The sequence below is a fragment of the Lynx rufus genome, unplaced genomic scaffold (assembly GCF_022079265.1).
Source record: "Lynx rufus isolate CCGP_SWC_20201006 ecotype Redwood Valley unplaced genomic scaffold, mLynRuf1.p SCAF_21, whole genome shotgun sequence".
Taxonomy (NCBI): Eukaryota; Metazoa; Chordata; class Mammalia; order Carnivora; family Felidae; genus Lynx; species Lynx rufus.
The window spans coordinates 16,682,921-16,971,278 of record NW_025814836.1 but is presented as its reverse complement, the minus strand read 5'-3'; the positions used below and the strand labels follow the sequence as shown (position 1 = coordinate 16,971,278).

The window sequence follows — 288,358 nt, the reverse complement described above, 5'->3', positions numbered from 1 at the left end:
GGAGACTGCTTAAGGTTCTCTCTCTCTCCCTCTGCCCATCCGCCCCACTCATGCATGCTCTCTCTCTCAAAAAAAAAAAAACTGTAATAATCTTGTGAGAGATATAATTATACAGAGAGAAAATTATACAGAACGTGAGATAGTACAACCAAGTAACCATATAACTACTCAGCATCCAACTCTGTCTGGATTACCCTTCCCACCTTTATTGATAAGCCTGAATTCTGCAAATACCCGAATGCCATTATCTACACAGAATCCTCCCCTGGTGACTTACCTTGGCACTCACTTTTCTGGCACCAGCCCTCTGCAGTAGCAGCCTGGGAACCCCAGACTCACTGGGCCTCCTGCCCTCTGGAGCTCCAGGGCAGGAGCCAGCCCTACCCTCACTCAGCCAACTCCTCATATATTAGAAAGGAAAATGAGAGAGGAGTTAAGGTGTCTTCTGCAGGTGTCTCCACTTTGGGGTGGGAAATGGATGAATTACATTCAACAGCTCCCTGCTTCTTGAATCCAGTGCTATGTTGAGCAGGTGCCCCCGTGCACATTATCCAGGCACATAACTGACAGAATCATCCAGGAACATGGGCAATAAGCTTTGCCTTCTACCACTGCACACAGACTACATCCCAAGTCATTAATCCCCCCATAGACAGGTTAGGATTAGACTGTCTTGTATCTGGACCACTGAGCCACATTTGTATTGCTGGGAACAATGTTGGAATCGTGCAGCTCAGAGGTCTAATACCTGTCACAAACTGTTCCTGGACTCATTCTTCTCTCCCCTCGTTCCAAGCCTTCTGAGCAAGCAAATGAGGGCTTTCAGCCATAAGTGATTGAGTTACCTAACCAAACTGACGAGAAAAGGGTGGAAGCAAACAAAATAAAAGCTAAGATTTGAATTTAGCCAAAGGAATTGTACAGCAGGGAATGGCTTTTCAATCTGAGAAAGCTGAAGGTAGATGTTAAGAAAATTAACTTGGACATTTTTTATGCATCAAGGGCTCACCGTTCACTAAAAGAGGCTTGGAATCTTGGTCAGGACACTGTCTTTAGAAGACAGTGAATGCTGAGAGAATTTGGGACAGTTGGCATGGATACATGACACAGACCATGAATCTGGCCATCTCCATACTCAGCTATCTTGTCTTTGAACGCCATGATGAAGCACAGCCCCAGGACAAATATTTCATACTTAAATTTTGTTAATGTTTATTTATTTTTGAGACAGAGACAGAGCATGAGCAGCGGAGGGGCAGAGAGAGAGGGAGACACAGAATCCGAAACAGGCTCCAGGCCCCCAGCTGTCAGCACAGAGCTTGATGCGGGGCTTGAACCCACAAACTGTGAGATCATGACCTGAGCCGAAGTCAGACGCTTAACCGACTGAGCCACCCAGGCGCTCCAGTAAAAGTCCATTACTTAGGATAATCACTGTACCAGTTAGGATAACTCAACACTCCCATCCCCGCCTTCCCCCAACCCTCTCCCCAGTCCAAACATGACCATGGCCTTCTCCTGGTTAACTCCAGCAGCATCATCTTGAGGGCTCAGCATAGCCGAAGGAAATGAAGCCAGCCAGAGGGTCAACAGGGGAAAGAAAATACAACTGAGAGCAGAAGAGGTTGATACCATGGGCCACGTGTGAATATGTGGCCAGCAACACCACTACTGTCATTTCGGTAAGAGGCCTGGGTTGGTTTGGGATCTGTAGAGCATCTGTGTATTTTATATACTTATATGTACATATTTATGTATGTGTTTTAATATATTTCATGTCTATAGAAATACTTAGTGTTATTTATGTGAATCTGGGTTTATTACGTCAGGTTGGACAAAGAGGAATCAAGGTTTTAGGGGGAGCCCTGGAGTTTCAAGTAGGGGAGTTCGATGCTGGAGGGAGGAAAAGTTACCAGAAGGACTGAAGAAGGTTGAGAGTGCTGGGAAGTCATGCCCTTTCTCTGGCCTGCAGGTGTCTGTCTCTGTCTCTCCCCTGCCTGCTCCTGTCTCCACACCCCAGCCCCAATTCACTAGAGCTCCCAAGTCACTCTGTCTCTTCCTCTACTGTTTTTTCCTTCACACGCAGAAGCAATCTATCATCATTCCTCCATTGTTATTGACTTCATTGTCACTGGTTTTTTAGGTTGCCAGTTGAGTGTTTTTTTTATGTAAAACAAATGTTTGTAAATCATCACATTTTCCCATTGACTTCCATTGCTATTTCAGAAGTATGATCCCACAGAGGAAAAAACCTTGGCATACATAGTAAAAACCACAGATGGAAGCTACTATAGCCTTCAAAGAACATTCTGCCTTTGACTGAGTATGATTTATGAGTATGTGATTCTCCCCCTGGACATCTGCAAGAAAAGTTAGGCAAACAGGCAATCAATTAGAGTACTCCATGTTAAAAGTCTATTTATTATTTATTAACCACCTTTCTTGATTGATTGGCTTCCGTTTTATTGGTTTTTCTCAATGACCCAGTGTAAATTGACTACTTAATCATTCACACTTGTAATCATTGGTCCAGACATTCGATGGAAACTGCCTGTAAGCTCGCTGGGCAACACCTGTTAGGAATAGTTCCTCAATAACCTCCCTTCTTCTTCGTGGTCACTGTGTCCTGATCTGTCCTACACTCCTCTGCTCCTTCCCGACTCCCCTGGTCATGAGACACCATCTCAGGACTGACCTTGGCCTCCTTCTCAGCTGTAAGTCACATTTACTTCCTTAATTAGATCTACTTCTGTCCACTTCCTGCCCCCGAGTTTCTGCTGGGCATAGCCTCTTCTTCCACCTGTTTGCTCTGAGGTCCATGCATTTATTTGTCAAATGCTCAGAGCAGAATATTAAAAAGTTACTCTTTTTTTGAAACTGTATGTTAGCATAGTGCCAGTAGCTAGTGGTATATGACTTTCAGTTCTAGTCTCTTTTTTTTATTTTTTATTTTTTTACGTTTATTTATTTTTGAGAGAGACAGAACATGAACAAGGGAGGGGCAGAGAGAGAGAGAATGACACAGAATACAAAGCAGGCCCCAGGCTCTGAACTGTCAGCATAGAGCCCGACATGGGGCTCCAACTCACAAACCATATGATCATGACCTAAGCCAAAGTTGGATTCTTAACTGACTGAGCTACCCAGGTGCCTTTGGTTGTAGCCTTTCTAAGCAGGAATATACAGTCTTCCAGTTGGGGGTTTGGGGTTGTTTTGGGGTTTTTTTTAGTCCAATATCACATGTACATTGGAAGTTCTGTCATCTGTGTGGGGCATTCCTACCTTGAATTATCAGATGTGCAAGGGAAGCACGTCCGAACAATATCACTAAACTCTAACCTCCTTAAAACCCAAGGAGCACTTGGGTGGCTCAGTTGGTTAAGCATCCAACTTTGACTCAGATCATGATCTCACGGTTCACAGGTCCAAGCCCCATGTCGGCTCTGTGCTGACAGCTCAGAACCTGGAGCCTGCTTAGGATTCTGTGTCCCCCTCTCTCTCTGCCCCTCCCCCACTTGCGCACGCTCTCTCTCGCTCTCTCTCGCTCTCTTAAAAATAAACATTTAAAAAAATTTAAAAAAGAAAAAAACAAAAAACAAAAAAACAATAAACATTTAAAAAAATTAAAAAAAAAAAAAACAAAAAAACAATAAACATTTAAAAAAATTTAAAAAAGCAAAAAACAAAAAACCTCAGGCATCACAGCCTCCAAAAATCCACATGGAAAGGAATGTGAATCTGTTCTTGACCAAACAGCAGCCAGAGCCCAGGTAATCCAAATAGCAGCAGACTTACACCTAAAGCTTTACTAAACGACCCTCATCCTTATATGTGATGTTCTTTGATATCTGTTCTATCCCATTTCATTCGTAAAAACTAGTTTTACCCATTAAACTGATTTTACAACTGGGTTGAATCCCACAGTTTGTAAAAACACTGCTTCCATCAGTCTGGCTGAAGCATTAAAGCCAGATAATGTTGCCAGTTGACGGGCTGCGAGTTAAGTGGGGAACCACTGGAGACCTGGGCCAAATCCCTGCTCTTCTCCTGCCTTGCTGACAGTAGAGGACAAACCACTTAGCCTCACTATGACTCACTTTCCATCTTAAATCCTCACATGCCTATCAGAGGGATCTAACGAGATGAAAGATGTGAAAACACTTTGAAAATATTAAAGAACCATTCAACTCCAAGGGGGTGGCGGCAGCCACTGAGAAGGATGATGCGTCAGAATAACCGGCTAGCTGTTTCTCTACAGCTCAGCTCGGTTCCTCGGAGCTCTGGCAGAGGTGGAAGAGGGCCAGAACCTAGTGATGAAACCAAGAAGAGGGAGGAAACGAAGGAGACTGACAAATCCCAAAACAAGCATCACTGCGTTGGCCAGCGATTTACAACCAGCACCCGCCACCGAGAACCAGGGGCTCCCTGCCTTCCTCCAAGAGGCATACAAAATTCATGCAATTTATATACACACAGAGACATATGTGACTCTAGATGTAAGATACAGTGTATATATACTATATAATATGTAGTACAATATTATATACATGTTAGTATATAGTACGCGCACGCGCACGCGCACACACACACACACACACACTCTAATTCTCAGAGGCTCTGTTGCCAAATTTCCTCACAGTGTTCCTGATGCTAAGCTGACAGTTCCCTCTCGTTCATGATTCAGGAGCTCTCAAGAACACTGTCATTTGGCTAGAGAGAACTCTCCCAGCATATGCAAGAGCCATCTTGGCACGTGTTCCGTTATTATTTGATCTGCCTCCCACCGTCGATCAAAGAGCACTTCTAACTGAGCCAGATGATTCAGCAATCTAGAAGTCATTAGCCACAGTTTATAGAAGTCTTCTGAGAAGGAATTCCTATCCCAACAAGACTTCTAGCTGAATTTCCCTTTACCCTAGAGATTTTAAATTCAAATGTCTATGAGGAGGCAGGCACGTCCCATAGATGGGGGGGGGGGAGCATGGGCAGGAGTATATTTGTCACTGTGGAGTTCTGGGACCATATTCAAATGGCCGGTGTGCCATCTAAAGTGTGCCTATGCCCAGGGGCGCCTGGGTGGCTCAGTCAGTTAAGCGTCCGACTTCGGCTCAGGTCATGATCTCACGGTCTGTGGGTTCGAGCCCCATGTCGGGCTCTGTGCTAACAGCTCAGAGCCTGGAGCCTGCTTTGGATTCTGTGTCTCCCTCTCTCTCTGCCCCTCCCCTGCTCACACTCTGTCTCACTCTATCAAAAATAAATAAATGTAAAAAAAAAAAAATTAAAGTGTGCCTATGCCCAAACCAGCTGATTACTGGCCTATATTGCAGATTTTCCCCTACTCCAAAAGAAGTAAAAAAAAAAAAAAAAAAAAATCTGTATTCCTATGTAAAAATTTCCTGATTCTTAAATGGTTGCTCAACTTTTTGAGACATATATATCAAAGAAACAAATTCAGCCTATGAATATCAATGAATGGCCTGTTCTTTTTTCTCAAAAAAAAAAAAAACCAGAATTAAGTGATTTTTTTCCTATTACAATAACTCATTAAAGGGTGACAATTCAAAATAAAAGTCAAATTCATCTAGTGTCCTGTCTTTAGACTCTCATACCATCTTAGCCCATATCCTCTAAGAAACAGAGCCTGAGACAAGGATTAGGACATTTACACTCTACTGGGGGGATACTATCTACAGACTTTAAGAACAAGGGAAAGGGGAAAGGGTCAGAGGAAAGAGGAGCATTACAGAGTGCTGCCTCTGTTCACTACAAGCCACAAAGAGACACAACAGGACACCAGGCAGGTGGATTCACTCCACATATGAAGACACAGGTGGGCTACAAGGGGAAACTGACCCTCAAGAACAGTCCGTGGGAGAAAAGAAGGACGGAAGCGTATCTGCCAATTCCTTACTTTGCATCTTCAATGTCTTACTCAACTCCGCCTAGTTGTGGTCCTGGCAAGCTCACTCCTATCTCCTGTTTCCCACTAGTCAATGTTTACCCCATAGGGTGACCCTCCCCTGAACCTGCAGATGCCAGACTCCATAACTGCATGGAGCTTCTGCTTATCCAAGTCCAAAAGTGGCAGGAAGAACCAGAAAACTTCAGGCACATGGCTGGTTGGCCTAGCTGCAGAGCACAGGGAAGAGGATGGCCCAGCTCTCTCAGGGCAGGTGACTGGTTGGCCCCAGTGGTGGCTGCAGTATGGTCCAGGAGGTGGTTGGTGCCTTCAGAAAAAAAGGAGGCAACTTGGGGAATCTAAGAGTATAGACAGGCATAGAATAATACATGGACATAGTCAAAGCATAGCTATATTAAGAATCATTAAGGGGTACCTGGGTGGCTCAGTAGGTTAAGAGTCCAACTTTGGCTCAGGTCATGATCTCACCACTCATGGGTTCGAGCCCTGTGTGGAGCCTGCTTTGGATTCTGTGCCTCCCTCTCTCTCTGCCCCTCCCCTGCTTGTTCTCTCTCTCTCTCTCTCTCTCTCTCTCTCTCTCTCTCTCAAAAATAAAACATTAAAAATATTTTTTAAAAAGAATCATTAAGTTAGTTTGAACACTGAAAACAAGGAAATAAACCCACAAATTCTAATATCAGAAATGAGAGAGGGGACATCACTACAGATCCTGCAGACAGTAAAAGGATAACAAGGAAATGTTAGGGCAACAGTTATGTCAATAAATACAATTTGGATGAAATAGACACATTCCTGGAAAAAAATTACTAAGTCAACATGGCTCAACATGAAACTCACAGTTTCCCACTAACTCAAAATCATTCAAATCAGAACATTCATAAATTTATAAAGCCTCCTAAGTTAAAATCAAATAGCAAAGTTCTTAAAGCCAGGGAGACTCAAATGGAAGCTTACCTGCCAGGCTTCACACGAATACAGAAAAATTGGGTTAATAAAGCCAATCAAGAAAGTTGAGTGGGTGAGACAAATCTGGAGAAGAAACTAAGAATACTAGCAACATGCTCCCACTGCTCCAGAAAGCTTAATCCAGAAAAATACTCTGACAACAGCTGGTTGCCAGGTGTTTTACACCAGAAATGGTACAATTAGATGCCTACAGGGGTCAGAGACCAGCCAAGACAACAGAGGCCTGATGAGCCCCCTGCAACTTCATGGTTCCATCTGGTTTTGCAACTGAGTGTGGTCAGGGACTCTGGATTTTCTGCATAGTTATTTGAAATCCCCCAATGTTTAAATGCTGGTCCAAATTAAAAATAATAATAACATATATATTGTGTGGGCCAAACAAAGCACATCAGCAGGCCAGAGACAGCCTACAGTCTGGCGGTGTGTGGCCTTTACGTCTGGTTTGCTTTTTCGGAGGTAAGGTGCAGAGAAGGGAGACTGGGAGGGGTTTTTGTTTGTTTGGTTGGTTTCCTATTTTAGAGTGCTGGAAAATAAAGTACTGGAAATTTTTTCTTTCTTTTTTATGACCCCTGCAGGACGCAGAACTTCAAAACAAAGGAAAACAGCATGGTTAGACATTATGGCTCCTCCTCCATCCTGCCCCCCAAGACCCAGCAGATAAGGAGAGGTTGGGCTTCTTCGCTCCTCTTCAGGCTATTGTCAACCTACTGTCCCTGTCCTCAGTTTTTGAAACACAGTGGTGATTTTGTTTACTGCTGTTTCCATATGGCCGAGCAATGAGGGGGGTGTGAACACTGAGGGTTCATTTTACTGTGATAAGATGCTATCCTGTGTCAGGAAACAAGATGAAAAACAAATGTGCCTGGAGATTCCTGAGAAGAAAGGAAATTAATTTCAGAGCCCAGGCACTGGAGCGCACCGCTCCTGCCGTCTTTCAAGTTTGGCTGTCAAAAGTTTGGCTTTCAAGTTTGGCCACCTGTTCAAGTTCCAACGAGCCAACCCAAGGTAGCCAGCACCATCTCAGGGAGACACTTCAAACGGGCAGACAACTCCGTGGAGAATGCCTGGCACTAATGAGCCATCTCCCACCAGCACCCAGCCTCCCAGCGGCAAGAGAACTTTCCAGCATCACCCTGATGCACAGTGGCTGTACTGCAAGCCATGGAACGAAAGGTGCTCAGGAGGGCGAGCACAACAGGCCACCCCTACATTTCCCCCACCTTTCAGAGAGGAGGGTGATCACTCAGGAATGAGAGGGGTAAGAGCACTGGAGGAGCCCATCAGGATGCAGACAGATGCTGAAAAAGTGTCCTGAAAGCCACTCTCCCAATGCACTTGGATCGGCCTGGCCAAGCTCCCCATGGATCCAGACCCACTCCCCAGGGAGATGCCCCGAGCAGGTCAGGCCCCAGTGGTCCACATCCTTTGTGCATCTCCGTCAAGGCCTCAAGGCACAGTTTTTCCCAATGACAATCAGTAAGCTGGCAGCAGAAGAGTCACTTTTCACACCGGCTCAAACAGAAAGCAGAGGGTTTCCAAGGCCTCCTGCCGATCTCCAGGCCTCCTGCCGATCTCCAGGCCTCCTGGGCCAACTTCAACTCCCCCAGGCCCACAGAGCGAGAGGCTGAACCACTTGAACCAGAGCTGGGACTTTCACAAACCCCACCCAGCTGCACCTGGGGGACAGGCGGAGGGCGTGGCCTCACCCGGAAGGCTAGTGCAGGGCCCAGGGGGTTCATGAGGACTGGGTACAGACTCAGGTGCTGGGAAAGAAAAGAACAAAAGAGCCCCCCACACACACACATATATAATCCCTGTACAACCTGGAGGCCGACTCTCCCCTAAATTGGGGAGCCTTTGTTCCCCGATGGTCCTTTCTGAAAAAATAAGAGAGACCACTCAGAGAATGAGCCACTTTACTGGAAAGGAAGAACTGAGAGGGGGAACAAGCAAGTACTCCTACTCATCTCAAGGTCTTCCCAAATTGTACAAGAAGTTTTGCCTCGGGGCCTCCAGGTGGCTCAGTCGGTTGAGCATCTGACTCTTGATTTCAGCTCAGGTCATGATCTCACGGTCCGTGAGTTCGAGCTCGGCGTCGGGCTCTGTGCTGTCTGGTCCGTGAGTTCAAGCTCCACATCAGGTTTTATGCTGACAGCTCAGAGCCTGGAGCCTACTTCGGATTCTGTGTCTCCCTCTCTCTCTGCCCCTCCTCTGCTTTCTCGCTCTCCCAAAAATAAATGAACATTAAAAAAAATTTTTTTTTAAATACCTCACATGTACAGAGTGCCAGGTGCTGTTTGAAGTGCTTGCATACATGTATCCTCACAGCCAATCTGTGTGGTAGGTCCTTCCACAGCTCCCAATTTGCTCATGAAGAAATTGGAGCAAAGAGAGATTAAGGGACTTGCCCATGGTCAACAGCTAAAAAGCGGTAGAGCTGGAATTTGAACCTCGACCACCTGAGCCTGTATGCCCAGCTGCCTCTTGATGCAACAAATAATAGTAACAAAGACAAAGAGCATGTTCTGATGAACAGAGTGCCTTCACTCATTTATTATTCCAAAAAATATTTTTGTTTAGCTCCCACCAAATGCAGGTCCCAGAGACAGAGCAGGGTAAACAAGTGATACCCAATTTCTGCCTTTATGATTCTTCTCGAGCAGCAAGAGAGATCAAGTCAACGCTCCTAAAACTAAACGTATAAGAGCGGTGGTAAGCACTATAAGGGAACAGACACGTAGAGAGCAGTCAGCACTCTCTAAAACAAATATGACTTCTCTCATTTTACAGATGGGGAGATGGGGATTTCAGAGTTCAATGTGATATAACAAAAAGAACACACTGATTTTAAATATTTTTTAAATGCTATTTACTTTTGAGTAGGCAGCCAATATCCACATGATTTGACATTCGAAAGATACTGAAGGGTAGACGGAAAAAGTCTCCTTCCCACCCGACTCCAGCCTCCCAGGACCCCTCCCAGAAGCAATCAATGCTGGGTCTCCTGCCAGAGACACACAAAAGCAATCAAATACACACACTTTCTTCACACAAGTTACAGCACAGCGCACACACAGTTCCACCCCTGGGGTTTTTTTTTCTCTAACAAACAAATACACAGCCCGCGTCTTCATTTTTCCATGGCTGCCTGGGAGTTCATTGCATGGATGTCCCACACCTGCTTTAGCCAGGCCCCTACTGATGGTCATTTAGGCGATTTCCAACCTTTTACAAGCACCGACCATGCTGCTGGGACCCACCAAATGTATACACCATTTCACACACTTGCAGGTGTAGCTGCATGATAACCTCCCAGAAGTAGAATTACTGGGGATGTGGCCATGTGGATCTGTAATTTTGATAGATATTAACCATACTGTAGACCACTGAGATGTCCCTGATTCACACTCGCCTGGCAGTGGATGGAGTGGTTATCTCACCACACCCCAACACAGTGACGACAGCACTGGAGAATCAAGTGAGTTTGGAGCTCGCTCCACTGAGGGCTTGGGCAGACTTCTCGACCTCGCATCTTGGAGGACCTCACGAGAAGAGTGGGCTTAGCAGGGACCCTGCCCTGTGCCGCTGGAGCGTCTAACACACAGCCCTTCGGAGCCAAGGTGAGAAGCACTGCGACACCCCCGGGGAAGCAGCTCATGAGAGATGTCCCCAAGGCCACCTGCACTGAGCCGGAGGCCAGACAGGACACCTCAAAGGAGACACCGGCAAGGCAGCTCAGGCCCTGCAGCCAGACAGGCCGCTGTATGAGATGCATGACCTTGAGCAAGCTGCTGACTCTCTTCTTTCCTCCTCCAGGAGAAGAGTCAGACAGGTGTGCACCCGTGGAGCACCTGTCACACAGCAGAGGCTCAAACCCCAGTCACGGTCACGGGGCAGCCACAGGGGCCCAGCACCCACCATTCCGGAACTCACAAGTGCCTCTCCCCTGTGACTATCTGGGCTCTCTGCCAAGGGTGAGGGGCCCACTCCATCCTTGAATGTGGGACAGCCCTCAAGCAATGCAGGACAGGAGCTGGTGACAGAGAAGGCAGCTTCTCTGCCCCTGGGGAGGGGGTTGGTGGCTCCCAGAGGTCATCAGGGGCACGGTGCCCCAAGTGCCCACAGCAACAGCGGCTCGTCAGCCTGCCCTCTGGAGTCACTCCCCTTCTCTCTCGTACCCCCCAAGTCTGCCCCCCCATCAAGTAAACTAGTTAGACTCAAATTCCTTCTGAGGGAGCCCAATCTAAGACAGTTATCATTGAGGGGAGGCTAAGCGGACAAATGAGGGGAGAGCAGCGATCAGCACAGAGACGTGCAGGTGAGACAGCCACCGCCCAGGCCAGATTTTGTGGCTCTCAGGTTCTAGAACAGCATCCATTTACACGTTGGTCATAGATGTTCTGTCAGGCCTAAGATGGAACATGCTCAGAGAGAGCCTCTGTGAGACCCCACTCTCCCCCGAGCCGCTGTTGCTGTGGGCACTTGGGGCACCATGCCCCTGATGACCTCTGGGAGCCACCAACCCCCTCCCCAGGACCAGTGTTTCTCGACTCTCCAAGTAGAAGCCCACCAAGCTCCTGAAGGCATGCTTGAGGTGGGCAGCAAGTCCCAGGGCATTTCAAAACAAATGTCCATGGTGACAAGGAGAAGAGTACTCTTAGGCTGAGGCCAAGCCGGGTGAACAGAAATGTGACTGAGCAGATCGTGTTCAGGTGATGCATTCTCCAACAGAAAAACACACGGCCAGGCCAACGGCGGGAGAACCAGGTTTCCAATGTATCAAATGCACGCCCGTTGTCTAGGGTCCTGTGCCCCTTGCTTGGAGAAGTCATTTTGCCACAGTGGTCAGGCATTTGGGGGCCCCACTTTTGCAAATCTGCTCCTTGCACCAGGGTTTTGCCTGAATTTACCACCACAGGTTGGAGAAAGGGGGAAGAAAATCTCGTCACCTCTTTCTGAAAAGGCAGGAGTGAACTCTAGTTAAGTTTGGGAGCTGGATCATTAATGTCTCATTAGTGACTCTAATCTCTTACAAGCACAGAGAAGGCACCAGAAAATCATTGTCTAAGCTATGAGCTATAATTGCTGCTGTCCTAGGCAGGGGGAAAACAGGCCATGCTCTGTGCCTTCTTGCAAACAAAAGCCCAATTCGTTAATGAGGATTCTTAATTTAGGGCAGGAGAAAACTTTTGGGTTATTATTAGACCACAAATGGAGGCTTGTGTTTCATTTAACTGCCCCACTTAACCAAAAAAAAAAAAAAAAAAACCTTCCGCTTTGTAAATTAAAGAATTATTTTTAAGTGTTAGAGGCCTCCAGATAACCTTGAGTAAAACCTCAGGCTTTGGTGCCCAATCCACAAATTTAACAAACTGGGGCAAACAATCCCAAAGGCTTTGTCCAGCTCCAACAATCTATGGTTCTGTTCATGTCACCACCTACTGCTCCTGGAGGTCCCTTCAAAATCCACACCTTATGGGGCACCTGGGTGGCTTAGTCAGTTGAGTGTCTGACTTTAGCTCAGGTCATGATCTCCCGGTTTGTGGGTTCAAGCTCCGCATCGGGCTCTGTGCTGACAACACAGAGCCTGGAGCCTGCTTCGGATTCTGTGTCTCCCTCTCTCTCTGCCCCGCCCCAGCTCACACTCTGTCTCTCTCTCTCAAAAATAATCATTAACAAATCCATGCCTTAATCTGTTCTTCCTAACCCTCAGGGTCTTTGGATACTGTTGGAGACCACATTATCTTCTGCCTGCCTGGGATCCCCACCCAAGCTCCTCACAAAGGATCCCATCTGTGAGCTAAGAAGTTCAAGGAAGACAGCAAAATCTTCCCTTTGCTATCCATAGGGAAAAAAAAGAAAAAAGATAATCATCTCTATCAGTTCCATACGCTACATGATCCAGTATTGTCCAAGGTCTTCTCCTGGCCAAATTAACAACACAAATCATCACCTTAAGAGGATGTTCATGGGTACTAGAGAGGGGCAGCCCTGCATTATGGAGGCTTTAAAACCCATACTCATAAAATGTGATAGGTAAATTCATCTTTGAGGTTCATGGCCAACAAAATCTGCCATGTCTCTTTCATGGATGCGTTTAATGTTCTCTGCAGAGCAGTGAGTAGGTGACCCTGGAGAAAGCGTGGGGTTGAGTAAATTCCCTGAATAAAAACAAGAGGTTGGGGGGGGGGGCACCTGAGTAGCTCAGTTGGTTAAGCATCCAATTCCTGATTTTGGCTCAGGCCATGATCTCAGGGTTTATGAGATCAAACCACACATCAGATTCTACGCTGACAGCTTGGAGCCTGCTTGGGATTCTCTCTCTCCCTCTCTCTCTCCCTCTTTCAAAATAAATAAAATAAAAACAAATAAACAAGAGGTGGGAACTGTGTCTCTCATGAGGGGACCCTGCCCAGGCACAAACCAAACCCCAGGCTCACAAGGGCGGCTCATCCTGGAGTCTTCTCACGATGCCTAGCTACACACAAAATGAGATTGACTGCATTCGGTTAAAAATAAATAAATAAAAGAAAGTGGTTCAGTTCAGTTCCACCACCAGGTTTTTTGGGGTTTTCCTTTTAGGCATCTGTCTTGGAAGTGGTGTGAGTGACCTCATAATGACCCAGCACCCTCTTGGGTTCTCTGTTTGTTTGCGGTCACCATGGAGACAACGGAGGATGTCCCTGGAGGGCTCTTGAACAGCATTTATTCTCTTTGCTACTAGTTCTTGACCCCAAAGCCATCCACCATAACACTAATGCTAACTGCCATAAGGAGCCTGGATGAGCCCCCAGGGGAGTCAGGAGAGGTCCCCACGTGCCCAGCTAGGAGCCAGGAACCGCAAGGTGGAAAAAGTCCCTGCTTTCCAGGGTTTTGTGTCCATACCCATAAAGTCTCTTGCTTCCAACGGCTTTCCCAGTTTCTCCCAGTCATGTCTCCCAAATCTGCTCCCTTTCTGTGTCCTCTGACTCAATGAATGACACCAATATCCCCTAATCCCATAGCAAAGTCAGAAGCCTGGGGGTCATCTCTGAACCCTCTCTACTCCTTCCCTCACATTCAATGAACCACCATCGTTTATCTTCTTGATCCTCTTTAGTCTTCAATCTGTTTATTCAGGGATGCCACATAGGGTTGCATAGAATGTACACTGTCCAATTTAAGGCCTATTTTTCGCACCATGGTCTGTGAGACTGGTGCCCCCTAAAGTTGTACAGCGGGAAAAAAGCACTTTCCTTTTCTCTCCTTTCTGCTTCCGTTACCTAGGCTCTGACCAACACTTCTACCCTGGAATAGAGTCAGCCTGGTCTGGAGGAGGGCACTATGGGCACTCGATTCAGGTCTTGCCCCCACCCATCCAGTCTCCACAGAGTCCTTTATCAAAAAGGTGTGTCTTACAACGTCACCCCTCTGCTTCACACCCTCCACTGGCTGCCACAGTCTTCAAGATAAAACTCAAACTCCCTCACCAGGTTAGAAGACATAAAAGGCCTAGCACAATCTGGCCCCTGCTTCCTTCTTCAACTGCAACTTATACCTACACAACCACCACAGGCAACCTAATATTCCCACCACGTGAGGTTGTCAGAACCTTCCATACCACTGCTCACCATCAGAGCTTGGCCTGGAGGCCTATTTCCCCTGCCCAGACCTAGACCCCCAGCCGCCCTCTGCCCCACCTCTGCCCCTTGCCCCATGGTTCATCTAAACTCCTATGCATCTCTCAAGGCCCAGCTCACACATCACCTCCTCCAGGCTGTACTCCCTGACCAGGCTTGCCTGAGTCCCCATGACCCCAACTGGAGTCTAGGCCGAGTGCTTCACTACTGGGCCTTTTAGGACCAAAACAGTGCTCAATAAACCGTGCTCTGTTGCATGCCAGAAAGAGCTTTCCAGGCCCCACTCCTCAGCAGGTAACTGAGGAAATTACTGTCTGCAACTCTTCCCCCAGGAAGAATTTCTCTGCAGTATCACCACCCCTGGCAGCTCTGGAACCATCTGAAATAGCAGCTCAGGCCTGGTCTCTGCCCTTCCTTCCCTTCACCTCTCTACTCCTGCCCCATAGTCCGCGCCCGCCTCCACCAGCGGCAGCTGAAGCCTCCTCGGTGAGCCGGCCTGTTCCTGCAGCTCTGCAATTGCCCCGTGCAGATACCATCGCCATTTGCAAGGCTCACTCCTGCATACCAAACAGAAACTCCTGGTGGGGAGCCAAAACCCAGTCATCCTGCAGAGTCACCACCAGCCCCTTGGAAGGAAAGGGGACCCGTGTCCTGCCCCAGCCTCTCTCTCTCCTCCCGAGCTTCCTGACTTCTTGGTGCATCTGGTGTACTCTCTTGCAAAATCCTTCTTGCTCTGTTCAAATTGGAAAGGGCGAGCACATTGAATGAAGTTCAAGACATCGCATTTCCTCCAAACATACTTCCCTGTCCTCAGGAATGACACACTTTGCCTCTTGATGAAGCCCCCTGGCTCATACTGCAATTCTCTCTCTCCCTCCCTCTCTGTGCCTCCCCTGCTTACTCTCTCTGCCTCTCTCTCCAAACGAATAAGCTTTAAAAATTTTTTTTTAAAAAGCTAAGATGGTAAATTTTATGTTACATATTTTACCATAATGAAAAAGTTTTTCAAAAAAGTTAAAATGCTAAGTTTTACATTACGTAAATTTTGCCACAATTTCTTAATCACCAAGTTTTCCATTCTTTCCTTGAAAAACTCGGGGCCCAGAGAGCAGAAGCCACCTGCCGGTAGTTGGTCTTCTGGTCTCCGCCTTCCCTCATGGCTGATCCAGCTCTCCCTCTCCTTGGCTGTGACCGTGCACCCTCGAGAGGCACTGCTGGGGCACATGCTCACTGCACGGTTCCGCTCCTTCTGCCTTTTTCTTTTATTCTCCCTCCACTGCTCAAGACCAACCTGCCTCTTGCATACATTTCAGCCAGAAGATGGTACCTGGGATGAAAAGGTTGTGCACAGGCTTGGTGAAGACAGATCGCGCTGCGAGGATGTGCAGAAGTGACTGCTAGAGCCCCTGCTTTGCAGCATTTCTCTCAGAAATAACCTCTGTCACCCACAGGCCGCCCCTTTCATTCAGGTCTATCTTGTTCCTGGAAGCAAATCCATGTCCTCTCTGGCTCTCTGGCGCCATCTAGTGTTATTTTTAAATAGCCACAAAGATTTTTGTTGTTTTATTTTTTTTCTTAGCATTTTTATTTTTTTTATATATATATATATATATATATGAAATTTATTGACAAATTGGTTTCCATACAACACCCAGTGCTCATCCCAAAAGGTGCCCTCCTCAATACCCATCACCCACCCTCCCCTCCCTCCCACCCCCCATCAACCCTCAGTTTGTTCTCAGTTTTTAACAGTCTCTTATGCTTTGGCTCTCTCCCACTCTAACGTCCTTTTTTTTTTTTTCCTTCCCCTCCCCCATGGGTTCCTGTTAAGTTTCTCAGGATCCACATAAGAGTGAAACCATATGGTATCTGTCTTTCTCTGTATGGCTTATTTCACTTAGCATCACACTCTCCAGTTCCATCCACGTTGCTACAAAAGGCCATATTTCATTTTTTCTCATTGCCACGTAGTATTCCATTGTGTATATAAACCACAATTTCTTTATCCATTCATCAGTTGATGGACATTTAGGCTCTTTCCATAATTTGGCTATTGTTGAGAGTGCTGCTATGAACATTGGGGTACAAGTGCCCCTATGCATCAGTACTCCTGTATCCCTTGGGTAGATTCCTAGCAGTGCTATTGCTGGGTCATAGGGTAGGTCTATTTTTAATTTTCTGAGGAACCTCCACACTGCTTTCCAGAGCGGCTGCACCAATTTGCATTCCCACCAACAGTGCAAGAGGGTTCCCGTTTCTCCACATCCTCTCCAGCATCTATAGTCTCCTGATTTGTTCATTTTGGCCACTCTGACTGGCGTGAGGTGATACCTGAGTGTGGTTTTGATTTGTATTTCCCTGATAAGGAGCGACGCTGAACATCTTTTCATGTGCCTGTTGGCCATCTGGATGTCTTCTTTAGAGAAGTGTCTATTCATGTTTTCCGCCCATTTCTTCACTGGGTTATTTGTTTTTCGGGTGTGGAGTTTGGTGAGCTCTTTATAGATTTTAGATACTAGCCCTTTGTCCGATATGTCATTTGCAAATATCTTTTCCCATTCCCTTGGTTGCCTTTTAGTTTTGTTGGTTGTTTCCTTTGCTGTGCAGAAGCTTTTTATCTTCATAAGGTCCCAGTAATTCACTTTTGCTTTTAATTCCCTTGCCTTTGGGGATGTGTCGAGTAAGAGATTGCTACAGCTGAGGTCAGAGAGGTCTTTTCCTGCTTTCTCCTCTAAGGTTTTGATGGTTTCCTGTCTCACATTTAGGTCCTTTATCCATTTTGAGTTTATTTTTGTAAATGGTGTGAGAAAGTGGTCTAGTTTCAACCTTCTGCATGTTGCTGTCCAGTTCTCCCAGCACCATTTGTTAAAGAGGCTGTCTTTTTTCCATTGGATGTTCTTTCCTGCTTTGTCAAAGATGAGTTGGCCATACATTTGTGGGTCTAGTTCTGGGGTTTCTATTCTATTCCATTGGTCTGTGTGTCTGTTTTTGTGCCAAGATTTTTGTTGTTTTAATCTCTAAAAGCATTTTTAAAGAACAAAACCATTTTCTAAGTTTTATTGCAGAAGAATTTCTATAATATTCTATAATACTATACTAATAATATGATATTAATAATATTCTATAAGGAAATCAACTTTACCCATTGTTCTAGCACTGAGTGGTCAAGAATTTTTCCGCCAACACATTTATAAATATTTCAAAGATACTCTGAAGGGTAGATGTTGGTTTTATCCATCTGGCCCTTAGTATTGCCTTTGATAGAAAAACTACCTGTGAGATAAAAATGAAGAAAGATAATATAAAAACAGGAAGGGGGACAAAACATAAGAGACCCTTAAATACAGAGAACAAACTGAGGGTTGCTGGAGGGGTTGTGGGTAAGGGGATGGGCTAAATGGGGAAGGGGCATTGAGGAAGACACTTGTTGGGATGAGCACTGGGTGTTACACATAGGGGATGAATCACTGGAATCTACTCCTGAAATCATTATTGCAACTATATGCTAACTTGGATGTACATTAAAAATAAATACATACATACGTACATACGTAAAAATGAAGAAAGGTATGGCTTGTGTTTAAAGTTTTATCCGAGCCAGAACAGAAACAGTGTAAGTAAAATATGTCATAAACCCTCGTCTTTGCCTGTCTCAGTTCAGCAACTGAAAGTGGGCACAACCTAACAGTGGCAAATGGAACTGCCTTCTTTTTTTTTTTTAAGTTTATTTATTTATTTTGAGAGAGAGAGAGAGAGAGCAAGAGAGGGGCAGAGTGAAAAGGGACACAGAGAATCCCAAGCAGGCTCCATGCTTACAGCGCAGAGCCCAATGTGGGGCTCTATCTCACCAACCACGAGATCATGACCTGAGCTGAAATCAAGAGTCAGACGCTTAACCCACTGAGCCACCTAGAACTGCCTTCTTAATGAAAACACAAATGTCATCCAGGGAGATCCCACAATGCCAATGACTGAATCAAAACCTATAGATCTACTGGTCTTTGGGGCAGGTTATGTTGCTAAAACTAAAACTGATATAAAGAGGAGAGAGAGGGGCGCCTGGGTGGCGCAGTCGGTTAAGCGTCCGACTTCAGCCAGGTCACGATCTCGCGGTCCGGGAGTTCGAGCCCCGCGTCAGGCTCTGGGCTGATGGCTCAGAGCCTGGAGCCTGTTTCCGATTCTGTGTCTCCCTCTCTCTCTGCCCCTCCCCCGTTCATGCTCTGTCTCTCTCTGTCCCAAAAATAAATAAACGTTGAAAAAAAAAAAATAAAAAAAAAAATAAAAAAAAAAAAGAGGAGAGAGAGGCAACAATTTACACACGATTATTTAGAGGCATTAATCACCGGGTAATGTAGTAAATCTAGCTCCTGCACAAGTTGCAAGTTGCTTTTGGCAAGGGAAGGGAAGGGAAGAGAAGGGAAGGGAAGGGAAGGGAAGGGAAGGGAAGGGAAGGGAAGGGAAGGGAAGGGAAGGGAAGAGAAAAAAAGAAATAAAGAGAAAGAGAAAGAAAGAGGAAAAGAAAGAAAGAAAGAAAGAAAGAAAGAAAGAAAGAAAGAAAGAACGAACCAGCAGCCAGCCACATTGGTGTTATAATCCCACCTCGGGTTATCAATGTCACTGAGAGGACTTTAAAACATCCACTCTTCTCACAGGAGGCCTCAAGCTGAAGAGAGACTTTCAGGACTCAGACATGGGCTTTGTTCTGGAGATCTAGTCTCAGTCTCCACTGACCCACTACACATAGAGCCTACAGAGTTCAAACAAAACAGCAAAGCAAGAGGACCTGGGGGAAGTGAAGGAAGCAGGGGCCTTCCACATTTTTGGTCCAGCTATCTGCTGAAAGATTAATTACCAAAAGCAAATCCCTACAACTTGAAGCAGAGGCAAAATCTCAAAAGGAAAACACAGCACTTCTCCAGTGAGAAGCCAGGCAGGGCCTCATTTTTTTTTCTTTAAATACGTGTCACATTTCCCCAAAATGCATGAGGTGTCATCCCTGCAGTAAAACAAGTCAGGCTTTGAGGTCAGAGAGCTCTGAGTTTCAAGCCTGCCTGTGACTTCAGACAGCTTTAGCAGAAGCTCTGGGCCCCCAGGTCCTCATCCCGACATCAAGACTAAAAATAGCTTGCCTCAGTGAATTGAAATAAAGACAGGTGAAGCATCCCTAGGCCAGAGCCTGGCCCAAGCAGGTGTTCAGTAATGATGGGCGCCATCTTGATGATGATGATGATGATAATGATGATGATGATGATGATGAAGATGACGATGATGGCAACCCTACCATTTCACTCCCCCTGGACCACAATCCTTCCACACACAAACCTGCCCCTCTTCTAACTGGCAGTCACATTCACTTAATAACTGTAGCTAACATCCATTGAGCACTTACTATGTGCCAGACGCTGTACAATAATTTCACTTAATTTTCAGGGCACCCAAAGATAGCCGTGGTTAATACCCCACTTTATACGCAAGGAAACAGGTTCACAGAGGTTGGGTAACGCATCGGTCAGGGTACGCCAACCACTATCACAAAAAACCCAAAACCTCAGTGACTTAACACACTCCAAGCCTACCTCTTCCCCACGTCCCTGCTGGCAGACGGCATGAAACGAAGGACTCACTGTAGCAGTCATGCAGGGACCCAGGCTCCTTATGTATTGTGACTCCCCCCTACGATGAATTGCCACTTGATTCCCTGCATCTAGATAGCAAGTAAGAAGGAGAGAGCAAGGGGCTCTTTATCCCCTTAACCCAGTGTGACACACGGCACTGGGCTAAAGTATGGCTAAAACGAGCCTCTCAGCCCCAGCTCAATGCAAGAGGCTGGGGCACAGCCTACTGGTGCTCCCAGGAAGACGAAAACAGAAATAGATTCTAGCGAGCACTAGTTTCTATCTCGATGAACTTGCCTAAGATCACACAGCCAGTAAGAATGGAAGTGAACTATGAACCCAGGTTCTCATCTCCTAATCACTGAGCTACATACACTGTCATCTGGGGAACTGTGGAGGTTTTAAAACAGAGCTCCCAAATTCTTTCCCATTCATCAAATCAAGATGTAGGGTCAATGCCGAATCTGCGTTTGGTTAGTTCTTGACCAACAGAATACAGCAAAAATGACACTGACACTATGACCATGTCCAGGCTCTTAAGACACTGGCACGTTTCTACTTCGTATCTCTTGGAACACCGACTCTTGGAATCCAGCTGCCCTGTTGTGAGGAAGCCCAAGCTAGTCTATAAGAAGAGATATGTGTATTTTTCCAGCTAATCCCAGGGAGAGGTCCCATCCAACATCTAGAATCATCATCTAGAATCAGATGTGTGAGTGAAGTCCCTTCCAGATGATTCCAACCAACAGTCAAGTTATTGCCAGCTTTTGAGTCTTCCTAGCTGAAGCCCCAGACATCATGGAGCAGAGACAGTCCGTATGGCCTTGCCCAGTCTGGGAACTCCTGGCCCACAGAATCTGTGAACATAAGAAGATGGCTGATTGATGCCAGTATGTTTCTGGGGTGGTTTGTTATACAGCAGTATCTGGAAGAGGAATTTAGCTAAGACCCTATTGGAGTGCCTGGGTGGCTCAGTCAGTTAAGCATCTGACTCTTGACCTCAGCTAGGTCTTGATCTCAGGGTCATGGGTCCAAGCCACACATAAGACCCTATTACTTCTGGGGAGAAAAGCCTCCAGAATCCCTTTATACCACCTTTTTATTTTTATCCTTGTGCTATTTGATCTTTTTTCCCACAATAAAAATTTCTCACAATTAAACTTTGTAACTTCTACCATCAAGACAAAAAATGTTTAATGATGCACCCTCTGCTGATCACTAAGCCCCACTGACCTCTGTGACCTTGTCCCTTGACTTTGCCAGGAAATGAGACTCCTTGGGTACGTGGTAAAGCTGGGTGGCCATGCAGATCCTAGAGGTCCCTGATGCTTGTTCCAGGAAGGAACAAGCCAGTGGCCCCAGTGACCGCCTCTAACTGTCCTCTTCGAAGCACTATGCCAGCTTCTTCGAGGATGAGTAGGGACCGGGGTCAGCCCCACCTGCACATATGAAAATAACACTACGGAGGGGGCTGGGATTACGGGTAAAACAGACCCTAAAGATGGTTTGTGAAAATGTTGCCAAAGAGGCCAGGATGCTGCCTGCCTTTGGACAGTGGCTCATGCTGTTTCCCCTACATCGTGTGCCTTTCCTGGGTACAGAAGATTAATTCTGAAAGAAAAAGTTCAGTGCCCAGCGGCCAAGAGAAGAGAGGAGACGGGGACGCCAGGGAGCAGCCAGACTCACGCGCTACAGTCACATCCCCACGCGCTCTCTCCTCACGCCTCCGGACAGGTTGGGTCGGAGGATGTGTCTGGTCTCTAGAAAAAAGGGCAGTGCAGGAATCCCCTCCATGTCTGCATCTTTTCAGGAGCCTCAGTAAGCAGTGGGTGACCTTCCTCACGCCCATGTATGTCACAGAACTGGACAGAAGCCTCAGCCAGCAAGTAAAATGGAAGCCAGAATCAGTGGAATCTCCATTCCTTGAAAAAAACATCTTTGGGTCAGGCCAAAGCAGAAATCTATGAAAGGAGACCTTTTCCGCATCCCAGCCTTTCTTTGCCCAGAAAGCCAAATGGAAGAAAGAACTGCTAGAAACTAGGGCCGGCCCCCAGAACTACAGGCTCAGGAGATGTGGGGAGAGACCAAAGATGAAAAGCAGTGGGGAGAAACGAAGCTGTATCTGGAAGATCTCCCAGGAACTGTGGCTCGACTGCCCAATGCCAAGCTCACAGCTCTCAGCCGGACTTGAGCCGGCTCCAGGACCTTTTCACTGTTTCCTACTTACTTTTACCGGAACAGCCCTCACCTTCAGTGCCACCAACTCCATCGATCAGTTTTTTGGAGCGCCATTGGATTCAAACATGAATACGACAAAAAAAGAGACCTCTGGTTCGTGGACGGACGAGCCCGTGGCGAGCTGTGCGGTTCCAGAAGTTGCCCTTCTTACCTGAGGGGGTGGACCCACTCACGGGAGTGCTGGGGGTCCTCCACATCTTCCTGTGTACCTGTTGCTGTATTCCATTAAAGAGGATCAGCATTGCCGACACGTGGGTCGGGGCCATTGTTGGGGCCACACCACCTGTCGTGGGCTGGCCAGCTGCCACCTGAAGCCTTGACGTTGGAATGTTTCTCCTGGGAGGAATCCTCTACTCCTGCCTGCTTCCCCATTTCAACACACTGAGTTGGGGCCTCTGCACAGACGACTCCCAAGGCTCCCGTATGATGTCAGTCACCCACCCAGCCCTGCGAAGGTGCACTGCCCTGTGCCACCGCCTGGCCTCGATCACACTGTCCTCGGCAGCCCCCGTCCTGGATGTCACCACATGGACCTTCCCCATCATCTCCCTGCCCACCCCCATCCCCCCCATCAACCTGTATATTTCCTACCTTGGCTTTTGGTTCTACATGGATGTGGACCAGAAGAGCTCCTGGTTTTTTTAATTTTTTTTTTTAATGTTTATATATCTTTGAGAGAGACAGAGACAGAATGTGAGTGGGTTAGGGGCACAGAAAGAGGGAGACACAGAATCCGAGCCAGGCTCCAGGCTCCGAGCTGTCAGCAGAGCCCGACACGGGGCTCGAACTCACGAGTTGTGAGATCATGACCTGAGCCGATGTCGGTCACTCAATTGAGCCACCCAGGTGCCCCCCAGAAGCTGTTCTTTTGCAGCCTCTGGCACCTGCCCCTTGCTCCTGCTGCTCATGCTCACCTGTGAGCAGCCACCAGGTGGGAACTGTGCTAGGGGACAGCCTCAGAGTTGAAATCACATGGGCGTGTGGGAACAAAAAAAACAAAAAACATACAGGGAGATGTGCAATTTTTTTTTTATCCCTCTGCTGGTAGACAAGAATATTTTGGTAATTCTGGAGCTCTAGAAGAGAGACTGCTGGGTGACTGCAAAATGATTTTGTGCTCAGTGATCACCCGATGATTGTTTTTTATGGTAACGTCTAAAATGCTCCCCAAATAACAGGTTGGCTCAGGTTGATTAGTACAGAATATTTTTCTCTCCAAGGGTTTTTTATATATTTCTTTCCCCAACTCCCCTTCCCCCAAACTGTTTTCCTTCTTCCTTGCATGGATGTACAAGTGCACCTCCTCCTTTATGGTCTCCCTCCCTCTCTCTCTCTCTCTCTCTCTCTCACACACACACACACACACACACACACTCCCCAGCCACCAGCCCGAATGCTCATTGGTGGCCAGACACTCTAGGTCTTGTCCTCTGGTCCCCCGAGGGCAGCGGAAATGCACGCTGCGGGTCCTCCCTGCGAATGAGCCAGGGCCTCCTATCCAGCTTTCTCAGTATATTCTCAACTGCATATTCCCCCAGACAATAAAAAAATACCAAGGATGTGCGGCTGCTTGACATTCGAAGGGAGAATTCCACACAGTTGCCTAGGGGATCTCAGACAGGACTGCCAGCCCCTGGCCGCCCCCCATCAGCATTTCAAAAACTCCAAGGAATCAAAAGGATCTCTATGGCTCACTTTAAAATACTGGAGGTATCTGAAGTGTCTCTTTCTGGAAGGGTGACACAAGGCTTCATACCAGCAGTCCATCCGGCTCTGACCCATTACTGTCCCCCTTCGGCCACCACTGCCGATCAGCGGCCCCTTTGCTGCGTGGCTTCTCAAGACTGAACGAGAAAGGAAGTCAGGGGAGAAAAGGTGAGCTGTAGCTCATCTTCTCATCCCTTCAGTGAAAAAATGCCATTTCTCTCCTGGTATCCTCTCAATTTAGAAATTATTCTCCCTATGTCCAATGGCTTTAAGAGCCAGAAGCTTAGGTTGGATTCCTGGTGGGGATGTGTCGGGTCCCAGGACTTGTGCGAGTTCCCCTGTAGCCACATGTGGCCTCAGTGACCTCTGGGTCCTTCCATCCACCCTTCACGTGTGCCTCTTGTCCACTGTCGAACCCCACTTGCCTGAAGGTCTTGAAGAGTAACAGGATGTCTTAATTGTTCAGTCTCCAGGGGCACTGCTGCCCTGCAGGAATTCATTTCAGGGTGTTTCAGCAACATTTAAATGGTCACGGCGATACACCTGTTCTCAAAATTTTCCAAAGCGATTGCAGATAACATGTGACCTCTGTTTCTAGCTACCTGTAATATAACCTCTCAGCTGCATCCAGGTTCTTCACTGTGGAGAGCATAGTATGGGAATGTCTGCAAAGAACATCTCCAACTTGTTGCAGCCCTCGAATTTGTAAAATGCCTCCATTCTCTTTTCCTGCTTCAATAAACCAGTATGCATGAATGTGTGTGTGTATGTGTATATATCAAAGAAAGCGAAAAGTACAGATGACATTTTACTATGGAAGAAAAATGAAATCGCCAGTATTAGTCATGTCTGACCTACAAAAAATTGGCAATTTCGTATAGTTCGACCTAATAACAGGAGACTTGTTGAGGGCTTACTAAGTGCTGGGGTCTATGACAAACATACATGATCTCATTTAATCCCCCAGACCTCTTAAGAAGGACATTTATATTCCCATTTCACAGAGGAAGAAACACACTGGAGGGGTTTAAGGTGCACCAGATGAGAACTTGAAGATCGTCAACTGGTCAACAATTTGCAAACATGGAATGACCAAAGAAATCACGGGACCAACACCCTCACCTTACATACAAGATAACCATGGCCTGCACATGGTCTGACTCTCACTGGTGGTGGACATGAAAGCACACAGGGGAAGGATCATCAAGAGTTCTCGAGACCCCTGGACATTCTATGTCTCTCCTGGTCTCATTACACTAAGTCTATGCCCTTTCTCAACTTAACCTCACTTGGTTACATCAAGGAAGAATAGTCATCTCTGCATATCAAAAACTAGAACCTTTCTAAATGCCCACCAAGAGGACACTAGATACCTTCAATATGTTGTATCTTTTAAATGGAATACTATGGAACCCTCAAAAATAATGTCATCGTCATATACTTGGAAACATGAAAAGATGCTCAAGTTATTATTACGGTAAATTTCAAAAGATGCTGTGTACAACACAACATGAACACCTTAGAAAAGAGGCTGGGAAAATATACACCAAAACGTTCGCAGATGATTCTGCTAAGCATTGGGATCATGGTTTTTATTTTCTTCTTTCTAATCTCCTACAGTGAATATATATTTTTTTGAGAGTACTGAGAATAATTCAAAAACATTTTTCAAAGGAAACAGTAAAAAATTTGGCAAAGGATGCTTTCCCTCTTTCACTTAATGGGCCCCTGAGGCATCCAGTGAAGATCCAAGGATCTCCAAGGATCCCAGGTCCTGTGGATCCTACTCTTACATCTCTTGGACCCTCTGATGGAGAAAGCAGTTCCTCCATAATAAAATAGTGTTTCCTGTGATTAGAGAAGGAAAGTTAAACTTTCAAGAAAATGATAGAACCGTAATGCTTTACTAGACAAAAATAGAGACTGCTTTCAAATGCTTGTTATTGGTACCTTCTATACAAAACCCCTTTAAAGTATGCTGACCTATGACGCTTGGGGCCACCTTTTTTTCACCTACTGAATGTCACAAGGTCTCCCCTGCCTCTGCTGACCACCAGGTCACTCTTGGGAGGGTGATGGGCTACGCCCTTGTACACAGAAAACCTATCATTTTGATGTACTCAAGAGTCCTACCCCTTCATACTCTCACCCATCCCCTCTTCTAGGCTCTGGCTACTTAGTGTTGAGACCTTGGAAAAGGGATAAAGAACAAGTGTCTCCTTACTTGACTAGATTTGGTCACAGTTCCTATACTGGTTGACATGGCTTCCCTGACCAGCCCTGAGTAGGCTCTCCCGATCTCTGCATGACAGGTTTTCAAATGCTAATTATGACTATCTTATGGAATGATGTGGGAGCTCTTTGTTGGGGGAAGGGTCCTGCACAGTTCAACAACATGACCCTAACGCTGGCTAACCTCTTCCACATGCCCTCAACTCCCACCCTTGGCTCAGGAATCACCAGAAAGGGTGGAGTGAAAGAAGCCACTCATTACAATCATCTACATAAAACAAGAGCCTCCGACACTCCTACTCCAACGGTGCTATATTGTTATCCATTGGTGCAAAGCAAGTTATCCCAAAATCTATTAGCTTAAAGCAACAAATATTTATTCCCTCAGTTCCTGTGGATAAGGAACCTGGGCATGGCTTAACTGTGTTCCTCTAGCTTAGAGTCTCTCACAAGGCTGTAATCAAGGTATCAGCCAAGGCTGGGATCTTATCTGAAGACCTGACTGGAGAAGGATCTGCTTTCAAACCCACTCCCTGGCTATTGGCCAGAGGCACCCTCAGTTCCTTGCCATATAGGCTTCTCCACAGAGCAGCTCACAGAATGGTAGCTGGCTTCATCAGCAAGCAAGAAGAGCCAGAGTGAGTGAGTGCAAGCAAAATGGAAGCCACAGTCTCAGAAGTGGCACCTCTTCACTTCTGCCATAATCTATGTATTAGAATCACTAGGTCCAGCCCACACAGACAGGGATTACACAAGAGCATGAATACTAAGAAGCAGAGAATCGTTGGAAGCCATCTTGGATGCTGCCTACCACAGGCACATTTTCTTGTCTCTCCAGCTCACTGAAGAATACCATAAGATTTTTCATGAATTTCTCCCCTTTACACTGTTGGGCTGGGAAGATGTTTTAGCCTGTTGGGTGCCCCCAACACCTCTAAAAACTCAGCTTACCCACTCCCAAGTAGCTTGGAAGTACCCCCAGCATATTCCTGGCCAGTATGACAAGACTGAACAAATCAACACCAATTTCCTACATGTACCTTCCTGCAGAAGGCCCAGGACACACACAGCCCTCCTCCAAAGGGGGCCCCCGGAAATTACCCATCCTTCTAGTCTGCTCCACTGCGCCATGCCTTCTTTTCCTTGATCTCTCCAAGTCTCTATTTTCCTGTTAAAGTAGGTTCAGGGACAGGAAACAAGATCTCAGAGTCACTGGAGGTTATCAAAACTCCACACAGCCAAATGGAGAAGCAACCAAGAACCCCAATTCTGAACTATGAGAATTGGGCTAGAGTCCCAGAAACCAGGAGGACCAGCAGGGCCTTAGGAGAAAACTACCAAAGATACCTGAATCCTTAGCTGGGAAGGTTGGAAAAGGCTTGATCCCCTAAGTCCCATCTCCCCTTCCCTTCCAAAGGGACTTCAGGCCCCTTCCAATGCCCAAGAAAATCCACTTCCCATCCCCATATGCTTTGACTCCCACCCAGAAAACAAAAAGAAACAGCATAAATATTGTTTCAGTGGATTAAGGAGAACATTTCACCACAAGCCACAGCATAGAAAGATCAGAATTGCTTTCAGGATGCCTCCACCAGGGCCTCCCTGCAAAAAGATCAAAGACACCTTGATTATCAGTGATAATCAAGTTTGCTTATTTAAGTAGGCTCCCTGCTAAGCATGGAGCCCAATGTGGGGCCCGAACTCACAACCCCAAAGACCTGGGCTGAGATCAACAATCAGATGTTTAACCAACTGAGCCAACCAGGCACCCCTCTGTTGTGTATTTTTTTTAATTAAAATATATAGATGTTAAAAAATACAGATAGATAGGTAGATAGATAGATAGATAGATAGATAGATAGATAGATAGATGTTAAATTGCACCATACGTTAAATAGTTATTTGGGGCTAGCTCAAGCATTTATGTTTTGTATGAGGAAATATAGCCCAAATTCCAAAATCTAATGACATAAGTGAACATGTGCACTACAATCACTTCTTAGGTTTCATATGCTTACACTCTAGAGCTATGGTTTTTAAATTTTTATTGTTGAAGCACAAGAACAACTGTTTTGTCAAGTAAGAGCAGAGCAGTGGCCCCAAGTGATGCTTGTGCATCTGAAAGGAATGAGGCCACAGTCCAGCCTGTACAGCCTCCTCCTCCCTCCCTTCAGATTTCTTGGGACCCTCTGGAGACCCTAGGACTCCATGGGACACAAAGTCATGTTCAATATTAATCTGCGTTTTCAAGATCCAACACTAGAGGGCAAAATGCTGAGCCTAAGCTCTAGATTCATTATTCTATGTGTGTGCAGGATGATAAAGATTCCTATTGCAAACCACACTTTTAAAGAATCCATTTTCAGATCACAAAGTTTAACTCTTTGGAAACACGGGTCTCTGATAAAGCTAAGGTTGTTGTAGAGCACCCTGGAAAATTAAACAACTAAGCGATGCCATAATTCAGTGAGATCAGATTTCTGCAAACCTCAAACCAGAAAACAGCTTAAAAATATTAGATAAGAAGGCAACGCATTTGGGCCCTGATGAGGGGGGAGGAGCATAAATAAGCTTAGGAAATAATAAAAAACATAATAAAATAATTATATTACATCTTTAAACATGATGAAACAATCTCATTAAGCCTAAATTCATTTAAAGGTCAATGATGCATAATTTATGTAGGCTCATAAAATGTATTATATAAATGACAATTAAACCAACATCCCCTTCTTTTTCTTATCTCTATCCTATTAACTCTATAAACACAAGAACACTGGTATATTTTACGCAGTGGTAACAAATTTAAAGGATACTGTGTTTTCTTGAGGTTATTTCTAAAACTCCACAGACACCTAATCCAGTGACATTTTGTCAAACACCACAGTGTTGTATTCCAGAAGATGAGCACTGCAAGGGAGGAGCTATGTGGGAAAGATTCTACGCAGGAGTGAAGATAAATGGGCCCAAGATAAAATATGCTAGCTTCATAATATGGCTGGGAACTGCCTTGGACATACATTTTTTGGTATTAAGGAACTGGCTCAGTATGAGTCTCTATAGAGTAAGAGACTCTGATTCATTCAGGGTTTATCCATTCTGGGATCTGAGACTATACAAGGGAACAAAACAAACAAAAATCCCTGCTTTCACTGAACTTACATCCTTGTAAGGAGAAGCTGTCAGTGAACAAGGTGGTTGTGAACCTTACGGAGACAAAGTAAACCAGGGAAGCTGGAAAGAGGCTATAAGAGTAGGTAGGGATGTAGGAATTTATAATTTTCAACAGGGTGGGAGCTGCCAATTCCAGGAAAAGAGAATAGAAAGGGGAAAGGCCCTGAGACAAGAGCAAGGAGTAAGAAGAAAGTAATTTGGGCAAGGGGGCGCCTGGGTGGCTCAGGAGGTTAAGCGTCTGACTTCAGCTCAGGTCATGATCTCATGGTTCATGACTTCAAGCCCGGCATCGGGCTCACTGCTGTCAGCGCAGAGCCCCCTTCAGATCTTTTCTGTCCCCTTCTCTCTCTCTCTCTGCCCTCTTCCACTCATGCTCTGTCTCTCTCTCTCTCTCAAAAATAAATAAACATTAAAAAAAAAATTTTTTTTTAATTTTTTTTTTCAACGTTTATTTATTTTTGGGACAGAGAGAGACAGAGCATGAACGGGCGAGGGGCAGAGAGAGAGGGAGACACAGAATCGGAAGCAGACTCCAAGCTCTGAGCCATCAGCCCAGAGCCTGACGCGGGGCTCGAACTCACGGACCGCGAGATCGTGACCTGAGCTGAAGTCAGACGCTTAACCGACTGAGCCACCCAGGCGCCCCTAAAAAATTTTTTTAAGAAAAGAAAGTAATTTGGACAAGAACAGAGTGATTAAAATGGAAAATAATCAGACAGCAAGGCAGACAGAAAAGACACAGTGAGGGGTGGGGGGTACACTGGAGGAAAACACTGCTGATTGCCAGGATTTGGACTTTCATTCTGAGGCACCTGCCAGTGGTGCCTCAGGTCTGAGATGGACCCGCCAGTGGTGGCCTGTAAGGAAAAGAAAGCATCATCAGACTCAACGTCCTGATAGGATTACTGTGGCTGCTGAGATGAGAAGAGACTGTACAGAGCAAGGGTACATGAGGCATACCACAAAAATACAGGCAAGAAATAACAATGGCCTGGTTACAGCAGAATAACTTGTATCAGAGTATTCCTCCTGACGATCACGATTGCCAATTCTGGAGCTTTACAAAAGACAGCTGTTTGAAGACCCTGCAGAGTGACCCCAGGCAGACAGAAACAGAAGAGGATTTGATATGTGAAAAAGAGGAATATGGCAGATAGAGCTGGGCACAGTCTGGAATCACATTGGTGTGTGGAGCCAGAAAAAAGAATTCAAGCATGCCAGAGGAGCATTGGCAGAATTCCACAAAACAGGAAGCCACAGAGGAAGTAAGCTCAAAATGTCCACCGAGAATTCCCGCGTGTCATTGGCTGACCCCCATGGTCCAAATCTGCAGGGCAAGACTACAGAAAGCCCGAGGGGAAAAGAGCTGGAAAGACTAGAGCTGAAGTGAGATTTGAGCACCTGCCCACCACAGGGAAGACGGAGGGAGGAGATCAAATCCTTCCAAGTTAAAGGGGCTTTCCATTACAGCCTTTCCGTTACAACTCCGTGAAAGCTACACTTAGGAGAAAAGACCTCCCCAGGGCTAATGTACTCACCTCCGAAGTAACAGTAAAACCAAAACAGATCTGCCTTAGCAATGATTCAAGTGATATAAAGTAATTTAACTACATTCTAGAACAAAACTCTGTATTCTCCAAAGACAGAAAACAGATTTGAGATCCTTTTAAAACCCATCTCCTACAATGTCCAGTATATAATTTAAAAAGCTACTAGATATGAAAAAAACAAAGGAAAAGGAGACCCATAGGAGAAAAAAAGATGACTCAGAAGTTGGAATCAGCAGACAAGAACTTCAAAATCTCTATTTTAAGTATGTTCAGAGACTTAAAGGCAACAGTCATAATGAATAAATGGATTAAAATAAAATTTTTAAAAATACAAAAAAATGACCAAAAAGAAATTCTAGAACTGAAAAATACAATATCTGAAATTGAAAAAACAAAAACAAAAACCATAGTCTAGAGTGGAATAACAGAAGGAATAATCAGTGACCTTGAGGACAGGTCATTAGAAACCATACCAACTAAAGTTTGACCATGTTCACCAAGTACCTGGACTAATCAATTATAGGAGGTCTGCACAGAATCAGTCAAGAATTTAGTCGACATTATTACCAGCACTAGGCCTGAAAAAGCAAGAAGAAGGTAAAGTATCAGAAATGAGTGAGACAGTTGTAAAAAAAAAAAAGGCCTGATTTTACCTCCTCCAGCTCCTAATCTTCTAGTGACTGCCATTGGCCCAATCAGTCAGAAGCTACCGGGCATCAGAGCTAATTGGTTCAATCTGTAAGAATCCCACAGCCCACAGCGGGGTGGAGATTATGAAGAATGGAGGGACAAAAAGGGAATATCTAGATCACACCCCTAAATATATCCTAGGAAGTGATTAAAAAGACAAAAACAAGCAAAAAGCCCCATCTTAAATCCTAGGTCATTTACAAATTAATAAAATCCATACTGGCCCAAAGTTCTTGCAGCACCAAGTTCTAAAAGATAATGAAGTGGGGCACCTGGGTGGCTCAGTGGGTTGAGCGTCCGACTTCAGCTCTGGTCATGATCTTGCAATTCATGGGTTCAAGCCCCACGTCGGGTTCTGTGCTGACTGCTCAGAGCCTGGAGCCTGCTGCAGATTCTGTCTCCGTGTCTCTCTGACCCTCCCCACTTGCACTCTCTCTCTCTCTCAAAAATAAATAAACATTAATAAAATAAAATAAAAATAAAAGATAATAAAGTAATAGCTATTAAATTTTGAGAACTGTTGTAATCACATATTTTAAAATCTAGTCAACATGTTTTTCATGTGCAAAACTTACATAAAGTTATTCTCAGATGTCCAAAGATTAGAAAACATCCTGCACATTACTTTTAGAAACAATTATTTGAAGACATACTAAGACCAACTGAAAGAAAAGTCAAAATTAAGAACTCAAAAACAGGGAATTTGTAGTAAAAGATTTGTGTAATTCTTCAATTTGGGCAAGGGAGGGCATGCAAATTAGAGTGACATATTCTTTTTTTCTTTTTCATTTGCAATTGGCAAGCACTAGGACAAATTATAGTATGCATTCCACTAACAGTCCATTCCTAGCATGAAAGGACAGAATGGGAGGCTCAGAATCCCCACTGAGACAGACGATTAAAGGAATTGTCCTAGTTATTTAGGTACTGGCCTAAAAGATCTTTCCTTCCACCACTGGGCACCAAACTCACTGATCCCATTAGATCATGTCCTATCTGATAGTATTCGAAGCTTAGAGTAAGGTGTGGCCCTACTCAACTGGTCCCATTCTGTATCTGCCCCTTCCCCAGGGCTACATTCTTCACCCTGCAACACACACAAAATACCCCATGTTTGATTAACTTAAAACAATAACTGTGCTGTCCTGACCCAATACTTTCTAACAACGGCTAGATTTTTTACGGGATTGGGACACCGTGCAAAGAACCATTGAATCATCGCCACAAAAACCCCGTAGTAATAGAGAATCACACGATGGCCAACTTCATCGTAAAATGACTTAAGAAATTACTTTCTTATTGAATGGTGAAGAAAAATTTCTGATGTAATATGTGCCAGACAATCAACAGTGATTACCTCTAGGGGTAGGATTATGACAAATTTGTACTTTCCACATTACCAACTGGAGTTCTATCATTTTTCTAAGTTTTTACAACTATCATGTCATATACTTTAATTAGAAAAGCCTTTAAAATAAATAATTTTAAAATAAAATGCAATACAGGGGATACAGGAGCTACTTAATAATGCCACATGGAAGCAAATGAACAAATCTAAAATATGGGATATTTTCTAGGACAATTGACCTACTTTTTGCAACATGACAATTGGAGGAAAGGGGTGCAGGTTAGTCAAGATTTTAAAAGAATTAAGGCACAACAAGCAAATATTATGTATTGGCCTTGTTTCTTTCCTGATTTAAACAATTCCTCTAAAATATGAGAATTTTTAGATAATCAGGAAAACTTTATTGTGAGCTGGATGATACCAAATTTTTTCATGTATGATTATGTAGGTATGGCTATATAAATAAGGCCCATATTATTAGAGATGCATACTAAAGTATGTGAGTGCAAAATGATATGATTACTGGAATTTGCTTTAAAAGAAAAAAGAGGGGCACCTGGGTGGCTCAGTCATTTAAGCGTCCAACTCTCTCCGTTTCAGCTCAGGTCATGATCTCATGGTTTCGTGAGTTTGAGCTCCACATTGGGTTCTGTGCTGACAGTGCAGAGCCTGCTTGGGATTCTCTCCCTCCCTGCCCCTCTGACGCTCACACCGTCTCTGTCTCTCTCAAAAATAAACACACTTAAAAAATTTTTTTAAGAAAAAAGAGGGGATGGCCCAACTGGAAGAGCATGAGACCCTTGATCTCGGGGTCATGAGTTCAAGCCCCATGTTGGGTGTAGAGATTACTAAAAAAATAAACTTTAAGAAAAATACTTTTGAGAAAAAAGAAATAGATGTTTATGTGGGAAAATGTGATGGGGTTCATTGAATTATTCTCCTTATCTTTGTATATGTTTGTACATTTTCATAGTTTAAAATGTGAGATAAAATTGAAAACACTATTTTTAAGGGACTTAATCGCAAGTATTTGTAGCTGCTGAGGGGCAATTATCCACCGGTGGTAGAAATTATCCGTCATCAAGCGTCACTGTTTACAAGCGTACCCCAAAGATTCTGCAGGTTCGGTTCCAGACCACTACAGTAAAACAATACTGCAACAAAGCAAGTCAAATGAATTTCTTTGTTGCCCAGTGCATAGAACAGCTGTTTATACTACAGTCTATCCAGTGCACAATACCATTATTTTTTTTAACATATATACCTTAATTTTTTTTAATATTTATTTATTTATTTATTGGGAGAGCACAAGCAGGGGAGAGGCAGAGACAGGGGGACAGAGGATCTGAAGTGGGCTCAGTGCTGACAGGCTGACAGCAGGAGCCCGATGCAGGGGCTCTAACTCACGAACTGCGAGATCATGACCTGAGCCAAAGTCAGACGCTCAACCAACTGAGCCACCTAGGTATGTATATACCTTAATTTAAAAATACTTTATTGGGACGCCTGGCTGGCTCAGTCAGTTAAGTGTCTGACTCTTGATTTCGGCACAGGTCATGATCTCAGGGTCTTGAGATGTAGCCCCAGGTCAGGCTCTGCGCTAACAGTGCGGAGCCTGCTTGGGATTCTCTGTCTCCTTCTCTCTCTGCCACCCCTCCCCCCAACTCACACACTCTCTGTCTCCCTCTCTCACTCAAAAATAAATAAACATTTTTCTAAAAGTAATAAAACTTGAAAGTCTAAATTACTCCTTGATCCACGGGCTGTAGAAAGGATGCTGTGTTAGCAAACATGAAACACTAATCTCATTGTACATCTGTGTCAGAGCTCTTGGGTGACCAAGTGCATTGTCAATGAACAGTACGATTTTGAAAGGAATCTTTGTTTCTGAGCAGTAGGTCTCAACAATGGGCTTACAATATTTAGGAAACCAAGTTGTGAACAGATGTGCCGTCATCCAGACTTTGTTCCATTGACAGAGCACAGGCAGGGTAGTTTTTTTTTTTAATATAATTTATTGTCAAGTTGGTTAACATTCAGCATATACAGTGTGCTCTTGGTTTTGGGGGTAGATTTCCATGGCTCATCACTTACATATAACACCCAGTGCTCATCCCAACAAGTGCCCTCCTCAATACCCATCACCCATTTTTCCCTCTTCCCCACCCCCCTCTTCAACCCTCAGTTTGTTCTCTGTATTTAAGAGTCTCTTATGGTTTGCCTCCCTCCCTCTCTGTAACTATTTTTCCCCCTTCCTTCCCCATGGTCTTCTGGTAAGTTTCTCAAGTTCCACACATGAGTGAAAACACATGGTATAGGTCTTTCTCCAGGCAGAGTAGAGTTAGCACAATTCTCAAGGACCCTAGGATTTTCAGGATGGTAACTGAGCATTGGCTTCAACTTGAAGTCAGCAGCTGCATTAGCCCCTAACAAGAGTGTCAGCCTGTCCTTTGATGCCTTGAAGCCAGGCACTGACTTCTCCTCTCCAGCTATGAAAGTCCTGGATGGCATCTTCTTCTGATATAAGGCTGTTTCATCCACACTGAAAATATGTCATCCGGGGAGCCACCTTCATTAAGGATCGCAGCCAGATCTCCCGGAGAACTTGCCGCAGCTTCTACATCAGCCCTTGCCGCAGCTTCTACATCAGCCCTTGCCGCTTCACCTTGCACTTGGATGTGTGGGGCTGGCTTCCTTCCTTAAACCTCCTGAACCAACCTCGGCTAGCTTCCCACTTGTCTTTGCAGCTTCTTCGCCTCTCTCAGCCTTCACAGAATTGAAGAGATCCTAGCTCTGGACTAAGCTTAGGCTTAAGGGAATGTTACCGCTGGTTTGATCTTCTATCCAGACCAGTTAAACTTCCTCCGTATCTGCAATAAGCCTGTTTCACTTTCTTACCATTCATGTGTTCACCAGAGTAGCGCTTTTCATTTCCTTCAAGAACTTTTTCTTTGCATCACAGCTTGGCTAACTGTTTGGGGCAAGAGGCCTAGCTTTTGGCTTATCTCAGCTTTTGACGAGCCTTCCTCACTAAGCTCAATCATTTCTAGCTTTTGACTTAAAGTGAGAGAAGTCCTAAGTGTCCTTTCACTTGGACACTTAGAGGCCATCGTAGGGTTGTTAATTGGCCTTCTTTCGATATTGTCAATATTGCTGTATCTCAGGGAATAACAAGGAGGCCCAGAGAGAGAGAGAGAGGAGGCAAGGGAACTGCTTGGCAGAAGAGTCAGAACACACGCAATATTTACCGATTAAGTTTGCCGTTCTAAACGGGCGAAGTTCATGGCACCCTGAATGCCTGTACTGTCTTTCAGCTAAGACCTTATCACCCCATGTTAACTTTGTTTAAAAATAAGCGCATGGGGGCACCTGGGTGGCTCAGTCAGATAAGCACCTGACTCTTAATTTTGGCTCAGGTCACGATCTTGCGGTTCGCGAGTTCAACCAACTGCACTGACAGTGCGGAGTCTGCTTGGGATTCTATCTCCTGTCTCCCTTTCCCTCTGCCCCTCCCCTGCTTGCTCTCTCTCTCTCTCTCTCAAAAATAAATAAACATTAAATAAAAATAAAAATAAGTGCAATCAATATGTTTTCATCGTGTACAAACTGCAAAAAATAGTCTAAGGATATAAATATTAATAATAATAATAATAGTTAACATTTATTGCATGCTTATCTGCTAGGCAGCACACAGCATTTTCTAAGAATTCGTTCATTTAATCTTCAAAACAGCCTCCTGAGAAAGATGTCAGGATAAGTTCAGTGGGAACCAGATGGGAGTTCTGAGCAACGTACTCAGACCTATGAATCTGAAGTCTTAGCTGCTTCAGTGTAATGCAGTGTTCAGCCCTGCACCAGTCTGCCTTGAGAATATTATAGATATCTGTCCCTCATCATCTATTAAAGAAAGCCATGCAATGAAAAAGTCTTGAAAGGGTTTTCACTTTGTCATTAAATGGTATCTAGATTCCTTACAACTGAATAGTTGATCTTTGCTACAAGACATAAAACATGAACCCAAGTACCAAGACGTCCAGACAAACCCAGCTCCAATGTGTCACAAGATACCCAGGGTGCACAACAAAGGGAGCTCAATGAAGAAGCATATGTGTTTGCATCAAGTGGCTGTCTTTGGCCTCAATCTGGCAATTACACAAGGTCATCCCAGCTCCACATCTTCTAATTAAATCTGTTGACCCTCATTAAGACTGCACTGCAGTTCAATTTCTTCCCCCTGCCCAGTCCCACACGTTAATTCCAAGAGCACTCACCATAAACTTTTTTAAGTATACTGTTGTCTGAGAGTCTGCTTCTCGGGGACCTGCCCTGAGACAGTGACCACCAGCCAGAGCATGCCCTGGTTTTTCCTAAGTAGCTCTCAAGATCCTAAAAGGTCATAATGACCAAAAGAGGGCTCACGGCCCTCAAATGTTGTGAACAATTATCTTCGTTCAACACGAGGATACAGTTAACATCATATTTAATAATGAAAACTAAGTGGGGCACCTGGGTGGCTCAGGCGGTTGGGCTTTAGACTCTTCATTTCAGCTCAGGTCATGATCTCGTGGTTCACGGGTTCGAGCCCCGGGTTGGGCTTTGCACTGATGGCAAGGAGCCTGCTTGGTTTTCTCTCTCCCTCTCTCTCTGCCCCTTCCCAGTTTGAGCACGTGTGTGCTCTCGCTCTCTCTCTCAAAGTAAATAAACTTAAAACAAATTTTTTAATAGTGAAAATTAAGTGCCTTCTCCCTAAGATCAGAACCAAAACAAGAATGTTTGCTCTTACCACAGTTATTCAACATCGTGCTAGGGTTGATGGCCAATGCAAGGCAAGAAAGGGAAATAAAAGAGCATGCAGATTGGAAAGGAAGAAATAAAAGTATTCGTTGCCCAAATTGGTGCAGCTTTGGCCACTGGGAAATCTTTCAGTTGGTTCCTTTGACGTGCCTCCATCATTGTTGGCTTTTTTTTATTTTATTGTTTTATTTTAGAGAGAGAGAGTGTGTGAGTGAGGGAGAGGGCCTGAGGAAGGGGGAAAGAGAGAGAGAGAGAGAGAATGAATCTCAAGCAGCCTCCACACTAAGTGCATAAGTGCAGAGTCCGACTCAGGGCTTGATCCCATGACCCTGGGATCACAACCTGAGCTGAAATCAGGTGTGGATGCTCAACCAACTGAGCCGCCCAGGCTCTCTGTGTTCTGTTTTGTTTTGTTTGCATTTTTTTTTTCACATTTATTTATTTTTGAGAGACAGAGTGAGACAAAGTGAGAGCGGGGGAGGGGCAGAGAGAGAGGGAGACACAGGATCGGAAGCAGGCTCCAGGCTCTGAGCCGTCAGCACAGAGCCCGACGTGGGGCTCGAACCCACAGACTGTGAGATCATGACCTGAGCCGAAGTCGGACGCTCAACCGACTGAGCCACCCAGGCGCCCCTGCATTTTTTTTTTTTTTTGAAGCACTTCTTACTTTCAGGCACTGCAAGATGCTCATCTTGTGTATTTCTTTCCCCTGTCGTAGAATCAACCTTGTTCCTTTTTTTGGAGGATGGTGTTAGAAACCAAGATCTGGTACTAGGGGAATGTAAGGGAAGGGAAGCAAAAATAATATAAAAACAGGGAGGGGGACAAAACATAAGAGACTCTTAAATACAGAGAACAAACTGAGGGTTGCTGGAGGGCTTGTGGGTGGGGGGATGGGCTAAATGGGGAAGGGGCATTAAGGAGGACACTTGTTGGGATGAGCACTGGGTGTTATACATAGGGAACAAATCACTGGAATCTACTCCTGAAATCATTATTGCACTATATGCTAACTAACTTGGGATGTAAATTAAAAAATTAAAAAGAGAAAGAAAAAGAAAAGGAAAAAAGAAAAAATACTAGATTAGAAAAGAAAAAAAGAAAAGTTGGTAGAAGACGAAGCATGACAAAATGTAAGTGGATGTAGATGATAAGCATGTGAGGTTCGTGAAAACATTCTCAATTTTGCAAATATTATAAAATGTCATAATGTGAAGTTTAAAAATTGGGTGGGGGGCGCCTGGGTGGCTCAGTCAGTTAAGCGTCTGACTTCGGCTCAGGTCATGATCTCGCGGTTCGTGAGTTCGAGCCCCGCGTCGGGCTCTGTGCTGACAGCTCAGAGCCTGGAGCCTGTTTCAGTTTCTGTGTCTCCCTCTCTCTCTCTGACCCTCCCCCGTTCATGCTCTGTCTCTCTCTGTCTCAAAAGTAAATAAACGTTAAAAAAAAATTGTTTTTTAATAAAAAAAATAAAAAAATAAATAAAAATTGGGTGGAAGGATTGGAGCAAACATTTTTTGTAAGGAGAGTGCTTGCCTTCCAAGCACAGTGATCACAGAGAGCACATTATAAACTTCAAAGTTGCTAAGGGAGTGGATCTGAATTGTTCCCACTACAAAAAAGAAATGGTAACTATGTGACCTGTCAGAGGTGTTAACTAACCTTAATTAAGGTGATAATCCTACTGCAATATATAAACGTACCAAATAGATATGTTGTACATCTTAAAGTTACATAATGTTATATGTCAACTATATCTCAATAAAATAATTTACAAAAAAAAAAAAAGCATGCTTGCCTTCCAAAAATCCTGCTTTCCCCATTCTTCAACATGCCTCGAATCTAAAAAAATTTTTCACATTTATTTCTTTTTGAGAGACACAGCAAGACAGAGCATGAGTGGGGGAGGGGCAGAGAGAGCAGGGGACATAGAATCTGAATTAAACTCCAGGTTCTGAGCTGTCAGCACACAGCCGGGTATGGTGCTCGAACTCATGGACCATGAGATCATGACCTGAGCCGAAGTCAGACACTCAACCGACTAAACCACCCAGGCACCCCCAACGTGACTGAAATCTGCTCGGGGCTAGATGTCCCGTTGTAAACACGGCTAAAAACAATGGCCAAATTTTGATTTTCTCATGCTGCTACTTCGTCGGTTGTTCCGACCGATCAAGACGTTCCCTCCCATTAAAATCTTCATTAATTACCTGGCACTCGATAACCTTTATCAGGCAGTTCCTTAGTGCCAGGCATGGAGTGCTCTTAATGAACTCGGTTAACCCTCGTATCAACCCTGAGAGTTACAGAGGGGTAAACTGAGACACGTGAGAGGTAAAAAGCCACTTGGCCCTATTCTTATGGTTGGGAAGGGGTGGATCTCAGCTCAAACCCAGGCCCCCCGCCGCAGAATGTGCACGCTTAGCTTCCATTCTTATCTGCCAGTCAGTAGGTATTATTTTGTATCCTAAAAAAAAAAAACACCATGTTAACAATATCACATACTCTAAACTTCCTACTACTGAAATTAAGAAACTGGTGTTGATATTTTAGCATTTGAGCTTGGCTCTTATGGTGAAACACCTCAGCCAAAAGGTAGAGGCAGAACATTAGTTAAGATGACGGCTTTGTATAGTCCTTGGCTTTGTAGGCAAACCTGGGTTCCAGCTCCAAGGTGCCGTCTGGAGCTTGCCCAGTTCTGTGATGGAGGGTTATAAATAGACACATCAAGTGCCAGACACTTAATCCTCCACAGCTCTTGTTAATATGAAAATCCCATTTGCAAAGGGCTTTTTCTACCCAATTGAATTGGCCCGGTGAAGTAATCCTGTTGCAAACAAAAGCCTGTCTGAGAGGCCTAGGAAGAGTTGCACATTATTTGCATAGATTTGCATATTAATTTATAGCTGGTGAAATTCCTCATTTAGGGGTGGATTTCTCCAGGCCACTGAAATCCAAGAAGGCAAATATTTTGAACCAATCAAGTTAATGGATTAGGACTAGGCGCGCGCTCTCTCTCTCTCTCTCTCTCTCCCCACTTCTCCCCTTCGAAAGAAAATAACAGTAAGTAAGGCTTCACCCCAAACCAAGGTTTTACCTGGAAATGCTAGTGGGGGGTAAGGAGGGTGGGTTAACTTGGATGTACGTTGGTTGGGGAATCTGAGGGAAGGATGCGAGACGACACACACTTCAAGCCAAGAGCCAGCCGACATCCAAGTTAGCATCGCTCTTTGAGAACCAGATCCTACGCAGGAAGCCCAGACCAAGGGCGGGGGCCGCGTGGCTCCTTTTCTCTCCAGTGCTCCCTCTCGATTTCCTTGTCTGACCCCTCTCCACCCACAACTGCATTCCCTTTAGCTCCATCCTTCTTTCCCTCACATCATTGCCCCCTCTCTGCACAACAGAGGTAACCGTAGCATCCACCTCAAGAATTAACGAGACGAAGCCTGGCGCTGTACTTTTTTTCCCCAAAGTTTTATTGAAAGGTAGCTTATGTGACATAATTTAGGATACAAATTTGGACTCTCTTGGTTCACATCTTATTTGACTTTAACATATACTGAAAAAGTAGTCCTTTTGCTGTTTTTAATGTTTATTTTTGAGACAGAGAAACAGACAGCGAGTGAGAGGGGCAGGTGAGAGACAGAGGGGGGACAGAGGAACCAAAGCAGGCTCTCCAATGACAGCAGACAGCCCAATACCAGACTCGAATCCATGAACCGTGAGATCATGACCTGAGCTGAAGTTGGACGCTTAACCAACTGAGCCACCCAGGCACTCCTGAAAAAGTATTTCTGACTCAGCAATTACTTACGAGTAAGAAGAAAAGTTAAATGTATCATGGGCAATACTTTCAGGCAAACAGCTAATGAGAATCATGAATATGAAAATCTAAGTGCCTAGGATTACACCGAATCCGTGAAACAAATCATGGGTAACTAACATCCTTAACAATACTGCCTACCCCTATCCTTGACCTGCACCGAGTAACCAAGAAATGTTAGCTGTTTATCTGGGTTGTCTATTGCTATATAACAAACTACCCCATGACTCGGAGGCTTAAAATAGCCATTTGGCTTGCTCAAGAGTCTGTGAGACAGGAATTCAGAGAGGGCTCAGCTGGGTGGCTTTTCTGCTGCACATGGCATCAGCTGGCATCATTCACTCAGCTGCATTCAGCTACCGGCTGAACTGGAGTGGAATTTTCAAGAAAGCTTCACTGCTTCTTGTGGGGGCCTCTGTCCTATTTCCCTGTAGCCCCTCTCTATTCACAAGGCAAGCCTGGGCTTCCTTCCAGCATGGTGTTCTCAAGGGTATCAGACTTCTTACAGTCTGATGCAAAAGGAAGCATTCCAAAGAGGAATTCAGAAGCCGCCAATCTCCAAAGGCCTAGCCTCAGTGTCACTTCCTTTGGTCAAAACAAGGCCCAAGGCTAGCACAGATTCTCTCCTGATGGGAGAATGGCCAAGAATCAGCAGCCAGCTTTAATCCACTGCACTGTTGTCTGGCAACCTTGTCTGCTTCTATGCCCTGACCGCGTGGGTGTCTTTTAAACCTTTAGCGATGGCCCTGAGAGTCCTCCTGAGCCTGGTATCACACATCTCTCCAAAACCCAGACCTGGGCATGTTGTCACCTCTCTATGCATGTCTTCAAGGTTCCCACTGCCTGTGGAAGAGAATTCCAATTCCCTAGCTTGGCATTCATATGCACACACACACACAAACACGGACACACACTTCCTCCTGCAGACACTCTCACACAAGCGAGCACACACATACACACACTCAAACACCTGTACACCATGGCTGCTCAGTAAGGCCACTGGAATATCCTGGGCAACAAATAAGCCGGATTTTTTACCTAACTGCTGTCAGAGGCAGGAGCTCCACCTCGATCAAGGCTGGGAGAGTCTCAGAATGGGGAGACCAGAGGCAGATACCTACTGGGTTTTGGTGTCTGAGCTCAAGTGATTTAAGGCCGGTCTGTTACTACAGTTTAGGCTCAGTGGTGGCCACAGCAAGGCAGGAGCCTTAGAGCAAGTCTTTATCAGTCAACAGTTGTTTGGCAAGTGGAGTTTTTGCCCAGGGGAACAGCCAATGGTTCTGGGAACAGAGCTATGCACACAACTGTGCAATCTCTTGTTTGAATAAATTGGCTTTCAGAAATTTCCAAGGCAAATGGTCAAATATTTAATGGTTTACAGTGTTATCTTCCTGGGCAAGAACTTTCTGGAGTAAATGGTAGCTGTGCTGACACAGGTGGTTTCTGTCTTTGGTCATGTTGAGCCACCAGCATCTGTCTTCAACACAGAGAGTCACGCTTACCCAACCTCAGCCAGATTCTGAGTGCCTTTGCTCTTCCCCGAACCCTACATTCTCACATCCTAGCCCTCTTTCCTAATAAACTTTATTTTCTCCCATTATAAACGAAATGCATGCTTAGTACTAGAAAGGTCACTGGGAAGTTTAAAAACAAAAAAGGTTGGGGCACCTGGGTGGCTCAGTTGGTTAAGGTTCCAATTCTGGACTTCAACTCTAGTCATTTCATGGTTCGTGAGTTCAAGGCCCACGATGGACCCTGTGCTGGCAGCTCAGAGCCTAAAGCCTGCCTCGGACTCTGTGTCTCCATCTCTCTCTGCCCCTTCCCTGCTAGTGCTCTGTCTGTCTCTCTCTCTCTCCCCTAAAAGTAAATAAACATTAAAAATTAAAAAAAAAAAGTAGAAATTTATTCTCTCTAGGGGCACCTGGGTGACTCAGTCAGTTAAGCGTCCGACTTCAGCTCAGGTCACGATCTCGCAGCCCGTGAGTTCGAGCCCTGTGTCGGTCTCCGTGCTGACAGCTCGGAACCTAGAGCCTGCTTCAGATTCTGTGTCTCCCTCTCTCTCTATGCCCTTCCCCTGCCCGCACTTTGTCTCTCTGTCTCTCTCAAAAATAAAATAAAAACATAAAAAAATTTTAAAAATTAAAGAAATTTATTCTCTCCCAATTCCAGAGGTTAGAAGTCTGCAATCAAGATGTTGGCAAGGTTGGTTCCCTCTGGAGGCTGTGAGAGAGAATTCATTCCATGCTTCTGTTCCAGCCTCTCGTGACTCCCAATCACTTTTGAAAGTCCTGGGTTTGGGGCTACATAACTCTGGTCCCTGCCTCAGTGTTCACACGGCCTTCTTCTCTCTATACGTGTCTCTGTGGGTCCTCTCCTTAACTAACAAGGACACCAGTCACTGGATTTACGGCCCACCCAACTCCAGGATGTTCTCATGTCAAGATCCTCAACTCAATTGCCTTCACAAAAACCTTATGTCCAAATAAAGGTCACATTCCAACATTCTAGATGGACATGAACTTTGGAAGGCCACTATTTACCCACTAAGGGGTATAAGAGACCTAAATCTTCATCTACCTTATCAGGAAGCCAACAGATAATGCCTAAAATCAATAAATCAAGAAGTGGCAACCTGAGCATGTTATTTTGACCCAGAGGAAACATTTAAGACTTGGACAGGTTTCCCCAGGAAAGCAGGGAGAAGTTGGGCAGGGGAAAGTTCTTTTTTTTTTTTTTTAATTTTGAGAGAGACAGAGAGAGAGAGAGAGAATGCAGGAGGGACAGAGACAGGGGGAGAGAGAATCCCAAGCAGGCTCCACACTATCAGCACAGAGCCCGATGTGGGGCCTGAACTCATGAACTATGAGACTATGACCTGAGCCAAAACCAAGTCTGACGCCTAACTGAATGAGCCACCCAGGCGCCCCTACTTGCTGGTTGGTCTTGACTCTTAAGTTATCAAATTGCATTTTTTGATAACCCTAAACAAAGAATAAAATCACCCACATACCTTTTCTTCCTTACGTTTTTCTGCCTTTATCTAGAAGTTTTTCGGGGTTTTTTTCTAACATTTCTATTACATTAAAATCCCTATTACCCAGTGATAATTAAAGTAGCACACTGGTGCATGTATTCTCTCCAAATTTTTTAGGTTGATCATATTGTAGACGCAACCCTGAAACCCATTTAGTTCCACCTAACTTCATAATATAAACACATCTCCATGTTATTCTTGAATCAAAATGAACCCTATTATTTCGGCTACATAAAATCCCACCTAATGAAAGGTCCATCACTGGCCTTTAAATTGGTTCCTATTTTTTTCACATTATAAACATCACTGAGATTAATATCTTTGAGTAGTTTCTTTTTTTTTAATTTTTTTAATGTTTTATTTTTGAGACAGAGAGAGACAGAGCATGAGCGGGGGAGGGGCAGAGAGAGAGGGAGACACAGAGTCCGAAGCAGGCTCCAGGCTCCAAGCTGTCAGCACAGAGCCGAACATGGGGCTCAAACCCATGAACTGTGAGATCATGACCTGAGCCGAAGTCAGACACTTAACCAACTGAGCCACCCCCACTTTGAGTAGTTTCTTGTTTGTTGTATTCAGATTTCTTCCCTGAGACACAAACCAATTTCCAGAAGGTTACATTACAGGGATATAAATATTCTGAAGACTTTGGATATATCTGCCAAATTACCTTCTGGGGAAGGGAGAGGTACCAATCTGTCCTAACACCAGATCGTATAAAATGCATGCCCCGTGGATCTTGCTTCTCAACCTTCTCAGTGAAAACCTGTTTAACAGGATATTACATGGGCTTTCCCTATGTAATATCACCCCCAAATTTTACCTATACAGACAGTCCCTGACAGAGGATGGCTTGACTTGATTTTTCGACTTTACAATGTTGCAAAAGCAGTGTGCATTCAGTGAAAACCATACTTTGAATTTTGAATGTAATCTGTTCCTGGACAAGCCACACGCAGTGCAATACTGTCTCATGGTGCCGGCAATCAGCAGAGAGCCCCGGCTTCTGGTCAACCCCGGGAGCATGAGAATAAACAAGTGATACACCTACCACTACTCTGTACCTATACAACCATTCTGGTTTTCACTCTTAGTCCAGTATTCAATAAATTACATGAGACACTCAATACCTTATCATAGAATAGGTTTTGTGTTAGATGATTTTGCCCAACCATAGGCTAAAGTAAGCATTCTGAGCACATTTAAAGCCGGCTAGGCTAAGTTGTGATGGTTGGTAGATGAGGTGTTTTAACTGTATTTTCAATTTACAATATTTTCAACAAAGAATGGGTATCCATCATAAATGGATGAAGATCTGGAGTCCCAGAGCAAAAGACTCTGAGATTATGCACACGGCTGACTAAAGAGAAGATAAACTGTCCTTCAGTGCTCACCTCCCAGTCTTCACCAGTGAAGAGAAGCAGGAAACTGAAGTGGGTTTTTTTCATGTTTTTTAAGGTTTATTTAGTTTTGAGAGACAGAGTATGAGCAGGGGAGGGGCAGAGGTGGGGAGGAGAGAGAGAATCTGAAGCAGGCTCTAGGCTCCAAGCTGTCAGCACAGAGCCCAACGTGAGGCTCGAACTCACGAACTGTAAGATCATGACCTCAGCTGAGGTCAGATGCTTAACCAACTGAGCCACCCAGGTGCCCCAGGAAACTTAAGGTTTTAATGGAGAGATCTATAAAGGGAGGTGAGTGGTCAGCCTGGTAGGAAGTACTGTGACACTTCCCCTTCTTCAAGCCAAGAGAATCATTATAGAGAAAAGATGCCTTCAAGGGAGATTGTCTTCCTTCCTCCATGTACAACTGAGCTAAGAAAGTCACAGACCACGTTATGCATAGGAACAGGAGGCTCAAGTACTGCCAGATGCCCAGCCAGTATGCATTTTTCCCCTTAGTAACAGATCGCTGGTTTTACTCAGGGCACAATGCGCTCAGAGAAAGACGACATCCCCCGGCCTCCCTTGCAACTAGATATGCCCCAGCCAATGTAGTGGAAGTAGGGTTTCTGGGTAAGCTCTTTAAAGGGAAAAGGCTCAACTGAAAGGATTCCTATCTTCCTTTGTCCTTCCTCCTCCCTGCTTCCTGATGCCTGGAATGTAGCCAGGAAGTCTGGCATTCTGGCAGCCATCTTGCACTATGAAGAGAAAGGCTGAAAAATGGCAGAGTATCTGTAGAAGTAGCCCAGATCCCCGATGACCATGGAGCCAGGATGTAAGTCCCGGACTGCTTACCTCTGAACTTAATTTACATGAAAGAAACTGAACTCTTATGTATTTAAACCACCTTCCGTTGTCTGTTTCATTTTTTTACTTTGGACTTTTAGGAAAGTTGCAAAGATAATGCATTGAGTTCTCCATATTTTCCCACCCAGTTTCTCTCAATGTTAACACCTCACATTCCTGTGCTTCATTTGTCAGGGTGAAGAAACAAATGATGGTACATTACTGTACACTTGGATTTCACCAGCTTTTCCACTAATGTTCTTTTTTCATTCCAGTATCCCATCAGGATGCCACACTGCATTCAGTCACCACGTCTCCTTACTCACCTCTGGCCAGTGAGTTTGTCAGTCTTTTCTCTGGCTTTTCACGACCTTGACCTTTTGTAGAATACTTCTCAGCTATTCTTAAGAATGTTCCTCCATTTGAGGGGCGCCCAGGTGGCTCAATCGGTTAAGCATCCAACTCGGGCTCAGGTCATGATCTCATGGCTCATGAGTTCAAGTCCCACATTGGGCTCTGTGCTGACAGTTCAGATTCTGTGTCTCCCTCTCTCTCTCTCTGCCCCTCTCCTGCTCATGTGCTGTCTCTCTCTCAAAAAGAAATAAACATTAAAAAAATATATTTAAAAAAAAAAACAACAAAAAAAGAATGTACCTCCATTTGACTTTGCCTGATGGTTTCTCGTGATAGAGTGGGGTTAAGGGTTTGGAGAAAGAATACATAGATGGTGAAAGAGCCCTTCTCAACGCATCACATGGGGGTAATGGGAGATCACCACGATTTATCCGTGGTAATGTTAACCTGGATCACTTGGTGAAGGGGGTGTCTGCCAGGTTTCTTCACTGGTAAGTTGTTATCTTTCCATACTCACTTGCTTAAAAGTGACTACCAAGCCCAGCCCACACTTGAGAGAAATTTAAGCCCTAACTCTTGGCAAGAGAGGAGATCTACATAAGTTATTTGGAAGTATCCTGTAAGGAAGATGTATTCCTTCTCTCCCATTTATTTATTTATTTATTCAATCATTTGTTCATAATCACTTATTTGGGTTATTTCTTTTGCTGCTCAAATTGTTCCCCCTTTGGCCATCAGGAGCTCTTTCAGACTGGCCAAGTCCTCTTGACACATCCCCATCCATTGTTCGTTTTTAGTTTCATTTTGTTTTAGTCTTTTCTTTTTTTTTTAATCACTTCTTTACTTGCTGTCACGACACAATGCTCCAGGCTCATCTTGTATTTCCCCTGCCCCAATCCTGGAATCAGCCATTTATCAAGCCCTAGTTCCTTTTTTTGGAGAATGGTGTTTAGAAAGGAAGACTGGGCTTCGAGTATGTTCCTTGCAACTGGAGTGTCACTGTTCCAGACCCTCTCAGCAAAGAGAGCTAGGAAATGTATGTGTGCACACCAGCACATGCTATTAAACCAGCTTACAGGGGATGGGGTTGCTTTACTGACAAACTTTTGTATTCTATTTTTTTAATATTTTTAATGTTTATTTCTTTTTAAGAGAGACAGAGTGTTGAGTAGGGGAAGAGGCAGAGAGAGGGAGACACAGAATCCAAAGCAGGCTCCAGGATCCAAGCTGTCAGCACAGAGCCCAATACGGGGCTCGAATCCACGAACTGTGAGATCATGACCTGAGCCAAAGTCAGACGCTCAACCAACTGTGCCACCCAGGCGTCCCAAACTTTAGCATTCTTGGAATGCTTATCTCCTGAAGTTTGAGTCTATCAGCAAACACAGACACTGATGTCTCCTTCCTATCTGGAGAACACTGAAAGTGGTGGGTGGGTTACACCGGCAGGAAATAAGAGGGTTGGTGTAGTTTCCTCTGAGGGCAGCAGTGAGGTAGCCTTCTCTCTCAATGTTTAGAATTACAAAGATGTGTCTGTTTTCTCACCGAACAATATGGGTGCTGAGGAAAGCAGCAGGGCATGAGCCATCCCAAATTTTCTGTGTCTCAGCAGACAACCTGCTGAAGAAAAGGGACCCCGGAGACACCTGGGTGGCTCAGTCGGTTGAGCGTCCGACTTCGGCTCAGGTCATGATCTCACAGCTCATGAGTTCGAGCCCCGCATCGGGCTCTGTGCTGACATCTCAGAGCCTGGAGCCTGCCTCGGATGCTGTGTCTCCCTCTCTCTCTCTGCCCCTAACCCACTCGCATTCTGTCTCTGTGTCTCTCAAAAATAAATAAACAAGAAAGAAGAAAGAAAGAAAGAAAGAAAGAAAGAAAGAAAGAAAGAAAGAAAGGAAGGAAGGAAGGAAGAAAGAGAGAAAGAAAGAAAGAAAGAAAGAAAGAAAGAAAGAAAGAAAGAAAGAAAGAAAGAAAGAAAGAAAGAAACGGGACCCCAGCAGAGAGATTTCTGTGGCGTGTACTGTGGTAGGTTTGCCAGATAAAACACAGGTTTCCCAGTCAAACTAGAATTTCAGATAAACAACAACAAATAAAATTTTAGTATCAGTTGTGTCCCAAACAAATATGGTTTATCTCCAATTCCAATTTGATTAGAGTCTTGTATTTTCACTTGCTAAATCTGGCACCCCCACACTGCGGACAGAAGTTGAAAGGGGAGTTGCAAGGGCTCGGCTCAAGGAAGCATCATCACATCAAAGAAGTACAAAGCCCTGGGGTGCCTGGGTGGCTCAGTCAGTAAAGCATCCATTTCGGCTCAGGTCATGATCTCACAGCTCGTGAGTTCGAGCCCCGCGTCCGGCTCTGTGCTGACAGCTCAAAGCCCAGAGCATGCTTCAGATTCTGTGTCTCCCTCTCTCTGCCCATCCCCAGCTCATGCTCTCTCTTTCTCACTCAAAAATAAACATTAAAGGGGCGCCTGGGTGGCGCAGTCGGTTAAGCGTCCGACTTCAGCCAGGTCACGATCTCGCGGTCCGTGAGTTCGAGCCCCGCGTCGGGCTCTGGGCTGATGGCTCAGAGCCTGGAGCCTGTTTCCGATTCTGTGTCTCCCTCTCTCTCTGCCCCTCCCCCGTTCATGCTCTGTCTCTCTCTGTCCCAAAAATAAATAAACGTTGAAAAAAAAAAATTAAAAAAAAAAAATAAATAAATAAACATTAAAAAAAATTTTTTTAATAAAAATAAAGAAGTACAAAGCCCTGAGCTCCTGAATAATCTCTGTATCTGCTCCCAACAAGGCCTGTCATATAAAGGGCATCGTCAGCCAAGATAAATCTATAAACAGAGCAAGGTCAATAAACTTGGTACACCTAGTTACCCTTCAGAAGGCAGCTCAAATGTCACATCCTCTCTGAAGTTTCCTTAACTCTGCCCCGAGCCCGATAAACAGCTCTTCAGCTGTGTTCTCCAAAGCACCGTGTGAGGGCTTCTGTACGGGCCCAACCGATCTAAAGAAGAGGCGGGCATTGCTGATGGAGTCTTAGGCTGGTGGCACCACTGTTCTCTGAGCTCTCCACGTGCAGAGCTCTGGCCTCGTCCATCTCTGCAGGCTCGGTGTCCACCATAGGCACAAATAGGCACAGAGTCTGCAGAGGCTCTATGGATGTTTGTTAGAGGAACAATAATCAACGATTGCTCCCATTTTAGAGATGGAGAAGCCAAGGCCCAGAAAAATTCAATTCAATTCCACACAGGCCTTTTTGTTGTTGTTGTTAGTGGATCTACTAAAAACAAGGAAAATGAATGGTATTTCAGAAGACACAATGGAAGATACCAATGTGCAGTAATGGGTAGAGATGTCTGCTGTGAAGGATTCTGAACATGGCCCTTCTTAGTCTGGGGCCAACATGGCATCGAAGGTTGCAACCAGCTGCTGCCTTTTGGTGGGAAGAGCCCCTCAAGGAGCACCTGGATGACTGAGATGGTTGAGCGTCCAACTCTTGATTTCGGCTCAGGTCATGATCTCATGGTTCGTGTGATCAATCCCCAAGTCGGGCTCTGTGCTGACAGTGCAGAGCCGGCTTGTGATTCTCTCTCTCTCCCTCTCTCTCTGCCCCTTCCTTGCTTGTGCTCCTTCTCTCTCTCTCAAAAATAAATATACTTAAGAGAGGGGCGCCTGGGTGGCTCAGTCGGTTAAGCGTCTGACTTCGGCTCAGGTCGTGATCTTGCGGTTCATGAGTTCAAGCCCCGCGTCGGGCTCTGTGCTGACAGCTTAGAGCCTGGAGCCTGTTTCAGATTCTGTGTCTCCCTCTCTCTCTCTGACCCTCCCCCGTTCATGCTCTGTCTCTCTCTGTCTCAAAAATAAATAAACGTAAAATATATATATATATATACATATACATATACATACACACACACACACACACATATATATATATATATACACACATATATATACATATATGTACACTTAAGAGAAAAAAAAAAAAGAACGGATCCCTCAAAGATTGGAAGTCAAAAGTTCCAGGTCCCATTCTGACTCTGACCCTGGGCAAATCACTCTGCCTCCATTTTCTCCTCTGTAAACTGCCAGGGATAATCTACACTAAGCAACTCTAAAGTGCTTTAAGCCTGCTTCTCTATTCATTCATCAATCAGCATTTACTGAGGCCTTTCCATGTGGATCTCTGGGGATAAAAAAAAAAACAAGACATAGCCCCTGCACTTAGGGAACTGGAAAGGCAGAGAATTGAAATTAAATGGATGGAAGCGTGGCCGGTACCATTATAACAAAAACAATGGCCACCGTTGACTTTGCATTCCCACTCACCATGTAGCTGCCACGGTTCCAATCACCACTGCCACCTTATAAGTGGATATCATTTTAATCCTCATTTTGGGAGACAAAATGACTTGGTCAAGGTCACTTAGCTAGTAAGTGCTAGAGCAGCTACTGAAACTTGTTTGCCTGACTCAAAAACTACTGCTCCTCTCTCTCTCAAATAAATAAAATAAACCTTCACAGTGAGGGCGCCTGGGTGACTCAGTCGGTTAACCGTCAACTTCGGCTCAGGTCGTGATGCTTGTGGTTCGTGGGTTTGAGCCCCGCGTCAGGCTCTGTGCTGACAGCTCAGAGCCTGGAGTCTGCTTCCTATTCTGTGTCTCCCTTTCTTTCTCTGCACCTCCCCTACTCGCACTCTGTCTCTCTCTCTCTCTCTCTCTTTCTCTCTCAAAAATAAATAAACATTAAAAAAATAAATAAATAAAACGGGGTGGGTGTGGGCTCCTGAGTGGCTCAGTTGGTTTCACACCTGACTGTTGATTTCAGCTCAGGTCATGATCCCAGAGTGGTGGGATTGAGCCCCAAGTTGGGGTCTGCACTGAGTGCTGAGCATGGAGCCTGCTTGGAGTTCTCTCTCTCTCTCTCTCTCTCTCTCTCTCTCTCTGTCTCTCTCTCTGTCTCTCAAAACCAAACAAAACTAGTGCTTATAACCACTCAGCTACCACGGCTTTCCTGATAGAGGTACATGAAAAAAATCATGGCCACAGCAAAGGAGGGCAAAGGGAAAGTTTCTTAAGGCCTTTCTAACTATGGCACAAAATCCAGGAACCATAAAAAAGGTTCTAAAAATAAGATGTATCAAATATAGAATTTACTATGTTCCATACAGAGCATTATTACAAACACTTTAAATATATTAAGCATTTAATCCTCATAAAAGCCGTATGAAGTTGGCACTATTATCCCCACTCTATAGAGGAGGAAAATAAAGCACAGAGAAACAAATTTCCAAAGTCACGCAGCCCATCGGCAAAGCGGGAATGTGAACTTGGACAGCCTGACCCCAGAGTCCGAGTTTGTCTCCATTACACTATCCTGTCAAAATCAAAGGTAAATGACAAATGAAACAGAAAAAATAACTGAAAATCATATCACATAATATCCCTAATATACTAAGAGCTCCCCCTAAGAAAGAGGCCCACAAACCTATAGGAAAATAGACAAAGCATATGAATAGATAGTTCAATAAAATTAAATACACACAAGAAAAATGCAGATTTTAATCCTGCTGAGGTAACATTTCTCACCTACCAGATTGGCAAAAACCCAGAAGTTGGACAAAACACTCTTTGTGAGGCTGTGGGGATGTGGGCCTCACATGCGTGGCTGGGGGGGGGGGGACACAAAACAGTTACAAGATCTGTGGATGACAATTTAAAGTGACAAATCCATATACTCCGCAATTCTAGATCTAGAAATTATTCTACAGATAACTCACACATGCAAAAGGGCATTAATGCAAGACTAGTCATTATAACCTTCTTTGTAACCACAAAGTTGGGCACCTGGGTGGCTCAGTCAGTTAAGCGTCAACTCTTATTTAGGCTCAGGTCATGATCCCAAGGTCACGAGATTGAGCACCACATCAGGCTTTGCGCTGAGAATGGAGCCTTCTTAAGATTCTCTCTCTCTCTCTCTCTCTCTCTCTCTCTCTCTCTCCCTCTGCCCCTCCTCTGCTTGTGCTCTTTCTCTAAAATAAAAATTAAAAAAAACAAAAAGACTAAAAACAAAAAAACCCAACATGGGGCACTTGGGTGGCTTAGTCGGTTAAGTGTCCAACTTAGTCTCAGGTCATGATCTCACAGTCTGTGAGTTCAGGCCCCACATCAGGCTCTGTGCTGACAGCTCAAAGCCTGGAGACTGCTTCAGTTTCTGTGTCTCTCTCTCTCTCTCTCTCTCTCTCTCTCTCTCTGCCCTCGCCCCCTGCTCACGCTGTCTTTCTCTCAAAAATAAACAGTAAAAATTTAAAAAAAAAAAAAAAAACCTTAATGCCATTATTAGGGACCGGTTGACTACGTTTGGCATAACCATATAATAGAATACTATGCACTGTAAAAAGACTGAGGAAGTACTTCATAGATTGATATGAAATAATTTCAAGACATATTAAGGGAAAAAGCAAGGTACAGAACATGTGTATGATACATTATTCTTCTGTGTGTATATATACTGTTGTATAAAAATAAAAAGAAAGGAAATACATCTTCTACTGATTTGTAGAGGCGTAAAAAAAAATACCTTTGGGGGAAAACAGGAAGTGGGCAGACGGGAGAGAAGGACAGGAAAGAGAACTTCCCCATACACCTTTGGTGCTTTTTGAGGCTTGAACCACATATTTATATTACTTATTTTTTTAATGTAACAAAGAATTTTTAAAAGAAAAGAAAAAAGAAAGGCCTTTCAGAGGGGGGGTCATCTTAGAACTCTCTGGCTCCAAGATGACAATTCAATGGTCCTGTAATGAAATAGACTCTTCATGAACCCATTAGCAGTAAGAAAACAAAAAGGATATCAGAGATGCCCACGGGCGCAAGAAGGTTCTTTCATCCAGACCCGCTCCTACAGTTCCCACTGCCTGTCCCCATTATGCTCCTGAGGCTCATTCAAGCTAAGACTCAAGCACCAGTGACATCTGCTAACATAGGTAACCGTGGGCAACCAGGCTTCTCTGTGGTTGTCATAGCAACATTGACGTTCCTACAGTTAGGTTTTCATTGTGAAGTAATTGCCAGGCCTTGCGGGATGGGCTCTTCCACGTTTGGGGTTATTTACATCAAAGGCGATTATGAATGAGCTTAAATTAGATGCAATTTCAAATGAACTGTTAAAAGAGGCTGTGAATTGAGTGAGATTGCCATATCCCTCCATCAGGGCTGACAAACCTTTTGAATCACACGCCTGACGCAATTCAAGGATGGAGTGCCTCTCGCACGGCAGCCATCAAACGCTGCTAGATGGCCAAAGACCTGCCATGTTCCAACCCAAAACAGTCCCTTCTCTACCTCCTTTTCCTCCCCTCCCACCACAAGTAGCAAGAGCAGACCCAGCAGGCTCTTGGTTTCAACCCAGAATGGAGAACAAAACTTCCTGATTTACGAGAACTTTGTAAAACCCATAGACCTGCGTAATTAGCCCCCCACTTGACACTGGCGAAATCTCAAGTGCCTGCTTGCCGGAGCATCTGCACTGGAAAGTGATGGGGCCAGGATTCCCAACCACCTCTGGGCTGCTCCCACCTCTGCTCCTTTGCTCAGGGGCGAGGGATGAAATTCTTCTTTGTGTTTGGAAAGTGACACAGAGCGTCATGGAATCCGTGTGCCCCAGTGAAAAGAACAAGTGTTTCCACATGCATCAGCCAAAGGTCAGAAGGAAGAGGCTCAGTCCCGGCAGCCAAACACACAGCTTGTCCGTGACAAGCTCCCGGTGACTCAAGGCCCCTTAACCTCTGACTTGAGTGGTTCCAGTATGCCCACCCACATTCAAATACATTACTCTCTCTCCCTGTGCTGGATTATTCCATTCCTATGCTATATACCCTCAGAGAAGGGAATCCATTTGGATGGCCTGTCACTGAAATACAGTTATAGGAAGGAAGCAGAGGAAAGGAACTCTCTAGTGTTTGGAAGAAGCATTGACTGTTCCCCAACCTGTCCACATTCTGCTCCCTGTAGGTGACTTATGGCTTCTTTTGTGTCTCAGGCATGTCTCCATGTAGGTGACTTGTGGCTTTTGTGCCTCAGGCATGGGGGGCAGCTCCGGTAGCAAGCGGTGTGGATGGGTGAGGAGGACAACAAGTGTGGGCAAAGATGCAGCCATCTGTTCCTGTTAGGTGTGACAGGTTCTGTTTGTGCGAGTCCAGCAACCAGCTTTGTTGGCTTCAGAAAGAAGGATGTTGTCAAAACCCCACCGAAGAGCTTCACATTCATTCCAACTCTTATAGTTCCATTTGGGTCACTTCTTGGCAGGTAAAAACTTGCCTAGAAAAAGTTGCACTCAGGCAGCCCTCATCCTTAGGGCTCAACCTGGGATTGGTCCATATATTCTTGAGTGGGCTTCCGGTCACCTATGAACCCAACAACAGTGTATGCAAAACGTTCCACATGTAGCAGGTGTCCATCTGCAACCACAAACTCAGGTGTGTAAGAAATTTAGCAATTCTTCACGTTTGGTCATTTTTTTTTTTAATGTTTACTTATTTATTTTCAGAGAGAGACACAGAACGAGCAGGGGAGGGGCAGACGGACAGGGAGACAAAGAATCCAAAGCAGACTCCGCACTGGCAGTGGAGCCCAATGCGGGGCTCGAAGTCACCAACCGTTGAGACCATGACCTGAGCCGAAATTCAGAGTTGGATGCTTAACCGACTGAGCCATTCACGCGCCTGTTGTTCAATCAGTCCAAATCTGTCTCTAAACGCTATCCATTTGGGTTGACCAGAAATCCAGACATTACTGGACCTCTACCGCACTATGTATGCCCCCCACCTCTTATTTCTTCTTCCACCTCCATTTTGTGCTGGCCTTGGCTCATGTGTGATAATCAAGCACTAGGAAGTCCCTTTGGTCATCAGTCCACAATGTTTCTCACTGAGATGCCTCCCGTTCTAGCTCACGTGGTTCTTTCAGATTCTGGAGCACTGCTGTGTTTGTGCCACGCATCTGGGCACTGGCTCTCCAGCAGGCTGGCTGGACCTGGGCACAGAGCCAGCCTGTCTGGGAGTTTTTACAGCTGCCCTCTCCTCTGGGGACATGGTTGCCAGACACCAGTGAAATCTTCAGTTCCTTGGCCTCAGCACTAAGATTTAGAGCTGAAATCATCGATGTAGGGTGGGAGAAAGATGATCTAAAGTAGGGTGTTCAAACAATTTTGAACACCCTATAAAAAGAATTTTATAAATCTATGTGTCTCTTCACAAATTTTAAAGTTAGCATGAAAATTTTTTCATTCCCCAATTAAACAATTATAAATTATATGATTTCTAATCTATTAAACTAGTGGCATTTTTAAATTGTTATACCACTCTTTTAAACCTATCCAGTGGAAGGAACCTAATAAATACAGTGAGTTGATACCTATCATTAATCTTTTAGGAAACACATGAGCAAGCTCTTCAAAAAGCACAAACATGGGGTGCCTGGGTGGCTCAGTCAGTTAGGCTTAAGTCTGACTTCAACTCAGGTCATGATCTCATGGTTTGTGAGTGTGAGCCCCACGTTGGACTCTGTGCTGACAGCTCAGAGCCTGGAGCCTGCTTGGGATTCTGTGTCCCCCTATCTCTCTGCCCCTCCCTGCTCATGTTCTGTCTTTCATTCTCGCTCTCAAAAATAAACAAACACTGGGGCGCCTGGGTGGCTCAGTCGGTTAAGCATCCGACTTCAGCTCAGGTCATGATCTCGCAGTCCATGAGTTCGAGCCCCGCGTGGGGCTCTGGGCTGATGGCTCAGAGCCTGGAGCCTGCTACCGATTCTGTGTCTCCCTCTCTCTCTGCCCCTCCCCCGTTCATGCTCTGTCTCTCTCTGTCTCAAAAATAAATAAACTTTAAAAAAAAATTAAAAAATTGGGGCTCCTGGGTGGCTTGGTCAGTTAAGTGCCCAACTTCGGCTCAGGTCATGATCTCACGGTCCGTGAGTTCGAGCCCCGCGTCGGGCTCTGTGCTGACAGCTCAGAGCCTGGAGCCTGTTTCAGATTCTGTGGCTCCCTCTCTCTCTGCCCCTCCCCTGTTCATGCTCTGTCTCTCTCTGTCTCAAAAATTTAAAAAAGTTAAAAAAAAAATTTTTTTAATAAATAAATATTAAAAAAAAAAAAAAAAAGCACACACTTTGGGCACCTGGGTGGCTCAGTTGGTTAAGCGTCTGACTCTTGGTTTCAGCTCAAGTCATGATCTCATAGTTTCGTGAGTTTGAAACCCACATCGGGCTCTGTGGTGGTAGCTCAGGATTCTCTCTCTCTCTCCCTCTTTCTCTGCCCCTCCCCCACTTGTTCTGTCTCTGTCCATCTCAAAAATAAATAAACTTAAAAAAAAAAAAAAAAAGCAAAAGCTTTATCAATGCCCTCCAGCCAAAGATGACCATGAACAACTTGAGCTTACAGACTCATTGCAACAAGGGAGAACATTAACCATGGGGAACTGCAGGCCATCTCAGTGACAAGGTATCAGAAAAGACTCATAGGATTTGGGGTTGTGTTACTTTCAGGGAGACTTCAAAGAACCGGGGCTTTGCTCTGAATTAGATGCTGTCAGGAAGCAGGAGTAATTCTATGTTGGGTTAAATAAATCTTATCTAGAAGGAGAAAATAATAGGGAAAGCTAACACTTTAAATGATACAGAAGCAATCACTTATAGTAGCTGGGAGAACAGATTTATATTAGTTTCCTATTGCTTCAGACAAATTACCACAAATTTAGCAACTGTTTATTAAACACCATTATCTCAGCATCTGGGGGTCAAGTTGTGGAGTAACCTAACTAGGTCCTCTGCTCGGGGTCTCACAAGGCTAGAAATCGAGTGCCAGGAGGCTACATTCTCATCTGGAGACTGGACTAGGGAAGAATTCATCTTCAAGCTCCCTCAAGTTGTTGGTAGAATCCATTTCTTTGAAGGAATAGAATTCATGCCAATGTGTTTCTTCAAAGCCGAAAAAAAAGAGAGTATCTGCTACTGAAGTCTCTACCATCTACTATCAGGGAAAGCCTAGACCTTCTTCCAAAGGGCTACCCTGATTAGGTCAGGCCCACCCAGGAAAGTCTTCCTTTCTTGAATTCAAAATCACCTGATCAGGTACCTTAATTACATCTGCAAAATGCCTTCAACTTTGCCAATAATTTAAAATAACCATCACCTTTATCAGATTCAGTTTGTTAGGAGCAAGTTACAGGTCCCACTCACTCAAGGCATGGACACTGGAGAGTGAGAATCACGAGGGCCCTCCTAGGGGGTATCGACAAGAGGGATGTTTAGTATCACTTTGGTTTGCACAGTGACCTTGTTTTTGCCCATGCTTAGACAAGATTATAAGACAGTCCTATTTCTTTTGTGGCTCACATCGCCACGGTCAAAGAATGACCCTACATGATGCTGGTGAACTATGAAATCATCATGTTGCTCAGGAGGACACCACAGCCTCGCAGGGAGTCCTGGGTCAGCTTCTAACAACACAGAGGCCAAGCTCTTAGTGTCAGGGTAGCCTCCAGATGTCAGAGACTGCCTCTTTCTTACTTTACAACTTTCCTTTGTCCCTTGATTATTTCTCTTCCATTTCCCCCATATAACTGCACTCTAATGTAACCATTTGTATTCTTGAAAGTCTTTTATAGACTGCTCTGCCAGACTGCTTAGTGGCCAAAATATGAATATAAATTGAACATTTGTATTCTCTGTATAAGGCTAACGTTAAAAAGAAATCTTTTCAGCTTGACTTGCCATAACAATTATGATTAGTACACAACTGACTGATGCAACACAGAGATATACATTTTGACATACAATTGTTAATTGTATAAAGTAAAATTTTACCAAAATGTATCTACTAATGAAACAAATGGGTTGGTTTTATTTCCAATTAATTCATGTATTCATGGATGAGCATTAATAATTGCCAGCATAAGAAAGATTCAACCTCAGTTTCATTTCTAAGTTTTGCCTATATAGATGAGAGCACTAAGATACATAACTGGATATGGAAGGGTTATCGTGAAAATAATGTCATTCAAGCCCCTGAACTTTTTGGAATTATATGCCCGTTGCAACTGGGTTAAATCAACACTTGTTAAGCAGAACCTGAGGGTGTGGAAGGTGAACCTCCTTCAACAAAATACCACAAGGTAATTAAAACAGACAAAGTTAGGGGAGCCTGGGTGGCTCAGTTGGTTAAGTGTCCAACTTTGGCTCGGGTCATGATCTCACGGTCCATGGGTTCAAGCCCCACATTGGGCTCCGTGCGGACAGCTCAGAGCCTGGAGCCTGCTTAGGATTCTGTGCCTCCCTCTCTCTCTACCCCTCCTCTGTTCATTCTCTCTCTCTCTCTCTCTCTCTCTCTCTCTCTCTCTCTCAAAAATAAATAAACATTAAAAAAAATAAAAATTAGAAAAAGAGACAAAGTTATTTTGTCTCACTGGTCCTGGAGGAGGTATCTAGCATACCGAGATGCCACATAGGGTGGAAAGGAGGTCAGAGAGTGTGGCTGGCATCTAGGGAGAGGCCAAGCCCACAGCCCATACAGTCAGGTTGGTCACACAAAATGATGTTGATGGGTACCTGGCTGGCTCAGTTGGTGGAGTGTGGGACTCTTGATCTCGGAGTTGTGAGATCAAGCCCCACATTGGGTATAGAGATTACTTTAAAATAAAATCTTAGGGGCACCTGGGTAGCTCAGTCGGTTAAGCGTCCGACTTCAGCTCAGGTCATGATCTCACGGTCCATGCGTTCGAGCCCCGCATTGGGCTCTGTGCTGACAGCTCAGAGCCTGGAGCCTGTTTCAGATTCTGTGGCTCCCTCTCTCTCTGCCCCTCCCCTGTTCATGCTCTGTCTCTCTCTGTCTCAAAAATAAATAATAAAAAACGTTAAAAAATAAATAAATAAATAATAAACAAATAAAATCTTAAACAACAACAAAAAGATGCTGAGGTAGTAATATTACGTAGCAGTTTAGCTAAATTGTCATCAATGTGATCTAACATCAAAATTATTCATAAAAGGGGAGCCTGGCTGGCTCATCCAATAGAGCATGCAACTCTTGATTTCAGGGTCATGAGTTCAAGCCCCATGTAGGGTGTATAGACTACTTTAAAAAAATTATTCAGGGGCGCCTGAGTGGCTCGGTTGGTTAAGCATCTGACCTTGATTTCAGCTCAGGTCATGATCTCATAGTTCTTTAGATAGAGCCCTGCATCAGCATGAATACCTGCTTGGGATTCTCTCTCTCCCTCTCTACCCATCCCCCACTCACACGTGCTGTCTCTCAAAATAAATAAACATTTTTTAAAATAACAAATAAATATTAAATATAGTTCAAATATTAAAAAAAAAAAATTGCCAACCTCAAACCTAACACCAATATTTTTTAGTCAACTCCTTGTTGGTAGCTTAAAGGCTTGTACACTCAGCATAATGTGCCAGAGTTAGATTCAGGATGGGCCAGAGAGAAAAATGGAGATTAAGAAAGAAAGATGAAGCCAGAAAAGAAAAAAAAAAAAAAAAAACACAAAACCCCGTCCTTTCATCTCAAAGGGGCTGCCAGGAAATCAATTTTAGAAAAGAGTGCATGTGAAAACAGAGGATCTGGAAATTGATTCCCGTAAAACAATCACCATACTATATATAATGTAAATGCATGAATGCTCCAATTTGAAGATGCTGATCTAAACATTCTAAGAGCTTTGTATCTGAAGGAAGATAAGAAATTGATTAACCTGTTTAAAAAAAAGAAAGAAAAACACGCCCAAGATGGAGTCACTCATACTAGGCCATGTCACTAAACTGGGGCTTAATATCTAACCTAACTGCAATTTCAACCTCCCCCAGAAACATAGTCCGAACCAGGCAGTCGGGAGTTTTCTGGTCAACACCAACGAGGTTACTATCACACGGGCCCTCTCCACTCCCCGGAGAAGAAGATGAGGTAATCTGCATGATAAAACCCTTTGCTCTTCCCTGTTGGAGAAAGTGACCTAGCTTGAAATAATCCTTTCCTTTCTTCTGCTAATAACTTCCTTCTTCCTGTACTCTCCATCTTATAAAAACCTTCCATTTGGTACAACTTCTTGGAGCTCCCTTCTACTTACTGGACTGGGTGCTTCCCAGTTTGCGAATCACTTGATAAAACCAATTAGATCTTCATCTTTGTTCTTTAACAAACTTTAAAAAAAAATTCTGGGAGAGTGTGAGCAAGTGGAGGAGAGGGGCAGAGAGAGAGGAAGAGAGACAATCCCAAGCAGGTTCCTCACTCAGTGCAGAGCCCCATGCGAGGCTTGAACCCACAACCTGGGGTCATGACCTGAGCCAAAATCAAGAGTCAGACACTCAACTGACTGAGCCACCCAGAAGCCCCAACAAACTTTAAATAAATTTTGTTTAGTATATACATCAAAATATCTGGGGTAACCACTAGAAAGAATGAATATTTTTATATTGACACAGAATGTCCAAATATCTGGAAGTAGGGTGTACTAGAATAAGGGGGAAAACAAAACCATCTATCACCCAAAAGAAGGAAGAAAGGTAGGTGATAGTGAAAGGGGAGGAGCCAAAAAAAAAAAAAGGAAATACAGATTTTAATAAGATGATAGGAAAAAAATCTAAATATATCGGCAATTATAATAAAGGGCAAAACTTTCCAATTAAAAAAAAATGATTTTTCAGACTGGATTTTGTAACAACAATCAAAAGGTTATACCTGCTATTTTAAAGAGAAGCCATCCCCCTCAAAAGAGAGACAGGGGGAAGGAGGGAGGGAGGGAGGGAGAGAAGACATACAGAGAAAGGTGAAAAGCCCGAGATCAAAAATAATACAGCAGGCTAACACTAACTATAAGAAAGCTGATGTTGCTGTACCATCGGACAAAACAGGCTGGAAACAAAGATCATGATAATAAAAGATTGCATTCATCAGAAAAACATGAGTCTAACTTTGTATGCACCTAACATACAAAGCAAAAATTAACACAGCTGCAAGGAGAACTTGATAAATCCACCATCAAGTGAGAGATTCTGACATTCCTCTTTTAAAGAGATCAAGCTGCCCAAAAAATGGTGGAACTATATTAACAATCACATGAATAAAGACGGTTCCATTGTTAAGTTTGGTCCAGGGGACGTACATAGACCACAGCGTCCAGCAAATGGGGAAAGCACATTGTTTTCAAGCACACATGAAACATCTACAAAAAGCAGCCCCATGATAGGCCAGTAGGATTACCTCAAAAAAATGACACCATACTGACGACGTGCTTGGACACAATGCAGTTTGCAATTACACAAAGATAACAAGAAAACCCCATGACTGGAAATGTAAGATACACTTCTAAATAACTCATGCATCAAAGAAGAAATCATAATAGAAATCTCAAAACACGTAGAAGTGAACCATAACAAAATAACTATAACCTGAGACATACGGGATTTAAGAAAATATCAATTAGATGGAAGTTTACAGCCTACAAAAGTTTACATTAGAAAATAAGAAATGTTGGGGCCTCTGGGTGGCTCAGTTGGTTAAGTGTCCGACTTTGGCTCAGGTTATGATCTCGTGGTTCATGGGTTTGAGCCCCACGTCGGGCTCTGTGCTGACAACTCAGAGCCTGGAGCCTGCTTTGGATTCTATGTCTCCCTCTCTCTTCCTACCCCCCCCCCGACTCACACTGTCTCTCTCTCTCTCAAAATAAATAAGCATTAAAAAAAACAAATCTTAAGAAGAAAAGAAGAAATGTTGGGCACCTGGGTGGCTCACAGTTGGCTGAGCGTCCAACTCCTGATTTCAGCTCAGATCATGATCCCAGGGTCATGGGATTGAGCCTTGGGCTCTGGGCTTAGCGTGAAGCCTGCCTGAGATTCTCTCTCTCTCTCCCTCTGCCCCTCTCCCCCACTCATGCTCTCTCACTCTCTCTTTCTAAAGCAAAAAAATAATAAAAAAAAATTTTTTAAGAAAATAAGAAACGTTACAAAATTAACGTGTTAGGGCTCAACTTCTGGAGGTACAAAGAATCTATCTCCCTCACCTCCTCACTCTTGACTTCCCTCACACCTTACCTACACTTTTCCCTCCTCTTTTTCCCTGTGCTTACTGAGTTCTTCCTGTGTACCCGGCACTGCCTCTTCCCTCACCGTCTTCGTCATCAGTTCACTGACACTGTTCAGATTTCCCTCTGGTGTATTACTGGAAACACCCAGTGTACACAGTACCCAACATAACTGTCTTTGCACTCATTCATTCAACACCAATACCTGCTGACTCCCAACACGCACCAAGATGGCGCAGACGCTATAGACACAGAAAGGAAGAAAGAAAGCCCAGTCCTTTCCCCCAGAGCAGAGGTCATCACAGGGTAGTCCCCAGACCACAACCATCATCATCAAGTAGGTGCTTCTTTAAAAACAAAATTCTCAGGTCTACGCCTCACCTACTGAATCAGAAACTCTGGAGTGGGGCCTAACGCCCTGCCTTAACCAGCCCCCCAAAAGATGCTGACACAATGCCGGAGGGCTCTGGAGACCCACTGCCCACAGGAGTTCAAAGTCCAGCAAACACAAACAAAAGAACACTTGGGGACAGCTGGAGAAGATATTACAGAAGGTGCAGGGGTATGAAGAGACAGGATCAGACAGACAGGATCGGGATCAGATCCTGAAAACCCTCGGTGCCTGCGGAAGGACTCTTTGCTTTGAGACCAATGAAGAGTCACTGAGAAGTAGGAAGGAGCTATAGAAATGTAAGCCATTATTAGTGATATCCAGAATCATCACAGCCACACCAATTATACAGAATTTCCAAGCATATTTCTTCAGAAGCCAGGCACATGATGATTACCTTTTTATCAATGGGAATATTTGAAACAAAAATTGTCATTGGTAATGAATGTCCAGGGCCATCTGTCTCGGTGTTAAGGTGCTAGCATGATCTTACATCTGAGAGCAAGGATTGAATAATCTCACAGCTTTTTTTTTTCTTTTTTTTTTTTTTTTTTTTAAATTTTTTTTTCAACGTTTTTATTTATTTTTGGGACAGAGAGAGACCGAGCATGAACGGGGGAGGGGCAGAGAGAGAGGGAGACACAGAATCGGAAACAGGCTCCAGGCTCCGAGCCATCAGCCCAGAGCCCGACGCGGGGCTCGAACTCACAGACCGCGAGATCGTGACCTGGCTGAAGTCGGACGCTTAACCGACTGCGCCACCTAGGCGCCCCTTTTCTTTTTAATGTTTACTTATTTTTGAGAAGAGAGAAACAGAACGTGAGTGGGGGAGGGGTAGAGAGAGAGGGAGATACAGAATCTGAAGCCGGCTCCAGGCTCCGCAGTGTTAGCACAGAGCCCAGATGTGGGGCTTGAACTCATGAACTGTGAGATCACGACCTGAGCTGAAGTTGGACTCTGAACTGACTGAGCCCCCCCAAGTGCCCCCAGATAATCTCACAGTTTTGAAGGTATGCCTGCATTGCTTAGGCACTGAGGAGCCCATAATGCAAATGCTGATTAACTCAGATACCTCCGTTATGAACAAATATTCGTTCTATGAAAAGGCCTATCCATGGACCCTGATCTGGAGACACCAACCCCTTTGGATTCAGACGTAAGCATTTATTCAGACAGGGCTATCAAATTCATCTAAAAGCAGTTTTCCTTGAAGCTTTAGATAGCTGTGAAGGAGTGTTCCCTTGGAAGCCTGCACTTGAATAGCCGTTAAGAAGAGCAATGCATCAGGGGTGCCTGGGTGGCTCAGTTGGTTAAGCGTCCAACTTCGGCTCAGGTCATGATCCCAGGGTTCATGAGTTGGAGCCCAGCATCGGGCTCTGTGCTGACAGTTCAGAGCTTGATGCCTGCTTCAGATTCTGTGTCTCCCTCTCTCTGCCCCTCCCCTGCTTGTGCTCTCTGTCTCTCTCTCTCTCTCAAAAATAAATAAACACTAAAAAAAAAATCTAAGGGATGTCTGGGTGGCTCAGTCAGCTAAACGACTCTTGGTTTTCAGATCAGGTCATGAGCTCACATGAGTTCGAGCCCCACATTGGGTTCTGTGTTGGCAGCGTGGAGCCTGTTTGGAATTCTCTCTCTCTGCCCCTCCCCGACTCATACTCTTTCAAAATAAATAAACTGTAAGAAATTAAAAAAAAAAAAAAAAAGAGGAGCAGTGCATCAAGTCAAGGCTTTGTCCTTAAATTCATTTGGATGGAGCTTTTTCAGGTCAGTCTCTGAGTACTGCATAGATCTGATCCCCAAACTGCTGATAACATTCAGTTATTAAAAAATCCCTGGGGTAGTCAAAGAATCAGATCCGTTGTTAATCTCTACTGAGAGTCAAGAGAATTAACCAACCAAGTTTAATTTAATTTAAGTCTTTCTTACTGACTTAATTTAATAATTATTTGTAAGCACAAAGCATCCTTCCTTATGTAAGATCTGCAGGAAATTAATCACTTTTCCCTCCGGACACTGTTATTTGCATTCTTTTCAACATTTTTAAAGAGGAAATACATAACGCTTGGTACAAAATGCAAAAGATATCAAAGAGCACATGGGGGGGAAGGGAAGGCACATAGCAAAAAGTACATCATCTGGTTCTCTCCCCCAGACACAGCCTCTGGCGACTATGTACATATGCCCTGTTTTGGAATTTTTTTTTTTTTTTTTTTGGTATTACACCAAAAGTAAAACAGTCTATACTGTTTTCAACACTGTAATGTTCTATTTTGGTGACTATTCTGTACCAGTTCAGGAGAGGCCCCATTTTTTGTTATTCCACTGTGAGGTTATGTCTACTTTATATCACTGATCCCCTACACACAGACATTTAAATGGCTTCCAACCTTTTGCTACTTCAAACAGTGCTGAAAATTAAATCCTGGTATAAAAATCTATCCTCTGTACAAAAGGATAAACAAAAGGCAGTAAATACCTACAATGGAATATTATCCAACCTTAAAAAAAGAAAAAAGAAAAAAAGGACATTCAGAGGCACCTGGGTGGCTCAGTCAGTTAAGTGTCCGACTTCAGCTCAGGTCATGATCTCACGGTTTGTGGGTTCGAGCCCCACGTGGGGCTGTCTGCTATCAGCACAGAGCCTGCTTCAGATCTTCAGTCCCCCTCTCTCTGCCCCTCCCCTGCTCACACGCTCACATATGCACAGTCTCTCTCAAAAATAAATAAACATTAAAAAAAAAAAAAGGACTGGAGCGCCTGGGTGGCTCAGTCGGTTAAGCGTCCGACTTCAGCTCAGGTCATGATCTCGCGGTCCGTGAGTTCGAGCCCCGTGTCGGGCTCTGGGCTGATGGCTCAGAGCCTGGAGCCTGCTTCCCATTCTGTGTCTCCCTCTCTCTCCGCCCCGCCACCATTCATGCTCTGTCTCTCTCTGTCTCAAAAATAAATAAACGTTAAAAAAAAAAAAAAAAAACTTAAAAAAAAAAAAAGGACATTCGGACACATGCGATAACATGCATGATCCTTGAGGGCATTATGCTGAGTGAAGGAAGCCAGTCAGAAAAGGACCAGTCCTGCATGATCCCACCGAACCTAAAGAAGTCAAACCCGTAGAGACGGAAAGCCAAATGGTAGTGACCAGAAGTGGGGGGGAGAAGGAAGTAGAGACTTGGTGGATAATGGGCACAGAGCTTCAGTTTCACAAGGTGAAAAATGTTCCGGAGACGGATGGCAGTGATGATGGGACAACAGTATAACCACACTTAATGCCACTGAACTGTACGCTGAGAAATGCTTAAGATTGTAAGTTGTATGTTATGTGTATTTTACCACAATTTTTAAAAACCCATTTTCTTGGGGCGCCTGGGTGGCTCAGTCAGTTGAGGGTCTGACTCTTGATTTCGGCTCAGGTCATGATCTCACAGTTCGTAGGATCAAGCCCCGCATCGGGCTCTGCATTTACCGCGTGGAGCCTGCTTGGAAGCCTCTCTCTCCTTTTGTCTCTGCCCCTGTCCTGCTCATGCTCGCTCTCTCTCAAAATAAACAAATAAACATTTGGGGGGGGGGAATCCATTTTCTGTCCTCTTATGTATTCATTTATTCATTCATGCATTTGTTCAGTCATCCCTTAAACCTACGTATGCCAGGATCAGACAGTTAGGCAGTTTTATCCTCAGGTTGAGGAACACAAAAGGGAATTAAGTAGCCAAAGAAATGCCTCGAGTAGAAAGTTCAGAATGTGAAAAACCAGAATGCCACATTAGAGGAAAAAGGATAGAGAGGTAAGGAGGGGCCAGATATAAAGGCCTCGGGCATCGTACTAAAGGAGAGATTTTATTCTGTGAGAATAAATGATTATCCTGAAAGGTTTGGGGCAACATCAACTACCTGACCTGCGTGTTAGCAGAACTGTGGCTTCCAGGTGGAGGCTGGACAGAGACTGAAGCTGACGGAGAATCCCTCCGTCCTGTTTTCCTCCATCGGGGGAAGAGTAACAGTGAAGGTTGGTGGATCTTGACCTGCCGGGAAAAGACAGAAAGGAAACAGAACTGCAATCAATTAGGGTATAATTCACTGCTCAAGTAGTTTTCAAAGTGTGGTCTCTAGACCAACTACATTAGCATCCCCTGGGAGCTGGTTAGAAATGCAAATTCTCTGGCTCTCTCCCAGCCCCACTGAGTCAGACACTCTGGGGGTGGGGCCTCAACAACCTATGCTTTAACAAGCAGAGGTGATTCTGACGCAAGTTCACATTTAAAATTTTTTTTAACGTTTATTTAATATTTTTGAGAGAGAGAAAGAGAGAGAGCATGCACACAAGTGGGGGAGGGACAGACAGAGAGGGAGACACAGAATCCGAAGCAGGCTCCAGGCTCTGAGCTGTCAGCACAGAGCCCGATGTGGGGCTCGAACCCACGAACCATGAGACCATGACCTGAGAAGTTGGACACAACCAACTAAGCCACGCAGGTGCCCTGAAAGTTCACATTTAAAACCATTCTCTACAACAGAATTCACCACAGATCTCTTTTAAATAGTACGCATCTTACTTCTCCACCCAACTTGCCAGTAAAAGTTAACACTGTGGCTCCCTTTACTTTATTTGACATAGATAACATTATTGGGGCACCTGGGTGGCTCAGAGCTGAAGCGTCTGACTTCAGCTCAGGTCATGATCTCACAGCTCTGCTCGTGAGTTCGTGAGTTCGAGCCCCACATCAGGCTCCCCGCTGTCTTCGCAGAACCACACTGGATCCTCTCTCTTCCCCACCACCCACCCCACCCCCGCCACCACCCTCTCTCTCTGCCACTCCTCCACACTTTCTCTCTCTCTCAAAAATAAATAAACATTAAAAATATATACATCAAATTTACCTGCCCATCCAAAATGTACTTGCATGAAGTTTTCAGGAACATAACACAAAGTACAACTGTTTCATACACTTCATATATGTTCTCCCTTGTTTCAAAAACCATTTGAGACAGCTGGTGTACATATAATTAATGTTTACCATAGATCTCAAGTGTGCTTTCGGAAGATTGTTTCAAAATGTACTCCATGAAAGATCTGAGGCTTTGTAAAGACTTATCTAAGGCTTTGGAGAGACTTAAAGACCAGAGCTTTCTAGGCCAAAAAGTCCAAAAGCCTAGGAAATACAGGCCAAGAAAAAGTATCTGTGAACCCCCAAGAAAGACTGCATATCCAATAGCCCAGGGGCCTTCGAAATGAGAGCACTCACAGGTCCCCGGCCGCAGCATTAGCAACCCTCCGGGAATTCAGACGTTTTATTGAAATCTGAAGAGCCCCAGAGTACCCTCTCTAGTTCCAAAATATGTTTCCTGCCATTAAAGAGGGTTTTGTTCAAGCCCTCTGCAACCACTACAACAATCCCAGTTGTCCTATGGGTAGAATTCATATGCTAAGTGGCAGAAATGCAGAAGCAGTGAGGCAGAGTTAAAAAACACAGGCTCTGTTTCCTGGTGTTGAATGAAGGGTCTTCCCTCTAGCCCCTGACCCTGGACAGACCGCTTTGCTCAGGCATCAAGTAGGCAGTCTTTTCACATGTCTCTTACAGTACTTGAAGCAAGGCCAGCGCGCAACAAGTATCTATTATTCTTATTCGTGTATTGATTTCCTTCTGTGCCAGGAGCAGAGTGACCGTGAAGGGCAATCATTGACGATGGGCCCAGCGGGATAATAACATGAGTTGCCACTAGATGGCAGTAACAGTGCTAAGTAATTAGTTATTAACGTTGGTTCGCCGAAATGAGCGCTGTTTGTTGCTCAGTATTAACTCATTCACTCATTCAGGAAGTAATTATTCAATACCTTCTATGTGCCTGGCACCACAAGGATCAGCAAAGGAAGACATAGCCTCTTTCCACAGACCTTACAGTTCCAGGTGAGAAAATGGACAAAGAATCACACCAGTAAAATATCACAAGGGTTGTGATACTGCACAAGGGGAGAGCCGGCCCCCTGGGGAGGAGAGCAACCCTGAGAATGAGGTGAGGCCAAGAAGGGGTAGCTGCTAAGGTCTGAAGAACAGGACTTGGTGGGTAAGGGGAGGGAAGGGAGCACTCAGGTGGAGGGAAGAGCCTGTCAAAGGCTCCCAAGTGAGAGGGAGGACTGTAGCTGGAACCCACAGGACTGGGCAGTGGGCTGGGAGCTGCCCATCCTGGAGGGGTGAGCAGGAGCCAAGCCGAGAAGGGCCTCATAAGCCTTGCTCACTCAGGGGATGTGGGTCTAGATCCAAAAAGCAATAGGTCACTGAAGGGTTCTGCACCCTGGGAAGGGACAGAGCTGGGTGGCTAAACTGGATTTGCCTTTGACAAGGTCAGAACTGCATTCTGACGGGGTCACTTGTCTCTGCTCCAGGGATTCCACTGAGGGCTAGCCAGGTGGATGTAGGGAGACCAGCTAGAGAACCGTCTATGGGGTCCAGGAAGGAAGGAGGAGCCTGGGATCAGGGTAGGGGCAATGGAGATAAAGAGACAGTTTGGCTCAATGGCTAGGGGGTGGGCGCGGGAAAGTGCCAGAGACGGTTCAGACAGCACAGGAGATGGAAGGGAAACCGAGGCGGGGGGGGGGGGGGAGGGAAGGGTCTTGAATAGTGGTTGGGTAGTGAGGAGTCATGAGCTCAGTGTTAGACGGCGCTATGAGGGGTTTCTGGGACATCTAGCAGAAACATCCAGAAGGGAAAGGAACATCTGAGTCTAGAGTTCAAAGACAGAACCATGTAGAGTCAGGTGGGCAGGGATGAGACCACCATGGAGTGAAGACTGGAGAAGCATTGAGGCCATCTGGATGAAGACCAGCAAGTGGTAAAGGAAAGGAAGAGACACTGAAGGCAGCATTAGAAACCTGACTACAAGGGTGGCCTGGCTGGCTCAGTGGGTGGGGCATGTGACTCTGGATCTTGGGGTTGTGGGTTCGAGCCCCACCTTGGATGTAGAGATTACTTAAAATTAAAATCTTAAATAAAAAAAAAAATCTAACTGCAGGCAGAGGACAAAATACAGATAAGGGAAGGTTTCAAAAGAATCAAAGCCACAAAGAACAAAACGGGGAGAAAAGATTACAACTAGCATGTGGTTCCATTCCGGTCCCAGTAAACTGCTCATCCTACTTATTTACCTCTCTAAACCCTAGGTTCCTGAACTTTAATATAGGAATGCTCTGCAATTCTCATATAAATAAAAAGAAAGTGAGAAGAGGGGCACCTGGGTTGGCTCAGTCAGTTGAGTGTCTGACTCTTGATTTCTGTTCAGGTCATGCTCCCAGGGTTGTGGGGTCCATGCTAAGCATGGAGCCTTCTTGGAATTCTCTCTTTTCCTCTGCCCCTCCCCCAGCTCGAACACTCTCTCTTTTAAAAAAAAAAAAAGGGGGGGGGAGGGGAAAAGATAAAGCAAATGTGGCTAAATGTTAATTGGTGAATCTAATTTAATGCTATGGCCATAGTCCTTTTGCAATATTATCAAATCAACACATTACCTAACTCAAACTTACATAATGTTATATGTCAATTATACCTCAATGAAGGTGGGAAAAATCGGTTAATCACTGATACAGATGTTTGTGAGACTATTCTTGTAGTTTTTCAGTAGCCCTGAAATTATCTAAATAAAAAGTGTTTAACAACAAAGAAATACCTGGTGGGGACCACAAGTACAGATTAAACCAGGTTGACTACTGGCTAAGAATTGTGGGTTGAGGGAAGCATGGGGGGTTCATAACACTATTTTTTGCTTCTTTTTTTAAAGTGGGCTCCATGCCCAGTATGGGGCTCGAACTCACAACCCTGAGATTAAGAGTCTCATGCTTTACCGACTGAGCCAGCTAGGCACCCCAATTTTCTACTTCTGTAGATTTTCTTTTCATAACAATAAGTTTTTTTAAAAAATAGTTGCTGGGGTTGGAGGGGGAAGATATGCAAAGTGCCAGCACCTGGTTCTGTTTGTTCAGTGGAGATGTGTTTCTATTTGTTCTTCTCTAGGGTCAAAGCTTATGCTATAATGCCATTTTCTTCTCGGATTTGCTATAAAATATAAGGTTTGGGTTGGAGTGGGGATTTTTTGTTGTTTTTTGTTTTCGCCTTAAAACAGCTGATGACTGGGGCACCTGGGGGGCTCAGTCGGTTAAGCGTCTGACTTCGGCTCAGGTCATGATCTCACAGTCTGTGGGTTCGAGCCCCAGTCAGGCTCTGTGCTGACAGCTCAGAGCCTGCTTCAGATTCTGTCTCCTTCTCTCTCTGCTCCCCCTCCCCCAAGCTCATACTCAGTCTCTCTCTTGTAAACATAAATAAACATTTTAAAAAATTAAAGAAATTAAAAAACCAGCTGATGACTTAAACACTGCTGATGACTAATTGGAAGCTTTAGCCCAATTCCTTGGATTTTAGAGTCCGACAGCTGAGAGGCCTTCCCTTCCGGCAGGCATAGCAACCCTAAGGGGTAGAAAGCCACAGCAATGCTGGGGACATAAATGTAGGAAGACAGAGGCCCCACTCGCCTGCACTGCTCTGGTCACGCACCAGGTTCCTGGGCTCCTCCTTCCTGGCTGCTGAAGGGGACCTTACAGCACCGAGGTCCCTGCTCCAGTCTGCGGGCACGAGTGCCCACTTTTCTGCCTCATCTCCTGCCTCACTCCGCCATCACCCCGTGTTCCAGCCACCCTAGACAACAGGCAGTTCCCAGCAGGACTTGGCTGTCTGCCACAGGCATGTTTTTGACGTTGGCTCACACGATGGCTCATGCCTGAAATGCCTGTGCCAGCATTTTCCCTGGCAACCCTGCCTACTTCCCAGCTGGGCAAAAGTGAACTAGTTGCTTAACCTGCTAAAACTGTCTTTTCTTAGGGGATATTAATACCTTCCTCCTGGAATCGTTCTGCAGATCGGGAGAGACGGCGTATAGGTGTAGCACTTAGCATGAAGAAACAGCTCAACAAATACTAACGCTTAAAAGACTCTACTAGGATTATCTAATTCCTTGCTGGACTGTAGGCTCCTTGAGAACAGGGAATGTATCTATCTTTGCATCTCTAATGTCTATCATAATACATAGCAGAAGGATGGACTTGCAAATACCCGTGATTCAGAATCACATGTGGGTTTGCTTTCGCTTGCTTGCAAAATATGGATTCCTTGGCTCCAGGCCTATTGGGAACAGGGTTCTGGTTAGTGCACAGTAGCCACTGAGTCAAGACATCACCCTCTGTGATCCTTATCAGTACCCACCTCTAACATGGACAACCGATATTTGCTAAGTCATATGGAAAATGCCACTAAGACACTTCAAAACAAGTTGTGTCCTACCCTGAACTGGTTTCCTAGAGCAGCAGTGACAAATTCCGCAAACCGGATGACTTAGAGCAACAGAAATTTGTTCCCTCCAAGTTCTGGAGGCTAGCAGTCCAAAAAGAAGGTGTTGGTAGGGCCGTGCTCTCTCAGAAAGCTCTAAAGGAAAAGCTGTTCCGCGCCTTTCTCTTTGCCTCTGGTGTTACCAGCACTCTTTGGCATTCCTTACAGTGTAAACATGTCACTCCAATCTCCGCATCTGTAGTCATATGCTCTTCTGTCTCCTGCTTATGGGGATATGTGTGATGACAAGTAGGGTCCACCTTGACGATCCAAAATCTCCCCATCGTGAGATCCTTAACTTAATCACATCTGCAAGGGTTTTTTTGTTTTCTTGCTGTTATATTTTATTTTTTTATTTTTTTGCCAGACGAGATAACATTCAGAGGTTCCGGAAATTACGATGTCTTCTGGGAGGGGCCATCATTCAGCGTACCACACACCCAAACCCTGGTAGATTAAACTGAAGTCGATCTGTAAGCTTCCCATGTGATTCCAGCTGTGAAAACTACTGAGCTGAGCACTGACTACAGGTTTGTTGAGTGAACGAACAAATGACTTCCTCTACTGTGCCAAACCTCTTTCACTGACTTTAGCTATAGCCCTCACAAGGAGAGAGACCTTTCTAGAATATTCCATACCTAAAAAAGGGGGGGTTGTTTTTGGAGTTCCTGACTCCCCAAATACAGTGGGCCACACACACCTCCCAGCATTTAGCTCTCCCAGCATGACCCCTCTGCTCATTTAGCTCCCTTCCTTTGCAGTGCAAGTTTCTTCCAGGGAGTGCGGGGTGGGCAGACAGCTCCCTGGGCTGCTCAGTTTCCCCCTTGCCCCAGAAATGCTTGTGCAATACAGAACAGACTCACCAGGAAAAACTCGTGACTCACCCCTAGTTTACAACTTAAGAGACTAGGACTGTTGAAACATCTTAGCCCAAGGCCACTATGGGACTCCTGACTCCAAGCACATCATCACAGGAGGCAACCCAAGAGGAGCAACGTCCTTCTTGGGGCTTCTCCCAGCGGGGCTTCTGCTGTAGGATAACACACTGTGCTGATAAATGTTTAACAAACAGTTCCCCAGGGGCAAAAGCCTTGGATTTGTAGCTTTACCTATTCCTGAGACATAAACAGTCCCATCATGCCAATTACAAGCTGCCAACATGATGTCACCAAGAGACAAGCACCTTCTCACCAGCCAACTCCCAGTCACTGACCTATGGAAAAACCGCTCTTCTCTCAGTGAGGATTTGCAGGCCCAGGAACTGGACAGTGAAGCTTTCGGAGAATCACTACAGAGAGTCAATTTCCTAATTTCAGGGACCAAATGCTACCACTGGGAACAAGTGTTTAAAATAAACACAAATCTTTACAATCCCTACCCAACAAGAAAGTTCTAGACACAAAACAACACTACCTCTTTATCCTGTCATCAAACTTTATTTCTTCATATTTTATTTTATTTTATTTATTTATTTTTTAAGAATTCATCTAACATTGGGGCACCTGGTTCCATCCGTTGGGTCGAGCATCCAGCTCAGGTCATGCTTTCATGGTTAGGGAGTTAGGGCCCAGAGCCCACTTCGGATCTTCTGTCCCCCTCTCTTTGCCACTCCCTGGCTCACTCTCTCTCAATCTCAAAAATAAACTTAAAAAAGAATTTATCTGGGTCGCCTGGGTGGCTCAGTCAGCTAAGCGTCTGACTTCGGCTCAGGTCATGATCTCGCGGTCCGTGAGTTCGAGCCCCGCGTCGGGCTCTGTGCTGACAGCTCAGAGCCTGGAGCCTGTTTCAGATTCTGTGTCTCCCTCTCTCTCTGCCCCTCCCCCGTTCATGCTCTGTCTCTCTGTGTCTCAAAAATAAATAAACGTTAAAAAATTTTTTTTTAATTTATCTAACATTGTGCCACACACTGTTCCAAGTGCAGTATACACCATGACTCAATTTACTCTCACAACAAGCCTATGAGGCAAGTACTTTCAAGATCTGTTTCAACACATGAGCACACTGAAGCACTGCAAGGTTAAGTAAACACGCCTGAAGTCACACAGCCCTGGGGTGCCTGGGTGGCTTGGTAGGTTAAATGTCGGACTTTAGCTCAGGTCATGATCTCGCGGCTTACGGGCTGGAGCCCCACGGTGGGCTCAGCGCTGACAGCTCAGAGCCTGGAGCCTGCTTTGGATCCTGTGTCTCTCCCTCTCCGCCCCTCCTCTGCTTGAGCACTGTCTCTCTCTCAAAAATAAACATTAGGGGCGTCTGGGTGGCGCAGTCGGTTAAGCGTCCGACTTCAGCCAGGTCACGATCTCATGGTCTGTGAGTTCGAGCCCCGCGTCAGGCTCTGGGCTGATGGCTCGGAGCCTGGAGCCTGTTTCCGATTCTGTGTCTCCCTCTCTCTCTGCCCCTCCCCCGTTCATGCTCTGTCTCTGTCTGTCCCAAAAATAAAAAAAATAATAATAATAAATAAAATAAAATAAAATAAACATTAAAAAAATTAAATTGAAAATTTTAAAAAGTCACACAGCCCTAAACTGTCTTTGCAATTTCCAACAAAGAGGAGAATAAATGACGCTCTCCCAACCCAGGAACTTCTATGTTTTAGATACTGATCTGCGTAAAAATAAGCAGCATTATTTATACATACGTAATTGTAAACTGAACCTAATAAACACATAAATACACCAATAAAATTTTTCACAAAGATCAGTCTTGGATATAAGAGCACTTTGCCTTTTCTCATTCATCTTCAGTAAAGGGGCTCAAATCTCTTTGCAATTATCAATTAATTCTATATCAATATTCCTCAGAGGCTACACATTACATTTATGGTCTGTTTTATGGTCACTTTACTGCCGTGATTAGTAATGAAAACGAGAACAACGTTACGCAACATATAACGTGTCATGTAGAAAACAATTAGGCACGATCACTGTTTGAAGGTTTAAAACAGAAACTGTTTCTAAGAAATTAGTATTTCATTATTAATAACAAGACCTCAAATGTATACAGCATTTTACGTTTAAGTTTTTCAGTGTAGTCAATAGGGCACATGGAATATAACCTGCAGCCAGTCAGACCTGAATTCAAATTCTGGTTTCTGCTCTTAATACTATTCTGAGGAGGGGCGCCTGGGTGGCGCAGTCGGTTAAGCGTCCGACTTCAGCCAGGTCACGATCTCGCGGTCCGTGAGTTTGAGCCCCGCGTCAGGCTCTGGGCTGATGGCTCAGAGCCTGGAGCCTGTTTCCGATTCTGTGTCTTTCTCTCTGCCCCTCCCCCGTTCATGCTCTGTCTCTCTCTGTCCCAAAAATAAATTAAAAAAAACGTTGAAAAAAAAAATTTTTTTTTAAATAAAAAAAAAATACTATTCTGAGGATAATTCTTAACTGTTGATTTTATTCAGAATAGGTCTGATTTATATGATTGAAATGCAAAAGCTACAAAGATTTACAGAAAAATGTTCCCAACTCAGTATCCCCGCCCAGCAACCTACCTCCTTTCCTTGGAGGTAAAAAAAAAAAAAAAAAATCACTTCTGATATCCTTCCAGGGATATTTTACGCATATATGTTACAAGCAAACGGTACACATCAATCTTGGGCCATTTTATACCAATGTTAGCATTCTACACTCATGGAAAGTCTGAGCTAGTTTCCTCTCCCGTAAAAGGGCGGTAGGGAAGATTGTATCAGAGACTTAAGAAAATACCTAGCCATAGTGTGGCCTGGAGTCAGCCCTCAACAGAGTTTTCCTTCCCCTACCCTTAAAATGCCTGGGAGTTCAGGGGTCTTTAGCGTGCCTCACACTCGATGCTTGTTAATCACAGACTGTCTCCTGCCTCCCCCACTTTCCAATTTAGGAAGTCTGGCGGAGGCCCCAGCAAGCCCCCACTTTCCAATTTAGGAAGTCTGGCGGAGGCCCCGGCAAGTGCATCTCTAACCAACTCCTGATGCTGCAGGAGCTGCTGGTCACAGGGTCCCTTGGGAGCCTCCTGGCGGAGCGGGAACTCGGATGCTTGTGATTACAACTACAGGTTGCGCCACTGGCGCAAGTCATTCTCTCACCTTCAGTGTTTTTCTTAATAAATGGAACACCTCCCATCGCAAAGGCTGCTTGCAGATTACGCCAAGATGCACCACATGCACGGCCTCGATCTTAACACACGCTATTGAAAGGAAGCGCGAGAGGCGTGGGGAGGGCAGGGGACCTCCTGGGACACGGGAGCCGGAGCCCCCACCGCGGGGACAAACAGGGCCTGGAACACACACATCCGAACACCGGGGTGGGGGCTCCTGCTTCAAAGCCTTCAGGTACACCGAGCACCGCGTACCCAAACCCCTCCATGCAACTGTACAGCGCTTACGGTTCAAACTGCGTGCAAGGATGCAGGTGACCCCGGTTGAACCCAAGCGCTACGTGGCCGCACAGGCGAGGGCGCCGCCGGCAGCCCCGCCCACACGCGCCCTGCCGCGCTCGGGACTGGTCGCGCGCGCGGACGTGCGGCCGGCAAGGGAGGCAATGGCGGCGGGGGCGGGCGGGGCCCGGAGCGGCCGCCCGCCAGGGGGCAGTCGTGCGTCTGCGGGCCGCGGCCGGCTGGAACCGGCCTGGCCGGAAGTGGGGCGGCACCTTGGCTTCCGCAGCGACGTGCCACGTGCGCGGCCGGGAGGAACTGGAAAAAACAACAAGATGGCGGCGCCGTGGGGGCGGGGCCCACCGGGCGCCCCTGAGCTGTCGGGTCCCTTAAAGGGCATTGGCGTTCGTGGAACAGAGCAGACGTGTGGCGTAGGGCGCGGAGAAGCGTTCTGTCCCTTTGTCCGGCTGCGTCGGCTGTGTCTGTTCTGCGCTGGGGGACGAGCAGCCGCGCTAGGCTCTCAGGCCCGGCCCTCCCCGCAAGGTCACTGCGGCGCATTCGCTTGCAGTCGCCGACCTGCTTCGCAGTCACAGTCCCGGTTGTTTTTTGTGGGTGTTTTGGCTTTTTGCTTTTGGGCTTGTTGGGCTTTTTTTTTTTTTTTTTTTTTTTTTTTTGGCCCTGTGTTTGCTGCTCTCTACAAACTAGGACAGCAGAAACGCCTTTCTCGGGGCGTTTTCTTCCTGAGGGCGAGGTTAGGGGCGGCAGATCCAGCTGGACGAGTGCTAGTTGGCTCGAAATGCAGTCCCTCCTCTCTTTCCTGCAGTTCTGATTGCCCGTTTCCTGCCTTTGTTCAGAGTTAGAACTGCCTCCCTCCTGTTGGGGGGGGGGGGACCCTTAGGGATCTAGGCTTTAAAGTGGCCTCCCCGCCCTGCCCCAGTGTGGTATGAATGAGTGTGCCCAGTGTGTACGCGGGAGCTGCCCTGCACCCCGAATGTGTGGCAGCAGCCGAAGCCCTGTTGTTCTTTATCATCCACCTTGGTCATGTTTTCAGAAAGAAATGTAGATGTGGGTGGTTGTGTATTACTGCAGGAAATAAAGAAGGCGACGTCGCTTAGTTCTTGGCTTTTAGAGAAAAGCCTGCAGCTTCCCCTTGTGCGTGGATCTGGAGCTGGAAGACCGAGCCATTCAGCCTCTTTCTGGACAGTTGCCCCGGCTCGATATTCCTTCCTCGTCGTTTTATTTCACATGAGATTGAGACGTAAAAGAGCCAGTGTGGGTAAAAATAGTTAACACAAGACATGCTGCTTGTGATGGTATATTTAGAATAAAGGAGACGTTTGTCTTTAGTTTTATTTATAAATTTATCCCCTTATTTGCGTTTAGATGCTCTCATTCTTGGAAATTTGTGAGATCATTTAGTAAGTCTGTGAAATATTGTGACGGTTTGGCGGGTGCCGGGTTGATAAATTTGTCCTCTTGCTTTGAGATGCTCATTCTTGGTAATTTGTGAGGTCATTTAGCCAGTCTCCGAAATGAGACTGTTTGGGGGAGGAGGGCGGGGTTGTTTGTTTTTAAATAATAAAACTTGCCTCCCAAAGGTTGGGGAGGTTTAATTAGTAAAAATTTCTGAATGTACGAAGGGCCTGAATGAGGGCACGCTACAGTGACAAAGCTCAGGGAAGACATTACTTTGTTTACGAAGGAGCCCTTACGGTTTTCTCGGTCTGGTGGGGTTTTTAACACTTATGCTGTGACCAAAACTGCGTCGCTATTAAGTGACAGACTAGAAACAGCATAATGTGGTCAAGAGGGGAAAAAGAAAGCTCGAGGCCTTTATCTTAAGGCTTAAGTGCAGATTTCTGACCCCAGCAAAGGTTTGAAAGAATTTCCCTTCATCTCCTGCTTTTTGTATCCATGCCTTACAAGGTTTCAATGCAGACGCGGCCATCATTTTGCAAAAAAGGGCTGGACTGTTTCCAAAGGATTCTTTGACCTGAAGGGGTAAGGACCCTCTCTCCCTTCAGCCTGGGAAAAGAATGCAAGCATGTGGTCAAAAGGGGCCTGCCCCATTTAGTCTCTGTATTTTGCAGTGATTACCCCCATGTTGTCTCCTTTTGTACACATGATTCAGATCTTGGGCAACTTTTTTCTGCAAAAAGCACTGAGCACAAGAATTAGTATCCTCAGGCCTTAAGTTGTTTGCCTCCAAGAATTTCATTAGCACTGCCCTCCTGTTAAAAGGAGAAAATGGACTTTAAATTTTAGAATGAAATGTTATAGCAAATTTGATTTTTTTTAACAAAAAAAAAAATTAGAAGAAAACTAAAAGAATCTGTACTCCAATAATTCAGAGATACTTATTCAAGATACTAAAGTATCAAGAGATACTTAAACTTATTTTAAGTTTGTTTTCGGGGGATTATGTTGTGTGTACAATTTGGTACCTTTTAAATATATATTGCTTTAGTTTATATTACTAAAACAAATTATGCTCAATAGAAAACAGGAAAAGTACAGAAAAATACAAAGAAAATCACCCAGAATGCCACTATCAAAGTATAACCACTGTTAAACAAATGGTTTGTCTTAAAGTAATACCATCCCTAGTTTTGCAACTCGTGGTTTGTATTTAGCCACGTATAATGTACATTTTCTTAGGTCGAATTAGAATGTTAATGATTTTTAGAGCCTGTGTAATATTCTATCAAATGAATGAACCATTAACTACTTACTATCGAACACCGAATTTGTTTGCCGATTTTTGCTCTTGTAAGTAGTATTGAAACAAATACTTATGTACAAAAAGCTTTTCACATTTTGAGAAATAAGGTTTACAATGAATCTGAGCTTTTAAGATTAGTTGGTACATATTGCCTCCCCAAACTATGGCGTTAATAGCATTCCATCTTGAGCCTTCTAATTACTGTGCATCAGCCTGCCACCTAAGGTCAAATCCCATCTTTTGTGCTTTCATTGCTCTCTTCTTAATTTATTTGTTTTGATTATAAATCATTTATTCTTGGCACATTGTTTTTGATATGGATGCATGTCTAATATGTACCAGACATGAGTGTTTAGGTTAAACATTTAAAAGGCATCCTTTCACTGTTAAAAATACAGAGACCTCTTTTTCTTGGAACTACTTCATTTCTATGTATAAATGTGACACAAAAAGAAATTAATTGCTGAAGTTTTCTTTCCAGTGTGAGGCAAGTATATCAACTTTGTAGTTCTTGTTATAGAATAAATGAACTAAGGGAATATGAGGTTTTAGTTTAAAGGCCTCTAACCATCATATATCATTTTATTGTTTCCAGTGGTTTTGTTGTGGCTATACTGCTAGACCTTTAATCATGGGGACAGGAAAAACACCTCTGTTGGAAGCAAAATGACCAAGCCCAGTAGTTCTAAGGTTTCTGTAGATCACTGTGATGATACTGGGATACTCCTTACCAGGAAACGATTCTGGGGGTGCTTGGGTGGCTCAGTTGGTTAAGCGTCCAACTCTTGATTCTGGCTCAGGTCATGATCTCACGGTTCTTGAGAGCCCCATGTCGGGCTCTGTGGGCCGAGTGTGGCGCCTACTTGGGATTCTCTCTCCGTCTCTCTCTGCCTCTTCCGCACGTGCATGTGCACACCCTCTCTCTCAAAATAAATAAACTTTATAAAAAAATAAAAGGAAACTATTCTGTGTAGATCATTCTTCCAAAATTAACCTGTTTGCCACATCCTTCTCTCTAAAAATCCTTTAGAGAATACTGAGAAGTAAAAAGGAATTAGACAAATGTATGCATAAAGGATACATATCAATCAGCAGCCATTCTGTGATCATCTCAGAATTATCTCAGAGAATGTGATGCTCTTTCCTGGGGCAATATCGGTTCTATTCATCCCTATACTTTAAACAACTCTAGTCTCAAAAAATAAATAAATTAACCCTAGTCTCTCCTTAAATGAAATCCTAATTACTAAACTTGAAATAAGATCCATTGCCCTAGAATAAATAAGTTTGTTAAGAATATTCAAACATTTGAGACTTGAAGAGCTACCATATGTGGCAATCATTATTGTTCTAGAAGTCTTCCTTTTGGTGACAGCACCCCAGTGCAGAGGCTTATCTCTACTTAAGGACTATCGTTTTTGAGACCAGCTACTCAATAGTCTGATTCTGCAGACAAACAGCAATAAACATGTGAAGATTTTTTTTTTTGGTTCTACCAGCACTGTGTATCTGAAATTAAAACCTGTTGTAAGAGAATCCTTCAATCCTTTTAAAAACAGCTCTAGATTTTTTTCATTTTATCATTTGTGTTTCATAGATGATACCCAAGACAGCAAATGGATGAATATTTTACATTTTAGTTCTTTTAAGGGACGATGGACTTTGAGCAGCTTTTGGGAGCTCTATAGCTCTTAGATACCTGTCTCCTTGGGATTGAAGTTTACACTTGATCTTAGCCAAAAGGCCAAGAAGCGATGGAACTGAAGTTTAAAATCTGCTACTGATATAAATGAAGAAGGGGGCTGGGAGTAGGAAGAAGGAGGAGAAGGAGAATAAATATATTTTTGTAATACTTAAAGTTATTTAATATTCTTTAATCTTGAAAACATCCAGATTTCACTCTCAGGTACAGTTAGTGGTCAGCAATGAAAGGCAGAGGTCTCATAAACTAGCCCCTCAAGTCAGCCCTGCCAGAAATAATAGAGGGAATCTAGGTTGTCTCTTGTCCTAGACTTTAGGCCCTAAAGTCTACACTGCTGTACTGGCAAGTTGTGGGCACGTTCCACCAGAGCCAGGGCTTTGTTAATGCATTATTACCTTCTAGTCTCCCCAAATCTCCTCTCCCCCATATCAGATAGCTCTTAAGTTCTCATTCTTTCAAGGCTCCATGGAGCAGTGGTTAATGGCTTAGCTGGATTTGGGTTCTAGTTCTGTGGAATTTACAAACTGTGACCTTGAACAGGGTAACATCTCTGAGCCTCAGCTTCCATCCCTGTAAATTGGAGCTCTCTATTTCTTTGTGGTGAGAAGTAAATGATGGGCAGTACATAGCGCTTAGCACAGTGCCTGGCACAAATAAGCTCTTAGCAGAAGGCACTGATTATTAATCCTTCTACTTTAATCCACCTTCTACCTGCACTCTGTTCCTCATTCTCCTTTGACCAATTGCTTCCTAACCAGTCTGCAGCTGTCCTGCCTAGTGCCCTGAGCAGCTTGCTGTCCCTTGTGTCACTCTTTAAATATGCCCTTAGCTCTTTTATCTGCCTGGCAAACTCCTACTCATTCATCAAAACTCAAACCTTAATATCGTGAGGATGAAAGTATAAATCAATGTAACTCCTTAGAAGGGCAATTTTTATAAAAACCGTCAACATTTAAATGCATCAACCTGTGGATCCAGGAATTCTATTTCTAGGAATACATCCAAAGGTAGCCTCACACATGTGGAAAAAAAAAAAGAATATATAAAAATACTATTTGTGATAGCAAAACAAAATATTGTAAAATCCTACGTGTCCTGTAGACCACTAGTATAAAAATTATGATTTATCCCTATAATGAAATACAGGGCTATAAAAAAGAAGTGAGTAGATCCACAAGTACTGATTTCCAAAATATATTGTTACATTTAAAAAAATCGAGATATAAAAAGCTGAGTAGAAGACACCTCCACTTGTCTAAAAAGAAGAGAGAGGGCTGGTATATTTACATTACATTTATATTAATGTAATAGTGGTTGTTGCCTCTGATGGGCAGTCAAGGGTCTGGGTGAGGAAAGATTTTCTTTTCACTGTATATTTTCTTTTGTTCCATTGGGAAAATGACTATTTCTATAAAATATTACATTTTCCTTAAAAAAATACCTTAATTCCAAGCATCTGTTCTTTTGGGAAGCCTTGGCTAGCCCACTCCCTCCCTTCCCAGCCAATTTCTCCTTCCTTCCTACTTCCTGATTTGCCCAGGTGTTTTTTTTTTTTTTTTCCAATGTTTATTTATTTTTGGGACAGAGAGAGACAGAGCATGAACGGGGGAGGGGCAGAGAGAGAGGGAGACACAGAATCGGAAACAGGCTCCAGGCTCTGAGCCATCAGCCCAGAGCCCGACGCGGGGCTCGAACTCACAGACCGCGAGATCGTGACCTGGCTGAAGTCGGACGCTTAACCGACTGCGCCACCCAGGCGCCCCTTGCCCAGGTGTTTTGAATGTAGTTCACCCCATTGTATTGAACGTAACTGCCTAAGAGACTGGATTCCCTAGAAAACCAAGAGCACGTAGAAGGTAGGATTGATATTGTATTCATTTTTTTAAGTTTATTTATTTATTTTGAGAGAGAGTGAGAGGGAAAGAGAGAGAATCCTAAGCAGGCTCTGCACTGTCAGCACAGAGCCCGATGTGAGGCTTGAACTCACGAACCGAGAGATCACGACCTAAGCTGAAGTCAGATGCTTAACCGACTGAGCCACCCAGGCACCACAATATTGTATTCGTTTTTAGGTTCCAAAGATCCAGGCCCAGATGATACACATGCACACACACTTTTTTTTTTTTTTTTTTTTGGAGTGAATTGAAAAAGTCTAGCAATGGGTCTCTCCCACCACTGTCCTGATCCTATTCTGGTTGTCCAAAGGAGAGTTTGAGCTCTTGTAGACTCACCTTAATAATCTGGCCCCACCCTATATTATCAGATTTTCCCAGCAAACCCTCTCCGTAGCTCCAGCTACACCTGATTCTCACGGTTTTTTCCATTGTTGGTTTGTCCTGTTGTGTTTGATTTTTTTTTTTTTTAATCCAGTCTCTTCACACTTCTTGCCTTTGCGCAAGCAGATTCCTCTACTAATGTCCTTTCCTACTTTCTTGGCTCAGTCTCTTTCAAAGTCCCTTCCTCTTTCGGGTTGGTGATACAGTGGTGAGCCCAGCCATCTTCCAAAAGCATTTCCCTTTTGAAACCTGGTTGTGTTTCCTCTGCCTTAGTCAGATAAACTTGATGTTCCCATGGCTATCTATCAAACTTGTGATCACTAGTCATTGACTGCAATTATCAGTTCCCATGTTAGTTCACTTGACAAAAATAAGGACTCTTCTAAGACAGGGATTTTTACTTTTGCTTATCTTACTGGTCCTGGAATTTATGCCTGATGCACCGAAGGACTCAATAAATAATTGTTGCATGAATGGATGAATGAACAAGGTAATAGTAAGTGCTCATGATATTTTGATGGGCTGCATGTGATAGCCATCTGTTACTTATTTGTGGTAACATAGTTGTATGCTGTGTGTCATATTTCACACCTCAGCCTGGCATTTTGAACCGGGAGCTTTCAGTGGTCGTTACCACTCTAATGCAGATGGAGAAACCTAATTAAATGTGTCCTTTTTAGGTCCCTTAAAGTAGGATTTCCAGGGGCACCTGGGTGGCTCAGTCAGTTAAGCATCCAACTCTTGCTTTTCGGCTCAGGTTGTGATCTCACGGTTTAGTGAGTTTGAGCCCCACATCGGGCTCTGTGCTGACAGTGTGGAGTTTGCTTGGGATTCTCTCTTTCTGTGCCTCTCCCCCACTCACGCTCTCTCTCTCAAAATAAATAAATTAATTTTTAAAAAAGTAAGATTGCCAGATTTAACAAATAAAAATGCAAGTTGCCCAGTTAAATTTTAATTTTCAGGAAACAACAATAGTTTTAGCGTAATTATGTCCCCAATATTACTTCTACTAAAAAAAAATTATTCATTGCTTATCAGAAATCCAAATGTGACTGGATATTCTGTATTTTATCTGGCAACCCTACCACAAAGGCCAAATTCCCAAACCCTGTCTTCCTGTGTTCAGACCCGGTTGATTCTTCTTTGAGGATTGTGTGAACTATGCAGTCTTACCATCTTTGTTAAATAAACAACCCACATCTCCCAACTTGGCTTACTCATTTTTTTTTTTTACATATTTAAAAACTTTGCTTCCTTCCAAAACTCCTTCATTTTAAACCATCAGAGTTAGATTCTAATTTATAGTAATTTAGACTCTTAGCCACTTAATTGTAGAATTGGATCTGAGAGGGAAAATCCATGTGACTGTTTCCATTTGAACTTTCCATCTCGAAACAGAGATTATGTCCCAGCACAGCAGGCTGCCCACAGGAGGCATCAGGGCTGCCCTCCGAGGTTAGAAACCTTTATCAACCTCCTCCAAAAGCTGTTCAGGTTGTAAAATGCCACTTCGCTGTGGAGGAAGGGTAGAAGCCACACTACCAAGCACTAGCACCTTCACTGGCCAGCTCAGCAGCTGTGAAGTATTATTACAGACCAGGCTTTCCATGGCAAGACTCCGTAAAGAGTTAGAAAAAGCATCTCATCTGACATGGGCATTTTCAGATTTCAGTCTCTTAGCCCTGGTAAATCTCATAGGCCAAAAATGTAGACACTAGCAGCGCCTGCACATATTTTTGTTTCAAAGGAACATTTCCCCTGACATTAAAGCACATTCCCCTACAGCTTAGGAGCGACTGACAACTCTACACCACACACCTTTTGGTTACATGTAATTAGCTTTCCCTGTGGTTCTACAAAGTAAGGTAATGTCACAAGTGTCCTCTCTTCTTTAACATCCCAACTTGAAACTTACAGGCTAAACGTTGTCCTACGCGTCTAAACTCGTGCAAAAAAAAAAAAAAAAATGCTTAGTGCTCAAATATCACAGCTGTGAGTTCTGAAAAAAAACATAAACGTCCATCAAATTACTAAGAAGTGGTGATTGGAATGACAGAATTTACATTAGGAGGGGAAAAAGGGACATTTTAAAAAGGGCTTGGGGTGGCGACATAATGTGACTTAATAAGGCAAAAAAGCATAAGGAAAATGGCTCATCCTGGAGTGGAAAATCCATTTGCCAGGGCCACGATAAGCCTGGAACATCACCTTCACATTTCGCAAGGATCCATTCTGACACAGTGACGTCTGCAGTCAGAGTCTGGGTACAGGAGTGAATGGGTATGCCCGATAGTTTACAAAGGAAAAGACAACTATTACCCAGCAAACCAACAGAGGAGGAACAGAGTGAAGGACCATCTTTCATATTTTAAAACGGATTGAACAGAGATTCAATACGTCAAGAGCTTTACTTGGGGAAGGCCAATATTTCTTTTTCACCCCGATGTTTCCAGGATGGCTTCTAGTAAATATAGCTTGGTAAGGGGAATAAATTTAGAGCCACGGAGCGTAGTAGAATATATCCTAGATGTTTACGTTGCAAAAACCAGGAGAATTAGGTTATTTATTTGTTCTTTCAGAGAAGTAAGACAGCAATAAACCTATCCCTTAACTTGTACATCGTAAGAGTTTCGAACATGAAGAAAGTTCTTTGACGACTAAGAACCAGGAAAAATCTCATAGATTATTTATTCTACCGCAAAAACTGATCTATAAAGAGGATAAATTTTTGATGCACGTTGAACCCATCCTGTTGCCTCTTAAACACGTTTATCTTGTTTTTTGTAAGGTTTAGTGTGTTCTAATCTGTCAATCCATCTGTCAAAAATAGGTTTACTTTGCTTCAGAGCCGAATCATTTTTAAACTTGTTGCATAGTCTATGTAACTTTTTCCCTAAAGTTGTTCCTTTCTTCCCGTTCTCGTGTGTTTAGTGGCTCTCTTTGCACCAGAGCCGATATTTCAGGTGTTTGGGGTTTTCCCCCCTTTTCCTGGTTATATGGAAGCTTATTCATTTCGATATTATTTGCCTAATTATAGATTTAGTCCTATAGACCGCGAAATGAATTTATTTCCTCTAGGAAGATAAAATGGAGACTCCACACCTTAGCTTACAAGGGCCACTAGCGCAGGGGCTTCGGGTACGAAATGAGCTGGTGCCTTTAAGAGCAGCCGCGGTAATTTTCCACGGCCGGGACAGCCCCGCCCACGCGGCAGGGGGCAGGGTGCGACGGAGTGCGGCTGCGCGGCGCAACGCGCGCCTCCCGTTGCCAGGATACCGCCTCCTCTACCCCCGGCCCCCAAAGCCCTTTTGTTTCCAAGATGGCCTCCGAGTTCTGTTTTAATACGCACGGAACAAAGCCTATTGAACACCCTTAAGCTTAGCGGAAAGCGAGAATTGTATGCCTGGCCTTAAGAGTGTTTGTTGTCAATTTGTATTTACAATTAGAACTTTACAAAAGTCCTCTCTGTTGAGGTTGTCTGGATGGGAGAAAAATCGGGGATCGCCTCAGGGTGTGTGAGCCGTGGTCTCCCTAGTCTTATGGCTTCAAAGTTGGGGATACGTTCGTTTCTTTTGATAAGAATTCTGTTTTTTCCTGTTACACTAGCTGAGGAAGAAGTGTTTTCAAATTTAAACCGGTCTATGACGCCCCATGTTAAAGACCATATAATTAAGTGGAGCTCAATCAGGGTAATTCCCCCTGGCCGTATCCGCTCTCCTTTAAGAATACCTGTTGATTTTTCTGTTTTTCTTTTTCCTGAAAGGTTAGGTTAAACCCAGATTAATCTCATGGTACCATTATCATTATTCTAAGATGGTAAATACCTCTGGGGATAGGAATTATGTTTTATTCATCTTTACGTCCCAGAGGCGTATAACAAATCTTGGAATAATGTTGCTAAATAATCCTAATTAATTTTTGAGGCTTTTTTACTAGCCAAGCACTGTGCTAAGAGGCGGGTACTATGAGATAGCTTTTCTCTCCTGTTTTACAGGTAGGGAAACTAAGGCACCAGGAGGTCGAGTAGTTGCCGGAAGCATCGCAGCTAGTAAATGAGGGAAACGGAGTCCAGCCCAGGCAGTCTAAGGAGAGCCTGCGCCAGGCTGCCGCTGTGCCACATACTGCCTCCGAAAACACAGCAGGGAGTCCATGATGTCTTCTAATTGCAGCACTTTTGGGGGGACGAGCGTGTAAGTCTCTTTCCCTGAAATAATGTTCCTCTTTGTTGTGAATAGACTTTTCACACTTGTATCAGTCAGGGCATTTAGACACTTACCAGACCCCGAGCTGTAAGACACAAATTCAGCTAACCTTGGTGGCAGGTGTTGGGCAAATAAAATTAAAAACAAAATCTTCTGCCAACACGAAGAAATCTTTGCACAAGTAGAAGAGAAAGACAACAGTTTCATCATTGAATAAAGAAAGCATTAAACCGAAATACGACGTGCATCACATCAATCCATTGAGAGATTGGAAGGACAGAAAGAAATTTCACCCTTTTGCACAGCTAAGCAGATACACCCTATCACATACCTGTTCTCAGAATAACTAGTTTTAAGTAAGAGGACTTGGCACCATTTGTCATACAGAGTTCATCTTGAACTCACCTTGGCAATTGGCAGCTGGAAATTGGTATTAGCTAATTCGCATTATCCAAAGGAAAAAGTAAACTTACACCTTTATCACAGGAGGTTGGTTTGTAACTTGGAACGGGGAACCTGAGTTAGACTCCTACCCTCCCACAGAAATAGGGATGCTCTCTTCCTTGGTGATTACATTTCAAAGAGATGGCTCCCAGGTCATTCCCGGGTTGTAAAAGGGGCAAGAGGATCATTTAGCTTTTAAAAAGGTTTACATGCCTCTCAAAGGGGCAGAGAATTTACAATCACAAATTTTCTAAAGTAAATGTTTGACTTTAGAGACCCCCTTCTGTACTAGGGAAATTTATTTCTTTAGATTTATATTTACCCTGACACGAGATACAGAGACAACTCAGGTCAGCTCTTCCAATCAAGGAGTCTACTTGGATTCAAATTTTCACCTCACCAGCTGCCTTTTCACACAGACATAATAATGAGTTAAAAAGTAGGAAGCCAGGAGAAGCATATTACCTAATGCTGAGGGTTAGGTTTTCTATTTTAATTCGAATTCTTACTTCCTGGTTACTTTGAAATTACATCTAATTTCCAGCAGATGCTGAGTGAATTTGCGTGCTGCACTAGACCGTGAAAATGTGTCTAAGACCTGCCAAACAGACAACTGGCTTTCATGTACTTTTGAGTTCAGTCTTAACTCTTCTGTCTTCCCTCTTCATTGCACAGCCTTGGACATGTCTGACGGGGAGGACCTCCCCCTCCCCCAACCTCTTAAGCCTCCTCTGCCCGACCTCAGCTTCTTTAACAAAAGGCTCAGGTTGCTTGTGGCTTCCGTGCCTTAGCATAGGGTGATACCTGACACTGGACCTCCTTCCTCTACGTTTCTGCTTGTGTCACTCAACTAGTAAGACAGCTCAGCATACCTACTTTCTGGAATCATTTCCTGACCAGCCTCCCTGCCCACTAACCTGCATCTGACTTGGTCTCCCCTGGGCACACATAGACATGGGTGCCTAGTCATGTTAAATGTATTAGTCCATAAACTTCTTGAGATTGAAGATCTTTCTTTTTTTTTTTAATTAAAAAAATTTTCAAGGTTTATTTCTGAGCAAGAGCAGGGGAGGGGCAGAAAGGGAGACCCAGAATCCTAAGCAGGCTCCAGGCTCTGAGCTGTCAGCACAGAGCCTGACGCAGGGCTCGAACTCACAAATCATGAGATCATGACATGAGCTGAAGTCGGATGCTTAACCAACTGAGCCACCGAAGCACCCCAAGATCCAAGATCTTTCTAAAAAAAAAAAAAAAAAAAAAAAAGGCTTTGAATTCCCAACACCTCACAGCAGGGTGCCTGACGCTCAAACTGGTGAATCACAGACTTCATCCAGACCACCAAACTATTTTGTTTAACTCTTTTTAAAATTTGTTTTTTAAAAATTCCAGATCACATTTTAAAATCTGGATTTACCTACAAACCAGGGTCTTTGACGTCTCTTTAAAATTAAGATGTGGCCGTCCTGGGTCTGCTTCCACCAGGTACCTGGTAAAGATACTAGCCACTTTATTGATTTATCTTTTGACGTTTATTTATTTTAAGAGACAGAGAGCATGAGTGGGAGAGGGGCAGAGAGAGAGAGAGAAGAGGAGGAGAGAGAGAGAGAGAGAGGTACCTGCTTCCACCAGGTACCTGGTAAAGATACTGGCCACTTTATTGATTTATCCTTTGAAGTTTGTTTATTTTAAGAGACAGAGACAGAGAGCATGAGTGGGAGAGGGGCAGAGGGAGAGAGGAGAGAGAGAGAGAGAGAGAGAGAGAGAATGCCAAGCAGGCTCCACGTTGTCAACGCAGAGACTGACAAAGGGCTCTATCTTAGGAACCCTGAGATCATGACCTGAGCTGAAATCAAGAGCCAGGGACCCAGAGACTGCCACTTTAGACAGGACGGGAGCTCTCCACTCTGCCTCAGCCTTTGCCCCTCCCTATCGTTTTCCCACTGAAGCTAAGTATGAGGTATCATTTATAGTGTGCGCACTGATATTTTTCTTAGAGTAAAATACTTCTCAGTACCAAAAGAGAGGAAGCAAGACTAAAGCATCTTCTGAGGATAGTGGGAGAGAGCCCATTTCGTGGTGGGAGAGAAGAGTTGTCTCTGTGTTGATTAGACACATAAAATATGTCTGTCTCTATTTTTCTTAAAACCCACCTGCTTTGCTTATTTACGTTTGTTCCTGGCCACTACGGATATTTGGGTTTTTGACCTGTACATAGATACTCAAAAGCTATTTGAAGAAGGGAGGGAAGAAAAGAGAAAAGAAAAATAAGTTCAGCAGATGGTTAGGATTCCAAACTTTTTAATTCAGCTACTTAAACAGACTTTCCAATTTACCACCATTATCCAGTCCTTCAGTTTCTCCCTGAACATCTATCTCTTCTGACATTTGCGGCAGATTGGTCGAGCATGCATGTGATACTCAGATTCTGAGAGCAATTTAGCAAAACCCAGTGAGGTAGATTCATACATATGCCCTCTCTTCTTGATGACTCCACAGGCATAGAATGCGCACAACAAAAAAGTTCACTTCATTCAGGTAATTGGTTTTCAGAAGCTTAATCACAGCACTTTAAAATAGATAACGTTTGGGGCGCCTGGGTGGCGCAGTCGGTTAAGCGTCCGACTTCAGCCAGGTCACGATCTCGCGGTCTGTGAGTTCGAGCCCCGCGTCAGGCTCTGGGCTGATGGCTCAGAGCCTGGAGCCTGTTTCCGATTCTGTGTCTCCCTCTCTCTCTGCCCCTCCCCCGTTCATGCTCTGTCTCTCTCTGTCCCAAAAATAAATAAAAAAAACATTGAAAAAAATAAAATAAAATAAAATAGATAATGTTTGATGGATAGAACTGATAACTATTCTGTAAAATTTCCTAATAAGAGCAAATTGTTAGTCCTGTTGCAATCTGTGTTTACATATCACAAGGAGCATCTAAATAAATACTAACTTTTCTCTCTAAACACCAGTGAGATAAGAATCACCGATGTGATGTGCGTACAAAGTAGAATATTGATATTCTGTCTCACGTAAAACTGATCGAGATAACAAAACCTTACTTAAGAAGTTTCAAACATTGCTTGATAGAGCTTTTGTTTTCAAGGGAGGATTTTTAATTATCATTTCCTCCTAAATTGTCATAGCTTAGATTTACATTGTTTGAACAGGCATCCTATCTGGTTTAAAGGGAGTAGGGAATCTTTCTGAACACCTTGAGTGTTTGCTGTCCTTTAATGGCATTATTAAGTTGGAATGATAAAATGGAATGATAAAATGCAAGTACTCCTTTCTGCCCTGAACGTGCTGTGACATCATAAAATGAAGCTCAAGTCACCTGTCTCCTTTTCCTTGCCTGGATTTAAAAGCCATTAAGTTATTGTCTTGCCTGGCCGAACCTGTCCTTTTCAAATGTGTAGAGCTACTGGGGCAGTGGTTGGTAGTGGGCTCTGTTAGGAAAAGCCTCACAGTTAATTCTGACATATGCTGTCTTTAAGAACCTCCAGTGTTCCTGTTAGGCCCAGTTAAAAACAAGTGAAGGCTATACAGCGATTGGGGAGGGGTGTCTAAAGGAGGAGGGTGCGTTAGAGAATTTTACATTTGTTAACACTCGTTGTGAAAGACTTCTATGCACTTGGAGAAAAAACAATCGGCTATGCAAGTTGCGTTTCTTTTGGACTTGAGAAAAGCCAAAAGAACCCACCACCCAATAGAAAGGACCTAAAAGCAAAGTTGGAGTCCTGAGACCTGTGATTTCTTGAAAAGACTCCGTGATTTCTTGAAAAGACACTGTAAGGTTTGGGTAAGGTGGCTCTGCTGCTGAGAAAATGGAAATAAATTGCCTCTTTCCGCACCTAGAAAGCTGCCCAGAAATTCACATTTCGTTCTGTGTTAGAAAATCCAGAGCACGTAGTAGGGTTTGTTTATTCTGCCATCTGATCACAGTCCTCCAGATATTTTAACAGTCATGCTCGATTATGTTGTTGGCACAAGGACCACACAATCTTTAGTAGCTAAGGAAGTTCGTTGGCAAATAGATTCCTTGTATGTGATGTAAAAACAGGCTTATTCAGAGAACTACACGTTTACTTGTGGCTTGATGTGAGAAACTGAAGCTTTGATTATTGCTGTTTCTCTAAGCATGCTGTAATAACTGTGTCCTGTCTACAAAAACGGAGAAATATTGAATCTTTGCAGATTCTCGTTAGCTTCAACAAAGGTAGCAGCACAAGTATTTTGATCCCTCGCTTTATTTTAAGGATACTGCCAATCGACTGCCTAGGTGGCTCAGTTGGTTAAGCATCTGACTTTGGCTCAGGGCATGATCTTTCGGTGTGTGGGTTTGAGCCTCGTGTTGGGCTCTGTGCTGACAGCTCAGAGCCTGGAGCCTGCTTCAGATTTTGTGTCTCCCTCTCTCTCTGCCCCTCCCCTGTTACAGAACCAGGCTGGATCATTGACGGAAGAACCAAGTGGCACTCCTGGAGCGGAGATCTTGGAGGATCGGAGGTTTATTTACATTGATGGGCTCAGGAGAGACAGTTTCTCCAAAGATCTGAGCCCCGAGCAATTGATAATCTTACGGCTTCCACATTTGTGCCCATGGCTGAGAGAGACAAACAAGCCAAGGAAAGGGGGAGGGAGGACTGGCCTTCGGACAAATGGAGAAGGGCTAACCTAAGAATCTCGAGTGTGCCTGCCACATTCCTTTTTCTTTTTAGGTCAGGGTTTTGGTTCCCCCCCCCCCCCACATCATTCGCCCACTTTGATGCCTTTAAAAATCTTCCTTTTAGTAGGCGTCATCTTTCTGTCTCATCGATTGATATCCTTGAAGGGCTGAAATACACGCTGCAGTTTGGCATGTGGCAGTCTTTTCAGTGAAGCACGCCAGGGTGTTTAGGATGCGTGGGCCAATGGTTACGAGCAAGGTTATGGAAAGGAGTGGTCCTGCCAGGGCAGGGAGCAAGGTGTCCAACTTGCAAAATCCCATCCTTTTCAAAGACTGTTACCCTTTTGTTGTCTGCGTTGAATTCTGTCAGTTCCCTGACTTTAGTTGTGATTATTCCTAATTGGTTTACAAAATAACAGCATTCCTCTCCTAGAAAGATGCAAGTGCCTATCTTTCCTGCAGTAAGGAGATTGAGGACTTGCCTATTTTGGAGGGCTCCTGCTGCCAGGGAGCTTATTTGATTTTGTAAGGTCACCAGGGAGTCAGCGACCCGCTCCACATCCTCATTTAGTTCCTGGGATAGCTTGTGGTATAGTCCTACAGAAGAGTCTATGCCTCCTCTCCCGGTTCCTATCCCTGTAGCAATTCCTATTTGTCTTAGGACAGGTAGCCGGACTCCTGGTTTAGCCTGGGGCTTAGGGCTAAAGGCTGCCAGGAATTGGCCTTCAGTGTATACAGGTATCTGGGGTGGGGGTGGGGGGTGTAGGAAGACTAGCGCATCTGAGTCCAGTTGGCCTCTAAGCATTGATAGGCTGAATTGGAGCATAGGCAGAAAACCCCGGGAGGTGAGCATAGGGTTTCATTTTTATCTATGGTTAGGTTTTTCCTGCATAGGGAGGTCCCGTCTGTATCCTCAGGGAGTATCCAAGTTAGATTAACAGCATTTGTGAGAAGGACCCCTGTAGCCAAGGGCCCAATTAAGACAGTAACATTTGTTGTGAGATTTTCAGGAGCTTCCCAGTCCCAGGGGACAAGAGTGGCTAAGTAAGCCCTTCCAGGGGAGAGGCAAACGCATCCAGCAAGTCTGGATGGTGTTGTTTATGCCATGGAGGATCTGGTAGGTGGTGTTGGCCAGCACCAGAGAGCGGGAAATCAGAAATCATTTGATTAAGGGCCGAGAGGTTTAGGCCCCGGTAGGGTGTTGGAGTGGTCGCCTTTATGGCTGTACCAGCTTGGCCTGTGTATTTTTTATAACCTTTTGAAGGGCTTTATCCTGCATTCCTCCCCCATCTGACATTCCCAACAGGGGAAGGTAAGTAAAGCAGGCTTTCTTCCCTTTTGTAAGGCCCTTGTTTTTGCAGAGTCCATCTGTTTTGATAATCTCTGTGGCCCAAAACTTAACGTGACCCAGCGTCCTGTGACTGGCGAACAAAGCCCCTCCCCACCCCAGCCTTGTAACATTTTCTATTGAGGAGGTGAGGGAGCTGAATGCTTTTGTTTTCTCTGACTTTCCTCTTGTTACCATCTTATAACAATCCTCAGGACATTGTGGGTATGCAATAATTGTGAGGGTGAGAGAGGTTAGCATAAGATCTAAGGAATACATAATAGCCCTCCCATCCAGAGGAGGTAGGTGAGACCCAACATAAGCTTTTTGACCCATGTCCAATCTGTTGAGGCAACCTCTGCTAGTCCGATGGCAAGAAACAAGGCAAGAGGCAGGGGTTGACAGAGTTGCTTGAACAGGGGTGTTAAGGATGGTCCAATTAATCCATCGAATCCTCAGGCTTCAGCCAGGCTTAGACCAGCCAGCTTCTGGGACGTGGCTGGAGCAGGGCTGAAGGTCTCAGGAGTCGGAGCCTTCCAGAGGGTTAGTTTGAGCAGGTCTACTGGGTCTGGGTCAGCTCTCCAGGTCAGAGACTCCTCAGGACTAGCTCTCTTGAGACCCTGGAATGATGAACCCATGGGGTGATGCCTGAAACCTTAAGGGCGGTAAGGGTGGTTAAGATAACAATGTGTGGCCCAGTCCACTGTGGTTTAAGAGGTTTCTTTTTCCAGTCCTTGACCCAGACTGAGGCTCCTAGCAAGAAGGGATGTACTAGGGACCCTAGGACAATTGGGGCCCTCTCTATAATATATCTTTGTAACTCATTTAGGGTGGTCTCCAGTGCCTGAAGCTGTTCACTTATTCCTTTATCCCCAACCTGATGTAAGTTTTCCTGGAAGATTTCCCAGGCATGGGGGAGGCCACCCATATATTAACTCGAAGGGGGAGAAACCTTATGTCCCAGGTGTGTGTGCAGCAAGCATGCTAGAGCTAAGGGCAGTAAATCTGGCCATGGGAGGCTAGTCTCTTGACAGGAATTTGCTAAGGTTTCTCTGAGGGCGCAATTCATCTGCTCTACTTTTCCTGAGCTCTGGGGCCAGTAAGCGGTGTGGAGTCCCCAGGTAATGTTGAGAGACTTAGTCAAGGTCTGCATAATGTCCGCCACAAATGCGGGCCCATTGTCACTGTGACTTGTTAAGGGCAGGCCCAACCGGGGCACAATTTCCCGCAGGAGGACTTTAGCCAAGTCTTGGCTTCATTCCGTCCTGGTCGGGAAGGCTTCAACCTGTCCAGAGTATGTGCACATTATCACCAGGAGGTATCTGAACCCCTTGCTTGGCCGCACGTCTGTGAAGTCTATCTCTAGACCTTCAAAGAGGGTAGCTCCTATTCTTTGGACGCCTGGCAGGGACCATGGTACAGACTGAGCGTTGTTTTTAGCACATATTATGCATTGTTCACTGGTAGCTTTGCATAGCGCTGGCCGTTGGCTGATGTAGTAGTGTTATCTGAGGAGGGCCTCTAATGCAGTCTTTCCTAGATGAGCGAGTTGGCGATACTCCTTGACTAGGTGTCTCCCTGTTGCTGATGGAATGAAGACACATCCATCTGGCATAACCATCATATCTTCTCAGGGTGGCCCCTTCTGCCACGGCCCATTTTCTTTCTTCTCCAATGTAACTGGGTGGAAGGGTTTTCACTGGAGGCATCAGGGTCCTTGCAGGCCTATCTGTGTCTTTGCCGGCTGCGGCCTTGGCTGCTTCATCTACCAGGTGCTTTCCCCGCGCCGTGGGGTCATCTACCTTCCAGTGTCCCTTAAAGTGGAGGATTGCTGTTTCCTTTGGAAGCCAGATGGCTTCAAGGAGTTTTAGTATTTCTTTCTTGTTTTTGATAGCTTTCCCTGCAGCAGTAAGGAACGCCCTTTCCTTATAGATGGCCCCATGTACAGGTACAGTAACAAAGGCGTATCGAGAGTCAGTGTAAATGTTCGCTCGTTTGCCTTCACTGAGGGTGAGAGCTTGGACTAAGGCGTATAGTTCAGCTCGTTGTGCTGACCACCCTTCAGGTAATGCCTTGGCTTCTAAGACTTCAGTAGTTGTGGTCACTACATAACCTTCTTTTGGGGCACCCTCCTGTAAGTAACCGCTACCGTCATTAAACAGGGTGAGCTCCTGTTTTTTTTTATAGCTTAATCTCGTAGATCTGGGCAGCTAGCATAGACCTCATCTGTTACTTTGGAGCAGTCATGGTCGGGTTCCCCCTCTTCCGTGGGGAGGAAAGTTGCTGGGTTTAATGTCCTTACTGTTTCGAGGGTGACCCACGGGTTTTCACAGAGGAGCCCTTGGTATCATGTTAGCCAAGAGCTGGAGAGGAAGCAGTGCCCCTGTGTGTTTATGAGGGACATAACTGTGTGTGGGACCTTGACATTAAGTCCTTGCCCCAGGGTAAGTTTGTCTGCTTTCTTTTTTTTTTTTTTTTTTAATTTTTTTTTATGTTTGTTTATTTCTGAGACAGAGACAGAGCATGAGTGGGGGAGGAGCAGAGAGAGAGGGAGACACAGAATCAGAAGCAGGCTCCAGGCTCTGAGCTGTCAGCACAGAGCCCGACGCGGGGCTCGAACCCACGGACAGTGAGATCGTGACCTGAGCTGAAGTCGGACGCTTAACCGACTGAGCCACCCAGGCGTCCCTGTCTGCTTTCTTAATGAGTAGGACTGTGGCTGCTAGTGCCCTAAGACATAGTGGCCACCCTGCGGCAACAGGACCCAGTTTCTTTGACAGGTATGCAGCTGGCTGTCGCCAAGGTCCTACAGTCTGAGTGAGTACCCCGAGTGCTATTTTGTCTTTTTCATGTACAAAGAGATTGAAGGGCTTTTCTGTGTCTGGAAGGCCCAGAGCTGGAGCCGGCCCTAAAGCTGTCTTTATTTCTGTGAAGGCTGTTCTCGCTTCCTCAGTCCACACAGGGGGCTTTTGATCTGTTCCCCCTAATAGATCATAGAGGGGTCTCGCCACTGCTGAGAACCCGGGGATCCAGATGCGGCATAATCCTGCGGCCTCCCAGGAATTCCCGCAGGCCCTTCTTTGTTTGGGGCTGTGGCAAAGAGATGATGACCTTCTTCCTTTCCAGCCCTAGTTCTCTCTTTCCCTGGGTGAGGAGGAAACCTAAGTATGGGACCTGCTGCTGGTAGATCTGTGCCTTCTTCCATGAGACTCGGTAGCCCGAGTCTGACAGGAGCTGCAGGAGGGCCTTTGTGCCTCCTGTGCAGTTTTCTTGGGTGTCGCTGGCAAGGAGGAGGTCATCTGCATACTGGAGGAGGGTGCATCTCGTGGCTTCTCTTGGAAAGTCGGCAAGGTCTGCAGCCAGCGCCTCCCCGAAGAGGGTTGGTGAGTTTTTGAACCCTTGTGGAAGGTGGGTCCAAGTGAGTTGCATTTGATGTCCTGTATTGGGTTCAGTCCGTTCAAAAGCAAACAGTGGTTAGCCCTGGGAAACTAGGCTGAGACAGAAGGCATCCTTTTAGATTCAGGCAAGTGAACCATCTGGCTGGTCCTGGAATTTGGCTGAGGAGCATGTGTGGGTTCGGAACCACTGAATGCAGAGAAATAGTTATGTTGTTGATGGCCCATAGGTCTTGAACCAGTCGGTATCTTCCTCCTGGCTTCTTGACTGGCAAGAGTGGGATATTCCAAGCTGAATGGCATTTAACTAGGATACCTGCCTCTTTCAGCTTGACCAGATGCTCTTGGATGACCATCTTAGCTTCTTGTGGAAGTGGGTACTGCCTCTGCCTCTGAGGCTGGGCTTCCGGGACGAGTTCAACAGTGATAGAGGGGCCTGCTTTCGGGCTAGTCCAGGTGGGTTACCTTCAGCCCACACAGAAGGGAAGGCAAGCCTAAACTCTGGCGGGCTACAGGGTCGGGTCTGGGCACAGAATAGTCTCCATTCTTCTCTCGGTATGGTGATTATTAACATCAGGGTCTCTTCCTGCTTTGGGTTTAATTGGAGGCTGGTGTGTCCCGTGGGCTCAAAAGTTATTCGAGCCCCAGGCTTGGAAAGTAAATCTCAGCTCAGGAGGGGAATAGGGCAATCAGGTAGGTAGAGAAACTCATGTCAGACCTTGTGGCCCCGGAGTTCACATTGTTGAGCCTGACAGAAAGGCTGTTGTACTGCCCACGTCTCAGCAGCCCCAAGGATGGTTGCAGTCTTTGGCTGAAAGAGGCCACTGGGGAAGTGACGACTGAGTGCTCAGCTCCAGTGTTAACCATAAAAGTCACTGTTTGGTCCCCCACTTTCATTCTGATCGTGGGCTCGTGAGGGCCGAGAGAGAGAGCCCGGTCCCCCTCAGTCTGAGTCTATTTCTGTGAGGCCAATGAGGTCTCCTTCTTGGGGTTCTTCCTTGTATCGGCTAGGCTTTTGGGTCCCCTTATGGTTAGGGCAGTCATTTTTCCAGTGTCCCTTTTCCTTACAGTAGGCACATTGATCTTTCACCAAGGGGGCTCTGGGCTTCCCCCCTTTTGGCGGTTGAGGCTTCCCCATCTTTGTATTATCCTTTTCGTTTAGGGTAGCAGTGAGGAGGGTGACCTTTTTCTTTAATTTCTTTTCAGCTTCCCTTTCGGCTGTGACCTCCCTGTTTATGTAGACCCTTTTGGCGACCTCTATTAGCTGAGTGATATTCGTACCAGCAAAGCCTTCTAGTTTCTGAAGCTTCCTTGGGATGTCTGGGGGGGCCTGAGCCACAAAGGAGGGATTTACCATTTGTTGGCTTTCCTGTGCCTCAGGGTCGAATGGAGTGTAGACCCGGTGGGCTTCATAAAGTCTTTCGTAGTAGTCCCCGGGGGACTCCCCTGGTCGTGGGGTGACTGATAATGTCTTGGTCATGTTCATGGGTTTCTTGGCCCCTGCTCGGATTCCCCAGAGGAGGGTTTCCTGGTATCAGCGGATGTGGGCCTGTCCGTCGTCCGTGGTGAAGTCCCATGCTGGGTGTTCTTTGGGAGCGGCCGCCCTAGCCCAGGCAACAGGGTCAATGATTCCCGCGGGGGCATGCTCCTCTAGGTATCGCCGGGCCTCCTTCATCACCCTCCTTCTCTCTTCTCTGTTAACCAGGGTACAGAATAGCTGTTGGCAGCCTTCCCAAGTTGGCCGCTGAGTCTGGAAGAGGGACTCCATCAGATCCACCATTGCCTGTGGTTTCTCAGAGTAGGACGGGGTGTTGTGTTTCCGGTTGAGGAGATCAGTGGTGGAGAAAGGCTGATAACACGTCATGGAACAGCCGGGCTGGATTGCTCCGTCTTCATTTTGCCTCTCGGCTTCCCGCATCTCCTGTACCGGCATCTGGAGGGCGCTAGGACCAGGTCAGGGGCGTAGTCTGTCCCCCCCCCCCAAAGGTGTGAGTGAATCCTCAGCACCAGGGGGGCAGAGTTGGGGGGAGGAGGAGAGCTGAAAGGTGGATGGGTGTCAGGTCCCTGGGCAGCGGGAGCTGTAGGCCTTGGTGGGTCATAGGGTGGGGGAAGGACAGGATCGTCCTCTGGGTCATCGGCCAACACTAGAGGAGAGCTGGGCCTCTGTTGTGTCTTTGGTTTTTCGGATGAGGTGGCTAGGACCCTTGTCTGGCCCTGTTTGCTATGGATGAATTGCACCCAAGGGGCAGGGGCGGGGTGGGGGGGGTTGGGGCAATTTCCAGCTAAGAGTAGATGTGTGGGAATTGGTCAGGGTGACCTGGATCCCTGGTGACTACCAGCTAGACTCGTTGGGTTATTTGGACATCTAACGTCCCTTCTAAGGGCCATCCTACACTGAACGTAGGCCATTCTAACTCACGTAGGGTCCTTAACTTTCCCGGCATTATCCTCATTCCATAATCATTTAAGAACCCCTTTTTGAAATTTTTGAGCATAGTCTACAGGACTGTGGGCTTATTCTGTTTTGATACCACCACTGAGTCTCCCTATGTCTGGTGGTGCGAAGACAGACAAAGGGAGGGTGGTCCCTTCAAACGAGGAGACTAGATGCTTGACTGGCCGTGTCCGGAAGGAGCTTTGGTGAGGCTTAGCCGTAGTGGACTCAGCTTTGTGACTTACAGTCGGAGCCTATTTCTCATGCCGCCCTGGACCATATGCCTTTCATCATGACGCAGGAGAGCCCAATCAGACTCTGTAGACTTCTGGAGACCTTAAGGGTGCCCATCTGTGGAGCCATAAAGTCGAACTCGGCAGGCAAGCCAGACCGAGTTGCACATTCACACTCACATACGCACCAGAGGTTATTACATTCCCTCCCACAGAATTCCTACTTGTGAGACCTCTGGGGTCTCCGAGGAGTGATCAGGTCCCCCTTCTACCCCTATGGGCGGGCTTGACTGAATTGGGGCATTCTTACCAGTTCCGTCGTCGGGTCCAGGCCCTCACCTGCTAAGTCTCTTCAAGTCCGGTGGAAAGACGGAGCAGGGTCAGACCGAGGCAATAGGGTTTGGAAGCTGCCGAACAACCTGGCAGGAGCACCCTTTTCCTCTGAGATTCCCCGTTCCATCACCACCCCACCATTGTCCCAGACCAGTGGCAACAAGGAGCCAGCGGGGTTGGGTTTCCCGGTTGGGGAACCAGGCTGGATCACTGACGGAAGAACCAAGGGGCACTCCTGGAGCGGAGATCTTGGAGGATCGGAGGTTTATTTACATTGACGGGCTCAGGAGAGACAGTTTCTCCAAAGATCTGAGCCCCGAGCAATTGATAATCTTACGGCTTCCGCATTTGTGCCCATGGCTGAGAGAGACAAACAAGCCAAGGAAAGGGGGAGGGAGGACTGGCCTTCGGACAAATGGAGAAGGGCTAACCTAAGAATCTCGAGTGTGCCTGCCACATTCCTTTTTCTTTTTAGGTCAGGGTTTGTTTGTTTTTTTCCCATCTCTTTCTCTCTCTCTCTCTCTCTGTCTCAAAAATGAATAAACATTAAAAAAACATTTTTTTAAAAGGATACTGACAATCAAAGAAAGATACTCAATTTGCCAAATTATAGCGTTGGTTTGAAAGAGAGGGCAATTATTTTTTGTTATTTTGATTCTTTCCAATGCAGAATCTGCATGAGTTTCCATCCGTGGTATGGAGTAGCCCTGTATATATCACAGGAAACCAGCCAAAACCAAACCAGTCTCCTATTGCTGCGGTGATTTGAAGGATATGTAAACTGACCAAGGGTGATTACAATGACGGCATCTCTGCCATTTTATTAATCACCCAATTTAATCTTCACACATTCCATGCATATTCCCTTTTCTTCAACACCAACTGTTCGTTTCCTTATTCTAAGTCAAACTGACTTGGAATCTATTCAGGGCCGTTACTTAATTTGATGAGGAAAACCCTCTGCTGTGTGCTAACCTCCCAGATTTGACTTGGAGCCTAGATCCTAAATCTGCACAGGACTTTTTTCTTGTCTTTCTACGTCTTCCTTTTGACCATTTTCCTGGAGATACCTAAACTGTAGATAAGGAAATGGAAAGGACCATGGAAACAAGAGTTCAAAATGTGTTGCGTGTGACCCAAATGCAGAAAAGTAGTACAATGTCTGTATAGTCAGGCTCTCAAGTTTTGGGGCTAAATTTATACTTACGGAAAGCAAGAGATCCCACAGTCCAGAAAAATCTACCAACCCAGTTTCCCAAGGAGCATAAAACTCGCTGACATCAAAGAAGGGTGCCATACAGGACAATCCGAAGTGGGGCATTACTGTTAACATGCTACTTTAGAAATAGGGGTGCGGAAGACTCATCTGTGGGCTTCCGTGCATGTGCGCCTTCAATTTGGCTCTGGGAAATGATCAGTCAAAATTTCCCTTTATACAACGCATGAGTCATACAAAATCTAGTACTGAATCCGGTCAGAGCACAGGTTTAGGCAGACTAGAGGTTTAAACCAACTTTGCTTTGTGTTATAGGACCTGTCACACAGCTGTAAATGAAAGGACCCCTGGCTTTAGGCCTCTTTCTGTTTGTAGACCATAAATTTAAATCCTTTGTCCCCGCAGACCAACTCAAAGCAGTAACCTTGGCTACGGTTGCTGCAGAAGAAACACACTCTCCAGATTTCCAGTTCTATATTCAGTTTTAGAAAATTGGTTATGTTGAAAGGGAAGCAACAATTTTACTTTGCCTCGGTTATTGACAACCGAGAAGCACTCCTCAGACTGTTCAGAGGGGAAACAATGAGTCATTCATGCTGTCAGCCCAGGTGGTGCCTGAATTCCAGGCAGAGGCCTCCGAGTTAACCCCTGCAGGCCTCCTCCCTGCGCGGAGCCCTCCGTGAGCCTGCCTTGTGCTCCCTGCAGCCTCTGGGGGAAGCGGGGCGGCCACAGAGCAGGCCAGCCCGGGAAAGGAAGGTGAAGCCTGTAACCGAGGCCTCACCTCCGCTGTGCCAGTCCCCGGGGGCCTCTGAGCTGTTTGTCACCGTGTGATTGGCTCCAGGAGAGGGGTGGAGAAATGAAAACATTCTGCCCAGGATATATTTAGTTGAAGTGCAGCTGGGGAGGCTCTTAAACAAGGGAGCTTTGTCCTCATGCTGAAGTGTTTTTCTTAACTCTACAAGGGTGAAAAACTTAAGCCACCGCACCGATTTCTCCCACTCCATATTCTCTTGTTTGGTGGGGGTGGGGGGATGGGGGAAATGTTCTTATTCTGAAAGTCGAGAATTTTCTGCAGCTGGTCATATGAGAGGAAATGGGGCAATTCTGATGCCGAGGGGACACAAAAATGTAAAGCTCACGCTCGTGTTGGAAGGACACAGTTAAGAAATTCAGAAATTTTTTAAGGTGTTGTGTACGTTTGCATTCTTGCCATTAATTCTCTGTCGGTTCAAACTGGAAGTTAGGTGTTTTCAAACGTCTTTACTTGGATGAATTTATGGAGTTAGAAACATAATTAAGTTTTATAAGCTGACAGAACCCTGTTTCACTTGAGTTGATTCACATTTTCCAGTAATGAAAGATTTACTTCTGCGCTGATGAGCACAGCTTCTTTGCAACAGATAACTGATGAGCCATGTAATGGCTCCTGTTCCCGTCCTCCTCGCAAAACCGCTGAGAACTGCCACCTTGCTATGAGCTTTACAGCCACTATGTAAATGCTGGGTATTAGGGGTACATCGTCTATTATTAAGAAGTAGCACAGGAAATATGTTAAATGAAAATCCTATTTGTAGTTATGAACCAAGACAAAAACTTCCAAACAAGAAGTCTATGGTTTTGGTGGTATTTACGAAACCAGGTTGTATTAGTCAGGGATCTCTAGGTAAACAGAACCTATGGGGAGAGAGAGAGAGATTTGTTTCAAGAAACTGGTTCCTGTGGTTATAAAGGGTGTCAGATCCAAAATCTGCAGGGTGAACGGACACTCTGGAGACCCAGGAAGAGTCAATATTGTAGTTCAAGTCTGAAAGCTGTCTGCTGGCGGACTTCCCTCTTGCTGGGGGAGGTCGGTCTTTGTTCTATTCAGTTCTTTAACCGGTTGCATGAGTCCTACCCACGTTATGAAGGGCAATCTGCTTTACTTCTAGTTCCCTGGCTTAAATGTTAAGCTCATCCAAAAATACCCTCACACAAACATCCTGAATAATGGCCACACATCTGGACACACTGACAAAATTAACCACCACAGAGGTTAACACGCCTGGTTTGAAAAATTCACTCGCTTAATTATGAGGTTACTTACCAGGTTGAAGCCGTTGTGAGAGTTTAAAAATGGGAAAGACGTGATAACTTTTTTTTAATGTTTGTTTATTTTTGAGAAAGAGCACGAGTGGGGGGGGGCAGCAGAGAGAGAGGGAGACAGAGAATCCCAAGCAGGCTCCGTGCTGTCAGCGCAGAGCATGATGTGAGGCTCAAACTCACAAACCTCAAGATCATGACCTGAGTGGAAATCAAGAGTTGGACACTTAACTGACTGAGCCACCCAATCGCCCCAAGACGTGATAACTCTTCATAACTCTCTTGATAACTCCTTTCAGGTATTCTCTCTCTCTCTCTCTCTCTCTCTCTCTCTCTACCTCTCTATCTCTTCCCCTTTCTCCCTCTCTCGCTTCCTCCGTCTCCTCTCTTGGGAGGCTTGCACTGGGAACCAACCCAGGCACAGCACTGAGAAAGCCCGCACCAAGCAGAGGAGCCACGTGAGGGGACTCCAGACAACAGCCCCTGGCCAACGCCAACCTCATCTCTAGACATGTGGGTGGGCCAGCCCTCAGGCGCTCTCATCCCCAGCCTTTAGTTTTCCAGCTATGCCCAGACGTGGTGGAGCAGACTGTACTCTGAGCCAATTTCTGACCCACAGAAACTATGAGAGATTTTTTAAAAAGAAAAAAAAAAAAAGATGCACGCTATTTTAAACCACTAAATTTGGGGGCAATTTGCCACACAGCAATAGATAACTAATATAGTAAGATTGTGGGTAACTTTATAAGAAACTACCAAACTGGTTTCCAAAGTGGTTTTACCATTCTGCATTCCTTCCAGCAGTGTGTGTGGGTTCCAGACCATCCTTACTAGCAATGCGTATTTAGCAAGTGTGAGTTTAGCCCTTCTGACGCGTGTGGAGTTGTTTCTCATTGTGGTGTTAATTTGCATTTTCCTGCTGATGCCATACTTACTTTGGATCAGAAATATCATGACCCAATTTAGAAACCAACCTTATTTACTAGGATATTTCATAGTCCTAATACCAACTCATCCCTACCCCTGATAATAGACAGCTTATTCTTGCATTTCCAATTTGTTTTAAAAGATAATTGCTACCAAATGAGTCTGTATCGTTAATAATTATCCCCACTGGGATTTATCCAGTTAGATTGCAAGCCCTGGGAAGAGTGAGGAGTAAAAGCCATCTCTTCACAGACGTGGGACTCGTGAGCCTCATTACACTATCACCTGTTCACTGGCATTGATAGTATTATCATTTATTAAGAAATGCCCTGTGCCAGGCATTTTACATGTCAAAGCTCACCTGCCACAACACCACTATGAGGCTCATATTTTTATCCTCCTCTTATTCCCAAGGAGGAGTAGGTTTAGAGAGGTCAAGAAACTGGGCTGTGGCCACACACTGAATCTGAACCCGATATTGTTTTATTTGATCCAAAACAGGCTTTTCCTCACTTCTTTCTAATTTTATACCAGAACATGAGAAAACATTTTGGCCTAAACAGTGGAAAATATTCTAGACTGGAGGTTGGGAGACTGGGTTATACTCCTGGCTGTGTCACTAATAAACAGTCAACTCTTGGGCAAGTCCCTCTCTGCTCTCTGGACCATAGTTCCTCATTATTAAAAATAAAAGGTTGGGTTAAGACCTTATCCAGCTCAAAAATTGCTATAGACCAGGCACTATGCTAAGCATTTTATAGGTGGTAAGTTAGGTATATCTCATAAAATCCTTATTATATAGGTACCATTATTGTGTCCATTTTTCAGGTGAATAAACTGAGTCAAAGACGTTGAATAACTTTTCCAAAGTTATTTAAACCCGGGCAGTCGGGCTCCAGAGTCTATCACCTTGCTAAACTAGGCAGCATTCACTGAAAGCTTAATTTTCACAACCACCCCATGTCATCTTTAGCAGCATTATTCTCTCCCCATCCTTACGTTCCCTCCTACTTTCTGAATGAAAGAATTGAGTGTTAGGGGCTCCTGGGTGGCTCAGTTGGTTAAGCGTCCGACTTGGGCTCAGGTCATGATCTTGAGGTTCGTGGGTTTGGGCCCCATGTGGGACTCTTTGCTGACAGCTCAGAGCCTGGAGCCTGCTTCGGATTCTGTGTCCCCCCCTCTCTCTCTGCCCCTCCCCTGCTCTCACTCTGTCTCTCTCTCTCTGTCTCTCAATAATAAATAAACATTAAAAAAAGGAAAAAGAAGAAAGAATTGAGTCTCAGAAATTTTATTATGTCCCAAGTCCCACAGCCAGTCAAGGGTAGAGCCAGGACAGGGAGGAAGCCCAGACAGCTTGCCATCAAAGGCTAGGGTCTAAGTGTCCCCGGGAGTCAGAATGGGAGACACCACAGCTCCATAACCCCTGGGGAAATCTTGGCAGAGGCCCACTTGGAAACACCCACACTGACTGACATGGCCACACGTTCCTTTCTAAACTCCAACCTGGGGGTCCCTGGGTGGCTCAGGCTGTTGAGCATTCAACTTTGGCTCAGGTCATCACCTCGCGGTCTGTGAGTTCGAGCCCTGCCTCGGGCTCTGTGCTGACAGCTTGGAGCCTAGAGCCTGCTTGGGACTCTGTCTCTCTCTCTCTGTCCTTCCCCCACTCTCTCTCTCTCTCTCTCTCTCTCTCTCTCTCTCTCAAAAAATAAATGAATAAACAAACAAAAAAACCAAAACAACACCAACCTGGCTGCATTTTCCCCTCTCTTTTCCTCCCCTCTAATCAAACCAGCTGCCTGGAAATCAGAAATGAGAGCTGTAAATGGTGCCCTTGGGCGCCAGTGGTAGTGGTGGTAATGCAGCTTCCCGAACAGACCCTGCTTCAGGCTGTGGGGGAGGGGTGTCCCTAGCAGGTCCTCACTATCTGCGTAAGCTGGTCTCTATTCCTCCAGGCCCGAGGTTGAATTAATTACTGGGACTCACGTATCTGGGAGAAAAGGGAGCTTGGACACCCTGAATACTACAGTCCCCAGGCTGTTGCTTTGAGAATCTGGTCTCGTTTTTGTTTTTTTGACATAAGTATGTCTTTTTAAATAGAAAATACACACATGGGGGCACCTGAGTGGCCCAGTCGGTTAAGTGTCTGACTCTTGATCTCAGCTCAGGTCATGATCCCAAGGTCGTGGGATCGAGTCCTGCATCGGGCTTCATGTTGGGTGAAGAGCCTACTTGGGATTTTCTCTCTCCCCTGCTCGAGCACTCTCTCTCTCTTTCTCTCTCTCTCTCTCTCAAAAACAAAGTAAAAAACAAAAAAAGAAAAGAAAACATACACCTAATCAAAAGTCAATTAACAGAAAAAGCGTATTGTGTCTAGTGAGTAAGTCTTCATCCTACCCCTGCCCCCCTGCCCTCACCTTCTGAGACAACCTCTTTCTGGTACATCCAAAGATAGTCTTGCATCTGTAGCCACAGAGGGATGTATTTTAAACCACACAAACGGGCACATACACACTGTTCCCTCTCCCTTCCTTTTTATCTTTATTTAGCAATGCAGCTTGGAAATTCTTCCTTGTCAATACCTAAACACACTCTCCCTTTTTGAAAAAGAGGCTGTAAAGCTGTTGCAGGGCTCTGCCATGATTTGTACAACCAGTCTCCTGCAGTGACTGGTGAGGCCGTTTCTGATCCGGAGCTCCGACAGTCAGCTGTCTGAATCTGCTCGTGCCTTTTGTCGCACTGCTGCGCAGGCCCCTCTGAGCTCTCGTATGTCACGTGTGTCAAGGAGGAAGGGAGCAGAGACTCTGGCCTGCCCTCCCCCAGCCAGCGAGGCATTATTACCGCTGGACTGTCCTCCATAGGACTGTAGTCAGAAGACAGTCCGTTCGTGGAGGGGCAGCTCAGAAAAGGCATCCGGACGGCAGCTCGACTGATCACTGAGATCGGGAAGCAGCAGCAATGAAAGGACACTGTGAGCCTCCCCACATATGCCCTGCCAGATGTGCCTCTGTCACCTTTCACAGCAGGACCTTCTGTGCCAGGGACTGGGCTGGTTCCGTGACTCCTGCCGCTGGCGGCACCGCCTGTGATTCTGAGTGATGTGGACCAACACATAAGGAGTGAGCAGGATGATGGCATTCTCTGAAGGCTACCGACCTATGCTGTTTCTCATACGAAGGGACCTGAGCAACTTAAGTCAGCTCAGTTCTCACATTCTTTTCCCTGAGATGAAAGCTTTTGGGGAGGCTCCTTGAAAAGCCGACAGCCCGATGTCTGCCTCTGCCTGGCTTTGTTTGGAGATGGCTCGCTCCACTGTGGGCCCTGGGCGAGCCCCTCAGTGATTTCCCTTCCGAAAGAGAGACGGACACTGGGAAGGCCCGAACGCACTCTGCCTGGACTGACGAGAAACCTTTGTTTATATTGAGGCCATTGTCTCAGCCCTCCTCACAACAAAAATTCATTGAAAGCCTTGGATTCCCCCCCACCCCACCAACATCATGAAAATTCTGAAACAGACAGAAAACTTGAGAGAATTTTGCAATGAACACCCATCTATTTACCACTTAGACTCTATCTACGATGAACATTTTGCTAGATTGGCTTTCCTTACAGAATATTCTTCTATCTCTCCAAGCCACTGATGCTTGAGGCTTTTTAAAAGCCTGGCCTAAAAATTCAATTCATCTGCTTTTAAAAACTTCAGAACAGGAAACTTTAACGCCTTGTTTCACGAACACAGAATAATTTAGTTCCATTCCAAATGAGGCTGCCTAGAAGGAAGAGAGAGAGGAGGGAGAGGAAAATGGAGAGGGAAAATACAGCTGTGGGAAGGCAAAGAGGAGGTGAGAGGAGAAAGGGGACGAGGGGGTGCGGGTGGGCAGACACAGGAAAGGTCTCGGGGTGGCAGATGAGCAGGGGCCAGGTCACTGGCATGACTCATGGCGAGCTGGGGTGTGCAGGTTGAGGACCCACTGGGCAGCTGTTTGTGTTAAGGATGCCGCCGGCCTCCCCCTGCCGCAGTGGGGACAGCTGCCTGCAGGCGTCCCAGGACAGTGCGGCTTGCATCATTGTTCCTCGAAGTCTTCCTGGCCCGGGGGGCTCCATCTCCACAGACAGCCGTAAAATGGAGCAGAGCCAGGATCTGGACAACCAGACACCGGCATTGAACCCCAGTTCTCTTGTTACTACCAACACGCAGGCCCTCGGGCAGCGGTTGAACCACTGTGTTCTCATCTGGAAAATGGGCATATTAGGAATAGATGTCTCATGGGGTTGGTGACCAGGTGAACTCAGGTGAACGCATGTGTATAATACTGGCTGAAGCAGACTCAACACCAGCTGTGTGCCAGGCGTCGCGCTCAGTGGCTTGCACGCTTTATCTCTCCCCATCCTTGTGATGGCTCTAGGAGGTGGACATTACTACGGGCCTCATTTTAGAAATGTGGAAACTGAAACTTGGGGACGGTCAAGTCCCTTCGGCAGGCGGTGCCGCTGGTAACGGTGGAGCCGGGCCGGGACCCCCCGGTTGCTGTGCTGCCCTCAGCACTGTGCCTGGTACTAACCCTGTACAATGTGACGAAACAGGCCTGTCACAGAGGGTTCTCGCAAGGTCAAGGTGAGACAACCCATGTGAAAGTGCTAATACCCACCAGGTCCTTAAAAATGTTTGCTAAGGGGCATCCCACTTCGGCTCAAGTCATTATCTCACGGTTCATGATGTGGAGCCCTGTATCCGGCTCACTGCTGTCAGCGCAGAGCCCCCTTCAGATCTTCTGTCCCCGTCTCTTTCTCTGCCCCTCCCCCGCTCACACACACTCTCTCAAAAATAAATAAACATTTAAGAATGTTTGCTGGGGGCGCCTGGGTGGCGCAGTCGGTTAAGCGTCCGACTTCAGCCAGGTCACGATCTCGCGGTCCGGGAGTTCGAGCCCCGCGTCAGGCTCTGGGCTGATGGCTCGGAGCCTGGAGCCTGTTTCCGATTCTGTGTCTCCCTCTCTCTCTGCCCCTCCCCCGTTCATGCTCTGTCTCTCTCTGTCCCAAAAATAAATAAAAATGTTGAAAAAAAAATTTAAAAATTTAAGAATGTTTGCTGAATGACTAACATTCGTAGCATCTGTTGGTGAGCGCGACAAATACTTGTCATATTCTTCAGCTGTTTACTCTAGTCATTCATTCTATAGAAGCTTCCCTCTGATAGGGGTAACCGTGGTGGGAATCTCCCTAATCCTGTTTTGTACAAATGTCAGATTTAACAAATAAATTACAAGCGAGTTGATTTTCTTTGTGTTCTGACCTCATTTATATTAGAGAAACATTGAACCTGTTATATTTTTTGCCTGTGATCAAACACCAGGGAAGTGGATGATAAATGTCAGAATCTAGGGCAAGCCTACCCTTCTCCTGCCAGTTCCAACCTGGTATTGGACTTCTCTAGTGTGCCAAAGGCAACCCAACACCCAGGGCCGTCCTGGAGAACAGAACTGGGAGCCTCTTGCCTTGCCTTGCCTTTGATAAGGCCTCTCCATGGACTGGTTGCTGTGGCATGCCTTCCCTGGTTGTTTTCCACCTTTTGTGATTGCCTTCACTTTCAAAACTTGTAAAATAATAACCCTATGAATTTATCTCTAAATGCAATGAAGAAGATATAGAGAATAAAGCGAGATCATATATGGAAAAGTGCTTTCAAACTTTTAAGAAAAATTTCTGGGCAAATGCAAGATTTTAAAAACCAGCTTAATAGGCAAAAGGTGGAAGTGACCCCAATGTCCATCAGCAGATAAGCGGATACACAAAATGTGTGGCGTATATACAATGGAATATTATTTGGCCTTGAAAATGAAGGAAATTCTGATACATGCTACAACACAGGTGAATTTTGAGGACACTATGCTAAGTGAAGTAAGTCTGAAAAGGACAAGTACTATAAGATTCCACTTATATGAGGTACTAGAGTAGTTAACTAATGGATTCAGACTGTAGGATGGTGATTGCCAGGGACCGGAGGGAAAGAGGAATGGGGAGTTACTGTTTCATGAAACAGAGTTTCGGTTTTGCGAGATGTTCTGGAGATGGATGACGGTTGCCCTGAGCTGTACCCTTAAAAATGGTTAAGATGGGGGGTGTGCCTGGGTGGCTCAGTGGGTTGAGTGTCTAACTCTTGATTTTGGCTCAGGTCATGATCGCAGGGTCATGGGATTGAGCCCTGCATTGAGCTCTGTACTGTACACGAAGCCTGCTTAAGATTCTGTCTCTCTCTCCCTCTGTCCCCCTCCTCCGCTTGTGCGTGCTTTCTCTCTAAAATGAAAATTAAAAAAAGGTTAAGTTTTATGCTGTGTATTTTTCCCCAAATAAGAATAATTAACTAATTAAAAACAAGTTCATTTTTTCTACGATGGTGTGTTTTTTGTCTCATTTTTGCCTTAGCCAGTTAAGAGGACGCTGTATTTTGTACTTTTAATAAGATCCAGGGACCAGAGCTAGGACGGAGGCACACTGTGACAAGGACAAAGTATAGGGTTTGGAGTCGAACTTAGGGCCTTGTGCCTTGCTTGGGGTCCAAAGGCGATTCCAGTGCCCCTTGACTGCCCTTCCCTGGAGTAAGAGGTCACAGTAGTTTTGGGGACTAAGTGAATGATGCCTAACTGACGAGTCTTCAGACTGAAGGGGGTTCAGAATGACAGGGGGGACCCAGGAGGGTTTGGGACCCCAGCACTCTCCTCTGTGAAACGATGGGCCCGACACCACATGGGAGTCTGCATCTTGTAATTTCTAACCAACTGTCAGCACCAACAAAGAAACAACTCAGCCCATAAACCTCTGCATTGAGACAAGACCACATGAAGCCAGTCCCTCAATTCCAAGAGATCTGCGATGTTTTGAGAGAGAGCAGAAAATCCCAAGTTAAGTGTTTATAATTCACCCCTGTACTTGTAAACACTCAACTGTGTTACCGTTCCTTCTCTCCCCCCCACCTTCTCTCTCTCTCTCTCTCTCTCTCTCTCTCTCGTGTGTGTGTGTGTGTGTGTGTGTGTGTGTGTGTGTATGTGGTGATGATTTAAATATATCAGTAATTTTTGTATCACAGAACATTACATCTCTTTTCAGCTTTTCATTTCCAGGATAAACTAATCCAGTTTTCTGTTTGTTTGGTTTTTCTTAAAGGCCAAGGCTTTTAGCATGTCATTATGACCAGTTGTAATTTCCATTCCTGTGTGGAAAAGAGTTAAAAGCTTTTCTGTGTCCTTCATTACCTCTTTCCCAGAGGTGAAATTTAACTTAATGTTACAGCAACAATTCTGCAGGTAATGCCCCACATGCTGACTTCCCCCTGCACATTTACCGATGAGCCACAGCTGACAGATGACCCTCTTCAGCGCCGACTGCTGATAATGGTCACGTGTGGCATGGAAATGAGGGGAATCGTTGTCATCAGGTCCTATCTGGCTCTATCCCTTCATAGCTATGTGGCCTTGAGCCTCCCTCACCTGTACAATGGGAATAAAAGTGGGCTTCAGAACTGTAGAGAAGAGAAATTGAAATGACATCTTTTTTTTTTTTTAAGCTTTTAAAATTTATTTTGAGAGAGAGTGAGCAAGCAAGCAGGGGAGGGGCAGAGGGAGAGAGAGGGAGAGAGAGAATCCCAAGCAGGATCCACACTGTCGGCACAAAGCCCGATGTGGGGTTCGCACCTACAGACTGTGAGATGGTGACCTGAGCTGAAACCAAGAGTCGGACGCTTAACAGACCGAGCCACCTAGGCACCCCAAAATGACATCTTTAACTGTCGGCTCCCACCTCTTCTTCGTCCTGTTCTCCTTTTCCTTTATTCTCTTTGAAATGAGAATTTCTCTACTATCGGTCTCTTTGCTTTTTTCTTTCTCTTTCTCCTCCCTCTTTCCTTCTTTCTTACTCTTACCAATGGAAACAATGCAGAGACCACAATAAATACAGCACACTGTTCCTTCCTCCTCAACGACAAGGCATTTGTTTTATTTATTTTTTTTACTGGGCCACCTTTCCTGATTTCTGGTCACAAGCTGGCAGTTGGCAATTGGTCATTTGTCCGTTGTTGCACAGAGAGCTACATACATGGGCTATTATATGACCAGCATCTGAATCTTTATTTTCAAGCTGAATAAAATTTTCCAATTTCCTGCCATCTAGCCTACCGGCATCCCAGCAAACCTGTGGGTTTCCTTCATTAAGGAATTTTGCAGCAAAGTCCTTTCAATCCGCTGGGAGAATTTTGCTCACTATGGTTTTCACTGAACCCCGTCCTTTTCATTCCCTCATTAAGAGACCTTATTTCCAGCTCTGCCTCCAATTCTGTTTTCACATTGGACCAGCCTCCTTTTCTGTTAGCTTTTTCACTAGGAGGGCCTAGTACTTCACTCCACGTCAAACTGTTTCCTTCATTTCAGAAAGGAAAACAGATCTTTTGTTCAAAAGTTTCTTCAGTCTCTTCCTCAAGCTTTCCCCCTGCTTTGTACTTTGTACCAAATAGCAGCTGCACCTTCTGGAATAGTCCTGAACTGTCTTCTGCTACGCAATGCGGAGAATATACTTTCTCATAATCTGAAGTTGCTGGCAGAGCAGAAAGAAACAAAAAACAAAAGCTGCATTTCAGGAACTCCATTTAGTGAAATATACTTCCTTTTGGTAGTATGCCAGCTAATTTCTTCAGCAGGCAATGATATTTTGAAAGTAAATGACTATGGGCGAGGGGAGGGAGTCAGTGAAGGGAATCAATATACCAAATCAAGCGATGTTGTCCATTCATTCATGAAACTGTAGAAAAGAGATAAATTCACTGGTAAATGCAATGTGTTACCGTAACAATTTTGTTGCATGTTTCTCATGTACAGGAGAATAAAAACAAACAAACAAACAAACAAACAAACAAACATGTGTTTGATGATAAAGGAATTGCTGTAGATTACAAATATCTTACAAAGTGTGTTAAAACAAATCTAATCTCTTACAAATGCACAAAATAGACCTTATATTGAAATTTTTAAAATTTTGTAATAATTAAAACCTTGAGATTATCTCTTTGTTTCCATACTTGCTCTGGAAGGGTCTTTAAATCAATTTATTAAGGTTACAAGTAGATGCATATGAATTAAAAGGGCATTTTGCATTTCCCTATATAGTTTCAACAAAGAATTCCATCAATTATCTTGTTTTTTTCTTCTTTCCAGATTAGCAATTTATGATATAAACAATAAGCGATATGCTTTAAAACACACAAATCAGCATTAAAGCAATACCCAGAACTATTGATTTTCACTTTTATGTTAACTAACTTCTATCTGAGCACCAAATTACATTATTTTCTATTCAACAAATATTTTTGAACACCCACTATGTGCCAGAATTGTGTATGCGCTATGGGAGAATACAAAGAAATATAAAGCAGTCTCTTCCCTTGAAGAGTATTCCACATTCAGGAAGACAAGACACCCATGAAATGACTTGAAAACAACTAAAGACTTCTTTATAAGAAATAAAATTATTTATGTATCATGTACTTTCAAAACATGACCAAAATCAATGTCCACATTTAAAAAATTCAAGAAGGTACAAGAGTATAGTGAAAAGTAATTTTCCCTTCTCCCCCTCACCCAGATCTTTCCTAAAGGCCATCTCTGTTATGAGTTCCTTGTGTTTACTTCCAGTGTTGGTATAAGCAGATACAAGCATATGTAAGCTTATGTATAATCACATACATCTATTTACACAAATCTCGGCCCATATTTTAAAGAAGATTAATCTATGGGACGCCTGGGTGGCTCAGTCAGTTGAGCGTTTGACTTCCGCTCAGGTCATGATCTCGCCATTAATGAGTTCAAGACTCGCATGGGGCTCTGTGCTGACAGCTCAGAGCCTGGAGCCTGCTTCAGATTCTGTGACTCCCTCCCTCTCTGCCCCTCCCCAACTCGCATTCTGTCAGTTTCTCTCTCTCTCAAAAATAAACATTAAAAAACATTTTTTAAAAAAGATTAATCTAGAACAACTAGCCACTGCTTAGCAATCTCAGGAAATGATCACATAGTAGACACTCAATAATTATTTGGATGGCTAAATGAGAATGGCATTCCTCTTTGGTAGGACATTTCAATTTCTAACTATTTGAAATAATGGTGTGTGAAACATTTTTGTGATCCAACCCTTCCTTAGGTAGATTTTCAGAAGGTGAATTACTAGGTCAAGTCTTTTAGGTCTTACCAAATTGTGTTCCAATAGCTGTTTACCCCCATCAGGACCATCATGGTTATTTAATTTTTTTCCATCTTTGTTAATTTGGTAGATGAAAAGTGCAATCTCATCATTGCTTCAGTTTGCATTTCTTGGAATTAGTGAAGCTGGACATTTTCCCAAATGTTTGCCGGTCATTTCTATTACCTGTTTTTGAGAAATGTCTGATAGGATCCTTTGCACATTTAACTATCGAGGCTTTTCTTACTGAAGGTTATGAGCTCTTTAAATATTAAAACTATTAATTCTGTTCCTCATTATTAATAAATAGTTCCCCTCATCTAGTGTTTGCCTTTTGAGTTTTGATTTAATTAGCTTATTTTTGGCCCAGAAGATATACATTTTTATCTGTTCACTGCTATCCATTGAGTCATTCATAATTCATTTCATTACCTTTGAGGCTAGAATAACCTACTTATTGCATCCTTTCAAGAACTGTGTAGAGACAGAAGGAAAGTCCACCTTACAGACAGAAGGAAAGTTCACCTTACAGTAATAATAGCCTGTCAATAGGGCAATTTTCTAAGGATTCATCTGTAGAGGTTGAGAATTCATTCTCTTTTTTTGGATCTGATATATGTGGATTTAAGAAAACATCTTAGACATCCTTTTTGGGATGGCACCTTATTGGTGCCATTTCCAGGTGGGAAGCAAATCATTTGAAGTTGTCGAGAGCCGTTATCTTTCTTCTCTCTTTCCCTACTACCCAGAGTGGAAAATTGCTAAAGATTGGGTTTCTAACTTCTCAATGTATTCATCTCAAATTCTTTATTCAGACAACTCAACCTGTTCTCTTGGCCACCATTAAGAATAAATCTGAATATATCAGTCAGAGTCCTTCCAAGAAATAGAATCAATAGGAATCATCATCATCATCATCATCATCATCACCATCATCATCATCATCATCATCTCTCTATCTAGAGAGGCTTATTTTAAGGAATCGGCTCATGTGATTGGTTGGGGTGGTTAGCAAGTCTAAAATCCAGACAGGATTTCCATGTTACAGTCTTGAGGCAGAATTCCTTCTTTTCTAGGAAACCTCAGTTTTTGCTCTTAAGAGCTTCAACTGATTTGAAGAGGCATTATTGAGAGTAGTCTTTATTACTTAAGGTCAACTCACTGTAAATGCTAATTAAATCTACAAAAAACTTTCACAGCAACATCTGGACTAGTGTTTGATCAAGCAACTGGGTGCCATAACCTGGCCAAGCTGACACATGAAATTAATCTTCACACTGAATCTTCCCACTGGGTGGATTTCTTTCTCAGATCGTGCTTCAGTGATCCCATAAGCTTGTTTGTGAGTATGTAGTCTCCTAGGTTTTATTAAATATATTATAAGATACTGATAGTTCATTTATGAATACAATGATTGTCAGAATGTTTCTATGGCTGGTTTACTGGCTGTACAAAAGTACTGCTCCAAAATTTGGATTGAAGGGAATCCCATTCTAGAAATTAGGAATACATTATATATAGCTTGGACAACATGGTCATTGGACAGTTTCAGATCTAGTAGGACATGTGATAAGAGGAACTGTTGAGTGCACAGTTGTGTACCCATTGTCTGGGGTGTGATGGAGGCCTGGGTTAAAACATCAGCTCTGCACCTGCTTAATAGTCGAGGGAACAAGGCAAGACCTGGGAAAGGGAGGCTGGAAGCATTAGTTGGCTGGGGTGCCACCAGTTCAGAGGAAGAATATGGAGCCAGATGTGATAGCCTGTGATGGCAACCAGTCAGGTCCTGGGAGGGTGAGCAGCAGGAGCCCCTGCATCCTGGCAATGGGAATGGAATTATGTATGTAGCTGTTGCCGAGCTGGTAATGAAGAGGAGCCTATATATGAGGATCACAATAGAGTGAAACAAAGGACTCTCTACCACCAGCACTGGTGCTGGGGCAAGGGGACAGTCCTGTTCACAGGGACTTGTGTGGACAGAAGAAGCAAAGTTGGGCCTGCTTCTCACTCAAGCTGTTCAATAGGATACACCAGTCCTCAGTCTCTCGGAGACACACGGTCTTGGGACTAAACGGTCACAAACACCTCCTGAGAAATGAATCTGACGTTCAGAGTGGGTAGGTCTCTCGCACAATGCCATGTAGTTATCTGTTAAGATAAATGTCTTCGTATGTGTTATTGGTTGAACTATGTCCATCCCCCTCTAAGTTCATATGTCAAAATCTTAACCTCTGGAATCTTAGAATGAGGCCTTTTCATTGCAGATGTCATTAGTTAAGATGAGGTCCTACTGGAGTAGGGGCCACTAATCCAATATGACTGGTGTCCTTATAAAAAGCGGATGGGACGCCTGGGTGGCTCAGTCGGTTAAGCATCCCACTCTTGGTTTCGGCTCAGGTCATGATCTCATGGTTCATGAGTTTGGGCCCTGCATCGGGCTGTGTGCTGACAGCGAGGAACCTGCTTGGGATTCTCTCTCCCTTTCTCCCTCCCCCTCCCCCACTCATGCTCTCTCAAGGTAAATAAACTTTAAAAAAAAGGGGAGGGGATCTAGGACACAGACATTGCACACAGGGAGAATGCCATGTGAAGGTGATGTAGAGATTGGAGTGATGCTTCCAGAAGCCAAGAAACAGCAAAGATGCCAGCAACCACCAGAGGCTAGTGGAGAGGTGTGGAACAGATTTTTCTAATAATCTTCCAAAGGAACCAACCTCCACCAACACTTTTTTTTTTTTTTAAGTTTACTTATTTTGAGAGAGCGTGGGAGGGGCAGAGAGAGACAGAGAGAGAAAATCCCAAGCAGGTTCCACATAGCACAGAGCCTGATGAGGGGATGGATCCCATGAACTGGGTGTGAGATCATGACCTGAGCCAAAACTGACTAAGCAAGCCACCCAGGTGCCCTGAGAAGGTCTTATAATTTAACAAAAACGGTGGCATGAAAATTCAGACTCTGAATATATATCTATCCTATAAAGAGACCAAAAGATTTCTCAATGAGATAATTTAAAGGTGTACATAACTTTCCATTTATCCATTCACCAAGTAAAGATGTTTAAAATGCCCACAAAAACTTTGAGAATCACCGAGTTAGAATCACAATACAGGATTATTCAGAAGTTTCAGAGACTTTCTGTGTAAGGGGAGCAGGAAACCAACATTCAAGCTTCTGAACAATCCACCCTAAGACTAAATTATATTTGTTTGGTCTTTATTTTCATGAACATTTTTTCAATAACAGTTATTTAAAAAATTATTTTTTATGTTCTATTTTTATTTTTGAGAGAGAGACAGAGTGCGGGGGGGGGGAGGAGGGAGGGGTAGAGAGAGAGGGAGACACAGAAACCGAAGCGGCTCCAGGCTCTGAGTTGTCAGCACACAGCCCCATGAGGGGCTCGAACTCACAAACCATGAGATCATGACTTGAGCCAAAGTTGGACCATCAACTGACTAAGCCACCCATGTGCCCTGCAATAATAGCTATTTTAAAACTTAAACTGAAATTTCATTTGAATGAGCTGAGATTTTTTTTTTTATTGAAGTGTAGTTGACATATTTTATTATATTGGTTTCAGATGAACAACATGGTGATTCACGATTTATATACATTATGAAGTGATCACTGCAGTAAATCTAGCTACCATCTGTTATCATACTAAGTTGTTACGTATTATTGACTATATTCCTCTATGCTGTACATTATATCCCGGTATCTTATTTATTTTATAACTGGAAGTCTATACCTTTTGATCCTCTGCCCTTATTTTGCCCATCCCCCAATTCCCTCTCACCTCTGGCAACCACCATATTGTTTTCTGCATCCATGAGCCTATCTCTGTTTTGTTTCATGTATAAGTAAATCAGATGGTATTTGTCTTTCTCTGACTTTTTTCACTTTAGATCCATCCAAATTGTCACAAATAGCAAAATCATTCCTTTTTTCGACTAATATTCCATTGTGTATACATACACACACACACACACACACACACACACACATATACACACCATATTTTCATTCATTGATGGACACTTAGTTTGTTTCCGTATCTTAACTATTGTAAATAATGTTGCAATGAACATGGGTATGTACACATCTTTTCAAAGTGATATTTTCATTTACTTAGGGTAAATACCCAGAAGTAGGATTGCTAGGTCATATTGTAGTCCTATTTTTCAGTTTTTGAGGAACTTCCATACTGTTTTCCACAGTGGCTGCAGTGTTTTACATTCCCAACTGTGCACAAAGATTCACTTTTCTGCACATACCCACCAACACTTGTAATTTTTTTGTCTTTTTGATAGTAGCCATTCTAAGATGTGTGAGGTGATACCACTTTGTGGTTTTGATTTGTGGAGAAGTTCATTTTAGTTAAGCTTATTTTTTTTAAACACGCTGGAATTTGTTTTTACAGATTGAAGGAATAAGTGTCTTTCCATATGTTCATCAACAGCAATTACCCAAGAAGAGCCTTGTTCCCTAGATCTCTGGATAGAGAGACATTTAATGTTTTCTATCACCCCACAAAATAATATGAAAGACACAACACTGATGCAAATACAAACACAAAATTAAAGGGAAGAGTTTCTTGGTGAAATCTATTGATGGAAAAGTTAAAGTTTCAAAGTAAAATTTGAAGTTATGTTTTTTCTGCTTTTCTTTTTTTTTTTTTTTTGCTTTTGGTTTTGTTTTGTTTTTGTCTTTGTCTTTGAAACAGCACATAGTCATAAGTAGTCAATCACAGTCATAATGCTTAAGCCAAAGGTAATTTGAACCATTCAAGGCTACCTTGGAAGTTTTGGCCTATTCTGTCGTCCTGTAAAATCCAAGGAAGGACTTTTGGTTTGACCACTGTTTAGGGACCAGAAATGAGAAGTCACTTCAGTTTGGTTATTTACTTTTCCATCTGAAAATGGAATACATTACTGACAATCTGACAGAAAGAAAAGGAGGGGAAATATTTGTAGAGTATTTCAAAGTTAATGCATACCTTTTAAATTTAATACATTTTTTAAGTAATTCTTTTTTTAAATGTTTATTTATTTTTGAGAGAGAGAGAAAGAGAGAAAGCACGAGTGGGAGAGGAGCAGAGAGAGAGGGAGACACAGAATCCAAAGCAGGCTCCAGGCTCCGAGCTGTCAGCATAGAGCCCCATGCTGGACTCTAACTCACAGACCACGAGATCATGACCTGAGCAGAAGTTGGCCGCTTAACTGACTGAGCCACCCAGGGGCCCCTAAACTTATTATCTAATTAGATAAGCTACATGTTGTTTTAGTGCACTTTTCATAAAAATAATTCTATTGCAAATATTTTCTTCATAGACTAATTGCATTTTGAGCTCAAGATAATCTTAGTTGTAGTCACTAAAGATGATGGCTCACATGAAAATATTTAGATGATGAGAAAAACTCCACCAAATTTATTTATGTTACAGGCCTGAAAAGGAATGGCCATTGAATAATATGTTTTGATATTCAAAAGCACCCAAATTCCCTGGAAAGTTAGGAAACTGAGAAAATAAAAGGAAATTATGTAAAAGATGGTAGCAGGCAACATTCAGGAGACTGACCAGGTTTTTCACCAATCATCCTAGTACTGTGCCCAGAAAAAAGTCAGCCTACAAAGTTACTAAAGCAGCATGATCTTAAGATTTCCTTGTCTTGTGGGTCCCCAAGACCTTTCTCAACTTCAATAACTTGCTAGGAGGACTCATAGAACCCAGTATAAATGGTACCAAACAAAATCAGCAAAGAGAAAAGCCTCTCAAGTTGGCTCAGACCCCACTTCACCAACAGTGCCTCTATCTTAGATAGAAATCATTTCTGCTGCGGTTTGTTTTGTTTTGTTTCCACCCTCTCGTGTTGACTTGGCCCCATCTCTTTCAAGGCTAAACGCAGAAACATCACCTCTGTTCCACCACCCACGTCTCTCCTTCCCTGTCTCTCCTCCCCCAGTAACATTAGCTGAGTCTCAGGGCATGTAAGACACAGCAGGCACTGTTCTAAGGACTTTATGTATTTACTCTACTAATCCTCACAGCCGCCCAATAAGTTGGGTGTTATCACCTCCATTTTACACAAGAGAAAATGGAGGCACAGAAGGCTAAGCAACCTCTCAAGGTCTTGCAGCCTCCGTTCAAAGGCGCACAGTCTGGCTCCAGATCCAAGTTCTCAGCTCCTGTGTTGACACTGCCTCTCAGAATAACTTACCCTGGGGCACAAGGCAGGCCCCCGTGGCCCTACGGACCCACAGAAACACGGGAACACTAGAGAATCAAAGCCAATCCTCTGCTAACTGAAACCCTCTCCTTACAGGCTTTTCCAAATCTCCTGAATAGCCTTGATTCCTGTTCTCAACAGTGACTAAACGAACCACAAAATCCTGTGCCTCATGAACTCTTAAAAAGCAGAGACAACAATGTGAATGTATGTTTTAAAATGATTAAAGGTGGTAAATCTTACCTTATATGTAGCTTACCACAATTTGTACAAAGCAGATATAATTTCGGGCAAAGGACTTCTGGCATGTCTGTGCATTTTAGTGTGTCACAGATACCCCTTCTTCGTGCATCTAAGTAATCTTTGGGGGAAAGACGTTCTACTTTTGTTTGCTTGACTCTCTGGGCTGATCCTGCGAGCTCCCAGATCAAGCTGTGTTTGCTAATCCCTGCTCAAAGTGCAAGCCTGAAGATAAGCCAGTGCTAATTATTATCCCTTTCTGTGTATGTAACACAATGCTGCTTTAAAAGTGTTCTTTTCCTACATTAACTCATCAGACTTTCATAGTTAACTGTCCTGCAAAGAAACTGCAGCAGATATAATCATCTATATTGTATGGCAGAGGAAGTTGTGAGGGCGATGCCCTGGGAAACCCAGGTCTTGAAGCTTGTAAATGGCAGAGGTGAGGTCAGAGCCTGGAGCCAGCTTCGGATTCTGTGTCTGCCTCTCTCTCTCCCCCTCTCCCGCTCACACTCTGTTTTTCTCTCTCTCTCTCTCTCTCAAAAATAAATCAACATTAAAACAAATTTAAGAAAAAGAAAAAGAGAAAGAAGCAAAGACTTTTCAGTAACCAGAGTCCCTTTTCTCAAATTCTAGAATTCCAAGAGGGCTGAGATTAGGGTGACACAAGTGAGGCACTTGCCTTGGGCACAAAATGTAAGAGGCACTAAATTAAGACAAAGAATGTTTTAAGGTAGTATCTTTAAAAGTTTAAAATTAATATTCAAATATCCCTGCTGAACAAAATATCAAAATTTTAAATGAAGGCCAGCTGCTTGCTTATTTCACAACCCTGCATTTTTGGGCAACGGGAATGGTTGTTTCCTATTAGCTTCGGGTTCCCAGACACCTGGGGCCGTCTCCTCCTTGTCCGGTGTATTTGTGAGGGTTACCAAGGGTGTGCGGACAGACTGAGTGATGCAGGATTCTCTATGGAGTCATGATTTTTTTTTTTTTTTAATTGTAGAGGAAGTTCAGAACTGGGCTGGGGTCAGATGACCAGAGAATGGCTAAGTTCAGGTTGGATCCCAAAGTTCATGGTGCCATGGCCCCTGTGCTTTGCTTGCTGCTATGTTGCCTCTATCCACTCTGTCTTCCTAGTGCCTATACCTAGCAAGGATAAAACGCACGTAAAGGAATCACTCTCCTGCACACTGGAAATTAAAAGAGCCTAAATAAAGTCCAAAGGAGTGCTCAGGATGGAGATGTTTCTGGTTGGCCAGTCATGGGCTATTGCATAACATGACAGCAATTCCAGCGATTGTATCAGAGAGCTGGGGGCAAGATCTATTTTTCACTACCCACACACAGGGTGTGTCCTACTTTTAAGGAGCTCTGATAAGTGGAAACCTATATTTACATTAAAAGTACATTAAGTTGTGATGATTTACTTTGGCTAAATCATGATGAAGCCCATCCGATATCAAGTTCTCCAAATCTATTAAATGGAATTTGATTTATGGTTGGTGGGTATTTTGATGACCTGTTGGGTAATTTTATTGTAGCAAATCTTCAATCAGCTGTTTTTTGAGCATCTACAGTTGTGCAGTGGTAAACAAAATAAAGTCTGAGTCAAGGTCTCTACCTCCGGTAAAGCCACGTGGAGTCTACTTAGGGAGATATGAGCCGTATACCCAAATAGACAAATATTAACTTATGATAAGGGCTACCTGAATACTGAATAGCATAGCCATTAACTCATAGAAATTCCAAGGAGGAAAAGCAATCACTTTGGAAGAGAGAAAACAGAACGGTTTGGCATGAACTGATTCTGTAGGATGGGTACCTAGTTGGAAATGTGAGCAGTGCATATTTGAGGTCTACGGGGAGGGCTGTGCAAAGGTAAGGGGCCGTCAGGTGCCAGACAGGATCACGTGAGAGTGATACCATCAGTCCTGCTGAATAGCAGCTGTATCAAGCTGGCAGAACACCAATCTTAGACCTGAAAGTGGTCTCCTCTCTCACAGGACAGCTGTAAATGGATGAGATGTACCAGGGAACTGATCAAGCCCAGCTCCTGGGGGCTGTCTTCATGAGAAGAGCCAGGGGAGAGCAGGAAGGCAACCGAGAAGGTGATTGAGAAGAAATGGTAAAGCAGTCAGAAGAAAGCAAAGAGTGTGCAAAGTCAGAAAGGGCCAGGCCCCAAGAGCTATAGGAGGTGAGTGGTCAGTGTGAGGTGCAGGAGAAAGGCCGAGAAATGTTTGAGACTGTGGGTCATAGTTTTATGGAAGGGGTTTCCTGGTGGCATGGCTTCCCGAGGACTGTACTGGTCTGTGTGATGTGAACATGCCCTTGATCCTGCAACCTCTTTGTTTGTTTGTGCCTTCGGCTAAGGGAGAAGAGATTGGCTTATTGTGCACATGTAACATTCAGCCACAACTGAGAACAGAGTTAACCCAGGATGTCACAGGTCCAAGGCAAAGGACCAAAGAGGACTGTTTAGGTATGAACAAGGAGAGTCTCTCAAAGATGGTTACTGTGATCAGATGGCAATGGATGTTCCAGATCCATTAGACAGGTTCTAGACAGTAGGCATGGAGTCCAACAATTGGCATCAGCATCCCTAACCTATGGCTTTCTTTGTTTCTGCTCCTGGAGTTTCCACGGGTGCACAAGCTAGTGGCTTACGTGGATCTCTGTTTCGTCTCTCTTCTTTTTCACTTTAGGCTGCACATTGGCTCTCATGGTGTGGAGGTTTCTAAGAAGATGGCCTTAAGGCCAAGAGCTTCAAGCCAACTGTGTTAGTCTAATTCATTTTAGTGGTGTGTTCCTTACAATAAAATGTAGAATATCTTTGGAAGGACACTAAAATCTGGGATGTCTTTAGAAGGAGTTAGGAAAATAGTTACATAAACTGCTTTCCCAGAGGGGTACTGGGTAAATGGGAACAGAGATGGGGAGTTTTCATTGGGCACCCTTTTGTACTCTTTGAATTTTGAACCAGGTGTTAACTGTTAAAAAAACTTAGGGGCACCTGGGTGGCTCAGTCGGTTGAGCATCCGACTTCAGCTCAGGTCATGATCTCGCTGCTTGGCGGGTGAGTTCGAACTCCGCATCTGGCTTGCTGCTGTCAAGGCAGAGCCTGTTTTGGATCCTCTGTCCCTCTCTCTCTCTCTCTCTCTCTGCCCCTCCCCCATGCATGTTCTCTTGCTCTCTCTCTGTCTCTCTCAGTCTCTCTCTCTCAAAAATGAATAAACATTAAAAAACCTAAAAATTAAAAAAAATCAAAGACTAGAACATGTGTGCCAGGAAAAAAAAGGAATAAAATAAGAACAAACGTTTTAAGATTAAAATCTTCACAGGATGCTCCATCAAAAATAAGCAAACAGGCAAACTCTTCTGCCATTTAAAGAAGTGGCCTTGCTGGGGCGCCTGGGTGGCGCAGTCGGTTGAGCGTCCGACTTCAGCCAGGTCACGATCTCGCGGTCCGGGAGTTCGAGCCCCGCGTCGGGCTCTGGGCTGATGGCTCGGAGCCTGGAGCCTGTTTCCGATTCTGTGTCTCCCTCTCTCTCTGCCCCTCCCCCGTTCATGCTCTGTCTCTGTCTGTCCCAAAAATAAGTAAACGTTGAAAAAAAAATAAAAAAATAAGCCTCCCCAAAGCCATCACTTTCTATCACATCCCCTGGTTTTATAGCTCTCCATAGCATGTAATGCACTTAAAAACTATCTTCTGGGGCGCCTGGGTGGCGCAGTTGGTTAAGCGTCCGACTTCAGCCAGGTCACGATCTCGCGGTCCGTGAGTTTGAGCCCCGCGTCGGGCTCTGGGCTGATGGCTCAGAGCCTGGAGCCTGCTTCCGATTCTGTGTCTCCCTCTCTCTCTGCCCCTCCCCCGTTCATGCTCTGTCTCTCTCTGTCCCAAAGATAAATAAACGTTGAAAAAAAAAATTAAAAAAAAAAAAAAAAAGAAGTGGCCTTGTTAAGGTATAGCTGACACATGGTAGCTTGCACATGTTGAAAGTGTACAATTTGGGAAGTTTCGACATGCATTTCCTTCTGTGAAACAATCAGCATAATAAAGATAATGAACCTATTCACTACCTTTGGAAGTTTTCTCATATCCTTTGAAATCCCTGCCTCCTACCTTTCCCCACCTTGTCTCCCATCCCCAGGCCACCAAAGCACTGATCTGCTTGCTATTGGTTTGAATTTTCTCAATGTTTATATAAATGGAAGTATATAGTGTGTACTTTTGTGTCAGGCTTCTTTTACTCAAGCAAAGTTATCATTATTTTAGAGATTTTATTTTTAAGTAATCTCTGCACTCGATGTGGAGGTTGAACCCACAATCCCAAGATCAAGAGTCGCGCGCTCTACCCACTGAGCCAGTCAGGCGCCCCAGTCAAACTAACTTAGGTTTGAGATTCATCCATGTTGCATGTATCAGTAGTTCATTCATTAAAAGTCGTTGAGTAGTATTTCATTTCACAGATACACCATTTGAGCAAATAAGAGTAGGTGTCATATGCTAAGTATGTTTAACTGTAAAAGAAACCTTTTTTGAAGTGCTGGTACCATTTTGCATTTTCGCCAACAAAATGGGAAGGAGAGTTCCACTTGCCCCACATCCTCACCCCCTGACAGGACTTCTCAGCTTTCTACTACGTGCATAGTAGTATCTCATTTAAAAAAAATTTTTTAATTAATTATTGTGTTTGTTTTTTTTTTTTTTGAGAGAGAGAGAGAGAGAGTGAGCAGGGGAAGGGGCAGACAGAGAAGGAGACACAGAATCTGAAGCAGGCTCCAGGCTCTGAGCTGTCAGCACAGAGCCCAATGTGGGGCTCGAACCCACAAACAGTGAGATCATGGCCTGAGCCAAAGTTGGACGCTTAACTGACTGAGCCACCCAGCGCCCCATCTCATTTTGGTTTTAATTAGGATTTCCTTAGTAACTAAGGATACTGAAGATCTTTTCATGTGTTGTTTTTAAATGTTTATTTATTTTTGAGAGAGAGAGAGACAGAGAGAGAGAGAGAGACAGAGAGAGAGAGAGAGAGAGAGGGAGAGAGATAGGAAGACAGTGGGGGAGGGGCAGAGACAGAGGGGGACAGAGGATCTGAATTTTCATGAACTGGGAGATCATGACTTGCGCTGAAGTCGGACACTCAGGTGACTGAGCCACCCAGGGGCCCCAGATCTTTTCAATTGCTTATTAAACCGTCTGTATATCCTCCTTGGTGAATGGTCTCTTCAAATATTTTGCCCAGGGGCGCCTGAGTGGCTCAGGTGATTAAGTGTTGGACTTTGACTCAGGTCATGATCTCACAGTTCATAGGTTTGAGCCCCACCTCAGGCTCTGTGCTGACAGCTTGGAGCCTGGTGCCTGCTTCAAATTCTGTGTCTCCCTCTCTCTCTGCCACTTCCCTGCTTATACTGTCTCTCTCTCTCTCTCAAAAATGAATAAATATTTAAAAAAACAAATATTTTGCCATTTACAAATATTTGTTTGTGATTACTGAATATCGAGAGTTCTTTATTCTGAATAAAAGACTTATTGCATATATATTGACAAATATTTTGTCCCCATCTGTTGCATGTCTTTTCATTTTCTTAGTATTTTGAAAGAAATTCAAGACTTTTTAATGTTTATGAAGTCAAGCTGGTGTGGTAGCCAGCCTTCAAGATGGCCCCAGTGATACTCCCCCAGTCTGGTATTCCTGCTCTCCTCTGGTCCCCCTCATACAGAACACAGCTGATCTGTGTAATCAGGATGTGTGGCATCTGAGGCTAGATCATAACAGACATTACAAGTGCTGCCTTCTACCTCTGCTCTCTCTTGAATGACTCACTCTGAGGGAAGCTAGCTACCCTATTGTGAAGACACTCAGACAGCCCTATGTGAGATCCATCTGGCAAGGAACTGAGGCCTCCTGCAAACAGCTTTGTGAGTGAACCATCTTGGAAGAGGATCCACCAGCCCCAGTCAAGCCTTCAGCTGACATCGTGACTACAACCTCATGGGAGACCCGGAGACAGAATCACAAAGCTAGGCTGCTCTGATTACTGACCTACAGAAACCGTGTGAGATAATACATGTACATTATTGTTTCAGCCACAAAGTTTTGTGGTGATTTTTTAACACACTGTAGATGACAGTGGGGTTTCTATCTTTTGTAATAGAAAAACTGATGATTAATACCCGTTTTGTGTTTTTTAATGATGAGTCTCTGGGGATGGGATGAGACCTTGGGATGATCTTTCACTTGGTGATAACTACCATGAAAACTTCCTACAAATAGGCTGAGTCCTTTATTTCTTATGATGTTCTCTCCTCCTTGGTCCCCAACCCATTCCTGTGACTTCTCTCCTTAACAGTCTATAGCCAACTGATTTGGGCAAATGTGATGGTGGCAGAAGACGTTGGACAGAAAGTCAGCTTGGGCAAAATCAGGGGTTTTGACACTTGCAATAATTCCTAGCTCACCCATCTCACAAGGCTAGCCTTCCTCAAACACTATCGATTTCAGTATAAAACAAGTTTCTTCTTGCCTTAGGTCTTTTTCAGTGGCTTTTCTCTCCTGGTTGGATCATTATTTTAAAAATTATCACAAACATAATTGAATTATAACAAAATTATCATATGAGGGTTTAAGAAACACAACAGACGAACACAGGGGAAGGGAAGGAAAAATAAGCTACAAGCAGAGAGGGAGGCAAACCATGACAGAGTTAAATACAGAGAACAAACTGAGAGTTGCTGGAGGGGAGGTGGGTAGGGGGATGGGCTAAATGGGAGACTGGCTTTAAGGAGGGCTTGTTGGGATGAGCCCTGGGTGTTGTATGTAAGTGATGAATCACTAAATTCTACTCCTGAAACCTACATACTACACTCTATGTTAACTAACTTGAATTTAAATAAATAAATAAAATTACCATCTGAAATGTTCTTACATACTGAAGAGTAAATAAAGAGTATATTACCTACAGGTAAATAATAATACCCAAAGGCACACCCTGTCCCCACAGCCCAGCTTAAGAAATAAACTGTTAACAGTACACTTGCAGCCTCCTGGGTTCCCCTTCGTGACTGTGCCCCTCCCCCACCAGAGGTTACCCATTCCCCTGAGTTTTGAGTTAGGGTCAGTTGTTCTCTTGCTTTTATTTATAGTTGAAAAAAAAAATCAGCCACACAGGTCTCCCTGAATAGTTATGATTTAGTTTTGAAAAGCCGAGTAGCAAGCACACACCTTGCTGTAATAATAACGCCAGTGTCAGACGAAGGCGCCTCCAAGACAAAGGGAATGATCCCTAGGTTAGAGTCTGAATTCAGCTTCTCTCGAATTTACCAGAACTTCTCCTAGGCAATGTCATGAATGAATCCTGGGGAAAACTGAGTGCAGCACAGTTAGGGCACGGGTAGGGCAATAGTAGGAAGCAGGTGTTAGATGTGTGGCTGTTATGTGGTCAGGGGAGTGTGCCACTCTTGTTTTTATCTGCTTCTAAGCTCGCCATAGCCTAGAAGTATGTCAAAGGAGATCGCTTCTGTGGGGGAAGACATGAGTCCTCCGGTGATCTAGGTGGCAAGGCTTATGAGGGGGAGAAACACTTTTCTCGATACATGGTCCAAGATAGGTCGAGAAACAGTAGAATCTGGGTCAGGTGCACCTGTGGATTTAGTCATCAGGTGAAAAGGACGAGGATGGATGAAGCCATCCTCAACATGTCTGTCTCTTGGGTTATACTGTTCCAGCTCTGACTGGTGGCCATCTGGAGTACAGTTGACATCCTGGAATCTCTCTGTACCATCCACCTGGGGACTGTTTGCTTGCTTTCTGCAATGGATCTCATCTGTCCTTGATCCTATTGCTTCCTCTTTCTTGGTTTAGTGCCCTGTGGACTCCATTCTCTAGCAGCTCCTTGAAAAAGCATGCCTGGCAGGTAAAATTTTTTGAGATTTTACACGAAAATCACCTTAATTCTATTCTCATAGTTACTAAATGATTTGGATAGGTAAAGAATTTTACGTTGAAAATCATTTCCCCTTAGCATTTTTTTAATGTTTGTTTATTTTTGAGAGAGAGAGAGAGAGAGAGAGAGAGAGAGAGATAGCGTGCGCATGAATGGAGGAGGGGCAGAGAGAGAGGGAGACACAGAATCTGAAGCAGGCTCCAGGCTCTGAGCTGTCAGCACAGACACCAACACGCAGGGTTCAAACTCACAACCGGGAGATCATGACCTGAGCCAAAGTTGGATGCTTAACTGACTGAGCCACACAGTCAGGTACCCTCCCTTAGCAGTTTGAAGATGTTACTTGAATATCTTCTTGATTCCAGTGATGCTATTGAGAACTCCAGGGGCACCTGGGTAGTTCAGTCCATTAAGTGTCTGACTTTGGCTCAGGTCATGACCTCACAGTTCCCGAATTCAAGCCCCACATCCAGCTTGCTGCTGTCAGCACAGAGCCTACTTTAGATCCCCCACCTCCCAAAAATAAATAAAACATTAAATAAAAAAAAAAAAGAACTCCAAAACTGTTAGATTTCTGGTCCTTTGTATGTGACTTTTTTTTTCTCTTGAAGCTGGTAGAATCTTTTCTTCATCCCCTGTATTTTACAATTTCACAATGATGGGCCTTGGTGTGTGTTTGCATTCATCTGTTGGTCTTTTTCTTGATAAACATTTTCTATCTGGAACTTGTATCCTTCACTTGTAGGAAATTTTCTTGAATTATTTAATTGATGATACTTTGGGTTCATTATCTTTTTTCTTTTTCTTTTTCTGGAGTTTCTATTATTCAGATGTTGAACCTACATGACTTGGCCTCTAATTCTCTCTCCTATTGTCCATCTCTACCTTTTTGGTTTACTTTCTGTGAATTTTCTCCAATCTTATCATTCTTTCTATTGAGTTTTCTGTTTCTGACATACCATTTTTTATTTCTGAGAATTCTTTTTGTTTCTTTGATTTTTTTTTTTTTTTTTTTTGAGAGAGAGAGATGGTGGGGAGGGGCAGAAGGGAGAGGAAGAGAGAAAATCTCAAGCAGACTTGATGCCCAGTGCAGAACCCGGCATGGGGCTTCATCTTGTGACTGAGTGATTATGGCCTGAGCTGAAATCAAGAGTCGGACACTTAACTGACCGAGCCACCTGGCCACCCGTGAATAATTTCTTTATATGGCATCCTTTCCTATTTTCATGAATGCAATATTATTGTTTTTCCTTTTGAAAATACTAATGATAATTTTCTAAATTTATTTTTTGATGTCTTTTCCCTGCATGGTCTGTTTTTCCTTCAAGTTACTTTTTTTTTTTTTTTCCTGCTGGTTTTGGTCCTTATCCTTCACTGAGAAGCTTTCTTTAGCTGTTTGTCATTAGCCGTGTGCTCACGAATAAGAGTACAGTCTAAAGGCTCAAGACTTACATGGAGGTAGTGCATTTGGTGAGCGATCCAAAGAAGCAGGAATAAGGGATAGGGGGAGTGAAAAAAGACAGAAATTTATCCAGCTGGCCATTGATGTAGTGACTGGTGCTCCATTCCACGGGATGTTCTGGGTCTTAAGGAGAGTGTCTCAGAACTGTCCACCCAGGGGCTGAAAGAGGGAAAGAAACATTTATCCTCGAACGTAGCTCCACAGACCTTATCATCCCTGAATTTCTGGGCTGCACATGCCTGAACGCTGATGCTGAGTGCTTTTGCACACCCACATGGGTATCAGAGAAGCTTTGGGATGGAAAGCAAGATTCAGGGCTGAGGTGAAACTCTGTTTGCTATAGTAGCTAAGGTTCTCCAGAAAAACATAAACAACAGTAGATAGATATAGATATAAGGCATTGGCTCATGTGATTATGCTGAGAAGTCCCATGATATCCCATGATTCTGCAAACTGGAGACGCAGAGAGCCAACGGTATCGTTCCAGTCCCCGTGCCTGGGACCCAAGACAGCCAATGGCATAAATTCTCATCTCAGTGCAGGAGACCAATGCCTCATCTCAAAAATAATAAGGCAGAGAGAGAGCAAGAAAGTGCAACTTTTCCCTTCCTTCACCTTTTTGTTCTATTTACGCTCTCAACAGTTTGGGCGAGGCCCACCCATATAGGGGAGGGCAATCTGCTTTACTCAGTCTACCAATTCAAGTGCTAATCTAATCAGAGATACCCTCACAGACTCACCTACAAATAATGATTACTATCTGGGCATTTTGTGGCCTGGTCAGGTTGACACATAATATTAACCATCACACTTACTCTGGGAAGATGCAAGGAACTTGATGGGGCAGTGCCTGCAACTGTGGGCAGAGTAAGAGGTGGGACCAAGAGGATGAGAAGTGGTGCACACGAGGTGTCTGGCACACTGACCCTGAGCTTCACTGAACGGTGACCTGATCGGATCAGTTGGGAGATGCCCCAGCGTCAGACTGTGGATCTTTCCTCAGAGGCTGATTAGATTCCTCTGGAAGAGGTTTCCAGTCTCTTATCTGGAAGGTGAAGATCGTATTGCCAGCATTCTGAGAGCCAAAATGGCACAACATGGTTGGAGTTGCTGCATTTGCTATATATCTGGCCTCTGGATCCCCCAACCCCCCCCCCCCCATTTCTGCCATGGTTCTTATGTCCTCTGTGTGCCTGGCATCCTCTAGATCAGAGATTCTCACTGCAGGATGAACCTCCAATCTTCTGCTGGGATCAGGGATGGGATGGGGGATCCAACTGCTTTTCAAATTGCTCTCACTCACAGCCTTCTCTTCTACCCTCAGTCCCAATGATCCCTGGTTCTGGCAGTTTCTGAGCCTTTTGAGGTATTTACAGTAGAAGCTGGGTTGCAGCTCAGCTTTCTCTGATCTGCTAAACCGGTTACCACCAGTTAGCCATCTATTTTCCAGTTTCTGAAATTGTGTTGCTCTTTTCTCCTGTTCTCCTTTCCTTCTGAGTTTATGACTTAAAAATAAAAAAAAAAATTAAAAATAAAAAAAAGAAGAAAGAGAGAAAGAAAGAAAAGATTTGAAAAAAAAAGAAAAGAAAAGAAAATCTGTTTAGAGCAGTTTTGGGTTGGAGCAAAATTAGTTGCATGAATACCATCTGCCATCTTAGCCTGAAACTCACACGCCGTTATACAGATAGCTGTCTCCTTTGTGCGCTTCCTGCTTCAATTTAAACATCACCTCTTCAGAGAGGCCTTCCTTGACCACTCAGTTGAAATCAGGCCCCCGTCATTATGGCGCTTACCTGGTATTTTTTTACTTATGGACTCCTGCCCCATTAGAATGTAAGCTCCATGAGAACAGGTACCTCGCCCCCCCCCCCCCCCCCCCGCTTGTAAAACAGTACTTCAAACATGGAAGAAGCTCATTATTGAGCACATTGTTATAACTGTGTTTGGAAATGATATTTGGAGTTTCAAATGAATGTCAATCCCGGGAGCAATGTACCCTGGGAAGAAGGAAGACTGTCACAGGGAAGAAGGAGAGGGGTGGGTACAGAAGTAAGAGTCTGCATATAATCATGCGGAATAGAAGCGGCAAAACAAACAGCAGAGAGCAGGAGCAGAACTATAGGAATCTGGAAAGGCCTATACTTGAAAACCGTGTCTCTGACTTGAGGCAAAGACATCCTGGGTTCTGTTGAGCCTCCATCATGAGCGGGGCTGATCACATAAGGGACACACCCCAGACCAAGGTAGACACAAAGGACAGAAAACGAAGAAAAGCAGACCCTGCTGGCGTCTCTGCCTCTTTTTTAATTGCCACAGGGAGCCAGGAGGGCTGAAACAGGGAAACAGATCTGGAGAGCTCCCGGGAAGCAGGGGCACAGTGGGAAGCCCGGTTCTGCAGCGTATGAGACCATGTTACCTTGGGAATGAAAGCTGCTGACTCCATTTCATGTTCCAGGAATCCTTATCATCAAGCAGGGACTCCTTATTTTTTTAATTTATTTTTTTATTTTTAAAACTTTTTTTAATCTTTATTTATTTTTGAGACAGACTGAGTGGGGGAGGGGCAGAGAGCGAGGGAGACACAGAATCTGAAGCAGGCTCCAGGCTCTGAGCATACAGCAAAGAGCTCATCGTGGGACTCGAAGTCATAAACTGGTAAGATCATGATCTGAGCCTGAGTTGGCCACTTAACTGACTGAGCCACCCAGGCGCCCCAACCAGGGACATTTTAAATGCTATTCACATCCCTGGAGGTACCAACCATTGCGTGACCTTTATTTCATTTTTTTTAAAGTGTTTATTATAACAAATGCAGATGTCTCAATTAAATAGTTAAAAGAAAAAGTTACCTTCCTGTCTAACAGTGTCAGCTTTTAGCTCAGCAGATTATTTGGATTTCAGGTTTTTCTTTTCTTTCTTTATTTAAAAAGGTATTACATTCACATGGTTCAAATTTCAAAAATCACCAGTGGGTATAAAGTGGAAAGTGACATTCCCAGTTCCTACTTCATTCTCTACCTTCGAGATCTCCATGGAGGCAACCAGTGTAAACAAATCCTTGTATCCTTACAGAATATTCTCGGCCCGTCCGTATTTTCATTCGGTCACAATTAAATAGGACCACAACTACTCAGAGCACACACAGAGGTCTTTCCTTCACGTGAGCCAAGGCTAAGGGCTCTTCATATTCCCCTGCAAATAAACAGCAGTAATAGAAGCCATTGTGGGGGAGGGAGGGATCTCTTCTCCATTCATTGGCAGATCACTTAGCCCGAAAAAGAACAGTGGAGGGGATAGGATGGGGTCCTCCAGGTGTCAGGTGCCTTTAATTTAGGGCAGAGCTAGTCTAACTTTAATGAAGGACGGCTAAAGACACGCTAAAGATATGGCAAAGGAAATTATGGCTGTCACGTGTTGCGGGGAATAAAGTTTCAACGTAGCCAATAAGGGCTTTCTCTGAAGAGGATGTTGTGTGGGATAGAAGCTTGGGAGAAGAAAGCTACTTTATGTAAGCTGCCTAAGGGAGTCACCCCACGGTTGAGCTGTGTGGGTCCACGCTCAAAGATAAAACAAAACAAGACCTAGATGTTTCCCACATGACGTGCAAGGAGTTTGACAGTAACAGGGTGGGGCCTGCATCTGGGAATTCACCTAGGATGGACCAGATATTTCCCAACTGGAGGGAGGCCCAATTCTGAAGGTGGAACATTTCAATGAAGTCGAGGATGGGGCAGCTGGCAAATTAGACAGCCCCACATGACAGGGATCCAACTGAACTTCTCTGGCAAGGTGCAGTCTTCAAAAAGAAACTGGGAGAGGCTGAAGGGAATGGGTCCAGGGCCAGACCACCTGGGCTCGATCCTGGTTCTGGTAAGTCTTGTTGGTGTGAGCCTAGGCAAACTAAACTCCTTGCACCTCAGTTTCCTAATAAAGATAATACAGAGGGATAATAATAGTCTCTCATAGGGGTGCTCAATTAATCTACAATGAGGGGTGAGAACAATGCCTGGCACATAGCTAACTCAAGGCTTTTCAGCTATTACTATTTTTCCCCCCAATGTTTATTTATTTTTGAGAGAGAGAGAGAGAGAGAGAGAGCAGGGGAGGGGCAGAGAGGGAGGGAGACACAGAATCTGAAGCAGGCTCCAAGGCTCTGAGCTTTCAGCCCAGAGCCTGATGTGGGGCTCAAACTCATGGATGGTGATATCATGATCTGAGCTGAAGACGGACACTTAACCATCTGAGCCACCCAAGTCACCCCCAGACATTACTATTTTTAATAAAGGCCTGTTCAGGTCTGTTTTGCTGGCACAGAATACTTGGTGAAGCATATGGAAAAGTAGAATCACAGATGGATTTAAGGTAGTGGTAGGAAGGGAAAAGGCGAGTGAACAATAGCAACACACAGGGAAGAATGAAGAAAAGGGGTTCAGGGTGGCGCTAATTCAGAGAAAGAAGTCTTGTTGCAGGTCTACGGTGTTCAAAGCTAGACTGTATATGGGGACGTCTGTTGGAAATTAAATGGAGAAAATTTAATTAAAGAAGCACTCTGTTTGTGTGCCCACTTACAACTAAACTTATATTGCTAGGGTGGATGGCCAGGTTGCATAGAAGGAATCCACAATCTATAAGTCAGGAGACTTAGGTTCTAGTCTTAGCTCTGCCCTAAGCAATTGATGCCAATTTGAGCCAAGGCAATTAACAACTGTGGTATTTTTTTTTATTAAAAATTGTTTTTAAATGTTTATTTTTGAGAGAGAGAGTGAGTGAGGGAGGGACAGAAAGAGAGAGGGAGACATAGAATCAGAAGCAGGGGGCTGTCGGACATGGGGCTCAAACCCATAAACGGTGAGATCATGACCTGAGCCGAAGTCAGGCACTCAACTGACTGAGCCACCCAGGTACCCTTCAACTGTGCTCTTTTTAAAAGAAGGACCAGAGCTAGTTCCTGGGCCTGATGAGTATTTAACATTCTAACCCAGGGGCAGGGTCTCTAGAGAATTTAATAGTTGCCCCAAGAATCATTCTTGCAAATAAATCTGTTAAACTAAGAGCCTCTGGTGTTCTCTTCCATTTCCCTAGATTCCCTGCCAAAAGAAGCAAGATTTCTATAGTGGTGGCAGTGGGAGAGAGCCACTTTTTCCTTTCTCATCCATTTCAGGGAAGTTTAGATTTTCAGTTATTCCTGTTGAATGCCTAGAATAGCTTCCAGATCAAAGTAGGAAGACATAGTGAAAAATAGTGAGATTTTCTTAAAGTAAATTAAGTTTATTTTGCCTGGTTTCTCAGGGAGAAGGTTGGACAGGTAGATTGTGACTGTTCAAGTTAAAATTACCCCTTTAAACAAATACTGCCCTAAAGGGTGGAATCAAGTCCAACCAAGATTATGAAATACTGATTCAGTAAGTTCTAAGGACACTGTACATTATGAATAGGCTGCCTCGCATAAATGGGCAACCGGAAGCTTACCAACCCTTAAGTAGATGGCAACTCAATTTGGTTATTGGGCTTGGGGATATGTGCTTGGTTGTAAAAACCACTGGTCCTGACTTTGTGACCCTTAGGGAAAGACTGGTTGGTTAGATCTTGAGTTCTACAGCTGAGGAGACATGGCTGCTTGCCCAAGGGCTATGAACCTGCATCTTGTTTGCTTATCAACCTGTCAGTCATTTTCCTTTTTCTAAAAAAAGAAGACAAAAATCTGAGCTCAGAAGCACTGCATTCCGAGCTTTTTCCAGAAATGAAGCTATTAACCAGAAGTGAAGGTCTCTGTACTAAATTCTACCTGGCCTAGCCTGCGCCAGGAACCACCACCCGCACCCCTCCCCTCGCCAGCCAGCCTGGAGGGGTCCGCACTGCGGGGCGAAAAGCAACAGCTCAGCTCCAAACCCAAAGGTTCCATCACCAGCCAATCGCGGGCTGGCGCCCCTCAAGAAAACCAGAAACACCTAAGGGAGGTGAATGGCACTGAGGTCAGCCTATCCGCGCGGAAGCAGCCGAAGGGGTGGGATCAAAATTAGCCAATAGCGCCGAAGTAGTTGTTGTTAGGAGGGAGGAAGACGCCTGCGAGCGTGCGTGAGGCCGCTCCCGGGAAGGGGTGGCAGGAAGCTCGCGGAGCCAATGGGCGAGGCGGGCGGGCGGCAGCGCGCGTGCGCGCTGGGACCAGGGGCTGCGGGCGGGAGGCGGGGAGAGTGGGGGAGGGGAGCGGGCAGGAGCGCGGTGGAGCTGCTGCTGCCGCCGCAGCCGCCGCCGCAGCGAAGAGGCCATGTTGTGTGGTGTGTGGGGCGGGGGGAGGAGGAGGAGGGAGTAAAGCCGAGAGAGGAGACGGGAGAGAGACACCACACACACACGGCACAAGATGGCCGGAGAGGCAGCAGCACCCCGAGCTGTCAGGCGCTCCGCCGCGGCCGCGGGGCCCGCCGGCCGGCGGGAAGCTGCGCCTGGGCGACCCTCAGGCCCGCGGGAGCGAAGCGGCCGCGGCTGAGGCGAGGCGGGCCGCGCGCCGGTGTCGGAGCCCGCGGCAGAGGCGCCCGGGGCGGCCGGGCCCACGACGCCGAAAGCGCCGCTGCGGCAGCGGCCGCGGAGGCTCCCCGGGGCCCCGGCGACTCGACCCGGCGCGGGCGGGAGGCTCGGGCGGGCGGCACGGCGCGGAACGCGGGTGCGGGCGACCTGGAGGTGCCGACAGCCGCGCTCGGACCCGGTGAGTGGCTCCCCGGCTCCTTTTATTGTCCTTTGTCCTTGGGAGGAAAAGCAAAATGTCCTTGAGCGCGCGAGCAGGAGGGGGCGGCGGGCCGGGCCTCGCTGGCCGGCTCTCCCCAGGCGGCCCCGCCGGCGGCGCCCGCTGGCTCTCCGGGCGGGAAGCGCCGGGCGCCTTGGGGCCGGGGGGCGCGCGGGGCCCCGCGGCAGACCCCACGGGGGGCGGCCTCGCTGCCCGCGGCGGCCCGGCCGGGAAAGGGGCGGCGGCGGGGGACCGCAGGCGGGAGCCCGAAGGGGACTGCGTGAGGAGAGCCCCTTTCTGCCCGGGTGAGTTATTTTGATATTTAGGGTAAGGGGGAAAAAATCCTTTTCAGGTTCTCCAACGGGGGAGCTTTGTAACCTCTTTCCGGCGAGGTGGGAGCTCTCCTTCATGGTGGAATTTAAAAAGAACAATGGAACCCTGACTACGTTTAAACAAAAATAAAACTTGTGTTTTTTTTTTTTTCTTTTGGGTGTTGGCTTTTAACTCTTTCAAAGCCGATTTTGAAAACGGCTGCAGTGTTACAGACAAGAAGGTACTTGCTGCTTATTAAAACCTTGATGACGTTAAGGTTGTCTTTTAAAAATGCAAGTTGGAGAAGTGCCGCTGGTATTTCAAAAATTACGAAGATAAGTTTACTATGCTGTCGTCTCGGCTGTTTAATGGAAATAAATAGGTTTTAATTACGAGAGTAGACGATGACGTTTGATCAAGATAGTTTATTTTGCGGACTAGTTACGCCAAGATTAGTTGACATTCTGGTGTTTGAATAATGATTAAATATACTGTTGGGTACTTTTTAAAAGGTCATAAGGAGCCGTTATCTGTAACTTACCACACCTGAATGTTAGAACGTACTTGGATCAGTTCCTGGACTTCTAAAAGTTGAAGTTCATCATTTTATTATTTTTAAAAATAATGTATGTTAGGTCAAGCCGTGGTCGACGAAACTTTTACAAAGGAATATTCTGACGCCAAATCTCTTTGTGAAGTTACTTTCTCTTAGTGTAAATATTAAAGTAGGACTGTTCTCGGTAATGGGCGATGAAGAGGAGCCATATTTGTTGCATTTGTTGCATGCATAAAAATCTAGATCTGCTGAAAACGGAAGAGTATTTTAATAATAAATACTGCTTTCTCAAGAATTTGCGGAGTCCTCTATAGTTTTGAGTTTAAAAAACTGAGAGGGAATTTAAGTTTAATGGTTTGAGGAGCAAACCACAAATGCACAAACCTTTGTGTATTTTGTAATATATTTGTCTTCATTCTGCGGTAGCTCTCGTGTTGTAAAGGTGCAGATCTACGTAAAAACAGTGTTGGGCAGATTTACGTAGTACTTAGAAAATCAGAGTTACTGGTGTAATCGACCGTATTTCTGATGGTATTTTTTTTGTCAGTGAAATTGCTTTATTTCTGAAAGGCATTCATATAGTGCTACATGTTACATCAGTTGCGCATATCTTGATTTACAGAATCTTAAATATCAATTTTGGTTTTTCAAAACCGCATTTTTTATATTTGAACACTGAAAGAAGTTTTAAACGTATATTCTGAATCTGTTTTTTCAGGCTCCTTTTTTGAATAGTGAAATGCAAAATAATTGCTAGCAATTTAACCTCGTAGGATCTTTTTATGGGAGAAATGGGGGAAGGGAGAGACAAAATTTCCAAGACCCTGGTTTGAAATTGAATAAAGGTCATAGGCACTACATGTTTTAGACTTGCTTAAAAGACAAAGCTAATATCTCACTTGGTGAGATCAAATAACTTGTGGTTTAAAAATTTAAAGTAACCAGTAGCCATTTTAACTTCACTAATTTCTCCTGGAGGAGTTAATTTTTAATTGTTTGTAATTGTAAAAGGTATTTCTAGATGGTTAATGTAATTTTTAAGATGATTTCAGTGTTTAAGCAGGGTAAACTTTTCCTTTGTTTTTGTGTATTGCCTGGCATCAAAAGAAAAATAAAAATGAGGTTATAATCTTAAATCTGTCTGGAGATATGAATTTTCTGTAGTTTATTTAATCTCCGTGCCTTAATCTCTAGTGTTTATTCATGCCACCAAAAGATGAGGAAAACAAAGACTGATAGATTATTAAGATAAGAAATAACTGCATCCTTAACTGTAAAGGTGGTGTGTCCATGAGCCGTCCCTAAATTTGCCCATAGATCATGTATTTGGAATATTTTCTTATTGTTTCATCACACTGAAACTTTGGCCAAGAAATGTTTAAAAATCAAAACATTGATACATCTTTTTTTTTTTTTTTAAGGTAATTTACCAGATTAAATATGGTTGATGATGGTTCTGAACAAATACAGCTTTTATGAGGTAAGGCTGGGTAAATTTTAATTACTTTAACATAAAAAGCCTATTTGGTTTTTATTTTGCTCTTTGATAAATTTGTATTTCCAATGAGTAGTGATTATGAGCATGAATAACTGAATATCTGAAATAATTTGACAAAGCCTTTAAACCTTTCCGTTAAATGAAAAGTGTATGTGCTTAGCCATTGTAACTTAATGTGCCTTTTGAATAGTTTAAAATACTGAAGGTCCCTTAAGCCTTTGTTTAATTTGGGGAACAAGAAAAGACTGATTATATTTTGAGAAAAACTGTGAACCAAAGATACATTTTTTTCTTTGTAATTCTCTAATATGTTGTGCAAATTAATTTTTTAAGTATTTAAAGAAATGAATTTATTGGAAAATTTGAGCTAGTTAGTATTCGTAGTAAGTAGATTTTAGGGAAGAACATTTTAAAAATCAAGTTTTGTGAGCATGGATTTTTTGTTTTCTTTATACAATAAAAGTTTTAAAACATTTCTACTTGCTATTTGTTGTTCCATCAATAAATTGTTTAGAATATTGGTGTATTTCCCCCTCCCCCCCAAAAGGTATGCCATTTTGAAGACTGAGACCGTGGAGTTTTATCCTTGAGGATAAAGGAAATATTTGCAAAAGTCTATTTTATATAGCAAGTAAGTAAATGTTTTATTCAACATCTGAAATTTAATAGCTACCAACATTTGAGTAGGAAAATATCACTAAGTTGGTCAATGAAACAAAATGTAGACTGTTCATCTCAAAAAAGAGATGAGAAAAAAGCCCATCAAATTCCTTTATCTCACATCAAAGCACTTTTGTATTATAATAAAACAGTTGATACACGTAATTTATATCAGAGCAGTAAGATGGTCATTACTTTCCAATAATCTGCTGCTTCAGGATTATGGTTAAATCAGTAGTTATCAGAGTTGTATGTCTTTATAATCTGAAATTCTTCAGCCATTTTTTGGATGATGAAGGTCACATTTTGGAAATGGTTTAGAATTTTGTATTTGCTGATCTTAACATTTCTTAAAAGAACTGTATTTTAAAAACTGAAGACACTTTCGTATTTTAGTTCTTATTAATGGAATTAATACGTTCATTTTAACTTGTTATGAGTTTGTTTTCAAACTCGTACTAAAGTGAGTTATCTTACAGGAAATTAGAATAACGCATCTAAAGAGACCTAATCTATAACTTTGTAATTGTTTTTAAAGCATAAAAGGAACAAATAATTTTCAACATGTATATAATACTTTCACATCTTAAAACTACATATGTGAATGAAAAAATACGTCTGCGGTAATTTTCAAGAAAGGTGTTTTATAAGTTAACACTGAACATGGAAATTACTGTCAAGCTGATGTTGGGGATTTAGCAGAGGAAATATGTATATATAGTACCTTCGGAAATTTTAAGAATAGCCAAATTAGCCAAATAAGTAATATAAAGGCAAGTTTACCTTTGTCCTTGAAATGTGGAAATTCTTTTATCTGTTGATGTTGGCTAATTATATCATTGAGATAGGTGATAAAGGTAATATTTTTATTGCCTTTGTTTTAGCTTAATTTTTCCTTTTCAGTCATTTTGCAGTTTGATCAAATTTGTGTTTTAGTGTGCAAAAGAAAACTAAATGTTAGACCTGTAACTATAGTGTTTTTAAAGATCTTATATATATATAAAAAATCAAAATCTATTTCATCTTAACCTTTGACACAAATGCCAAGGTTATGGTTTCCTGTATGTAAATGATAACGATATTAGATTAGCATTCACATGTGGTTGGTCACTGTCATAAAAATTGAGAATTGGGCCTTTTGGACACAAATGTATGTGAAGTGTAATGTAATTTTAAGTACAAATCAGCAATAAATTTGTAATGGCCTATCAAAGGTGCAGTTTGACCCATTAAAATAAAAAGTGAATGGTTGAAGGTTAGAAATGTTAAATGATTTGGTTTTTATGTTTTTTACTCCAGTATCAAGAATTAAAAAAATATTTAAATGATACAGTAATTTCTAAATTAATCCTCAATATAATGGATTGCAGCTTCTCTTTTATCACCAACAAGATGAACGATTATAGCAAGTCACATTTTAAAAAGGTCTTACATGTACTTGAACTTTAATGCTAATGCTGCTTATATTTAGTGTTTTGATATTTGCTGTAAAATATTGCTTGTAAAATAGGCAGTAGTTACCAGATTTCATATAAAAAGTAACTCTCTGGTTTACTGCTATATTCTGCTTAAGAACCAAAGTGATACTTAAATACTTGTTTTTATTTCGGCATTTTGAACTAATTTTTGGATCCTAAAAATCATTACTAGGTTGAACTGGTGATAGGTTTTATTGCATTTGTTATTATGGTACTATTTAAAAAATTACCTGAAATTCCACAGAAAGGAAAGCAGCCATGTTCTGCCCATAGTTAATCACAAGATTTTCACGAACTATGGTATGACACTTAGAGGCTAGATTATGCGATAGAGGTATGTATGTTGAATATAAATTTTCTTTCAAGTTGAATTTACTGTTATTCTTAGTTTTTTGATTATTTAAAAATTTGGACTGTGGACAACCAATTAATTTACTTATTTGCTCCGGGTTTTTTCTTTGTTGAGAGGCTTAAGGGGAAACAGACTATGAGGACATCTCCATCTTCTTCATTCATGAGAGGTGTGTGTGATAAGAGTGGAAATCAGGAAATCGGCAATCAGGAAACCGAGCTTCTAAATGTAGATTAGCCCTGTAATCTTGATATTTCACTGCAGACCTTGTCTTCTAATCTATAGAAAGTATTTGGAGTTTCTAATCTCTTAAAATATCTTTTAGCCTTTAATTGTGTGATAAAAATAATAGTTAAGGAGTATCTTATACAAACTGGAGAATAGTTTTTGTAATTTTGCATAATATATGTGCTGTTTCTGTGAAGAAATGATTTGAATAACATGACCCCTGGGTGATAGTGTACCCGACTTTTTTGATTGTAGGCATTCCCAAATATTAATAATCTAAATGCAGATGTTGGAAAATTGATCTTGAAAACCAGTTAAGGTGTGAAATTGTATTTAAACAAGTGAGATTTAGAATGCTGCAATAAAAAATTGCTGGGTTAAATAAATATACTTAAAATTTAGTGTATTCAATGTAACACTTATAGCTGGCTATCACAACTATAAATAAGGATTTGTAGTTTACATGCTTGACATAATCTATTTAATTTCCTTTCAAAAATTTTTATATTTCAAAGACACAAGCTATCTTCCCCTACTAGATTGAGTGGCTCAGTACAAACTTAATTTTCACATTTGGCTGTTAATTTCTGAATGTAGTTAACCATTACAGTTCAAATTTGATGATGTTCTGAAGCTTATAAATAAAAACTGTAGTACTTGATTTTTTTCATAACATTCAAGTGGCATATTTCTTACAACAATTGGGTAAAGTTTTGATTTGTACAATATACAAAGTTAGATAGTTTTGTGTTTTGGAAAACAATCCTTTGCTTTTTGAAATTAAGCTATTTATTTGATAAGGAATATTTCCCAAATAAGCAATATGCCCTTGATGTGTACTATATCGTGATCATAATCATTTTAATTTAGATTATCAAGGTAGTTTGCTTAACTTGAATGGTTTCTGAATTTTCTTACAAGTGGTAATGACTTTATTGCTACCTTATTTTTGTGGAAGATTTCATATATTCATTTCAAAAGTGCTGTCAGGTTTTATTCTTATATGTAAGAATTGCGTTAAGGACTTAAAAAGGTAACAAAGTCAATATTTTAAGAAAAGCCCAGATGCGCTAATAAAGATAACAGTCTTTGCCTTTTAATATATAAGTCAAAATGTACGTTACACTTAGAGCTTTATATTGAGAATCTATGATACGGCAAAATATTAAAGATAGGTAGGAATATGAGCAAAAGTACCTACTTTTGTAGTCTGCTGAAGCCAAACTTGGCTTCTCCCCACCATTTTTAAATTTTTTTTTTTTCAACGTTTTTATTTATTTTTGGGACAGACAGAGACAGAGCATGAACGGGGGAGGGGCAGAGAGAGAGGGAGACACAGAATCGGAAACAGGCTCCAGGCTCTGAGCCATCAGCCCAGAGCCTCACGCGGGGCTCGAACTCACAGACCGCGAGATCGTGACCTGGCTGAAGTTGGACGCTTAACCGACTGCGCCACCCAGGCGCCCCATCCCCACCATTTTTAAAGGAAGGCGGAATACTGCTTTCTCAATTTTGGGAAAGGAGATGATATGGCAGATTACATTGGTGTCAGTAATTTTTGAAGTGGTGCAAAGTGAACTCCCAAGTGAAACCCACAGGCGACAAACTTGTACTGGTAGGTAGCTTTTTAATCACATTACCAGCCCAGTGTGAAGGATTCCCTCAGACCTTTTTTTTCCACAAATAAAAGTCAATTCCACCATTCTCTTAAGAGTTAAATCAGTTTAGTTCACTTACTTGATTTAAGACTTGTCTTTGTTCACAATCTCTATTCTTATTAAGGTCAAATTAAATTTGGAAGCTTAAAAGTAAATAATCCTTTTTCTTATAAATTGCTTCATTTGTTAACTTGCTAGGAGGATATTTTAGCATCTTAACTCTTAGAGATAATTTTGAAGCAGGTCTTTCCTGCATTTTTTGATTATGATTAGTCAAAATGACTAAACGGATTAAGATTTGGTAATATAATCAAGAACTTGATTTATAATTTGAAAAATTGAAATCTTAGTTATGGAACAACATTTGAATAGGTTAGTTTTAACTTAAATCCTAAACTATTGTGCTTTCTAAAAATCCTTAAATTACTACACTTTAATATTGAACTTAGAGCTTCTATGATAGCTCTACATAGTCTGGTTATTATACTTCAGAGCAGGAGTGACTGAAAAAATACCTGTAGTCAGAGGGCATTTGAAATGTGAAAAACATCATTTTCCATGTTTTGTTTATGGGGCATTTCAGTCTAATTAGTGGAAAGTATGGATATGGTATTTTTGTTAATGTATTTTAAAAAGGGTTAGAGTTAACTTGAGTAGGTCAATACAGTTGGTGACAAAAGTCGTTTGAAATTTTGTCTAAAGGTTTCTATCACTTTATCTTAAAATAATTTGATTAAATATTGAACTAATAATAATAATAATAATAATAATAGAGAAACATGGCCTTGCAGGTGGGTAATGGAAGTTTTCCTTTACGAGTCTTGAAAGTAGATTAGATGAAAGATCAGAAAATAATTCTGTACTGTTAAGAGGTGATGTTGGACTCTGAAACAACTAGTTCTCTACCTTAATTGCCCATTAGATCCATATAGGGAGGCCAGATTTTATCTGCTCTGTTGGGAGTTCTTAGGGGCTGAGACTTATGAATGGTTTTTGTAGTAACTTACTCTATAGGTAAGTCTCCAAATAGCCAGATTGAAAACCTTGGGGCTAGAGGAGCACCTGGGTGGCTCATTTGGTTGAGTGTCCAACTTCAGCTCAGGCCATGATCTTGTCGTTTGTGGGTTCAAGCCCCTTGTTGGGCTCCGTGCTGACAGCTCAGAGCCTGGAGCCTGCTTCAGGTTCTGTGTCTCCCCCTCTCTCTGTCCCTCCCCTGCTTGCACTCTGTCTCTCTCACTTTCAAAAATAAATACTAAAATTAAGAAATAAAAATAAAAAATCCTTGGGGTAAGAACTTCTGCTTGGACTCGTTCATAAATAAGTGTATGTCTTGGTCTTCTGGTGGATCGTCATGTTGAAGTTTTCAAATAAAGGCATTTTAGTAGTCTAGTTTTATCTTTTTCTGTGCATAAAATTATATTCTTTTTGTTTCTTGCAGAAATGTGAATCCTGAGACTGAATTCTCTAAAGGGCCTGTACAACGTAATAGATGTTGGTGGAACCATTTAGTAAGTTTTATTTAATTTTCATGTTTGATCGGTTTTTAAATTTTCATATGACTTTGGAAATTTGAATAATTGAATTACTTGTAAAAATATAGAGAGATTTGGTGAAGCTCAAAGCAGTACAAAAATAAAAAACATGATTAGATGTGTGTGAAGTTTATTAAAATTTTGCTTGTTTATTTACTCCAAGTTGTTATTTTCTTTCTTCACTTAAACTCCCTTACAGAATTCAAAGTAACTCACATTTGAACATACTTCTGACATTTCACCTTAGAGCTGGGTGTTGGTAACCTGCTCCTAACAATAAAGTTTTATTGGAACACAGCTCTGCTCTTTTATTTACACATTGTCTGTGTCAACTTTCCCACTATAGCTGCAGAGTTGAGAATAGTTGGTAGCTAATGGTCACAAACCCTGAAATATTTATTATCTTTTTCTGTAAAGAAAGCTTACCTGTCCTTGTCCTAGATCCATCCCTTGTGTCAACTTAATTCTTCCTAGAACTCAGAAGCCCTTGGGTTTTCTTTTGGTAATAGAACATACTTTTTAATGGATTTCAGTGTAATAATTTTAGTAAATTAAATAATTCTGAACTCTCCTTAAACTTGAAAGCCCAATACAAAATTCTTTTCACACTGGGATTATGCTTTGATGTTAGAAGACTTGGTTACTACTACTATGGAAGAGTTTATTCTAACTCCCAGCATGAGAAAGAATGGGAAAAGACTGTAGAAGTGAATTTGGATGAATTCTCTAAAGGTTTTATTATTGAGAGAACTTTTTGGTATATTTACATACTAGCTGTTTCATAAATTTGAATCCCATTTGGGAATCTACATTATAGATGATAATTTTGCTCTAATTAGTACTTCAATTTCTGTATAAATGTCTGCTATTTCTTGGTTATGTTTCGATGGTGATGGTGAGGGCAGAGATGAAAACTTTTCTAATGTACAACCATTGATCTGCTGTCTTATGTTTTAAAGACATTAATTACCTGGCACATAGTGGATCCTCAATGAATGCTTGTTGATTTATGGTATATAATTTCTGCCAAACATTATTTATCAACTAGTACTTTAGGTTTAATTGAAAAAGAAGGTCAAATTCATTATGAAAATATACATTTTAATGCGGTATTTATTTTTACTGTGTAAAAACTAAAATTTTTGACTCAGTAAAAATTGAAAGTGATACAAACTACAACTTTGAGCCTTTTAACATGCATATATAGTCAGATTTTAAACTAATATATGGAAAATAAAGAAGATTTGATCTGATTGTAAAACTTTGAAGTACCATGATTCTTTTTCTTAGTTACCATAATTGATCTTATTCTCTTAAGAGATCAGTAGCTGGCTGGTGTTTTTCAAATAATTTTGTAGTTAAGTTTTATCCCCATTGTATTTAGGACGCAGGCATATATTGTGATCCTATTGAGGATTCAAGTTACTTTTGGTAATAAAACTGTATATGTCAATTCACTATTAAATGTTTTCAAGTTTATTTTTTTTAATGTTCATTTATTTTTGAGAGGGAGTGGAGGAGGGGCAGAGAGAGAAAGAGACTGAGAATCCTAAGTAGGCTCCAGTGCTGTCAGCCTGGAGACTGACAGGGGTCTCGAACTCATGAACCCAGAGATCATGACCTGAGCTGAAATCAAGAGTCAGACCTTTAACCGACTGAGCCATCCAGGTGCCCCAAATGCTTTCAAATTTAAAGATCAGAGCAAAGAAGATTGAAGTCGTCGTAAGCACCAAGAATTTAAATTACATGATGGGAAGATTCGATTTTTGCTCCTCGTTTATACCCTTATGTCCCTTTGGTTTTGCAATAAGTATTTAAGTTTTAAAGTAATAAAAATTAACATTAATTTATTGTGGCATTATTAGAACCACCTACTTTAAAAATTAAGAGTCGTTAATCTTTTCTTTTTCCTTGTACTCTTCCCTGTCCCTCACATTTTTTGTTGCTAATAAAAATGGGAGTTTGCTGGGAAGTAGAAGTAAGGCGATTACTTATCCTTAATTTAGGGGAGGCCCTTGCAAGCCTAGTTCAGTCGGGAGTTGGATTTCAACAGACAACTTCACTTGTATTTCAGCTAACTTACTTGATTTTACAATACCAGTGATTTTGGAACACATTAACTAAATTAGAATTTAAAGAGAAGATCTCCTTAATTTCATATTCTTAAATTTTTGGATGTACAATATTTAGGGATTTTAAGGGGTAGCTTTATTTAGTGCCTTCTTACCATAGAAGTCTTTGCTTTGGCTTTTGGGAATTTTTTTTAGAACAATTTCCTTAAAAAGGAGATATAAACTATGAACATCATTGTGGAAAAATTCTACCTGTTCGTGGAATGAGCTTGGAACCTGTATGTGAAGTAAACAAAAGATGAAGGTCTCTTTGAGGATGGAATTCTATATCAAACCATCATCCTTTCAGTATGTCCATAGGAATTCACAAGTTACTGGAGAGATGCAGAGTTAGTAGGGTTTTGATATCTGAACACTACTCAGATTTCTATACTGATCTGATTTTAATGCAAGATTAAATTATCTATTTATTTATTTTTTAAAAGGTTTGTTTGAGAGAGAGAGCACATAAGTGGGGGAGAGGGAGAGGGAGAATCCCAAGCAGGCTCTGAACCACCAGCGTAGAGCTTGGTGCCAGGCTCAAACTCACACACCACAAGATCATGACCTGAGCCAAAGTTGGATGCTTAACTGAGCCACCAAAGTGCCCCTAAATTATCTTTTTAAAGCAGAGAGTGTTTGTCTTTAAACAGTTGATCCCATATGGGGTCAATCCATATCGTGTGGATTTTTCACATTGTTGTTATTGGAATATAAATTATTTTGCTTTTGTAAGGTTAGTTTGTAGATCTCCATGTACTTTGGTTATTGTGGTATATGGGAATAATAGCTAAATAACATTTATTGAGGTCTTTCTATATGCCAGGTAATGTGAAAGCTCTAAATGTACTGACTCATTTAATTCTCACTATTGCCACATGAGGTAGGTACAGTTTCCATTTTACACATGAAGAACTGGATTTTGTTACCAAGAAAATTTCCAGGCTCACAGAAAGAACTCATGCCCACTTTCTTTATTTTTTAACATAATTTTGCTTGCTTATTTATAAATTCAGTTTTTGCAAGAATTTGGAATTCCATGAAGATAAATGGCTTACTCATAAATCCCTCATTGCTCTTTTAGGTATTTTGATGCTTGACTGTGCACTTTTGCTTATTAACAAAATTCTCACTGTTGGCTTTTGATAGGCTTTGTAGGAGTGCAGACTGATCATGGCCTTACAATGTTACCAGAGTCTGCTTTCTCTTTAGCATTGGCTTTCCTCATTCCTCTTTGTTTAGCTGTCTTAAAACATAACAGTATATGTGATAGAATGATCAGTTTGCTAGTATTTTGTAATCTCTATTGTCACACAAACTAGTGCATTTTATTAAGTAATTTTAGAATGATTTTAGTACCATTAGGTTTCTTTTGAATTTTTTTTTAAATAATGATTTTTAAAATGAAATTTCATACAATGTCCTGGATGAATTTTACCTCTTGTCCTGTGGCAGAAGAATATAAAGCATTGAGTTTATCATTTAATGTACTAAATTGAATATATTGCACCTATAGCCATTGAAATGATCATAACTTGTTCTCTGTACATTAGTGTCTTTTTCATCATAATTGTGTTTACATCCCCAATGTCATTTAGAGCTTGACCTGCCATTGTACCAGTAGAGTTGGGGGACAAATTAGTTAATGGTGCAAGAGAACTGATGGTATTTTTGTTTTTATACTTAAACATAGGAAGGATATGTTCCTTAATTTTGAAGTGAATAATTCAAATGGAAGGTATTTTATTGACAATAGTAATGAATGAGTTATGTAGTTCTTATTGTAGAGTGGAGAGAAATAAGGAAAGTATGTGAAGGAGAAAGATCTTATATCTGATGTTGTTACTGATGCTGTGACACTTACCCCATTTCTAACATGAGTGCCAGTGTCTCTTGGTTACCCAGTAGTTTACTGAGTAGATTTTTGTATTATATACGTAGATAACAAATCCTAATGATAGTTTAAGAGGTAAGGATTGACTACCAGAAGATCAAAAATATTTTTCATTTAATAATCTTCTAGTCACCCAGACTTTATTTCTATAGATTTAGTTTGAGCTGCAAAACTGATTGAGAAGACTGGGGTTAAAACTTACTTTTATAGTTATGTTTGATCTTGATGGATCAGGATTATTTATTTAATAATACAGTATCCTGATTGCCCACCTAATAACTTTAGTTCAAATTATTTAAGTAATGGATTTGTTTTTTGTTGAGGAACATTTGGTATTTTGTCGATAGGAGTATTTTACTTGTGCTTAATTTGAAAGCTGATAGCATTTTATGGCAAATACCCAAAAGTCAGTTTGCATTTTTGATCTTTTTGCTTCCTAGTTGCTACATATTTTCTGTATTCTCAAATAAGTAGCTGATGATGTTGACATCTCTGTTGGCCATTTGTGTTATCTAAACAAAATTAATTAACATCTGTTGGGCTGGAAAACTATGCTTTACCCACTGCCTTGGTTTCTTTTCTTTCCTTTTTTTTTTTTCTTGTCTTCCTTAGGATTCTTTTCCATAACTAGTTTTATTTGAAGAAGCTTGGAAACTTTTCTGTCTTGAGATTTAGAATCCATAGTGTTGTTGTAATTTAGTTTTCCAGGATTTTGAATTTGAATTTTTATTTCATATTGACCATATAATAACATTACACATGTAAAAATTTGACTATTCACTACCACTTTTTTATAGTTACATATGTATCTGTGACAGTAGAACTTTGTTACTCGTTTGTAGTCTTTCCATGATTCTCTTCATTGAGAAGTGTGTGCAGTGCATACAACTTTAATATAGTACAGTTTCATAGTTGAAAGCTGTTACAAAATTAAAGCTTTGTGTATGTAAGAGTATCTTCAAGGTGGGTGGATGTTCTCTGTTTGAAGGAATAAGATGATTGGTATTCCAACAGCATTTTTTTCTTTTAATGTTTTCATCAAGCACCCAGTCAGCTTGAAGAGTCTCAAATGGACCCTACCACTGAGAAAACAAGATGGCAGTCCACTATGGGGAATTGAGGAAAATGGATTAATACAAGAGTGCTGTGATAATATACAACCAAGACAGGGTTCTTTTAACATGGATTTCATGAAATGAATGAAGACATAGGTTTCTTACCCAGCTCAAATGGACTTTATAAAGACTTTTTGTATCATTAAAACAAGCACATTTTTGACATTTGGAGAAGAAAGATGGCACATTAACACAAATGATAGTTTGTATGCCTGGAACTTTTTGCAGTTTGATTTGTATGAGTATGACCTTGTGAAATGTTAACTTTAATAAAATTTCTAACACTTTAAAATTTCTCAGTTTGGGCTTTTTTTTTTTTTTTAAAGCTGACGTTTCATTAAATGTTCAGTTACTGCCTGAAATAACACTTTGACCTTTACAGTTGCCCAGCAGGAAAGTGTACTGAATAAAGCTGGTAAAATGGAAATGGTGTGCTGGAAAATGTTTTACTTGGTTGATTAAGATTGGTCTTTTTTCACAAAGTTGTGGAAATTTATTTGTGCATTAAGAGATGGTCATTTGGTTGAAATGCTATTTTGTGTTTTTTTGAAATATCTTGGGGAAAAAACTTAACAAGGGGTAATAATAGGTCTTTAATTTGCCATGAGAGTGTAATGAGCTTATAAAATAAAACGCCTTTTGCCTCAAAATTCAGGATGAGCGATAAAGTATTTTTATAAGTTCTTTTGTGTTGATGGACAAGGTCTTTTTTACCTATGATTTTTAATATTATAAATGTCTTGCAGTTGAATATTCATCTAAAGATTTATATTAAACTGATGCTTCCTGTTGTTTTAATAGTTAATATTAGGGGAAGAAGTGTTGGATTTATATGGAAGTGTTCTTAGGGTATTCACAAAAGAACTTAAAATTTTGGTGGTGGTGATGTCTATAATACATTTTATATTAATGTGAAATAGGGCTTTTATCTTGTATTTTTATTCTGTACATTTAGGAATTTAGAATAAATGAATCGTACCGTGTAATTACTGTTTTTGGATTCTAGGTGAATACTGCTGTTCCATTTATTGATAAATGACTAATACCAGTTTTAGTAACTTATAAAAGTGGAGTAGGCTTTATTTTGATAGACCAAATGACTTGTTGATTATATTTTTCCCATTATACAGACAATAAAGAGTAGTTCAGCTTTAGTTTTTTGCTTGTGAGAAATCATTCTGCGATTTGTGATTGTCAAATATCATAGGGCAGATATCTCTGATCAGTACATGTGCCAATATTTGTTCTCACTGACTGACTGGAGGTGGTTGGTCTGTATAAATCAAAAGTGGAATGTTGGATTTTGATTTTGGTAGAAAATCTTTTGTAGAAAGTACAGAATTGAAACTAGGTTTTGCTTATGGATTTTATTACCTTAGATGCAACATTGTTGCTTTTGTTAGGTATAAACCTAAAATGGATTTCTTCAGTGAGGGGAGGACATCGTCTTGGCATACTGTAATGTCAAGTGAGGAAAGTTGATTTTTTTGGATGTGTGAATGTTTTCTTGGGGTGCTTGTTGAAAGAAAAAGTGTTGAATAATTTGTTTTTGGCATTAGTACTCATTTTCTCATTTTGTTTCCGTATATCTCATGGTTTTGATATTTAGGAGAATTTGCCCTGTGACATTGCTCTGATAACTTTGCCATCAGATAGGACCGATTGTTAATAACTTGCCTTGTTGAAATGTGTATGTATACTTAGAATTTGATTTGAAATACAAGGGAATGGTTGCGATATATCTGTTGTATTGGTTTGGAGGTGGAGTTTCTTGGGTTTGTTACTTAAGGGTGCCCATGGTAATTTCATGCTCTTAAATTTAAGAACTTTGTTTTGCCTGGCTCTGTGTGAAGTAAATATATTGTGGTCTTGAGAATTTTTTGGTGAAGTTTTCAAGGTTATATATAATGGGTTAAAGAATTTTGTGAAAGTTGAAAGAAAAATGGAGATTATTGGATATAAACTAGTTGCATTAATTTTTGCCCTAATGCAACTGAACACTAGGGAGGCGCTGTTGAGTTGTACCCCCTTTTTCCAGTTGGGATGGAAAATCCCCCCTTACAATTTGTCTTTAGATAATTTTTAGACTTCATAAAGAAGGCAAGAGTTGAATTTAATTTATGAAATTGAGGTTTTGCTTTTATTTAGGCAGCCATTTTACCCATGGGGGGGTTAATTTTTTAAAAGATTAGTACTTAAGCTTAGCTTTATATTCTCTAAGAATTATCCCTCTTTCAAAATGGCTTGATAAAACACCACTTCCTGTCCAGAGAGGAAGTTATTTTAGCTCAAGGACTGAAATATTTAGCAGATCTTTAGACAAAAGGAACAAATTACATTTCTCTCTGGCTTAAAAAGGGTGCTTGAGCCAGAGGGGGTTAAGAAACCCTCCCTCCTCCCCTTGATGGGGTGGTCTGGTGGGGCAGGGAGGTGTGGGGGTAGGGGTCTTCAGGCTCCCTGGGATGGAGGATCTTTTTTTTTTTCTTTCTTTTTTTTTTTTTTTTTTTTTTTGGTGGAGATGAAGGGGTGGGTCTATGGTACATCACCTGAGTTGTGGGGTAAATGTAGAGAGTGTCAATCAAAGGCAGAGCTCTCAGAGCTGGGAAGGAGGCTCTAGATGGCGGCTGTGCCTTAGAGAGAGCGCGCTCTGCTCCCTGCCTTCGCCTCACTTTACGCAACTTTCCCTAACTTTCGGGCAGCCTCAGGGGGCCCCCGCAGCCCCCTGCCTCTCCTAGTGACTTACTGGGGTCGATTTGAACCTTTTTAAGGGAGAAAAGCAGCTTTTGGGAGCTTTCTTTTCGTGCCTTGTTGGAAAGAAGCAGCCGTACTGAGAGCCCAGGTCGTTGTTTTTTCCAGCTTAGAAGCCATGGCGCACCTCCATTTTTGTGCGCTCTCCTAATGAGGTTTTTTTTCTTCCGGACCCGTTTTAGTATTAATTGTTGCTCTATTTTTTTGACCAGTTAACATATTTGAGGATTATTGTATTTATTTTTCGTTTTTGTAACGGAGAATTTTGTTTTTATTTTTAATTATTTGGGATCTGATATTTTTCTACTACTAGATAGGACTCTTGCTTTGGACCTACTACATGGATCAGGTAAGCCCATGATCATTAGTGATAATTTTAAAGATTTATATGTTTAAGTTTGCTTTATTTTCTGTAAATATGAGAAATTCCTGGATGACGCAATAAGATACAGAGATTGTTATTTGTATCCAGTGTGTTACTTTGAGAAACTTTCCTTATTGATAGTGATGAATCCTTCTGTTCGGTTTATCCGTTTTTGGTTTTTTTTTTTTTAAAGAAAAAATAGAAATATTTTGTTTTTTGGTGCTTACCGCTGTTGTATTATAACAATATCGCTACATCGTCAGGACTTTGTTCCTGATAATAAAAACATCGATAGAAGCTGGGACCTTACCTTTCTTTCAACTTTTGACAGTAAATACCTGGGCACAGGACTTCAAAGCAAACACAGATTCCCCCTCCCCCTTAATATTTAAGAATTAAAAGATGATGAGAAATAAGGACAAAAGCCAAGAGGAGGACAGTTCGCTACACAGCAATGCATCGAGGTATGAGCTATCAACTTTCTTCCTTTTTTCTCTCTCTTTTTTGGGGGAAACCTCAGCTTACATTGTTTACCTTGACAGACAGGGATAGCTGTCTGTTTTATTTTAGGTATTTTACTAATTTGGATTCGTTTTTTAAAGCGTGACCTTGAGATTGCTAATATGCCACACCCTAATTTTTTGGTAGCAATTTATGAAAGTTGAGTTGTGACTTAAGGCCTCTTACAGCAGTCAAAAGGTAAGGTACCTTTATTCAAGGGGGCCTTTCCTGTAAACTCCAGTTTTTCTGTCAATAAATTTCAGTTTTTAGGTTTTTGTGCTGTAGAAAAATGACCTTGTCGGTTTAGCCATTGCTGCATTGCACCATTTTACATACAAGGCAAATTTTTTCTTTGAAGAATCTAGGATACCCAAACTTGTAACTGAAGGCCATAGAGGAGCCTTGTGGTAGTAAATTATAGTAAATAGACGTTTGAGAAAGTTATATGAATGAAAAAATGTACATTTTAAAATGAAATTGCAAAAAGGACCCTTTGACTGATGCCTCTCAGTTTGTATTTTTATTTGACTCTGTATTTCTTTTGATACTCTTGACATTTTAGGAAATTTTGATAAGATTTATCAAAACCTTTACTCGATGGGTACAGTTCCTGCATTTATGAAATCAAACCTGTGATCACAGAAATCCTGGAATACTCTTAATATACTTCTCTTTTGTGTTTGTTACTGTGATTCTATTTGTATATTTTACATTTAAAATATTTTAAGGTTTGCATTTATATGCTCATATTAAGACAGTACTTTCTGGTTGGTAGACCTGTATCTTTTGCATTTTAGTTGTAGCTGCTTTTAAATTTATTGATTTATTTTGACAGAGTCACCTGGAATGCTTTATCTTCTGAAGCTTACAAATACAGTTTGTTCAAATCACGATTTGTTTCATATTTGTTGGAGTACATTATTAGTGACTAAGTAATAAAGCCTCTGAGACATTTTGTTGTATGAACTGTATATTAATTTTTAAAAGTGCTTATGAATACATTTCTTGATGTGTGTTCTTATAAATTGTCATGAATTTTAAATCATGCAGTTAAGGATGTGATTGGTTATATGATTTTTTTATCCAATTTTGTTTTTACTTCTATAATTTTATAGAAATAATATACTTTATTATTAGGTTAGTGAATCCAAAAGTTTTGAGATGGTTTATTGCAAGGTTGAGTTTTATTTATGTTTTATTATACTTAACAATATTTTGACCCTTTAAAAATACTTTCTAAATTCTTTTGCAAATTGAGTTGTCACACAGTTTGGACTGTCTTTTGAACTGAACTGCCCATGTAATTACCCAGGTTTGATTTAGGACAGGAAACTTATCTAACTGATCCTAAACTGCTTTTTCTGAGAAGTTAACACCAATTTGAAGAAACAGGAATCCCCAGGTGGATTTGACAAATTACTAAAGATCCAGTATCTAAAATTGTTACTCCCTTGAGTATTTATGATTTGCATAGTCTCACATAGGTTTTGGCTCTCTTATGCAAGGTTTGTGGTTAACATCATTGATGAGACTGCCTTCTAATTTAAAAAATTAAGCAGTGTTGCCATTCTTTCTTTTAATAATTTACTTACCTAGAAAACGACTTGGAAGTTATCATGACTTTGCCTGTTGGCAGTGGGGTTACAGCTTAACTGGAAGCGTGCACTGTACTTTGAAATGCATTTTGTCAAGTGTTTTGATTCACAAACCTGATGAATGTCCAAAAATATCTGATAGACTCCCTGAAGATGGAGTTTTAAATTAGTTATCCGAAATTGCATATCTGAATACATGTACATAATTATGACATCACTTCCTTTTAAAATTATAAAGCTTAACAGGATGCTAGTGGTGTTTTATTGTAGTAGATTAATGTTACTTTTAGGAAGCTACAATTAAGGAGACTGTTTAGGTACTAGTACTTGGTCCCTTAGTCCATTAGAATTTCCTCGCTAGGACCTAGCTTCTATGGCACAAAGTCTAGTGTGCAGGGAATACTAGAAAAATTTTGTATCCTGAGCCACAAGAGGGGAAGGGAGGAGTTTGCAGGTCAAGTAAACTTAGAATTACTTTAGGAATATGAAAGGATTGAGTGCAAGTTTAGGTAAACCTGATACTTCCCTGTTTTGGAAATAATGCAGTCACTTAATAGTTATTACATAAAGTTGTATGTTACTCCTGTGTTCTTTTGTTAATGCTTTTAAGTATGTTACACGTTGCATATCGTGATTTCTGAAGATTAAAAAGTTCATTTTCAAAAAATACGAATTTAAAAATACCTTGATAGATTTGTAAAGTTTCTAAATATTTAAAACAAAGTTTTAGTGATGGACATACATAGAAATGTATATACCACACACCTCTTACCCAAATAATTGGCAGTTTGGGATAACTCCAATAATATTAAAGAATGGAGACAGGAGAGAAGGGAATGTGATTGGAACTGTGTGTGCACACAAAGAGTTCTGTTTGTTCTAGGACGCTGCGTTTGCAATTTTATCTAAAAACACAGTTTATTAAATTTATTTCTAAATCGTCTGCCTTTGAACCAGATTTATTTTGTCAACCTCCGATGTGGGCAAATTTTAATCAGCCTTTTAGCAGTTATTCTAAAAGCCTGGGGCTAATTACAAATGGCATAATGCAGTTGCTTGTGGACTGAACAGGCAGTTTTTTAAGTGGCAGCCATTTTATGATGCTGATAATTCTTAAGAATCGGGATTTTTGAGAAGACAAAATCGAATTGAAACTTGAAATATCAAAACTCCTTCCCACCCCCAGCCTCCCCTTTCTTGGTTCTCTGGTGCGAAAATAAGGGGCAGCTTGGTAGGTAGCGCGGGCAGCAGCTCCGTGAGCCCCTGGCATCTTGGTGCAGGTCCAGCTCAGTCACAAAATGGCTGTTCCTTTGTGCCGCAGCGCTGACAGACATACTGCATTGCACTGTGTACTCGCCAAACAGCAGGAAGTTGCCGTGCCGAGTTCAAAGGCCGGCCGGCGCCGGCGCCGGCGCATGCTGCTGATTGGCTGTGCGCACGCCTGGTAACAGCGGGTCAACAGCGGCGGCCTTCGGCAGGCCCCGCCCCGTGACGTCAGGCGCGTCCCCTCGCTCCTAGGAGGAGCGAACGCAGTGACGTAGGGCTGCGTGCGCAGCCGGGGTGCTGCCTCTTCGTCTGGGGAGCCGGCAGCTTTGGGGGCGCGGGGTAGGAAAGGGAAGGGGAAGCAACCCGGACTGGGGCTTTCCGGTGGGTGGTCACCCGACCGATTTCGCCTCTGGCAGTCCTCTGCGCCCTTCCTCTTAGTCCACACCCTGCAGCGTGTGTTTTCTTTGCCCTTCCCTCGGAAGGGTTGGCGTCTCAGAAAGCGGCTTCTACTTTTGGAGAAAGTAGAAGGCACTATTCGGAAGCCTTCAAATCGAAAACCTACCAGTTTTTACATTTTTCGCTTTCCTTTCTCATATTCTAGCGGGTCTTTTTTTTTTTTTTCCTTTTTTTTACCTTTTTTGTTCAGCGTGAAGAGATTAGTAAACTTAATCTTGTGTTACCATTGACCAAAACCTTTTCACTGTCAAGAGGAGATATTTTTGTTTACAGTGAAAGGTCTTAACGGGTGTTATAGCTGTTGGGTGATCATGGCTCATAAAAAAAGGGAGGATTATTTGAACTTGTCCCCGTCCCCGTGCATTTTTACTTGGTACCGTACATATTCTCAGTTGGCATTTGATGGAGGAAAACCCAGGTCAGTATGTGCAAAGTGGTTTATGATTAACATTAACTCTGGAATAAGAAAGCAGCTTAGGAGTTTTCACAAAGTAACTGTAAATATTAAGTTAGCTTTAAAAGATAAGACAGCATGAGGCATCCATTACTATGCAAACAAGTGTTATAAAACAACTTTTAAGTGTTAGTAGCACTTTGCTAGAGAACGGTGACTCCCAAAACTTGGTTGATAGTGGAATGGATCACTCGGAAGAACCTTGGGAAACATCTCAAATCTCCCATTCTGGAGACTTTACTTTGGTCCTGGTAAACTGATTACAGTGCTGTGGTTATGCTCATGGTCTGTCTCGTTTGGAAACCCTTTGCAGGGATTTCTGTTTGAAAAAAAAAAAAAAGAAATTAGAGGTTAGCGATGATGACTTCATTATTCAGTTACACGTAATGAATTTCAGCCTGAAGGAAAGGCTGTATTGTTTTCCTTCTGCACCTTAACAAAAAAAAAAAAAAAAATTTTTTTTTCTGTGCTTTTGGAGTCCTTTTAGCACCGACAGGAGTGAGTTGTCACTTAGTTGGCCATATGTCAGAAGTTTCTTACCGAGTAAGATCTGTCGCTTGCAGAGAGATGTGGACCATAGATAGAGAGGTTTACCTAGGCATATCTTAAGTTTCTGAAGAAGTTTATAAAAGGTAAAATTCACTGTAATGGTGGGTTTTCTAGGTTCCCACAGTCTCGATTCTTCAGGAAGAATTCTTTGGATAGTTTATGGAAACATTAGGTGAAACAGGATTTTCAGTTTGTTTTATAGACTTGCTCATCAAAGATTTGATGATGGATTTTTAAATTGTATGCTCAATTATAAGTTATATATAAACGAATTAGCTTTAGATAGAGGTAAATTCTCGTGGAACTTGATCACTAACTGGTGTTTTGAACTTCTGAAGTGCATCCAAAGCAACAAGAAAGAAGGTTCTTTCTGTGTATTATTGAGATTGACTTCTTGTTAGTTGGATTAAACTTTTGTTATTCGCTAACTGTCCTTAAGTTTCTAAGAACCGTGATAGAATTCAGTAGCATTGCAGTCATGTTCCAGGATATAAACTACTCTGTTGAAGGTGTTTAGTCCAAAATAGATACTGTGTGTGTTAAAATGCATATTTGAATAATAGCAATTTATCTATGAGCTGTTGGCATGCCACGTGGAACCAGTGAACTTTTTAAGGAGCCAGAGTGATTAGGTTTGTACATTAAGACTTTTGTGCATTTTTCTTCTGTCTTTAATCTCTTTGACTTCTTGGTTTTAAAACCTACAATTTCCAATTGATATTTGGCACCTTAGGAATTAGCATCTTCTGTAAAGATTAAGTCATCGCGGGAACGGCATCAGATAATATTTGATAAGGAGTGCTGTGCAAAGTTTACCAAGTTATTGCTTGAGAGGTGAATCTGGAAGGTCAGTTGAATTTTACCTGGCAGTATCTGAAACTCACAGATTTTGTAATCAGTTTATTCCTCTCCCCTCCCTCGTATAGCAAATCCCTAACAGTTGTGAAAGATGCTTCCTGAGGTCACTGAGCTTTCCAGACTCCTATCCTTTCTCCTGTAAGATGGGGTACTACTGTAAACTTGCTCCTAACACAAATTGGGAGTGACTGCTCTGTCACCTAGTAAGTTTTTTCTGCTTATGAGTTGTTTTTGTTTTTGCTTTTTTTAAAAAGGTGTTTTAGGTCCTTTGTAAAAAACCTTAGATTTCAATTGGCTTTCTTGAGGAACGGGGGGCACATGAGCCAAGAAACTTTTTTTAATCGCCTAAGAATTAGTATACAAATAAACTCTGCTGGGTGCTTGTCATAGCTGAGCAATTCCCTCCTGCTTTCCAGCCTGCCTGGGCACCGAATTGAAATTCATACCTTGGTAAAATTGGTTAAATTGCTGTTGCTTTGGAACTTCAGTGTTATTAGTGTAAAGCCAGAACAACAAAATTTGACTCCATCATCAAATGCCTATCAAATACCAAATACCATCAAATATCTATGCTTAAAGTCTGTTGTATGTTTACGTTGTAATCAGTAAGCACAGTGTTGGAACACTTTTTTTTTTTTTTTATTAATGTCTGTTATGACCTTGTCTCCTAAATAGTTTAAACTTTAACAGGACAAGTCTGGGGAGAGGGACCTTTTTTAAGAAAGCTTGAATGCAATTTATGAGGTGGGAAATAATGAGCCTTTGTGAAATAAATCCTGGAGAACCTAGGTATATGGAAGGAAGCCTTTCATGCTACATTTTGAAACACTTGTAATTTAGTATTTTATTGTTACGATATTTGGTTAGGGTCACCTTTCTCGGTTATTTCAGTGACATCGTCTGGATTATGTTTCATACTGAAAAGTACTTTAAATTCCCTTTACAGGAAAGTCTCCGGGAAATGCTGGAGCTTTGGCGAAAGCATCATTTTAAGGATGGTTCTGATTTTATACTTTGAATTCAATCTAGGAAGTTATTTTGTTATTTGTGATGTGTTTAACTGTTAACCTCAATGCCTGACAAGAGCTGTGTACCTAATCCCCACCAGTGCAATGTTTCCTTGAGTACTAAAAACTTTCTCCAATTTAGGCCAGTGAAGTACTTGTTGGATTTTTAGGTTCCTGACTTTAAAAATGTGGATAATGATACTCTTCATTGGGTAATGAAGTTAAGTAATATAATGCCTATATAGTGATTCGCAAGGAGGCGGTTACATTGAAAGTGCTTATTAAATGTAAGTTGTGAGTAATATTTTACTTCTAATGCTTTACTTTCTTCCCCCTCCTGTGCTTCATTAAGAGCCAAATGGTTCCTGAGAGTTGAAGTTGGCGTCCTGGCCTCCCCCACAAGAGGTCTTTTAGGCCCCTTAGGAGAGAGGGTTGTTAAAATGATTTTAGAAGGCAAGTCTGGGGTAAGTTCGAGCCCCCGCTTCAGGCTCTGTGCTGACAGCTCAGACCCTGCTTCTTCAGGTTCTATGTCTCCCTCTTGCTCTCTGTCCCTCCCCTGCTCATGCTCTGTCTCTCTCTCAAACATAAACATGAAAAAAAAAAAGGCAAGTCCGTTTTTGTTAGTTGAAACCTTGGGTATGTTTTGCAGTTAATCTTGTCCTAGAATTTCTTTCTGAGAAAGCCAGCCTTTTGAAGGGAGAGTATGATTCTTCCTGGACCAGAACAACTTCTTGTGTGAGTCACAGCCCTACCCGTGGCACTTAACTCTGACTAGATCCCTTTTACCCCTCTTCTGGAGTTAGTGGTTATTGCCCTGGTTTACCCTCCGCCTCATTTCCCCTCTCAAGCTGTGCAAGAGTGAATAATGAATACCAAGGAGCAGTGCTCTTTGGATATAGATGTAATTGCAATGTTTCCAACCAATGTCTCCTTGGCTGTGGCTTGCTCTTAGTAATCCATTCTCAGCATATCATCATATATTGGACTCAGCATAACGTCCAGAGTTCAGTGTTATTCTGCTAGGACTGTAGTCTAGGCTTAAGATTTCTGTGTTGTTGGTTCTCCAACTTTCTTTATTTCCTTTTCTTTGGGTTTGTGAGGGAGTTGAGTTCTGTTTTTTTGTTCCTATATCAGGCTCTGGAGAGCATCTAAAAATTCTTCAGCCCTGCTCCCCAGGATTGAGTTAATTTTCCAAAGCCCTCCATGTGGTTTACAGTTGCGTGTTTCCGTATGTTTGCATGTGTTTCGCCTCTTTTGACAGAGCACCTCTTGTATTCTCTTCTTCTTTTTTAACGTTTATTTCTTTTTGAGACAGAGAGAGACAGCATGAACGGGGGAGGGGCAAAGAGAGGGAGACACAGAATCCGAAACAGGCTCCAGGCTCTGAGCTGTCAGCACAGAGCCCGACACGGGGCTCGAACTCACGGACCGCGAGATCATGACTTGAGCTGAAGTCAGCCGCCCAACCGACTGAGCCACCCAGGCGCCCCTCTTGTATTCTCTTCTAACTGTTGGTGTTCCCGTTGCCTCATTTTCTCTGTGCCCCTTTTGGGCAATTTTACCAAAAACTTAGGTTGAGAGATTTGGAAGCAAAAGTGGGTGGGGCTCTCTTAAGGGTTGTTGTATGCTTGATGGAAGATGGACAGTTTCTGCATTAAATGTCATGCTGGATCCAACAGTAGCATACCTTTAACAGTGAATGCTGATGGAGTTTTGACTCCAAGATTTTTGAATTCTTGTCCTAATTGCTTTAAATTCTAGTGCATCTCTTCTTTACTAGGATTCTCTACTTAAGCCCTTTTTAGATCCCTCTAAAAGTTTGGATTCCAGAGTTGACTTTTGAATGCAGGAATGCATTCCATTCAGAATCCCCTTTCCTTAACAGCTAATTCAGGTAACTGTTGAAAGCAGTGGACGTGGGCTCTGCTGTGAAGCAATTATTTACAGTGGTGGGTTGTGAATTGTCCCCAGCATTAAAAAAAATAAAAGAGAATACAATAGGATAATAAACCTCAGGAATGGCATTTGTATGGTTTATTTCTAAGTCAAGCAGTGCCTGTAATGCTGGTAATCTTTCATTTTGGATTGTATCATAAAGGAAAGCAGCATGTGGTAAGCATTTTGTGGGAAAATACTGGAATAGATTTATGCTTTTTGGAGTGGTTACTCTTGTCAGGCACTGAAGGTGGGTTTTGTTTTTTTCTTTTTCTAAAATTTTTTTTTTTTTTCAACGTTTATTTTTGGGACAGAGAGAGACAGAGCATGAACGGGGGAGGGGCAGAGAGAGGGAGACACAGAATCGGAAACAGGCTCCAGGCTCTGAGCCGTCAGCCCAGAGCCCGACGCGGGGCTCGAACTCACGGACCGCGAGATCGTGACCCGGCTGAAGTCGGACGCTTAACCGACTGCGCCACCCAGGCGCCCCTGTTTTTTTCTTTTTCATTGTGTATTTAATGTGGTGGTTAGTGTAGCAGCAATGCTAGTGACCTTCTGGTTAGCCAGCTCCCCAGGTTAACTGTCACAGAACTCTCTTCCTTTGAAGGCCTGTGGGGGGTCCTGCACCCTGCTGAGCTCTTTTATACCCATCCCATTGTGTTCCTTCACTTTGTGCTGTATACATAACAAGGATTTGCAGATACTTCTCAGATTTATTTATGCTGGTTTCCCTTGTAATTTTGCATTTCAGTAACATACCAAACCAACAAATGAGATGATTGTGACAGGTATTTCAATGGAAACTATGTTGTATGCTTTGGAAAGACACAATACCTGTCATTTATAGTACCTACTGTGAGCTTGGAACTTGTTAGAACCAGTCCTCTGTATGTGTTAATTTGGGTAGTTTTCACAGGTCTGAGACAGGTGTGATTATCATTACCCTATTTTGCCAATAGAAAACAGGCATTAGGGGAAGCAGATGGTGGCATTGGATTTAAACACTGGCAGTTTGGTTTCAGGGTCACTTAAGCATCTTGTCAAAAATTGCCATCAAGGGGCACCTGGGTGACTCAGTCGGTGAAGCATCCTACTGTTGATCTTGGCTCAGGTCATTATCTCACATTTTGTGAGATGGAGCCCAAGTTGAGCTCTGCGCTCACAGCTCAGAGCCTACTTGGGATTTTCTCTGTCTTTTTCTCTCTTTGCCCCTCCCTCGCTTGTCCCACACTCTGTCTCTCAAATGTTAAAAAAAAAAAAAAAAAAGTTGCCATAAAAAAAAAATTGTCATTTGATTAAACGGTTAGAGGAAACTATAGTAGGGGAAAATAGTAAAAATCTAGAATAATCCTGTACTCTGTTTCTCTTAAAACACTTTTAAAGAAACCGAAAACTCAAAATACATTTTAGGCTTGATTGATACTGGAAACAGAGTTCAAGAAGTCATTTTGCATAAAGAATTTCTAGTGAAGATGTTGCTGGTGAAGTTAATTCCCACGGGGGTAGTTGGGGAAACGAGGAAAGACAGGTGTCTGGGAGGGGGAGGTACTGGGAATTGCAGAGGAACCCCATCCGTTTGCAGTCTGACTCCCATTGCTCCCCCACACACGTTGGGTTTGGCAGTGATTTATTTATGAAGACCAGGTTTCTAATTTGTTGTTCTGTTCTAAATTTAGTTCCCTTACTTACTTCCCAGGTAGCATTTGCATCAGAATCACTTGAGAACTTTTAAAAGGCCCCTTACCTGATTGGATTTTAGGGGTTAAGTAGTAGTAGGGCAGGGGAGATAGCATTCCAGGTGGGTCTGTAGGCAGAAATAGCCAGGGTTGGAAACAGTGTTCTATAGACATGCCCTGAAGGGAAATAGTTCTTGAATGTGGTGGGTGTGGAAAATCTTGAGTGTCTGCAGTTCCTGTATAAGGTTATTTGACATTCAAATAGAGCAGCATATGGCTGGGAAGTTGTGACTTTGAGGGCAGAGGATGATGGGTCAGATTCTCCATTTCCCTTGCTTTATTTACCAAAACATAAAAAATAAAAAAATAAAAAAAGTTCCTACTGAACTTAGCTTTACAGAGGCATTTAAGCCCCCAGATTTACTTGCTAAGAGCCACTTTGGGTGCTTGTTCAACGTACTCCCAGCCTTCTTGCCTGGATATTTGAGTTCAGTCAGGTCTGGGAGGACGTGTCCCAGGAATCTATCTTGAAAAAAAAACTGTGGTGGTTTCTAGTGCTGATGCAGGTTTGGGAAATAAGAGCTAATTGGGACAAGAATTTTCATCTCTCTTCTGCTTTTTAGCTGTGTATGATCTTGGGCAAGAACCTCTGAGCTTGTTTCTTTATCTTTTAATAAAGGAAGAGTATGTGTCTCAGGGAAGTTAGAATTAAATAAAATAATGCGTCTGAAAGCAGTGGTTTTCCACCAGGGACAGCCCCTCCCTGACTTGGCAGTGTCTGGAGATCTTTTTGCTTGGAGCTACGGTACATCTGGTGTGTGCTAGGTAGAGGCTAGGGCTGCTGCTAAACCTCTCGCAATGTGTAAGGACAGCCTCCCATAACAAAGAATGAATGAATCTGGCCCAAAGTGTCAGTAATGGCACACTTAAGAAACTGGTCTATAACATTTAGGAAAGTGCCCGCCACAGTGAGTATTGCCACCGTGAGTACTGAGAAAGTTGTGAGTTCTCACCATTCTGACTGATTTCTGTGGCTTGATCCAAGGACCAGACTTCCCTCCTCTGACTCTGTGGGGCAGAAGTTGCACTTACTATTGAGGTTAGCATTCAGGACTTTTAAATCTCCTTTGAACTGTTGGAGTTGTTATCTTTTGAAAGTCTAAATATCATAGCCTAAAGGTTAGTAAGGAAAGATAAGACTTTAAATATTCTGAAAGGAATTCAAACTAGTCCCATCTGTCCTCAGGGTTCTAAATGGTACCCACCTGAGATGATAGGTTTATAGGAACAGCTTTCCCCCTGGTACCTGTTTTCATTACTTGGTGGGTTAGGAAGTCTTCATGTTCTTTCCTGCAGAGAACTTGTCCTATCCTTGTCTAGTCTTCGTGCCTTGCCAGATCTGAATTGGGTAGCTCTTTGTGAAATGATTATCTAGGTTTGTACCTCATCTAGGCTTCTTGCTATAGTTCACTTTTTTCCTCATGGTTTGTGTGCCTGAGTGCCATTTGTTTGCTTCCTAACCTATTTAGGACTACTCAGTGTTACTTGGTTAGTGGAGGAGCAGAAGTAGCGTGATCAAGACAAGGTTTCCTCTGGCACCAGTTGAAAATGTTAGGAACATGCTTATCAAAGGTAGATGTTTTTCCCACATTAGCACTGAGTTTCTTAATTTGGTAGGTACTGCAGGAAGGTCTGCTTCTGAATACTGATCAATTCTGCAATCTTAGAAACAGCTCTTTTGAGAAATTCAGAAAAACTCAGAAAAATTGAAAGACTACAATTAAAGCTTTAAACAAGTTAGATATGGCTAAAATCCTATTTGCCCCTTCTCCTTAGTCACTTTCATGAACGTGGCATCTAAAAACCTTGGTATTTTAAAAATGTACATGGTTCATGTAATGTGCTTTTGTTTTAAAAATTGAATAGTCTTTGAAATTGTCATGGTGACATTTATAAATCTAATCCCTACTAGGTCTAACTTGTATTTAATTGCACAGTATGAATCTAAATTTAGATTATTCCCCCCCCCCTTGTTTTTTATGAGCAGAGCCGTGAACGTTTTTATACTTCCCACCTCCCGCACAAGTTCAATAATTTGCCAGGTTATATACTCACAGATTTAATTGCATGATTCATATGCATATTTTGAGGTTTACTGGAAAATGCCACGTTGCTTTGCAAAGCATCTGCTGATTGCTTTTTCAGTAATGGTGTATGAATACTGTCTCCCCTGTTTTCTCCCCATCACTTAATACTATCATACATTTTAATTTCTACAAAGCAGGTGAACGTGAACTACTCTGTTGTAATAATACATTTTCAAATTACCCCTGATGTTTAATTTCCTTTTTGTAAGTTTCTTGGCCATCTCAGTTTTTCTTCTGTAGTTGCATGTCCCTTTCCTTTCCCTAGTTTTCTACTGGATTTTTCTTTGATCTGTGGTTATTTTTATGTTCCTCTGTAGAAATCCTTTGTTGTGCATACATTGAAATTTCTCAGTCTGTTACTTGTCTTTTAACCTTGTTTATAATGTAGCTTATTCTTCAGAATAGTAGGACTTGAACGTGAGGTGGAGGAGGTCTTAAAGGTCTTAAATGCAGTTCCATTTATTTAAGGAACTACACCCAGTATTTTTTTTATCAATAAGAAACTCATGGTTTAATGATCTTTGCCTTTTTGTACTCTTCAAACACATAGAAGTGATTGAGAAGGAATCATTCTGGGAATTATTCTGCATCAACCTTGGGTGGTTTAAGGATCTGTTTAACTGAAGAACGTATGTATGCATGGCGGGGATAGCAATACCAGTTATAGTTGAAGAGTGTAGATTCCATAATTCATACTGTGGGGCTGATGGATAACATATGTATACACACTTGGGCTAAGACTTTCTATAAATGAGGATAATTTGTCTTAGAGGGTTTTTGTAGGGATTTAGAGGGCAATTTTTGCCCATGCCTGATGCGAAAGTGCTCCATAAATATCAGCTATTATATCATTGATAGAATGTAGTCTGGAAATAAGTTTTAAGGAGTTCCAGTGTAGATTGCTTTGTGTTTTTACCAGATATTTCTATCACCAACACAAAAAAACCATCCTCTGCCAAGCAGTTCAGCCATTTTGTTAAGTGTTTAGGAAAGTAAAGACTACCCAAAGCCTGAAATGGCAGCTCTCGGGCAGAGAACCCACACGCTTTCTAACTGACATGTTGCTGTGCTGCCCTCTTGTGGCCATCTGGGAAACGGTAATAAATTAAAACGAACAAGAGCTATTCCAGTGCTGCTTGTTGTGAAATATACTTCATACTACATTTCTGCCACCTTCAAAAAGGATTGTGAAGAGCTACCAAATCAACTTCTATCTACGAGTGAAAAGTGTTAAGCTTCTTTTCATAAACATTTATTTCCTATTAGAATCTAAAATCACAGTTTTAACGAGAGTCCCTTTCGTTATTTTTGCACTGATTTTCCCGTGTCGTGATTGTTCCATGAAAAGTTACAAGACTTCTTTGCAAATTAGGTTTGGAGTAATTTTAAGATACACTTACTTTTCATGAGGATTTTGTATATGTGGTAGATTCTTGAGTACTCCTTTTTTTTATTTAGAGCACGAGTGGGAAAGGGGCAGAGGGGGAGAGGTAGAGAATCTTAAGCAGGCTTCATGCTCAGCCTGGAGACTGATGTGGGTTTGGACCCTGTGACCCTGGGATCATGACCTGAGCCGAGGTCAACAGTTGGATGCTCAATTGAGCCACCCAGGCACCCCCAGAATATTCCATTTTTAATTGCTTTATTCCTATTAATGCCTTTGAAAATCTGGTCATTTTATTACTTTATTTGTTTAGGTGAAAGCCTGATTAAAGGTCTCCTCTCCTACTAACTCAGTTTGACCCCGGTACATAAGCATGATAAGCTACAATTTAGTATTGACAATTATTTTGTATTATAGTTCGGCATTAATAGCAAGTCTGTGTAATATTTAATCTTGCCTTTGGAGGGAATAACTAGACTGTCAGTGTTTATAATTTTTGTTTCTTAAATATTCCTTTTCTTTTTTTAAAAAAATACTACTTTTCTTTTTCAACATTTAGGAGCTTATCCTCCTAGGAAAGAAGTATGCAAATTAATTGAGTTATACCTTTATTAAGACTCTTTTTCTTGTAAAGGTAATATCATGTTTGTTTTCTTTCCAGTTTTGAGAAACAGTTGGTATACATCACTTTGTAAGTTTAAGGCAAACAACATGGTGTTTTAATTCACATATAGTGTAAAATGATTATCACAGTAGGTTTGGCTAACATCCCATCTTCTTATACTGGTACAGTAAAAAAAAAAATTTTTTTTTCTTGTAGTGAGAACTTGTAGGATTTACTCTCAACAACTTTCAGATAGATTCTACAGCAGTGTTAGCTGTAGTCATCTGGTATATTATATGTCCCTATTACTTACCTATCTCATAACTAGAAATTTGCACCTTTTTGGAAATACCTTCCTCCAGTTCTCCCTCCTTTCAGTGCATCCAGGCAACTATGAATCTAATCTCTTTTTTTCTATGAGATTTTTTTTTTTTAACGTTTGTTTATTTTTGAGAGAGAGCATGAGTGGGGAAGTGCAGTGAGAGAAGGGGACGGAGGACCCAAAGCGGGCTCTGTGCTGACAGCAGAGAGCCTGAAGTGGGGCTGGTACCCATGAGCCATGAGATCATGACCTGAGCCGAAGTCAGGTGTTTAATCGACTGAGCCACCCAGTCAGGCACCCCCTATGAGTTTTTAAAAAGTTATTTTATTTACCTTTTAGTTACTTTAGATTCCACGTGTGAGACTACACAGTATTTCTTTTTCTTAGATTGTTCCCATGTTTTGGTTATTGTAAATGCTGTCATGAACATGGAGGTGCAGGTATATCTTTTTGAGTTAGTGTTTTGGTTTCCTTTGGATATATTCCCAGAAGTGGGATTACTGGGTCATATGGTAGTTCTATTTTTAATTTTTTTGAGTATCCTCTGTGCTGTTTTCCATAGGGACTGTACCAATTTACAATTTCACCAGCAGTGGACAAGGATTCCCTTTTCTCTGTGTCCTCGTCAACACTTGTTACCTCTTTTTGTTGATGGCCATTCTGAACTGGTGTGAGGTGACATCTCATTGTGGCTCTTACATGCATTTCCCTACTGAGTAGTGATGTTGAGCACCTTTTCATGTACCTGTTGGGTTGTTGTATATCTTTGGAGAGATGTCTGTTGAGGTCCTTTACTCATTTTTAATTTATTAAATAATTTCTTTTTTTGCTATTGAGTTATAGGAGTTCTTTGTATATTTTGGATATTAACTCCTTAAGAGATAATATTTGCAAATATTTTTTTCCCATTCTGTAGGTTGTCTTTTCACTTTGTTGATGGTTTCTTTTGCTGTGCAGAAGATAACTTATTTAGTTTTAAATGTTTATTTTGAGAGTGCGTGTGAGCGCATACACAAAGGGGAGGGGCAGAGAGAGAGGGAGAGAGAGAATCTCAGGCATTGCGGGGCTCCATCTCATGACCCTGGGATCATGACCTGAGCCAAAAGCAAGAATTGCATGCTTAATAGACTGTGAATCACCCAGGTGCCCCCCAGTCACTTGTATATTTTTGATTTTGTTGCTTGTGCTTTAGGTGTCATATCCAAAAAATTATTACCAACACTACTGTCAAGGAGCTTTATTTCTGTTTTCTTCTGGGAGTTTCACGGTTTTAGGTCTTAAATTTATGGTTTTAATTTATGTTTTGTATTAATTTTTGTTGAGTGGTGTAGCATATGGGTCCAATTTGATTCTTTTACATATGAATATCCAGTTATCCCAGTACCATTTGTTGAAGAGAGGGTCTATTCTCCCTTCATTTTTTTTTTTTTTTTTTTTTTTTTGCTTTCTTGTCAAATATTAGTTGATCGTGTATGCTTGGGTTTATTTCTGGGCTCTTACATTCTGTTCCGTTGGTCTGTTTGTTTAATGCCAGTATCCTACTGTTTTGATGCCTGTAGCTTTATAATTTGAAATCAGGAAGTGTGATGCCTCCAACTTTATTCTTCTTTCTCAAGATTTTTAAAAAAATTTGTATTTATTTTTGGCTCTTTGGGGTCCTCTGTGGTTTCATATAAATTTTAGGATTGCTTTTTCTCTTTCTGTAAAAAATGCCATGGGAATCTTGTTAGGGATTGTATTGACTCTATAGATGGTTTTTTTTTTTTTGTTTTTTTTTTTTTAAATTTTTTTTTCAACATTTATTTATTTTTGGGACAGAGAGAGACAGAGCATGAACGGGGGAGGGGCAGAGAGAGAGGGAGACACAGAATCGGAAACAGGCTCCAGGCTCTGAGCCATCAGCCCAGAGCCTGACGCGGGGCTCGAACTCACGGACCGCGAGATCGTGACCTGGCTGAAGTCGGACGCTTAACCGACTGCGCCACCCAGGCGCCCCTATAGATGGTTTTTGATAATACTGACATTTTAACAGTATTCTTCCAAGTTATGAATACCAAATACTTTTCCTTTTTTTTTTTTAAAGATTTTATTTTTAAGTAATTTCTACATCCAATGTGGGGCTTGAATATATAACCTCAAAATCAAGAGTCACATGCTCCACTGACTAAGCCAGCCAGGTGCCCACCCATTTGTGTAGTCTTTTATTCTTTTCATTAATGTCTTGCAGTTTTCAGAATAGAGATCTTTAACCTCCACAGTTAAATGTGTTCCTAAGTATTTTATTGTTGGTGATGCTATTGTAAGTGGGATCGATTTTCTTTTTTCAGAAAATTCATTTTTAGTGTATAAAAATAGGACTTATTTTTGTAGGTTAATTTTGTATCCTGCAACTTTAATGGATTCATTGATTAGATCCAACAACCTTTTGGTTGAGTCTTTAGGATTTTCTCCATGTAAAATCATGCCATCTGCAAATAGAAGCAATTTCACTTCTTTTTCAGTTACCTTATATTTCCTTTTGTTGCCTGATTGCTGTAGGTAGGACTTAAAGTACTGTGTTGAGGAGGAGCAGTGAGAGTGGGCACACTTGACTTGTGCCTGATCTTCTAGGAAAAGCTTTCTGCCTTTTCACCATTGAATATGATGTTAGCCTTTTTTTAAAAAACACCTTTTTTCCCTAAATATTATTTTAAGTCTGCTAAATATGACTTTCAAAAATAATTTAAAAAACACTTAGTCTTCCTTTCAAATCTATAGCTCATTTTGTGTAGGATTGGGGTACTAGTATCTCTTGCCTTGCATTTGATTCTTTTGTCTGGATATATTATGAGCCATTTAAGTGTTAAAAAGATTGATACTTATATAATGAGCAACTATGAACTCACCACTCAGCTTCAGTCATGTAACATCACCAATATTATTCTGTGATCACATCTGTCTCCCTCAGCCCCCAGAGGTAAGTGCAATTGTGAATTTGGTGTTTGTTTCTTTGGAGGTTTGGTTTTCATGCTTACTTGATTTTTTTTGTTGTTGTTGAAATTACACAAGTAGTTGATGGTTTCCATTAATATACTTGAAATAACTCATCCAACAGAGTAAACTGCTCTTTAAAATTTTTTTTTAACGTTTATTTATTTTTGAGACAGAGACAGAGCATGAGTGGGGGAGGGTCAGAGAGAGAGAGGGAGACACAGAATCTGAAACAGGCCCCAGGCTCTGCACTGTCAGCACAGAGCCCGACTCGGGGCTCGAACTCACGTACCGTGAGATCATGACCTGAGCCGAAGTTGGATGCTTAACCGGCTGAGCCACCCAGGCACCTCCATGAGTAAACCACTCTTAACAACATAGGTGGTGTTTTTTTTTTTTTTTTCCTTAAAAGGTATTGTGTGCACTGTTACATTTCTAGAGGTTGCTTCCCTCCACAAACACAAATCTACAGCTGCAGAAGGCATATACAAGGAAAGGTGTATTTTATTAGTTACGGTGAACATTTTGGAAATCTAAATATTCTCAGAAATATAGAAATATGGAAGTATATCAAGGATATCTGTGGCTTGTTTGTTAAGAGAACAATTTAAAAATAGTCTAAATGTCCCACTAATTGGGGACAGATTAAATAAAAGTAGAGTTTTCATAGTAACTGGGGCAATTTAAAGGGAGTGATGTAGCGTACATAAACACATACCTCGTTGTGGGTGTTGGTTTGGGACATTTCCATCACATCTGCAGTGATTCTTGCTTTTCAGCACAAAATGCTAACTGGACTATTAGCATTGGACTATTCTAGTTATCTTCAGCAGATGAATGCTGCTATTTGTGACTTCCTGTGTCTTTAAATTGGGAGTTGAATATTTTCTGTCTGGTTGTTGTTGGAATGTTTTGTGTTTCATGGCACTATATGGATCATACTAAGGTCTTGTGACAATTTTAGTTCGTGGTGATTGCCAAAATGAGATTTCAGCCTTAATCCCTTGTCTGGAGATAATATGCATTACAGTAATTAAAAAAACCATTAACTTCAAAAGTGTTTCAAAACGGTTGCATATTCTAGCAAAGTCAGTAAGTCCGCCTTTCCATTCTGTTCTCTAGCATGCATACTAGGCACAGCAAACGTCAAAGAAGACAGTTTAGCTCTCACATCTGTTAGGGAGGTCAACAAGTGACCAAATTACTTGCATAGGATGGACAAATGGGGAGGCAAAGAGCCACAGATGTTAACAACTGGGGCTTTGGAGTCTATCCCCTAGGCTGGGATGTGTCATTGCTAAAAGTAACGAGAGCCGGGGTGCCTGGGTGGCTCAGTCGGTTGAATGACCGACTTCGGCTCAGGTCATGATCTCACGGTTTGTGAGTTCGAGCCCCGTGTCGGGCTCTGTGCTGACAGCTCGGAGCCTGGAGCCTGCTTCCGATTCTGGGTCTCCCTCTGTCTCTGCCCCTCCCCCTCTCATGCTCTGTCTCTCTCTGTCTCAGAAATAAATAAACATTAAAAAAAAAAAAAAAAGTAATGAGAGCCAGTGGTTGATGCGCAGACTGAAATGAGGCTGCCTCTTTGAGTGGCCCGTGGGAGTAACTGCTCTGGCACAGTTGCTGTAGCAGAGTATCATGGAAGACTTAAAAGGTGCTGAGTTTAGGAATGGCGAGGGCACAAAGGATGTTTTCCTAGAGAAGGTAATAGCTGAGGCTTTAAGAATTGGAGTGGTGTTTGTCACAAGCAGAGATTGGAGGTGAGCGATCCTAGGACTCATTCTGTACTCAGTGGTTCAGTAAGGCTGGGGCAGTGGAGGGGAGGGGGAGGGGGAGGAATGGTTAAGCATTGAGTCCTGAGAACTTGACAGGTGGAGGCCAGGTTTCATCCGGCATGCTGAGACGTGATGGTACCAGCATCAGGCCCAGGGTGGGTGAGGGGAGGTGGCCAGCTGACTCCTCACCCTCCAGGTCTCTCTAAGCACTCGGGGCTTTGGCTGTGTAAGTGCAACCTCCAGGTATGTTCCTAATTCCCCTTCTAAGTGAAAAGTGATTTCTTTATAAACTCCTTGTAAGGAAATTCTGGAGCTGCCTCTGGACCTTTAAAACTGAGCAGATGGTGGAGGCAAAAGTAATAACGTTTCCAGCTACTGCCATGGATTGAATGGTTCTGACTCACTAATAATGAGCACTAGCTGGGAAGAACTTTGTGTTAGAAGGGAAATGTGAAATTGTGAAATTCTGAAAAGTCTAATGTTTGGATAAGGCCCCGACATTTATAGAGCGCTGCTGTCATAGGTGCCATTTGTCATAGCTGCCTCATGACCTTACAGAGGATGGCACAGGTTAAAAAGTGGCATAGGCTGAGATAGGCTCGAGGACTGAGACCCGAGCTGTGGATGCTGCAGCCTGCACTTTTTAGCTATACTGTCCAGCCTTCCTCTTTGTTTTCTTTGCTTGGTGGACTGCCTTATGCTTGGTCACAGGTGGAGGATAAGTGACTTCAGATGCTTTAGTCAGCTGGATCAGTCCGCCTTTACTGTTCCAAGGGCCAAGGAGTTAGTATAATGAGGCCTTGGAAGTGTGAATCACCTGTTAACAGGGATGCCTAACTAGTTTTGGACATTGTATAACATGGAAAAGGTTTACTTTTTGAGTCTCTTAAGGTTTTGAACCCTTGTGGTCAAATAGAATATGGACATTAGAGCCAGACTTGGGGGTTGGGATCCTTGCCCATCTCAGTTTTCTCATCCCTCACGTGGGGATAAAAATTCCCAATAGGGTGTTCTGGGAAATAAGCAAAATAATACATATAAAGTACTTAGAGTAAGGCCAGGCACCTATTAGATGATTAGGTAATTAATACATGGTTTTTCCCTTCTTTTCCCCTCCCCAGGCTAGGACACCTCCCCCCCCCCCCCCCCAACTGACTGCATCCTCATCTTAACTCAAAGGCGCCTTTGCTGTAATGCACTTACTGTGGATCATGTGGGATTTTGGAGGGTCAATCCCAGTTCCCAGTGTACTGCCCTGGTCATTGTGTGGACACATTTGTCAATTGATAGGCCCTAATTTCTAGTTGGGAAGATATAGTGGGTGTAAGTACGAAGCCTCCCTTCTTTAACCTTTTGGGCTTCATGCCACGTGCCCTTTATCTCCTGGTTGCTGAACTCAAGGCCCTTTGGGTTAAGTTACAGTTACTCTCGCTTCTGGGTTGCTGCTAGCCTCCCCTCCTATGCTTTAGCTCTAAGCAGAAGAGTTGAACTGGCCACCTTTTTCTGGAGTCCATCCAGTTGAGGGCTTTTCCTTTATTTATTTATTTTTATTTTTTAAAATATAATTTATTGTCAAATTGGGTAACATGCAGTGTTTACAGTGTGCTCTTGGTTTTGGGGGTAGATTCCCGTGGTTCATCGCTTGTATACAACACCCAGTGCTCATCCCATCAGGTGCCCTCCTCAATGCCCATCACCCATTTTTCCCTCTTCCCCACCCCCCATCAACCCTCAGTTTTTTCTCTGCATTTAAGAGTCTCTTATGGTTTGCCTCCCTCCCTCTCTGTAACTATTTTTTCCCCCTTCCCTTCCCCCATGGTCTTCTGTTAAGTTTCTCAAGATCTACATATGAGTGAAAACATATGATATCTGACTTTCTCTACCTGACTTATTTCACTTAGCGTAATACCCTCCAGTTCCATCCACGATGCTGCAAATGGCCAGATTTCATTCTTTCTCATTGTAGGGCTTTCCCTTTAAAGTGGCTTCACTGCTACCAGTGTGCCCCTGAATTGCTTTTTTACTGTTCGAAAATGGGCAGGGTATGTAGCCTACTCGGCTTCCAGGATTGATACTCAGTCTTCCCACAGCCTCTGGTGTTTGTGTTTTGTAGCTTCTGCTGTCATCTGCCTACTTAGGTCCCTCCCTCCTGAGGGGTGTTTGGAATGAGGAAGGGGTGGCATGTGTGGTAGCCCATAGCAGTCTTTATTGGTTTACGCTTTCACATCAGACTCAGAGTGCTCTTTTTGTTTATTTTTTTTCTGCTCTCAGCTCTGGAACTCACTGCTGGAGATTCCCAGGCAGGACCTCTGGTTGGGGTTAGTGGGTGTGTTTTCAATACAACTCCCCAAATTTGCACCTATTGTTGATAACCAGTGATTAGATAATTGCATCCAGATTGCATTCTTACTCTTTGGGGAACTTCGCTTTGGTTTTGTTTTGTTCTGTGTTGATTTTTTCTTTGAGTGTGGGGAATATTTGTCTTGAGGACGGAAAGACTGATACTGAACAAATAAGACTTAGTGGATCCTGACAGATTGACCTGGTTTCAAATTCTGCTTGTGTCATCTTGGGATACTTGCTTAATTATTTCTGGGTTTTAGTTTTTCCTTACCTGTCATTAAGGTTTCATTTTTCAGTTTTTCCTCATCTGAGTGAAGGAGAAAATAACATGCCCTTTTTGAGTTTAGTAAAAGAGCTAATCTATATAAATTAAGTGGTATATGGCATCATCTAAGCACTCAGGAAATGGTCGCTGCTAGGAATGTTTGGAACGATAATGACATTATTGGCAATATAAGAATGTAAAAGTGAATTTGAAGATTTTGATTTTGTATTACTAGAATTACTCTCTGCTGTCATTTTACCACTTTTTAAAAAAGATCTATGTGGAATTTTTAAAAAACAGATTTATGTGGCAGTTCTTATATCTTGTACTTTTTTTTTTTTTTAATTAAGTCACTCAGCATCTGAAGAGGCTTCGGGTTCAGACTCAGGCAGCCAGTCGGAGAGTGAGCAGGGCAGCGATCCAGGAAGTGGACATGGCAGTGAGTCAAATAGCAGTTCTGAATCTTCAGAGAGCCAGTCGGAATCTGAAAGTGAGTCGGCGGGTTCCAAATCCCAGCCAGTCCTTCCAGAAGCCAAAGAGAAGCCAGCCTCTAAGAAGGAACGGATAGCTGATGTGAAGAAGGTATCTACTTTGCTATACAGTGAAAATGTGCTGCTGGCTAGGACCAGCAAGCAGAACTTTATTTCACATGGAAAACTCATTAGTATATTCGGATAATGAAAACTACCACCACCTTTTGTAATAATATACTGTCTGTGGTTATAAAGATTGCTTTCTGTTCTACTCTTTGAATATAGTAGACGCAGGGCCATAAGGGAAATAATTACACGAACCATCAAATTACAGGGCAAAAAGACAAATTTTTATAGTTTTGGTTTTTAACATTTAAAAAAGGTAATAGTACTGAACACTACAGAGTGAATTACTGACAGATTATGGAATGTAGTTGTGGAGCTTAGTTATGGGTAATAACAGTTCAAGAATAAGAGCAATTTTTCTTCTCTGAAGGATGGAAGGAAAATACTTCTCATAGGAAAAAAAGTTACTTGCATCTAGGCAATATAGATTTTGTTTGCTTAACGGAGGAGTCTTGTAGCAAAGAATGCAAAAAGGCAAAAATTGAAGTGCATAGTGTCTTCTCGATGCACAAACTGGGATGCGTTCCTTTTGGGGAAAAATTAATGACTTGGCCTAATTAGTCACAAGAGCACAGCTTATCTTTTAAAATTCCATTTTGAGACAGTTAGGTGTGAATCACTGAAAATGCAAAAGAATATTCTTTTAGAAACTTAAAAGATGTCCTAATGAAAGTTTTATGCTAAATCAGTTTTTATTACTCTTAAGACAGAAATCTTCGTCTGAGCACTCAGATTTTTGTAGTAGTACGAATAACTTTTTAAATTACCTGCAGGTTCTACAGAATAGCTTTGATAGATGCTTCAACAGATGAAGCATCTGAAGCCGTTAGGGATAAGAAAATGAAAGCTGTCCTTGCTAATTCAGTCATCACCAGTGACTTAGACACTCAAGTATTGTACCTTGTCTACCTGCTCAGTGTGTCAGTGAACCTTTGACAAGTGGAAATGCAAAAACACCCTGCATGTAGATTACCACTGAGAGATTTTGCTCTGAGTATCACTAAACTCAGAAACTTACTCTCCAGGCTTGTAGCAGAAGGCTTTGCTTGGCAATCTTCAGAGGATAATGTCTGAGCCTGGTTTCCTCTACATCTAGACTGGGTATTCTTTTCAGAACACCACAACACACTTTTGAAGAAAGTATAATGGATAGAAAACGTCTGAATATAACTTTCTTCTGTGCAGTGAGGAATTCTTTACCTGAAAAGATAAAAGGAAACCATGGAAACTGTGACTTACATAGTGTTTAAAACTTCACTGAAATCTAGTTGACCGGGATTCTCAGCTGTTAACTATAAGACCGTGTGTATGTATGTATGTATGTATATATATATATACTTATATAATATTAACTTTTTTTAATCTTATATAAGTAGATAAAAGGGAATTAAGAAAGGAGAAATTATTACTAAGACTGAATTTCACAATACAAGTAAAGTTTCAGACAGAAATATTAAAATACATTTTAATTTAAAACTTTTTGAGGGAGAGTGTGTGTGCACGTGCAAGTTGGGTAGTGGGTAGAGGGAGGGGGGAAGGTCTTGAGCAGGTTCTGTGTTCTGCGCAGAGCCTGACGCTGGGTTGCATTTCAGGATCTTGAGATCATGAGCTGAGTCAAAATCAAGAGTTGGACACTTACCTGAGTCACCCAGGTGCTCCTGAAATACACTTTCAAAGTTAAGGCAATACATTCCAAGAAGTTAATAAGGTTAACAGGTGGATGGATGTACTAACTAGGTAGAATGATTGGATCGTGACTTTTTTTTTTTCAGTTTACTTATTTAGTTTTGAGAGAGAGAACAAGCAGGAGAGGGAGAGAGAGAGAGAATCCCAAGCAGGCTCTGTACTCTCAGTGCAGACCCTGATGCAGGACTCACCTCCAAACCATGAGCTCATGACCTAAGCTGACCAGGCCACCCAGGCGTCCTGATCAGATTGTGACTTTAATGATGCTATTCTAAAATGAGAACTTCTGAGGAAGGTTCTTTGTTTTCTGTGTATGGCGCAGTTTTTTTTTTTTTTTTTTAATTGAAGACTTGAATTAGATATCATAGCCTTCAAAAGGACAAAGATGAGCTCAGGATGATTTTAGTATGTGTGCATTACAGTATATCCTGTAATATAGTCTCAGCAGTTGAGCCTGAATGCCTAATATTTTAAAATGATAAAACGAACATACAGTGACACTTAAATGATTTAGCTACCCCAGTTAATAAAAGCTCCTTAAATACCTGTGTTGAGTAATTTTGTACCTTTAGCAGAAGTCCAAAAAGGGGTAAGAGTTGGGGTTGGTCAGGGTCAGCAGGGCTAGAGTAAACTTTTTTGTCTCCTTCCTTTCTCTGCCAGATTTGTTCAGTGTCCTGCTGCCTCGGTCACCCAGATTTCCTGCCAGTTGGTTATTCCTAACTCCTCCTGGTTGGACCTTTTGTCCTCCTGACTCTGAGATGATTCTAAGGCCATTATGGATTTGTCACCTTTATAAACTGGGAACACTGGGTTTCATGATTATGTTGGATTCTTGTTCTAAAGTGCCTTTTCCTGGAACATCTTGCTTGTTTTCTTTGGAGGCTTTGGTTTTATTCAGCCTACTTGGCACTTTTTTTTAAGGCACTGTTGATAATATCCTCCCTTGCCTTAGTGACATTCTGTCTTTTTGAATTGTCTTTCATCAGTTTTGTCTTTTTTGGGGTCCACTTTCTACATACTTCACGAGTCTCAGCCAGTGGCTTCTCCTGTGGCCTCACTTTCTAAATATTTTCATGACATTTGCTGTCACCTGTGTTTTGACAACAAGCCCACATTTCTAATCTTGGCTGTCAGGCATCTTTTCTACATGTTTAACTCCTATTAAACATCTTCATCTCAGTGTTCCACAATCCATCCAAATTCATTTTGCCGCTGTGTGACTGATTTCATTAGAAAAACACATGGTATGCTTGGTGTGAGTTATCTTTGGGAAAGAGAGTGAGATTGGGGGATTAGACTGTTATCGTTAGAGGTTGGAAGGGTCTTTTACATTTTTTCTATAGATTTGTTGATTTGCATCTTTTAAATAAGATGATGTTGATATATATTGAGAAAAAAATTTCTCTTCAACTAATCTCTCCTTTCAACTTCATTTATATATTTCTATTACCAGCGAGGATTGTAACTAAAAATCAAGTCCTAAAGGTTAAGGGTAATTACTGCTGGAGAATACAGGGTACAGAGACAGGGATCAGTGTACAGATGAGACAGTGGTTCTCATCTGAGAGCATCTAGCTAAGTGTTGGAAATGCCTAATTTGCGTACATCTGGCACGTTACACATTCCGAGGCAGTAGAGGAAATGTACAAATAGATGGTTGGAGCCCTGCTTGGTTTCTGATTTCCCAGATGGGTCAGTGTGTGGACATCGCTGATACTGGAAAGCATTAGGGACTTAAAATTCATCAGTAAAGATTTTGTCTTTAGCAGGAGCCTTGCCATATTATCCAATTGTAAGTTTATATTTTCATGACGAGTATGTAGTGTGCCATGTAGTTTAAGAGCCATTCAGTAAAGAAGAGGCATTGTTAAGCTTCAGTGTGTTTCAGAATAATAAAGATGGTACTTTATTGTCTCATAAACAAAACTGACACAAAATACCCTTTAGACATTTAGTTACTTGAATTTTCTTAAATTGAAATACATGTTCCAGTAATGAAAATAGTAAATCAAAAAGGATTCACTCATGGTCTATTAATTTTACAGATGTGGGAAGAATATCCTGATGTTTATGGGGTTAGGCGGTCAAACCGAAGCAGACAAGAACCATCACGATTTAATATTAAGGAGGAGGTAAGAAAAAGACATGCTTTAAGGGGATACATTTAAACTCCTTATCTTACCTCATCCTTTTTGACTCTGGTATATGCTACCATTGACATGACTGAACTTGTTGCCTTGGAGTTAAGTGACTCTAATGTGAGCTTTCTCACCTTAATATGGCAAGGAAAACCACAGGTGGCTTTTAAAGGAAGAAACTTACCAGGAAGATTGTGTCATAATGAATGTCTTAGTAGAGTATTGTACAGATTGGCTTCAAATTTTTGTTTTTATTTATTTTTTTTAAGGCTTCCAAGTTTCAAGTGAAATTGATTATCATAAGAAGTTTACCTTTTAAAATACCTAATTTCTAAATCTACATTTTGTAAAATGAGTCATTGCTTGGTAAACAAATGTAATAGTGGAAGTTGTTTCAGATTTATTTCTGAGAAAGGAAGGAAAATTTGCTCAAATACTGCATTTTAACTAATTCAAATTTGCTTTCTCTTTTTAGTGTGCAGTATAAAATAGTTCACACATTTAGTCTGATCTAATTGTGAGAGATTGAGTAGCTTGTTTTTTAAAATTGGTAATTACTGGGTTCTATTGTTTCTATAGAATAGACTTTTCTCACCTTTCTCAGTTCATGTGGTATTTTTGTCAATTCTTACCTCTGTAGTAGGTGTATAGACCACATTCTGAAGAGGTGCTCTTTTGTGCCTCAGTGAGATGTCCCCTTTCTGTATTCTTTTTTTTTTTTTTTTTTAATTTTTTTAACGTTTATTTTTTTAAAAATTTTTTTTTTTTTTTAACGTTTATTTATTTTTGAGACAGAGAGAGACAGAACATGAACGGGGGAGGGTCACAGAGAGAGGGAGACACAGAATCTGAAACAGGCTCCAGGCTCTGAGCTGTCAGCACAGAGCCCGACGCGGGGCTCGAACCCACGGACCGTGAGATCATGACCTGAGCTGAAGTCGGATGCTTAACCGACCGAGCCACCCAGGCGCCCCATAACGTTTATTTATTTTTGAGAGAGAGAGACAGAGCATGAACGGGGAAGGGTCAGAGAGAGGGAGACACAGAATCCGAAACAGGCTCCAGGCTCCAAGCTGTCAGCACAGAGCCCAACGCGGGGCTCGAACTCACAGACCGAGAGATCATGACCTGAGCCGAAGTCGGCCGCTCAACTGACTGAGCCACCCAGGCGCCCCCCCTTTCTGTATTCTTAAGAGGACTTTGCTTAACCAGCTGAGCCACCCAGGCACTCCCCCTCCCCCCTTAAAAAAAAATTTTTTTTTTAATGCTTATTTTTGAGAGAGAGAGAGAGAGAAGGACTTTGCTATTCTTAAGTATGTAGCCTTCTTCTGATGAAAGTTAATAGTCAGAGGTTAGTGAGTTGGAGGTGGGTTTTGGTAAGCATATTTTAAAAATCTAATTGACTGTAACATCCACATTGCCTTTATGGTGTTTTATTTTGAATGACCTCTCAGCTGGTTTGCCCGAGTTTTCTTTTTCCACAGTGTCTAGGACAGGGTTGCTGAGCCATGTTTGTTACAACCGGTCACGTAGTTGTGTCCGTTCTTTCCTCTTTTATACGTCCATTAACACATTCTCTGTAGGGCACAAGACAGCAATAGAAATAGTTTCCCTAATTTTGGGGGAAAAGAGACATTTGAATGTTTCTGACTATAAACCTTCCTTGGTCTAGTGCTGTCAGCAGGGCACTGTTGGCTCATGATTGAACATGCTCTGTAATGAGTCTAAAATGGGACAAATCAGCAGTCACCACCTTTAATGACACACTAAATGTTGTGGCATTTCACATGATATTCTGGATCTGTAGTATCACGTTTGGTTGCCACTAACATGTAGCTTTTAAAGTTTTTAATTAAAATAAAATGAAAGATTCTGTTCCTTAGCCACACTAGCCATGTTTCAGAGGCTCAGTAGTCACATGTGGCTGCTGGCCACTAGATTGTTCCCTGCAGATACAGAACATTTCCATCATCACAGAGAATTTTATTGGACTGAGCCCTTGTAGAAGTCAAGCTGAGGGAGGGTTTCCCGGTGTTAGAGGTAACTCTGTCATTACAGACAAATTAATTTTCAAAGGAAAAGAAGAGTGAGCACGATCAAACACAGGTTTCTTTTGTCTGAAAGCTCACATTGGATAATGTTATTATTGAGTAGATTGTGGAAGCAGGGGATCGTGTTGTCCCTATGAACTGTGAATTAAAGTCTGTAATCATTTTTCCCCTCTCACACACTGAAGGCAAGTAGCGGGTCTGAGAGTGGGAGCCCAAAAAGAAGAGGCCAGAGGCAGCTGAAGAAACAGTAAGTCTTTCATGGGGCAGTTACTTCCCCCAGGGGTTTTGAACATGTCAGCTTCTCTGGGGCTCCCTTCTCTGTGTGGTCGTCCGTCCCGGGTCCCGGAGTCTGCTTCTTCTCTTGCTGTCTTGGGTTGCAGTCCGTCACGACCCACTGATGCCGCAGCCCTCAAAGCTCAGGGTTGCATGTGTTCCCATGTGCTTGGACTACTTCTTAGGGCAAACCCCAGCTTGTTCCATTTGGTTAGCCTGATTAGCACAATTGTGTTTTTCTTAAAAATGTGCACCAGTTCTATTCTGGTTGAGCAAGGAACAAATTTAGATTTGCTCTTTTTTCTTGTAATTTGTTCTTTGTGTGGGTGTGGCAACATTATATTTGTTGGACTGACACCCAATTTAGTATTAAATTTCAAAGTGTTATTACTGTATAATTTTAATACTGCAGTCTACAAACCAGAAAATTTTAATTCTTGGGCTTAACATGACATTCCTTTAGAACGTAGATTATATATTCATTATTTTAAAAATTCACAAGTTCTACTTAATTAAGGTGAAAAAAATTTGTTTTGTTTTGGGTTTTTTTGGAATTAAAAAAATTACTTTTGGAGAGTGTCTGGATCTTTTTGACAGTCTAAATTCTATAGCCCACCTCTTGAGGAGCTTCATTTGAAAATGTAGCTATTGAAAACTTGGCAGACAAATTCAGGGGTTTCTCATGGTAAACGATTGTCCATGGTACCTATTAAAATAGAGCCCCAGTTATATGTATTTTCTGTTCTCAAATAGTAATTTTAGAATTAGTAATTAGAATTAGTAATTAGTAATAGAATTACTAATTAGTAATCTTTAGTAAGTATTTGGCCTAAGGCAAAGGAGCTTGAATTTTTTAAACCCATGTACTCATCTTCAAAATAGAGTAATACTCATTCTGCCAAGCTAACAAGGTTATTGGGAACGGTGTTAGGAAAAGTTGAGTATTTAGTATGTCCTCTCCAGAGCACATACACTTTTCATTTGTGTTTGAAATATTTGTTAGAGTTGGAGGAAAAACTGTAGGCAAGCCTGCACTTCTTGGCATCTTAGAAGGCTTTTTTCTACCCCATTCCTTGGCCTGCGTGGGAAATTATTCTGATCTGATGGCCTTTTGGGGGCTTTCGGGAAGTCTGTGCATGTGTTCTTTCCTCTACCATCTGGCTATGTTCTTCTGGTCTCCTGACTGGGATCTAAATGGTGCTGTGCTTGAAAACCTCCAGTTTCTACTTAAATGGCGTCTGGGTGTGCAGAAGCGCACTGGCCCCTGTGCTCACTTTCCTTCTGTCAATCCTAGACGTCTCTAAAGTTGACCGTTCTTAGAGGCCTTCTTTCCCTGAGTAGAACCTCTTCGTTCCTTGCAGGGGGTTGTATCTTCTGTAAGTGCCCTTCCTTTCCCCGGCCTCTTCCCTAGGAACTTAGCCAGAGCTGGGGGAGTTCTCTTCCTGTTTATTTGGGCCCTGGGCTGGCCTCGCTTCCTGCTATCCTCTGGGCAGCAGGTGAGTACTGGGGCTTATAGGGAGCTCTTTTCCTGAGTCCGTTTAATTATAATTAGTAGGAGGAGGTGCAGTAGGTGCTGGCACTCCTGCTGCAAAGCCTCAGCACTAACGGCGGCCTGTGTGATGTGAGCAAGCATAACAGGACCTAGTGTGTGGGCATGTAGATTTCAGGATTGAGAGACTCAAAGGGGGCAGAGATTTTGAAGTATTAGCACAAGGAAAGGTTTTTCTGAAACGCTGCGTGCTGTACCACAGATTTTGAAGTTTTTAAAAAGCTATTTTTTTAAACTTTTTAAAAATTCAAAGTTTAAAAATGTTGTAAGAATAAAGCTGTAGTACAAAGACTGCCTGTGTATTTTGCCCAGATTTACCATTGGTTACCACTTTTGCCTCATTTGTTTTTATTGTTGTGAGTGCTTTCTTTGTAAATATTTATGTATGCATGCATATAATATTTTTTCTGAACCACTTAAGACTAAGATTGACACACATCATGGCCTTTTACCCCTAAATACTGAAGTGTGGATTTCCTAAGAATAAGGATACTCTGTTTCTTAAGCACAGGATAGTTTTACTACAAATAGATTTAACATTGCTAACATAGTTTTGTCTAATCCATATCCCCATTTTGTTACTTGACCCAGGAATGTCTTTTATAACATTTCCCACCTCCACTGCAGGAGGATCTAGGATTAGATCCTGTATTAGTGGTCTTTCACAGCCCTTCTGTGCTCTTATGACGTTGGCATCTTTGAAGAATACAGTCTTACAAGGGAATAACTCCCCAGAGTCATAAAGTAAGTTAGCATTTAAAAAATTTAGAAGCTATAGAGCATAATGTTTCTGCACGATATTGAGACCATTTTTCAAGTTGGCAGTGTTGAAAATTTGAGGGATGATGCTTAAGAATTCAGAGCTTTAGATTTTTTTTTTTTTTTGAGAAAATCTGTCAGTACTGGTTCTCATAACAAGTGGTCTTTGTAATCTTCAGATAGACTGGGAGTTCTCTGTTTTGACTCCATTTACAGTCCTTACCTGGCCCGAGTGGGTACTGGAGATTGTAACTCCTGACCTAGTCATGCTAACCAATAATTTTTCAAATTTTATTTGACCCACTCGTGCTGTTTTGATTATTCAGCCCTTTCCCATGCAGTACTTCTTAATATTGTCCAAATTTGTGAAATGTAGAGGACCTATGCTGGCTCATTATGGTACCATCAGTTTTTCAAGCCACTCTAGAATGGTTCCAGAACATCTTCTCCCAACTGGAATGAAAAAAAAAAATGTGTTAGCCGTAAATCACTTGGAAGTTTTTCTTCTGGGACCATAGTTATTTTTTTCTTTCCAGTTCTTTGAATTGTAACTGTCAGAAACTTGTGACACAGTGGAGAATTTGCCCCAGAGTTTTCTTTTTCATTGAAACTTGCTCCTGAAAGGCATTCTCTCTGGGAAAATGTACTGAAAATCAGTGAAGTTTAAGCAGTTCTTTCCCTCTTTTCATGATCTGCCTTATAAAGTGGAGGAGAAAGGAATCCTCTTCTGGGCTCTTAGAGATAGTTAGTAGGAAGCCTCAGTGACTCTTGGCCAGAATTTAGGCCCATTTTATTTACAAAGGAATTTTACAGTTATTTAGATTTGATTTCTGTCTTAGGGTTTGTGTTCTGCCAGCCACCTTTTTCCAATAAAGGAAGAAAACCATACTTCGTTAGCTTGCATTCTGACTTTTTCATATCTGTTTACATTGCCGTGGGGCCTCAGTGGCCAGACCTTGGTATTTTTATCCCTAGTCCCCAAAATTTTGGTAAAAATTCCATTGATTCTCTCCTAGGGAATTCTGCTGATGCCCTCTTAGAGCTGGATCTGGCAATTCACATCTCCTATAACATATGAAAAAATTTTTAATCACAACCTTATATTTTAGACAACTCCTCTTTGTAGCCTGACATATACATATGGCTTAGTCAGGGAGTCGTGCTCATAAAGTTTGCATTATATAGAAGAAGCCAGTGATCTGGGAGAGCCCTGTACATCTACAGAGTTGGGAAGTAATCGTTTTATAATGATCACTCTTTTTACCTTCCCTTTATACAAAGTGACTTAGTATTGCTGATCTAACTTTTCCCTCTGTTCTTGAAAGTTAAAACAAAATTTAAAATAATCCAGCCAGTTTCAGATACACATGCATGCTAACTCATTTAGGCCTTCTAAGCCTTCTGTTGTTCAGATCCTCCCAGAATGTGTAAGTCTGACTTTTCCTGATTTTGTGGTCTTCAGTGGATTGTCACTGAGAGGAGGAGGGCTGTAGGTTTGACACGTAATGGCAAACACCTTGTTCTCACTGGGTTTTAGTTTCCTTCTTTAGGAGGAGGACTTTGAACTAGTTGATTTGCTCAGTTTTTGTGCATTCTGATACTAGAAGTTTCTGAATCTTCCTGGCTGTCCATAAGTCTGTATACCTCCAATTTAACTGGAGGACTCTAGCCTCAACACTGATTCTGTCAGTTTACTGCCACCTTAGTTCCATAAAGTCATAGAAGTGGACCTCATTAAGTGCCCTGATTTAGATTCTTAATTCCTGTGGAGTTCCGTAAATTACAACTAATATTTGTGCATCTTTCTCATCTGATCTGCTCTCCCTCACATCTTAATTGTTCATGTTCTTTCAAGCTTGTTAACTGTGAAACCACTTCTCTCCAGTTTGACTATGTGTGTCCCTCCTGAGAGCCAAACTGTTCTCCCAAAGGAGACTGCAGTCTCATGTGCCAGTCTTCTAGTGCCTGGAGACATCTTCTTTCTTCCTTCCTGGCCGTCCCCGTCTATTCGTTTGGTTCCTTAGCAAACATTTGTTGTGCTAGGTTCTAGGGAGGGGGACTAACATGCCTAGAGTTTAGTTAGATATAAGGAATTCTTTGTTTAAAAAGGGACCTGCGAGGATATTATGCAATATTAATAGGCCTTGGTGTCTCAGCAGTCTGTGTCCAAAAGAAAAGTACCCTACCTGTTTGTTAGGCTGATACGGTTCATTCTTTAATTATTTCTTTCCTCAACAAAGAAGTAGCTCCATTTGCTTGCCTTTGTGCTGAACTCTGGTACAAAGATGAAGACAAGTGGCCCTGCCTCGTAGAAGCAGTCACTTACTCGAAGGGAAACCGATATGAAACCAACAGTGCTAGTAGAACTTGAGTAATGTACATAAAAGTGCTGTACTGCCTTTTCATGCTTCCTAAAGTAGGGTGGTTCCTGGACTTTTTAGGAGGATTCTTAGGAATCTGTAGATAAGCCACCTTCTTGCAGTAAGCTCCTGCTATTCCTTTGACCTGTTCTCCCATGAAGAATATTGACTTGACTTTGATTCTGTGACAGTTGTCTTCAGCATAATCTTATTTCCTATGCATAGACCCAGAGGCACAGTGGTAGTTGTTTTATAAAACCTCAGATACTTGCCTGTGAGTTTTTTTTTTTTTCCCCTAGATATTTCATGCTCAGTGACTATTATGTGTTCTCTCCTTCTTCCCTAGAAATGAGCTAAGTCCCACGTTTGGTCTTTAAACCTCAAAAACTCTTTGGGGTGGTAGGAGAGAGCTATAAGGTACGGCTCTTTAAAGCCTTCTAAGATCTCAAGGAGCAAAGGAACACCTACTGTATCTAATAATTATTAAGAATTACATCTTTGGCTGAATAGATTATTTAGTAAGTGGTAGGTTTATCACTGAAAAATAGTTTTAGAGACTTTTATCGAATATATTTTAAAGATGTTAGCATGTCTAGTATTATAGTAGTTTTAAAAGAAGTTTCTAACCAGTATTAGAATTTATTAAGATTCACATCATCTGTGAATTTGTTAAGATAAACATTTTTAGGCTTCATATTAGACCTGCTAAATCAGAAACTGTGGCACTCGTCCAGAAATTTGTTTTAACAAGTTCTTCAGGTGGTTCTGATCATCTTACATTTGAGAACCACTGGTCTAGTATATATTACGACTTCAATCTGTTCAATGGTAGTGGTAAATAAAAATAGAGTAGAAGAGATTTAACAGCTTTTTTTTTCCAGAATAGTTTAAAAAATACTTTCTTCATTTCCATTTTCATTTATTTTTGTCACCAGAGAAAAAATAGGCATAGATATTACACAGTCTAGGAAGGAACATAGCCAGAGTTTAAATAGAGCTAGAATAAACCTTTTTTAGCCATAATACCTAAAATATACATGTTCTGCCTTTTGGAGAATCCTATTGAAATTGGTTTTGTCAGATTCTTCAAACTAAACAATCCTGAGGAGTTCATTTAGAAAAAAACCATTTTGCTTTGCTTTTGATCACAGAGAAAAATGGAAACGGGAGCCCTCAGAAGATGAACAGGAACAAGGCACCAGTGCAGAGAGCGAACCAGAGCAGAAAAAAGTGAAAGCCAGAAGACCTGTCCCCAGAAGGTGCAGTGTTTGCTTGAACATCTCTGCTTCTGGTGGAGCTTAGTTTGTGTTAGTTTGAGAAGGATGGTACAGTGGTAGAATGATGGCCTACGGTGTGCTGTGATTCAGGGCTTTGGAAGTCTTGGGCTCGCTTCTTGCTAGGCTTCCTCGTTAGCAAGTGATTAGGTGATGAGGATGCTTACATTTGACTGTGGGTGTTTGCATGGTGTGTCGTGTAGAGCGAAGCTTCTGTTTCTTACTCCCCGACTTACTAGTTACGAGGGGTGAACGTATCTTCTGCTTTTAAAAAAAGCTCCCTGTGTATTGGAGTAGTATGCAGGCTTTTTGGGGGAAGAACTAATTCCTAAGTTTAAAACACTGTTTGGTTGAAAGCATGCTTCACTGTTTCTTACCTTGTTCTTGGAATCTGACATTAAGCAGAGAATCTGATTGTGCAGGGAAAGAAGTAGGCCGAGGTCGCAGGGAACTTTGGTAATTAAAAAAAAAAAAATGTTTATTTGTTTTGAGAGGTGGGGCGATGGGCAGAGAAAGAGGGAGAGAGAGAATTCCAAGCAGGCTCCGTGCTGTCAGCACAGAGCCTGATGTGGGGCTTGATCTCAAACAAACCATGAGACCATGACCTGAGACAAAATCAAGAGTTGGATGCTTAAGTGATCTGAGCCACCCAGGTGCCCTGAAACTTTGGTAATTTCATTAGCTGGCTGGCAATGTAAGGTACTCATGTTGGGGAAAGGAGGGCAGGAGGCAGAGATCTCAGGGGAATTTTCCTCCTTGCAGTATTGCTTAGGATGGGGGTTGACAAGCTGTTGCCTTTGGGCCACATCCCACTCAATCACCTATTTCTGGATGGCCTGTGAGCTAAGTATAGCATTTAGAGATAAACATTTATAGTTTGATGATAGGCAACACTAAATTTGAACCTCAGTTCAGTGAAATGTTATCCCTTCAAAAAGAATTCAGTTCTTATCATTAGGTGTGTAGCCCATAAATCCTGTGATGATTATTTCATTTTGAGTTTTGTCAGTAAAAATTATGTGAAAATTTATTTTTTCTTGTTAAGTAAGTGCCTGCATAGTGGCCTCAATTTTGTGTCTTGTCTGGGAAAGCCAACAGTATTTGTGCTCTGGACTTTTGCAGCCAACATTTGCCTACCTCTGAGTTAGGACACTACACTGGCCCACCACGCTGGCAGGGAAATTTGTCAACTTAGTTTGGTCACAGGACTGGAAAGCCACTTCAGCTTTTTCTTCTAGAGTTTACCTGTCATTTATTGAATCCCTGATCATCTCTCTGTAGTGTTGCTTATGGAAGGTGTGAGAGAAACAGATAAGATTGTGAGTTTCCATCTGTCTCTTTCTCTTGTTTTCACCTTTTTACCACTGGTAGAGTATTTCGGGATTTCCTTACGGGAGTGCCTAGGCTGCGGTTCTCAGTCCTGGCTGTGTGTGAGTTCCCTTGGGTGGCCATCTCCTTAGTCTGTGTGGCAGGGTGTGGTTTCTCAGATAGTCTTCCAGATATATTTTGTACATGTCACACACACAAATATGCGTGTAGTTATTTTTTGTCTTTTGTTCCTTTTATGCAGATAGCATTTCATGCATCTTGTTCTGCATTTAAAAAATATATATATATATATTTTAACATTTATTTATTATTGAGAGACAGAGAGACACAGAATGTGAGCAGGGGAGGGGTAGAGAGAGTGGGAGACACAGAATCTGAAGCAAGCTCCAGGGTCTGAGCTGTTAGCACAGAGCCTGATGCGGGGCTTGAGCTCACAAACCGTGAGATCATGACCTGAGCCAAAGTTGGATGCTTAACTGACTGAGCCATCCAGGCACCCCTGCATTTTTCTTTAGTTATCTTGGAAATCTTTTCATATCAGTACATGGAAAAGTTTTTTGTTTTTTGTTCTTTTAATGCCTACCTAGTTATTCTGTTGAGTGAACTGATTCCAAGTTGATGAAGATTTAGAGTTTTCCTAGTCTTTTGTTAATTGCAAATAATACTACAGTGAATACCTTATTGTGCCTGTATCAGTGTATATCTGTAAGATCAACTCCCAGAAATGAAAAATGTTGAAATTCTAAGTTTGATAGATATTTCCAAGTTGTCTGCCAAAGAAGTACCATCAGTAACACGTTGCATGTATATTTTTATGTCAGGTAACCCTGAGGAGTAGTTGAGAACCATTGCCTCAGAATTCACTGAATCTCCTATACGTGTTTGAGGATTATCAGTATTACAATTACTTTTGTGTTGAAAATGCAGATTTCTAGTTGATTAGAATCTTAGCAAATGGGACCCAGGAATATACATTTCTGACATTCCCCAGGTTAATCCTATATATGTATTGTGGCTCTGGGAAATTATAGATTTGAAATAGACACCCAAGTGATAGAATAAAAACTTTGCCAATTTTTCTCTTCTCATTTTAGAACAGTGCCCAAACCTCGTGTTAAAAAGCAACCTAAGACTCAGCGTGGAAAGAGAAAAAGGCAAGATTCTTCTGATGACGATGATGAAGATGATGAAGCTCCTAAAAGGCAGACTCGTCGCAGAGCAGCTAAAAATGTTAGGTAGGTTGTGCCCCAGAAGTGTTTCATTAGTGTGAGGGTGATAGTTGGGTAGAACTTGGTTCAGGTGAGTCCACAATTTTGCATTTTTTTTTTTTAAGTTTATTTTGACACAGAGAGAGAGAGTGCTCGTGTGCACACACTTGAGAGCATGAGTTGGTGGTGGCGGGGGAGGGGGCAGAGAGACAGAAGCCCAAGCAGGCCCTGTGCCGTACGTGTGGAGCCCATTGTGGAGCTCATACCCACAAACTGAGATCATGGCCTGAGCCAAAACCAAGAGTCCGATGCTCAACTGACTGAGCCACCCAGGTGCCACCAGGATTTTGCAAAATTTTGGATTTTGATAGGCAAAAATAATGACCCGTGTCCTGAGGTTGTGTTTAGAAATCTAATCATAGTTCTTGCAAAAAAGAATGATGTTGGCCAGTGGGAATATGGAAAGAATAGCAGTGGTTCATTTCTGGCCTTCATTCCTGTAAAGAAAAGCACTTCAAGTTGATGTTCTATTGAGGTGGGTTAGTCAGTGATAACTGTCACCCTTTTTAAGGAAAGATGTTTGGATTATATTCTCACTTCTAAATTGCTCTTTCAATCAGACAGATTCTTCTGAGGATCACTTTATGTACTGGTATTTGGGTGTAATTTTATTAAGCTTACTAACAGGATATGGAGCATTAATAGAAAATGAAATAAAGGAATAGATACAGGCAGACATCAGTATTTTACTTTATATGAGTCCAAGGATATTTCATTTTCTTTCAGAGGATACACAGGTTTCTTTTGGTCTACTGAGAGATAGTGAAACTAAGTCCTGGAGATATTAACCTGTCCAGTGTGTCTAGTTAATGATTCCAAAGCTTGGACAATGTGCTGAATATGCCAAAGTGCACATTTTCCTCCTGCAGCTCTTGTACATCCAGGATTGTGTTTTTCTCTTGTGTGACTCCCCGGTGAAATTTTACATTGTGAAAGGTTACATTTTGATATTTCATTACCAGGAAGTATGTTTGTTGAAGTTTTCAACAGTTTGAGGATACTTAAATTTCATATTGTTATCAGACAAAATACGGGGTTGAAACATTTCATCTTAGAAATAGTGTTTCCTTTTTGCTTAATGAAACAGTAGCTGTTTTTTCATTCAGTATATGTTTTCTTCGTAGTTTCCTTGTTTACATAGTAATCTCCTGTTGAAAAACAAAAGCATAGGCATGTCTTGTAGTTTTCTCTATCTTGCTTACACAAATCACTACAAACAGTAGTCTGTTTTTATTTTGAACTGTAAGCCTTCCTACACTTCTCCATGAACATGCATTAATACTTAAGTAGGAGAAAACAGGTACTTTGAGCCCACTTTACCTGTGGCTGATCTTAAAACAACATGCTGGAGCCAAAAGCATATGGTTCTTGAACGTCGTTGTATTTGGTCTTTAATTCTGGAAAGGTAGTCTCTCATTTATCCAGCACCATTTCTCACGCAGCTATAAGGAAGATGATGACTTTGAGACCGACTCTGACGACCTCATCGAAATGACCGGAGAAGGAGCCGATGAACAGCAGGACAACAGTGAAACTATTGAGAAGGTCTTGGACTCAAGGCTGGGAAAGAAAGGAGGTATGTCTCTGTGGGGAGCAAATTATGTCTTACCTACTCAGGCCCAAATCTTCTGTATTTCAGCTCTCAAATGAAGAATTTCAGTCCATGCTCACAGTGGTCATGAAATGTGGAAGTTGTTCTGGCATAATGTCATGTTTCATTAGCAGAGGATGTAGGGATGTGTCCGATATGTCTTTGAGACTTGAAACTTAAGATGTGTTTATAGCTTAAAAAGCAGTGATGTCGCAGATATTCTGGTTTATAAACCTGAAACAAATTTACCTTTAATTAGGTATTTCTGAATCTCCTGGGTGATAGGGAATGAAGATTTTTTTATATCTAACTTGAGGTGTCTTATAACTAACTTAGTTTCTTTAACCTTTCCATATAGAAAATATCAAAATACTGCTTAATTCTTTTTTCTTTTTTGTTTCCATCCAGCGTCACTTTTGGTTAAGAGTTAACACAGAACTTTGGGTGGATGGGTAATTGGTGTGGGATGGTGGGGGGGTCTTTCTTTCTTTCTTTCTTTCTTTCTTTCTTTCTTTCTTTCTTCTTTTTTTTTTTTTTTACTGTTTATTCATTTTTGAGAGACAGAGACAGAATGCGAGCAGGGGAGGAACAGAGAGAGAGGGAGACACAGAATCCGATGTAGGCTCCAGGCTCTGAGCTGTCAGCACAGAGCCCGACATGGGGTTTGAACTCATGAGCCATGAGATCATGGCCTGAGTCGAAGTTGGACACTCAACTGACTGAGCCACCCAGGCGCCCCTATTTCTTAGTATTCTTGGAGAGACAGATTTGTTTTCTGAGTTAGTAGGGACCAAACCAGAAGGATGTTGCTTTTCCATTTCTCTTGTGTTTAGACACAAGGATTTGTTTGATTTCACCAACATATTTTGGAAAACATTTTAAAGTGTAGAAATTGGGTTTGCATTTTGACAATATTTGAAATTACGAATCTTGTTCATCCTGTATTTGTGAATTTCTGCTTATTTTTCAGTCAACAGGATTTTGATGCTTCATCCAAAAAAAGATTCTTTAGCTGAATGTGTACTCAGGAAGCCTTTTCAGGGTCTGATTTAATATACTTTTAAATGTTTACCTGAATCCTTTTGCAGCTACGGGAGCTTCTACTACTGTATATGCGATTGAAGCTAATGGAGACCCAAGTGGCGACTTTGACACTGAAAAGGATGAGGGTGAAGTCCAGTACCTCATCAAGTGGAAGGGTTGGTCTTACATCCACAGCACATGGGAGAGTGAAGAATCCTTACAACAGCAGAAAGTGAAAGGTCTAAAAAAATTAGAGAACTTCAAGAAGAAAGAGGATGAAATCAAGCAATGGTACATTTTTCAAGCAATGGTATATTTGCAGCCTTGAGGGAAGGAAGGTTTTTTTTTTTTTTTTTTAATTTTTTTTTCAACGTTTATTTATTTTTGGGACAGAGAGAGACAGAGCATGAACGGGGGAGGGACAGAGAGAGAGGGAGACACAGAATCGGAAACAGGCTCCAGGCTCTGAGCCATCAGCCCAGAGCCCGACGCGGGGCTCAAACTCACGGACCGCGAGATCATGACCTGGCTGAAGTCGGACGCTTAACCGACTGCGCCACCCAGGCGCCCCGAGGGAAGGAAGGTTTTTAAAGAATGTGTGGAGCACATAGCTGTCTAGGAACTCAGATTTTGCCTTAATTATCTGAACACAGAGCTGGTCACAATTCCATTTTATAAAATTGTGACCTGAAGACACTATATATATATATATATATATACACTATATATATATATATATATATATATATGTTTTTGTATACGGCCACCAATTTTGCAGAGTTTGATAATAATAATAAGTAGCTTATGGAGCATTTTGCACACCCAGTGTTTTTTATCCTCATGATAAGCCCATGAGATTTGTACCATTGTACACATTTTGTGGATAGGGAGAGTGAGGCACAAGGCAACTTTTCCGGGAGGTCCCAGGATTGGAGCTCTGGCAGCCCAAATCCAGAGCTAAGTCTTAGGCACCCTGTCATTTTCCTATGATTACGCTGGGGTGGCTTAGATGTCAGGAGTTAATATTCCAGAACTGTCTGGGTTACAGTACACTTACCACTAATCTCGGTTTTCACAATTTGCAGAAATCGTGTGACTGAAACAGATGAACTCCTGAAGCTCTGATAGACCATTGTTTTTAGTTTAATTTACTTACAACTTTGAAGGTGGTTAAGTTGCATATGAGAAATATGTGGGGCCTATAGCACCCACAGACCTAAACTGACTAATTAGAGGGATCAGGTTCAACCCTGAAGACACACCTGCCAGTGTAATGTGATCAGGTTATTTTGTATTAGAAATAGGGCCAGATGGGTTCTAATTCCCATTTTACTACTGTGCACGATGTGCTCCTTCAGTAAATCACTTATTTTTCCTTTAGGTATCCCTAAGAATGGGGTCGGTTGTAAAGCAATTACAAATTTAAAATCCTCGGAAGTACAGTAATAGTTCATTTCAGCTTGCCAGTATTGTCCTTCTATAGAATTTTAGTCCAAAGAATAACTAGCTTTGTGTAAAAGCTACATTTAATCTCTCCCAAAGCACATACCTATATGAAAAAGGCATGTTTCCTTTTAAATCTGGAAGACAGTTTTATGGTCCTATTCTGTTTAGATATTGGAATTTATTACACAAAGTAATTATTTTTAGGTTTCTTTATAAAGAAGGAACAACTGGTATGTTTTATGAGTCTAAGGTTTCCTAAAAGTGTATGTTTTTTATAAAATCTCTGGCTTAATTACTAATGAAGGATTGCTAAAGGGACAGATGGAAGTAAAGGCTCAGTTTCCTTTGCTCTTCTTAGACTTTGCTTTGATAGATTTGTATGGATCTCCCAAATCTAATTGGAATGTATTTTTCTTTTCTTCTGTCTAGGTTAGGAAAAGTCTCTCCTGAAGATGTGGAATATTTCAACTGCCAACAAGAGCTGGCCTCAGAGTTGAACAAACAGTATCAGATAGTCGAAAGAATAATCGGTGAGCACATGGAAACTTATTTTAGCAGTGTTTGAGCTCCGCAAATAATGGCTTTTGGTTTTGGGGTATTGTAAATTTAAAAATGCATTTTGTAGATTTACTTGTAGAGAATAGATGTAGGGGAAAAAAGGCAAGAGAATACATGGCTATCTAGATTGATTTTGAGGGAAGAGTTAACAAGATTTGCTGGTAAATTTGGACGTGGGAGATGAGAGAAGGCCGTGTCAAGTACGATACCAAGACTTATGACCCAGGCAGATAGGAGAACAGAGGTACCATTTACTGAAATGGAAAGGCTAAGGGAAGAACTGGCTTGGAGTGGAAATCAAGAGCTGGGTTTGATATTTGTAAGTTTGCTATTCTTCTTGGTTGACTAATTGGGGAGTATCATGAAGGTTGTATGTAGCATATGTGAGCTTGGAGTTTAGAACTCTCAGTCTGCGCTGGAGATTTATATTTGGGAATTTATCAGTATGTAGATAGTATTTAAAGCCTAAGATTTACTGAGATTATCAGAAATAGTATACCTCGTGAGACTAGGAAGTTTGAGAGCATTCCAGGTTTTGGAAGTTACGGAGAAGCCACAGGAGAAGAGAAATAAAGTCTGGTGAGAGAGAAGGGGGGCTGAGAGCATGATGCTCTGGGGGGAAGGAGGACTGAGACTTGATCCTTGAACTTGGGCTGATTCAGGATCTGTGGAGTGGTGGGGATGAGGCCTGATTGGGGTGGCTTCAAGAGAGAATGAGGGGGACACCGTGAGTAAAAACAACTCTCCTGGGGAGTTTTGTTGTAAAGGGGAACAGAAATGGGGTTGTAGCTACTCAGGGCTGTGAGAGCAAGACAGGTGTTCCTTTTTTTTTTTTTTTTTTTTTTAAATGATGTCAGATTATAGAGTGTATTTGTATTCTTATTCATAGGACCTAAAATGTCATTCTTTCCTTGATTATAGTGATAACTTTTCTGTCGTATTTTCCTTTTGTGTAGCCGTGAAGACAAGCAAATCTACATTGGGTCAATCAGATTTTCCAGGTAAGCAAAAGATTTGGTTAACAAAACGTTAGTGAGCATCTAAGAGCAGTTCAGGTTTTGCAGTGTATTTAGTTTTGCCACTTGGTGTTTCAATGGTTATGTGTAAAAGAGTGACACTCCCCTTCTTTGATTGACAGTTGCTAATCTACTAATTTTTGTATACCAAACAGCTCACAGTCGGAAGCCGGCACCTTCAAATGAACCTGAATATCTATGCAAATGGATGGGACTGCCGTATTCAGAGTGCAGCTGGGAAGATGAAGCCTTGATTGGAAAGAAGTTCCAGAGCTGTATTGACAGCTTCCATAGTCGAAACAACTCAAAAACCATCCCGACGAGAGAATGCAAGGTGTGGTGATGGCTGGCTTTTGGTTTTTCGGGGGAAAGATGTATTGGTGGGAAGGGTTGATCACATAGATATTGGGAAGAGAAAATGTACAAAAGTAAATGATAATTCCCATTTTGATGTGAAAAATGAATTAACCTTGACATCAAAGGAAAATATTAAAACAGAAGAAGATGAATTATATAATGGGTTCGCTGACCTCTTTAATCTTAAAATTCACGGAACTGGATATGTCTAATTAGAGATATTGTGCAGAATATTTGAAAGACTTTAAGCACTTTAAAGAGACGTGGCATTGTATGGTGGGGCGCCTGGGTGGTTCAGTCGGTTGAGTGACTGATGGTTGAGCGACTGGTGGTTCAGTTGGTTGAGCATCTGATTTCAGCTCAGGTCATGATCTCATGGTTTGTGAGTCCAAGCCCTGTGTCAGGCTCTGCGCTGATAGCACGGAGCCTATTTGGGATTTTCTCTCTCTCCCTGTCTCTGCCCCTCAATCACCCCAGCTCATACATTCTCTCTCTCTTTCTCTCAAAATAAATAAACTTAAATAAAATAAAGAAATGTGATGGGAAAGGGGAGAAGCTCTGAATTCTAAGTTAGAAACCAAACATGTAGGCTTCTTATTTGCTTGATTGTTTGCATAAATCCTTTCCCTTTTTTGGAATTCATTCCACATGTAAAATGGTGTGCTTGGGTCCTTGGCAGAAGAAGTCTGTGTAAGACATGGGCTCTGTCTCTGAGGAGTTGACGTCCAGTTCATGGCACCAGACCTCCATCTGTGGAATGCAGTGTGTATTTGAGGGGGCAGTGAGTGTAAAAACGAACTGTGGTCAGAGAAGTACAGAGGCAGGAGTCACTGAGCTCCAGTAGTCCATGAGGAGGTTTTAAGGGTTAAAGAGATTGCACTACTTGAATTGCCCTGGTTCTTGAAGAATGGGTTGGTGCTGGATAGACAGATGGAAGGGGGCCCAGGTTATTGCCCTCCCCTGAAAGGCATCAGGAGAAAGATGGTCTTGGGGCTGGAAGAGAGGAAGGTGTTATTGGCAAGTGCACTTAGGTCCGAGTGTGCGTGTCTTGAATACCTTGGACGGTAATGCTGGCTTTATCTGGTGGGTATGGACACGCCTACCTCCCTGAGAGAGAGCAGCATGATGGAAACAGTGTTGTATTCGGAAAACTTCATGTAATGGCAGTGTGTAGTTACGAAAGCCAGAAGGTCCAGCCAGAAACATGCCCTGGAAGTCCGTGAGGGAACCACAGTGTGCGGACAAGGGAAGTCACTGTGGGATGCAAGGATTGGAGGGGAGGAAGCTCTGGGGGAGCCGTGGCAGAAGTGGACGTGGGGCTCGGTGGCTGAGTGTGGGGATTCAGATTCTGTTCACTGCTGGGTGCTCACAGAGGAGAGGTGAGATGGTCAGTAATCACCTTAACCAAGTACACTGTTAGGGCGATACATCATGTAATAGGGTGCTGATTCCATAGAGCCCTAATTTTCAGAGAAATGCTCGCTATGAAAAGACTTTGTGGCCAAAGAACTTTGGGAAGCATTCCTAAATGAAGTTTCTCTGTAAATTCACAATATGGACAAGCGTTTTAGACTTTGAAAAGTCACAGTAATGAAATTTATGTAACTTGTGTTACATTGTTTCCCAAATGGATTTAGTCACAGAATCCACATTTTGTACTGTGCAAAGCATAGAGACATGACCTTACTAGACTGATGTTCTTCACATCCTTTCCTTTAGAAAACCAAACTCACGCACTTGGGGGGGTTCAAGGTCAGGGGGTTGGCATTTTGGAATCTGCAGATGTTCTCATGGTGACCTTCTGCTGTGTTTGGCATATACAGACTTTCCCAGTGGTCTTGTTTTGTACTGTTTAGAATGAGATTATAAAGATGAAAATGGAGCACTCCCTGCCATATGATAGAGATGATGTAAAATTAGTGCTGTGTAAGGATGTTCACAGACTGACTTCAGGACAGGAGCACGTTAACCAAAGACTATTTCAGGATACATCTGGTTTTGGGAGTACAGACCTCAATGAAAGGAGGTGTGGGTGTGGTGGAGTAGGTGAGGTTGGTGATTCAGATGTGAAATTTAAACTTCGGTGCTTTAGTTCAGAGCACGTAAATCATAGGTAGCATTTTAACATGGGAACAGGAAGAAAGTCTTTTTCAGACGTGGGCTTTGTGAATTTTTTTGTCTTTCAGGCCTTGAAGCAGAGACCACGATTTGTGGCTTTAAAGAAACAGCCAGCATATTTAGGAGGGGAGAATCTGGAGCTTCGGGATTATCAGCTAGAAGGTCTCAACTGGCTTGCTCATTCCTGGTGCAAGTAGGTAGAAAATAGGTTTGAAATTCTCTGTACTGTTTTTGGCTTCTTTATTTTTAAGTGCAAATAATCATTTCTGTTGTGTATTATAGAAACAAAAATATATGATTGAGAGAAGGCTTTTGTAGGAGTTCATACGTATGTGTAATACCATTTTATTTAAAAAAAAAATTTTTTTTTTTTCAACGTTTATTTATTTTTGGGACAGAGGGAGACAGAGCATGAATGGGGGAGGGGCAGAGAGAGAGGGAGACACAGAATCGGAAACAGGCTCCAGGCTCTGAGCCATCAGCCCAGAGCCCGACGCGGGGCTCGAACTCACGGACCGCGAGATCGTGACCTGGCTGAAGTCGGACGCTTAACCGACTGTGCCACCCAGGCGCCCCTGTGTAATACCATTTTAATCTGAAGTAAAGAATACTTTGTTAATTAGTTATTTGGGGATAATTTGTCCTAGCCAGAAACCTAGGTCATAACATGTTGTTTATGAGTGTGAATATAAGTAGCAAGTTAATTTGCCCACATCTGTGATGTGGAAGTCGTTTTTCTCGGGAAGAAAGAAGATGTCTGTTTTCCATTCATTTTCCTTCTAGGCCAGGGAAACCTTTCCCTTCATTTCTTGTGGTAGTGCTGAAGAATAGTGTGAAACACCCCCCTCCCTCCTAAGGTTGCTGTACATGCTATCCCATGTAGAGGAAGGTCTCTGATGGTTGAACCTATAAAATTGTCCTTACTTTTTGTAACAAAACCACCTTACTTTTGAAAAGGGAAGGTGTGACGATGAAAGCATGTGAGGTTTAAAGGTGCTTGGAGGCAGTACTCATGGATGTTGTTCATCAGATCAATTGCAAATCTAAGTAGTCTCTGATTACTATGTGTCAGGCCCCATCTAGGCCTGGACAGTTTGAACAGTGAACCAAGACAGACCTAGTTTCCCTGTCCTCCCAGGGCATACAGTGTGGGAAGGATCTTTCATGCTTACCTACAAACTCCTTCCCCCACATGCAATTTTTAAGTGCTTCAGTGTTTTACAGTAAGGCAAAAATTCTTGTTTCCGAATTGAACTGCAGCCTGGAAATAAAACCATGTGAACTGGTTTCCTCAATGCCAAAAAGTGGTTTCTGGTTAGAGGTACATTTAGAATGCCTGCTTCCCAATGAAACTACCTATATTCTTTGTCCTATAAAATCTAATACAGCATCTAGCATTCAGTTATGAACATTAGAGCCCTTGGGGAGCTTCAGTTTGTGTGACTAAGGATGTAAGTCTGATAGAACTATTCTAAATTGCGTAAAAACTGGTTTTGTTTCAGAGAACAGGGAGATCTCATGTTCCTAGAAGATAGTTCTAAAGCTAGGTGGAACCTCAAGAGGTTGTGTGATCCAGCCCTCTCATTTTGTACTTGAAGGGTCTTAGCCACAAAGATGTCATGTGCAGTCAGGTCACGACCATCACTGTCACACCGTGTGCTGAAGAGGACCCAAACAGTTGTTAGGCCCTAGTCACAGGAACCTTACATTAAGTAATATGCTGTTTTGGCCTAGTTTTAGAAAAACAGGGAAATCCATTCAAATCTCTTTCAGTGTATGAACAATGGCAGTTTGTTAGGGAGAGGAAATGTTGGAGAAAATCCTGTTTCCTCCCTACTAGCGTGGAAAGGTGAGAGAAATAGGGGGGAAATTACACAAAGGAACATAACATTTCTGAATAGTGCATAAATTATAGAGATTTAGATTATAGAGATTTAGATTTAGATTTAGATTTATAGAGAGGTATGGCCTCTTCCTTCTCCCCTGCCCCAGTATATTTGCCTTTGTCCTTTTCTTTTCCCATAAAACTAGCCATTCTGTGGAACACGGAATGTATTTTTAAAAATTCAGTCTCTTCTTGGTAAATGAAATGTATTTCTAATCCATTCAGTTCTTTGTAATTTGTCTATTATTTTTAGTTCTTTCTGGGTTATTGATTAAACATTTGTTATACATGTATAAACCTTTAATGGCCTGATTTTTCTAGAAACTCTTAATGTTTGCAGCCTTTTGCCATGTATATATTTCTAATTCCCTGCCAAAAGGGCTGTTTTCTATTTCCTGAACATACTTTCCTACTCTGGCCATTTCTTCAAGTGTTTTTCTTCTAGCTGAACAATCCTCTCCTGTTAGTATCCTGTTAAAATATCCAGACTGTCTCCTAGAGCAGTGTTTCTCAAAGTGTGGTCCAAGGAATACACCTGCATCAGAATATCCACAAGTGTCTGTTAAAAGTACAGCTCTTTGAGCCCTTTCCCAGATGTTCTGATTTGGTAGGTGTAGGGTGGATTCAGAAATCTGATTTGCAGCCTGTCTCTGCTGTAGACTGTGCTGTATTTAAAACAAGCTTCTGGGGCACCTGGGTGGCTCAGTCGGTTAAGCGTCTGACTTCAGCTCAGGTCACGATCTCATGGTCCGTGAGTTCGAGCCCCGCGTCAGGCTCTGGGCTGATGGCTCAGAGCCTGGAGTCTGCTTCTGATTCTGTGTCTCCCTCTCTCTCTCTGCCCCTCCCCCGTTCATGCTCTGTCTCTCTCTGTCTCAAAAATAAATAAACGTTAAAAAAAAAAAAATTAAAAAAAAAACAACAAGCTCCAGATCTGCAGCACATAGGCCTGGGGAGGAGTGTATGTAGCATTAAACAACCCAGCGGCATGCAGTGGAGTGGGTGGGTGATTTGAGCAAAGGCACGTGGCCATCAGGCTGTAGGGTTCACTAGCAGTTGGGATAGCCAGTTTGCCCCCCTGCTTTCTGTAATGGTGGAGCCCAAGGTCATGTTCTTGGATACCCCAATAAAACAAAACCTGCCTTCTGTGTTACAAGGGGTAGATGTAAAAGAACAAAATGCAAGGTAAAGAACATAGTCTGAATAAGCTCTTCCAAAGCTTGATTGTACTTAGATCACTTGTTCTTCTGCTATTTTGTAGTTTCTACTACAAAGGAAATACAGTTGAGGCTGGTAACCAGTGCCTTGCTTGGTGAATTGGGAGTCATTGGTGTCCTTGCTGTTTGTGCACATGCTGGTTTGTGTGTGTGTGTATGTGTGTGTGTGTGTGTGTGTGTGTGTGTACATGTACTAATGGTTTTGTTTTGTTTTGTTTTTATTTTTCTCTTCCTGCAGAAGTAACAGTGTAATCCTTGCTGATGAAATGGGCCTAGGAAAGACCATCCAGACCATATCATTCCTCTCCTACCTGTTCCACCAACACCAGCTGTATGGCCCCTTTCTTATAGTCGTCCCTTTATCCACCCTCACCTCATGGCAGAGGGAGTTTGAAATCTGGGCACCAGAGATTAACGTAGTGGTTTACATAGGTGACCTGATGAGCAGAAATACGGTGTGTAAACAAAAAGAATTGGGATAGAATCTGTGTTATAAATGTATTTTGGAAATTGACCTGAAACCATTATAGTCTTTAGTAACATTATGATTCCGACACTGTAATGTGCCCCCACTGTTGGGAGATTTATGTATCACAAAAATGCAACTCACATATTCTTTAAAATATGCTTACTATATTAAAGGAAAGCAATGGCAGTATGTGAATGGGGATTTGTTTTAGTTGGATCGCAGTATTAAGTTTTTCTTCGCTTTGTCTCCTATTTCTAAGACTATTTTATTTATAATGGATTATAAGATGGAGTTAATACCCTGTGGAATGTTAATATTATTTTTGCTGTTTGAACAGAGAGATACTACTAAAAACGATCAAGTTCTTAGAGTTTGTTTCCCAGCCTTTTAAAATGGTGAGGTTGCATAACTTAGTAAGGTAGGAATAATGAGAAAGGACAATGGACTTTGCTGGGGCTATAGAAATGAGAATTATTTGTCTGTTTTCAACCTTAACTTGAGCATAGGGAACTTAGAACAGAGAGGCTTGAGGTGATCTCTGTTTAGCAGTTCTTTTCTTGATTATGAGTAATTTTTTTAAAAACACCTGTTGTGTGTGAGGGCTTGTCTGTGCTGGGTGCCTTTTACAGGTATGTTACCTGTAATCCTCATGATAGTGGACTCAGAGTTTAACACTTGTCCACAGGCCAGCTACAAAGTGGCAGAGCTGGGGTTGGGACAGAGATGTGTCTGGTCCCAGACCTTTGCTCTTTCATTACTGTGTGTTAGAGAAAACTGTTTCTGGGAGATTGCTTATCCCAAGAGAAAGCCATCAGGAATTCTCAAACTTTTGAGAGATATGTTATATATTATACTGATTGAAACTTATTTTTATTAAATGTTTTCATCCAAGTCGTCTAACCTGAACCTGGTAGATTTGCAGATTTCCCTGCTGTAATTTTGAGTTTCTAAGCAGTTCTTAGCTTTGCTAATATATTTGTTAACCATTATAAAAGAAAAACACTTCCTAGATGATGCAAAATGGCTTCAAGCATTGCATTCAAAGGTGAAGACAAAGTGAACTCTGAAAATTGTGGAGTCAGGGAAATTTTCTTTTCTTAAAATTTTTTAACGTTTATTTATTTTTGAGAGAGAGAGAGAGACCCAAGTGCGAGTGGGGGAGGGTCAGAGAGAGAGGGAGACACAGGATCTGAAGCAGGCTCCGGGCTTCAAGCTGTCAGCACAGAGCCCAATGCAGGGCTTGAACTCACGAACTGTGAGATCGTGACCTGAGCCAGAATCGGATGCTCAACTGACTGAGCCACTCAGGCGCCCCGAGTCAGGGAAATTTTCTATGTGGACTCTCATACTCCTTTTCTTTGCTCTTCCCACTTGGTGGTGATTACCTGCACGCACTCCTTGTCCTGTTTCCCGGTCCCCAACTTGACAGCCAAACTACAGGAGCCTTGTTACGGGCTATCGTGCCTGCTGGGTGGCTGATCACATTGCAGTATGATGGCCCATGTGCCTGCCAGACTCCCGGTCACACTGCAGTATGATGGGCCATTGTGCCTGCTGCGTGTCCGGTCACACTGAAGTATGAACGTGTTAGTTTTTGTGTTCCTTTACATTAACATTATTTTCATGCATTTTACCTTTTCATCCTGTAACCTTCCTTTTCCTTTTTCTTGGAGGCCACATCTTTCTGCTCTAGATTAATGAAATTTCTGACCAAGCCAGACGTTGGGAATTGTTCTGTTTGTTAATAAAAGTATTGCACTACCAAAGAGCAAAGAATAATAAAATATTCCTTAAGAAAATTCACATTCTGGGAGGTTGCTAGATCAGTTCAAGTCACCAGGGTTTAATTGCAGGTGGAATGCATTTTTTTGTCAGTTTTGTCAGATGTATTGGGATGGGGGCAGGGGGAAGTGATAGGTTATTTGAGTTCTGGCAGTAAAGTTTCTGCTGCTCAGTGATCTTTTAATTCTTTTACTGCTCTATAGTTTGGTTGCTTCAGTCAATTTAGAATGTATAAAATATTCATTAAATTCTAATCAGTTTTTTTATTTGGCATGTTTCTATGCATCTGTCACAAGACTGCTGGTGATAAGAAAGGTAAAAGTTGAAATTGTATCTTAATTACTGATTTCTCTTCTAGATACGGGAATATGAATGGATTCATTCTCAGACTAAAAGGCTGAAGTTCAATGCACTTATAACAACATATGAGATTCTCTTAAAAGATAAGGTGTGTAATTTTGTAGTGTGACTTGTCCAAATGGTGGGCTCTGTGCTTCCCGCTTGCCATGTTGCTTTTCTTTATTTAGTGAAAAACAGACAAGTGAACAAGCAAAAATCCACAAAGAATACTGAGCTTATAAATAAAAATCAGAACCTTACAGTTGAATGGGACTTTCGATCGCTTAGTCCAATTGAATTAAATAGTAGGATGAAAGGGTATTGAAGCCAGTAACTTACCTGAGATTCTAGTCAGCCATTGGAACCTGGGCTTGATTGCCATCCCAGGCATTTCCCATCGTATCATCGTAAAGGAATTTCTCCACAACAGATGATGTGAATGGTCTCTGTGAGGAGGACGTAAAAATGAAGTTCTTCATATCCTCTCTTTTCTACAATTACTAAGAAATGTATGTGGCAGGTGGTCCCACTGGAGATAAGTGTAAATAAGTTCAATTTGGTGGCTTTTGTTGTTTCTGTGCTTCAGGGTTGGGGTGGAGAATAGGCAGAGGAGAATCTTAATTAAGGAGAGACTGCAAAATCACAGTTTTTGTTTCTGTATCATTTTTGCCCAGCATACCAATTTCTGTGTTCTTGCCGTGGGGCATGCAGCAGTACGTGGCATAAGAGATTCCCCCTCTCCCCCAAAACCTTTTGGATGGTGGTGTGCTCTTTCGAGTAGACACTAGTCTGGCAAAACACAGACTAAACAGAAGAGTCCTAATACAATTTTAAGTCCGTGAAGAATAAATGTTTCTGTGTATACCTTTGTGATGGCATTTGTACAGAGATAATTAACACTTGAAAGTACTTTGGGTTTCCTTCTGACCTGGTGGCTCGTTCTGTTTTGTTTTTACTTTAGACTGTGCTGGGCAGTATTAACTGGGCCTTTCTGGGAGTGGATGAAGCCCATCGGTTGAAGAATGATGACTCTTTATTGTATAAAACTCTGATTGATTTCAAGTCCCACCATAGGCTCCTGATTACGGGGACCCCTCTGCAGAATTCCCTCAAAGAGCTCTGGTCCTTGCTGCACTTTATTATGCCGGAGAAGTAAGCTCCTTCCTGTGTGTTTCGAAAGATGCTAGAATGTCTGAAATGCCAATGCTTTTTAACTTTTTAAAAATAGACCTTAGGGAAAACAGATGGCATGATTTGGGAACAGCAAAACATTAAACTGCTGCAGGAATAAAATTAGTAAAACGTTCCATAATAAATGTTAGGAGGCACAGAATTCAGCATGTCAAGGAGGAAAGCCTATTATCTACAAGACATTTGAATCTGTTAATGCTTTGGGGAAGTAATTGGTAAACAGGAAATGTTAGACCTTCTCACTGTTGTTATAAGGTAATCAAGAATTGAAATGAAGTATACAAGGTACTCAGTCTGACAGGTGTTAATATCTTAAACCCAAACCTGTGATAACAGAAGCAATCAGCATTAGCTATTACTCAGATCTGTAATTTACTAAAGAATCATAGAGGTCTTTATTGAAAAGATTTTTATGGGGGAGATGGTATACACGTTCATAAAACTTAGTTATCCAGCAGTATTCAGTGATGCTTGAAATGAAACCTAAATTTGTTGCCCTACCTTGGGAGACCCCGCCCAGTGTGGCACCTCGATGGTACTCTTGATTCCTCCCATCCCATCCCAGAATGGCCAGCTGTTCTGCCAGCTTTCCGTACCTTTAACCTGCCAAGCCACTGCCACTCTTTATCTGGGATGGTCTTTCTCCTCATCTTCACATGTCCAGGAACATTTTTGCCTGAGCCTTTATGACCACCTCCTTTCAGATTCTTCTCAGACCACCTAACCTACAAAAGCCTGTCAGACATGCTTATCACCCTACCCTGTTTTTTTTTCTATGTGGTACCTCACTGCTTTCCTTTCTCCCTCATTCATCTCATGTCATTAAATTTACGCATTCAGAAGTACCAAGGATCATGTTTACTTTATTCCTCAATGGTCCACATTGGCTGGAGTAGTATCTGGCATGCAGTAACTAGTCAAGAGTTGTCAAATTGACAGGGAAATGCTCCCCCATTTTTTTTTTTTTTTTTTATAACTCAAAATATTTGAGTGCCTGCTATGTGCCATAAACTAAGCAAGGCATTTTGGATAGCATAATGAAAAACATGAGTGGTCTCTTCCCCCATGTGTTGTTAACTTTTTTGTAAACACTGTTGAGATGTAATTTACATATCATAAAATACATGATTGTAAGTATACAATTTGTTTTTTTTAGTAACTTTGTGGATTGGTGCAACCATCACCATAATCTAGTTCTAGAATAGTTTCTTCACCCAGAAAGTTCCCTCTTGTCTGTAGTTAAATCTGCTTTTGTTTCTAGTCTGAGGCAGTCACTAATCAGCTTTCATCTCTAGATTTAACTTTTTTAGAAATGTCATATAAATGGAATCCTAATAAGTAATCTTTTGTTTTTGGCTTGTTTCATTTAGCATAATATTTTTGAGATGCACCTGTGTCATAGAGATTTATTTATTCTCTTAAAGTGGAGTAGTCCTCCATTACATGTATCACCAGTTGATGGACATTTGAGTTGCTTCAGTTTTGGGCTGTTGTGTCTATCTGTGGACATTTGTTTTTATTTATTATTTTATTTATTTGTTTTTATTTATCTTGGTTGGATACTTAGTGAGATTGCTGGGTTGTTTGGAAAGTAGGTATTTACTTTCCATCTGCCATTCCTACCAGTTCTCTATACCAACACCAATACGTGGTACGTCATCAGTCTAGTCATTCTGGTGGGAGCGTAGTGGTATCTCAGTGTGGATTTTACTTGCATTTCTTTAATGACTAAAAGTGTTGAACATCTTTTCATGTGTTCATTAGCCCTTTGTGGATCTTTGGTGAAATGTCTGCTTAAATCTCTTGCCCAAGTTTTTATTCAGTTTCACCTATTTTCTAATTTCTTTTGTGTTTTTTTTCTTTGTCGCATGGTTTTTGTTTGTTTGTTTTTTAAAGTGTGTTGGTTAATTTGAAATATTTAGGTTTTCCCAGATGACTCGTAATTCAATTTTGTTTTAGAGAACATGTTTTAAATGAATTCACTGTTATTTATATATGGTTTAGCATGTTGGGGTGCCTGGGTGGCTCAGTTGGTTGAGCATCTGACTTCGGCTCAGGTCATGATCTCACAGTGCATCGGTTCGAGCTCGCGTCGGGCTCTGTGTTGGCAGCTCGGAGCCTGGAGCCTGCTTCGGATACTGTGTCTCCCTCTCTCTCTACCCCTCCCCCACTCATGCTCTGTCTCTGTAAAAAATGAATAAATCTTAAAAAAAATTTTTTTTTATATGGTTTAGTATGTTTTCTGTTTTGGAGAATGTTCTTTGTATACTTGAATAATACTCTGCTTTCATAAGGTGGAGTTCTGTAAATGTCCATTAAGTCAACTTAGTTAATAAATAGTCTTATTCAAGTCTTACATACCTTTCCTGACATCATGGCTAGTTTTGTTATTGACAGTGAAATATTTTAATATTTAACTGTAGTTGTTGAGTGATCTGCTACTTTCAGTTCTGTTACTTTTTCCTTTGTGTATGTTGAGGGGTTCAGGTGTTAGGTATGTGCATGCTTGTAATTGTTCTTTGTTCCTGATGTGTTGATCTTTTTATCATGAAATGCCCCTCTTTATCTGTAGTAATATTTCCTGTTCCTTAAGTCTATTTTGTGTGATGTGACAGCTCTTTAGCTGTCTTTTGGTAACTGTTTGCATGTTATGCTGTTTCTGTCCTTTTACTTCAATTGCTGTTTATGAATTTAAAAATGTGTCTCTTGTAGACAACATGTAGTTGGATCTTCCCTTTTTAATTGAGTCTCTGCCTTTTGAAGAGTTTAATTCATTCACATTTAATGTAATTATTGATACGGTTGGATTTATGTCTACCATTTTACTTTTCTCCCCAATATGTCTTACTCTTTTCTATTTCTCCTTTACTGCCTTTTTTGTCTCAACAAATATTTTATAGTGTGCCACTTTAACTCTTCTGTTAACTGATTTTTTTTAAAAAGTTATTTTCTTACTGGTTGTTAGGGTTTTTAGTATGCATCTCATCCCAGTCTTCTTTAGATCAATACTAATTTAATTCTGGTAAAATATAACAACTGTTCTCCAGGATGGCTTCGTTTTTACTTCCTTACTTGTGTTGTAAACCCAAGAAGACGGTGATAAAATTATTGCTTTATCCAGGCTTGTCTTTTAAAGTAATAAGAGAAAAACACATAGTCTTTCATATTTACACATTTATATTATCATTTCCAGTTATATTTATTTCTCCCCATGGAGATTGTCACTGGGTTAAAATCACTTCTTTTTAGCTTACTGGACTTCTTTGGTATTTCTTGTGAGGCAGGCCTACTAGCAACAAATTTTCTATTTTCATTTGTTGGTGGCTGTCCTTTTTTGACTTTTATTTTTCAAGGATAGTTTAAGACTCTTCAGAAGATGAGTAGAGAAGCTTGACCACTCTAACCATGCTGCCCTGACTACTGCGTTAGCAGATTAGGCTGAAACTATTTCCCTTTTTTTCAGGCACCCTCACTACGGTGTGCTTCTGGGAGTGGAGCTCACTTGGCACCCCTCCTTTCTCTGCCTTCTCTCAGAGCAGAGTTTCTGAGTCTCAGCACTATTAACATTCTGGGCTGGATAATTCTTTTTTGCTGGGGGCTGTCCTTTGCATTATAGGTTGTTGAGCAGCATCCCTCGCCACTACCCCACCATATGTCAGTAGCTGTTCCCTCTTTCTCAGTGGTAACAACCAAAAATGTCTCCAGACATTCCCAGTGTTCCCCAGGGATTGGGGGACATTGGGCATCACCACCAGTCGAGAAACACTATGTTAGAGGTTCTTTTCCTGTCACACTGCACCCTGCCTATCCCATCTCCTTGTTGTCCTCTTGCCTGTCCTGTTTCTTCTCACCTGGGTCCTCTGTCCCTTCCAAAGAGCTCTGTGAGTCGATAGTGGCCTGAGGATGGAGGCAGTTGCTCTCTTCTCGTCTTGAACAGTCTGTTGTACCTTCTGTAATGAGTACCCTGTTCATCACGTATTAGCATAAGGCCGAGTTTTTATAAAGCATGCTTTTCAAAGGTACAAGTGCCATAAAACATAGCATAGAAAAGTTTAGAAATAGTCAAATTGTCAATTATTTATTATTAACCTTTGTTTTCTGAAATAGAGTGTTTTCCTGTGTATTACTTTATCGTTTTCATATTGGGTCTTTTTGATACACTGGAAGTGTTTGCTTCAGAATGCTGACTTAGATGATGAAAATATGTCCCTTATCATTCAATAAGTTGGATGGACTGAGGTCAGTTTCAGGTCTTCTATGACTAAGGTCAATATCCTTTGGTCTTCAAATTCTAAGAGAAGAAGTACATCCTTCATAGCACCACTGAGATGAGATGAGACCATTCTACGTAGTAGGAGTCTTGAGGCACCATGCAACATCTGTGCTTGTCCCCTGAAAAAAGAATGTGGTGCATAGTTTCCACCCAATGAATGGTTAGCTAGATTTGCCCTTTTGTACTTGACTACTGGAGTGGATGGTAGGGATTTTGGCTCCTAATTGGTCATAATTACTTTTTTGCTATTTAGCAACTGTGGCGTTCCTAGTAGACATGATTATTCTGATAGTTCATCCAAAGTGTTCTTTGTGGCCAGTTGAATTACTTTTGGAATGATGGATTGGAGTTAGAGATGTAGTTTTGTGTGTGTGTAAGAGAACTTTTTCTCTTCGAAAGCTTTGTTTTTATTTTTTATTTTTTTTATTTAAAAAAAAATTTTTTTTTTAACGTTTATTTATTTTTGAGACAGAGAGAGACAGAGCATGAACGGGGGAGGGTCAGAGAGAGGGAGACACAGAATCTGAAACAGGCTCCAGGCTCTGAGCTGTCAGCACAGAGCCCGACGCGGGGCTCGAACTCACGGACTGCGAGATCGTGACCTGAGCCGAAGTCAGCCGCTTAACTGACTGAGCCACCCAGGCGCCCCGAAAGCTTTGTTTTTTTTTTAATTTTTTTTTTCAACGTTTTTTATTTATTTTGGGACAGAGAGAGACAGAGCATGAACGGGGGAGGGGCAGAGAGAGAGGGAGACACAGAATCGGAAACAGGCTCCAGGCTCCGAGCCATCAGCCCAGAGCCTGACGCGGGGCTCGAACTCGCGGACCGCGACATCGTGACCTGGCTGAAGTCGGACGCTTAACCGACTGCGCCACCCAGGCGCCCCCCGAAAGCTTTGTTTTTAAAGCATTGTTTTCAGGGCGCCTGGGTGGCTCCGTTGGGTAAGCATCTGACTTTGGCTCAGGTCATGGTCTCACGGTCTCTGAGTTTGAGCCCCGTGTCAGGTTCTGTGTTGACAGAGCCTGGGGCCTGCTTCAAATTCTGTCTCTTCCTCTCTCTCTGCCCCTTCCCTGCTCGTGCTCTGTCTCTCTCTCTCTCTCTCTCTCTCAAAAATAATGAATAAACATTAAAAAAATTTTGTAAAACATTGTTTTCAAACATTTTTTTTTTTTTACGTGTTTATTTTTGAGAGGGAGAGAGAGAGTGCAAGCGTGGGATGGGGGAGGGACAGGCAGAGGGGGTGGACAGAGGATCTGAAGCAAGCTCTGTGCTGACAGCAGCAAGCCTGATGCGGGACTCAAACTCATAAACCATGAGATCATGACCAGAACTGAAGTCAGGACGGTCAACTGACTGAGCCACCCAGGTGCTCCTCAAACATTTTTTAAAAGATTGTTTTTCCACAAAGATTCATGCAACTCCATTTTTTAAGGAATTAAGATTTACCTTTGTTTCTGCCTGAGCTTGGTATGCAGAGGACTAAAATCCAGTATTTTCCTCCTCCTTAGCTGTAGTTCTTTAGATTCCAGATGGTGCTACAGAACCACTTGGTCCCGTTAAAGAAATGATCCACTGAAGAAAAATTATTGTACAGAACGGAATTAAATTTGGTCAGATAACTTTTTTTTTTTTAAATGTTTATTTAGTTTTTCAGAGAGACAGAGAGACAGAGCATGAACAGGGGAGGGGCAGAGAGAGAGGGAGACACAGAATCTGAAGCAGGCTCTAGGCTCTCAGCTGTCAGCACAGAGCCCAACACAGGGTTTGAACTCACGGACCTATGAGATCATGACCTGAGCCGAAGTCAGACACTTAACTGACTGAGCCACCCAGGTGCCCCTGGTCAGATAACTTTTGTACCTTCATCTCCTCAACTGTTACAGGCTATTACTGTGTTAAATTTTTTAAATTAATTAATTTTTAAATTTACATCCAAGTTAGCATATAGTGCAACGGTTTCAGGAGTAGATTCTAGTGATTAATCCCCTGTGTATAACACCCACTGCTCATCCGAACAAGTGTCTTCCTTAATGCCCCTTTCCCATTTAGCCTATCCCTCCTCCCACTACCCCTCCAGCAACCATTTGTTCTCTGTATTTTAGAGTCTCTTATATTGTCCCCCTCCTTGTTTTTATATTATTTTTGCTTCCCTTCCCTTATGTTCATCTGTTTTGTATCCTAAATTCCTCATATGAGTGAAGTCATATGATACTTGTCTTTCTTTGACTAATTTTGCTTAGCATAATACCCTCTAGTTCGATCCATGTAGTTGCAAATGGCAAGATTTCATTCTTTTTGATTGCTGGGTAATATTCCATTGTGTGTGTGTATGTCACATCTTCTTTATTCGTTCATCCGTTGATGGTTATTTGGGCTCTTTCCATACTTTGTCTATTGTTGATTGTGCTGCTATAAACATTGGGGTGCAGGTACCCCTTTGAAACAACACACCTATATCCCTTGGATAAATACCTAGTAGTGCAATTGCTGGATCGTAGGGTAGTTCAATTTTTAGTTTTTTGAGGAACCTCCATACTGTTTTCTAGTGGCTGCACCAGTTTGCATTCCCACCAGCAGTGCAAAAGGTTTCGTCTTTCTCCGCATCCTCACCAACATCTGCTGTTTCTTGAGTTGTTAATTTTAGCTATTGTGATAGGTGTGAGGTGGTATCTCATTGTGGTTTTAATTTGTATTTCCCTGATGATGAGTGGTGTTGAGCATCTTTTCATGTGTCTGTTAGCGATCTGGATGTCTTTTTTTTTTTTTTTTAACGTTTATTCATTTTTGAGACATGGAGAGAGAGCATGAGTGGAGGAGGGGCAAAGAGAGAGGGAAGAGCCCGACGCGAGGCTCGAACCCATGAACTGGAAGATTATGACCTGAGCTGAAGTCAGATACTTAATCGACTGAGCCATCCAGGCGCCCCTGGGTGTCTTCTTTAGAGAAGTGTCCATTCATGTCTTTTGCCCATTTCTTCACTGGAGTATTTGATTTTTGGGTGTTGAGTTTGATAAGTTCTTTATAGATTTTGGGTACTAACCCTTTATCTGATATATCATTTGCAAATGTCTTCTTCCATTCCGTCGGTTGCCTTTTAGTTTTGCTGATTGTTTCCTTCGCTGGTCTATTACTGTTTTTTAAATCTAGAAGTTAGTTCTTTTTTTAACCAACTGTAATCTGTTTTCTTAGCACATGGTCTGTCCAGTCAGTTTTCCTGCATGGTGGCTCTGACCAGACTACTACCCTTTTTAGCAATTTGATCACTACCCTTATTAAAATATGTACCAGTCATTTACTTTGTAAGTACTATTCTGCAAAGCATGGTGCTTGGTATTAAAAATACAGAAAGATAAAGCAAGCCCCAAGAATTGAGTGTATAATCACTTGCAAAATGTACTGTATACCCACTCCACAAAATAACTCAGTAGAGCAGATTTCAGAGATGTAACCTCTTGGTATAAGATTTGTTTTTTGTTTTGTTTTTGCTTCTGCTTCTGCCTCTGCTGTCTAGGCCAGTCTGAATTTGTTTGCATATTTATCACATGAATTCTAGCATACTGTTTTCATTCTTTTAATTTTCTTCTTTGTTATTCCTCAGTAGAGTGAACTTCTATTTTTCTAAAATCCCAAAGTCTGGAATATTTAAGCAATCCAAATTGTTCCTACTTTTGTGAGAGACGTATGTTATGTACACAAGTTGATAATAGGGATATATCTAAAATAACCTCTAGGCTGTAGCATGGTGTTATTGTTAAGTTACTTACTGCTATAACCCTATACCTTTTATGTATGTGGTATTTTAAGTTGACAGTATTCTGCTTTAGAGAACAGCAAACTTTTTCTTAAAGGGACCTGATAAGAAACATTTCCAGCTTGTAGGCATTATGGTCTGTTACGGCTACTCATCTCTGCTGTTTAGAGGGAAAGCAGCCATAGGCCATTCATAAACCATTCAGTGTATACATAAAGGGATTCTTATGCTTTTTAGTAAGAAAACACTAAGTAGGTGAAAATATTTGTTGTCTAGCACAGTAGGGGAAGTAACTTATAAATAAGGTTTATATTTAAGTTTTTAGACTAATACAGTTTTAATTAACGATAATGAATGTTAAGTAAATTGAAATGTTCTCTTAAATTTGTCTCCCAGCTCTTCAGAAAATAGCTTGATATAGTGATAGTTCCTGATGTCCAGTTGCTTCATACATTTTGTGTGTGACGTGCCATCCCTAGCATTGAGATAATTCAGTTGGCCTTGTTCATTTTAGTCTTCTTCCTGGTTTTAATTCCTCATTTATTTTTGTTCCTGGAGTATTTTCATAGAAGTGTGACAAAATACAACTTAGGTTTATCAGGCTGTAAGCTCTAGTGATGTGTTTAGATTTCTACCCCAAAAGATCTTTTTGCCTGAACTTCCTGAAGATGGCTGTTTTGTTCATTCCTAGGTGTTACCGAGGCAGGTGTTGACCCACCTCGCAGTGCATGGTGAAATGCGTGGCTGTTTATCAGTTCAGAAATGGCAGCAGGCTCTCTTGACGCCGGTGCACACTAGCGGTGCTGGCATTTTCTCTCTGACTTTCCATTTTACCAGAGAGTAGTTGCTTTGGAGTCTTACAGAGCTCTAGGAAATGTTGAGCTATTTATTCCGGGACGTGACTGGCCTCAACAGAGGAGGGCTGCCTGGTATCAGACGGCAGACCATGCAGCAGCGATTAACTGAGATTCCAGTGCTAGGCTTGGTCGATGGCATGCTCTCCCCTACTGAGCTTTAGTTTGCACACAGAACCCTGCTAGCTCCTCCAAGGGCATCATTGGCTTTCTAGTGGCAAAACCGTGTACTTCTTTCAATCCTCATGAAATAAATTTCCTTCATTTTTGGGGTTTGTTTTTGAAAGAAATCTGTTCACCGTGTCCTATTCTGGACTTCTGCCACAGGCCCGTTAGTAATCAAAGATGATTGAATTAAGATTGAAATGCAAGGGGGCAACTGGGTGGCTCAGTCAGATGAGCGTCCGACTTTGGCTCAGGTCACGATCTCACGGTTCATGGGTTCGAGCCCTGCATCACGCTCTGTGTTGACAGCTGAGAGCCTGGAGCCTGCTTCAGCTTCTGTGTCTCCCTCTCTCTCTCTCTGCCCCTCCCCTGTTCATGCTCTGTCTCTCAAAAATAAATGGACATTGAAAAAAAGTTAAAAGACGTTGAAATGCAAGGAACTTTCCTCTATAGAGTTGAGGCAGAATTATTATGGTGACAAGTTTTTTAATTCATTAAAAATTTTTTTAAACATTTATTTTTGAGAGATAGAGTGGGAGAGGGGCAGAGAGAGAGGGGGGACAGAGGACCCAAAGCAGGCTCTGAGCTGAGAACAGACAGCCCGATGTGGGACTCAAACTCACAAACTGCAAGATCATGACCAGAGCCAAAGTTGGGCATGTAACTGACTGAGCCACCCAGACACCCCTAAGTTTTAGAATTTATTGTTAATAAAATTTGTGTCTTCAAGTTCTAATACTATTAAATTGGTGTCACTTGTGTTACTGTTCTTATTTGGGGGCTATAGTTTGGTTACTGTCATCATAAATCCACTAATTTTTTAATCTATGAACAGTGAAGATTATTGATGGAAATTATATAACTGACTTTACCTTTGAGTGGTGACAGCTGTAATATTGCCACTAATTCTCTTACCTTTGAATTTGTTTCCTAAGAAATTGCAGCTTATTAAAAGATAGCTTATTATTTTTTCTGAAGAACATTTCATAACAATAACTTATGTATACTTACTCATTGCATGTTATACAGAAGTGTCCTGTGAACTCTAGATCTAGTCTAAGAATTGGAAACCCAGTGTTATCCAGTGTAGACTCACTGGATTGATTCAGTGGGTTTTCTCCGTAGATTCATTGGATTGATTCAGTGGTTTTCTCTTTCCTTACTGTTTTCCCCTCTCTTGTATTCCTGAGCTAGTGACTGATAAAATTTATCTTTCCTTATAGGGAAGAGTCTTATTTTGTTTGTTGTTTGTTTGCAGATTATTTTTTCCATTTAGTTAATTGAAATTTTAGCTTGAAAAAATGCTTCTTTTTCTTCTCGGTTGCTTCTGTAATGAACACTGTCCTGTTTTATTTCCAGGTTTGAATTCTGGGAAGATTTTGAAGAGGACCATGGGAAAGGAAGGGAAAACGGCTATCAGAGTCTCCATAAGGTGTTGGAACCCTTCCTTCTCCGTAGGGTCAAAAAGGATGTAGAAAAATCCCTTCCTGCCAAAGTGGAACAGATCCTCAGGGTGGAGATGTCTGCTCTGCAGAAGCAGTATTACAAGTAAGCTATGGGCCGGGTCAAGCCTCAGTGGGATTAACATCAGTACAGAGAAGCCATAAGATAGACAGTTGACAGACTGCTTTTTTCAGTGATGCCTCAACACAGATTTAAGAAGCAGTATACTCATGGTTAGAAAGAGGAAGTTTTATTCTTGCTTTTTTCTTTGGGTGAGAATTTGCACAGCACTTTTCATTATGTGGGTAGTCCGAAGTATATGTTAAATTTTAATGCTAATCCCCTTCCAATAAACAGGTATATTTCGCTCAGTCATGTATTTCTTCTCTGCTACTCAATTCAGTCAGTTACTAAGATTCTACAAAGTGGCAGGCATTGTGCTAAATACTGGGAGTATGAAGATGGGTGGAACATGTTCCTGCCAGAAGTGTTGCTCAGTAGGGAAGACAGAGTAGAGACAAGTGGCTAAAACAGGTTTGTTTACTAACTGAGGCAGATGCAGGGGGATGTGCAGGTTTAGAAGGAAAAATGCTCCCCTCTGTGCTGATGGGGGAAGATGCTCTCCTTTCTGGCACCCCAAGTGGCCTGGCCAGGTTATGGACTTGGTTTAGGTTGTGATGAGTTTAAGGCAAAATGCTGGATTTTGGACAGGGGGTGTGGTATATAATATGCTCGTCATGGGCTTTAGTTTTGATTATTTCAAGTTAAATCTGGAGTAATTATAACTACATACCGTGAAAATTATAGTCTAAGGTTAAAAGTTTGGTAATCTCTCTAATAATATGCCTTGCTTTTTTTTTTTTTTTAATTTTTTTTTTTTTTTTCAACGTTTATTTATTTTTGGGACAGAGAGAGACAGAGCATGAACGGGGGAGGGGCAGAGAGAGAGGGAGACACAGAATGGGAAACAGGCTCCAGGCTCTGAGCCATCAGCCCAGAGCCCGACGCGGGGCTCGAACTCACGGACCGCGAGATCGTGACCTGGCTGAAGTCGGACGCTTAACCGACTGCGCCACCCAGGCGCCCCGTTTTTTTTTTTTTTAATTAAGAACTTAAATTATTTATTTTTTTAATTTATTTAAAAAAATTTTTAATGTTTATTTATTTTTGAGACAGAGAGCGCGCGCATGAGCAGGGGAGGGGCAGAGAGGGGAGACACAGAATCTGAAGCAGTCTCCAGGCTCTGAGCTGTCAGCACAGAGCCCAACGTGGGGCTTGAACCCATGAAACGTGAGATCATAACCTGAGCCAAAGTCGGATGCTTAACCGACTGAGCCACCCAGGTGCCCCAAAAATATTTTTATTTTTGACAGAGAGAGGTGTGTGTGTGTGTGTGGTGGGGGCGGGTAACAGAACCTGAAGCAGGCTCCAGGCTCTGAGCTATTAGCACAGAGCCTGACGTGGAGCTCAAAGTCATAGACCATGAGATCATGTCCTGAGCCAAAGTTGGACACTTAACTGACCGAGGCACCCAGTCCCTGCTTGTTTTTAATGAAACCAAAAAACCCACAGGATTTTAGTGGTCAAAAATTACTATCTGACCCTTTTGCTTAATACTACCTTGACTTTTAAAAATCTTTTTATTCTGGGAAATCTCTGCTATGTACAGAAATAGAATAGGAGGTAGTCATGTACCCAGAGTCAACCCAGTTTCAGTTACCCACTCATAGCCAGCCTCAGTTCACCTGTATCTTCATTTGCACCCCCATTTCCACCCCTAGATTGTTTGAAACATGGTTCAGGTACTTATCAAATGTTTCTATAGGTACCTAAAAGATAAGGACTAAAGTGAGACAAAACAACAACAACAAAACCAAACTTACAGATACAGAGAACAGAACAGTGGTTGCCGGGGGAGGGGGTGAGATGGGGGGTGAGAGGAATGGGTGAAGGGGGGGAGTCAAAACATATAAACTTCTGGTTATAAAATAAGTAAGTCATGAGGATGGAACATGCAGCATGGCAGTTATGATTAATAATACCATATTGTATATTTGAAACTTGTTAAGAGAATAGATCCTAAAAGTCCCCACCACCAAGGAAAAAGGTTTTTGTAACTGTGTAGGGTGATAGATGTTAGACTTACCGTGGTGATCGTGTTGCAGTATATACAAGTATCAAATCATGTTGTACACCTGAAGCTAATGCAGTGTTACATGTCAATCATACCTCAATAAAAACATAACTTCAATACTATTATACTTAAAATATCAATAATTCCTTATTTTTATAATACTTAGTATTTACATTTCCCTGGTTGTCATATACATAATGTACACAGGCACATACACACATGCACACAGATGGCTTGTTTGCATTGGGATCTAAGTAAGCTCCATACATTGTGACTGGTTGGCATGTCTCTTTAGTTTATTTGAACCAGTTTACCCCGTCCTTGTAAATTTTTTGAGAAGAAACTGAGTCTGTGTTTTCTAGATATTTTTCACAGCCTGGATTTTTCTGATTCTAGCTCCGTGGCATCATTTAATATTTTTATTTGATCCCTTCTCATTTCCAGATAAGTGTAGATGTTTGATTAGACTCAGATTCAATATGAGTATTTCATAGAATGCAAAGGTACATTCTTTCATAGGAGATTGTCTTCTTGTGATATTAGCAAGTATTTGGTAAGCATTGCCTAGATCCATTACTTCATTAGGGATTACAAAGTGGTGCTATTCAAATTTTAGTACTCCTTTGTTTATTAGCTGGAACACTTCTACAAAAAGAAACTTCCCTGTTTCAACTGAGGAACAGTTCATATAGGAAAAACAGAATAAGTAAATGTATATTCTTTTTGATTTTTGACATTTAAAAAACACTAATTTTTTAAAAAGTGTTTTTTATTTTATTTAGAGCACGAGTGGGGAAGGGTCAAGGGGGGGGGAGAGAGAGAGAGAGAGAGGGAGAGAGAGACCCCCAAGTAGGCACCATGCTCAGTGCAGAGCTGGACACCAGGCTTGATCCCATGATCCTGGGGATTTCAAGCTGAAATCAAGAGTTGGATGCTCAACCGACTGAGCCACCCAGGTACCCCAACAAAATATAATTTTTTAAATTGAAATATGTTTGGGGTGCCTGGGTGGCTCATTTGGTTAAATGTCCGAACTCTGCTCAGGTCGTGATCTTGTGGTTTGTGAGTTCAAGCCCCATGTCAGGCTCTGCTGACAGCTCAGAGCCTAGAACCTGCTTCAGAGTCTGTGTCCCCCTCTCTCTCTGTCCCCCCTCTGCTCGCTCTCTGACTCTCTCTCTCAAAAATAAACATTAAAAAATAAGTAAATTGAAACATGTTTGACACATAAAGTACAAATATAAGGTGTATAACATGTTACTTTGGTATAGTTATATACTATAATATATTGTCATTGTAGTGTAGTTAGCACCGGTATCACATTACCTAATGATCCTTTCTTTTTAGTGGTTGGATTCGTTAAGTTCTAGTCTCGTAGTAGAGTGGCTGAATATATGATATTGTTGTCTGTATTCACTGTGCCATGCATTAGATCTCTAGGGATCATTTACTACTCATTGCAGTTTGTACTTTTAAACAACATCTGTCCCATCCCCACATTTCCAGGTAACCACTATTTTACTTTGTGTTTTTATGAGTTTGGCCTTTTTAGATTCCACATATAAGTGATACTATATAGTAGTTGTCTTTCTCTGTCTGACTTAGCACAGTGTGCTCGAGGTCCATTCATGTTGGATATTTGACATTTTTTTTTTTTTTAATTTTTTTTTCAACTTTTTTATTTATTTTTGGGACAGAGAGAGACAGAGCATGAACGGGGGAGGGGCAGAGAGAGAGGGAGACACAGAATCGGAAACAGGCTCCAGGCTCCGAGCCATCAGCCCAGAGCCTGACGCGGGGCTCGAACTCACGGACCGCGAGATCGTGACCTGGCTGAAGTCGGACGCTTAACCGACTGCGCCACCCAGGCGCCCCTGATATTTGACATTTTTAAAAGAACCAATAGGTTATCTACATGTCTTCAGAGGTTTTGACCAGTGAGATTTGTTTTGGTATGATTATGAACTCCTCAATAAGCAAATTTGTGCTTCATTCTGTGACAGGTATTGTTTTACACTCATGGTTAGAATGGCTCCATTTTTAGCTGGGAGGAGCTTATTCAAGTTGGTTCTGAGGCCTTTTGACATAATCCTAGCAGTAGTTGATAGCTTTTTGCTTTCTGAAATAATAAAATGTTCATGTTCATCTTGTACGTTTCCTGCCCCAGAACTAGAGTCAGCCATATATCCAGCATGCTCTGCATACTATTTTGTTGGAAAATGGAATTTGGAGACCACAGATTGGCTACTAGAGCTGTTATTTGCAGCTACATTGGACATCACTCACAGGCTTTTTCTGTGGACAGAATTAGAAAATTTGTTTTTAAACAGAAGAAAAATATATCATGATTTTTTTTTTCACTTAAACAGGACAACATAAGAGATTTTATTTGACCTTAATAGTCTTAATACCCCTACCAAAAATTTGACTTCTCAACTGCACCAACCTAATTCATACTACACACACAGCTTTACAATAATTATAATGCAAGGATTATTGTCAGCATTGTGAATAACAAAAACAGGTTAAGGGTTTTTTTTGTTTGTATTTTGTTTGTGTTCCACTGGAGGGGCACTTGGGTGGCTCAGTTGGTTGAGTGTCCCACTTTGGCTCAGGTCATGATCTCATGGTTTGTGAGTTCAGGTCCCACATCAGGCTCTGTGCTGACAGCTCAGAGCCTGGAGCCTGCTTCAGATTCTGTGTCTCCCTCTCTCTCTGCCCCTCCCCCACCCGTGCACGCTCGCTCTCTCTGTCTCTCAAAAATAAATAAAATTTAAAGGTATATTCTATTAGAAATGGATAAGAGTCTTAAAAGCACTTGAGATCCTTTGTCTTGTGGATATGCTCCTAACTAGATACAATATTTGATTTCATTTTAGTTTTACTTTTTAAAGATGACTTTGCTTAATTTTTCTTCATAACTATTTATAATATTTGGTTCCAAGGGCACAACTACAAAAGCTGTCATGTTCAAATATGTCTAGCTTCTATTCTTGTCCCCTTCATTCTAGGCCTTTCTTCCCTTAGGTAATACCAAGTAAAATTCTTAATGTTTTTCTTTCCTTTATTTTCTAATTTTTAAAATACAACCAAATACATTTTAACCATTTTGCTGTCTCCCTCCTCCTATATAAACAGCATACTGTATACATTTTTCTGTACCTTTTTTCACTCAATGATGTGTGCTGAAGAACACTCCATAGTAGTTTATAAAGATACTCTCTTCTTTTTGCAACTGCATAATATTCCATTGTCGATTTGTAGCATAGTTTATTCAACCAGCCCTCGTGGAGGACATTTGGATTGTTTCAAATACTTGACTCTTTTTTTCTTTTTTAATCTATTATTTTTGAGAGGGAGGGCAAGTGGGGGAAGGGGCAAAGGGAGAGGGAGGCAGAGAATATTAAGCAGGCTCCACGCTCAGTGCGAAGCCCCATATGGGGCTTGATCTCACAACCGTGAGGTCATGACTTGAGCTGAAATTAGCAGTCTGATGCCCAACTAACTGAGCCACCCAGACAACCCTCAAATACTTTACTCTTACAAACTGTACTACAGTGAAAATCCTTGAACACTCTACTTTGAGATAGATTTCTAAAAGTAGGATTGTTAAAAGTGTGAAGAGGTTTCATTACTCAAAAAAAGCACTTTTAATGTTTTATAGTGTATAGTTAAAGCTTATATATGGATATACATAAATACCTATGTATTTCTCCTTTTCTCTTTTAAAATTTAGATATAAAATATAGTTACCATGAGCATTTTGTCATATAAAATGTCCTTCTACAACAGTTTGTAAATGGGTACATAGCTTTTGTCTCTTGGTAATCTTTATTTAACTACTCTCCTACTACTAGGCAACTTATTTCCATTTTTATGTTGTGATAAAGAGTGCTTCGGTGACAGTCCTTGTTTCACATGTGTGTGTATATGTACATATATTTCACTGTTATTTCTTTTTAATATTCCTGTGTTCAGTCAGGTTGAAATGCCCAGTAGAACATGTTTACCCAGTGGTTAACACTCTGAACCAGACTCAAGCTGTGAGCGGTCTTGGTTGGGCAGCAGGAGATGGAAAGTGAAATATCCCTCCATGGTTTTTAACAGATCCTAGGCCTTTTTGGTCTTTATCTTTCCAGTAACTTTGCTCTCTCTTATAATCTGATGCCTCCGATTCTCTCTTTGAATTGAAGGTCATTATTTTAATTTGCAGATGGATTCTGACCAGGAATTACAAGGCTCTTGCCAAGGGAACACGAGGCAGCACGTCTGGTTTCCTGAACATTGTGATGGAATTGAAAAAATGCTGCAACCATTGCTACCTGATCAAACCCCCAGAAGACAGCGAGCGAGAGAACGGGCAGGAGGTTCTTCTGGTGCGTGGCCACCTTGTTTGTAATGAAGTCCTCAAGCACTTCAGTGTCTATAGATGCTTTTTATCAAAGTCTTTTCTTTCCTCCTTTGATGACTCTTCATGGAGCATCAAAAGAAGCTTTAAAAACAGATGAGGAAAGTTAAATAGGAGAAGTATGGAAAGTATAATGTCGCAGATAAACCAGGTGAAGAGCATTTCAGGAATTACTTGTCAGCCAGACTATATGGGGTTTCAGCCTAAAGATGGGTTTAAAATTTATTTTGAGAGAGACAGAGAGCGAAACTTGTGCGAGAGGGGCAGGGCAGAGAGACAGAGAGGCAGAGAGGCAGAGAGGATGGAAAGCCGGCTCCACACTGTCAGTGCGGAGCCCAGCTCGGAGCTCAATCCCACGAACAGTGAGATCATGTCCTGAGCCGAAATCAAGAGTTGGACACTAAACTGATTGAGCCACCCAGGTGCCCCTAAAGATGATTTTAAAAATAGGAACTCTTCAGGGCACCTGGGTGGCTCAGTTGGTTAAGTATCTGACTTCGGCTCAGGTAATGAGCTAATGGTTCATGGGTTCGTGTCCCACATCGGGCTCTGTGCTGACAGCTCAGAGCCTGGAGCCTGCTTCAGATTCTGTGTCTCCCTCTCTGTTTGCCCTTCCCTTGCTTGTTCTCTGTCTCTGTGTCTCAAAAATAAATAAACGTTAACAAAAATTAAAAATAAAGGAACTCTTTGTGATTAAGGGCAAATTGAAGTATGGGTTGGTGTGTGATGATTGGAATGTCTTGTTAATCTCCAGTCCCTGATCAGGAGCAGTGGGAAGCTGATTCTATTAGATAAACTGTTGACAAGACTTCGAGAAAGGGGGAATAGAGTCCTTATCTTCTCCCAGATGGTCCGAATGTTGGACATCCTGGCTGAGTACCTGACTATCAAGCACTATCCTTTCCAGGTAAGGACGCTCAAGAATTGGAGTCCCTGCCTGCCTCTCTCCGGCTTATGTACTTTGCTTGTTAAATTATCCTAAAGTTAGGAAACAAGTTTCCTAGCTGGAAACAAATTGAAATTAAGGTTCCAGGAGGGTCTTTATGTTTATTTCCATACCTTTAAGCTACCCTGTAATGAAAATGGTCATGTGAGGTCATTCTGTTTTGGGGGCGGGCCGGGGGGGGGCAGTAAAGAGGTGAGTAATAGAGGAAAAGCAGGCAAGAGAAATGTGTCAGATGGTTTCTTGTGGCCCCATGTCTGGGGTAATAGTAGAGAGGAAGGAGTGTGGACCTAATTACAGAAGTCCAGTTCCTAGGAAGAAAGAGAGAGGTGATAGTTCTGTGTGTTCATCCCAGAGGAAGCTGACCCTGGCTGTGAGGCTGGGACTCAGAGGATCAGCGCACGTGAAAAGTTTGCTGGGCCCTGAAGCAGGTGGCCCCTCTCTTCTCTGTGGGATTGTTACCGTGGAGTTTTGTTTTCACTCAGTTATCTCCTACAATGTAAGGAGAAAAACCAGATAAGAGGGAGAGGAGTTTCCTCAGCACAGTATTTTTTTGGGTATTAGACTGTGTGAAACTTCTCTCCGATACATTTATGGACGTGTGTGCTGTTTATCTTGACTTTTGGCATAACCTTTAAGTGCTTTGATGTTTAAGATTGTCTGGGAAATATTCTTTCTTTGACTTTGAGTGGATGGACTCTCCAACCAACCTATGTAATTAGACTGGTATTGAAGAAACTTGGAGTTAGTGATTGTTTCTTAAGAAGGCCAAGCTTTAAACTCACTAACAGATTGTCTTTCAAAATGCCCTGAAAGGTATTGTCATATCCATAATATCTTGTGTGGTCTTTCAGCAGCTGTCTTAGAATGTGGGTTAATACTGTGGTTATTATTTAAGAAATCAGCACGCTGCATAAAGACAGTTATCTCTCAGTGTGTCTGACGAGCTTTCAGGTCAAGCTCATCATTTGATATCAAGTAGAACAAAAATTCATTTCTATTCTCTGAAGGGAATGTTAGACTGCAGTCCACTTGGGTCTGGCATGGCTGCTGTTTTCTATTAATGGGAATTATAAAGGAGAGCATTTACGTTCTCTGATTTCAAATATAGGCTCTGAACCTGCCATTTAAACATATATTTGGGCTAAGGCTTTGAACAGAGTCGGTAAGTAAGAAAGGAGAAAGAGGGTTGCCAGGTGTGATCTGACGTGTGTTTCTGTGGCTCTGGGTCTGGTCAGCAGAACTCTGAGCTGGGGAGATGTAGGTCCTTCCATGGACTATGTCCCTGGCCACTCGCCCATCACTGGCCAGCTGACATCATCTCTTGGGTCAGTTTTGCCTTCTGTGAAATGAGATATTTTGTTCATCTCAAGTGGTGATTGTGAGGGGAAGACATGTGAATATGATTTTAAAGAGTAAGAAATGCTTTATGTGTACAGATGACAGGTGACAGTTCTCAAGTATTTTTTTGACATACGGTTTTCTATGGTGACATTAGGATCTAGAACTGACACATACTCTAATAAAAGAACTAGTTAATGCCAGAGGCTCTCTTGAATATGCGTTTTGGCTGCTTAAACATTTTGCTCTGATTTCAGAGTGTAATTTTTGGAAAAGCTGGGATATATGATCAACTTAATTTTAACACTTTTAATGTTATGGCAAAATGTTTCCAGACAAATTTTTTTGGTTTGTGTAGCCCTTAATAACTGTGCACCTTGTAGTCGCATTAGCTAAGAAGGACCATTTTCTGTATGAGCTAGTTATTAGGTGACCAGTGGTACAGTGTCCTGATCTCTTTAGTACCTATAGATGTAGGAGCAAACACAGCTTCTGAGCACAGCTTGAGTATTGCCATCTTTCTCCTTATAGGCCCCAGCAGCCATTCTGATCCTTGGATCAACCTAGATAGCCCTTTGAATCCAGAAGTTTCTGACCTTGAGTCTGTAACTGGAGAGCTTGGGCAAGTAGGATGTGCTGCTTAAGCACAGTCCCCTGACAGCATGTTGCCAGTGCATTCCGGTTATTTTTACTAAGTGGGTGTTGTTGGAATGATAAAGGTTGCAAGTCTGGTGTTTTGTTCAGAGTGTAGCTGATCTTCCTACCTTATGATTTTCTTGTGGTTTATTTTTACAGCGTCTGGATGGTTCCATCAAGGGAGAAATCCGAAAACAGGCCCTGGACCACTTCAATGCAGATGGGTCTGAGGTATACCATGCATGGCTTTGTTATCTGGGCAGCTTGGGCTCTGTGTCCAGGGGAAAGCCTTTCTGGCTTAATATATTTCATTTCAGAAACAGTTTGCTGTAAATTTCTCCTGCTTTGAGAATGGAATGAGAAATCACTAATATAAAGGATGCCTCTTAATTTTGTTTATTATTTCAGAAAAGCATATGCATGCTTGTTTATCTCCCCTGGTCCGGATTACTGACAGAGTAGTTCTAATATCAACTGAGTGTTCTCTAGTCACTTCCAGATAGCAAAATTTTGGGCCTGGGAGAGCAGCAAGGCAAGGGTTGGGGACGGCTGGCCTGTAGGATTAATTTTACATGTGTGTTACATCAGAAGGTTCTGATATGTACTTTTTTGGTGACTGAGGCTTGAAAAACACATTTGCCAGGTCTCATATTTGTTGGATTGCTGGTACGAGATGGCTTAAATTGTGTTGTCCACCTTAGATTTGCATTCTTAAGTATTTTGGTTTTAAGGCACATATAGAAGGGGTGCTTAGGAAAAGTTAGAAACCATAGTAATATTGTGGTTTGTGCATATCAGACTGTTAGATGTGGGATTTGAGAGAAGCTGGGGAGAAGAGGCTTAGTGGAGAAAACACTGTAGCCCCGTGTGCGGGTAAAGGCATCAGCAGAGACAGCCAGAAGTAGAACTAGAGTTTCAGAGAGAACATGAGCGCTTCTGAAGCCTGGGCCACTACTTTGTGTAGGTAGAATGGACTGAACATTCTGCTTTCTTTTGATTTTTTTTCAAGTCAGGTTTCTTAAATTGAAGTGTCATGCATATAAAAAAGTACCCACATTTTGGGGTGCCTCGATTGTTAAGCGTCTGACTTGAGCTCGGGTCACGATCTCATGGTTCTTGAGTTCGAACCTGCATTGGGCTCCGTGCTATCAGTGCACTCTCGCTCTCTCAAAAATAAAAGTACGCACATTTTAAGTATAGAGTTTGATGAATGTTTACAAAGTGAAAACACCCATATAACTATCACCAAGAACAAAAAATGAAACATAACGTTTAAAGTTATAAAGAGTTCTCTTACGTCTTTTTTTTTTTTCCATTTAAATTTTAGTTAACAATGTTCTGCTTTCTAAAGGGCTAAATGCTAAATTCTTAGTGTTTATGTCTGTTTCTCCAAAATGGTATGTCTTCTGCCTCTAGAACTGCACATCATAGTCCTAGTTAGACAAAAAGTATTTTGGCTTCTTTAGCCTAAAATGTTAGTGGATTAAATGCAGTAATCCACACACAGCAATCACTAGGCTCCTTGCCTGACACATAACTAGTACTCAGTAAATGCTAGCTATTTTTATTATTTAGTATTTATTGAAATTGGTTTTGTGTTCCCTACTCTTAGTTTAAAAAATAATATGAGGGGTGCCTGTGTGGCTCAGTTGGTTAAGCATCTGACTCTTGATTTCGGCTCAGGTCGTGATCTCATTGTTCATGAGATGGACACGGGCTGTGTGCTTACAGCGCGGTGCCTGCTTGGGATTCTCTCTCCCTGTCTCTCTGCCCCTCCCCTGCTTGCACATTCTCAAAATAAATAAATAAACATTAAAAATATTTTGAATGTTTCATATTAACCTTTTCTCTCAGAGAAAAGCTAAAGTTGCTGCTTTTTTTTTTTTTTTTTTTAATCTCAATTCTTCACCCCATGGCTGTATATAAGATACAGGTTTTCTACCATTTTTTGTTTTTTTGTTTTTGCACATCTGAGCCTTTTTTATTAAGAAAAATTAAATACTTTAACATTGGGGGGAAATATGTGATGCACATTTAGAAATTTAGGAGATGGTGAAGAGCACGAACAAGAAAAATTGTACAAAACCCCCATTCCTGAGACAACTGGCTGCTCACATCATTGGGGTGTGTTTCCATTCATAATGGATGTAACTGTTTATTTGTCTGTATGTTTACCTAATTGGATCCTTTTGCATGTAGTTGTCACTTCTCATTTAAAATTCTGTGAGCATTTTCCCATGTCATTAAAGATTAAAAACATTAATTTCTAGTATTTTCTCATGCTCATGCCTTTATTTAACCTAATGATTAAACCTGATCACATACTTTGTTGTCTTTGGATGTGTAGTCAAGAGCGTACGAGCATTTAAAAAAGGTTTTTGGTATACTTTGCTACATTTCCCAAAACTGTTTATATTCATACTCCTTGTGCATGAGTGTTTCCATTTTTATGTCACCCTTAGCAGCATTGAATTTCGTTGAGTTTCTCTCTTCAGTGTGATAGTAGACACAAATAACATCTTATAATTCATATTATCTTTGATAGAGAAAATTGTTTCTATGATCAGTTCAGACCCCGTGTTTTATTTGGTGTAGGTATCTCATTCTGAAGTGTCCACTGTTTACCTGTAGGCTTCTGTAAATTAGAGTGTGGCGTGTCGCTTGGTATTTGTACCAAGCATCATGAAGTGTGTGCCTCAGCACAGCTGTTGATCAGTCTTTACTGGAATTGTTTAAAGTTCTTCTGAGACCGCTATCTCTATTTTTAAAATTTTTATGGCCAAATGCTGGTGAGGGTGACTTAATTAGACTGTGGAGAGCTTTTCGTTGTGTCTTTGCATATTAAATACATTCATTTATCAAAATGCAACTCAGAACTACCAATTTTTGAGTGTCACTTGTGTGCCAAAAAGGTGTCAGCCTTTGACATACATGATCAAATGTCCTAAAAATAGAAATCTGTTTGGCTTTCTTTTCTTCTGACTCACATAATTTATTCTCTGCCTCCTGCCCCATATTTTCTGAGCGCTCAGGTGCAGGCAGGTATACGTGGCTGCTTATTCTCTATTATTGGTGTGAAAACGAGTATGTCAGAGCCTGGGTCTTTTCCTGCACGTGACTCTTCAGCCACACATTTTTTTGTGCTCCGCACATTTTTTTTCAGCTCCGTTTTTTTGGTGCGTGTGCCGTGCTGATCAGGGATCCTGTGCTTCTTGCTGGTCCCAGTGCATGTGATCTGTTGGTGCAGTGTCGCTGTGTTCCTCACCCACTTAACCGACTACCTTATGAGGCATAGTTCACCTTTACCCAGAAAATGAGTGTCTAGGCAACTTGCTGGAATGATCCCCTTGATAATGAAGTTTCTCTGGATTTTGTTAACTGCTTGTAACACTAGTTTTAGCCGGGAGAAAACACTAATTCTTTGGTTCTGGTTGCCTTATTAGAATCGACTTTACTCCTTAGTGTACTGCACTGACTCTTTCAGCTTAATGAAACGAAAATTCACTCTACCATCAAGTCCCTGACATTCTTGTAGCCTCCATAAAGTTTGTCCATCATATCTCACTTTTCTTCACACCTGCAGGGGTTTCCAGGTGTAAGGGCTTATTGGACTGTGAAACTGTTTCTGAGAAGGCCACTGCATAAAGTAGTATATTGCATTGTGTACAGGACTTCTGTTTCCTGCTCTCGACAAGGGCTGGTGGCCTGGGAATCAATCTGGCTTCGGCAGACACGGTCGTCATCTTTGACTCTGACTGGAACCCCCAGAACGACTTGCAGGCACAAGCCCGAGCCCACAGAATTGGTCAGAAGAAGCAGGTCAGTGGAGAGAGACATCTGGATGTGGTTTGGGGGAGGCGGAAAAGTGGGGGGGGGGGTGTTATTTAGCCCTTCCAGGATGTTTGTAAAATGCTTTTTTCCTGGTTTGCTTTCATTTCCTTAAGTGTAGATGCCTGCTTGTTAATTAGTACAGAGAAGGCGTCTAAGGTGTTTTGGGGCTAAGATGAACTTCTTAGGGAACTGTTCTCTTTTGGTGTTTGAAAAGTACATCACCAATGACTTTCAGGTTTACCCCAGGAAAGAGATTTGATGAATAGATTTAGAACTGAAATTTTTCTCTATTTTAATGTGGGTAAGTTGTTAAATAATCTAACATTGTTTAAAATGGCCTATTTTTATTATACATGACAGTGTTCGCTCTGAGCTATGTTGTAAAAATACATGCTTGCTTTTTTTTGTTTTTTGTTTTTTGCTTTGAGATTCCATGTGAATCTCAATATCTGCTCTAGTATCGGGTAATACCTAAGTTTCATATTCGGCCAGAGGTTCAGTTTTGGTGAAACTTTTCATCAGTGAAACTGATTATTCTTAGCAAGATTTTTATCATTAGAATAGGCTATAATAATAGTTCTTTAGAGGCAGTCTTATTTAAGATTGTAACTGGTTACGGTAAAAATATTGCATCTACTCAAGCCACCTGTTTGGATGGATGCCTTATAGTCATTTCTGGTAGGAGAGTAAGTCTTTTTTTATTTCTCTTCTTGGTTTTAGACAGAGGTAACTTGTGTGTGTGTGTGTGTGTGTGTGTGTGTGTGTGTGTGTGTGTGGGATCTGGTATAAACATAACCTTTTCTCTTTGTGTAGGTAAATATTTACCGGTTGGTTACAAAGGGGACTGTGGAGGAGGAGATCATTGAACGGGCCAAAAAGAAGATGGTATTGGACCATCTGGTGATTCAGCGCATGGATACCACTGGCCGGACAGTTCTAGAAAACAACTCAGGAAGGTCCAAGTAAGTGCCAGAAAGACAGAGGAGGTGGTCAGAGCCAAACTGATTTTACATCAACAGTTCATAGAATTCATCCTTCTAATAGGATTCTCTACAACTGGTGTTATTCATTAATTACCTAGAAAAGGCCAATCCAAGACCACAAGATGTCATTTTCATTTTTTTAATTTCTTTTTTTGCCTCTCAGCCCTCTGCTCATGTGCTCTCCCTTTCTTGCCCCTCTGCTTGCCTTTTGGTTTTGTCTCCACATATGACATTTGACGCAGCAGCAGTGGCAGCCACATGCCCCTCCATCATACTTTCATCTCAGCGCGAAGTCGCCTTAAACATTTCAGTAGTGAGAATCTGCCAGATGGGGTTGGCCGCTGTTTACTATTGGTGAAAAATGTTTGTGTGGAGATTGTTACTTTTCCTACTAAAAACAAAGGTCTAGAAGGAAGATAGTCAAGTTTCAGTTGGTTTTATTTAGGAGCACAATTATTTCTCTGATTGAGTTTACGTTTTGACCAAATTGCTGAGTGTCTTCTGAGGCCTCCCTGCAGCCTCTGTCACAAGTAGAAGTCAAATGAGCCCTTCCCTAAAAAGAATATTTTCAGATCATTTTCCATTTAAGAGGAACCTAAATGGAAAAAGCTTGGTTCTTTTATTTTGGACCAAAGATGAGAGGTTGAAAATTCTTGGTAAACGGTAACTTTCTGAGTCAAAGGACAAAGAGAAAAAAGAATTCTCTTCTTTCATGTTGCTAATTATGTTTCTTAACCCTGTAATGGATGAGCCGTCGGGAAAATAGTTCATTTCTTAGTCTGCTGCTAGGTTAGCTTTACCAACACAGACTTATCCTGGGGATTAAAAAAAATGAAATCTTTGAGAGATCATTTTTCTTGGGGCAGAATTTACCAGTAATTTGACTCCTTTTTGAAGGGTAGCTATTTTATAGTAGAATTCCATAGAGGTTATTTGACATTCCTGAGAGATTACAACTACATTTTACTTCTACAGCTCAAATCCTTTTAATAAAGAAGAGCTGACAGCTATTTTGAAATTTGGAGCAGAGGATCTCTTCAAAGAACTTGAAGGGGAGGAGTCAGAGCCTCAGGTAATTAACAATGAGGAAAAAACGTTTTTGACAAGCATCCGTGGGAGTCTAAATTTTTCTGGAAGCAGATTTTGAGTCTGTTAGAGGTGTTTATAAAGAATAGTAATTACTTGAAGGGTATAGTTTCTTTTTCATTTTTAATAGAGCTCAAAGCTCTTACTAAATAGAATAGGAAAGAATGAGAAAAGCATTTGAGGATTCTGTCTTTGCTCCTTTTCATTCCAGTTTTATTTCCTGTAATTTCCTAAGTTCACCTTGTCATTTGTATAAATAATAGTTTGAGACATTAGAGGTAAAGGAATAAGCTTGAGTACTGTAAAGGTAAATGAAGTATCAGAAAGGAGATTTGGTTTATTTGCACCAAACATCTGCAGTTCATGCTGATAACTGTTGACCATTTACCATATTGTATTGTTGGTGTCCCTTTAGGAAATGGACATAGATGAAATTTTACGCTTGGCTGAAACTAGAGAGAATGAAGTGTCAACAAGTGCGACAGATGAGCTTCTGTCACAGTTTAAGGTATGAAAATTATTGTGGGAGGAAATTCTCAGCATTGATTTATTAACTACTACTAATTATCTGTGAGTACTTCCTGTGTGCAAGGTGCTCTATGTTTAATTTACCTCAGTTGACTCTTACCTTTCTTCTCCCGAGTTCCAGGTGTGTGTATAGATAGTTATCGTGAGTGTAGACTATAGATAGCCTCTGTGTGGAGGTAGTCGCTTACGTGGTGTGTCCTGCCCAGTCAGAGTCAGTGGATAGAGAAAAGTTGGTGAAGGGGCTCAGAATATGTGTCAGTGAGATATGTGGAGAAGCAGATAGTGTGGAGCTCTGGAAAGTGTGGAAGGGGTTGTGGAGAGACATTAATAGAATCAGATGACAAAAGAGGTCAAAGGTATGAAACAGAAGGTGACAGAAAGCTCTTGATGACTTGGTGGTTTTTTTTTTTTTTTTCTTAAGAGCAATATAGAGTGGTGTCTGATACAACAAAATTAAATGAGGTCAGATCTAAGTGCAGAAGCTGGGCATCAGATGAATCGGAAGGAGGTGGCAGCATTGAGTATAGACTTAATTTAAAAGCTTAAAGAGTGTAGTGAAGGTGATTTATGAGGATAGAAGAGTCAAGGAAGGCAAGGGTTTTGAAAGATGTTATGTCTTTAGGTTGAGGAAAGAGCTTGAGAATAGGGAGATATTGGAGGTTCTAAGGAAAGAAGGAAAATTTGATAACACATTGCCTTAGAAGAGAGTAGAAGGGATATAATCAAAAACATGGTGGTGGAGTTGGCCTTCAAAAGAAAAGGGAAGGTACGCTTCAGGGTCTAGGAGGGGAGAGAAGATGTGGGATTCCTTCCTTGGTGACTCTAATTACCAGTAAGTAAATAAAGTAGAAATGATTTGAGACAGCCATAGGTGGGGCCAAGAGTTACGGGAGGAACTGAAGGGAAGAGTGAGCTGAATTTAGAAGATAGGACTTCAAGTTGGAGCCAGTCAGCAGGGTCATATGACTTCCTCCAGTGGTACTTGAGGCCAGAGGGATTGGTTCATTTGGTGGTCCCAAGGTGGGAGATTGGCTTGCGATACTGAGATTGTCCACGTGGCAAAAGTTTCCCGAATTCAAGTGAGAACAAGGATTGGCTACGGGCTGCTTCCATACAGGTTAGAGAAGCAGGGGACATCTGAAGGTTCCAGTGATGGTTAAATGCAGTACAACCTTTAGGATTGTGAGAGAGATGGGTGAAGTGTTGGGAAGGGAGCACTAGTATGTGACGAGGTCCAAGTTTGGCCACAGGTAGAAGTTGTCTCAGAGGAAGAACACAGAAGGAATTGAATAAACCAAAGGATCAGAGTAAGTGTGTTTGAGGCTCAAGGTGAATTATTACTGTTTGTACTGGACTCCCACTTCTATGAATACTACTCTCTTTTAAAAAGTAATCTTCATGATGATGATTTGGTCAAAATATTATGTGATTATTTAGGTATAACAATTTCTGCATATTAACAGGTTAATCAGAAGTGGTCAGCATATTACTGGTGACCCTTGCCTTTCTAAAGCCTTTTTGGCTGTTATATTTCAGTACCTGATCAAGTGATTTGATTAACAGTAAGAGTCTGTCTACCCTAGAGGGGCTTTTTTATTACTGGAGTGTTTCAACTGGATTGACTTTGTTTTTCCCACAAATCCTTTTTTATCCTAATTTAATATGTTGGAAAAGATAGTAAGCTTTTTTTGAGATAACTTAAGATTACTATTTTCTTAAGTAATAGTAATTACTTAAGATTACTATTTTCTTAAGTAATTGATATTTGGATACTTCAAGCCCTTTTACAAACCTAGGATGAAATAGATATTATTTTCTTCGTTTTATAGATAAGGCATCTTAGGCACAGAGGGGCTAAGTAGATTTGCTAAGGTGACACATATTAGAGTTATGATTACATCCTAGGCAGGGGGTCTGGCCTGTAGCGTGTGGCCTTTAACCACTTCGTGCTTTAACCACTTCACTTCCCGTCTGCATGAACCACTGACATATATATTTATATCATTTATGTTATTTTTATCTAGCTGTTTTAAAAGTCAGATCTAAAGTAATTACAGACAGTACTTAATTTAAGAGATTGGGCAAATGATTTTATAAAACAAAAATGTTAAATTTTCAGTCTAAGAAATTGTACCTCTTGTTTTTGCCTTGGAATTATAAAAATCTTATCCTGAAGACCACAGTATCTTGTGGTGGAAGTTAGAATTAATTGTGGCCAAAAGTCATAAACTTCTGGCTTCACTGTCAGTTCTAAGTGACTTTGAGGAATGGAACCTCCAAAAGCTCTTTTGTACTTAATTATAGCCTTAAAGACTAGATGGGAGGGTGTAAAAAGGATGTGAAGCCTGTGTCTGGGGCTTGCCCACCACTGCTCAGAGGCTGACCAGAGCTGTAGGATGTGTCTGTGTGTAGCCACAGTCTGAGTCTTTGAAATGTGTACACTTAGATGATTTTTGTTCTGGTGTACATATATACATATACATAATACGTATACATACGCGTATACGTATGTGTACATATGTACAAATCGATGCCAGATAATAAATATTTGATATGTCACAAATGGAATATTCTTCCAGGTTTGTTTGAATTTTTTGTGTTTTGTATTCTCGTTTTCATTTCTGAGAGTAACGTGCACTTTTGAGTGTATGAAATCATTGCATACCTTTAGTTTCTATACTTCGGATAAAAATGAGTAAGGCAGCTGGTTGGGTATTGATTGCTTTTGCTTTGAGTTATGCATTATTTCCAATGAGCACTACTTAGTAGCAATTTATAATTTAGAATGATAATTTCATAATGGATTGGTATTTAAGTAACTCTCTAAATTTTCCAGTTAGTATCATATTTGTGTATGATTTAACAACAAATCTTTGCATAAAACTTCTAAGACAATTTATATCTTTATATCTGTTTCCCTATTTCTCAGTAATATTTCTGATGAGGGTTTGGCAGGATGATTTAGGGAGAATAAGGGAGAGATTAGCAGATAATTGATTATCTGATTATATAATATCACAGGAGTTCTGATATTACAGTGTCTTATTTGGATTAAAAATGCTGGCTGAGTTGGAGGTTTAGCAGATGGTGTTTGGGAAATAGGGAAATGTCAGTCAGGCAATGAGTTGTCCATTTGTTTGAAGGTTGCCAACTTTGCAACAATGGAAGATGAAGAAGAGCTAGAAGAGCGGCCTCACAAGGACTGGGATGAGATCATTCCAGAGGAGCAAAGAAAAAAAGTAGAGGAGGAAGAGCGTCAGAAGGAGCTAGAAGAAATTTATATGTTGCCTCGAATTCGGAGTTCCACTAAAAAGGTGATCAAGTGAGATCAAGATAGGAAAGTACTTCTTACTCTGCAAAGTACTAATTATTAAATTACTATGGAAGTACTGATTATTCAAGAAAGAGGCTTTACATTGTTGCCTTGACATGGGAGGAATATTTTAGAGTAAAATTCTCAGAGAAAGAGCACTCTGCATTGCTCATGAGTGCACCGGTTTGACATTTGATCTTTATAAATTGGTTCTTTGTGAGACGGATGGATGGGATTGGAGTTTGGCAGAAATGTGCATTTTCCTGTTGAGATTAGAACCAGTAATCCTAGCAGCTTGGTTCTATTTGACTGTGCCTTTGACTTTTAGAGCCAACCTCCTTTTGCCTTTAAGTGTTTGTTCATGGCACTTGGTATAAATACTTCGTAAGAGATTATATGACCGCAGAGAACAAACACGTACTTCACAGCTTATAAAGCACCATTACAAGCTCCATCTAATTTAATTGTTACAACAACATTGATATAGGTAGAACAAGTTTTATTACCAGTTTGTTGGACATAACAGATTTGGCCAAGGTCACAGCAAATGAATATTAGTAATAGTAGCTACCGTTGATTGAGCACTAATTGTGTGCCAGGCATAGTCATGTTATTGTGCCTATTGACTCATTTAAATCTTCATGAAAACCCAAGTAAGAGGTACTGTTCTCCCCATTTTACAAATGGAAAACGTAAGCACAAAGGGGGTAAAGTAACTTACCCAAGGAAGTAAACATGAACCTACAATTCAGATAGTTTTATTCCACTTCACTTGGCATTACGTTTCAGTATATCTCTGGAAATGTAAATATCCCAAGCAGGTCTACCTTCATGATGTGAAATCTGCCTCCTTATTTTCTTAAAGGAAAATGGACGTGTCCGATAGGATGAAAAGTTCCGGGTACTAAAGAATTAAGATGGGCTGGCTTTGGTCCTTTGGCCTCTTGTGCTTGGCACTAGCTACAATGTGACTTTGCCCTTTCAGGCTCAGACAAATGACAGTGACTCTGACACTGAGTCCAAGAGGCAAGCCCAGAGATCCTCTGCCTCTGAGAGTGAGACCGATGACTCCGATGATGACAAGAAGCCAAAGCGCAGGGGGCGCCCCCGAAGTGTGCGGAAGGACCTTGTCGAGGGATTTACTGATGCAGAGATCCGAAGGTTTGTGGAGGCTCTGCTGTCTCTCACTCGAGTGTGTTTGGAGGGTGTGCTGTGAGCCGTGGGCTGCTGGGATTCCTGGCATTTAAGACAGGGAGGGCAGAGGCTGACAACCTGCAAGGAAGGCAGGAGACGGAATCCTTCCCTGAGTCTCCAAAATGGTTCTTCCCTCTCCAGGGTTTTCCTCGCTTGAGCACTCTCTTGTTGGTTGCTCAGCTCTTTTTGTTTTCTTCTGTTCTCTGGTTACTCTGACCATTTTCACAAAGGAAGTTGCCAAGAGAAAAGACATAATTGGAGGTAAACTTGGGCTGAGCCTTTCTTTTTTTTTTCTTTATTTAAGAATAAGAATATAGGGACGCCTGGGTGGCTCAGTTGGTTAAGCCCCCGACTCTTGGTTTCAGTTCAGGTCATGATCTCATGGGTTGTAGGATTGAGCCCCTGTGTCGGGCTCTGTGCTGACAACACGGAGCCTGTTCGGGATTCTCTGTCTCTCACTCTCTGTCTCTCCTCAGTTTGAATTCTCTCTCTCAGAAAAAAAAAAAAAAAAAAAAAATTAGAATGCACACATGCCCAAGTGTCTGTGTATATAAAAGAAATAGTATGGGGCGCCTGGGTGGCGCAGTCGGTTAAGCGTCCGACTTCAGCCAGGTCACGATCTCGCGGTCCGTGAGTTCGAGCCCCGCGTCAGGCTCTGGGCTGATGGCTCAGAACCTGGAGCCTGTTTCCGATTCTGTGTCTCCCTCTCTCTCTGCCCCTCCCCCGTTCATGCTCTGTCTCTCTCTGTCCCAAAAATAAATAAACGTTGAAAAAAAAAAAATTAAAAAAAAAAAAAAAAAGAAATAGTATGAATGTAAAAAAATTAAAACAGTATGGATATGCTACTTTCATACCCTTGGTCTTCCCAGCTCACTTCCCATCAAGCTGATACCCATTTGGATGTGGTTTGGTTTATTAGTAGTATACCCAACATACCGGTTCTGCATCCTTTTCTCACTTGTAACTGATTTTAGATGTCTGTGTCCATACTTATTGCACATTTGTTGGTATGTAATTCGTACACATCTGCCCTCCAAAAATGCTTGTAAGCATTTTTTTTCCCACTTTGCATGATGTTTTTTATTTTAGGCTGAAGAAAATAGTATGAAGATACTTCATATCAATTAGTCCTTCCAAGTTAATATAAACTGTGAGGTCTTTATTTTCCCCTGAATTGTTATAACTATCCTTTCCTTCTTTTTTTATTATGGAACAGTGTAAATATATGCAAACATTGACAGAATAGAGTATATGTCCTCTCATACTTACGATGTTATCATCGTAACCATTTTGAATTTGTAGGTAGTCTTGCCTCCTACCCTCAGTATTATTTTAAAAAGAATGTGGGGGCGCCTGGGTGGCTCAGTCGGTTAAGCGTCCAACTTCGGCTCAGGTCATGATCTTGTGGTTCGTGAGTTTGAGCCCCACATGGGGCTGTCTGCTGTCAGCACAGAGCTTGCTTCAGATCCTCTGTCTCCCCCTCTTTCTGTCCCTCCCCTGCTCGTGCGCTCGCTCTCTCTTTCAAAAATAATAAATAAAATTTTTTAAAAAAGAACATATTCTGTGATAGTTGGACACAACGTTCTACAGATGTTTGTTATGCGTGTTTGTTTCCATGTTGTCTGAGTCTTCCATTTCCTTACTGATCTGCATGAATAGGCCCTTTTATCATAAGATGTTCTCTTTTTTTTTTTTTTTTTTTTTGGTCTCTCGTAATGATTTTTGTCCTAAAGTTCATTTTAACATATCTGATACTGGGGGCGACTGGGTGGCTCAGTTGGTTAAGCGTCTGACTCTGGTTTCGGCTCAGGTCATGATCTCCCAGTTTTGTGGGTTTGAGCACCGAGTCAGGCTCTGTGGTGGCCGAGTGGAGCTTGCTTAGGATTCTCTCCCTCTCCCGCACTCTTTGCCCCTCCCCAACTTGCACTGTCTCTCTGTCGAATAAATAAATAAAAAAAAAAAATCTGTACCAGTGTTGCCACTTCAGCTCCTTTTGGATATTGTATGCACACTATCTTTTTCTCTTTTTTACTTCAGTATGCTGTCTTTGAACCTAGGTTGTGTCTCTCACAGACAGTATGTAGTTCTATCATATTTTAAAAATCTATTCTTTCAAGTTTTTCATTTTGGAGTCTTTAATCATATTTGCATTTCATGTAATTACTGAGAAGTTAGAATTTATGTCTGCATTTTGCCATTTGTTTTCTTTATGTCTTATGTTTTGTTTGTTTTTTTTTATTCCTAGGGCTACAAACTTTTGTGTTATGTAGGTGCTTTTTAGTATATCATTTTAATTCCCTTGTTTCTTTGTGTTTCTCATAATTTTCCCATATAGTTTCGTTTACTGTATTTTCAGTTGTTTTCCTAGTGGTTTTCTTGGAGATTATAATTAGTACCTTAACTTGAAACAGTTTTGTTTGGAGTATCATCAACTTAATTCCAGTGCTGTCTTAAAGTTTTACTCCAATATAGCTTTAATCCTCAACCCTCTTCTGTGCTATTATTGTCAAGCAAGTTATATTTTTACATGTTATAAACCCATCAACACAGTTTTATAATTACTGCTTTATGCAGTTGTTTTAAAAAATCAGCTGGCAGAGCGGGAGGCTGTGCACCTGGGTGGCTCAGTTGGATAAGCGTCCAACTCTTGATTTTGGCTCAGGTCATGATCTCATGGTTCATGAGATTGGGCCTCGTGTCAGCTTCTGCACATCTCCCACTCATGCTTGCTGTCTCTCTTAAAATAAATAAAACTTAAGAATGAATGAATGAGGGCCTCTGGATGGCTCAGTCGGTTAAACGTCTGATTTTAGTGATGTGGCAGATTACGGTGAGGACTATGATGTATCGTGACATCCTGCTTTTTAGCTGTTAGGGAAGCAGATGACACACGAGCCAGCATAGAGCACAGTTAAGGGTAGAGACTTGTGGATCGATTGGATTTTTGTTTGCAGATAAGGTTGCACAGGAGGAGTCAGTAGAGTTTCCAAAATAGTTTTGCCTAAGAACTTTTAAATCATATATTTACTTTGCCTTGTTCCCAGAAGTATTTGAGGCAGTCTTAAAAATCTTACAGTTGTGTTATTGACCAGAAAAGAATAAAAAATAATTACCATGTGGAATCGATAGTAACAGTATTGGACTGAATAGAGAGGTTAACCATATTGGAGTCTTATCCCAAGAGTTGTGGTGGTTCAATCATTTACTCCATATTGAACTCCACAAACTTGTAGCTTCTAAAGGGTATTTTTAGAGTTAGGTCTCTGTTCTCTATAATGACCCTTTCCGTTTCTTGCTCAGTCACTGAGTAAAATTGATCTTTACTTTGACTACATCTTTAGCACTCGTTATTTTCAGTTGACAAGTTTCAGAGTCATTCAGCACTCTTAGTTAGTGGCAGTTGCAAGGATTGGGCTCAGTCTGTTTTGACAGTGTGTATGACGTGTTTCATCACAGGATGTGTTGTATTTGCATCAGCAGAGCTAAGAGCCTCTTTTTTAATGTGTTTTATTGATCCTGTTCTCAGGTTCATCAAGGCATATAAGAAGTTTGGTCTCCCTCTTGAACGGTAAGCTCCTTATCCACCTGTTTTTCATTTTTATTATGTAGAAGGGTTTTTTTTTGGGGGGGGGAGGTACTACTTTCCATTTAGTACTAACGCTAAGAACATTTATTTTCCTGGAAACATTTTTTAACAAATATTAGCGTGTTGTGTGATTGTACACGGCCTTTTGGGGAGGGATGACAAAGATGACCATCTGAAGAGAGATTTTGCTGGAGTGGAAGATGTAGCAAGTACATTCAAAACTGTAATGCAAAGAAATAATTTCCAGAAGCGATGCTCACAAAATTCCATTTGAAAGAATACATGTAGTAACTATTTGCATCCTAGTTCTTATTCAGTAATGTAAATTTGCGATTTTGTAGTCGTCTTCTTCTTCTTAATGGGGTGTCATGAGGATTAAATGCAAATAGCTTGAGACCTTTCCAGTTGTAACTTACTAAAGGTTGACTGTCATTACTATTTCACGTGCATTCTGAAAATGAACTCAGAAGTTGGATTTCAGCAAGACTCTTTCAACCTAGTTTAGTACTTTGTCCAGAATTAGCAATATATCCTATAAATAATAGTACTGATTTGAAGGGAATACCAGATTCCTTTCTCTTATTCTTGATAAACTTCTGGAGTAGTAGAACATTACAAGCCTGTGTGTTTTTGTCCTGTCTGTGTGGAGAGGAAGCAGTGACGTGTAGCAGTAGCAACAGTGAAACCAAGAAAGTCAGGTGCACCTTGCCAGGATTGTTGCTGATCCTCCAGGTCAGAATGCTGGTCTTTGAGCCCGGTACCATAAAAATCACCAGGGTCTGGGAAAGTGTGTCTAGCTCCTTTGGGCAGACTGATTTTTAGACGTTAACATATTTGCATGCTTCATGTGAGATCAGTGAAACATACTGTAGCAGTAACTGTACTTTGCTTCTAGGAATATTGTAACGAATGAGAGTAGGGCTGGAGAAAGGATTGTGAGCTTGTCCAAAGCAGTAGAGTAGTGCAGTTTTTGGCACTTGACCTGCTACCATTGTCAGACAGCCCATCTAGTTAGTAAAGGAAGCCGACTCCTTTCCCCTGTGTTTTTTGAAATTACTTTGTTTTGTGAACTACTCCAAGGCACAGTTCTTAATGATGGAATGCGTACATTAGCCCTGCGTCACTGTTGGAGGGCTCTTGGTGGAGCCTTGACACAACCAGTGAGGAAAGGAGAGAAAGATGTCTTTGCAGGAGCAAGCATGTAGGGGACCAGGTGGTAGCTCATGTGACATTAGAACAGTGGCCACAGGGCCTTGATGTGTCCCCATATCTGTCCTTCCTCAGGCTGGAGTGCATAGCCCGCGATGCAGAGCTGGTAGATAAGTCCGTAGCGGATCTGAAACGCCTGGGTGAGCTGATTCACAACAGCTGTGTATCAGCAATGCAGGAGTATGAAGAACAGCTGAAAGAAAATGCCAGCGAGGGTAAGTCAGCAAGTCCCTGCCCATGGTTCTCCTGGACCTGGCACTTGGGAATGGGAATTGTGCTAAGGGGCTGGTTTTTGAAGAACAGACTTCTATCCCATGCATCCCTAATCCTTTGAGGTGTGTATTCTGACCTTCCTTTCTGTGAGCTCAGTGTTGTGAGATCCCAGAGCTCGACTCACAAACGAAGTTGATTTGCAGAAGGTGGAGGTAATGAACAGCATGAGTGCTTTCTTCTGATGTTGCTCCAGAAACCTTAGATTCGTGTTAACGCTCTAAAGCCCTGAGTGGGCAGAGCTGACTGTATACATCTGTATTTCAGCTACAAATGAGGACCTTGTTGACAACGATCATCTCTAATTATCTGGGATATACAAACATGAGTTGTGTTGTGGCAGACTTAAAAGGATTAGAGAATTGGAATAAGTAAAATAGGAGATGAATATTGTAAACATTTCTGTCACAGCGAGATTTTCGTGGCACTAGAATTTGTTATGAGTGACAAGTTATACCCTCTCAATGGTCTCATTTGCTGAGAGTAACGGTGCCAGCCTCAGAGGTTAGAACGATGACTGTGTAATCCCATACCTGAAAAGTGCCTATTAGCATGTTGTCTGGCTTGCAGTGTTAGCTAAGATCAGTGAAGAGGTATTTGTGCTTTAGATTTTTTTAAGGGCATTATCGAAAGTAGTAGAATTTTAAAATATCTTCAGTTAGATGGGGTGCCTGGGTGGCTCAGTCAGTTAAGTGTCCAGTTTCGGCTCAAGTCATGATCTGACGGTTCGTGAGTTTGAGCCCCCTGTCAGGCTCTGTGCTGACAGCTCAGAGCCTGGAGGCTGCTTCAGATTCTGTGTCTCCCTCTCTCTGTGCCCCACCTCCACATGTGTGCATGTGTTCGCGCACACTCTCTCTCTCTCTCTCTCTCTCTCTCAAAAATAAATATTAAAAAAATTAAAATATCTTCAGTAGAGTCAAAAGTTTCTTTAGATGTCTTTTCCTTTTTTGTGAAAGAAACTTAAGTGGTTTGGACAGTGATCCCAGTTCATGTTTTTATAGCACTCAGAATATACCCAAGAATAAAGTTTAAGTTTATAGTGTTTTCTTTTTTCATTGTAATTGTTGTGAATAAATTTTACATTCACAGGGTTCAAAATTTAAAAATGGGTACCCTGTTCCTGTTTCTTGTATCTTTCTTTTTTTTTATTTTTTATTTTTTTTTTAATTTTTTTTTTTCAACGTTTATTTATATTTGGGACAGAGAGAGACAGAGCATGAACGGGGGAGGGGCAGAGAGAGAGGGAGACACAGAATCGGAAACAGGCTCCAGGCTCCGAGCCATCAGCCCAGAGCCCGACGCGGGGCTCGAACTCATGGACCGCGAGATCGTGACCTGGCTGAAGTCGGACGCTTAACCGACTGCGCCACCCAGGCGCCCCTCTTGTATCTTTCTAGAAATAAGAAAATACATATTACAAAAAATGAATAGATGATATTTTTCCCCTTATTCCCACAAAAATGCAGCACATGTTCTGTGCCTGGCTATTCCTATCTCCCAGTATATTTTGGTGAGATTTCCTTGTAACAGTTCCCTGCCTCCCACATCCCTCTTTTTTGATTCATGTTTTCATTCTGGATCCGGTTAATTGCTTCCTCCTGCCATTGGGTAACTTGTTCCCCCTATCTGTATTTGCCATGAACTCTGGGTTCAGGATGACATTTCTCATTCAGATGTAAGATTGTCAATAACTCTTTCCTTAAGCGGGAAATTTTTGTTCCTAAAAAAGCTAACATAATTATGTATTTGTCTTATCCTACATTGGACACATTTCTAAATATCAATACCAGTCTTACTCCTCAAAGTTTGATTTCTTTGCTTTTTTTCATCCCACTGGCTCTGGGCGGTCAAAATACTGTGTTTTAAAATTATTTGAAGTTCTTCTTTTCTTTTCTCTCTGCTGTTAGCTCACCCACTTAATAGCGCAACCCCTTTAAGTTTCATTTATTTTCAACTTTCAGGGTTTGCTTTTCTCATGTTGACTTAACTCTCATTTACATGGTCCAAAGCTCCAAAACTCTGAAACAAGTTTCATTTAGAGAATCTTACTTTCATCCCAGCCCCCAGTTCTGCTTTCTTCTTCCCCCATAGGTCGGTGTTTCTAATAATACTTTAGGGTTTATCTTTTTACTGTTTCTCTGTAAGAATTTCAGTATGTGTGTGTGTTTCCCCTGTTGTGTTCCTCGTATTTTCACGTGTGGAGATCACTCCTTCCTTTTGCAATTGCAGTGCTCCACTACGTAGTAAATGTTAGTTCGGACTTCATTGTTCCCGAGCAACAAATATTTGGGTTGTTTTTAGTCTTCGGCCATTTTAAAGAAAGCCACAGTGAATTTGTAGTCTAATGGATATGCTGTTTCGTATCTCTGCCAGCGTATCTTTTGGATTGGTTTCTGGAAGGGGTTGGCTGGGTCCTGGGGAAGTATGACTTGGTTGGAATTTGCTAAATTCTCCTCCAACCGTCTGGTACCATTTATACGGCCACCAGCAATGGATATTGGTGGTGTTTACAGGCCTCACAAACAGGATATTGTCAAATGGTTGGGTTTTTGCCAAGATGATAGGTGAGAAATGGTGTCTTGTTTTTCTTTTAATGAGTAACGTTTTTCTAAGAGCCATTTGTGAACCACCCATTTCCTGCTTTGTTTTCTTTTGAGCTGTTGGTCTTAATTTTTAGGATCTCTTTTTCTGATGGAAGTTCCTGGTTTTCCCCTATAGTTTGTAATTTGTCTTTTTACTTTGCTTATGGCATTTTAAAAAAACTTAAATTTTTTATATAATCAAATGTATCAGTCTTTTTACCTTATTGTGTTTAGGTTTTGAGTCCGTTAAAAACATTTCCTCTACTCCCAGGATAAAAAGGAATTCACTGTGACTTTTTCTCCTCTTGTATGATTTCATTTACTTTTATATCTCTGACCCACTTGGACTTACCCAATTTTATTTATTTTTTGTATGGTTACTGTATATCTCAGTACCATTAAAAACGATTCATCTTTTTCCCACTTCCTGATTTTTATTCTTTTTAAGACTTGCATAGTCTGTTACTGATATGCCATATGTTAAGGGACATTCAGCTGTATAATCTTTTGCTTTACAGTGTTGTGGTAGATAATTGTGTATGCTTTCCATTTTGCACCATTCTCTCCCACCAAGCATTGAATGAGGGTGTTGGTCTCTTGGTCTCACCAACATAATTTTCTCAAATTTTTGAATTTTTCAACATGATAGGTCAGAAATGGTATGCATATATATTTAATTTGCATTTTTCTTCTTGTGAGTGAGGTAGAGTATTTTTCAATTGTTTAGGAATCATTTGTATTTGCTTCTCTGTGAGTTGTCTCTGTCCTTTGCCCGTATTTCTGTTGTAATCCTTTTATTTTAAGGTGGGGAAACTGATACTCAGGTTAATAACTAGAAGTGAGAATGAGAAAAGGGAAGGGAGGAAGGGGTAGTACTATGTGCAGATTTGGGAATAAATCCAGATTTCTGAGTTTTAGAGAAGTGCCTTTCCCACTTTCTCACATTCTGTTCCAACTCTCTTCTGTATTGGGAATAGCATTTGCAAGTGAATTCTAGTGGGTTACAGAAGAGTATCTAAATGATGGTTTATAATCATAGCATCATTTCATCAACTTGAATGTTAACAAAAAAGAAATCTTTTTCAGGCTCTGAGCCATTTTTTTCTTTCATAGACAAGTGTCATCATCTTGTGCTGGACTATGACTAGATTTGACTGGGTTTCATCTTTAATTCTAGGATTATTTTAATCTGGCACTAGGGCTAAAGAAGTCTTTCCATGACACCTTATGTTCATCATTTCAATTGGTATTAACTTGATCTACTTTTTTCATGGAGAAGATCATCTTTGTAACACTGGAGTTTTCTTGAGGCTCCTAGGTGGCTCAGTCGGTTAAGTGTCCTACTCTTGATTTGGGCTCGGGTCATGGTCTCTTCAGTTTGTGAGCTTGGGGTTCTTCCTCTCCTTCTCTTTCTGCCCCTCCCCTGCTTGCACTCTCTTTGTCTGTCTGTCTGTCTCTCTCTCTCTTTCTCGCTCTCTCTCAAAATAAATAAATAAACATAAAAAAAAGTTTCAACTTTTCTTGAATTGTTAAGAGGATAGTTAGAAAACGAAAGAAATCAGTATTACTATTCATCCTTCCAAATCTTCTTTTTTACTTTTAATTTTATAACCAAAGTATAAAACAAACAGGAAAGTTAAAATAGAATTATAAATACCAGTGGATTAAAAAAAAAATCCTAAATCTTAAAAATCTGGAGAATTATTTGGAGGCTACTTAATAACATTAATTGAGAAACTTTTGATTTTAGATTATATCTTTGAACTATAATAATAAGCCACAGATCGATTTCTAGTGAATAGGAGTTGGAACTCCAGCAAATTCTCACTTAACTAATGTGAAATTGGTGTTCTTCAGGGAAAGGACCAGGGAAAAAGAGAGGCCCAACAATCAAAATATCTGGGGTTCAGGTTAATGTGAAATCCATTATACAACATGAGGAAGAGTTTGAGATGCTGCATAAATCTATCCCTGTGGACCCTGAAGAAAAAAAAAAGTGAGTCTGTCCTGTGCATACTCATGAGTGGTTGTGTTGTAAGAAAGTGGATTTGGGGTTAAGTCATGGATTGTCAGGTCATGTTTTCACTGCCTTTTGTAAAATGCATCAGGATACTTTGTGTCATTTGCGTTCATTTCCAAATTTGAAAGGGCCCCCCTCTCATGTCCTCCTGTTTTTGAAATCCCTCTAGATACTGCTTAACCTGTCGAGTGAAAGCTGCACATTTCGATGTCGAGTGGGGGGTAGAGGATGATTCGCGTTTACTCCTGGGAATTTATGAGCATGGCTATGGAAACTGGGAGTTAATTAAAACGGATCCAGAGCTTAAGTTAACTGACAAAGTAAGTAAATCTGTGATGCTGGAGATTTCCAGATTTGTTGAATAATATATATTTTTTGATAACTTATTTTTAACTATTTTCTGGGGGGTGGGGGATCAAATTTGAAATTAGTACAGTAGTAAATTCCTGGGATTTCTTTGTTTTGGGGAATATTACCATCTTTGGTGGACTGGGGCACTGTTACATAGATGAAGATAATAGCCAGGTGAAATTTTGGGGAAATCACAGGAGAAATCTTAAAATTCTAATTCTTCTTGAAGGTACATCAAATGTCATTGCAACAAATACCAGGGTAAGATTATTAATAATACAAGGATTCTTCGGCCTTAATTGTTGGCCGCTTGTTTAAAACTGTATTTGAAGCAGTCGTATTTCCATTCTGCACACAGAGTGAGCCACACCTTGGTGTTTTTTGTAATGGGATTAAACCTTGGCTGTACGTCTCCCACAAAATCGAGCCTCCCACCCTACCCGTTGCAGTCAGGCTACCAGACAGTGAGGCCGTGCTCAGAGCTGTAAGCAGGGAAAGCTGACTGGCTCAAACTTTCGTAGGACGCGCTCCACGTTGTGCTCCTGGCAGGGCTTTTCCTGGCACGTCAAACAATGCTCATCCCACGTGTGGTGTTCTGAGAGGGTGACAGCACCCTGCCATAAGCACTGAGACCAAATCCAGTCTGGCCCGAGAGGTCCCACCGTGGTAGCAGGGACGGACCACGTCCTGGCATAGCTCAGTGCTCTCCGGCAATGCTCTAAGAAGCATTTTCAATCTAAAACGAAGCTTTAACCTAGCTCCAGGGATTCCCTGCTCCTGGAAGGAGGAAATCCACGACGGCTGGGATGCTCTAGCAGATGAAGCCAACAAGCCCCTCCTACCTGAGTTGTTCTACCCTGTTAACAGCACAGGTAGGAGCCAGTGGGAGAGCTGGATTTCTCCATCCCATTTTGTAAAACGAGAACGGCTCATGAGGGATTTTCAGTGACCGGGAGCCATGGACGTGAGATAGGATCTGAGGCTTTATCTGTGTTTCGGGTGGTTGGGGAGGGAAAGGACTGCTCAGTTCTTTGTTGTTTCTGTGTATCCGGATCCACTAACCGGGACATGGGTGGTGGCGGGTGCTTCTCTTCCTTTCCTGTTGAAGATTCTGCCCGTGGAGACGGATAAAAAGCCGCAGGGGAAGCAGCTGCAGACCCGGGCGGACTACTTGCTGAAGCTGCTCAGGAAGAGTCTGGAGAAGAAGGGGGCTGTGACGGGCGGGGAAGAGGTGAGTGGGGCAGCCAACCGGGCATCCTTCAGCGGGCCGAGGCTCCAACCCTGCAGAATTAGGTAGGAGAAGGGATGCTTGCCCTCTCCAAGGAGGTACATTCCATAGTCAGGTGTTGCTTTTGAGGGTGCAATAATGATGTTTTGGTTGGTAATAACAGAAAAGTTCATTCGGTAATTGACCTAAACATCTTGGCACCTTTCTTACAAACCCACTGTCCTCCAGTATTGCCTCAAAATAGTCCTCACCTCTCCCAGCCCCACCTCCAGACGTATGCTTTTACTGTTTCTTTGTGCTGCTTCCTCAATTTTGGAACATGGTACTGGTTGTTGTATGAGTACCACCAGGTTTACCTGGTGTAGCTAACTCTGGGCTGCTTGAAGGATGGGTCCCGTAGGTCTAATGGATGGTTAGTGGATTCGGTGGATTCAGAAACTGGCCTTCAGTTAGGACTGCCTTACCTGCTCAGTGAAGAATACCAGCAGAGTTGCCAGTGAACTCATCTAAACCTTAATCTGCTTTTATTTTCCCAATTTTTCATTTCAAATGAGAATCACAGTGAGGAGGAGAGAGGTTACATTTGGTACTAGCAGCCTTTGTGGGTGCTGGTTCCTAGTCCTTTGAGAGCTCTGCCGTTTGCATTTGTTTTCCTGTATTATAAACAAAACAAATTTTATATAAAGTCACATTTCATTTCTGATCATTTTTAATATTATAGTGTCATAGGTAGTGCCATTCTCCAGATAGCATGTTGAGTATGAAGTGTACATTAGGTTCTGGAGGGACAGATTAGGTCATGTTTATACTTGTAGATTTCTGAACCATGTTGGAGTGGATCCATATTTTAACCTTTTTCCTAATTTTTAGATAGAGTGTACTTCTCGATTTTCAAATGTCACTGTTATGTCTCACATTAAATTTATTGGTATTTTTGTGCATAAAGGTGCTTTTCCTTCTTCTGTATTCTATCTTTAGTGTGAATTCCAAATATTGGAATCCATAGGTTCAAGGATGTGGAGGCTTTTATGTGGCATAGGGACCTGTATAAGGCCTACATGACTGTTCTCCTTTTTTTTCCCCCAGGTAGAATAAGTTGCATGCTTTGAATTGCCTTTGAATCTTCTCGTTTGAATTGTGTGACTGCTCCTGCTCCGAAGAGTCCTAATGTTACCTGGTCATGCTTTTTAAGGGACTTGATTTGTGGTTTTAACATCATTTTCTGTCTCTTCCAGGCCAAATTAAAGAAGCGGAAGCCTCGAGTAAAGAAGGAAAACAAAGAGCCCAGGCTGAAAGATGAGCATGGGATTGAGTTTTCATCACCTAGACACTCAGACAATCCATCGGAAGAGGGAGAAGTAAAGGTATGTGGCTGGATTTCAGTTGACAGTTTGCTTGTAGGCTACATTTATTTTGCCAAGTGGTATATATAAAACCATTCAAGATGTGTTTGGTTTATATGCAGAGTCAATAAAGTGAAAATAGAATCTATATGTCTTTGCTTAACCCGTGAGAGGGGAATCGGTTCATTTAAGTCGGCCATTGCAGAGTCCTAGATAGTGGAAGTAAATGAAGGGACCTGTGCAAGGTGAAGTGATAAATGGCACACGACACCAAGCCTTGCGGTGAGAAAGGTTAGGGAGTGGTGGGGACTGTGGCTCACCAGGGGCTTCGTGCCTGATGCTGAGGGGGCAGCGGCTCTGCCGTTCAGTGCTTCGTGGGCTAACAGAACGCTTCTGTGGGTCAGGTTTGGCCCGGGGCCTGGCAGCTTGTGAGACCTCTGGCCTGAGCAAACTGAAAAATTGGTAGCATTTGGTGTGTTGTTTCAGGGAGTAACAACTTTATGGGATTTTATGTCGTTTCCCTTTGGGTGTGATGGTACTTTGAGATTAGCTCCAAGAGGATCAGCAGTGGGTGCAGAAAGTGGCATGGGTTTGTCATGCATACACGAATTCAAAAACTAGCAACCTTGACAGTTACTAGGTGGTGGGTATATAACATATCTGGGCCTCAGTTTTTTCTGTCTGTGAAATGGGAATGATAATGCCTCTGGTTGAAGGGTTGCTGTGAGAATTAGAGAGATGTGAGTCAAGAGCATCTGCGGCTCCAGGCCTAACTGGTTATTTATCATTGGGGAGTTTAGAGTTGTGTGAGTGCATGCATTAAGGCTGTAAGCGTGAAAACAAGCTTCCAAGTGTAGATGTAGTGATGAACCAATGTAGACGGTTGCTCCTCTCTAGAAAGTAGGCGAGTAGATACAAAGTTTGTGGCTAAAGCTCATAGCCCTGTTTGTTTTCTAGGATGATGGCTTAGAAAAAAGTCCAATGAAAAAGAAACAGAAGAAGAAAGAGAACAAGGAGAACAAGGAGAAACAAATGAGTTCTAGGAAAGACAAAGAAGGGGACAAGGAGAGGAAGAAGTCAAAAGATAAGAAAGAGAAGGTATCAGTGTCCTTCTACTTACTGAGATACCCACAGCCTCTGAAATTTCTTCTAGGATTTAGAATGGGGTTTGAGGGTCCGGAAATCATCGTCTCTTTATGGGCACATCTAAGAAGGAAGGATGGGGTTGTCAGGGGGATGCTCGCACCTCCTTTTACAGAGAGGGGAATGTGCAGTTTGGGTTTTTTTGTTTTTTTTTTTTTAAATATAGAAGGCCTTTGATCTCTCATAACATTTCAGAGGGGAAGTTTTGAATGACATAGAACAGGTGAGAGAAATCTGCATTCACAGGTAATGACTTGAAATATGTTCTTACGTTCATGGTAGAAGAATATAATCCATAGATGAATTTGAATATTTGATGGGTTTAGGAGTTGAACCAAATATATCCAGAGAAGTGTTTAGAGTAGAAATGGATGAAAAACGCTGCTATTCTAGAACCTTTGCTTTGGGAGTTTTAAGAAGTTAATTCTAAACCACAGACTTCTGGTAGAGTGTTGCTTGTATGCTTGCTGACTTCTGATGAAATTATTTTGTAATTCACTCTTAATCATTAAAACATACAAATATCTACTATAATCCCATCATCCAGTGATCTCTATAGTAGATTTCTTGATGAGTCCCTTTGGAACCTTTGTTTTATACGGATGAGTATAAAATGAAGATCAACTCAGACTCTTTGGGTAGCCCTTTCTCCCAAATTCAGCAGTACATCAGAAACAACATTCCAAGTGAATAAGTGTTAAAATCACTTTGAATAAAGAAGGTTCTGTTTGGTTATATATCTTGGAAGCAATTTAAGCTTCCCATATTGAAATCACTTTGAAATTTTTTATGTTAGGAAAACCTGTGCCAGATACCTTTGCATCTGTGCTCCCACAGAAAGATAATCAGTTTTTTTTTTAAGTGAAACATTTCCAAAATAAAAGCACGAGGAACAGTGTACCAAACATCCACTCATCCACCACCCATGTATAACTGTTACCAACATTTTGTCATGTTTATTCCAAGTGCCTTTTGTTTGGCTGGTGTATTTTGTGTTTTGTGCACACCTTACCAGCACTGTTGAAGCCCCCTCCATTCCTTCTACCTGATTTCCTGACTCTGCCTCCCTGTTTTTTCCTCTCATGGTTTGAAACCTTCCTATCTGTGTTTTTATACTTTTACCATGTATTAAAGAATCCTAAACAAAGCATACTATTAGGTTTTCAAATGTTCATACGTAAAGTCAGTGTATAAGTATGTATCTTCATCCTTCTGCATCCTTTCATGGATAAATGAGATTTATCCATGTGGATTTGTGTGCATTTCAGTCATTTACAGTACTAAAGTTAATACAGATTTCTTTTTTTTAAATTTTTTTTTTCAACGTTTATTTATTTTTGGGACAGAGAGAGACAGAGCATGAACGGGGGAGGGTCACAGAGAGAGGGAGACACAGAATTGGAAACAGGCTCCAGGCTCTGAGCCATCAGCCCAGAGCCTGACGCGGGGCTCGAACTCCCGGACCGTGAGATCGTGACCTGGCTGAAGTCGGACGCTTAACCGACTGCGCCACCCAGGCGCCCCCAGATTTCTTGATCAAAGTGTATGTTCATAAGCTCTTAATAAAAGTTGCTACGTGATACTTTACAAGAGCTTTGGCAATTTATAATCTTAGCCTGTTGATGGCGTTTTTGTGCATTTTATGGTGAGGGGATAGAAGCCAAAATAGCATTGTTCTGAAGCTGAAGTTATGATTGGTTTTTTGGAGAAAGAAATGGAAATGATGTGTGATTAAGCCATTTGTTAATTGTGTAGATTTGATTACATGGTGTTTCTGAAGACTTCATTTTACCCTTTTTATAAACTGAGTCCGTCACATTTCCCCACTGGAGTGATGTGACATAGGTAAGAAGTCCAGCTTACAAGGCAGGATTGCACAAATGACAATGATTCCTTGTAACTCTTTTTTAAAAGCCTAAAGGTGGTGATGCCAAATCTTCAAGTAAATCAAAGCGATCTCAGGGTCCTGTCCATATTACAGCAGGAAGTGAGCCTGTCCCCATTGGAGAGGATGAGGACGATGATCTGGACCAGGAGACATTCAGCATAGTAAGTCTTAAAATTGAGGGGTGCTGGTGTGTGTGGCCACAGTGCTTGCCGTGGCTCCGTCTTTCTCAGGTCAGCCACACAACCGCAGTTGGCCTGAGTGTTAGTATATTACTTTGGAACACATTGCTTCTACTGTCTAAAGACCTTTTGCTCTGGAACAGGCTGGCAGGAAGAGATTTTCTTACTCACTCTCTGGGGAGAGAGTTTGGGGGATCGATTTCATATCTTGTGCTCCCGCTCAAAAAGGCTGCAAGCGGCCCTTAGAGGCATTTGGGAAACCCTAGTGTTAACTGAGGTAACATTTCCTAAATACTTTCTGTGTGCCAGTGCCTGGAGTTACCTACTGTGTTGCAAAGAGGACTCTTTCTGTCACTGCAGACTTTACATTTGAGTGGGGGAGATAGTCAGATAGGCACACAGATTGTGCTTGTGCTACTGTGATGGGGACGTGCGGGGGGGACAGCAGATGCTCTGAAGATGCTGTGAGAAGGGGAGCGGACCCAGGCAGGGGCTATTGGGAAGGCATGTTTAAGGAGGTGATGTTCAAATTGGGTTCTGAAGGAAGAGGAAGAAGTCACAGGAGACGAGGGCAGAGAAGAACGTGCCAGGGCAAGGCAGCAGCATGCACAAAGGCTGTGTGGCAGAACTGCCTATGGTGCAGTAAGGGGGTTACATAAGGCCACTGTGGCTTGTGTGGTGAGAACAAGGGGACAGCATGACACGAGACGCGGCCGGGGTACTGGCTGAGTGCACTGGAGCAGTGGTGAGCCTGGTGTTACCTTCCATGCTCTGTACTGCGGTGCTAGGGGCACGGCCCAGGTCTCATGTGGGATTGGAAACGGTCCAGTGTGTCCTTAAGGGCGACCTTAGCCCCTCACCGGAGCTGCAGGTTCTTCACTGGACTGTGTGCTCCATGAGTCCCCTCACCTCCTCTGCCCAACCTTGCATAAATCACAGCTCGCTAGAGTAGTTAATTCAGTCTCAAAGAGAACCTGGTCTTCCAAATTTCAAAATACTCCTGCTGTGTGGCAGCAGAGGGTAGGATACTGACCTCATCCTGTAAGGTAGTCTTCTCGTTACTCCTGTCTCTGTGTTCTCCCAAATCTATCCACACATATCTATTTTTTATTCTTCCTTCTCTCATTTATCTTACTCCTCTGTTACTGTTCTGCCCTGAGCTCTCTGATGGGGACTACTTTCTTATGTCAAGTACACTTAGGTGTAAGAAGTGTATCTGAAGAAGTATCTCTAAAGTAAAAGATACATCAGTATTTGAGTATTTAAGCTATCTGAAAGGGGTAAGTTCACTGTACAGCCATCCGTCTGATCTGTATCCTGGTTTGTCCTTAGCCCAGTATTTCTGAGAGGAAACCCCAGCTAGTGCTTCTGTGTACCATTTTCGTTTTCAGAATGATCTTACATATTGGCTCTTTTAATTGTGCTAAGGATTATGAAATCCTTAAAAAATGTAGAAAAATGTAAAGAATACGAGAGACATTGATACAGGTGCCATGAAGCCTTGTCAAATGTGAGTTTTTAAGACTGAGGGTAAAGTTGAAGTCCCTGGTGTTTCTGACTCTAAACCCACACCTGTCCTTTCTTACCTTCCCCAGGAATAAGGGTGGTTTTAGGTCCAGATGTCATTCTTGTGCTTGGTTTGAGAGTTTTAGGACTTTTGTCTATAAAGACCATAATGGGTCACATAAACAGCCAGGCACTGTTTGTGTGCAATTTAGAGCTTTTTCTCCACAACAATCTTATGAGGTAGGTAGTTATCTCCACTCTACTTATTAAAAAATAAGGTAAAGAGAGTCACATAAGTTGTCCAGTGTCACCACAGTTAAGATGTGGCACAGAGGTTTGACCCAGACAGTTGGGCATGAATGCCTGGGTTCTTAACTGTTCTACTGCACAGCCTCCTAAGTTCCATACACAGCACATTATCTTGCTCTCCGTATTCAAAGACTTGATATAAATGCCACGCTGTGTATGTCATGTAACTTGATTTTCCTCTCGCACCATCTCTATTTTTTGAGGTTTATCCATGTTAGTAGTTTAAACTTTCGGGGCGCCTGGCTGGCTTAGTTGGTGTAGCATGCAACTCTCGATCTCGTGGTCTGGAGTTCAGGTCCCACGTTGGATGTAGAGCTTACTTAACAAAAAAATTAAAAATTAAAATAATTTTTTTTTGTATTATTCTGTATTAAGACTTCTATAATTCATGGTTTCTCCTGTAGATGAACCTTGAGGTTTTCCAAATGTTTACTACTAAAAATAGCAAAATTGTTTTAAATATTTTATTTAAAAAAATTTTTTTTAATGTTTATTTATTTTTGAGAGACACAGAGACAGAATGCAAGTGGGTTAGGGGCAGAGAGGGAGGGAGACACAGAATCTGAAGTAGACTCCAGGCTCTGAGCTGTCAGCACAGAGCCTGATGTGGGGCTTGAACTCACGAGCTGCGAGATCATGACCTGAGCCGAAGTTGGATGCTCAACCAACTGAGCCACCCAGGCGCCCCGAAAAATGTAAATATTTTCATTTACATATGTAAACGTTTCTCTAGTTCTGGGTCTTCCTAGGGCTTGCATGCACACCCATCACTTTCCTAGGTACTGTTGAATTAACCTTGAAAGCAATTATGGAGATTTATACACTCCTTTTCACAGTGAACTTGAGTTCCAGTTGTTTCCCAGTCTTAGAAACACTTGGTAATTTCTGACTTCCTAATTTTTGCTTATCTGAGAAGTATGAACTATTGATCAGTGGCGTAGGTGAACACTTGTTTTCGTATCTGTTAGGCATTCATGTTTCTAATAAATTGCCTGTGCATATCCTTTGCCTATTTTAGGGTAATTTGTTTGTTCGTACCTTTTCTATAGTGCCCTTTATACATTCATGATACTAATTTGTTACTCATAACAGTTGTTCTAGGTATCTTCCAGGTTGTGGTACACTTTTCTATTTTGTGTCCTTTTTCTTAAAATTGAGGTATAACTCTGAAAAGTAAACAGAAGGAATTATCACAGAGTGATAGAAGTTTGTGGGGTTTTCATCATTCTGAAATGTCATGATCTTGTGCCTTAGTAGTTTGTTGTGCCAAGTATGTAAGCCGTTGACAACCATTCTCTATGGGTCCGAAAAAGTTTTCTTGAATTATTTTGTGGTAATTTCCTCCTAATTCTTGGTTTTAACTTTATGGAACTTTCTGTTTTGGATATTGAACTCTTGGGATGGTTCCCAATATTACTACCTTTTTTATTTTCCATTTCTGCTTTTTAGATTCTACTTTCTAGGAGATGCCCTTCACTTTATCTCACATTATGTCTTTTCTTCTTCTTTTTTTCTTTTTTTTTGAGAGAGAGCACAAGTGGGGGAGAGAGGCAGAGGAAGGGAGAGAAAGAATCTTAAGCAGGCTCCACACCCAGCACGGCTTAATGCGGGGCTCAATCCCATGATCATAAGATCTTGACCTGAGCCGAAATCAAGAGTTGGATACTTAACCGACTGAGCCACCCGGGCATGCCTCACATTATTTCTTTCAGGCTTTTTACTTCTCTTGTCATGTTTTATTTCCCAGATCTCCCCCCCACCCCCACCCCTTCATGGTTCTCTTGAATGTTTTTATATTTCTGTTGAATTTGTTTTCCATCCTTCATGTTAGATATTTTTTCAAATGGCTTGGTTATCATTGTCTGCACACATATTTAGGAGTAGGGGCCTAGCCATCTGACGTGGGTGGAGCCTGATCAACTTTGAGTGCTCACCATGGGTGATGTGGTAGGGCTGCTGCCTTAGGAGGCTTCCAGTGTGTAGTTCCTCCTCTTAGATGGTCAGATTTTGTGGAGAAGAATCCTTCCATCTCCTGAGTGGAGGGCGAAGGCCTGGCTGTCTTCATTCTGGAGTCTGGGAGGCAGAAGGCCAGGTGATGGCTCATCTAGTGTGCATATGTCCATATGCTCCTGTTTCAGTGTGGCAGCCTTGCCTCTTGGCTGTGCCCATGTAGCCCAGTTCAGAGACCTTTCCTTCATACTCTCCAGAGAATAACTTCCACATCTTTTGCTGGGCAGAGTTGGAGATTTGGGTGTCTCTTGTGACTCTGGGTATCAGTTACTTCTAAGCATTGTTGAAAAAACCCAATCCTTAGTTTTCACCCTCTCCTACTTGCAGAGGTGTCTAGAGAGACTCTGGGGGGAATTTTGTAGTATAAACCAGGTTGGTTCGCCTTTTAGGTCTGTTGAGTGATTTCCCTTGCTGCCAATATTTTGTGGCTCTTGTTTTCTCTCTCATTTTCCCTTGTCTTTATGGGCTTATCTCTTTTTAAGACCCTTCCTTTACTGTTGTGTTAGTGGAGTTGGGCAGGAGGAGAAAATGATTCTGGTGTTTAGCCCACCATCTTTATCTGGAAGCTACCCACGTAGTTTCTTATAAGCCTGAAGGACTTGTAAATATTTTATCCTGCAGTTTTAGATAGTTTAGATGGTGGTGAGAAGTTTCTAGGTTAGGTCTGTAATTTCGCTTCTCATCGGATCTTCATAATGGACTTAAGAGGCATTATCATGCCCCTGTTGCAGGTGAGGAAACAGAAGCATTTTGAGCTATAATAAAGGAAAGGTGTAGAGGTCTTCACTCTAAGAGATGCTGTTGGGACCTGCACCTCAGGTTTTCCTGACTTAATACTTACACTTGTTCCCCTGACTCTAACCCATTCCTCCTCTAGGGTAATATGGCGTGAGAGTGGGCCGGGTTTTCTCTGGGAATTTAGGGCACAGGAACCAAAGACAAGGTGTCTTTGCTGCAAGTGTTTTATATCTCTACTCTGTTGGCCTGTTCCAGTGCAAAGAGAGGATGAGGCCCGTGAAAAAGGCACTGAAACAGCTGGACAAACCCGACAAGGGGCTCAATGTGCAGGAACAGCTGGAGCATACCCGAAATTGCCTGCTGAAAATCGGAGACCGGATAGCCGAGTGCCTTAAAGCCTACTCAGACCAGGAGCACATCAAACTGTGGAGGAGGTGAGTGGCCTTGGTCTCAGAATGCCTTGTTTGATTTGACAGTGTATGTGTGTGTGTGGGGGGGGATCTGTTCTTGTTTTATAAAGGGTGACATAACCACCTAATGAAAATCTTTCCCCCAATAAAAATCATCTATTGGCAACATACCTGCAGGCTTCAATTTCATTTTCCTGCAATAGGTCATTCCACTGAGACCAGTCTTTGAAATAGGTAGGATGATGTCATTATTTTACAAGAGAACAGCAGGAGTACCGAATTTGCTGGCCTATTCTCAGAACAAGGACTTGGTCTGTAAGCCTAGAAGGGATAAAAATCATCTGGTCTCACTACTTCACCCACCTCAGGTTGCTAGTCAGATATAAAAACTATTTGATCAGTTCTTTACTAACACACGAGGTGAAGCGAAGGTTAAAATCACCAGAACTGTGATTTCTCTATTCTCTCTGATAATTAAAAAGAATGCTAGTAGTCATTTGTATTAATACAGTTTAATACAGAACTTCAGTTTTTAAGGCATATCATGGCTCGTATATATTCATTTATATATTCACTTACGATATTTTACAAAAACAACTGGAGTGTCTTCCTCAAAAATCATTGTAACACTGAGTCTCTAAAATCCACAGTCTTTGAACTCTTATACTTCATGGTTAATATAATTATTTAGGTATAATATGCCCAATCTCAGTGGATTGGTTTTGAGTGAAAAATAGATTTAAGAAAACTTCGCCATGATGCTATCTGTAGCATGCTTCACACCCATTAAAAAGATATTAAGCTTCAAATGTTACTTTTATTCCCCTTTATACTGTTAACCAGCTTCTTCTTGTACCTAGCTAGCCTCTGGGATATATTTCTACCCAACTTAATCTCTGCTGGAAGATAACAAAAGGTCATCCTAGTACATAGTCTGTGAAGCTAGGATTCCTCCCGTGACCTGGGGCCTGTCTGTGTTTAATTGTACCAGGTACTGTGGTCCTGGCTAACAGTAGTTCATAAGAAGGTCTTTGTCCACTCAGAAGAGACGGCCCTTTATGAAGTGGTGATTGTGAGACCATGTGTGTGGTAGGTGTTCGAGAAGGAGGAAGGGCCTGCAGAAGAGCAGTCGGAAGAAACTCTTCTGAGAGGCAGGCGAGTGGGCATGGGCAGGGTGGACTTGCTTAGATGAGGAGAGTTTTCAGGCTTTGGCGAAGGCTTCAAAGTGAGACAGTGAGAAGGGGGGCTGGGAGGTATTTAGGGTTTAAAGATAGTTTGTTAAGACCACCGATGGCTTTGCACCTGATGCAGCAGGTTTACTACTTAGGGAACCCGTGGTTCCTGCAGGTGGCGTGACATGGTGAAACTCTTGTCTTCATTGTGTGGAGAGAGGTGAGACTCCTTTTCCAGCTCACTGCCAGTACCCCTGCCTCCTTGTTCTAGACACCTGTTTTGCCCAGCACTCTCCTGTTCACTGTAATGCCTTGCTGGGGTGGATGTGGTGGAATTACAGTGGAGGCGCCTCTTGGGAGTTTTTAGGAAGAAAGGATAGACTTTGTGGTGACAACTGGGAGGAGAAGGGGCAGGAGCACGGAGATGCCCGAGTGTATGGAGGTCTCCACCTGGAAGATGGTAATGACGTGTTGGGTGGCAGAATCCAGGAAGTGCAGAACATGGAGGAAGACTCCAGGGCTTTCCTGAGTGCCAGTGAAATAAGGGATTTTAGCTCGGAAACAGAGCCTTCGTCTCCAGACCCCTCAGTCAAACTCCATGGACACGGCATCTGAAGGAGTGTTAATGAAACACAGACCTGAAAGAATGTTCCTGTTATTTAATTTCTACACTTGGAGAGTATCCATTGCAGAATTCAGTAGCTTGCCATCCATAAAGAGAATAAAAAGTTATTTTAAAAATTCTGTAATTTACTAGAACTATTATTTTTTTTTTTAGGAACCTATGGATTTTTGTTTCCAAGTTTACAGAATTTGATGCTCGAAAATTGCATAAATTGTACAAGATGGCTCATAAGAAAAGATCTCAAGAAGAGGAGGTAAAATACAAATTTAATCCTAATTCGTACTAACAGATAAAAGCCAGTTGCACAGAGCAATTCCTTAGTTACTGTTTTTCCCTGGGGAGATGGTCATGGAATGATACTTTTGGTGCTAGAAGGGTCCCTGGTTCTCTGCCCTCCCCTCACAGACGGATGTTCAGGTCCACCTCAGCCCTGCCTCCCTGTACTGTGTGCTCCTATGCCGTTTTAGCTCTGCGCTTTCTCAGCACACCTCACTGGTAGTGAAAGTGACAGACTCGGTGGCTGAAATAGCCAATCTGTTAGAACCAAAGAGTGTTAAAATTCTGACAGGGTGTTGTTACCTGCATTCTTTTTTTTAATTTTATTTTTGAGAGAGAGCAAGAGAGCGAGAGAGAGAGGGAGGGAGGGAGGGAGGGTGAGGGGCAGAAAGAGAAGTAGACACAGAGTCTGAAGCAGGCTCTAGGCTCTAAGCTGTCAGCATGGAGACTGACGCAGGGCTCGAACTCATGGACTGTGAGATTATGACCTGAGCCGAAGTCAGACGCTTAACCAACTGAGCCACCCAAGCGCCCCTACCCTGCGTTCTTATGCCCATAATCATTTATTCTCTCGTCTTGTGGTAGCTTATAAACGTGGCTCTTGATAAGTCATGTGGGCAGAAAATACTTGTTTTGTTCTTTTCTGGGTCACGTATACTTGGTGTTCCTTCCTGCGTTTGTATGTAACGTCCCAGCTACTCATGTAAAGGAGCCAACATGAGAAGGTGCCCAGAAGTTCCTTCCCTTCTTTGGCATAGGGGGATGGGCACATAAATGCCTTAGCTGATTTTGAAGACATGCCCATTCACAGATCTGCTGACCTGCCACATCAGCCCTTTAGGGCCCCCAAATCAGCCATTTAGAGCCAGTCTCTGGACATTTAGTACCTCCTCCACTAACCTGTCAGCTCCTCAAAGGCAGAGATATTATGCTTCTCATCCTCTGCTATATCCTCAGTGCCTGGAAAGGTACTGGGCACAGCGAAGGTGCTTAGAAGTATTTGTTGCATGAACTTAACATGCTTAGTATTGTGTTGTACTGTAGAATAGTATGCTCAAGTAGTTTATAATTTAGAAGAATATGATATGGTAGTAATATATAGAGATAATATACTAGTATCATTGAGCGTTAATGTAAATTTTAAGCATTATAAAAGTTTGCGAGGATAGTCAGGAAAAGCCTGAGGAGGGAATGAAATAGTGGGAAAGACCCTGTAGTGGGGAGTGAAAGTTACGATGAGGGTTTATAGCTGAACACACGATGGTAAAGGGGCCACGTTAGTCTAAGTATCAGCAGTTAGCATATTGAACAAAAATAGTGGTCCTGCTGCTGGGGGTGTGCACTATCATAGCCTTCTGGAGGGACAGTTCAGTCAGATTTGTCAAAAGACAAAAACAGTTCTTCTGAGAATTTAATGAGGTAATTAAGGATTTAAACATGTTTATTGTGGAAATGACTTGAATGCCCAACGATAAAAAATAGATTAAATAGATTATGATATATTCATGCTGGGGAATATTATTCAGCCATAATACAATAGTGTAAGTAAGTGTTTACATGAGAAAATTTTCATCATGTGTTAAGTGAAAGAAGAATACCAAATAATATTTTTGTTGTTAAAAAAAAAATAACACACACACATATAAACACAAGCTTAGAAAGATATGGATCAAATCGCAGACATTAATTTCTTTGGTAGTGAGATTTTAGGGCACTTTACGTTATTTTTTGCTGTTGCTGTTCTTATTATATTTTCTACTATTTTTCTATTACATTTTCTTGTGTGGTAAAGATGTTTAGCTTGATGACTTTGGCGTAGGAACTAGTTCCCACTGGGCTAGTCAGAGGTTGTTTGCTCTAGTTAGTCTAGGAAAGTTATGTTCCTACGTTTACATGGTCCAAGATGAGTCTCTGAGAAGGCTGACAGCCTGGGCATCTGTCCTGGGCGGGCCCTGTGCAGTGGCACCCAGCAGCCCATGCACACGGTCTTACAGTGACTTTGCCAGGGGAGCGTGACTTTCTTGTCAGAGCAGCAGGGGGAGCTCAGGGAAACTTATGAACATGGTGTATAAGAATATAGTAGTTGGCAGGTTGGAAGCCAGAAGAGGGGCAAGAGGGGAATACTTAGAGGTGGTGACCTCTGTACTGTTCTTGGGAATTCAGCCTGGGGTCTTAAGATTCTTTGGTTTCCTTTTATTCTCAGGAGCAAAAGAAGAAAGATGATGTGATTGGTGGTAAGAAGCCATTTCGACCAGAGGCCTCAGGCTCCAGCCGGGACTCCCTGATATCTCAGTCCCACACCCCACACAACCTTCACCCTCAGAAGCCTCACTTGCCTGCCTCCCATGGCCCACAGATGCACGGACACCCAAGAGATAACTATAATCACCCCAACAAGAGACACTTTAGTAATGCAGGTAGGTCATTAAGTGGAGTTTTAAAAAGAGATGCCAAAAGAATCATTGTATTTTCCGAAAATAGCTAGACCTTTGTACTTTATTCTCCTTCAACACTTTACTGTCTTCTTTTGTCTTAGTGACACAGCACATGAAGTAAAGATCCAAAAGTCTCCAGCTCTAAGAAGAACATGGCCACCATCATAAACAAATGACAGACTGAGAGAAACAATTTACATTATATAGGACAGTCACATGGTTAAAACTGCTAATACTGAAAGAGCCTTGTAAATTGGTAACAAAAGAATAACCAAATAGAAAAATGGGCAAAGGTTAGGGGTTGGGAATTCATACAGAAGAGGAAATTCAAATGGCCAATATGACAAGATGGCCAGCATTGCTGTTAGGGAAATGTAAATTAAAGCAATGGTAAGCTAACCAATTTTTTTTTTTTCGGCCATTCAGATCAACAAAAGTTAAAAGGGTGAAATACATACAAATTGCTAAGAGTGTGAATTGCTACAATCTTTCCAAGAATTAATCTCAAATATCTTAAATACATAAGCCCCTTTTCTGTATGTATGAGGATGCCATTCAGTCTTAGAATGGCAAAAAGTTGGAAATAACTTGAATATCCATTAATAGGAGAATCATTGGATAAATAGTAGGACATTTGTACTCTAAATATTATCATCAATTATTAAAAAGAATGAGTTGACTTTATAGATCAACAACAAAATCTATGTCTGTGTTTAAATTTATTGAGGTGACAATCATATAACCTAAACTTTACCATTTTATTTTTTATTTCTTTTTAAATGTATTTGTTCATTTTTTTTTTCTGTTTTTGACATTTAGTTTTAAAATTTATCTACTTATTTGTTTGTTTTTTAATTTACATCCAAGTTAGCATATAGTGCAATAATGATTTCAGGAGTAGATTCCAGTGATTCATCCCTTATTTATAACACCCAGTGCTCATCCCTACAAGTGTCTTCCTTAATGCCCCTTACCCGTTTATCCCATCCCCCTACCTATAACCCCTCCAGCAACCCTCAATTTGTTCTCTATATTTAAGAGTCTCTTATGTTTTGTCCCCCTCCCTGTTTTTATATTATTTTTGCTTCCCTTCCCTTCCCTTCACCTGTTTTGTATCTTAAGTTAAACTTTACCATTTTAAATACCCAATTCAATGGGATTTAGTACACTCAGAGTGTTGTGCAACCACCACTTCTATCTTAGTTGCAAAACATTTCCATCACCTCAAATGGGAATCCCACATCCAGGAGACAGTTTGTCCCCATTCCTTCTTCTCAGCCTCCGCAGTCCCCAGTCTGTATCCTGTCTATCTGGATTCATGTATTTTGGACATTGCATATTAATGGAATCATACTATGTGTGTCTGACTTCTGTTTTCAAGGTTTATGTTTTTTTGTTTGTTTTTATAATTTAACTTTATTTTTTATTTTTAAAAATTTACATCCAAATTAGTTAGTATATAGTGAAGCAATGATTTCAGGAGTAGATTCCTTAATGCCCCTTACCCATTTAGCCCATCCCCCCCTCCCACAACCCCTCCAGCAACCCTCAGTTTGTTCTCCATATTTATGAGTCTCTTTTGTCCCCCTCCCTGTTTTTATATTATTTTTGTTTCCCTTCCCTTATGTTCATCTGTTTTGTCTCTTAAAGTCCTCATATGAGTGAAGTCATATGATTTTTGTCTTTCTCTGACTAATTTCACTTAACATAATACCCTCCAGTTCCATCCACGTAGTTGCAAATGGCAAGATTTCATTCTTTTTGATTGCCGAGTTATACTCCATTGTATATATGTACCACATTCATCCATCGATGGACATTTGAGCTCTTTCCATACTTTGGTTATTATGGATAGTGCTGCTATAAACATGGGGGTGCATGTGTCCCTTTGAAACAGCATACCTGTATGCCTTGGATAAATGCCTAGCAGTGCAATTGCTGGGTCGTAGGGTAGTTCTGTTTTTAGTTTTTTGAGAAACCTCCATACTATTTTCCAGAGTGGCTGCACCAGCTTGCATTCCCACCAACAGTGCAAAAGAGATCCTCTTTCTCCACATCCTCAACAACATCTGTTGTTGCCTGAGTTGTTAATGTGAGCCATTCTGACAGGTGTAAGGTGGTATCTCATTGTGGTTTTGATTTGTATTTTCCTGATGATGAGTGATGTGGAGCATTTTTTCATGTGTTGGTTGGCCATCTGGATGTCTTCTTTGGAGAAGTGTCTATTCATGTCTTTGCCCATTTCTTCACTGGATTATTTGTTTTTTGGCTGTTTTGTATGTTGTTGTTTTTTAATAGTTCATTATTCTTAATGTATTTTTTTTTTTTTTTTTTTTTTAGTTTATTCTCAAGTTAGTTAACACACAGTGTAGTCTTGTCTTCAGGAATAGATTTTTGTGATTCATCTCTTACATATGACACCCAGTGCTTGTTCCAACAAGTGCCCTCCTCAATGCCCATCACCCATTTTCCTCATGCCCCCCAACCCCCTACCCCATCAACCCTCAGTTTGTTTTCTGTATTTATATGGTTTGCTTCCCTCTCTGTTCTTATTTCTCTTTCCCTTTCCCTATGGTCATCTGTTAAGTTTCTCAAATTCCATATATGAGTGATATCATATGATATGTATCTTTCTCTGACTTATTTTGCTTAGCATAAAACCCTCCAGTTCCATCCATGTTGTTGCAGATAGCAAGATTTCATTCTTTTTCATCATCGAGTAGTATTCCATTATGAATGTATGTACCACATCTTCTTTATCCACTCATCAGTCAATGGACATTGGCGCTCTTTCCATAATTTGACTATTGTTGAAAGCACTGCTATAAACTTTGGGGTGCATGTGCCCCTTCAAATGACACCTGTATCCTTTGGATAAATTCCTAGTAGTGCAATTGCTGGGTCATAGAGTAGTTCTATTGTTAAGCTTTTGAGGAACCTCCACACTTTTCCAAGGTGGCTGCACCAGTTTGCATTCTCACCAACAGTGCAAGAGGATTCCCCTTACTCCACATCCTCGCCAACATGTGTTGTTTCTTGAGTTGTTAATTTTAGCCATTGTGACAGGCGTGAGGTGGTATCTCAATGTGGTTTTGTAGGTCTGTCTGTGTTGTAATGGGTATCAGTACCTCACTCCTTCCTGTGGCTGAATAACCTCGCATTGTGTGGGTACACACCACAGTCTGTTATCCATTCATCTGTTGGGGTTGTTTCTACTTTTTGGCTATTGTGAATAGTACTGCTGTGAAAATCTGTGTGTAAGTTACTTTTGAGTACCTATTTTCAGTTCTTTTGGGTATATACCTAGTAGGGGAATTGCTGGGTTATGTGGTAATTCTAATTTAATTTTTTGAGGAACCATCAAACGTTTTCTGTAGTGTATGTTTGAATACTGTTTTGAATGCTTATTCAGAACAATACTGTGTTTGAATTAGTATCGAGAAAGTTGTGAAAACACACACTGTATATAGCATACATAGAAGTCCTAGTATAGGATTTTGCAAAGAATCAAATATTCCATAATAATCTTTTAAAATTTTTTTTTTTCAACGTTTATTTATTTTTGGGACAGAGAGAGACAGAGCATGAACGGGGGAGGGGCAGAGAGAGAGAGGGAGACACAGAACCGGAAACAGGCTCCAGGCTCTGAGCCATCAGCCCAGAGCCCGACGCGGGGCTCGAACTCACGGGCCGCGAGATCGTGACCTGGCTGAAGTCGGACGCTTAACCGACTGCGCCACCCAGGCGCCCCTATTCCATAATAATCTTAATGAAGTGTACATTTCTTTCTAAACTTCAGTTTTAGGATTTCCATTTGATTTCTTTTGAAAAATACATTTCATTCTTCCGGTAAAATTCTCAAGCTTTTAGAAAACTTGATTTTCTTCATTCTTCTGGTAAAATTCTCAAGCTTTTAGAAAACTTGATTTTCTTCATCTTTTCCTCTGTTTTTGAGCATACGAATTAACAGTTATTTAAAAATCTTTGCTAAGTCCAGTATCTCAATTCTTGTGAATCATTTTCTGTTGTGTGTTTTATTTTTCTTGGTTTTCATCCATATAGTTCTGTCTTTGGCATGCCTAGTTATTTTTGATTAAGTGGGGGAACCTATGTTTTAAAAATTGTGGAAGCTCCAGGAGCACCTGGGTGGCTCAGTCAGTCAAGCATCCAATTCTTGATCTCGGTTCAGGTCTCATCTCAGCGTCGTAAGTTCAAGCACCATGCCAGGCTCCATGCAGGGTGTGGAGCCTACTTGAAAAAAAAATTATGGAAGCTTCAGGTGGTTCTGCTTTCCTAGAGAGGATTCATTCTTTCCTCCCCAAGGGCACATGGAGTGTAAGGCGATCATTCTGGTCTAGTCGTCTAGTCTGCCTCTGGGCTCCCCTGTTCCTGGGGCTTAGCTCTTCAGAGTGCTCAGCAGAGGGCCTGGAGCATTTTCTGCCCCTCATCTTCTGCAGGCCCTAGACTCGAATCTTGGTTTTCTCAGCACCATGAGACTACCTGGACTGCTCTGCTCTTCTGAGGCTTAGGTCTTCAGCCTCTGCTCCCTGCAGATTCAGCACTTATCTTAAGACTGGATGTGTGTTTGAGCCCTTCAAGTCTGCCATGTCCGTCTAGCCTAGAAAGACCACCGAAGGCTCAGCTTGTGCTGGTAAAAGCTCAGATGTTCAGCTCCTTGCCTCTGCTCAGAATCACAGGCCTCCCCAATGACTACAGCGGTCACCTTACCTCTCTAAGGTTTTCTGCTCTTCAGTCTTAATGCCTTCTAGTCTAGTCCTGAATGCCCTGTCTACTCTTTGATGTCCTCAAACAGGTAATTTTTGTTTATCTGGCCTTTCTTACTGTCCTTGGCGGAGCGTAATTCTGCTGTAAGCTACCCTGAATTGCCTGGAAGCACAAGTGCCAGGTCTCCTAATGTTACAAATCTAAGTAGTTCTGAGTTAATTGATCCCCATTTGATGCAGGGGGACAAAAGGTAATTACTCTACAAGAGTAATTCCTCTCGAGAGGAAGAGAGAGAGAGGGAGAGTGAGAGGGAGAGCGAGCGAGATATATCCATGTTCGTAGATCTGATTGTATTATCTGTATTGACTTCTTCCTGGGATCAGACTGGTTTTGTGTTATTCGTGTGATGTCAACTGATTTTGTATTCTGATCCTTTGAAAGAACTCTTCTTATATCACTGTAGTCTTTTATTTAAGTCTTGGATTCTTCACCCATCTACTAAATAGCTCAGTACTTCCTAACAGCGACCTACCTCATGATGGGTTCAAGAAGAAAGAAAAGCACTGTTCAGTTCCTCTGGAAATAAATGAGTTGGCTTGATTTGTAAGCCTCTCCATGATACCGCAGACACTGACACCCCATTTGAAATACTACTTTCCATTTGAAGCCATCGCCAAGTGATTGGTTTTCATGTTGTGAAGGTGTCTCTTTTTGTTGTTGTCTGTTAAGTTATTAGGTTGAATAGTTAAAGTTTTTTTACTTCTTGGTCCTCTGGCCTGATCCACAACCAGAGCAGCAGGGAATTTAAGCCACTGGCTGAGTGTGTTATCAGTTCCTAAGCTGTCAGGTTCCTTCATTATTCTTTGGCTCTGTAGAAAAGTATTTAGAAGACCGGCAGCATGAGTAGAGGGGTATCTACTTGGTGGCTTATTTTAGATGTTAATATAGTTGTAGATAGAAGACGAATTTCCCATGAGGCCACGTAGTTCTTCTGGGTAAGCCTGTGTCCCAGTTTCCTAAGGCGCCACAAACTGGGAAATGTATTTTTATACACTTTTGGAGGCCAGAAGTCTGCACTGAGTGTCGGTCGGGTTGTCTCTCTCTGGGAGATGTGGGGGAGGATCTGGTCCCTGCCTCTCTCCTGGCTTGTAGTGGCCACCAGCAACCCTTGTTGCTACTTGACTTCTGGTTGCGTTCTTCCTGTCTCTGCCTCCATCTCTAGTGTCTCCTTGTCTCAGACCTCCCTCTGCCTTTCTCTTAGAAGAATATCTGTCATTGGATTTAGGGCCCAACCTAAATCTGAGATGATCTCATCTCAAAATCCTTAATTACATATGCAAAGACCCAGTTTCCCAGTAAAGTCACTTACAGATTCTGAGTGGACATACATTTTGGGGGTCACACTTAAACCCACTATAGCCTCCATTCCTGGACTTTTATGTGTTTACTGCCTTTCTGATTAAAATAAGTGTGATTCTTCTGAAGGAAAAGGGAGGCTATAGAAGCTGAAACAGATATCAGTTTGGCCCTACCTTTGAGAGTTAGTGTATTGATCCAAATCCAACGTTAGAGGATTCACTTTTTATAGGAGGAGGTTTATCTCCTTGATGTGGGCTGGGAAAGAGTAGTAGTAGAATCAGTATGAGTAGCCTGGAAATATTTTCAGAGACCAGGCACTGGCTGACCATGTTATCTGTAGCAGTGGGTAAATAAAGTTGAGATGTGTAAACAGAAGATACCACTTTAATGGCTATGAAACTCAGCAGTTGTGTTTTCTGAATTAATGTTTAGGGTTTTTTTTGTTTTTTGTTTCTGGGTTTTTTTTGAGTGAAATCTGATTTTAAGGGTCTGCCCCAGATTGCAGGGTAAAGAGGCATGGAAAAGAAAAAGCAGTAATTTTTATGATTTCATAAGGAGAAAAGCAGTGAGTTTTCTTTTGCCTTAAAAGTTGAGGGAGAGAAGGTTGGGACTCATTACTGGTATGTTTACCAGCAGCAAAAAGGCTAGGAAGGAGGAAATTTAATGTCTATTTATATAACGTGTCAGCCTTTGAGTTTAAACTTCAGTGGATGTGAAATTCAGCCATTTTTTGAAGTCATGAAACTGTTCTTTCTTTTCCTGCAGATCGAGGAGACTGGCAGAGGGAAAGAAAGTTCAACTATGGTGGTGGCAACAGCAATCCTCCGTGGGGTAGTGACCGGCACCACCAGTATGAGCAGCACTGGTACAAGGACCACCATTATGGGGACCGGCGACACATGGACGCCCACCGCTCTGGGAGCTACAGACCCAACAATCTGTCCAGAAAAAGACCTTATGACCAGTACAGTAGCGACCGAGACCACAGGGGACACAGAGATTATTATGACAGGTAGGCAGAAGGTCCCGAGACACCAGGCCGACCTCTGCCAGGAGTCTCACTGGTTAAGGGGAAGAGATAAAGTGACATACACATTAATGTACTTATTAAATGTTCACTGAACATTTCATCCTGTGCCAGTCATGGTCCCTAGTCTGAACCAATGTTTTTGCCATCAGGACATCCTCAGGGTGTTGGGGAGGAATCACGGTGTAGACAGCTGATATGGTGTGCTAAGTGGATGATTGAAAGTAGAGGTTTTGAGTTTTTCCTGAGGACTGAGGCAGAGAAGAAGTTGCTGATTGTTGATTTGGGCCTTGAAGAGTCTGCTAAACAGAAAGGGAATGGGTATCACAGGCCGAGGCCAAGGGTGAGCATCCGGAGAGGGAAGTCCAGAAGATGGACACATTGGATAGTAAGAAGGCCTTGAATGCCAGATTATAGGTCTTAAGTTGTGTTCTCTGGGTCATATAGGGAGCCATTTGGAGTTTTATCCTTCTACTTGTACAGGAAAAGAGTTTTGTGTCTTCTGTGGAAATGTAGGAAAGTGGTAGCCTTGAAACATTAGAGTCCACGACCAAAATTATTGAGCTTGATGTGAGGCTCTCAGATACACTGGGTAGCAGGGATCCTGAGATGGGTCCCAGCCTGTGGACCTTGCCTGCCACCAGTCCACAGTTTAGGGGCGAAAGACTTGTGAAGTTTTACCCTGTCTACAACTATACACCACCATTAATGAGCCAAGATTGTAACTTGGGAGAGTTACCAAGTATATAGGAAGGGCTTAAGTTTTCTGTATTCTTCCTAGAATAGGACTTGACTATATTTTAACCTCACAGAAACTTTGGCTTTTCTTAGGCTAACGACATGCTTTGCTTGGACTTGAATTTAAATTTGGAAAATTTCATATTCAGCATCTCCCTTTTTGGAGGATCTGGTAACACATTACATAGCCAAGTAGCAGCTGTCTCCTTTAGAGGAGGTTTCAACTGAACCCCTTTGCCCCCACCCTTCTGTATCATCTTGTGTGGCCCCAGTGGGCATTTGCCCTACATTTCTTTGTGTAGATCTATATTTCTATTCAGCATCACTCTTTTTCTGCCCAAAGGACTTTTATTTTAGTATGGGTCTGCTGGGGATAAATCCTTTCAGCATTTGTATGTCTGAGAGAGTCTTTAGTTTGCCTTCATTTGTGAAAGATACTTTGCTGGGTATAAATTCCCAGGTTAACACTTTCCGTACTTTAAAGATGTTCCTCTTCTGTCTGCTTGCTCTGTTTCTGATGGAAAATCTGTCATCTTTATAAAACATGTCTTTTTTCCTTCATTACTGGTTTTTAGCCATTTGGTTGTAGTGCTGCATCCTGCTGTATTTTTCCTCATGTTTGTTTTGCTTGGGAAGTGTTGAACTTGGATTTGTGGGTTTGTCTTTCCTATCAAATTAGGAAGATTTTTTTTTTTTTTTAACCATTATTTCATCAGTGTTTTTCCTGTCCTACCTCCCTCATCTCCTGTGGAGATCCCACTTAAACCTGTATTAAGCTGTTTGCATTGATTGCTGTCACAGCTCACTAATGCTCTGCTTATTTTTTTTTAATTTTGTTTTCTTTCTGTCTCAGCCGGAGAGTTTCTGTTGGCTGTGTCTACAAGTTCACCAAGATTTTCTTTTTCAATGTCTAACCTGCCTTGAGCCCCATACAATATATTTTGCATTTCATACATTATAGTTGTATTTCTAGAAGTTGTATTTGAGCTTTTTTTTTTTTTTTTTTAACTTAAATCTTTCTAACCTTTTGAAATCTGGAATACAGTTTAAAAATAGTTTTTAGGGCACCTGGGCGACTTGGTTGCGTGTCCGACTCTTGATTCAGCTCAGGTCATGATCCCAGGGTCGTGGGATCAATCCCCTTGTCGGGCTCCATGCTCTGTGTAGAGCCTGCTTAAGATTAAGATTCTCTCTAGGGGTGCCTGGGTGGCTCAGTTGGTTGAGCATCTGACTTTGGCTCAGGTCATGATCTTGCAGTTCGTGGGTTCCAGCGCTGTGTCAGGGGCTCTGTGCTGATAGCTCGGAGCCTGGAGCCTGCTTCGGATTCTGTGTTTCCCTCTCTCTCTGCCCATCTGCCGCTCACTCTCTGTCTCTCAAAAATAAATAAACATTAAAAAAATTAAAAAAACAAACTTCTTTCTCTTTCTGCTCCTCCCCCCCCACTCTCTCTAAAACAAATAAATAAAATGAAAGTAAAAGCAGCAGCTCTCAAAGATGATAGTTCTCCTTTTAAATATAAAAAAAAATAGTTTTTATATCATTGTTGTCTGATTCTACCATTTGGATTAGTTGCAGCTGATTAACTTATCTCCTCATTATGGTCCTTCCTCTTTTTTCCATGCCTAGTAATTTTTGATTAGATGCCTCACTGAGTGCTGGATATTTTGTATTCCTATAAATATTCTGGAACTCTGTTCTGAGAAATAGGTTATCTAGAGGCAGTTTGATTCTTTCAGCTCTTGCTGTTAAGATTTGTCAGAATGAGAACAATGCTCTGGCAGTCTAATTGTTCCCCCTCACTAGGGTAAGAACACTTTGTTGTACTCCACTGATGTCCCTTGAAGCTTGAGGCTTTTTGGTGTGGCTGGTGAGAACAGGGCCCTTGTACCTCTAATCTTCTGGGTGGTTCTTTTCCTGGCCTTGGATAGTTTCTTCACATGTACACACTTTCTAGTGCTCAATTGAATACCCAAGGGGAACCCTTTGCAGGTGTTTGAACTTCTTTCTGTGTGCAGAATTCTCTTTTGCATTCCATCCTGTGAGTTCCAGCTGTCTTGGTTCTGCCCCCTGCCTCTCAACTGAGGACGTCTCCCCTTCCCTGTGCTGAGGCCTGGAAACTGTCTCAGGGCAATGAGTGGGGTTGTTACAAGCCTCATCTCACTAGTTTTCCATCCCTCAGGGAATCGCTGTTCTTTGTTAATGGACATCTGGTATCTTTAAAACCATTTTTTGTCCCTTTCTGCTTGTTTCAGGTAGGAGGGTGAGTCTAGTTCCCCGTATTCCACCTTGACTGGAAGTTGAAGTCACCAGCTCTCTCTCTCTTGTTTAATGAGGGGAAATTCACATAAACTGAATGAACTGTTTTAAAGCAAACAATTCAGTGACCTTTAATACATCCACAGTGTTGTGCAACCACCGCTGGTGTTAAGTTCCAGATGCTTTCATTGTCCTGAAGAAAACCCCATGACCCTTAAGCAGTCACTCCATTCTATCTCTGCAGCTCCAGATAATCAGCAATCTGTATTTTGTTTTTATGGATTTACTTGTCTTGGATATTTTGTATAAATGAAATCAAGCAAGATGTGGCCTTTTGTGACTGGCTTCTTTGGACACTTAGCATAATGCTTGAGTCTCATCCACACTGTAGCTTGCATTGTAGTACTTCATTTCTTTTTGTGGCTGAGTAATATTCCATTGTATATATATATACCACAGTTTGTTCATCCACTCATTGATGGACATTTGAATTGTTTCCACCTTTGGCCATTGTACATAGTGCTGCTATGAACATGAGCGCAAAATTATTTGTTGGAATACCTGTTTTCAGTTCTTTTGGGTCTATACCTAAGAGGTAATTGTTAGTTGTATGGGAATTCTACATTTGGCTTCTTAGAAACCACCTGTTTTCCACAGTGGCTGAAACATTTTACATTCCTACTAGCATCGTATGAGAGTTGCAGTTTTCCCACATCTTTGCCAACACTTACTTTCTATGTGTGTGTGTGTGTGTGTGTGTGTGTGTGTGTGTTCGTTCAACATGACCATCCTAGTGGGTGTGAATCAGGTAAGTAGCTCCTTGTGGTTTGATTTGCATTTCCCTGATGATTAGTATTCTTTAAAGATGTTGAGCGTCTTTTCATGTGCTTAGCGGCCATTTGTAGATCTTTGGAGAAATGTTTGTTTCAGTCCTTTCCCCATTTTTGAATTGGGTTGTCTTTTTGTTGTTGACTTGTACCAATTTTCTTTTAATAAGATAACAAGCAGTTTACTGTGGTGCTAAGTAAAAATTTTACTATTCTTTACATGGAGTCAATTTATTAAATACTTTATTTAACTCTTCATTTATTGTTGAATGTTTGGGTTGATTGTGGCTTTTGCTGTTACTAATAACTTCTCGAATAATTTCTGTGGCTCTTTTTCCCCTCAGGCCAGGTCAAAGAATATGAAAATGTTTGTAGGTCTGGCCAGTTTTCCTGAAGGGAGTGCATCTTTACAGAACCTCCAGTGATTCAAGGGTGTCCTTGTTTCATTGCAAACTTGAGGTGTATGTCATTTTGTAGGGTAGGATTGGCCAATAAGTATAAAATAGCCCTTTGTTATTACTTTTGTTTTTTTGTTTGTTTGTTTTTGATTCCTAGTAATGTGAACATTTGTGAACTCTGAGTCCTTTGGAAGGGTCCTTGGGTATGAGCACGTGAGGGTGAGCCAGGTGGGCGAGGAGGAGGGGGCGGGCTTGAGCTGTCACCTAAGCCTTGTGTCTCTGTTTCAGGCACCATCATGACTCCAAGCGGAGGAGAGCCGATGAATTTCGGCCTCAAAATTACCACCAGCAGGATTTCCGACGAATGTCTGATCACCGCCCCCCTGTGGGCTACCATGGCCAGGGACCCTCGGACCATTACCGCTCTTTCCACACAGACAAACTGGGGGAGTATAAACAACCCCTGCCCCCCCTGCACCCCGCCGTCTCAGACCCTCGCTCGCCCCCTTCTCAGAAATCCCCCCACGATTCCAAGTCACCCCTGGATCACAGGTCTCCTTTGGAGAGATCACTAGAACAGAAAAACAACCCAGATTATAACTGGAATGTTCGGAAAACATAAAGGACAGCTGGGAATGAAGGGGAGAGCAAGAGTCATTAAGCACCTGGATATTTTTGGTCTGATCCAGTAGGAGCCAGTTATCTAGACCAGTGAGTGGAGTTTCTGGACATGCTGCTGCTGTCAGCTCGCCGGTGGAAGGAGCACCTCAAGGAGCGGGGGGCCTTTCACTTGGTCCAGCTTGGGTTTGGGTCGCCACTCCTGCACTTTGACACCCCCTCCCATTCCAGCCTGGTCCTGGCCTCCCACTGCGAGGAGTGCTAGGAGGAAGACGTGACTTTTGCGTCCCAGCTTCGTGGGCTGTGTTTCCCCAGTGAAGGAAGAAGGGATCTCAGAGTCACGAGGATTTTGTTGCTGGGTCCGTGTGCTCTGGGCCCATGTGCAGTGGGCTGGGAAGGAGCGTGTGTGTGAAGGTTGACGGGACCTGCTGGGCCGCGCGTGATCTGCTTCACTGTGATGTGACGGATGCTGCTGACGGGGCGGGGCGTGGGTGTCGCCTAGTAAGACTTGAAGGGGAGCAGGTACACTCCTCACATGTGTTCTTGGGAGAACCATACACTTGGGCCTCCTTGTGATGCCTTTGGTGCAGGGGCTGGTGGGGAGCAGCTTCCACAGTGGCCCCTTCCCTACAACACTAACCTTTCCCACACTATCTGGACATTTCAGAGGTTCGGTCTTCTGAGTGGGTCTCCTTTGCCCTGGTCCAGGGGAGAGTCGGGCCCATCTGGCTGACTTGTGCGTACTGTGAGTTTTCGGCAGCGTTGGAGCTGGCGTGGGTCTTCCTTGGCTGGGAGTGGGGTGAGAGAGGGGCTAGAGGGGCGGTGTGGCCAGGGACCCGGAATCCCCGGTGGGGTTCTGATTCCTGGGATGAGCAGTCTGAGGGCAGGGCCTGGAGAGGAGGGGAAGCTTGCTGCAAGCGCGCACCCAGGCAGGGGTGTGGGTGGCAGGCATGCTTCCCGGGGGAGGTGGGGGGGCGGGGCTTCAGTGTTGCGCCAGGTCAGCGTTTGCAGCCACGCTCGTTACTTCAGTTCCCTTCTCACAGCTTGAAGAAGTAGACTGCACAGAACATGCAACTCCTGACCCACAGGGCGGGTGGACAGATGAAGTCTGGGTCCCTGTTGGGAACAGGCTCCCACTCCCAGTCGGAGATCGTTAGAATTGAACTCCATTGTTTTTAGAATGAGATCAAATAAGGCGTACACCTAAGGTAAAGTTTTTCCAAAATAGGAAGCCTCCAAAGACAGGGGACTGAGCTGCAGACAGTAAGAGTCCTACTCGGGTTGAACAGAGTCAGAAGTGGGAAGGCGAGTCAGTTGTACCAATTAATCAGGCTCCTTTCATTTTACATTTTACGGATACTGGGCCTTCCATTTTATTCCCTTTAAATATAGCTTGCCAGTATTGTTTGACTGCCCAAAGGCCTTTCTAGGTGGAATAACTGACTTGAACCTACACTGTGCCTATATGCGTCCAGGCTCAGAGCTGGTGACCACCTTTCCATTGGGTGTGCACAGGGTTAAACTCCCTGAACTGACCTGTGAGGACTTCATAAAACTGTTATCACTTACTTGCTGGTAACCTGGGCAGCACCATTATTGCCTTTACTGAGAAATTCCCAAGTCAGCTCGCCCTAGGGAAGCAGATGTGGCTTTGGTGGGTCATCGCACGCAGCCTCGTGGGGCTGGCCGGGCGTGAGTTCCACATGAGAGTCTGGGTCCTCACAGCTTATGTTGGGAGCTTAGTAGGTCTGCCCCTTCCTTATTTATCTCCTCTCGGGACTGGGATTGTTCACCGTGGGCTCGTATCCGGTGAACATGCCCTGGACCACGGCCCAAAGAATGCCTGGGAGCCTCTGGCCACAGCCACTCCACTGGGCACATGCTGTGACTGCTTGGGAGAGAAGAGGGTGTCTGCTGTGGCCTCCACCAGCTTAACTTCTTGCTGACACTACCCTATGTCTTTCTTGCCCAGGCCAAAGAGGAGGGCTAGGTTGGCTTGTCCCTTCCTGTGGTGGGAGGAAGGGAGGGAGGGATGAGCCCCAGGGTGTCTTCCCCTGTGGGAGGGAAGTCAGGCTGTGCCCCCTGGGAAGCCAGGAAAGTCACTGGAGGCCCTGTGTTTCAATACTCATCAGGGGTTTTTTTTCCTCTGAAGTTGATAGGAGATGTGAGTTATTCCCAAAGATGTCTCATCATGAAGAAAAAGGAACTTCCTTTTGTTTACATTCAGGACTTACTGTGCCATATGATGTAGCAAAAGGCAATATTAGCCAGATCAGTGTTAAATTGATTATAAAATTACAGTATCCCCATAAAAGCATCTATTGTAGGTGTTGAGGTATGTTTAAAGAGTCAGGAAAAAGGAGGCATTTCCTCACTGACCTAAATCAGTATGAATATTGTATGCTTTTATCAAAAACAGATTTGCACAGATAGGAATTCTCTCCCTTGTGGATAGGATAAAGTACCCCAGGAACCTGTGAGGGTGATATCACAGAGCCTAGCTTTGAAAGATTCAGTAATTGGGTGGAGACTGCAGGGGTTGAGGAAGAGGGGAGTTGGCATCACCTGAAGTCTGAGTGTGGAACAAGGGTTAGCATGGTATCCCACAGCCCTGGGAAGGGGTGCAGTGAGAGCCCCAGGCATCACTGCGGTCTTTCGGAGATGCTGGAGAGAAGCCGCCAGGCCCTCTGCAGAGCCCCATCTTACGGCCCCTGGTCCCCCTCTCCTAGTCCTTGCGTTGGCCCTTTCACGGGAAGCCAGAACACTTCTCGCATCGTGCTGCAGGCACTCTAGCCTGATGGCTGAGAGCTATATCAGGATGTGTGGTGCACACGCGATTCGGTTACGAATTCACATGGGGACACTGGAATCCTACAGACCAAAATCCACTCGTCAGCAGGAATGGTGGCCCGGGGCCCAGCACTGGTGGTCTTCCGGGCTCGTCTGAGGGCCGCAGTGTCAGGCGGAGAGAGCCAGGCCAAGGGTCCAGGCTGCTTTAGTCCATCTGACCCCACTCGTTTGGGGACAGATGGTTTTTCTTTATTGTAAAATTGTGGACTTTTCAAACCTGTTGACTAAACAGTAATTAATTTATATTTGTGAAAAATGCCACTGTCCTAGTGATTTCTGATGTAAATAATGTTGTTTATATAGTATGTATTAAATTTTCCTACATTGTACAACTGCTGTACTTTTGATTCTTGTATATTAAACAGTGTTACTAAGGATTTTTAGAATTGGGCGGACACGTTGCATTGCGTTGCATCGGCGTGAAACGTGACCAGATACGCGTCCAGCTCCCTTCCCCTGGCTGCCGGGTCATTTGGCCTGTTCGACAGCTTGTGAAATGGAGCCTTTTGAAGTCGCAGTGTTCTTCCTACCAGCACCAGTGTGTTGCTGGGTCTAGGACCCTCACACACAGGTTCCGGAGGTTTTCCCTGCGTGGCCACTGCCAAGGGTAGTGGTCCCGGGATTACCCGGACCAGTGACAGTCCCTGGTGGAGCAGAGCGGCCCACCCTTTCCCACGTTGGTTGTGCCAGAGAAGGAGCCCTGGAGACCTGGAAGGTGCATTTTGAAGACCTGTGTCATTCAGACAGGGTCCTGTAGCTCCCCTTCCATCCAGAGGAAGTGAAAACACAGTGTCTGCCAGTCCACAGCAGTGAGGGTGATTTAACAGTTGGGTTATATATTCATGAAGAGGGAAAAAGGCATTTTATAATGGAAACACTGACATGAATGTTAACTCTAGCAATTTGGCACAGGGGCAGGCCCGGCTCCTACGAGGCCCAGACAGGAGGGGTGGCCCAGCCCTCGGGTGGAGATCCCGTCTGAGTAGGAGCTGGAGAAGGTTGCCAGACCCAAAGGGTTTTGCTAATGCTTAGGGGGATTTCAAAACCAAACTCCTAGTCTTCTCGACCCTCCTTATTCTTGATACCCAATAAACCCATAACGTTTGCTCAGTTAACTCCCCGGTTGGGACTCTCAACCCGGGAGACCCGGCCGTGGGGGCCCTCCCTCAGCCTGTCCTGTGCGGGAGGGAGAGGCTGGGATATTTGGTGCACAAGAGTTCTTGAGTCCAAGACTCAAAAGAAGAGTTGAGGGCTCCTCCTGCCGATAAACAACTCAACAATCGTGTTGCAACTCACAGCTCGGCTGGAACATCTTTGGGAAACTTTTAAGAACAAGCACTGCAATAATCAGCTCAGGATTTACAATAGCAACGCGGCTTCTACACCGACCGCTGCCAAGAAGCCTGCCTTTTACTGGAAGAAGCAGGCGCAAGGCTCCCTCCCTCCTCCCTGGCGGGGCCTCAAGTGTCTGGCATGAAGGCAAGCCCTCCTCAATTAGCACCGACTGAAAGGTCACTTACTGAAACACAAGGCCCCGTGGTTTGCCAGACCAGTCTGGACTCCGGATGCCGACCTGTGGCTCTTTAAAGGAGCAGGACCGGGTTTGCCACCAGAGGCTGTGCCTTCGCTGTGTCGGCGTCCCCCCAACCCCCTGCCCGTCACATTCTGAGGCTGGAATGCCACTCAGCCCGTCGCCTCCCAACCTGCCTCCGCTGTCTGTTCTGCTAGGTGATTTGGGAAAGGGACAGAGCCCGAGTGAATAAAAGCTCTTCATCCCGTAGAAACCTGGGCCCTCGTGGTGCATGGGGCACCCTGTCCCAGGCTTGACGTCTGGGAGTTTCCCGGTCAGTTCTGTGGCCATGTGATCTGGCTTTGTGTGGGAACGTGACACATCTGCCCTACAGGCAGCCTTCTCACCTCAGAAACAGGCAGGGTTATCTACTTCTTGGGGCCAGCTGCCTCATGGAGTGTTCGCACACGGTATCTTCCTAAATTTTGTGTGCGTGTGTGACCCCAAAGGGGGCTGTCCTTGCTGAAACTCAGTCCTTGCCGATCACGTGCACCACGGTGGCTTTGGTGGGGGGGGGGAGAGGGGACCTCAATGGTCTAAAGGGGCTGGCAGGAAGGTCAGTGTGTTGTCTCCGTGGGCCCCCCCCCCCCCCGTGTGCAGCTGGGCAGATGGCCTCCGCATCCACATCCTCATTGGCACACCAGGAAGGCAGCTTCTAGACGTGAGAAGCTCACACAGTGGAAAAGGGGAAGGTTTGTAAACCCTTAAAGCTGCCCAGAGGGACACAGTGTTCATCAGTCCCTGCTGGGAGGTGGGGGAAGATGGGGACACCGTGGAGGGCACTTGCTGGGCAGGCCCAGCTTAGCGTTCTGCCCCAGCCGCCGTCAGCCCAGGACCAGCTCATCAGAGGGGCCCAGGAAGAGGCCTTGCTCTAGGGGGAGACTGGACCCCAATAGCAAGGCCCTGCAGGGAGCTCACAGTCCGATGGGGACGGGACAGTCACTAGAGAGAAAGTTTGTCCCTCGACCAAGATCTTGAGCATCTCCTGTGGGCCAGGCCCTGTTCTAAAAGGTAGGGACGCATGCAGGGTGAGGCAGGATGAGGGCCCCGCCCTCTTCAACGGAGAGGTGGTGAGGCACACCTAGACCAACAATGAGAGGACAAAATGTCACTTCAGTGCCGGGACATGGGAGCAGGAACAGGTGGTGGTAGTGGAGCCCAGAGGAGGCGGGGAAGGCGTGCGTGTAGGAAGTGGGCAGAGCTGGGTCTGAACCAACTGGCATTCTTGGGCTTACTCTCTAGCTCTCTGAGCCTCCCTGTTGGAGAATACCAGCCTGTGGGGGGGTGAGGGAGACGGCTTGGTGGCCATCATCAGTGTCGGAGGGCGGCCTTGGAACATCCTGAGGCTCCTCTGAGACCCCTCATGCCACCAGACCTGGGGCCCGAGTTGTATTTGGAAAGTGAGCGGTAGTTCCCCGTTCATTCCCTGACCGAGGGTCCTGAGTGAATGTGGTTCTAGAATCTTCCTGCAGGGGGCAGAAGATTTCCACAAACAGCCTGCCTCGCTGCCAACACCTACATTTACAGAACCCCCCCTGGGGAGGCTTACCGTCGTTTCTCCGCCCTGGCGGGCCGCCTCCCTTGGCTGCGGAACCCACGCCGGAGCCAGAGACGTGGAGCCACCTCATCCCCGCAGGAAGCGTGACAGGGGATGGGGAAGAGGAGAGGCTGCAGGAAGAAGCCAGCCTCACCTGCTCCACAAGCAGGGGGCAGTGCTGGCCAGTGGCGGCCTAGGCCTCTCAGCCAGCACGGGGGGCTCTCTCCCCACCAGCCAGCCCCGAATGTACTGACACGTCCAGCGATTGTTCCGGGATACACAGGCTCCTTCCTGCCCCTTCCGGGTCCAGCCTCTCCTCCCCCACCCCTCCGTGCGGCCGCCAGAGGGACGTCCTGAGCCGCAAGGCCCAGGCATCACTCTGCTGCTCCCTGTGTGTAACCTTCACCTTAGCCGCAAGCTCCCTGGCTCGGGTCCGAAGCCCTCTACCACCCGCCCTTGCTGGCCACTCGGAACGTCCCCGTCTCTTGGAGCCCCCTGCCCGCCGCCAGCCAAACCTTCAGGGAGCTGAATCTAAAAGGGTGATAGCCAGAGCGGGTAGTAAGGAGAGGAAGTTCACCAGCCACCGTGGTACTGTTTCAGTGGGGCAGGGTCTGGGATGGCTCCGCTGGGGCAGGGGGCTGGCTCCATGGCCCCAGCTGCCTTAGCCCAGGCCCTGGCCGGGGACTCTGTGCAGCAGGCAGAAGGGTGAGGAGGCAGGAAGGTGTGAAGGTGGCGGCAGCAGGCGCAAAGCCGAGTGGGCTCACACGAGAGGGACCTCAGTCCCAGCGAGGAGACCCAGGGCCCCGGCGGCAGCTGAGCTGAGAGCATGGGCTCCGGAGACACCGTCCACCTTCAAGTCAGGGTTCACCCCCGACTGTCGCGAGCTGGGCCAGGTGTTAACCTTCAGAGGGAATAGTTCCACCCAAACCTGATGGGGGAGCAGTGCCTGGCACTTGCTAAGGACAGTGCAAGGTGGACCATCATTACTGTGGCCAACTCCTCGAGGCTCGGGGTCCTCGGCGTGGCCCCGCCTAAGCCTGGTAACCTGTCCTGGGGTCAAGCCCACACCCTGGCCCTCCCTGCCCCCGAGAGCCTAGAGGTGAAGCCTCTGTGGGCCTCCCTGGCCCCTCTTCCCACATTTCAGGGGGCCCCACCACAGAGCCTGTGGGCCTCCTCTGAGCCCCACCCCACACGTCACTGTGTCCCCACTGCCCCAGAGCGTCCTTTCCTTCCCTGAAATCCTCTCTGAGGCCTGCTCTGCCAGCGGGTACAAATAGTAATCAGATTAGCTAATTCCCTCTGGACCGCACACTGGCTTGGTGTTTCCCAAACTCGGGGCCTACAGACTATGATGGGGCGGATCGTTCTTAGAGATACCTGGAAGAATTTAAAATTTTTCTGTTTTCCTTTTGATGAACATTAAAAAAAAATAGAGAGAGAGAGCTCGAACGGGGGGATGGGCCGAGAGAGAGAGAGAGAGAGGGCTCAGTGCAGAGCCGGATGTGGGGCTCGATCCCATGACCATGAGATCATGACCTGCTGAAACCAAGAGTCAACGCTTAACCAACTGAGCCACCCAGGTGCCCCTTGGTGAACACTTTAAAGAATTAATCTAAGCGAATCCTGGATGATCTGGAAGAATGGGGAGAAGAAAGGAACCCAGGACTCTGGTGTTACATTGGCACAAAGTGGTCAGTGCTACTCACCCAGGTGGACAGGGGGACACAAGGCAACAAGTTCGACGGGGTCTGAAGAGTGAAAAGAAGGCGGGGTCCGGAGTCACTGCCTGGCAGCAATGACAGGGGCCGGACAACCCCACCTTCGTCACACGAAGAGGGCCCACTCGGCGTCCGCAAAACAGTGTCATTCATCACTGCAATTTAATGCGATTTGTTTGCATTTGGTTTGGGCTTGATTGGTTGTGTCTGGATTTATAGTTGAAAGGAGCTATAATTACAATTTACTACAATTAAGAATTTATACCTAGCCTCATGAATTATAAAAACTCCAGCCATGGGGGGACTGGAGAAACACTGGCTCCCAGAAGGGGTCTGCATGTCATGTATGTTTGGGGACCTTGAGCTGTTTGTGACCTGAACTTAAGAGTAAATGAAGCAGCCCCATGGGATGTGCCTGTGAGAGCAAAAGCCACCGTCTGCAGATGGCTACTGGGTGTCAGGCTCCAGGCCCTTTGCTTGATTGTATTTTTTTTAATGTTTATTTATTTTTGAGAGAGAGAGAGAGAGAACATGAATGGGGAGGGGCAGAGAGAGAGGGGGACAGAGGATTCAAAGCCGGCTCTGTGCTGACAGCTGCGAGCCCCACGCGGGGCTCAAACTCACAAACCGTGCGATCACGACCTGAGCCGAGAGTCAGATGCTTCACTGAGCCACCCGGCCGCCCCTGCTTTATTGTATTTTTAGAATCACGTCCTCATGAAAATGCTAGGAGGCAGGATTTATCCCCATTTTCCAGTTGAGCATCACGAGGCCCCGAGACTTTAGAAAATGTGCCCAAGATCACACGTCTAGTGAGGGGTGGAGCTCAGACTCCACGCCAGCTCCCCCTACCTCTCAGGGCCACCTTGTCACTGCCTCCTTCAATCGCTTCCCCTACTGTCACCCAAGTACCGTCCCACTGGTGTCCTCTTATCCCTGCAGGCCCTGGGACTCAGCCCTAACCTTCCCCCTGTTATCGGTGAGCAGACTCAGGAGCTATGTGTGACTGGCTCAGGGAGAGAGGACTAACAAGTGGGGAGAACCGGTGTATCATCCCCGTGGCCATTCTGCACTCCCTTCCCTGCTCTGCTCACAGAGAGGCACTTGTGCACTGTCTGCCTCTCTCTCGAGAAGTCGGTCCCGCTCGGGCAGGCACATTCATCTGCTGGGGTCAACTGCACTGCTCGATCCCCAACACGGAGCCTCGTGCCGACACCCCATAGGGCCTCAGTGATTATTATGTGGAATAAACAAATGGATCCCCCAAGCCCAGACCATGATGGGACACATAAGGGATGCTCCTAAAATGTTTGTGCAAGGAAGGGAGGGAGGGAGAGAAAGGAAGGCAGGAATGCCTTTGTGGCCATGTTAGACCTACAGAGTGGACACCCCAGAGGGACGAGGCTGGGGCCACTTGCCTTAGGGGTTCATCCCCGATCGTTAGCAAAGGAAAAGTTGTGCTAGGTCAACATGCAGTTGTCCTGCAGTGCCCAGGGGAGAGGGGCCCTGGCCCTGTACCTTGGCATTTGGTTTCTGGAGGTCAAGGCTGGGGGCCTGAAGGCCACTCGGGAGCCCTGCTCACCAAGGCTCTAGGATGGAGCCTGGGCTTCAAGCCACCTGAACTCCAGGAGGGAGGTGGCTAGAAGGGGGCTCCCCCATGATAAATCACTACTGGAATCAAACACTTGGCAGGGTGCCTGGCAGGTGGCAGGTGGCCAAAAAATGTAGCTGTCATGCTGGGGTGACTCCAGTCTCCATGAAAATGGGGGCGGGTCCGTACCAGCAGCTGGATCATGTCTGGGATTGCCGAGAAGGCTTGTCCCCCACCTGGGGAAGCTGATGACCACCCCTGGACTGTGGTGACTCAGCCAAGAACTCTCTGGAACCCTGGGGCCATCTCCTTCTTGGACTCTAAGCCTCTCTCTCAGTCTTCAGATCTGAGGGACCCTCTCTCCCATCCTCCTTCTCTTCAGGGTCCAGGTTTGAAGTCCCTCTACCCACCCAGCCTCCAAGCAGGGGTCTGGCCCCACTCCCTGCTCACCCAGGACCAGAACCCTGGGTTGACTCCACCGATGTGTGGGGCTCTCAAACCCCTTCTCTGCCCTCAAGAGAAGAGCAGGTAGGTGGCATGGGTGTGGGTGTTCATCTGGAAACTAGGCAATGGCAACCACCTTCCAGGGTGTCGTGAAAATTGTCAAGGCAATTGCAAGACTCAAGGTCAGGTTCCTATGTAGGTATTTCATCTTTAGGAGGACCTCATGGTTGAGAGGGAGCTGAGGCTGAGAACAATGACATCTCACCCTTGTCACACGGTCAGTAGGTTTGACCACTGCTTTGGACAAAGCAAACTCATCTGGCCTGGGGAAGGTTCTGGCTCCTGCCAGAGGGAGGCATCAGGTGAGTCGGGATGGCTTCAAATGTGGAAGAATCCATGGGCCATCACAGCACTCCTCTGGGCAAGGATGAAATGAGGCCAGGTCATGTGCCCTCATTGGCCTCAGGATCTAGGCTGCCTGGGACTGTGTCCCCTGATCCTAGAAACCCCCACACTTCCACCACACCATGCCTTGTATATCCACCCCTGCTATCTCTTAATTAAGTCCATTCTGCTGGAACTTTCTGAGAATACTCCTTTCTGTTCCTCTCCTTCAGGGTACTAGGCACTTCCCCACGTCCTAGGCAGGAAATGATTAAATGGTCAAAGGTGCAGAAAGCCCAAAGTTAGCTAAGAGGAAGCTGTTGAAACAGGTGGTGGGGTCCTCAGCCTACACATTCAGGAGGTGGCAGTTTCCCAGGGCAACAAGCGCCTCCATGGAATTAGTGGTCCTTGGACTCCTGATTAGGGCGTGTGGGGTTCCCACTGACCCCTGGCCAGAACACCAAGCTTCTCTGGCCCAAGTAGGAGCTGGATAAAGAGCTCTTCAATTCTTTCTTTCTTCCTTTTTCTCTTTCTTTCTTTCTTTCTTTCTTTCTTTCTTCCTTTCTTTCTTTCTGAGAGAGTGAGCAAGCCAGGGAGGGGCAGAGAGAGAGAGAGAGAGAGAGAGAGAGAGAGAGAGAGAATCCCAAGCAGGGTCCATGCTGTCAGCACAGAGCCTGATGCCGGGCTTCAGCTCATGAACTGTGAGATCATGACTTAAGCCAAAACCCAGAGTTGGACGCTCAACCGACTGAGCCACCCAGGCGCCCTGCTCTTCAATTATTTCAGGAGTTGGACAGCTAAGGCTAATCAGACCAAAGAGATGTGATTTTAAGACCACAGCTAAGAGACGAACACACAGAGCAGAGTAGGGTCCCCACCCACCTTTAGTGTCTGGTGGGAGACACAGAACGTGTGAGGCTACAGGCTGGGCCTTTGCTTCAAGTGCCCTCTCTCCAGGTCTCAGTCAGCCTGGGGGCAGGCAGGACCAGGGGCTTCCCCCTGGATGCCAGCTCAGGCCGTGAACCCATGAAGGCGGTGTGACCCGTGGGATGGGAAGGGGAGGGAGTAAATGCTTGTCGGGGTCTGTGGCTTGCTTGGGGAGAGCTCCCTATATTCTGTTATTCCTTGTACCGGTCTTCCCAGGTATCCCTGCGGGACGGCCACCACCTTCATAATGCAGACGAGGGGACTGAGGTTCCAGGTCACACAGCCAGCAAGTGGCAAGGCCAGGAGCAAGTGGCCTCCTTCTAGCCCACGGAGGCTACCAGCCAGGAGCCGCAGGGAGTTGATACCGCCCCTCCCAGGGGTCCTTGCTATTCTCTGAAGTTTCTGTTTTACAGTTTCAACACCGTGCTCCCCACCCGGATCAGAACTTCAGTCCGTGCATGGAAGTTGGTATTTGGGGTAAAGCCCCATCTCGGTCAGCCAGTTGTCCTTTCCCACGCACGTGGCCCAGGGTCACCCGGAGCCGCGGGGAGTGTGGCCTTGGGCCTAGCCACCAAGTGACAACTGGTAGACACCCCCCCCCCCCCCGCCAGTCTTACCAACCACAGCCCTGCCACCGGCTTGTTCAGCGACAGCATCTTCCCTTAGCTTTGCAAGTTTCTTCTATGAGGGCTGCACTCCTTAAACATTTGCTCCTGGGAAGTGTACGTCATTTAATTGAACAATTAAAGACAGTCCAGCTGCGTGTGGTTTCTGATGTGTCCCAAAGTATGATTTTTGTCCCCAAATAACGTGTCCCAAACCCGCTGCTCCTGTGGCTCAGTAAGCGGCGCCACAGTTTACCCAGGCGCTCAGCGCCCACACCTGGTTTTCCCACTCGGCCAACTGGCCAACAGCACCTCCATATTCTACCCCAAAGCAGATCATTCCTGGCGCCTCCGGCACCACCCTGGCCATCCCACTTCCCGCTAGCTTTGCGCTGGCGTCCCCAGCCTCCTCTCTCTCCCCCACCTCACCATGGCCGAGACGATCCCTTTAAAACCCAAGTCGGACACATGCCGCCCCTGCTCGGAGCTGCAGATGGCTTCCTCGGACCCCTGGCACAAAACATCACCCCCCCCTCCGGTCCGCCAGTCTGCAGTGCTCCCTCCCCGGGCCCTGCAGCCTCACCAGGACCCCGGTCCGCCTGCTCACTGCGTCCAGCCCTATTATATTCTGCTGCCCCTGAAACTCTGCCGCTGCCGGGCCAGGCTCCTTGCGCTCCCCGACCTCTCTGCACAGAAGGCTCTCCCCGGATCTTGGCCAGGCTCATTCCCAAAATCCACCCAGGTGATCTGGAAAAAGGTGCCCCCTTCTTCCAGATGGAGGCTCCTCCCCGCCTGCCTGCAATCTGGGTGGGCCTCCTGCAGATGAACCTGCTTCCCTTTCCTTTGTGGTGCTGGTCAGCGCGGGACATTCGGCCGTGTCCCTGTGCTGTGTAGTGACTGGTCTCCCCAGCGACAACGTGTGGCCTCTGCCGAATGCCCTCCGTGCCGGCGATCATGAAAGAATTATCCAGTGAAGGGGCGCCTGGGTCGCTCAGTCGGTTAAGCGTCCGACTCTTGGTTTCTGCTCAGGTCATGATCTCCCAGTCCCGTGAGTTTGAGGCCCGCGTCGGGCTCTGTGCTGATAGCGTGGAGCCTGCTTGGGATCCTCTCTCTCTGCCCCTCCCTCACCCGTACTCTCCCTCTCTCAAAATAAATAAACTTACAAAGTTTTAAGAACTGTCAAATGGATAAAGGAGCACCTGCCCCTGCAGTGGGAGAGGACCTCCATTTCTGGCGGCCTCTCTGGGCTGCGCTCGGGCCCAGGTGCGAGGCAACTCATGAGCATTAGCTCGTTGGATTTCGATAATGACCTTGGGAGACAGGTACTCCTAATTCTGTTTTACAAATAAGGAATCTGAGGCTCCAAAAATCCGAGGGAGACCACACAGCTAGCGACAGGCAGAGCCAGTTTGGACGCCAAGTGGGCCCGCAGCCCAAGCCCGAGGGCCGCCTCCTGCTCCACGCCGCTGGCCGGCATCGCTCTGACGAGCCCCACTAGTGCCTGGCTCCACTGCTGCCCTGCCCGAGGGTCCCGGGAACTGTCTTCATCCCAG

The 288,358-nt window shown here is 42.7% G+C and overlaps 1 protein-coding gene, 1 long non-coding RNA gene, 1 other non-coding gene and 1 pseudogene across 7 annotated transcripts; 3 read left to right on the top strand and 1 right to left on the bottom strand.

The window, feature by feature from the left end:
• The first annotated feature begins 21,634 nt into the window (after nt 1–21,634).
• Nucleotides 21,635–35,861, top strand: LOC124517269 (protoheme IX farnesyltransferase, mitochondrial-like; annotated as a pseudogene).
• A 35,653-nt stretch (nt 35,862–71,514) lies between these two features.
• TRNAK-CUU (transfer RNA lysine (anticodon CUU)) lies at nt 71,515–71,587 on the bottom strand. Its single transcript has one exon. It is a non-coding gene; the product is annotated as a tRNA-Lys (tRNA).
• Nucleotides 71,588–138,447: 66,860 nt separating this feature from the next.
• LOC124517268 (uncharacterized) lies at nt 138,448–151,872 on the top strand. 2 transcript variants are annotated; one of them, XR_006963403.1, is made up of 5 exons: nt 138,448–138,491; nt 140,476–140,534; nt 141,100–141,183; nt 146,367–146,436; nt 151,509–151,872. It is a non-coding gene; the product is annotated as an uncharacterized LOC124517268 (long non-coding RNA). The 2 variants fall into 2 exon arrangements; XR_006963404.1 differs by lacking the exon at nt 138,448–138,491 and adding an exon at nt 138,714–138,739.
• A 2,266-nt stretch (nt 151,873–154,138) lies between these two features.
• On the top strand, nt 154,139–278,358 carry CHD2 (chromodomain helicase DNA binding protein 2). Of its 4 annotated transcripts, XM_047086609.1 has the most exons (39): nt 154,139–154,677; nt 155,024–155,156; nt 177,147–177,378; nt 181,127–181,213; nt 183,456–183,517; nt 189,363–189,470; nt 191,909–192,049; nt 193,525–193,658; nt 194,762–194,987; nt 196,572–196,672; nt 197,657–197,701; nt 197,872–198,050; nt 200,260–200,384; nt 203,529–203,745; nt 205,900–205,989; nt 206,842–207,032; nt 217,474–217,662; nt 223,902–224,064; nt 224,851–225,003; nt 227,176–227,247; nt 230,686–230,835; nt 231,661–231,809; nt 232,806–232,902; nt 233,332–233,424; nt 236,588–236,758; nt 237,743–237,918; nt 241,478–241,519; nt 242,822–242,961; nt 247,456–247,594; nt 247,788–247,938; nt 249,078–249,200; nt 250,433–250,561; nt 251,498–251,638; nt 253,598–253,732; nt 258,569–258,747; nt 260,674–260,773; nt 263,000–263,213; nt 270,081–270,327; nt 274,850–278,358. In XM_047086609.1, exons 2-39 carry the CDS (start codon nt 155,095–155,097, stop codon nt 275,181–275,183), a joined length of 5,487 nt encoding a protein of 1,828 aa, XP_046942565.1. In that variant the 5' UTR covers nt 154,139–154,677; nt 155,024–155,094; the 3' UTR covers nt 275,184–278,358. The 4 variants fall into 4 exon arrangements, with proteins under 4 accessions (XP_046942565.1, XP_046942567.1, XP_046942564.1 ...); XM_047086608.1 differs by lacking the exons at nt 154,139–154,677; nt 155,024–155,156 and adding an exon at nt 158,443–158,928; XM_047086611.1 differs by lacking the exons at nt 154,139–154,677; nt 155,024–155,156; nt 251,498–251,638 and adding an exon at nt 158,442–158,928.
• The last annotated feature ends 10,000 nt before the right edge of the window (nt 278,359–288,358 follow it).

Excerpts from the sequence above, each read along its gene's own strand:
- CHD2 (XM_047086608.1), top strand. The coding sequence starts at position 158,822 with ATGGCTCATAAAAAAAGGGAGGATTATTTGAACTTGTCCCCGTCCCCG. Across the intron at positions 192,050-193,524 it reads AGAGCAGCTAAAAATGTTAG|CTATAAGGAAGATGATGACT; the intron begins GTAGGTTGTGCC and ends TTTCTCACGCAG. Across the intron at positions 260,774-262,999 it reads AAAGATCTCAAGAAGAGGAG|GAGCAAAAGAAGAAAGATGA; the intron begins GTAAAATACAAA and ends TTTTATTCTCAG.